This window comes from Genypterus blacodes, unplaced genomic scaffold (genome assembly GCF_046128005.1).
Source record: "Genypterus blacodes isolate CSIRO-AG114 ecotype Tasmania unplaced genomic scaffold, CSIRO-AGI_Gbla_v1 ptg000067l_1, whole genome shotgun sequence".
Taxonomy (NCBI): domain Eukaryota; kingdom Metazoa; phylum Chordata; class Actinopteri; order Ophidiiformes; family Ophidiidae; genus Genypterus; species Genypterus blacodes.
This window is the reverse complement of record NW_027466879.1, coordinates 11,672,784-11,920,720: the sequence shown is the minus strand read 5'-3', so window position 1 is coordinate 11,920,720 and position 247,937 is coordinate 11,672,784. Positions and strand designations below refer to the sequence as shown.

Below are 247,937 nucleotides of genomic sequence, written 5' to 3'. Positions count from 1 at the left end.
ATCTTTACAGCATTATAGCAAAGAGCAAATATCCTGAAACATGCATGAGGTGGTACTCCTTTGATGGACATTGACAGTTATACAACACAATTAATTATTTATCAATCCAATTTGTTAAGTAGTAGACTGTATGATATACAACATATTGAGTAATTACTCTTGAAACTTCAGACAATTACAGCAAAAACTACTTTTTGTAGTATTTCCCCTTTGCCTTCAAAAGCTCAAATATGATTTGCGGACTGCAACAGTACAAACTATAGTTTTGGTATAGACTGCACTGAATGGATATATTAAGAATCATGTAATACCTCTAAGCTTTTATGGTATTTAACCAAACTGAATGCGATTCATACTGCCCAAATAGAAACCATTTGAAGTTCAAGAGCTCCTGTGGGATTCGGGTTAACCTGATTAAAGAAGACCGTGACTGCGATTGAGGTGAAACCAGGCTGCTCTCACACTGAGCTGTAACAGTGTGTGTCAGATCACAACAGGTGAGCAGGGTTCACAGCGTGATCAGAGGCAGCGACTGTCACGCAACTGTACTGAAAAAAATGAACTTCACCTCTCCTCACCAGAGATAAGCACAGATTCAAATGATCATCCCCATGCCATCTGCAATGCTTTGTTTCCGAGATGCCCCACATCTGATAGCCCTACTGACAAAACTCCTGCAAGAAAAGCTGCAAGACAAAGACATAAAAATGAAACTCCAGGGAGGAATAAGATTTTATGATGAGTGAAAATTACAGCAGGAGAGGAAGGATGTGATTCAATGGAGTTGGTGTGCCGAGGTGTGCCTGCTAACGTCTTGAAAAGATTAAAGAGATTCCAGCCTATGAGAGGAAATGGAGAATGTTGCCACTGTGCAAAATTGAGTAGAAGCCAATTTCCACCAGTGCGGTTGAATAGTGGAAACTCGGTTGTAAATTTGACTGCTACCTGAGTGTTAAGTGTGTAGGGTCGTGGCAGGATGCACAGGATGGGCTGGAATGCAGAGCTGGACACTGGCCTGGAGGTGTTTGATGGTACGTTGCCTGTGTCCTTTTCGAAGAGCTGAAACAAGAAAAACAGAAAGAAATGTTTTGCCCACAGCCATATCCCTCCTAAAGGATTCTTGGACATAAAAGCACGTGTAATGACTGTGAAGGTAGTGAGTTTCTACTCACGCAAAGGCAGCAAAGCCTGTCACGCACACACCTTCAGAGCAGGTGTGTACCTCTGTTTTTGCATACCATCGCTGTCAGGTAATTTCTGTGTTTATTTTCTTTCCCCGTCAGGCGTTATTTTGTTTGTTATTATTATGTTTGTGATTGAAATGTTATACCGATTAAATGGAAAATTTAATGTGTCTCAATGTCATTCCATAACTCTTTTGGGGGTCATAAAATCTTAACACGTGGAAAACCAAATGTCTTAATTTAGGGCTCGGAGGTTCGTTTATAGGTGGTCTGCCATTTTTGTAGATGACCCCTTGACCTCTGAGAAAAAGGGGCAAAAAAAAAAAGAATTCATTTTCAATGTAATCAGTCAAGTATCACATTTCATGTTGCTTTGTCTCTGTTCCGTCTTGTCGATTAACCAAAACAAACCACACCACCAACATTATGTAGTGGAGTTACACATTTTGCATCCTACACAAGAGAATCTTCTCTCCATACATTATATTGGACGTAGAGGCTTTGACAGACAGACGTTTACAGGTGGTTACCTGTGCCTAGCTTAACATACAGTAACTGTAATGCTCCTGGGGCAATTCATTGACCGGTCAGTCACCAGTGAACAGGCTCCTGGCCTTGCGTGTGCCCCATCTGGCAAACCTTAATAGGATTATGTCGGACTGCAGGTCATGACACCTCACATGAACATTGCCTGTGACTTAACACAAACTTACTTCATATCCCATTCAGTGTATTACTCAAATATCAAACTCGCTCGAGTGAGAATATCAGTTTAACTTAACTTGACTGTTGTTTAACTTGACTTTAAAATATATAATTCCTTTTTATGACTTTTAATTCATATGTGATCCATATCTGCCTATTGCAGTTTCTAGACTGCAGCTAAATTTTCCAAGTGATGTCAGGCCAGAAATTCCTTTTCCCCATCAATTTCCATCTGTACGACACAAAGTTACAATGGTCTGTGTCTTGGAAATATATAAACATGGACTAAAAACAAAACCCCTTTGAAATTTCAATAGACAGCAGGTGAATTAAAAAAATGAATGCTTTTAGTTAAACATCTAATAATCATAAATACTGATACTGACCCCATCTACTTTTCTCATTGCAGATATTTACGAATCGTTCATTTAGGAAATGCAAAGATGTAATAACACTCATACTGGCAGGATTCCATACTTAGACCCTGGCATTGTGCAAGCTGGCACACTAGCCTGACTTCCTGACACACCTAATGTAAGTGGAATGGAGCCATTATTAATGTTGCTAATTACACCTGCAGTCACAAGACAAAACAGCTTCTGTGAGAATGATCTATTGCGGATCCGCAGTGCTGCTAGAGACCATTTCTCTCTGGACAAACACTCGTGATAAGGCTGCACAGGAACAAGTGATTGCACTATTTTAGAGAACACAGTCAAGGGGAAATAGCATGTGCTCAGGTCAAAACAGAGGTGACAAGAGAGATAACAAGGTCAATAGGTCACCACGTAGGCACTAAGATCAACAGAACAGTCACCGCTGATATGTCTCTCACACGCAAACATGAGCAAAACACGAACTAATGCTGCACAGATGCTCTGAGTGGAAAATTACTTTTTGTATATGTGTATGTATGTGTGAAAGAGAGAGAGCGAGAGAGAGAGAGAGAGAGAGAGAGAGAGAGAGAGAGAGAGAGAGAGAGAGAGAAAGAGAGAGAGAGAGGGAGAGAGAGAGAGAGAGAGTGAGAGAGAGAGAGAGAGAGAGAGAGAAAGGAAGGGTGTGTATGCATATTTCATGTGTGTGTTTGCATGTGGTGCGTGTGTAGTGGTGGTGGTGGTGGGGGTAGTTACTGGATCACCTTCCCTTCCCAACCAGGCATGAATACCAGATTAGTAACTGAGCTAATGGTTTCCCCTCGCGCCCCTCCCCTCAACGCTCTTCAGTCCTTATGCAAGCCAGTATTTGCACTCCGCAGCAATAACAATAGTTGCGTGCGGAAATATCTCGGTCATCCATCTTTCTGTCACCTCTGTTTCTCTACTGGAGCACGAAGGTGTCATGGGATACAAGGCTCTGACTGAGAGTAAATAACCAAGGCCAAGGAGGGAGAGATTCTGAGGGGAAACCCCTTAAAACGCACGTCTGGGGAGAGTCATGTGTCACATATTTTGTAATGTGTTTTCCAAAATGTAGAACCATTATACTCTTAAAACACATCCAGTATGTTTGGACTGCAAGAGATCATTCCTTTCTATTTGAATATAATATGACATCTCACTACATGGGGAGTGAAAATACCCAGTAGGATCACCATTTATATAATATTCATACATGCCAATATAAGATCCCAATAATTATCTATAGGGTATCAATATATGGTCTTACAGGCTTTTGTTCTAGTAGCCAATCTTTTTTTCTATGGGGAAATAAGATATGGATAAGCTTGGCACGCAAAACAAGTCATGCATGAGGCAAATTAACCTCTTCTGCCCCCTACACACACACACACACACACACACACACACACACACACACACACACACACACACACACACACACACACACTACCCCCACCACCACCTTTATTCTTTCTGCCGCGCAATCCAATGGGGCAGTCAACCAACCTATCGTCTATGGGTTAATCCAGAGAGGATGATATATGTAAAGAGGGCTCACTCTGCTCTAGATTATGAGAGTTACAAGGACTACAAGAGAGGACGTGCAATGTCAACAATGCATCAATAATGACAATCTGTTTTCACGCTTTCTCAAGATTCTCAGGAGTCAAATGCATACTTATATTTTTTCTGTGGCAGGATCTGAACAAATTTAAATTTAATTGAAATGAAATGATCTTGTTGTCTTGATACTACACGTCCTCTCTCAACCTCCACAGTCTGCAGTGTATATGCATCAATGAAAAGCTAATTAAATTCCGATACATTGTCAATATGACAAAGCAGCTACATGTAGACAAAGGGGCCACATGTGGTGCTGAACCTGGATTGGTCTACTGTATTATGAAGTGATGAAAGATGATCAATCAAACAGGCAGCTGTACACCCGCAATGCAAAAATCACTGTTATATGATGTATGAACCATATATTGACAAAAGTCTCATTCAAGGCTACAAAAGCACAGTTGCAAACAATATATTGTGTATGGGGTGAGGCACAGGTGTGCTCTGTAATGAATACAAGTGTCTTCAATCTGTGCTCAATTCCAATAGGGACAAAGAGAAATATTTCAGCTTTGTTAAAAACACAAGGCTATAGATCCCCATTTCAAAATTATCAAAATGTATTCATACACAAATTAAATCTGACATTGATTTTGTGACATTGATTTATGAATGAAAGTCAGGTCAGGATACAAGAGTGAAAACTGTGCCAAATAAAGCAGCACAACAGGTGAAAGGAAGTTTGAGCGCGGGAACACAATGTACAGGGACGTCTGTTCCATCGTCACATTCACATGCACATTTGATGTCCTCGCTTCATTCACTTGCCTCGTGTTTGAGACAAAGACATGAAGCATAATGAGCATAAAGATACAAGTCACATAATGTTAATATAATATGATGATAAGAATCATGTCGATTGTTGATGCCATCCCATAATCCCTTCTGTCAGTGTTTCTTTCTGCAGACATAAGCACTCAAATTTCATTTCAGGGAAAATTTTCAGATGTATTTTCCCTGGTTGGAAAACTTTTACTGATAATACCAACAGTATTGAATTGCACAACAAAACAAAGATAGTGATTCAAGAGGACTGGGGATGTTGGGGAATTTTTTTGCTTGTGCATGCAGGAGCCCGCAAATTCTGCATTCTACAGACTGGGCATTTGGCCTTTTCTTTCCGCCTGCTGAGTGATACCTCACTGAATAGATGATCTACGGGTTAATCATTGAACATTGCGTGCAGACTGTGTTTGCTTGGACAGAGCCAAGGGTCGGGAGGTTGTGTACAGAAAGAACTGAGGGAGGTATCGGTCACAATTTTCTATCAAAACAATCACTGGCCTTTTTTTAGACAGCACGCTAAGTTGTGCAAAAAAAAAGAAAAGAAAAAGTTTGCGTTTCAGAATGCCAACTGTCTGTTTGTACCACACTCAGTGAGCGTGACCATTTAAGCATGCTTTGTTATCCAGGCTATTAAAACACACAGAAATGAAACAATTGGCTTTACACAACAAAATATAAGGCATACTAACAAAAAAGAAAATTTTGAATTTTTTTTAACACAAGTCGTTCAGCATCCAAATTTTTTAACCAGATAAGAAATAAAAGTCAATAAGCTATTCTAATTGAAATGCAAATGCAGGCGGGACAGGTTTTAGAGATCAAATCAAGGTCAAATAGCAGGTTGAAGAAGCCACCTCACCTCCTCCTGGCTCCACTCACTGTTTGATAATAAAGCTCATTTCAATGAGGAGTTGTGACGTGACATAAATGTGCACCTGCACCTAGAACACGGACAGCGAAAGCTCACACTAAGTTATTTCTTTAATGGGTTGAAGCCCATCGATGGAGGAAAGAGGAAATGCAGGCTTTAATAGCGTAACGGTGTGATGACTGAGATCTGATCACAATGCAGGCAGAAATCAGATAAGATCTCCTTTTAAAGCTTTCATTGGCTAAGAGGAAAGCAGTGTGGTAATGTTTAAACAATAGGGCGACACATGGTTTGATGGAGATCTTGAATTAGTGTCCGAATCTCATATAGCCCTAATGGAGGTGTGGATTAAGTAGAAAGAGGCGGAGTCGACAAAGAGCTGCCTGAGGATGTCAGTGTGTTCATCCAACATTTTTGATGTGATTTTACTGACGAGACCATCTCATTTAGGGAGCACAACACCAATGGTACTCACAGAATCAGAGGTAATGAGGTACACACACTCACGTACACACACACACATGCACTCACTCACTCGTTAGTGAATGTGTCACATGGCCGTGTTGTGTTTGTTTGGCATCCCCAGGCATGTCACTGCAAACAGAAGCGCGACTCCCTCAATAATGTCCCTTCCTGTGTTTGGGGGTTAGATATTGACGAGGATGTGTGTGCGTGTGTGTGTTGTGTCTGGGAATCTATCTGCAGTGATGTGTTGTTTCTGTAGGACACCACAGATGGCCTCTCTCCAGGGAGCTGACTCTTCAAATTACAGGAGCTAAATCATAACAATAACCCTCAACCTCCTCAGACAGGATGTCCTACTCAACTTGCTTTCGACTTTGCCTCCCATAATATACTGTATGAGTGTGTGAGTGAGTGAGAGAGAGACACACACACAGAGTGATTTTAAGCCTAAGCCTAAATAGTTTTTTTTTTTCTTACGTCACCTTACATCACCCTACAATAAACATCCTGTCACAGCTGTATTTTGATATTTAATAAAATGTAATATTTGTTGATATAAGTGGAAGGCAGTTTACAGGCAGGAACTGTAAACTGCCTGCAGAGACACACTTGCCGCATCGGCAACACAGGTAATGTGTTTGATTCATCTCAAACTATGTCGGAAAGTTCATTTCGAGGAACCCGAGGCTCTTTTTCCAAACCATCACATTAATCACACAAACAGCTACCACAAGATCATTTATTAGCAGCTCTGCTTAGAAAAACAGTGTGGGAAAAAACATCAGCAGACGCATTTTGCATACCAAATGACTGGATGCTGATCAGTGAACACAGATAGTGTTCACTTTCACCACTGGGTCTCAATAACACCACTGTTGCTACAGACCCCTTGGCAACCATATCAGACCTCAGACCCACGCTTATCATCTTCACTCTGTGACCATAGGTTCCATTGTTTACCTCTGCTGGTAATGTCAACGTCACAGGTTTACAATGTTTATAACCTGAACATTCAAAATCATCCAAAATAGTTGACTTAACATGATAATAGTTGCTGCTACACATCTTAGTAGTTTTTTCCCCACTATGCTTCTTCTGAGCTGCACGGTCACAAACCTCAGCTTAGAATGTAAATAGGAGATGTACTGTGCACGCCTCTCTCTTCCTCATTCATCATCTCGACTTTCCAAGGTGTTAGAATTGAAACAGAATGACAGATGAATAATTCCTTTGCGTGAGGAAGCTCTGGTTATGCAGGTACGTGTAGCACTGAGGCCATTGTGTGCCAAGCTTTATCTCCTTAATCAGTTCTCTTTGCCACCAGTTAATCATTTGTGCATGCCAGGGTTTAGACTCACTGGATTCACTACACGCAGTGGGAAAACAGAGGAGCTGTGACGACACTGTGTATGATCATGCTGACTTAGCCCCTGGACAGCGGTGTGCATTACACAGCCACCGGTCCTCCTTTTGTACCAGTGGGATTGGATTTAATCGTGTACATTGTGAAGCACTCCACCATCTGATCCGCCTGTGTCTCAACATGCTGCTCAATGAAACACAACCAATGACAAGCAGGTAGATGAAAACAAATGTGTGGCATAACTCGCCATTAAGCTTGCAGAGCAGACGGTCATTTGTGCGGTATTACAAATATAACACAATCAAAGTTTCATATATATACTGTATATATGATTGATTGTGCAATGCAGTGAAGAAAGGAGTGAGCAGAGCGCGCTGCTGTGTGTCGTGCTGGCATGTGTGATAAGAAAAGGCAGTAATCCAGCAGCTAACACCTTGTTAGCTCGCAGGGCCTCACACAGCGGAGAGATTAAAGATGGTTTTCATGATAGGAGAATGTTGAAGAGGCACGACAGAAGCGACTCAGGCAGCTACCACACCTGGTATATACGTATGTTGCAATGCCTGTTGGTGCGTGTGTGTGTGTGTGTGTGTGTGTGTGTGTGTGTGTGTGTGTGTGTGTGTTCTCTGCTGTAGGTATGCGGACAGGTAAAGGTGCGTGTAAGCTTGAGCTTGTACGTGTGCGTACGTGTGTGTGTGCGTGTTTGTGCGTGTGTGTGTGTGTGTGTGTGTTAGAATAAAGGAGAAAGAAGGCTCTGCTTGTTTGTTGCAAAAGGGTGTAACCTGGGTTAAATAAATTTTGATCCCTGCAGGGCAGCGGTGCTTGACATGCACCCAAGTCTGCCTGTGAGCATCTCGTAAACGCCACAACAAAATTGTGGTTCTGTTTTCCTTTCTGTCAAGTTTACAAAAAACTTTTGTTTACTGCGTCATCTGCAGCAGCCTCAGTCAACACTATAGTCAAATATACTATTGACTATTATACGGTTGACAATCATAAAATATAGATCTGTTTAACGTGGCGCTGCATTTAAAAGAATCAAGTTCATCGCCCTAATCTGAGTATAATTAAAGTTTTAAGGTGTGTAACGATACTGATTGTTGATATGATGTCAAGTGTAGGGACAGGACAAAGTGCCGGACACACTGTTCGCACCCATTTTGCACAAGACCGTCAAACACGCTCACAAATAAATCTGCCAACAACCCATCGCCCTGCCTCTCTGGAGTGAAAAGCGAGAGGAGTGATTTTGATTTGATCTCTAGCCAGTTCCTATCTTCCAAATGTAATTTATGAGCAATTATAATTATAGCAGTTGCATAAAAACTTGCCTAATATATCTCTGCTCAGCCTGAGGTGACTGTGCTGCACTTGATCTGCACACAGCTTTGATGTGTGTAATGCACACTGATCCTTCACTTATTCTGTACACTCTCTTACGCTGCTCCCTGGTTTACAATGTACATCAACTGTATTCTATTACATTTTCAAAGATCCTTTCTGTTTTAAAACTGTAAATATAAGAGGGCCTGTCAGCATACACAGTGATATTCTATGTTCCCATAAATTCTATCAAGTGACTTATGATGATTCTATGAGAGAACAACAACAACAACAACAACAACAACAACAACAACAACAACAGCAGCAGCAGAAAGGTTACTTGAAATTCAAGCTCAGTGTTTCTTGTAAGGCCATTGTTGTGTCAAAGTGTGTGTTTTGATTCTGTGCCAGTTTGGCTCTGGGGAATCGTAACAGTTTGTGGAAGCTAACACAGGTAGCGTGATTGCTAACTAACTAGCATATTTATACAAGTTGTAACTTGAGTATATTTTTTCCCTCTCTCTGTAGTCTGTCAAGGAACTGGAGAATGAGGGGAAGAAAAGCAATAGATACTCAAACTGAGTACATTTTTAGGGTAATAGTGAGGTTTAGGGTTATGTAGCCAAACCAAGAGAGTGAGAGAGAGAGTGAGTGAGTGAGTGAGTGAGCGAGCGAGCGAGCGTGCGTGCGTGCGTGCGTGCGTGCGTGCGTGCGTGCGTGCGTGCGTGCGTGCGTGCGTGCGTGCGTGCGTGCGTGTGCCAGTCACTTTATTTCAACAGACTTTATAAACAGTCAAGTGATCAAATGTTATGGTTTGATCATTGAACATCCCAGCCTCGTGACTTACATTGCTATATTTGTTGATATCAGTTGTCATTCTGGAGATACGTGGCGTTCACTTACCAAGGGTGGAGTAGTACAACTGTAGATGTCTGGATGGACCCTTATAGATCCATTGAATGTGGACAGAAGTCACCAGAAGAACAACAGAGGAAATCACAAAAAGATGTCATGGCATAAAAAGACGAATGAAGGAAACGGTCTCATAGAATAAATCCCAAGCAGCTGCATCGGGTGGAGGGCCACCGCAGGATTCAGCACCAGGGACAGTGTAAGACTCAACATGGCCTGTGATATGTCGCTTGAAATGACCCAGATGCAAGATGGTGTAATGCTTCACTGTTGTCACTCAGTCTCATGATCACAAAGGGTCTGCAAACCAAATCTCAGGTGTCTTTGACCTAAACAAATCATTAAATGTATTCAATGAGGTCAAACCGAACATGAGTCACACACACATTACCTTTATCCTTAATCCACAAATCCTGGACCTGTCTGAATTTTGGAAGCGGTTGGAAATGACTTATTTGAAGGGTTTCAATAATTAGAGATTGTTTTGATTCTCTGCAGAGAAGCAGAACAGTGAATGGTTGCCATGCATAGGTGTGGCATCAACATTAACCTTGTTAGGCTCATGCCTCCGTGTCTACAATGTGCACAAAGGCATGTGAGTAAATGTTCAGGTATGCCACATTACATTCTTATTCTCTCAGCATTTAGTTAGTCCATAAATGACTATGAGTCATACATGCTATAAACCTGTATGATTCAGCACATACTAGTTAGGTAGATTTCTGGTGTATATACATGCAATGAAGCATTTAAGGATACAATAACACTGTTACTGACACTACAATGTCCCTAACATTAAAAGGCATGAATCAAACATGACCTCATTTACAACAACAACGATAAGCATTGATTTTAACGTGAAAACACTTAAGACATGATAATTGCTGAGTGTTGTCAAATTAATTAAACAAATAATTGTTTTTAGCAAATTAAACAATTGCGTGTCAAGGTTTGTGCAGCACATTGTATAGTGTGCCGTGCGCTCACAGTGAGCACATAAACAATCTTGGAGACACTCCCTAGTAGAGATGAATGAATTTTTTTGTGAATGACAGTCGTTGCTTGTCAGTGTTCTCTGCGCCTGTCATTACTTTTGAATGAGACTCCTGACACACAGAGGAGAGGCAGAGTTCATTCTGTCATTCACTATTCTCTCCCCAGTGTATTCTGCGTCTGAACCGCGGCCTTCTCCCAGCTGAATGCGACTGGAATGCCGCTGCAGGGAGGCATCCAAGAGGCACTATGATCAGAGAAGTGATCTGTTGTAAAGACTGGTCTTCTCCCTCCTGTCCTTAAGCGCGAGAAACCAGTTTGTTCTTATGTTCCCACAAGGAGCTCCCCTCCCCCACAGTTTATTTATTCAGGGTGAGGTAGCTGCCTGTCATACGGGATTTGAACTGCTCTCATTCTGCTTGCTCACCTGGAACCATTTTGCATTGGACACCATCCTAGGAGCGATTAAACCTGACATGAGTCCATCCAGGGTCATGCAAACCCCTCCACCATGTGAATGTGGCCATTAACAGTGACCACTAACTGCTAAGTAGTGTATAGAAGCATGACTACATCTAGCTGGTCCTTTCTAACCGCTTGCATGAGCTCAGGCCTTCTCTACCAAGGAAGAAGAATACTTGGAAATTCCTTGAAACTTCCCTTTGGCCAAGAGTGAGGGCCCACTGGGGATGAGGTTTATATACACATAAGGTATCAACTTACTGCAATGGTATGAGCACTCAAAATGCTTTCAGTCAAATATACTGTAGTGTGAATGAATCACAGCTATGACTCAGCTAAATTATGAGGCATGTGTCTTCAAGAGGGAATTACAGTAGCAGCTCCGGCGACAGAGAGAGAGAGAGAGAGAGAGAGAGAGAGAGAGAGAGAGAGAGAGAGAGAGAGAGAGAGAGAGAGAGAGAGAGAGATGCTGAGGAAGTGTCCCTGTGCGTGTGAGGATCCATCAAAGCAAAGTGATCACACCACCTGAGTGTAAATCAAAATTCCTTTCAACTGTCTATAAAATATTTTCATAAGAGGAGAGTGGCCTACATCAATTCACACCCCACTCGCACAGATTAGCGATTACCGGTTGTGTCTTCTAATTACACGGAAGCTTTCAACTTGCGTGACTTCATTGGTTTCATTACTCAAGCAGTTCACCTTTTCTATGAGTGCTGATTTGTGTAACTTCCCTTTTCCTTATTTTTTCCTTCCCTGTAGTCATGTTTGTTTTGTTTGTTGCTCCACAGTTCAGGCAAAGTGTCATATGACATGTGAGTAACGCAATTTTTTCATTCCAAAAATGGTTGACAATCACCTGATAAAACCTTAAAGTAACCTGAGCCAGAATTATTCAGCTGAACCTCACATTGATACAACCGGTCCCTCTAACAGTGAGGAGTGATTGAAACGACTGAGGCCTTGAAATGCGTCAGCGTCATCAACTTACATTTGTGTTATTCCAAAGGATAACACACCAATGAAGAAAGTCATTTGTAAACATTTGTTAAATTCTTGACTATGGAATTAAAAGTACATATAACAATAATAACAATTCATCAATATGTCACAATGTCCTTTGCGAATGTTTATTTGCGACTCCTGAGAATCATATTTAACAATGAACAAGAAAAATGGTCCAATAGCTCCAGAGAGCTGCAGAGCTGCTGAGGTCGTGACTACACAGCTACCCCATCACACTCCCAGTCATTTGATTCATATGCGAGATAAAAACAAGCATCAAAATGAGACACACATATGCTCATTCTGCTGCTGTAAATTCCCATCACAGACATTTTATTTAGACTGCTGCTGATCTAAATCTAAACATCCATTTTGTTTTTATTAGCCTGTCACGAGGAAAGCCACGCTTGCTTTTACGCACTGGCTGCCGTCCCAGCCAACAGACTGTGAACTTACGAGAAGTGCCGCCTTTGCTTTTCTTCAAGAGCGGCATCTATCTATCTATCTATCTATCTATCTATCTATCTATCTATCTATCTATCTATCTATCTATCTATCTATCTATCTATCTATCTATCTATCTGTCTATCTATCTATCTATCTATCTGTATTCCATCAATCCATCCATTTACTTCTTCCACTTTCTTCCGCTTTCGTGCAAAGTCATAGCAGCGTGCAGTCCATGTGAGATGGTGATGAGAGGAAGGGAAAGATAATACAGAAAGATAAAATAAATACGGCGTGAAAGAGAAAGACGTGTTTGTAACTGAGAGCGAGAGTATGAAGTTTCAGGCTGTGATTGCCTGCCGCTGTGGTCTTCACCGTGTCAGGCAGCTGCTGTTCAGCCTTGACCTTTGTCATGGTAGGAGGCATTCCGTGATGCTGCTAGTGTCTGAAAGTGATTGATTGTCTGATATATTGGAAATTCCACTATTACTTACGTTTAGTGAGCTCGTTAAAATCCTCTGCCCAAGCCAAACACTTGGCTGTATAGTGTGTGTGTTTGTGGGTTAGTACATTGCTGCACGTGCTGTAGCAAGTCAAGTGGTTGAGCATGTATCATAATTGACAATTAAAGTGTTTTTCAGAGATTTGATAAGAAAGAGCAAACCTGGGCTTCTCCTTCTCCAGGGGCAAATAAACAAGGTCTTCATCATCGTCAGCTTACGTTGGTGGATCCCGTGGTTCCCCTACATGCCATCGCTGTGGTTTGGCCCAAAAATATCAACAGATCACACAACAGGTAATTGGACAGCAGACATGAGAGATTAACTGCCATTGCAAAGCCAAACACTATTGACAGGAGATGTTACAACTTGCGTTTGTTTTGAAGAATGTGAAGACTGCAGGAACGTACGTCATTAAAGCATCTTTTTAAATCATGAGACAATTCATCCTGTGTACATTTCTCTGATTATGCTGCTGACAGGAAAACGACTGACTGACAGGGTGACATTGTGCAACACATATCTTGAGAGCTCGCTGTGAGAACGCAGTTAATTCCCAAACATTAATCAGTGGCGTTCATGTGCAGGTAGAGACATATGTGCAGATAAACAACAAGGTTGGCATTGTGAAATACAGAGCAAGCTGCTGGTTCTTAAACTGTGGTGCATGTAGCAACAGTAGTATTTTAAGTGCCCCCTGGGGGTACAGCAGAGAGTCAAATCGAAATTCTGTTATTGTGGCAAGACAACAAAATTGCATTAAAAGTTGCATTAAAAATTTCTTTTTGATTAGAATGTTCATGAGGTACATGTAGCCCATCGTGGTATGTCGTTCACAAAGTTTGAGAACCAGTGGCGTAGTCTAATCTACATTATGATGACTCTAAATAATCATAACTCATGAGTCATAAATCATGTGCGATTGGACACACATAATAATAATACATGCATGCATTCATGTATTGCTATGCAAATGTTAACAGAGGTCTGACAGACAGCAAGGAAGTGTTGCTGCCTTGCTCCAGGACACTTCAAATCTGACTTTTATTCAAGAGGCCACCGTTGAGCTGTTACCACTTGTTGCTCAAGGCGGAAATGTGTAATGTTTTTTGAAATATATTGCTATTATATCTGCATGTCTTTGTGTCAGCTGACGTTGAAAGCATTTAGTTCAGTTGAAGCTGCTGTAATTGTTTCCCTGCGCACAGATGGGAATGAGATGGAACAACGGCACAAATGTGACACAGCAGGCACAGGGACAGTGGGACTGTGCTACCTCAGGGATGTATTAACTGTAATACTCACATGAATTAAAGAGACTCTAAGGACTGCAGTGAATATATCATAATTTAGAGACATTTCTGTAAAATTGACACGCCTATCACCGCACAAGGTGGAGATTTGTCACTATCGCAATAGATTTCTGCACTCATGATGCATGGGAAGATGCTGCAAGGTGTCCACCCAGTGGCACATATGTTAGCCGGCGAAGGGAGAATTTCTATGCCTCTGAGTTTGAAAAAAATAAAGAAAAAGTGCCGGTGCCACAGGCCAGGTCAGGAGGTCAGCAGGACTAAAAAGATGAAGCTGTTGTCCTCACGCAACTGTGCAACCAGAGGCCACGCTCTTTTTTTTTCTCCTTAAAGACAAGAGAGCTTTGGACTTGCTCATCCGGTTTTTCACAGTCTTGGCTTGGCTGTTCGCAATGTGAACAGCTTGTAAATGACAGAGGAAGCCAAGGTGTATGGAGACCAAGTGCCTTAGGCCAGGGGAGTTTACACAGCATGTTACCATTAATCCGCCTTCTCAAATTTTTCTATCCAACTCTGCCACAGTCATGCCAGAAAAGTACAACTTTCCTACTAAGCTAAGCTGAGATCAAGACAGATGCGTTACTCTCTCTGTGTGCCAATAGGAAACGGTGTGAAGGATCAGACCGTGCATGCGTTATGCATCATTTACATCGTAAATAAATTACAATTTTCAAACAATGTGAAAACGGGGAATTCGTTGCACACGTTTCCGCAATAATCATTTCCAGTGAGTATCTGCTGTGATCCAGGCTGCTTCTGTGTAGCCTGGGGAGAGAGACGATGCCTGCGTGTCACAGGCTGATCTGCAAAGGACAGAATCCTCAAACACACAACAACCAATTACTCTGTGTGTGCAGACAGACTCCTTTTGGTAATTGTCAGACTATCCACTGTTGTTGTCAGGTCTTGATTAAGGGATCAGTGCCTCAAAAAGAGCCTCATACATACTCTACTTAAACAGACACCTGCAGAACAACAGATAATACATACTGATCATGGGATTGGTGGTGTGCTTTCGACAGAACTAATAAGTCCATTACTCATCAGACAAGCTCTGATTCTCAGGCCTCTTAGCAGCTCCATTATGAACAGAATGACAGAAGTCGACCTACAATCGGAAGAGGGTGTGCCCAGAGACAAGGCCTGGAAGAGGAACAGGCTTCACAGTGTAAACTAGGGTGCTTAGCTCTTAGCCTCAGGCACCTAACTCAGATTTAAGAATGAGTTAGCGTGTCAAGATAGCGTGTCTCGCTGAAGACCACGCCTGCACCTGTCAGGTGTTCTGTGGCATGCCTGTGTTTTGTGCGGGAGATCATGTGTGCGTGTGTGTTTCTTTGCAGATAGATAGTGAGACGTGTCTATATTGCACGCAGCTGCATACCCTGGCGATGATAGACGCTTGCGACTGACTCACACTCGCAGTGGCTGTGCATCCCTGGAAACAGCTAAATATTTATCAATCAATGCAGAGGTTCAGCTGCGAGGTCAAGGACCCTCCTGCCACTTCTGCCAGCACATTAAGACTGATTACATAAACTGAATTGTGTAGGAATTCTGTGTCACCTCCAGCTATCCCCTCAGGACTCATGGGGGCCAGTGGGAGCTGATTTATGAACTCTTACTGAGGCCTCTATTTTGATTGAGCAATGCTATGTTTTTTGTAAGACATGTTAATCCATATTTAAGAAAAAGATCAATCATCCAAGTCACATGTGTGTCTTTCACAACTGCAATGCTTCCTGTTCAAATCCAAACTAACCTCAGGTGTTGAAAAGATTGACATATTTGACTTGTTAAGCACAAAGCACCCATCTTATTAAATCAACACACATACTAAAGCACAAGTCTTTCCTCCCGTGTTCATACTCAGTGCCTGTATCTCTTTTAAGGGTACGAGACATTCTCTATTGAGGCCCCGGAGATTCCATACATATCTCACCACATGGTGGCTTTAATATATGTGGGCATACCTGCTATGCTTCCAATATCGACTGCAATAAAGGGAGCTTGTTCTGGAGTTCTCATGAAAAACACTTCAGTAGCTGCACTTGGCAAGCCTGTGGCTGAATCTCCTCAATGTGTTTGTGCAGAAAATCTAAGATTAACCAAGGCCTACCTGGGCTGCAAAACATTCGAAATGACCAAGCAGCAGTCTAAAGTAGATGAAGATGATCTTAGGAGGTGATTATCCAGGATCATTTCACATGTAGATGACTTACACGCCTGATTTAAAACTGAACCTTCTTTTCCATCATAACCACTGGATTGTCCATTTACTTGAATGCGCACACCAGGAATATCATACATCGTTTGGAGAGAATAACACATCATGCATGGGTTTGGATCATTTATACAAATAGGTGAAATAGATGGAAAGGCAGCTGGAGGTGACTTGTTAGATCTCAGTTAAAACGTCTGTGATGAAGACTGATGGTCCCTGTGGGTCCATCACACATTACATGTATTGCGTCTTCCTGTTCTATGCTCTTATGCATGTTCTGTGAATGTTTCAGCCTATTTATTGAAAATTACACTTTAAATGATCAGTACGCTCTGCCATGCATGCCCTCCCCCAAAACGGCCAGACATATTTTGCTTACATGCTTTATAGTGTATCAGCTTGCAGAGATATGAAATCCATCACAGTGAGCATCACATTTTGTCAACACAACAATATTATGGTGCTTTAAGTGTGCAATAGTAACATGTCACTTTGGCAAAAAATAGTGAATATAAGTAGTGAAGTAAAATAGTTGATATTCTCTGTAAGAATGCATCCATCACAAGCAATGACACGTGTCAAGTTTCTGCATGATGATAGGAGTAGACTGAGGCAGGATTGTATGGCTGCTTTGAAGGTAGGAAACCAGTCAGAAGATAGAACTCGGAGTTGTGAAATATATTTGAGTTTTAGGATATGGTTAGTTAATCAAGAGTGAATAATGTATGAATCTGCTCTACTGTTGCTGTGCGTATGCCTTTTGACCTTTGTGTGTGTGTATTTGCGTGAAGTGCGTGCATGCGAATGACTCTCAGTCACGGAGCAGCAGATGACTGTTATAATTTCATCACTTTATCTGTTTATGATTTCAAAAGGTACACACTCTACATCCTCAAACCCACACACACGCTATCCCACACACACCCACACATAGACATGCACACTGACACACCCATGCTTAGTAAATCTCACTCCTCACGCTCATACTCACACACACTCACGCACACCCACCCACAGAGAGCTGTTCAAAGGGACATCACTCGCACATACTGTATTTATGGATGTCCGTGGTGTGCAAGGAAGGACATTCCTCTCATATGAGGAAACATCTGGCACGTTTGATCGGTTGTATCTGTTTATAAAGATGCCAGCAAAAGCATTTGGCCTGGTTGCTGAAACGCCACTTTCTTCACGTACGACATCAGAGCAGAGCAACTTTGTGACAAGTGTGCATGAACATAACTTGAGCTGTAAAAAGCAAAACTAACCAACTGCAATCTATCTGACTAATAATGAGCTAATTTTTTAAATATCACCTTTATTAACCAAACAAAACTTAATTTACACACTTTAATATAGTATTGTGAAGGTCAATGACGTATATGCAATCCTTGTCAATCCACTAATATACTTATGTGGGCGACAAATATAGACACAAAAAGCAGGAATTATTCTACCTTGTTCTAAAAATATGACAGCTGTTTTGTTTTGCGTGTTTGTTCTTAATTTGTTTGTTATCTGGTCACAGTTTACTTGTCTTCCTTATCGTTGTCATCACTGGTGGTATGTGGACGTTTTTTCAGTTGGTGTACACACTTGACCTCCCCTCTGCTGCCCCCTACAGGCTGACAGAGACGCCTTTGCTTGTATGACAACTGCTGAAGGAAATGAGATAATCTCTTTCACTCCTTGGCCTTTCTCTCACTAACATAGCTCTTAAATTGTTCTGTGTTGTTTTTCCTGATCCTGGTTGCCAGGCAATGACTGTACGGCAAGCAGTGACCGCACGACAGGGGGTGGAGCTGTTAAGTGATATGCCTGTCAAGACACACACGCACATAAAGATATATACTGTGAATGTATACTTACGTTTACACGCGACAGGTGGAGGAGGTCTTTATTACTGTGAAATAAGCAGTATTACAAAGGATACACACTCCATTATGAGGAAAGGACACGCTTTTAGAATGTTAAGTATCACATGTTTAGCTGTTACTTCAGGTTGAAGAAGGGAAAGGGAAGGGAATACATAAAGAATGGAGCACAGAAGGGAAAAAAGGAGGAATGAAAGGAAGGGCAGAAAGGTATAAGGAAAGAAGGGTGTGACTGAGAGGTGCATAAGGAAGAAGGAGAAGAAGGAGAAAGAATAGAAAGTATAAAAGTAAGCAAAAAGGAGAGACAAAGTAAGGACAGAAGGGGAGGAGTAAGGAGAGAAAGAAGGTCTGGGTGGAGTAATTGAGTGAGTTAGGAAGGAAGGAAGGTAATGAGGAGGATGGAAGAATAGAATGAAAGACAGGGAAATGAAATTGATAAAGGAAACAAAGAGCAATTAAAAACACTGTTTAAAAGAGTAAAATCTGATTAGATATTGTATCTTAATATAGCGAAGGAAATTAGAAGATGATACGGAATTGCAATTTATATGTAAATTAGCAAAACATCTAAATTAAAGGTAGTACTTGAGTAATACCTTCCACCAATGATATATATCTGTGTGCATACAAACACCCACACTCTCTGTCACACACACACGCACACACACACACACACACACACACACACACACACACACACACACACACACACACACACACTACTCACCTCAGAAGAAGCGGTAGAGGAACTGACACGTTTCCATCAGGATCAAAGGCAGTTAAAGGGCAGACAGTGTGAATCCGACCACAGCAGATCAAACAGGTTGCGTGTTATTCTTCAGACACACGCTGGATGCAGCCATGTGGATTCTCCTTGGTGGTGGGTACAAGCTCAGACAGGCCACCTCTGAACGCCTGTGGTCTATAATTATCCCTCCAGCTGTTTGTAGCCAGGCATTTGACCTCTGACCTCTGATACCCACACCTTTCATAATGACACCCAGCCACGCTATAGTTGAAGAGTCAACGTTGGGGATAATATGCAGTGACATGTGCTTTAACACGTAACTGCTGAGATGATTTACTCTTTCCTCCATAACCTGTGCATCATGGAGACCATGAATATCTGAAATGCTGTGAAATACTTTGTTTTTCTCATCCCGCTTGGTACTCACAAACAACTTTCAGGTGGATTGTCTGTGCCTCAGCGCCCTCTGCTGGCACCACAAGAGACCAAGAGACGAAACGATGAAAAAGAAACAAGATAACATGACAAACTGGCAAAGGACAATGAAAAACAAGGAGTGTACAACCACTTATAAACAAGGGAAAGAGGATCAGGTGATTGGGACAGAACAGACACAGGCGAAACCAATGAGCAATCAAGAGACACAAGGGCTGGAAGTGAAGTAACAAAAATAAGATCAGAGAGGAGAACCAAAACAAAAGACTATCCAGGATCATGACATGTGTTTGCGCTCACCAATTGTTAGTTTTATATAGTTCATTTCTATTTTGTGACATATGAATGAAATTCTTTGAAAATGTATGCATTGGAAATCTTTAATTTTTCAATCTTACAAAATAGTGCAGCAGTGCAGAAGTAAGTAGGAATAAGCCAACTTTCGATCCTGTTATGTTTATGGGACTTTTGTAAATAATAAATTCTGACAAAAGAGAATGGTTAAAAAACTGTGTTTGCTCTCTGCCATGATGTCCCTGCAGGTTTCAAAGAAAAGGAAAGAATATTCAAATACTCAATAATTAAATACAGTCACTACACCTTAATCACACATGATTAGCTTGTCTGATAACAATTGTTTGTGTAAACTCAACATCATTGTGTAACCTGTGTAAATAGTTTGTTTTTTAAATGCTAATAATTGTGTGAGAACGGCCATCAGTGTTTGTTTCTCAGATATGTTATTTGGCCTGAAGAGAAAATGGCGATACACGTCAAGGTCTACTCCTCTGCAACAACAACTTTCTACCAATCATAGTTACAGATGAATTAGTGATTTTTTGTATGCATTAATTATTTAATGTCTCATTTATTTCATTTTGTCTTGTATAATTCACAACAGCTGGTCTCAGTATTAAATATACAATCAATAGTTTGACTACAAATATAGTTTCACATTCATTTCCTAGATTAATATTACATGAGGGAAAAATCTTACAGCCTTTAAAGCTTCTTGTTGTTTTACATTAAGGGGCGACTCCACCAATTTTACACATCCAGTTCAGTTCACTGGTCATGGAGAGACAACGATTGCATGAAGGCGATGTTAGAATCCTGATTTTGTCTTCCAAAATTGTAAATGAGGATTATCTATCCAAGTTTGTGGTTTTGATAGGTAGCTACTGTGGCAGCGACCTGTGGAGCTCCTGGCCTGGAAAAGATGCATCTTGTGGAACTGACTGTCTATAATCTCAGTATTGAATTGAGAATCCATTTTTAAATTTTGGGTCGATTATGGGTGGAGGAAGAAAGATTGGTGGATGGTGAATTTACAAAACAAATCAGTATTAAATAGCGAAGGGAGAGAGCAGAGCCTTGACTCCTAGACCTGAGTCTAGGCTGCTTAGTTTCTAATCTTTCGTAGGTTTAGAATACCATTGCTGCTTAATCTGTGAACATATGGAATTGTAAAAAAGGAAGGAAAAGGACATAAACTCAAGCCGTTTTGTGATTTGTTTCCCCAGGTTGACGGCTTGTTGATGAGGTACTTGGATGATTTGATTTGGCTCTTCATTTTATTATTATTTATTATTATTAATGCCGTTCCTTACACAAGACTGACATAAGTTAGTCCATGCTTAGACAGAAACCCAGAATACACTGTTTATGATGCCTTACACATGAAAACAAAGGTCCTTCTGCTAAATTATTACTCTTAGCATCTTCCTCTGATTAAAGCTAGATGAGTATATTGCATTACTCAAATGTGGCTGTATTTTCATGGTACTAAAAGATGATATATGACACAAAATAGTTGAGTCTTTCAGATGTTGTACACTATTGAGCAAAATTTTTAATGACACCAGGCTTTCGTCCCACAACAGAGACATTGTCCACACTGGTGAATCCATGACAGACGATGTTTGGGGGCAGCAGAGATCAAGTTTCCAGGCTGAAATACTACAGATTGGTGCAGTGTAATTTATGCTCCCAGGTCTTTTGTCTGTACGTGGGGCCTGCAGGCAAATTTGGCAGAGAGCTTCCATGGACAGACGCAGGAACAGGAAGAGATGCAGACGATAAAGTTCATCGTTTGAAGTGGTTCAGCTCAGAGGCACAGCGTGGAGTCCCATACGTACAGACGCAACAAGCTGCATCATTCTCACTCCATCTCCTGCACGCACATCCTTCACTCACACCTTCAACATTAAGAAAGGCAGCAAGACAGTGCTTGTAGTGGATAAGATAGTCTGTGATCCAATTTATGCTTTTGATATCCTTTGATCGCTCAGTTTAACCGTCTGTGGCAGTGTGTAGAGCGCAATCAAGGCTCCTCGCACGTTTCATCCCAGCAAAGAGAGTAGGAATTGTTTATATGTCAACATTTTCACACCATCCTTAACAAAGAAGAAGAAGAGTCATTTGGTGTTTGTTTTGCTGGGTTCGACTGATGTGGCGAGAGCAGGGTCAAAGGTCAGGTACTGAGCATAAGATCTCCTTGTCCTGAGCCCCAGTCTACAAAATCCACTTCTCCGCTAGAGTGGGGTGGATTGTCCAAAGTAAGACCCCGCCTCTCCCCGAACACTTTCTCCTGCAGTTCGATGATGTCATTGCGGATGTCGGCCATCATGAGTAAAAGGAAGTCGAACGAGCCGGGCGGTCCCTGAGGACAGACGAGGAATTCAATGATTAACACAGACGTGCTGGAATGTCATTCTTTATCTGTGTTTGTGTTTGTCTCAGTTAAGTAGATTCTTATTTATTGTAAGTATAAAAATACAAATTGTCGTAAGTAAATGTTAACATTATATTTTTGGGTGTTTTTGATGCAGTGAAGAGTTATGAGCAAGAACAAATATCTAAAACATAGGAGAGCACTTATGTATGTAGATGTATGTATGATTCAAGTTTAGAAAGTGCTAACTTGTTGTTGCTTTAAAATGTGAATACATGTCTTTAATTAACAACCAAACTTACCGGTGGGCCTCTGGGACCTGGAGCTCCCCTGTCACCCTGTTAATGCCAAATATATATTATAAACACGAGTAAGAGACATTCGGCATTTCATAGAAGAACATTTTGGGGTTCATTCACTCGTCACTCGTCTAAATGAAAGGCCGACACTAGATGGCACCAGCGCAGCTTGTGTGACCAGACAGGGTGATGCTGTAATGTAGTCCATCATTCAATTAAAACTGTAGGCAGGAAAGTAGTTGAGTGTTTGGCTGCACACACAGAAACACACACACACAGAGAGAGAGAGAGAGAGAGAGAGAGAGAGAGAGAGAGAGAGAGAGAGAGAGAGAGAGAGAGAGAGAGAGAGAGAGAGAGAGAGAGAGAGAGAGAGAGAGAGAGAGAGAGAGAGAGAGAGAGAGAGAGAGAGAGAGAGAGAGAGAGAGAGAGAGAGAGAGAGAGAGAGAGTGAGTAATAACCTTAAAGCCATCTCTTCCAGTCGCCCCAGGGGATCCCTGCATGAACGACAAGACACGATGATGAGAACTTTTGACAGCTGGCATATGTAACACATGGTTTTGATGTTGTAACTCTCACTGTTCCAACACTAAAAAAGACTTTATTCATTTTCACATCACAATATAATGTCAAATATAACGTCAAATTGCACATCCCCTAATTGGATAAAGGTAATTCATTAATTAATTCCTAAATAGAGTTATTTTGGGAGTAATTGTGGAATAAACTTCATATGTGACTAAGTGATAAGGTTGAAAAGAAAGTTCCTCTTTTGACCAACACATTGGTTAATTCGGATAATTCCAGACTTCTGTGTGAAAGAGACGCTGATACAATCCACATACAATCCGACTACTCTCTAATTCCAGCAGAGGGCAGTCAGAACTCTCTAAGTACCACCTTTGAACAAACCCAAAGACCCGAACCACCTTCCCAGACTTTGTTTGGGTGTATCTGTTCTATCAGACCTTTTGAGAAATGAAAACCGAACTGGAATGAAAATGAAACAGGACATCACCATACTACTACTACTACTACTAATAGTTTGTAATAAATTAGCTGTGTCACTGCATCTAAAGTGAGGATGCAGGGGCTTTAGCTGACCGTTTTGATGTCCCAATGAGAAAATTTTGTAAATATTGTAAATATGAAAGCAGTGTGTTAATTATTTCTTTTGTTTTCTTACCACTGGCCCTCTGCGGCCTCTTTTGATGTGCCTCAGGTCAGGCTCTGGACCCATGGGTCCCATGTCACCCCGAGGCCCCCGAGGGCCAGGTGGGCCCGTGTCCCCAGGGTCCCCTCTCTTTCCTGGCTCTCCTGGGTGTCCTGGTGATGAACAAAGTGATTAAACACACTACAAAGAGATGCTTCATTCATAAACAGTAATATTCAAAATGTTTGCAGTATAAGGACAGAGTATGACTTTTACACTCTTTAACCCTTTATGTTACCTGGGACTCCAGGAGCTCCCGAGGGACCAGCTGGACCAGAAACACAAGGGCTGTCAGGACGTTTGCCTGCTCTCCCCTGAGAGGGCTTGCTGCTGCTCTTAGCCAGACCAGCCAGCTACAGACAAACAGGACAAAATGAGAGTAAACATGTCAAAGAAAAGCAGGATTACCCCAAATTGAACTCACATCACACTGACATATTCTGTAGAAAAGTCCAACCAAAGCAGACGCTGTACCTGGTTCGGGGACTGTGTGTTGCCCAGCCTGAGTTTGAGCTGCTGCAGAGTGTTTTTCATGTTCACAAAATCCTGACAGGTGAACGAGCAGGAGCCAGCACTCATCAAGGTGTCTGACTTCCCTGATGAGCTCACTACAAGACAAAATAAATGTTTAAATTATTATCTGAAGCTGCCAGGAGTGTACAAAAGATCAGCATTGGTTACCTCACTGGGAATCAAACTGCTGACCTTGGCAGTATTTGGACAATTTGACCCACACAGAGTCATAGTAACAAGTGAAAGACCTTTTATCTATGTGTTCAGAGCTGATAACTTATCTCTTCTTATCTTGTATAATATATCGTGGTGCAATAGACCAGTGTGTTACTGGTCACACACTCTGACTCTATGTCAGACAACTTACAGTTGTGTGTGGCAATGCACGAGCGTTGGTCCGGCGCCAGTATGAAACCACTGCGACAGCGACACAGGAAGCTGCCCACCGTGTTCACACACTCATGGTCACACAGTGTGCTGCCTGGCTCCTCACACTCGTCTATGTCTGCACATGTGAACACATGTGGGAAAGAGGGGATTGAGATATGAAATGACAGAAAGAGACTGAATCATTTTTACAATAAATTATTACTATAAAGTTTTATCTTATCATTTACACATTTCAATGGGATTTTGTTGGAGATTCCCTTGACCTCAGTGTTGGTCAAATATTCTTATAGACCGAACAAATGTGTAAATCTATAAGTCTACATCTGCAACGAGACGGTAATGAACTGGAGTCAGCAGATAAATGGAGTGAAAAGTACACTACTGCGCTAAGAAATGTAGAAGAAGTAGAAGAAGTACAAAATCAAACACAAAGACAGACGCAATGGTTCAAAGCATTCAGGGGGACAGAAGAAGAAGAAGACAGACCCAGGCAGTAAGGAGATTTGTGGTTTCTGTGTCTGTCTCTGTCAAAGCGATAGCCGGAGTAACATGTGCACACGACCCGCCCAAAGTTGTCCGTGCACTGCTGCTCGCAGGGCGACGCCGCACACACATCAACGTCTGCAAAGAGAAAGAACAAGTAAGCGCAGGGATAGAGCATCTTAAATTTACCCAAAGTTCATTTTTATATGTCTGTAATCCTGCACTGCTACTTCTATTACCCTGGAGAGCTATTACTCTTTATTATCACAATCTTACTTCATCTCACATTCATAAAGTTTAACATCAGTTCAGTCGTTGTGTTTTACTCTGAAAGCCTTAGGAAACTGAGTGGGTTTGCTCAAGCTCAATGTTTCTCTGAGGATTCATTGTGTGTCATGAACTCTCCACTACTGAAGCAGAGCAACGATGCGTCATCATTTCGTTTAAGAAAATGACTTTGTTTTACACCGATGCTCCAGATTTTGTATGAAAACATACATCAGACACGACACAAGACACACACACTTTATATTGCAATTGATGTATCAATATGCAAAATGTAACAAATGATCAAACTAAGCACTTTGTCCTGTCACCTTAATATTTTTATGGACACATCAAATCATAATGAGAAGATATTCAACAGTAAAAAAGAATGACATTGCAGCTCCTCTCTCTGCTGCAGCAGTAAAACAGTAGATAACCACACACACACACACACACACACACACACACACACACACACACATCAATTTGGTCTTTGCTCTGGGTTAAAACACTGCCCTGCCTAAAGCTGTGAACACTTTCTTACACATAAAGCATTTAAGACTGTTTTATGTTCAATGATGACTGAGCAGATTTTCAGTGCTGTCCTAGTGACACATCAATCACAATAGAAGATCAAACTCAGTGATAAACTACCTCAACATTCACATTTGGTAAATTTCCTTGAAACTCCTCTTGCTTTATGCTTTAAAACGTATGATTTATTTGAGTTTTCATGCACCAATGGTGGAACACAATGCGAATCAGATAATCATGGAAAATGGTGACCTCTAGTGGCTCTCTAGAGGGCGCCTTCAATGTTCCTCATCAGGATAAACTGAATGCTTCATTTGTAGGGCCAAGTGCCAAACCAAAATGTGGCTTCGACTCTTTGCCAGAAATGTGGTAAGTTTCTTTTCCCTTTTTTTTGGCTGTTTGCAATTTGCAATTTAGCTGTAATGATTCCTTGGCTATAATGATGTCAAACTGGCCAGGAATACAACTTTGGAGGTCCGATACTGTTCATTGACAAATCTGGACTGATTTTGTTCATCCAGTTTTTATCTGAAAACTGAAAACTGATGACATTTGATATAGAAGTAAATGAGTTGCGAGAGGACGTGTGTGTGTGTGTGTGTGTGTGTGTGTGTGTGTGTGTGTGTTTTACCTACTTTCAGGTATGCAGTGGCCCATCACAAACCTGAAGCCATCACAGCATTTTCTCCTAAAAAAAGAAGAAGAAAAACAATTATGTGTTTCTGTCAGACTTTAATTTGATTTCAGCTCATTCTCTAACAACTTTAAATATTGAGACAACAAATAGACCAGGTCCAAATTATTCTCCGTGTTAATTTTACTTCTTGTTTTTTTTTTAAATCTGTATTCTCAAGTATGAAGGGGTTTCCAATATTATCTTATATATGCCTATATCAAAAACAGTGAATCTTTATAAATATATGTGGTGGAATGTCTGTAAATTAGGATCCACCAGTACTTCAACTCACTTACCAACTGAGTTAGAAAACAATACATTGTTCCTATATACTGTATATATTTTACTAGTTCAGCATAATTTTGAAATCCAGCGTTGAGCAACAGATATAAGGCAACAAAATCCAAAAATGGATTCATGATGTTTGGGAAATTACACAGTACCTGTCCAGTTATCCAGCAACAACCAACCACATGTTACAACCATTTGGAAAAACAGAGGAAATGGCTCAGAAACTGAAGCAGCGTAACCATGAAACAATTCTTACACACAGTCACACACACACATACACACACACACACACACTCTTCAGTTTAGCAAGGAACAAACAGGCAGAAATACACAACTCCTGTTCTCCTGCTCACTGTTACCGGAGGGAGTTTAGCATGCAGCCTCATTCACGGCCCTCTAAAGACGACAAGTTGCTTTTATTCTCCTCCAGCCTCCATGCAGTGTAACCCTAAATCACTCGGAGATCCCTCCTCCTTCCCCTGAATGAAAAATAACCTATAAAACAGCGAGTCTGGCCGATACCTGATGAGATCCAGATGAGAGCAGCTTTAATCTGCAGTCTGTGACTGCGAGTGTTGAGAGGGATGGATAAGGCCGTGACGGGCCTATAGCTGCAGATAGGAGAGGGAATAGGAGGAGGGAAGGAACATCGACAGTCAGTCAGTCAGTCAGTCAGTCAGTCAGTCAGTCACTCAGTTGGTGAGTCATCAATCAATCAGTCAGTCAGTCAGCTAAGATGAGATAATGTGATGCAGATGTGAGTGAGTTTATACCCTCTCATGCGTCACACTGGGGGGTTTGACGTGAGTCATTCTGACTCTAATACGACACGACGAGCCTCCTTATAACCGAGACTGTCATTCTCTTTATTACAGCAGATGCCTCCTGCGTTGACATTGGGTCATTCAAAAAGAAAAAAGTTAGAGAAAGTGTAACCTAAACTTCAACTTAAATATCCTAAATCCTTCAACAAGTGTCTGATTTGGGTGATTTATAAACCCAAACACACACTGGGAGCAGATCAGGAGCGTTCATTCTTTTGCTGATGCACTGATCTGGCTCCTTTTGGAAATAATACAAAATTATAATAAGATAACCAGATGTTCAGTTTAGAGATGATTTCTAAAGCATGTAGGCTATTTAGCAACTTAATTGGTAAAAATAAAAAGTAGTTAGTACCAGTTGCTTAGTTTTCTTTGGATCTTTATCTTCATTGTACTAAACTGATACGTATTTATATACTCTTCTAACCTTTGTTATTTCAGTTTAGGATAATGAAAGGAGAAGAAATAAAGTTAAATAACAACAAGCTAAAACAGAGATTCCATTACGCATCGGCAAAATAGGGCGAAATAATCTGAATAACAATAGGATGAGATAGTGGAATATAGCTCGAGCTGAATGAAGAGCTAAAATCCCGATAATCTCTCTATTTAACATCCCGGAGCAGCCGCAGACAGCCTGTCCATCTGTGGCAGCTTCAGCTCTCCCACGGGTGCCTTTGACAGACAGCACAGGGGAGGGCATTGGGGTGTTTAGTGTGTGTGTGTGTGCAGAGGAGGGAAGGGAAGGAGGCGACCCGTGTGTTTTTGTTTTGGGATGTGAAAGTATGTTGGTCTCGGACAGACAGCAGGACGGGTCATCATGGCCTCTAAAACACACTCCATTACACTCTGTGGAATCTGACTTTTGCCTGTTTGAATGACTACAAGGTCAGTGACATTGCATGTGTGTGTGTGTGTGTGTGTGTGCGTGCGTGCGCGTGTGTGTCTGCGAATAAGTAAGTAAGCATGTGTGTGCCGAGAAAGGATTCAACATCTTCTCCACCATGGTTACTTGTGTTATTTTGGCATGGAAATTGTACAAAGAATTAAAGATAAGCACAAAATATTGGCTATCAACACCTTCATTTTAGAATAAAAATATCAGTGACGGCCTTCAAATACCACATGTATACAGTGTGTGTGTGTATGTGTGAGGGCTGTGATATTAGTAATCGGGTGCAGGCTTTTAATGTCAGTCAGGGTTTATTAGTGAGAGCGATCCATGATGCTGGCAAGCTTCCTAATCTCCTCTACTCCTCATTTCACCTTCTCTCAGTCTTTTATTTTACTCACACTAAGCAGAGTTTCAGAGTTTTGATTTGATTTGTTTCTCTGCGCTCGTGCCATTTGATCGCACTCATATTTCATCGGGCAGTCCACAGCTTCACCCCCCCCCCCCTCCCCCCTCCGTCTCTCTGTCCTCAGTCTAACATGTTGTTGGCTTCATTGTTAACGTCTGTCCACGAAAGGCGACGATATGTCCGTCATTTCCATCTTTATTTCTTCCAGGAGTATATTATTTTGTTCTCACTAGACCCTCTGAAGCCAGGATTGCTTAAAAGCCGTAGCAGCCAGTTTTACACTGCAGGGCCAAACAGGATTTATCTTTTCCAGATTTAACATGAGATATTTATTCCCCAACATTGACATAATTCTTTACTTTGTTTTCACAAATGCATAAAATGTTTGGGTGGGGAAAATCCCTACACGATGAGGCTTCAGTGATTCCATTATGGTGGTGCTTTACATTTTATTAGAACATTTTACTGCATTACAAGTGGTTTCTCTGCAGCACAACATAAAAGAAAAGAGGCACTTTACAGCAGAATCAGATGTGCTGACGAGGACGCAATGCATCACATCCGCTCCACTGCCGCAGCACTGCAGTGCAAAAAGGGAAAAACTGAAGAAAATGTGTGAGAAACTCTTGAATTAATTACTGTACAAGTAACTGAATGAGTTCAGTACAAGCTGCTGTTAGAATGGAGGCCATCTTCTGTGACTCACATTGATTCGTCAGATCTAATATGATTCATTTTGTATATTAATTATGATTATAATTGTTATATAATTATTTCATGTAAGCCCTTAACCTATCCCAGTACTAATCCTGTGGGTCATCTTAATTATTACATCAATACAAACTAATACCTCGGATTAAAACAGCAAGCTGCCAAATGTCACTGATGTTTGGTAGGAAACACAATGACATAAGACAGAACAATACTGCCATAAGTGGAGGGACTGAAGCTCCTCAACCCCCCCAGTAAATTAATCTATTCCATAAACAATCTTCATCATGTCTTGGTCTGATCCACGTCCCTCGTCCAGCCTCGTCCCTAAACGTTGGGTACCAGCTTCCTCCCACAGCAGTGTGGAGCATAGCTACCTGCCCAGTGAGTGGTACAGGCAGCCCCCCCCTCCCCCCCCCCGCTCAGCCCCGGCCTGCTGCCAGAGCTGCTGCCAAAATCAGCATGGAGGCACTGGAAGAAACCCTGAGACAGGATCCAGAGGCAGCCCTGGGTCTGGATCACTTTACGCACAAGATTATGTACTTTAGCGAGGGGGTCTCCTTCCAGGGAGGATGGGAGGGGGGGAGGGGATGCGCTCACTGTTATGGTTTCCCATCCTGCATTGCTGTGATTTATTTGTGCATTCGCAGGCAGGAATGCGCTACAAAAGACAGCACATTCATAACAGCACCCCGTGAAAACTCACCGCCTCCCCCAATTCCTCTGGCCCAGACAGTGCAGAGGTCCTGAGATCAGGGCCTGGGATGCCGCGATGCCGTTCGTTGGGAAGTCAGCGTGCATTATGAATCCCATTCACATTACAGCGCAGCATTCCCAGGTTTGCAGTGTAGAGTTTCGAGATGTGAGGAAGATTACACAGAGAGGGTACAGTGCCGGTCTCTCCTGACAGGCTTTGGAAGTGCATCACACACATTTCACGCGTCTCCTGTGTGCCGCTTCGGCCCGCAAAGATGACCTCAGGGGGATGCTATGGCAATATGATGGGGAGGGTGGAGGGGAGCAGCAGGAAGAGGAGGAGGGTGGTGTAAAAAAAAGAAGACAGGGATGAAGGTTGTTGTCAGACCAATGTTTTCCTCTTGGGACTCTACAGGAAATGGGGGGCAATGGCCTCTCGAGAGCTCCGGACAGGAGACTGACCGTGTGCGCATGTGTGTGCATGTGTGTGTGATTTGGTTGTCCTTCCTTGTCACGCTGATGTATGTCTCTCACTAATGTGGCCGATTCATGTTCTAATTACGGCATGTTGCACTCATCAGCAGGCTATAATTGATTTATTTGCACAGCACGCCTCATGCTCGTAAAAATTACAGAAACTTGGCCGCGTATTCCGCCTGTGATGATTTGATGAAGGATTACGCTCAAACATATTAGCATCAGTAGATGTCGATAAAACTACATCGTAACTGCGGCCAAGACTCAGCTTTTTCATGCATTTTCTGGAGCTCTGCCACCTCCCTTTTTTTTCATACACTCTTGTGGGAGTATGTGTGTGTGTGTGTGTGTGTTGTATGGCTCATTTCTTAATGGAGCTGACGTTGAGTTTTTTTTTGTTGCTTCAACATGTTGCTGATTTCTTGCCTTTGCTCTACCTTGGGGGGGTTTTAAGAGATTTTTTTTACGAGGTCTTCCAAAGCTGCTTTTTGTTTTAGTCAATTAGCGGGACGAAGGCTTGTGGGCAGAAATTGCCTTTATGATGAAGTCCATGAATGTGGTAATAAGTTGAATATGTTTTACAGATCCGGAAAATCCTCTAATGTGATCCTGGGTGGTTTCACTCACACACATTAATACATAATTTTAAATAGCGAGCCAGATCAGCTCATTAAGGTGTGGAGGTGTTGGGCAAAGCTGCACGTGCAGCTCAAGAGTGTTGGTGTGTAATCGTGCGTGGGTGTGTGTGTGTGTGTGTGTGTATTCTTTTCAAACGTGTGTGAGTATACATATGTGGAGGTGTTAGTGTGGCGAGCGTGAGCGCCTCCTCTCTGTTTATTTACTCTGCCAGCCCACTTCCAGGACCCAGAGCCTCAGGGGAAACATCAGAGCTTTGGCCTAACAGAGGAAGCTTTCACTGGGAGCACAGGAGGTCTCCACCACTTCCACCAGTACAGGCTGACCCCCCCACACCCAACATCACTCTGTTACGCCTCACCTCTCCTCTTCTCTCCACCATCCTCTCTCCCATCCAGACCTACTTTCTTTCACAAAACCGTTGCATTTACATCTTGGATTGGTTTTGGGTTCACACAGTAGTGCTTCAGAGCTTCAGAGCTGCTTCCAAACCCCCCCGGGTTCGAGTGTTTTGGATCACACCTGAGTGTTCAGACTTGCCTTGATGAACCGTACCAAGAGAGGTGTGAACACTTCTCCTGCTGAACTGGACTGAATCATGTAGTGAAAATTTATCTCTATCCAGCGATCGAATCTATTGTGAGATTAAGATCTAGATTTTCCAAAGATGCACTGATTGGCTCACGGTTGCTATAGTTGCAGGTCAAAACAAGAGGAGTGTGTTTGTTTTCTGTCATGGAGAGAGACTGGATCTTTGGATTTGGTGATGGTGATGAACGCGTCTTGCTGCGTGTGGGTCTCAGAGCTCTCCCAGTGGTTTGGCCTCTGTGACCTCACCCAAGCTCAGTGTCACTGCAGGAATGTGGCATCTCTGACCCTCTGAGCTACTTTCTGTGACAGACGCATGTGACCTACTTAGTCCAAGTCTGCAGGGACCTGGAGGTTTGGTGTCTTACCTGACAGTGGAGATCGGTGGGAGAATATGTGGGAGGACAAGACGGGGGAAACCGTGTTCGCAGCCAAATGTGTGCAAAGCTTTTGGCCAAAATACAAATGCAGCAAGTTCCTATCAGCTTGAAGGGTTCCTGAACACAAAGCAGAGCTGGAAAAGCCATTTTATTGTTCCGTACTGAGGAAGCTGGTTGCACTTTAGTGTCTGTAATGGCTGTAATATTTTGCTGCAGGTGCTACGACTCCTTCTCATGGGTCTCTCGCCTTTTTCCCCCGTCTGATATCTCTCGAGGGTCTGTGATGTATCACTGTGGCTCTCAGATTGCATCTTAAAACACTTTGCACACAGCAATCAGTGTCTGATCTGGGCCTTTTGGGCTGTGATATCCAAAAATGTTCAGAAAATAGAGACCTTAAATTCTACTTTTGCTCCTTCATCAACAATGGAAAACATTCTGTATAAAGAGTCGCATCTGTCTGCATCTTTTTAACGCTGATGAATTGTGCTGAAATGGAGAGGGGCAACACAGCCAGAGAGAAAGGGAGAGAGTGAAGGTCCGATACAGGGAAGGGGAGTAAACAGGGGTCAAAGTGTGATGGGTGAGAGGTGCAGAAGGGTGAGCGATCGCAGCTAAGAAGCGTAGCCCGAGCGACGACAGATCCCTTTTAATCACGTGTCCGGTTGCCAAACAGGAAAGCGAGCCGTTTTTTAAAGGGGGTCCTTTCACTGAAAATCTCTCTACAAACTGTGACCAAGGCTCAAAGTAACGGTCTGATAAGACCAAGAAGGTCGTCCAAGTTTTCCAAATAGCCTCCTGACAGCTCCAATGCCGGGAAATCCCTGAGGTAGTGAGAGATTTATAAATGTTCCACAGCTGCTTCAGTCCACACTACTTTTACTCTCCATTTTCAATGCCGTTACATGAGAGAAACATTTATGCATGCCGGCACATGCTCCCCGCTGGGCACCCCGACTTCAAACAATACAGCGCTGTTCCTGCCTGTAATCAATTGGCGAGTGATTTGTTTTGTTTAAGTATTGACAACGACAGTACAAAAAGAGCTAATGCAGAGCAGATTCTCCACTGAACACCAGAGGAAGAAAAAAAACAGCCTCCGTGCTCGTCCAGAGGGCTGCTCAGGTGGGCACTAACCAGAAAAAGATGGAAGATGATTACTGGAGTTTTTTGGGAGGTCCAACAGCACAACGAAGACAATTAAAGCTCCATTAAACACAGGAAGCGTAACTCAAAGGCCGTATAAAAGAGAAAGCGAAGACAGAGGACGGCGTTAAGCGCTTTTCATCGTAATCAAACGGCAAAAGTCAAGAGCTCACGACTCTGCTGAAAGAAGCTTGTATCAACTCCAAGTGTGAGAAAAATGAACAGGTTACTTTTCCCACAGCTTGGGGTTTGTTGATCGGCGTCCAAAGTACACGCAGTGGAAACGCTGAAGAGAAACAAGAGAGTCATCATTTGAATAGGATGCCCCTGTGGACATCTGGAGGCAATGCAAACAATCCGCCACGGATCGCGTTCAAGTTCCAATGTGCCGCCCGTATGTGCGAGTCCCCGATTTGTTTCCACTTGGCAACGGTGGAGATTTCACCAAGTCTTTCCACCGTCGGCTTTGAAAGGCTCAATATGACTTATCCACCGTATTGATGACTCAGCGTAAGACAGAGCTGTCAGTGCCTCGCTGAAATGCACTCTGGGCAATTACAGTAGCCCACTGAAAAAGAAATTGATCATGCACACACACACACACACTTCAATATGAATACCAACACCTATATATCCTAGACATATATGTGCAGGAATTGCTGTGACGCATGAAAAACACAAGTATATGGGACAACGTCTACAAAATATGACTCGTATCGTATCAGGATGCAACACTACAGATTTCCATGCTTAAATGTGACAAATTGTACAAATATTGCAGTAATAAGTTTGACATTTTCATCTATTGGATTAGAAAATAGCACAAAAATGGAAGTAAGGAAGTATAAGTAAACATTTACAAATATGACAAGCGTGAAGTATGGCTGTGTTCATGTACACTTGCTCTTGCTCTCTCTCTCTCTCTCTCTCTCTCATGCTCTCACACACACACACACCAATGTATCAAATGCAGTGATACTCAATACCTTCAGGCATCTTCAAAGTATAATATCATACACATGCAGAACATACTCGCTCATAAACATATGTCCCAAAATTGCAAACATGCGTCTCTCTCTCGCACAGGCACACACACACACACACACACACACACACACACACACACACACACACACACACACACACACACACACACACACACACACACACACACACACACACACACACACACACACACACACACACACACACACACACACACACACACACACACACACACACACACACACACACACAGGCATCTGGTCCTTGTTACCTGTTTCAGCTCCATCTATTCTTCACCGTCAAGCTTCCTGCTGTTTGACATGAATGCGTTTAACACCTAATTTCACTGTTTATTGTTTGTCTATTTTTGTATTCCATCCTTCACTGGATATCAGCCTACTGGGCTTACTGCTGATTTGGAAAATTCTGTGAATTGTGAACAGTTATGCACTGATGGTGACGACTTGCACACACACACACACACACACTCTTTGGGGGAAAAAAGAGATAAATGCTTTACGTCTATATTTTCTAGCTGATTACAAACTATTACTGAAATCGTACTAGAGGGAGTTTAGAGTAACTGAGTGTTAAAACCCTCCACGGACCTTGAAGGAGTTTGAGAGAAAACCGTGGAAATGTTCAATTCTAGTAAAAAGAAACACATCAAAACTACATCAGGATGTTTTTACTGTGACAGTGGTGATATAATGGCTTGTTTTATGGCTTGTAAGAGGGGGACCTCTGAGCCCAGCAGGCCCTGCAGCCCCACACACACACACACACACACACACACACACACACACGCGCGCACACACACACACACACACACACAGGCCTGCTTCTCATCACCTGCTACAGAAAGGAACTCTCTGTCTTCACATGATACAGATGAGCAGAAGGCTCCCTCTCGCCTTACTCTCTCTGTCTCCTCTTACTCTCTCCCCCTCTCTCTCTTTCGCCCTCGTTCTCTACCCCTCTCTCCCTCTTCCACCCTTCTGCCTCTTTCCCTCTTCCTCTCTATTTCTCCCTCTCTTTCCCTCTCACATTATTGGGGCACTCATTGGCCCCCCGTCTTCTAATCACTTCTCATCACTCTGTGTCCCTCAGTGATGACATTTAATGAGTTACTGCTGAGACCATCATCACTCCGTAAAGAGTACACTACCAGTTTGCAAAAATACTTCATTACTTCAGATTGTATAAAGAAAATCAGTATATATCTTTGTGTTTCTTCATATATTTGCCCTTTCTGTCTGCCTCTCTGGTCTCCTGTGGTGAGTTTAGGTGTTTTGGAAGAGGGCAACTTCCTGCACTTGCACGCATATGTGTACACACACACACGCATATGTGTATTCGTTCATACACAAGGCAGCCAGGTGGGCTAACATCACCGTTGCAGATGGTGAGAGTGTGTGAGGTGGAGTGGGTGGTCTGTGTGATTCAGACTGAAAGGGTATGAAATGAGAGAGAGTGGGGGGTGAAGGGGAAAAGTGAGTGAGACAGAGTGGGGAACGAAGAAGGTATGAGCGAAAGTGAGGGGGGAAAGTTTGAGACGGCAAGAAGAGAGGGAGGAGTGGGTGGGGAGAGAGAAGAAAAAGAGAAAGTGAGAGAGGTGAGAGGGAGAGTGATCATCAGGATGGCGCAGGTTAGCGGTGCGTCACTCGCCGTCTCTCACCACATGCCCTCATCTGTGCGGGACGCCAATTACAGAGACGAAGAAAAAGTTTGCTGGCCTCCCTCCTCTGATTCCACTTCCTGTTCTTTTTATAGAGTTTTGTTCTCCAGACAGGGAAACACTCAGCCAGCCACGGTGCAGCTTTATTTCATTTGGACCGAAAATAAAGCAAACCTTTTTTCCATCTGCCAACTTCATGTATCTCTGATTACTTCTATATCTCATTTAAACAATCTTTTATGTTACTATATTACGTACATTTCGATTGAGCACAATGTTGACGCTCATACTCAAAGGCAAGAGAGGTCAGTGAGGATGAAGAGGCCGGATCACTGAGCACAACAGCATAAGCACACAGTTCATGTTAATGATGTCAGACACTTTAAAGAAGCCAGCCACCATGTCTGCTTTTTCTTTCGTACCGTTGAGCAGATTATGGGTCAAAGACGAGGGGGAAGGAAAAAGAGCACCTGCTGCACGCTGAGTGTATACGTACAGTATATACAGTATCTGCAGGGATGCTTTATATCTTCAGGATCTCTGTTTTTAGGCCCCAAATTCTCATAATCGCAGAAAAAGAGTTATTATGTTGTCGTGTGAAGTTCAGTGTAATCTTCATGTGTACTCTGCTGTCAGCATTGAGTAATCTCTGAATTCATAGAAATTAAAAATGCATTTCCAAAGATTTTTGTTTAGATTTCAATAAAAAAACCTCTGCTGAAGGAAGTTTGTGCAATGAAAATAAGTAAAAGATGGAGAAGTGGAATTTGGGCGTCTTCCTCCAACCGCGGAGGAAGTCATGAATGAACCAAAGCAAAACTTGAGTCCGTGCCCAGTGGTCCTTGTGACGCAACTGGGACCCATTTGGAGCAATTCTGTGCAGAAGAGCAACCAGGAGAAGAAGAAAATTTCACAGACACCAAAACACTCCACGCCCTCAGCCTGAGCCTCATAAAGACATCTTTCACCCTGAAAGTACAACGCTGCGGCCTTCACTTCCCCTCATGTTCTTTTTGCCTGCTATTATTCACAGTATTGACTGAATATTTCTCAAATTACTGTTGCACTGTTTGCAGAGACCATGTAGGGTCCAGAGCCGAGTCTAACGCCGTAAATCCACACAGGAATAAAGGAGATGAGAGGCAGCTTAAGCCCAAAGCTGCCTTATCTCTAGTACTGAGGTTACTGTGAGCAAAGTGCAGACACACACCTACACACACACACATCATTTAGACTATTCATGCTTGGCTGTTTGCCATTAAGTTAGTAAGTGTATGACTGGTCATTGTGTCAGTAAGTTAATCAGTCCTCCAACCAGTCAGATAGTCAGTCTGGTAAAAAGTAAGTCAGGAGCCCTTAGCTGCTGCCAGGCGTCCTCACTCTGAGCCATGAAGTGGAGTTATGTACAAACAGAGCAGAGAACAGAGGCCAGAGGTGCAAATCCTCAGGAAAGCACCAAAAGTGATGGAAAGGCTGAAAGTCTGGAAAGCTGGACGTGTGTCTAACGGTCCCGTTGAAAAGCAAAATACAGCAAGTTCAAGCGTTCGGCGCCAAAGATTAATATTTTAATCTATCCGCATAAAGTTTTTTTCAGTCACCACCCTTGATTTAAAACATGAGCATTCATAGGTGTGTTTCACTATACAAGGTCTGCTTAGTGCAACATTTGTGACAAGTTGATTTGAGGAAAGAAACCTGCACTGTGTTGGGCTAACAGAACAAAACATGGCATTTTTAGCTTTCCAAAGACATCGATGGTGACCTTTGACATTGTGTAACGCGTTTGTTGATGACAGATTGCGTCGCACCATTTGACTTGATTTCCCACGAATGAGATGGTTCAAGCACATGCAACGGGTGATGAGAAAACACAAAGACATTAGTTCAGCTGCATAAGCCAAAGCCACATGACAAAGATGACAGATGTGATGTGTTATTGCTGCATCCTGAACACGGCTCACGGTGAAATAAAAGAGAGCAAACAAGACAACTACGATCTGTTTGCACTCAATATGACTTGAGCTGAGTGAATTATATGAATTTCTTTTATTGTGCTTTCAGGCCGTTTCAATCAAACTTCACACTTACTCAGTTTCATTCATATCACCGAAGATGCACAAAGTTCAACATTTGCATAACCTGTCTCAACCATTTATGCAAATGACCTCTTTGTTCAGAAAGGGACAAAACACGATGATTTTGACTCATATGACTCAACCTGTAACCTTTAACAAGCTGTAAGTGAAGACATTTGCGTGTGTGAAAAGGTCCCAAAGGGCAGGATCAGGTTGTTAACGACTAACCTCTCTGACCTCACCTGCTTAACACCAAACTCAAACAAACTGCCACAACTTCAGATACTTCAAAACAACACGCTGCATGTGAGAATCTGATGGTGTATTACATCTGACCCGACCTCAACCCTCCGGTGTTAATGCGCAGACTACTAGACGGAGGCCTGGCTTCTGTCCGTCTCCACAGCAAAACAGAGAGAGAGAGAGAGAGAGAGAGAGAGAGAGAGAGAGAGAGAGAGAGAGAGAGAGAGAGAGCAACGCTACAGCCTGAAGATGGATTCCAGGCCAGGAGTCAGGCTGAGTCGGGTCTCAGTAATGAACACTTTAAATGCTGCTGGGTGACGTGCGGGGCAAGGCTGGGATGTGTGAGTGTGTGTGGGAGGGGGTTTGAACTTGGACTTGGAGAGTGTACCTGTTATTGACTGAGAGTGAGAGTCTGTGTGAAACATGCCACCATGTGGGATGAGGCAGAGCAGAGCTGTAACATTATCACCTCTTCCTCCCTGATTTGAACAGAGGAGGAAAAAAAGCATTCATCTTGCTTGGCAGGATCTTAAAATGTTTGCTGCAGTCCAAGATGACATGTCGTAACTGGAGGTATCCAATCTGCACACGTTTCCTCCCTCAGGTCAGGGACGGATCGAGGCAGAGGGGTTGGCGTGGCTTGTATAATGAGTTTAGATGCTCGAGGAGGACTATGGATTACAAGAACTGAAGAAAAAACTAAATCCAGGCCTTTAGAACAAAAACTGAAAACAAAGCGCAACACTGTTGGCTCACAAAGTCAAACCACCAAACACGGATAGTTCTCAACAGCCAAAGTCTCCTTCATGCTGAGATGAGAGTTGAATATTGATACTCTTCCAATCAAATTGTTATGTTAACACCATAAAGTGACAGAAATACAGTATATTATGCCATTGTAAATTCTGAAAATGCCAGAATTTCAAGATCAAAATCTCACAATTGACACATTTGTAAATACAAACATGAATGACCAGTTGATGGCGCTGTTCAGCCGGCAAGTTTTCTTTCCTGTTTGTCATAATGCAACAATCTGACATGAATCAAACCTGATACTGATATGAAACCTAAAGGCTTTAACTCAAAAAAGGACCTCACTGACCAAAACCAGGAGTTTTTAAAGCCCTGTGGTTTGCAATGAAAAATCTTGTGTTATTTTATCTTTTTTTTATCACAATTACAGACAAACACCACAATAAAATTAAGCAATTTCTGTGTTGCCAAAGCTTAATGTCGCTTATGCGTCTGTGCCTGGGTCGGATCCAATTCTGACTCAGACCGTGCAAATTTCACAAACAAGTTGCAGTAGGTTCCAAAGAAACTCATGTTAAGCAGCAAATCAGATCCAAATCCAGATGTAGAGTTTTATTAGAATAAACTAAAGCAGCCACAACCCAACATTTTGGCTCGTCTGTGTGAATGACAGTGGAGTTCTGTGGATCTATTCTGCTTCATTTCACTGTTATTTGATTTATTGACATAATAAAAACTTTAAAATTATGTAAATGGCAACACAAGATGGATTTAAAAGATCAGTCATTCAAATTCCCAAAGATGATCAGACACTCACAACAAATATTTACCAAAACAGGACTCGTCTGTTCATTTTAAATAAGACAAATTTCCAAACTTGACATAAAGAAAGGACAAACTGTGTCCATAGATGAGACACATAATGACAGGGTGCAATCAGAGGACATTACGATCATTTGGCAGACGCTTTTATCCAAAGCGACTTACATTACATTACACTACCACCCTTCCCCGGTTCCAAAGCGGAAGCACTACCCACTGAGCCACTGCCTCCACATGTTCGCAGAAGCTGAACGCAGCACGACTACTATAATGATTCATGACAGGAAGTGGTTTGCGGTTGAAATGTGTGAGGTTTACTAAAAACAACACCTCACAATATTGAAGCTTACATCGCTGCTTCGACTCTGCAAAGCTTTAGTAATGTGACAGTGAAATCATAAGAAACCCGAACGGAAAAAAATAACAGAGCGTGTGTGTGCTTGAGTGTGTGTGAGAATGCCGCGATAAATGCCAAGAGGAGATAATTTGCGCGTCCTCACTTACACAGGTTGGCAAGTTCAGACTGACTCTGCGGCTGTTTCAACACCAAACCCAAACACCAATAAGAGACGCCATAGAGATCCTATCAGAGAGAAACATGGAGGAGAAGCACGTCGGCCAAAATTGACCAAAGCCTGCGTGAGTCAGTGAGGGTGAACATTCATTGTGTCTCAACCCTGTGTTTTCCCTCTTTCAAACGCAGTGTGGGTGACTGTGCTTCCGTCCACACACACGCTATGCACTACATTGCGTGTGTGTGTGTGTGTGTGTGGAAGGCACATGTTCATTGTTCACGTCCATCCTAATTATCATCTTCATGTCCCAATTCATGAATTCATTTGAAAAATAACTTATGGCCTCATTATCGAGCGGTCGGTCTGAACTAATGTTTGGCACAATGCAACAAACAAATCATTCTTAACAAATGATCCCTGGGTTTGGAGCGTGCCGTTTACAGTAAATCAAACCTCCCACTTGAGCCTGAACGCAGCTCTAACTAGCTATTGCTCACTCACGCAAGACAGCGCTCTTTCTCCACTCTTGTGGCTTTGACGCACAAGCTGGTAGGAAGAGGAAATGTGCCAGGAGCAGCATAGCAGCTCAGAGGCAGAACGTACATCTCAGTGTTCCTGGCCGGTGCCTGCAATGCAGATACTCACACGCATCATAAAGCAAAAGTTTACATGAATTGCCAAGTAATATCCTTTACAAATGACCACATTCCCAACCATTTGTGATTCATGTTGAGGTCCAAAACATTACAGGATTCCAACATTTACTGATTGATTAGAGGGATATTGTTCCTGTCCTGACTGAGCAAAACAATACTGCAGGTTAAATCATGACATCAGATAATTATGTTCTGGTTCACTCCTGAACCCCAAACCTCATGGAACTCAACTGAAACGTTCAGGTTGATCTGAGTGTGAACCTGTAAAAAACTGAATTGAAAACTCACTTTACTTCATTTGAACTGGGATTAAATCCAGTTTTAAACATCACTGAACTCTGCATTCACATCCCGTCCACACACATGATTGAACAGCAGCTCTTCGAGTGCCAGCCGCTCTCCATAACAGTCTGGTATCCACCCATATCATACATGAAACTGATCACTGCTGAACTAACGTTTCAGAAAAGAAGAAGTAGCGTGATATGTACAGTATGTGTGTCATCTACCGGAGTAACGAGTCAGGCAGCGTATTGAAAATCAGAAAAACATGCCAGTCTGGAGGAAGGGCTGCTTGCTGCTTTATCGAGCCCATCAAGTCTCTCTCCGAGCCGGACTCCGCAGCTGAGAATGTTTAGAAAGACGCGCAGCAAATGAGCTCTTATCATCATAAACCTGCCGCACAGACAACGCAGAGACGACTCAAAACCGACTCATACATAAACACGCACGCACAAACACACACATTTGTACACACCACTCATGATCTGGGCATGAATCACGCATGTTTGGCTTGGCACAGTTAAACTACGGCCTCAGGCGATGACAGAATCAGACCGAGAACAATAGAAATGTAAGAATTCAGAGTGATTCGCCCTCATCGCTGGGGAAACCGCAGCGCGGAGGGAGAAGAGCGGCAGCGTGGGTTTATACTCCTGCAGAACACCGCAAAGCCCTCTGAGAAAGAGACGTTGCATTTACATTTAAAGCATTTAGCAAGATAATGGTGAGAGTGGGAGATCTGCCACCACGTTCAGGGGAAAGGGGAGAGAAATGTCTTTATTTTTGGAGACATCCCAGTCAGAATTCAGTAAAACATCAGAGAGGAGTTCATAAAGCGTCCTCACACAGTCAAGCAAACACTTCACTCCTGCCATTATTTAAGTGGCGTAATTGCTTCACTGTTTTGATAGCAACTTGGCCTCCCATCTGCAGGTAGGTGGGACCTGTTTCCAAACGGTTAACACGTCTCCTTGGATCAACACTCCATTTGTAAATATAACTTTCCCCTCATCCTGTCTGAATACGGGAGAGAAGAAAAGCAGAAGTGATGGGAAAATGTTGCAAAGATGATTAAGCTGCGAGCCGCTGCTCTCATGAGCTCCACCGAACACGCAGCCTAACAGCCTGAGGTGGTTTAGACAGAGGAACCGGGTCTGGGTCAGATAGTTAGTATAATATTTGAATATGCCTCCGTGTCAAGTCTCTCCCCTCTGGTACTCGCTGTGCTATCCTGAGTGACAAACCTGGTTAATGTCCACGTCAAAGCATCATCACACCGCAATCGCTGCATCTCACTGAATACAATTATTCAAAAAATATCATGATAACAAGATTTGTTCTTTGTGTCAAAACATATAGAGTTAATAGAGAATCTTTTCATTACACACACTCATCTCAAACACTGGAATGAACTGGAACATTACTGCTGGATTACATACGTTTGAAGACATTTTCAGTGTATTCAGCTTAAAGAGTTAAAAACTGTCTGTTCTATAAAGTCCAAACTCAATAATGGCAACTAAATATGCAAACAAATCCTGTTTTACCAAAAGGGACATGTGCGATGGGTGATAATTTGCATTTTTTCTTTTGTGACACTTTGATGCACAATTTCCCTGTTTGCTCTGCCCCCTCAATCTCTCAATGAATTTAAATGTATGAAGCACACAGAGCAGTTTGGTTTCATGTTTACTCTTCTCCATGTATTCAGTTACTTGCTTATTTATTAGCACTGAGGTTGTTTTCCTCTTCAACTTGTTGTGAACTCTATTTGACCCTCTGACATTTCCGTGTCATTTTCCACAGCGGTTCCTGGCACCTTGTCTGCACACCTGATCCCCATTTCCTCTTCAGTCCCAACATGCAGCTGTTTGTTTGTGTGTCAGTGTCTCAGCACCTGAAGGCATCACTTTCATTACACACGCACACACTTTATACAAAAACTAACAGACAGATTTGTGTGTGAGGAATGGTTTTGTTATATTTTCTGTAAGCAGTTATGGATACACTGTAGATCCAGGAGAAAGGGGATCAATATTTCTACATGTCTCATTTCAAGATAATGATAATAAAAGTTTGGTCCAAAATGAATTCTGCTAATTTAAGTATAGTTGACTCATCCTGCCTACTTCCTCCAGTTCAACATTTTAGAGAATTTGTCTGAAATCGCCGGAAAGTGTCACCACATTCTCCTTTTGACTCTTACAACAACTGAGCAGTGCAACCAACCAGTGCATCAACTATCGTGTCTAAGCTCCATTTTCCTCCATGCGGGAACGTCACAAACAGGACAATGATGCCTCCATCCAGAGAAAATAACACCTTTGTTCCACTCTCCGTCTGTCAAAACTGAAAAATGGACTGTGATGGACACGACCTCAGACAGCTGGCAGTGGAAACATATCAAACCCATAACGCGTAGACTTACATGGACACCAGAGATCAATGCGGTCGCCCTTTAAAGCAAACAACCCTGAGAAACACACGAGGTAGAATACAAACTCATCTAATCCGTCTCCTCCAGCACCACACATCTCACGCAGAGTCAAAGATTAAACAAGACGCTGAGCCTGTAACAGTCAAACCTTGACAGTAAACAGATCGGATCCCCTGGACTCACCCCAGACCCGGTGCCTCATTTTTTAGGGGCTCTCCTTACGCCATCCGCCGAATCCGAGCCAAACGTGGGCTTTAGAGGAAAGTTATCTAAACGTCAGAGTGAGTGATCTACTTTGATTTTCTTCTCGTCGCTGTGTGATACATCGTGTGCGAAAATTCATAAACCCCCGTCATTGCTCGGAATTTGAATTCATCATCCATTATTCTCAGGATTTTGTGTTTCAAGATGCTTGTACAATAGAGTGAGAATGTTTTCACGAGCTGCACCCCACGAGGTTGTGTGTAATATAGACGCAGAAGGAGAGAAGTGAGAATGAGATGCTTGGGTCACATCCCCATTTCCCATCATGTTTCTGTTGTAACACGTATGTATTACAAACAAGCAACACTGTTTTTGGCTCTTATTTCGGGTCATTTTCTAACACGTGCGGAAGATTTTAGTCCTGTAAATGCCTCCTAAGTGGAAGGTCAGAGGTCACTGTTCAGGTCTTCTCTCGGATTAAATCCATCAATCATGGAATTCTGAAAGTTTGCATTTGATGTTGAAACCACTGAACAAAACAAAATGTAACTAAAATGAGTAATAGTCCATTTTAATCTGCATTCCACAATGGATCAGTGATGAGAGATAAGTGTGTCAGTTTGAAACTAAGAAGTCAAGGTTACTGTTCTCACTTTCACTGACTGAACCATGATTCTCTGGGAAATGATTGTTTTTCTCTCCAATGGACGTACTGAGTTTCCAAAAGGGGGCTTAAGTGTCAAGAGATTTGGAAGTGGGAGGGTTTGGTGGTCACAGAGATCATTTCATAACCGGTGGGCATGTAGAATGGGCACCAACAGACTCCACTGCTGCCAGAGAGTCCTTGAGCAAATCAGTGTTTGGTTGGGAGACTCAAGCCAGCAAAATACCAATTTAGAATTGTAGCTTTGTACTGGAATTCATAATTTCCTTTAATGGCTCCGGCACATTATGTCCAAGAGGAACCAATCAGAACCTCAGCTGTGCCCTTGACTCACTTTGCTCAAAACCCACATTAGTTTTCAGTGCCGAACTTACCGGAAACAAGTGCTGTTCTTCCCTCCAGCTCTGACGCAGGGATACTCCACCGTCACAATCTTGTTCTCTGGACACTCCGTCCTGACGAAACAAGGAGACCAAACACACACACATTAACTAGGTCGAGCTGCCAATCAAACCCAAGGCAGGTCTAGTTAGAGAGAGAGCAGCATTCAGACACAAAAGCGTTCAAAAACACATTCAAATGACAAAAGGCAGTGAAAAGGGAAAGTATGAAAGTCCAAATAGTCAGAAAAGCTGCTTCACTCTATTTGATTTTGACCCTAAACCTAAAGTTAAGTGCTAATTTAGTAAGAATAAACAGCAAAATGACATTAAATAACAAAGTCCGTTGTGGCGTTCAGGAAGAGTTGTGATCCGCGCTACAGTATAAATGTTCAAACTGCTTCTCGGGTTTCACTGATATAAAATATAAGGTTCATGTACAGACACCGTGCCAGGGCCGCTCCGAGTGTTTATGCAGGGCAGCGGGACCATCAATCACCGGAGTGTGTGTGTTTGCATCCCGTCATAACACAACGTGATGAGTTTTAAAGTTAATCCCGAAAACACAATAAATCGAAATGCACACTTACCACCAGAGAAGAAGTCTTTTAAAAAAAAAAATTGAGCCAAACAAGACCGAGTGACGCGGTGACGTCACACTGTCACATGTCTCCTTTAACCTGCGTATTGTCCTCCTCCTCCTCCCCTCTCTCTCTCCACCTTAATAACATCTGTCATGTTATGGCTTGAGCACCAATAACATTTGGTTCCTCACACCGCGACCGATTCCAACCATTTGGAGTCTCTCTCTCTCTCTCTCTCTCTCCCCCCCCCCCCCCCCCGCCCATTTGTATTTCTTTGGACGTCCACATTATTTGAGACGCGCCGGGGTGGTTCAAGCTGAGGTCTCCGCTCCCAGCAGCAGCGTCATGCTTATGGTTTCAGCATTTCGTACTAACTTCACTTTTTAAGTGATTGTTTTAGTTTGGAAAATTGACGCCGGTACAAAGTTGGTGATGCGTTTGTGAGGGGATCTGTTTAGACTGACTGTCGAGAGAAACACTAACAGAACTTTTTGGTCTGGCATTAACCTTTAAAACATGGACGTTTAAGATTGAAAATGAAGTTGTCCTTGCTGTTTTGGTTTAGTTTGCTTTATAATGACATAATAACTTTATGATTGTACCACAAAACGAGCCAAACGCATATTTAATGACAGTTTTGCTTCTGCGCAGCCCGAAATATAAAGTCATCACCGAATTAATCGCAGGATGATTCCATTATATGATTCGTGTGTGTGTGTGTGTGTGTGACTTACCTAGAGGTGTCCACTCCAAACGTGGCTCTGATCGCGCTGACACTGGATCCCCACAGGAACGCCACACAGATTAGAGCGCCAAATGGTAAACAAGTCTCCCCATGAAGGTGACCCATGTCCCCGTTACGCTCCGGGACAGACGATCTGTTTGTAAGAATCAGCGTCCTAACATCAGCCACTGTACAACCGTGGATTCATGTATCAGCGATCCAGAGCGGAGAGGAGAAATGAAACATCCCGGTCAGATATCCCGCAGAGGTGACGCACATGTGGGATGCGAGCTGCTGCGCGGCGCGGCGCGTCTGGAGGAGCGACCCAAACTTTACGCACTGCAGCCAGAGAGCCACTGAGGGGTTTACAGCCCGGCGTGTCCGCTCTAATCCCTCTGGAGTTACATTCCTGCCCTCAGCAAACACACACAAGCACTCAGCATCTCGTCAGGACTCACTGATGACGCAATACCACTACTACAAGTACTCACAACAATAATAGTGATAATATACAGCTACGTGTCAGTTTATCAAGGAGCTTTATAGGCAAATATACTTATGTTTATGATATTTGGCAGATGTTCTCCTGCAGATGTTCAGTGTTCATGATCCTCCACCATCAGATCCACTGACAGACATTTGCCCCGACCGTCTATTCTAGCATTGATGCTTTTTATGTTGCACTATAACAATATTAAAGTGTGTAGATTTGTTTAAGTGAAGACTGCAAGAAACTTTACTTCAGCGCCACATGTTTGCAAATCACCCGAAAGCAGTAAATGCCAATAGTAAAGAGGAGAAAAGTTGTATTCAGACAACTAAGAAATGTAATAAAAATCAAGAATTGAGCTCAATAAAGAGAAAATACATAGAGAAATGCTGTATTAAAATGGAAAATATGGTGTAGATGTTAGTGGTCAGGGTTAAGGTGCATATAAGACCTTCTGACTCTCTCTCCTAGTGTCGTCTCTCTCCAAAACCCTGTCAAATAAAGACAAGCTGTCCTCAGATACGTCCATCTCTCTTATATTTGCAAGGAAATCGCCTGTGTACTGTAGAAACTCTGATCACATGTCAGGTGCAGCGTGGAAATGTTATTGCTGCCTTGCTGAAGCTACGACGGTATACAAATTGGAGCCATATTTCCCCCCACAATGCTTAAAGTGATACTACAGGGAGAAGTTACCGGAGAGAGCTGAGAGCTGAAGACCCTTGACAAGTCTTTCTCCTAAGAATTACATTCATATGCAGCTGATTTGTAGTAGTGATAAACATTAACTGACAAGGTGTTTTTCTTTGCCAAAGCTACGTTTTTTTGTACACCGCAAAAAGGTTTAGGGATTACATCACCGTGGATGAGTAGAGGAGCACTGGGAGCTTTGATACTGCCGACCAGGGTTCACGTCCCGACTCACACTGGGACTTGACCCCATGACCACAAGCTCAACCAATGGATTTAGATGCATGACACTGATTAATCATTCAACCTTTATCGTGCTTTTGTATCCATAAATTAATCCTCCAAAAACACAAAAGTGACACAAATGTAACATACATTTAAATCTCCTGAGGAAACATCGGTCTGAAGTTGCAGACCGATGCAGCTGCTGAAATGTTCCACTTGCTTATTTAAGATGTTTTCATGAGCTTCTTCACACAAAGAGGTCAGAGGTCAGAGTCTGAGTGTGATTTTTCATTGATCAGTTAGACCTTGGAGATTATTTTGAAACCTTTGAGTTAAAAAATATTGAGCAGTTTGACAGCTGTTGACCATTGATGTAGCGGCCCAGGTTCAGTTAGTTAGCCTGTTAGTTATATTTGATAGTTATATTTTTTGTTTACAAAGCAGTCCGTGCCCATTTATGGAAAGCTCATCATTATTGTCATCATCATTGTCATCACCATCATCATCATCATCATCATCATCATCATCATCGTCGTCATCATTATTGTTATTATTGGTTACCTGAAAAATCCAACCTGAGGTGAGACCAAGTCCAGCTTCACAACACAAATCTGAGTGCAGATGATGAAGACAGAATGAAGGTGCAGAGCAGCAACATGACTCATTACAAAAAACACCTGGACTACAGATTGTCCACTCACCACTGAGATGTTCACAGGTGCTATTCAGTAACCATCAGACACCCTGCTGAGGTGCCTTTGAGCTAAATGTTTACTTCTCCTGCTCAGCATGTTTTGCTTGAGGTTTTAAGTCCTGATTGAATCCACCCAGTTTGCTTCTTTACATTCATATGCAATCAAAACCATTGTCCGGTTTTTGTGTTTGTGTTTTCATTATTATATATCCTTGTTTCCTCCGTTTAAATCTTAACACTTCTTATCTGTCCGGTGCCTGGGCTCCATGTGGAGGTCTGTTTTCTATGATTTCTATGATATATGAACATATGACATAATTATTCTCTGAGTATTGTGTTTTCCTAATCATACATGTAATCACAGCCTGATTAGTTTGCCACAGGCTTTAGCACTAGATTGCCTCCATTAAAATGCAGAAGCTTTCATGAACTCATTTTTACCTCTTTTCTGTTTTCTTTTGGAAGAATATTCATTATTTCACAGTCGTTCATGTACCTGCGACACACACAGACACACAAAACAGTCACATAACATGGGAAGAAGGCATCGCCATGACGACGTATTAGGCGCAATGTACAAGACCGAGCGTATTATTCAGGTGCAATAATTTGAGATAAGATTGTGGGTAAACTAAGAGAGACTTTGCGAAGGTTATACTTTAGTGTCGGCTTCTCAAATAAGTAAATAGCAGCAGATTACAATAAAACTCTACCACTCATCAAATTTACATTTTCTTCTTTGAATCTCTCTTTTAACAGCCTGATACTCGTGCCTCATAAACTCGTCTGCACCTGAACGTCTCAGTTTCCTCTCAGGTGGACTCGGTTGCTTGCTTGTGTTGAGTCCCCCTAAGAAAGACTCCATCTGCTGGCGTGAGCTGACATCTGACCGATAGTCACCTTTGGTGCAGAGCGACACGGCGGTCAGCGACGATCAGACAACGTTAGGTAACGCTGCACTCTGTGGTCTCTCACACCGTCTAGTCCCTCTGCTGCATGGGGTTCTTGGCCACCGTTCAAAAGAAACAGCTGCTTTTATTCACCACAAATGAATCATGCTAGGAATACACATGCACTCACTTATACACATGTACGTGCGTACACACGGTAACTTGGCCCAGCACGTCAAATTAAACCCGTCCACAGTCTCCTTTGGCTCTATTCCCTGTGGAATCAAATAAATTCATAAAATATATAAAGCAACATTATTAAAGAACCGCAGCAAAAGCAGCTGTTGAAATGGCCGACTCGCGGTTGGTTATTATGACCACACGGGCCACGGTTTCTCCTGGTTCCCACGGAGCAGAGCCTCCTTTCTTACGGTTGCTTTGGTTGTGGCTTTTATTTGGTGTTTGTCTATCAAGAAATGTGTTTTTCATTGAGGGCCTGCGGTCGGTGTGTGTTGTTACCAGCATCTTCTAAGGAACCAAACTGGCCCATTGTGACACACACATGACAGCCAGAGACGTTCAACCACAATACTGAGAAAGTCGTTAGGGAGGGATTTAGGACGTTGTGGCATATAATGTGTGCGGCCGAGTTGCTCGCCACCTTTGGCTACTGTGAGTTAAGAGCCTGTGTCGTTTTATTGAATCATTAACTGGACCTCAAGAGTGTGTGTGACTTTATATTGCAGTCAGTTACTTAATAAGTGCAGTGTTATTCTATACAACACCACAGGTCAGTGAGAAGAGATGAACTGAAAATAGATACTTGTTATTATTAAGAATTTGTAACAGCAGGACCATTTTGGGATTGGATTGGATTGTGATTGGACATGAGCCCATAAGGTTTTCACAAGCTCCAGGTCCACGGGTGAAGATGGAGCCTCATAGCGATATGGGGTAAGAAGGAAGAGACTAAAAAGCAAAAATAACACAAATTAGTTTTCGATCCAAGCAAAGTTTGGCAAAAAAAAACACCAATTCAAACCTTCAAAATATTTTTTCGTGCAGAGCATAAACGTGGCAAATGTTTAACAAATGCCAGCAAAATGTTTTTCCATTTAACTGTAGCAGATGAAGCCATTTTGTCACAATGTTTTTCTCATTAAAAAGCAAATCTGATGGAAGTTGGCAGGAGGAAAATGCACAAGGTTTTCGCTCAAACATTTTCATTTTGTGGTTGACAAAAATAGTGCAAAAAGTGGATGAAAAACTTTAAAGTGCATCCAATGGAGCAAAGTTGACTGGTCAGAAATGATGACAGCAGCTTGGACATTGCGCAACAGCAGACATGGAGTACAACTTGAGCAAGAACAGATAGAAATTCACTTGAAGTGGAAGTTAAATGGAGTATTTTGATATTCACACCAATATTCTGATTACATCGATTCATTCATTAATTCACGTGTGAAGAATGTAACAACCTGCTGACTCAGCATTTTCTCTATTTGAGTGTTTGTGTATGATGACAAAACATTTCTGCAGCTCTCATCTCACATATGGATGCTTATCAGAACTGTAATAATATCACAGACGCAGGTTAACTCTCAGATGAAAGAATGAAATGAAATCATAGAACAAGTATCTGATGTCACTGAGGTGCACACAGATAACGTTTCTACAAATCTGCTCTGAAAACAAACGGGTCTCTGTAATTTATTTCCATCGACATCCCTTTTCCTCATCTATTCCTTTGATTTATTGATATTTACCATCTGCCGCTACCACTGCTATAGCAACAAGCCTTTTAGAAATACTGTCTATAAATTACAGACAAGCCGTTCAGTTTCCATTCTTTCCATTTGGACGTGCTACAGCGGTTCTGTTTTTATTATCACAATGTCACTTGGAAACAGGGGGAGTTGCTGGATCGGAGTGTTGCGTGACTCCGTTATCGTAGTAAACACCTGACAGTTCAAACCAAATAACACAGAGGTGATTCATCTGCGTCCGAGCTCAGCGTGTGGAGGGAAAACTTCTTTTGTAAGACAGCTGACATTGCACAACTCAACAGTTTTGGGTTTATGTTTAGCAGAGAGAAAAGTTAATAAATTGACATTTGGCTGACCTTCGGACAAATACTTTGACTGAGTTTTTTTGTCTCTTTCCTTCTTTATGTCGAGTAATTTGTAGATTTTATTACAATGGACAGAAATGGATTCAGCAGGAGTCATTCTTTAACAACCACAGACTCCATCTAAACGTTTCTTTATCAGGTCCCATTGTTACACACAGCAGGAGTTCAGGTCAAGGTGCCGGGCCGTAAATGCCTCAAATGAGTGTGAGCGTGGGGCCTTTGCTGCACTGGGACATCGTATGGACTCGTAAAAGCACATCGGCATCACTTCCTATTGTTTCATGGAATCCAAACCGGAGAATGTGGATTTATTCCTCTCTGAGATGTGCTCCAGCCGGTAGAAGATGATCTTTAGGTTTTATAGTTTATAGGTTCTTGTCCTCCCACTGTCCTGCTGCTGTTTAGTGTGGCTCTGGAGTGAAGAACACCGCCTCCTTTTCTGTCAGATGTTATGTTTTCTGTGCTGGATAAGGCTGAAATATGAGCATTAAACATTAAGGCCACTTTCTGATTTAATGTATTTAAAATCATATAATCTTGTCTCCTTTATCTACACTCCCTTTCATAATGAAAGTTAGGAAGATCAACAAGACATTACAGCGTTCCTTGTATTTCATGATAAATTGAGACATTAATGATTCGTATACTCGATGTATCATGAAAGTGAGAAAATTACATGAATTCTCCCTGCAGTCGTCCTGACATCCACGCAATCATCTCCTCTTTCAGAATAAAGTACCACAATCAAAGGCCCATCTCTTGATAATGCTTTTCTTCGTGTTTTATATCCTCCGGAGTGAAAACGCACCACCGCCATACTGTACGTGCACACACACACAGTCACACACACACACGCACTATGATTTATAGCCTGTTGAAGCAGGAGAAGGAGAGTTTCTTTTTGCTCTCACAGGTGCACCCAGCAGTCAGCAGCTGAGAACACAGGCTCTCACAAGGACGTCCGGCTTTGATACGACTCAGACCTCAACACAGACCTCAACACATGTAACCCCACCCCCCCGCAGCACTGCAGCCGTATGCTGACGCCGTCCTAACCATGATGGATTTGGCCCAGTTCGCTGGATAATGACATGATAAGGTCCATAAGGAGAAAACATAACACAACTCTGATGACGCTGGGGACTGAATTACTACGGTCATGAAGCCAGAATGTCTGGGCTTTGTGTTACAGGTTACCACCCACATTCACAAAGTCACTAAAATATATACATATGTTTCGGGAAAGCAATATAATTAAGAATTTACAATTCACAATGGTTATTCTGCCATCGTGATACAACAAGTTTGGTTGTGGTCGATCTCCTTCATGGACAAATCATCACACGACCAAGGGATACTTTTTGCTGGTTGGTAGTTATGAATCAGAGCAAATGAAACTGAACTGTGAGCATCCACAAGGGTCCATGCTGGGGCCTCTTCTATTCAACATCTACATGATCAGATTAAAGAGGATTACAAATTCATGCAGGCGACACAGAAACTTGCCATCAACTACATCATGAGTAAGTGCACTGAACAAATCAATAATTAGAAAACAATTGTGTCTACAAATCAAGCTAGAAGTCTGAACCTAGAATTCAACAGCCAGATAAAGAGCCTTTAAATATATTCGCTTCAAAATGTGGCAAGAAGTATAGGATGCATGACAACAAGGGAGTGGAGCACATACAGCACTCAGATCTCTGCTCTGATTTTAAAACCAATTTCAGGAAACTTCAACTTCAAGAAACTACAAATAACTATATAGATAAAACACTCCATTATTGAGCCAAACAATGTGCCAAGTACAAGTTGCGCACGCAGAAGTACTCCCAGGTGAAAGCATTTTATCTTCCTTGGGAGTCCCTGGTCCCGGCTCAATGTTGGGCACATATATGCTCTGATTTGTCCATGAAGGAGATCGGGGAGGCAGTGGTTCAGTGGGTAGTGCTTCCGCTTGGGAACTGGAGGGTCGCTGGTTCGAGCCCCTGCCGAGGTGCCCCTGAGCAAGGCACCAAACCCTCAATTGCTCCCCTCTCTGCCAAGGGTGGTAATGTAATGTAAGTCGCTTTGGATAAAAGCGTATGATCGTAATGTAAATACCAAATGATCGTAATGTAATGTAATGTAATGCTCCTGTGGCGGTGGAGGCATGCAGGGAGCTCTCACTTTGTGTGTCTTCAGTGATTGGTGAGGTTTAATGGGGTAAAGTCAGTGGCTATGTCTGGAATGCCTCCACACACACAGCAGTAACCTCCTGGAGCAGAGGGATTACAAGCCGTGGGAGAGGGAGAACCTTCTTTCTTCACACACTTAACTCAGGGGAGATCCTGCCGTGAGACCTGCTGATCCGCAACATCACAGAGCCATGTTTGATCAAATTTCTGCACATGTGCTTGGTAAGTGAGGCTTACTGAAGCTAAGACACATCAGGACCTCAACCGACTGTAACATACTGCAGCACAGGAGGAAATAACTCAGTGTGTTTGCTCAGGTACTGTAGTTAAGTACAAGTTAAGTACAAGTTTAAGGAACTCCTATTATGCTCAGCAGCACATAGAAAACATTGTATATGCAATTTTGTAAAAGTATGTACCATATACTGTACATTAACAATAGTTAACTGCAGAAAACACACTTTTGAATGCAGAGCTTTTACTTGTGATTAAGTTTATCCTTTTTGCTTTAGTTGTCCATGAGTTCTTTAATTTTTAAGAATTATATTTCAATTTATCATTTGGGATATATGGTTATTAATCAAAAGGGATGGATTTTGGATTTTTGCTCCACTGTTAAAATGAAATTGAGAACTTGATTCATTATGATTTCTATGATGCCATCCATCTCCATAGGGAAGGTCAAGCACTGCACCCTATAGAACTACAGGAAATTCATAAATCCAACAAATTATTGCTATAAATTCACAACACGCACTATCACAGCAAGAATCAGTCACCTGATCCTCGCAGTGTCAGCATGTGATCGATGCATTCAGCTAAACGGGAGCACATGCAGACAATCAAATATGTGACAGTGCAACAGAATGTGAGGTCGGAGCTCTGTTTCCCTGGCCAACACTGAATTTACACCCTGCCAGAATGAAGAGGGGGACAGAATGGGGGAAAATGTGTAAATCTCCTCAGCGAAACTGCAAATTAAAGTGCTGTGAAAAGATAATGTGAATCAGGCACCTAGCACAGCTGTGTGGCTCGGGATAAACATTCCTGCATGCAGTAAGTCACCGAGCCATGGTGGGATTGAAGTGGTAGAACACACAAAGAGGAAACAAACAGATTATTCATCATTCCGTTCACGGTGAAGGGGAATATTTTATGTCTTTACCGAGTCTGGGGGTGACACACACACCAGAGACGTAGGGACCAACGATGGAGGCACTGGGCCAATTCCTTTCTGGGCTGTAAAGCAGCGGTTTAGCACTCTGGCCCCGAGCCAAGAGCTGTTTAGTGTCCACACAGCAGCAAGGCTTCCCAAGTTAATCTCTAAACTTTAATTAAATGGAAAGAAGGTTCCAGAGGATCCCAGAGTTTATCAGATTGATGGAATAATTAATGATGGCAGGCAAACTTTGCTTTGTAACCTAATTACTGTGCTTGTGCATATCTTTGTTCCTTCATGTGAGGTCCCATGTGCAGGACGTTTGCTGTTTGCTGTGTCCCCAAGCAAGAGGTCAGTACACGGCAAGTACGGAGAGAGATGAGTCATCTACCTAAGTGTTGTCTCCTGCTCTAACATTTACATGGCGGTTTGCAACACTGCAGACTCTGAGTTAATGTATTCAGTGTCGAGAGTGAAAGTCTCTTCTATCAGCTTGCCAATCAGTGATCCAGTTTCAGTTTGACATACACGATTCCTGGATTCCTGAATGAGACCTTCGATCAGATCCAACACTTCCTCCATTCAGCCTGGGATCCAGTAGAAGGCGTCCCAGTCAAGACATCTATCTGAAACTGCATCTCTGGGTGCTGATGTCCGAGTATGAAGCTTTGGCTAATTCAATGTCAAATCTGTATTCAATCTCCTGTTAATGTCTGTAATGTCACTAATGACTGAAGTTCTACCCATGTAACGGCAGAAAAATAAGTGAAAATCAATATTTCCGCACCTCTTTAATGACAACAGTGTGCAACGTATGTGAGTGAGACAACCTGTCTGCAGTTGCAGCAGTTCAACGTAATTGCCACACCTCTCCTGCAAGGTTTTACAGCATATTCACCTATAAAATAAGCACAAGTTCCCCCAGTTACCACAAGAATTAACGTGACAGCCTCCTTTGGTGTGTATGGGACACCACAAGCTCACACACTTTGGATAATCTCAGCGTTTGGCTCAGGTTTACTTGTTATTTTACTATTTCCGTTGACTTCTGTTATTGGCAGAATACAAGCTGTAATATGAAAAACCTGCAGCGTTCCCATGGTCACTGACCCGCATAAAACGCTGCCATCCATAATGTCCTTTATGAGGACGACTCCACACGTCCCCTCGGACACACAGGGTCACACTTTGGAGACCCGGCAGAGGCACCCAGCACTCAGTTTAGATATGTGAGATGCAGTATAAACATATACAGAACAAATTGGACTTCAGGCAACAAGTAAATTGAAATGTGTTGAACAACACCGGCCTTATTCTATGGAACAAGGGGGGAGTAAAGGAGTGATTTTTAAGGAGTGAAGGTAGGAGTAAGCAGGAGCAGATGGAGGATGGCAGAGAGCCTCTTGTGGTGAAGGCGTCCAATTGCTCTGCACAAATGTTTGGTTTTAGTTTTCATCCTCATTCACTGCTCCTTGTAAAATGGGCCACTTGGAAGTTTTGAGGAAGTCTGTCATCGCGTTAATATGCAGACTGTAAGTACAGAGGGAGTCGTGTCATTAGACAGTGATGATTTGTACAAATGGAGATAAATTAAATATGATTAAAGTGTGTTAATGGCATCCAGCTGATGAGGGGCGACAGTCTGTCTACTGCAGTTGAAGGAACAGAATCAGTGGAAAAATCACTTACAGAGTTCAATCTCATCCATTATTGATTCACTCTAAATAAGTTGCAATGAAAATTCTTGTTGAGTTGTGAGAGTTTGTCAGAATGCAACACCAGTGTGTTTCCTTTATCAAACCTCACTGCTGCATTGCATTCTGGTCCATTGAGGCTTTGACCTACAGAGTGTATCTGCTGTGAGTCTATTTACTGAACAAGTGATGAAAAAAGAAACTAAGTGAAAAAAGGACATCTTTTTTTGGTCTTAGTGCAAACTGTTCTTTTAACCCCTTTAATCTAGTAAATTAACACAACAGGGAAAGAGCAGAATATAAACTGGCATGGAACAGCTGCCATGCTCAAAGGCACTTATTCAGCAAACTGGCAAATGGTCCCAAGCAAAGCCCCAAGGTCCTATTTTACTTGATAGGCGTATTTGGATTTGAATATTTGGGTCATGCTCCTCTGTGATGTGTGTTGGATCCGGTCCGATGTTTGCAGAGAAACAGCAGATATCATTCACACATGTGCACTGATGGAGCAGCGTGTGAAGTTGATTACATAATCATAGCAAAGGGGCTGTCGGCTCCAATGCCTCTTATCAGAAGCAAATAGATGTGTGTGTGTGTGTTTGTTAAATGTGTGTGTGTTTGTGTGCTACAAATGTTGTGAATGAGTTGGCTTGTGTGTGTGGTCTCTGTGCCCCTGTGCATACATTCACCTCTCACCGTGATGAAGAGTAAAAACAGGAAGCAGCCCACACACACACTGCTTGACACACACTCGTACATATATTTTCTCTGTCATACATTATCATTGTTGTAACATCTCCTGTTTGGGTTCTGTGACTTTGATTTGCAGTTTGGCACAGAATTGGAGGTGCGTCGCTCTGGAGAGTAAATCAGTACGAACAAACTGGCATTTTGTAAATAAATAAATATGAATAATGATGGATCTCTTTTTACACACAAGGCGTTAGAAAGCAGCGATACAGGCTGGTTTGTTTCTTTTATCAAAAACCTGGAAAGTCTTAAAACCCAACGTTAGAACCGACGTTCTGTGTATCACATGTTGATTCTGGCATCTGTCTGCTAAACTCATTGTCACAAAATCATCTGACCTCCATTATTGGTTTACTCCTATTTATTTATTTCCTCTGGCAGGCGAACACAGCTGATGTGACGCAGATATGACGGCGTTCCCTGGCTGGGAGCAGTGTGGAGAGCACGGAGCAGACGGTTACACTAATGTAGGATGGGAAGATGGGAAACTGAAAGTCAGGTGTATTCTGAGTTGCTCTTCATCAACTGTTAGAGAGTCTCACTACTTGAAGAACAATATTAACATCATAGCGAATGCCCCTTTCTCAGTATTTGATGATAGTAATCCGTCAGATTTACAAGTGTGCTTATGTGCTGATTACCCTTTGACGAGTTAAGAAGAGGCGGCGATGGATCCATACGGAGCATGAATCATTCCTTTGGAGCCGATGGCGTCCAAACATAATTACACTCATTGAGTCTTTGCCTGTGCATCTGTGTGTCACTAGCTGCTGTGTCACTAAGGCAACTTTCTGCATTATTGAACAGGTAACAAAAAGGAGCCGGCAGCCACCACTGATGTGGAACCCCAACAGCAAGAGACACGGGTGCAGTAATGCTGAGATCAGGATCAGATGAGTTAAAGGAGCTGCTTATTTCACTTTTATTAGATAAGTAATCTCAACTTTGAACTAAATCAAATCAATATGCAAGTATCCTTCTGCTCCTTCTTTCAATGACGTAAAGAAGTGAAACAACAATGATTCAATAACATCTGTGGGCCCGTTCAGTTCCAAGGAACTGAGACTTGAGCCAGGTCCAGATGATGTTCTGTCTTGGGTTGAGTTAGTGTCTCATGCTATTGTCATGGGTCCAAATACATTATCCCAATAATAAAAGAAGCAAGTGAATGAGAGGTACAAACGCTTGTGGGCCATGGAGGAGAGAAGAAAGAGCGAGAGAAGGGAAGAACAAAGGAGTGGCAATGTGTGCCTGCAGCTGGTAAACAGGAAGTGGTCGACGTCTGGTTTTAAAAAGTTCTGGTCTGAAGGTCAGGCCAGGGGTCACGTTACAAAAATTATACATGAAGTAACTTTTGAGCAACAGGTTCACAGCATGATGTGTTTAGAGGGAAACAAAGGACACAACAACTATGGTTTAAGGCTTTGATTTTATGATCACAGAAAACAAATTAGTGTGACCTTTCATTGAGAAAGTCTTAACAAGCTGCTGATTTTGTCATCGTAACAACTAATGCTTTACTAACACGATTCTGCCTATTTTTAATGCAGAAAAAAAGGATAATAAGGCCCCAGAGCCACGGGGCCCTTACATGTGGTCCTTCAATGGTCTGCAATCCTCCAGGGTGAACACCACTAATAGCACCCTGTCGTGGCATCCTCAGAATTCCCAACATTTTGTGGAGGCCAGCAAGGCAGAATTCCGTGCAGAAGGGCCGGTCTGCGAACACAATGGTGATCGTTTGAACAGAAACAAGTTTCATGTGTTTTTGCTTAACGATGCCTGGACCATTGTTTACATGTAGGAGAGAGACACACTGAGTCCAGCTGCTCTGCTTTCAGTCTTTAATACAACTTGAGTGTAGTTCTCACTATTCTTCCCTACAGCTGCCCTGAACAAAATCTGGAGTTTATAAGGTTATTTTTACAATGTTAACAAATATTATAAAACAAGTTTAAACTACAAAGAATGCATAATAACAATAAGTGCTTTTATTATAATGTGTATTTGTATGCTTTATTATAGTTAATTGAATTAAATTAATAATTTACTAACAATATAGTAGGAGAATATTCAGGGTTGCACTGCGAGCTCGTCATCAGTGTGCACAGAGGTGCTGCAGGAAGGTAAGAATAGAAGTGGATGAATGTGTGAATTTGGATTGTGAAGTTTTCAAGGTGGATGAAATGAAAATAAGAAAATGGAAATCCAAGCATGTCAGTGACCTAGTTCAGATGTCAATAACCTGAAAATCATGACATTTTGTAAAATTGGAAAGGAAACCAGCAACACATTCAACATTCATTCCTGTCTCCCCACCAACAACTTGTAACCTCCACAGCGTCTCTGTCAACACTCATCAGCGTGATCTGACGTCGACAGAGTCAAGACCTCTGACCGATCTGTGCTTTCAGGTCCAAGAGCAACCTGAGCCAGAGGCATTAAAGTCATGAATGGGCATGAGGGGGCGTGAAGGCTGCTCTAACCATGACGGAGCATTCATTAATCTTCCTATGAAGGAGAAAAAAGAGGCACGGCGGCAAATCTGATCTCAGTTCTGGCTCTGTGATCCTCTACTAGGTCCTGCTATGTCTCTAGTGGGCTCCAGATGTGTGGGCTCACACACACACACACACACACACACACACACACACACACACACTCACCCACACACGAGGCCATGCACACACACATTGTCTCTCATGTAACATTCACTCGCACAAGGGATTTGGCAAAATCAAATGCAGGATTTTGCCTTCAAAGAGCAGCGAGTCGGGAAGTGTTTGTTTTGACACAGATCAAACTGTGGCATTATTGTGTTTCAGCACAATGGAAACAGCAGCTTTCTTAGAGTGTGTGTGTGGGTTGGGGTAGGGTGGGAGGGCAGCGTGGGGTGCACTGCCTCATTCACCTGAACTGTGTGACTGAACTTTAAGTTGGCTGCTGGCGAAGTATATGTGACAGCTAAGCCTTTGAAGCGCCGTTATGGTTTGTGATTGCGCGTGTGTGCGTGTGTGTGTGTGTGTGTGTGTGTGTGTGTGTGTGTGTGTGTAAGAGAGACAATTTGAGTAAATGAGTTTCACTCCCAGTCTCTTCTTATAAAAGGAACCTAATTGTAAGAGTGTAAATTATAAAGATGCTTTGAATCTTCACTAAGCCAGATTTCTGTGATAGTTTGAAGCTATAACAGGAAACACATGTTTACCACAAACTGACTCATGTTAACTTACTATCATTTCTGGAGCTAATTAATTCTGTAGAGAATCGGACTGCAGATTATAACAGCAAAAGAAATGTAAACATCTGCGTTTTTAAAATATCGCTTCATCAAACCCAGCATGCCTGGGTTATGAATATTTCACATGATGCTGCAGATACAGAACATAACATATGTGGTTATGTTTGTTACTGTCCCTGGGCTCAGTGGCTTGGATGTTGTTTGAGTTTGTTGTTTGCGATTTCAGCTCCTTTAACAAGCAAAGCAGAAAGTATTTCTACATTCAGTTTAGTCCCTTCACTCACAGCACAGAACAACAATGTCAATAAACAAACAAAACACATAAAGAGCAAGTGATGCCATATGATATTAGATTTGTAATCGACTATGCATGCAACTGTGGAAAATTATGGCTATACTATGCGATTGTGGAAGCATAATTATAAAAGATTGTGGAAAAGATATAAAAACTACTGGCCTCATAATACACGCACACACACTATCGCACACGGACACACACAGCACAGGCCTTCAGTCACACGAACAAAAGTGTTCATGTATAGATTCATTCAGGTAAATATACATTGCACCATAACACTCACGTACACATTTACACACACACACAGTGCGTACAAATACACACGAGTATACAGCATACATACATATATACAGCTGCACACACATACCGATGCACACACACACATACTTTCTGACCTGCTGTCACAGTGAGTTTTACATTCCAGAAGCTTTACCTCAGAGATCCACAAGAGGGCAACGGTCAAGTAGGTTTAATATGAATCATAGTCAAACTTTCACAGCTCCCACAGTCTGGACAGGAAATGATATGTCAGATCAAGAGATTATAAAGAATGCAAATCGCTGCAAAAAAAAATTAAATTTAAGTTAACACCAATGTTAATAAACCACATAAATGAAAACATTTTTCTACACTTATTTGCTCCAATTCCTCTCCAAGACAGTTTTTATCCAGCCCTAATTGATTTGTCCACCCACACATACAGATTTAGAGGAGAATATCAGAAACACCTTTCAGTGTAATATAATATAACACAGCATAAGCATTGACTTTGACCTCGAAAAAAGTCCAATTTAGTTAAATCAGCAAGTCTGTATGCTCCTGCAACAAAAACTGTGAGCTTCACAAAGTTTTATTGCAGGGCTGCAGTGTTGTTTTAGATTGTGCTGGCTGCTCACTGAGTGCATGGAACTTTACAAGCTTTCTGAACTCATAGCAAACCTACATAATTTAACCTGCAAATGGGACTAAAATAACTAGATTCTCTTTTTGCTGACATAGAAAAATGAGAATTCCAAATGTCAATCCACTGAAACTAACCAGCTACTAAATGCTGTTGCAGCTTCTTCCAGCTTCCAATAAATTAGAACACAAGGTCAAGGCACATTCAGCACTCTGGCTTAAGAAAGGAATGGATTTGGAGAGGAGATTTCTTAGTTAAGTCTCCTCTTTTGTTCAAACTGGGAAAAATGTGTTACAAGTTCTGAAATCATCATAAAAGTACCAAACGATTCTGAGCGAAGGTGCTGCATAGCCACGCCTCCTCTTTCAAAATACACACACACGCGCACACACATTTTTCAAACAAAAGCAGGTAGACAGTAATTGGCAGTAGTACTCAATGTAAACCTGTGATTGGATGAAGGCAACATGTGAAAGTGTGAGTCATGGATGCGACCCACAGTGCAGCGTGGAAGATGTTAGATGGCTAATAAGCTTGCTGGAGATCATTAGTTTGCTTCACTCCCACAGCTGCTGCGCCCAAAAAAGAGAGAAGAGAAGAGAAGAGAAGAGAAGAGAAGAGAAGAGAAAACCTCCCCTGCTTGTTTTTAATGACAGCTCACTAAACAAGTCATAAAAAAGACGTCATCCTCAGTTAAAAGCCTGATTTTAGATAACAACACGATACACATTAATGCTACACAACACCACACAACACACGTTCTCCTGCAAAAAACAACCATGCCGGTGCTCTCCCACAATCTAATATGATTATCTTGATGTGATTTGTTTGCTGTAATGGAGGACACATGTGACTAATGTCTACCCAGAGCGCAGTCAGACGGGTGAACAGGCAGGTAGACATGCAGATCAATAATGTTAACACACAATCAATAGTTAGTGAGTTGCTCCGGAAGTTCAAGTCAATAATTGCATGAGACATTTTTAATAGTCATGGCAAATCAGTAACATCCACATTGATTTTGGAATTTACCTTTAGGTGTTTTGTGCTTTCGTGTAAATTTTTTGCGCAAATCCGACCTTTACTCACAAAGTTCTAGAGCAGACTTCCAGCGCTGTTCTGTTCATACACACTGTGACGCTCTACTTCCAAGCTCCTGTAATGAGCTCTTGAACAGTTTCCCCCTCCATGTGTTATCTACCTCCTTCAAGTTAGTGTTTATTTTTTCTTACACTTTCTTTACTGCATTGTCCACATTCCTATTATGTTTTGTTGCATTGCAAAGGCGTGTCGACGGCCAATGACTTGCAGAGAGTCAACGAATGAAGCCTTGTTGTTCATGCCAAAAACAGGGGAAAACATTATCACAAACATACTGTACATGCTCATGTTTACATACTGTTTCAGATGTAATGCAACACAGACACACTCCTTCTCTATTTTACATACACACATATGTATGCACTTTGTTGTTTTGTGGTAAATGTGATCTAACAGCTCCCTGTGTGTGTACGTAAAGATAAAGCAACTCAAACAGATCTTCAAACATCGTCGTCCTCCCCCCTGGGCAGATCTGAGACTGTGCGACTGTATTATATGCTTTACTCTGTCAGATGTGTTATTGTGCGCCTTCGCATGTGACGTGTTTTATTCCAAAGCGCTATAGAAGCAGTGAAGGGAAGCGGGGACTCCACAGACGATGTGCAAATAGTAGTTTGAAAGAAATTGCCGCAGAGGCGAGAAAAAAAGCTCAACAGGAAGCAAGGATGTGATGTGATGGAGGTAATTAAGTGTGAGGATGTGCTTTCCATCCAACTGGGCCTGCCAGACAAATCATCTTTCCACATCTTTCCACGTTTTAAACATTGAGATGGATTTCAGAATCACAACAAGCAGAGACGTACCTTTTTGCGTGGGTGTGTATGCACAAATGTGTATGTATGTACGTACTGTTTTGTGCGTGATCTGATGCGACAAAAACATCTCCCTTGGAGTTATATTGCATAATCTTTAGATATTTATAACTATGAAGAGGGGATGTTACCCACCGAGTTCAGGAACAGTGACTAGAAGATTTTGTTGTGAAGCATAAATATTTATCAAAACCAGATTATCTGACTGGAGATGGGAGAATGGAAGCAAGTATAAAGACAATTTACCCATTTCCCCCTATAATGTTATCTATTTAATCATTTTTGATTAATTTGCAGGCCTGCAAAAGCCTTTGAGATATTCTGTGTCATGTTGAGCCACACACATAAACATGAGATTGAATCAGAGCAACAATTCCTTTTTCGAGGACTTGGTCCAATGAAGTTCGAAAAATGGAACCACTTATCCGGAGGATTTTTTTTATTAACCGTTCTGCTTCGAAGCTATGAATGAGAAAACACCCCATATTCCAGTAAAGGATCATCTAGCGAAGACGCTATTATTCCATCATTCTCTTACTGGAATAATCTGTGAAAACATCTGTCTCCCTGCTGCTCAGTGGAACGGTACCATTTCAATTTGAATAGTAAACAAACAAATTAAAATTGCTTTGATATCTGACTGATTTGCTGTTTAAACAAGCAGCACACAGTTGGTTATCACAGTATCCAAATAACAAATGTTGGAGTTCCACATTAAAAATGGTTAGAAAATAGATTTGGTGATACTCCTTATAAAAGAAGTAGGGGAAAATGTTGACATTATTTTCACTTGTGCTGAATTTACGTAATCATGCTTGCTTATTCTTAATCATTCTACATTCTACTACTTCTACACTACTTTATCATTTTGACCAAAGCTATATATGTAGTTTGTGTGAATTTGGCTTTAAACCGGTTGATGTGAATGTTCATATTCAGCCTTGAAATCATCAATATCTGAATAAAAGTGAACTCTTACATTTCTTACATCTGTAGTCTGATCACTGTCTCTTCACTCTAACACTAATGTCAGCCGGCATAAGTGTAGCCCATTTCATTTCAGTCTATGCTAATGCACTTCAGCTGTTTTCCAAAGTCATCAGGCAATAATGTTACAATAATATTATTCATCTCTGGGTCCTCCGTCGCAGCGAGCAACCTCATCAATCAAAGCTCCAGAGACAGTTTTAAGATGGCACTCAATAACAAAATGGAGCCAGAGCAAACGAGTAACGCGGATTACCACAGATGATGATCAATAACAGAATTTAATCGTGATAATGTTTTTTTTAATGATCACAGCCATGTGACAAAGACGACATGTCCACAGGAACACAACGGAACAACCATAATGCAGAACTAACTCCAGAAAAATCCTTTTACTGTTTATCCATCTGTGCATCAATATAAGATATAGTGGTAACCATCATTATGTGCATTAGTAGGCCTGCAGATAATCAAACATTAGACATTACATCCATGTTAGTATAGTTCATAGCTCATACGTAGTGTCTGAAAAACCAACACAACTCTGAATCCTTTCAAACTAAACCATTAATTAAGTAAGCATGCCACAAAAAGAGAGGCCTCTATAACTCAGTCTGAATGCTGGACATCCCTATAGACGCGTTTACTGGCACAGGTTTACATCACAGTGAACCACAGGCTGAGTGGCACCCATCAACAACAACGCTCACTGCAAACTGTTCAGAATGCGTGGAGTTGTAGTAACGCATCAACATTAGAGTGAATACAAAGAGAACCACAACAACAGCACGACTTCAAACGGCCAGAATGACAGTTTCACAACATTTTTCGAAAATCACTGTGGAGCTAAGCACACAGACAATGCAGTGATGTGGAATACTGTCGATATAATGCTGCTCCTCTGCCTTCGTCTCCTGCTTCCTTAATATATCAGCTCAGGGGAATGGAGGCTTCCCAGTGCTCGAGGGGGATGGGGATATTTTCTGCCTGTGCTCGGTCAGTACTGGAGCACCGTCTGGGAACCGTAGAGGGCGCTGTTTCCTGCCTCACCTGTGATCCAAATGACCCGCTACACCTCACCAGTGACCCACAGCAAACAATGTAAGATAAGGCAGGAAACAGCACCCTCTACTGCGGTAAATCAGTGACCATGTGCGGAGCACAAATTAGTCCAAAATATCTCCCCCACTGCTCAGTGCTTCTTTCTCCACAGCCCTGCACGTACACACGGACCATCCAAAGGTTTGTGAGGAGGCTAGTGTTGCTGCCACTCTCTCCTCCATTAGTTTGACCTGGTAATTGTCTGATAATTCATTCATAGCCGTCATCTGTTTATACGTAACATGGGCAAAAACATACTTAAACATCGTGACCAATAATCGACAACAGAGAAAACCAGCTAAAATTACACAACCCGCTGTCCACCTCTCACTGTTTGTCGAAACCAGGATGCTCTCACTGCGTGGAGGGACACTAAGCCCGTCCCACAGGCTGTCAATCAGTCTCACAGCATGTATGACTGGATGGAGTGCCAGCGGGCCGTCTCCATTTGACCCCGGGTGCACATTTCCTTCCAGTGTCCTTGTCCCTCCTCTGGAGCGTCACTGCCAATCAACACACGGCCCAGAATGCTGCTTTTCGTGTAGAGGCGGCCCTGTTGATACCATAGAAGATCAAGTGCATAAAGGTTCAGGTGTATGTATGATGTCTTCTAATTTGATTCCATATTTCAAGCGACTATATAATGCTTTGACCCAAATAAAAAATTAAATGAAATTAAATGAAATTAAAAATAAATAAAATAACATAACATAACATAAAATAAAATACTTAAAGCTTCTACCTGCATCACAATAAACTCGAGGATCAGTGGCAGCTGGGTGATGTCACCGGGGGGCAGATCAAACAGGAATGGAGCGTTCCAGACCGGGTTTGGACCACTCACCCCTCTGGTCTCTTTAGTGTCGATCACCTTTCCATCCTGACGCAGGTTGATGATAATGTAGTGATCTGTGGGGGAAAAACAAAACCGCACATTTTAGACAGGTTAGGGATTTGATGAAATTCACATTCTGGGTGGTCCTTAAATGTCATCTTACATGCTGTGATGTTTTTAACTTGAAATGGTCCAAAGATTCACATCATTATAAACCTCAGCCATTCCTTCACATACACAATATGATTTCCCTTGCAAATCCTTTTATTTTACTTGGCATGCAGATTGGATTTAGAACTAAAACTACGGTCTATTGCATCATTGTAAGGCAAACACATCTGCAAAGACATTCTCTAAGGTATTTTGACAGATGTTAAGCATCCTCTATTCTTCGCAAAAGCCTTAAATGTAAGCGAACCACATCAACTTTGACGTGAGCAGTTTCTTTGCTATTCCAAAGAGATAGATGGTTCTTACTGTAGGTCTCTTGTTCCTGCCTCTAACTATCCAGTATCATTACAGCAGAGAGATATGACACAGAATGGAGGGGAAATGAACCCAGACTGATCAGTTCCTAACCTGATTATACCGCAACTCACTCAGAGATCCGGTCTGTGTCTGACTGAGGATGGGGCAATAGAGCTAGAGGTTGTGAGTCTTTTAAGTCTTATGAGCAGTACTGTACTTTAAGGATGATTCCACATGCTTCAATGTGCATGAAACTCATTAATCCACTCGTTACAACACCAAGAAATGGGGGGAAATTACCAAACATCTCCTCTTTAAAATGCAAAATAAGTCTTTATCAATAAAATACTTATAATTATCCTTTATAACTTCTACTTATTACTCCAATTATGCAAATGAAGTAGAATAAGTGATGTCAGACTTGCTGCGTGCCTTTCAAGGACTCTGTCTTTACCTGGAGCTCCTGGGATGCGTGTGAGCTTGGCCAAGTTCTCAGCCTTCCGCACCATCACCTTGATGCGCTGGGCCACCGTCTGGTACTGCAGCAGAACAAAGAGTTGTCCCAAAGCCCGCGGGACACAGACCGAACTCTTCCTGTGACCCAGCGTCTCTTGTGAACTCAAACTCTGAGGACGGGAAGGAAGAGAAAACAGTGAGACAAAGGAAGCGAGGGAAAGTGAGGAAGAGGGGCACATGTCTTCTTTCACCAAGCAGATGTTCCCTTCATCCTTGCAAAGTTGGGGATTTAAATGAAACAAAGGAGAGAAAAAAATACCACAGCATCCAAACCACATGCATATAAATGTGTCTCTTTTTATACGGAATGGGAAGAATAGAGTGAGAGAAACTATCTAATAGTGTTAGAATCAAAGGTTGAATTCGCCTTCAGAGTGATTAAGAATGAATCACCGCCTGTCAAAGTGGGATCAACTCATCAGGGAGAGACTGTGAGTTTTACAGTCTTCTTTTCATCTGAGGGATATAATAATTCATTCACTGACAAAGACTGTGCTGTCATTAAATGGTTGACCTTGTGCCATAAAGTGTGTTGATGTTGATGTGTCTGCTGCTTCTTTTCTTAGATTCTGTTGATCATCTATGTTCATCGACTTCAGACAAAGTTAAATACAACCAACAAAAGACAGTTAAACAACACAAACAACGCAGAGACAACCGACAAGATGCAATAAAGCAACAGTCATACAACACAGACAACAAGGGATAATGACACAAATGACAGTGACTTCAGGTCAGGCTCAGGCTACACCAACCAGATTCAACTTAAAAATTTGGTCTCAGATTTTGCAGCAATAATTTCAGTTTCACTTTCCACGCCTGAAGGTGTCTGGGTGTCGGATACTGTGGCAAGTTACTCCATCCTGGGGTTTGGGACTAGAAAATCATAGCTTAAATAATAACACAGGCATGAAAGTGAAATGACAGATTCAAGAGGCAGACACAAGCAACATAGCAAACAACACTGGCGAGAGAGTCTTGCGACAAAAGCGAGGGATTGGAAATGATGCAAAATTGATGCAAAAATCCACATACTGGACCTCAACACACAAACATAACCTCTCATTTGACCTGAGGTTTTCATACGCTGAGGCACTTAAGATGGAAGTTGCAGATAATGCACAAGTGGAATAGTAATTTCCATCTTGAGTTGATGTCACATTCCATTAGCTTGCATTGTTGGGGGTCCAGTGAGTCACAGGCGACTGGCTTGGTATTATTTAGCCCGCCAGCGTCTCAGCGTCTCTTCTCTACAGAAGTGGATTTTGTCCAGCTTGTGAGTTTCGGGTCACTGCCCCTCTCTGTCATTAGCACTTCATCTAAGGGACCCTCAAGGAAACACATTTCTTGCATTTCTGCACGTTTGCAGAAGAGAAATATTTTTTCACATTCCATTAGATGTCAAACTCCAATGGGCTTCCAAACTCTGGCCTGTGCAGCTTCCAAAATCCTTTTTTGCACTGTCAGGCTTCATCTGTGTCTTTTCTATCAAAGCGTTACATATATAACAAACCACAGAACTCAGGGTCATTCAACTCAGCAACTAATACAAACCTCTCACTATTATCCATGGGCTCCTCTGTCACTTCTTATTGCCAAAATTGCCTCTTGATTTTAATATTTACTGTGGTTTTAGATCGACACTGTCAAAAAGTGATACTAAGTTACATTTGCACAAGTCATCCAAAGCATTTATCCAAAGCGTGTTTATATCACGTTAGAGTGTAAATAAGGTCACGCTCAGCTCAGCAAGGTCATTCTGATATTTTGGTAAAAGTAAAGTAGCAAACTGTTTCATGGAAGGCAATTAAATAAGAATTGAGTGGGTTACATAACAGACGCTGACTGTGAGTCATGCATTGACCAAAGCACGGAGGAGTTGGCATTGAAGGAAAAACAGGTCTAACATTGACAGATGCCTTTACATTATTAATCTAATCAATAAGTAGTTGAATATTGGATTACTTTAATGAATTACATCCGTGCTAATGCTGCTATGTTAAAAGTCATTTCAAAAATAAATGATTTTATTGAAATTGTGAGGTGCTTTTAATTACAAGTGACATTTTTCCTATATGATTTAAAGTGATTGACCATTCAAGGAAAGACCCATTTTAATGTCCATATATTAAAGTACAGAATCTACACATCTACCTGTTAAATGGGGTTGTCGTGGCTATTTACATGGTATTAACATGTATGTTTAGAACTTCAGTGAAGTGAAATACTGAAGGAAAGACATTGAATACTGAATGCTGCTCAATGTGAGAAAAAAACCCTGACTCCCCTCTTCTCACCGGGCTGCTCTTTAATCACTTAAAGGTCCTTTATAATGAACAGTCCTCAAATTCCTGCTAAGTCATCCCCCAAAGCAAAGTGCTGTGATGCAGCATTATATAATTTATGCCAAAGGTCCCTGCTGGGCTCATTCCATTAAAGCCTAATGTTTTGCTATAAATCCCGTGAGCTGATATAACTTAGCCGCGTCTCGCTCATCATTTGTTTGGGTTGCTTCACACCTGAGCTCTTCCTGCTACACCGCCACACACACACACAAACACACACAGCTCCAGATATTCACGCCTGGCAGCCGCTGTTACTCGGGGAGAGGACGGCAATGGTGTGTAAACGTGTTTATGTGCCGACTTGGACAAGGAAGGAAGGAGGTTAAATAGACCTGAATCTGAGAATGTATTTCCACTGCAGTTTATATTTGTATTGGCTTGCCGTCCCAGAATACAAAACGCCTCTCTGGCAAAGCCCAGCGAGACCCCTCCCTCTAGCAGTCTGTTATTATTGCCCTCCAGCAGCATTTCTTAACAGCCGCAGAGGGCACGATGTGGGTGTGCTGCCAAATCACAGCGTGCTGCGTGTTTGCTCTGCAGTCACTAACATCAATGTCACCATGTCTAACAACAGTGGAAAAAAGGGCTAATGGGAGAGCTGATTAGATGCTATTTCCTGCATGGATAAAACACGATATGGGATATTTATAGGCTTGTGTGCATTGTTTTTACATCTGTTAAGTCGTCGGAAAATGGAGAATGTTGATTTCTGTGATAGTTGTGTGCAATGTAGTGACGTGTCTCTTCCTGATGTGTCGCTTCGTCAGTAAGCTGGGCAAAGTGTTTGTCATGCACACAGCAAGACCAGAGTGACTTCCTTTAGACACTTTATTCAAAAACATAAAGTTACAAAGTCCAAGGTTCTATGTGTGTGTGACAAAGCTCGAGTCCAAAAACTGTGTCGCTTCCAAAACCATCAACAAGAACCAGGCTCTTGGATAAGTGATACTGATGTCATCGAACAAACTTTACAACAAGACAAGTGATGTCATCTAACGCCCAGCAATGATCTCATCTAAACTAACAGAGTTGCAGCAATGGCGTTACGGTAGATTTGATGAAACTGCTGTGGATCTTAGCCAGACGAGGTGTTTCATAACAGGAATTAATCGGAACATACCAAAATACTATCTTAAATGGGGCTTGATGATAGTTTTTGGTCCTCCTTAATTGAAAAGTGGTGCATTTGGGCCAGGAGATGGCTGACAGTGGGTTCGGGTCTATGAAAGCACAGGTCCATCTTGGGTTTTATTAAGATGATGATATGGCGTACAGGTTTTATTCTAAAATACATAAATTAACATAAAATTGCCACATACCTTTTTCAACTTGCTTTTGGTCGGGCTGAGCTGCCTGGTGTATGTAGCTGTGGTGTCCGGCTCCCAATCCATCTGCTCACAGGTAATTTCCACCACCCCCAGGGCGGCTTCTCTCAGGCCTGAGAAGTCCCTGCTGTAGACAGCCAGTCTCAGAGTGCAGGTGCGGAGCTCCTCCACAGAACCCACCTGCAGCACAAAGCTGTGACTGTGGAGCTCCGGGCCAAAGCTTCGGCGCCTCGAGGTGATTTGCTGAGGTGAGGGGCAGAGCGGAGGGAGACTGGCCCGGACGAACACCCCGCTTCGCCTTCGGCTGGCCCCTGACAGCCCCAGAATGTTGACAACCAGGGTGCCGCAGGAGGAGGAGAAGAGCAGGGAGAAGTGCAGGAGAGGAGCGTGCTTGGAGGGGAGGGAGAGAGAGCTGGAGCCATACTGTTGTGGACTGGGCTCCCCATGCTGCATAGGAGCTTTGGTGACTCCATTCAGTCTGCTGCTCTCATTGTAAAGGAAACTCTCTCCACTCACAGTGCTGCGCCGACCCATCACCCGCCGAGATTTAGACACAAAGCTCAGCTTAGTGAGGGAGGGCAGAGAGGCTCGACCGTGAGGTTTAGCGGATGAGCACGGAACGGCTGGTGTGCTGAGCCGTCGCAGTGGAAAGGAAGACAAGGTGGACTGGACGAGCTCAGTAGACCTTGTAGAGCTGGGGTCAAAGGGCAAGGCAGTGAGGTCATCCTCTGAGGGGGAGGAGCTACTTTTGGATAAGGGGAATTCCAGCACGTCACCATCCAACTCTTCATACTGCTGCTTGACAGGTTGTATGCATGGAGACGGCGTCAGGGTCACAGTCACTTTCTCAACAGGACCTTTATGAGGAGACAAGAAAGATGCCTCCTTGTCCTGTGAGGAAACGCTCTTTCTCCTACGCCAGCACAGGATGCAGCCAACAACCAGACAGTAGCAGAACACAGCCAGACCCACAGCCAGCACTATCTGCAGGTGAACTACACAGACAGAGAGCAGAGTCACAGGGAGCAAGAAAGGCATCGGACAATTGTGTGGTGTGTGTGTGTGTGTGTGTGTGTGTGTGTGTGTGTGTGAGACAGAGACCCTCAGCACAGCCAGTTCATTGTGAAATATCTAACGACATCTGACGCCAGCAATTATCTTGTTGTATCTGCGCTCCATGATGAGATTAAAGAGGAAATGTCTCATGGTTGTCATCATAATTCTTCCTTTGTATAAATGATATTGGCACAGTTGCTGCTTTGATCCAAAGCAGAGGTGCAGAGAACACAGACTGCATGAGTGTCAGTGTTTCTGTGTACACACATATTTATCATAGTTCATTTACTTTAATTTAGTACTTTACTCTACATTCATGCACAGCTCTACTATCTAAATAATGGATAAAACGTTTTCCCATATTGACAAGATTATAGATTAATTTCATCATTTTATGGCGAAGATTCTACATCATTTCATTTAAATTCCCCTGTGATCTTTCTCTGTTTACACACTAAAAACCTTAGCAATTGTAACACACAATATTTTGGTGCCAAACATTGCTTTGTTATTGTTGATGGAGTCACCAAAGAGGCTGTGGGCTTGAATAGGTTAAAGCCAAACCCTGATGTCCAGTGAGCGTCAGTCAGTGAGGGTGCACCCTGATGACTCATGCATCACACTCAGTGGTGGATTGTGGTAGAAAATACAGCTGGTAAAGTGATCAGGCAGTAACTGACAACAGACATCATTTGTAGCTCCAAAAAAAGCAGCAATAGTAATTCATCTTTTTTTAATTTTCTTGGATGATCTTCTTATCATATTACTCCCATCATGTCAATATAACAATTTATCACACAAACACTTACGTCAGCCTGAAACAGCGTAAACTAAGTAAGAACATTTATTCCTACAACACAAGACAAGACACACAAATCAGGAGGAGCGTGTTTAAGTTTGCACCCCATTAAGTGCCAAATCCTTGCATCATCACAAGGAGAAGCCTTATCAGGGAGTGAAGGTTCTCTGAGGTGCATCGCCACAAAGAGGAAATCACCTCCAGATCTGATCCTCGCCCGTCAGCAACACAGATTTAATTCAGTCCCAGTGAAGCGGCTGTCAGGCAGGCAGCTTCCATTAGGAGATGAAAGTGCTGAGTGTGTCAATGCAGCAGCCTTAATATAAAAGCTGATGGGCAAACTGACAAATGACTCAGGTCAGTGAACATGGATCTGGTAGACCAAATGAGGTAATTATGAAACCTGAGCTGTGCCTGACGTGCAGTGTTGAATCCTGGTCCAGTCATTGGACCGTTTGTGTTAATTACTGTCTGCACTGACTGCTTAGACTTCACTAAATCAAGCAGTACAATGGTACCGACATGGCATATGTTTACTTTACTTTGACAGAAAGTAATAGATGTATAAAGCACAGGGAGAAATTAATCTATTTCCAGTCTTCAGCTCTTTGTTCTTATTCCAACAAAATCATCTAAAACAAATTCAAACAAGTAATGCTGCAAAACATAAAGGGGCATATTCCCAGTGCTGACTTGCAGCCTGTTCTCACACTGCCTCGCTTCTCTAAATGCACAACAATCAATCACTGCCTCCACTCCAGCTGAGAAATTTGCAGGATTGGGAATTTTTTTGTTTTCCAAATAACTCTGGAATTCTGGAATTTGTACATTCTTTAGTTGTTTTGCTGACTAATCCGGTAGAAATATTGAGCAAACCAAGTACTTGCATGTGCCTTCCAGTCATTCTGATAAAGTAAACACAGGCAGTGAGAGCCATTTTACCAGCAGAAACAGATCTAAGGTGACTTACCTCCCAGAGTGTACTGCGACATGTTGCTGTGCGTTTGATGTGTGAATGAGCGCAGCCCGGAGTCGGTGCGCAGAGTCCGGCAGCCTGCAGCCGATAGTGACGCGCGGTGACGAAGCTCTGATTGTGCGGGGGAGGCAGAGAGGGACCACGGAAAACACGCCAAACACACAACTCAATCACCAATCATCAACCACCCTCGTCATTCCACCGCTTATCTGGTTTATAGGTTATTATTCAAAATGAGAAGGAAAAAATAAAGATCAGTTCAGAATCCCCAAACAGAACAGGATCATAATGCTGCATAACGGGAATTGTGAGTGACACACAAACACAAATACGCTTACTACGTATTGTAGCCTACACATACTTACGTATTACGTGAGTCTCAAATTTGGAAGACATTCACATTGTACATTTAAAACTCTGCTTCTTTCCATATTGTATTACTTTCTCCCTCCCCACACTTAAACTTCACGTAGTATAACTTTGATAATAATAATAATAATAATAATAATAATAATAATAATCCGTCTTAACTCTGAATTACACTTTGTTCCTGTGCTACATTTGCATGACAGTTATGTTTCATCAGCATATGACTATGATCAGTACAGGTGATCAATAGTATGCATCGACCCTTCATTCTCAATAAAACTATTAACAAAAGTACTTCAATCAAATTGGCAGCATAAATATAATACCCAGTGTCTTTTTAAGTAATAAATATCCCAGAGACATCAAACTATTTGGATTAGATTGTTTAACACTTTAATTAACATTAAAGGAACGGAAGGAATCACAGGATTTCTCATGTTATCACTACAATGCTGATCCTTTACAAATCTCATCTTTGTCTTCAGGGTCTTGCTTCCTACACGACGACCACAAGGTCTCACAAAGAAAAAGAAAAGGTGCAAATGGTGAGTCACTCTTTCCCACACACTGAAACCACAGATGCATGTGTGGATGTGCACTGGCTCTCTCCTCCGCCAACCTTTATTTTTCCTGCTCTTCCAAAATGTCAATTCAGGAAATCTCCTCTCAAGTGAAACTATCTGATTTTTGTTTACTTTGAGGCAATGAGTCATCACAGGCTGTGAAAGAGTCATTTTTGAATTGAACAGTCAGCCGACACTTTGGTGTTTTCCATGTTTCTTCTGCAGCAGTGGCAAGGCTGAAGAGAGCTATGAGTCAGCAAACTGTAACAGAAAAAGTAACTCACTTCAACATTTCAAAACCCTGTCTTGTTGTTTAACCATTAACACAGGAAAATATGTCCTTAAATATCTCCTTAAATTTGCACTCCAGCTGGCAAAGCACATCGCACTGACTGTGCCTGTACCTCAAGCTTTGTTATGCAATAAATATTGCTTCCCTTAGGCTAAAGAGAGTCTGAACAGAAGCCACGTGTCACTCCAGATTAAAGCATTATACCCCTAATCTGTCCTCAGGCTTTATTTTCACTTTTTATGTGGGTGGATAAAATATCTTTATGTGAATACAGATGAGTGAAATGCCATTTAATGATGTGTTGGTTACTCAGCCAGGTGGTTTACAGAAGACTTTTTGCAGTGTCAAACAGACATTTCATTCCTATTTGGATTGACTACAGTTTCAGGTCAGTGTTTGCTCTGAACAACAAAACACATCCATGATTGAAGAGGCTAAGGCTACGCATGAGTGGTGAGAGGTCTTCAACATGAAACGAAGCCAGTTGCCCTGAGCTACAGCCAGCAGATACAATACCCAATGACCAGGATAACTGAGAGCCTGCAGAGAAAATATTGAGACAAAGCCCAAATAAGTTACTGCAGGATTTTTACGTCTTGCAACAACTGTAGATTACTTTAATTCATCATTTACATTTCAATGTCTTGACTCATGAGACTTCTGTCATGAGCGAAGGTGCTGCTGACACTTCTAATGAAATGAGGTAATGTTCTTACCAAAAGCCAACATTTCTGCAATCTGACCAAACAGCTTCTCACCTTTTCAATCAACAAACATTGGAGTGTTATTGCACCTCTAATGAACACAGACATTCTCCGGGAATTAGAGAAGACAAATTGAACATGCATTCAAAATGATGAATGTGTGTTAAGGTTATGAAATGTATTTGGATATGAACACCACTCCCACCCCTGCCATTAACACACACAAGCAGCAAGTGATCACCTTCCATCATCCCAACAGATACAGGCTGGATAGAGTCCTCATGGATCCCTGTGTTTGCACTTCAACGGGGAAAATAGAGGTTATTAACTCCACAATAAACGTAAAACATATCTTGTGGATTCCCAAAAGGAACTACTATGCCTTGAAACATAACGCCTGGTAAAATCCTTTTCTCATTCTCTCTGATGTCTTACAGAGAAACAGGGTTCCATATGAGTCTATTTAAATGGATCTGGTAAATGAACGCAAAATAACAATTGAAAATTAAAATTGTAAGATAGATCCCTTTAATGGATTCTGGGTAAGAGCAACAACTAAGAGCTTGTTAGCATAAGTGACCTTACAAGACTAAACACCATATGGAGACTTTAGGATCATCTTACTTCCTCTCACTGGAAGCATGTTATTCATCAAAACGCACATACTTACAAGAAGTGTATACAGTATATGTGGAAGTGGTTAAACATGATAAAAAACAGTGATAGTATCCCTCTCAAAGAGCTGTGGTACCTCCTGATGGGCCCAAAGAAGAAGGTTTGTGACTGGTACCTCCTGCAGGATGTTTCACTTCTTGCATTTAAGTGTGTTTCTGTAAATTGTACACAAATCCCGAGTGCTGCTCATATGGTCTCAAGAAACGAGGAGTGGAGTGAAGATGAAAAGGCATCATCCCTCACGAGCACATGTAGATTTGCAGGAATGTAGTCAGGTCACACGTAAGTAAAGAGGGAAAAAAATCATGTTGTTGACTTTACGAAGATGGCTCCCATGTGTTGAGCCTCTTCATTCATAGGTAGGCTGTTGGCTCAAGCTTCAGATCATTACAGGAGCATGAGTAACACTGGTTAATCACAACACACTTTTTGTTCTCCACAGTCTCGTCCTTCCTTATGTGTTGTGAGATTGTTCGCAGCAGTTGAGTTAGTGCAGCCACCTGTGCTCCTCTGATTGTTAACTGCAGAGGATCACTGCAGCGTTTCCTCTGAAGCTGGCCGACGTCCGTTCAGAACCGCAGTCTGGTTCCAGCTGTAGGCCACAGACACACATGCTGTTTTATATTTATGCACGCACCCACACACACACGAAAACACACACTACCTCTTGACCTGGATCAGCACAATCCGCTTCTCTGTGGGACATTCAAGCTGTCACTTTCATTAACAGCTTCCCAGTTTGCAGACTGCAGGTACACATAATGTGACCCCCTCTACCCCCCCCCCCCCCCCCCCCCCCACCACCACTCGCGGTAAACCAGCTGCTTTGCATTTTCCGCGCATCAAACAATTCTCTTAAGACTCTTCATGTTAAATGTATTAGCTTTGACAAGTAGAACTGGCAGCCTTCTACAAGCATTTTTTACATTTGGGGCTTAAATTGATCAAACCTTTAACCTTTAAGGTTTCAAGACAGTAATTATAATTGACAGACCACATGACCCATTTAAGAGTATTTGACATTATATCTGATTGACTGATTAAGTGATGTTGTATTTGGTTGTTATCCATCAGAGGACAAACTAAGTTGTTTCTGGTGGATGAAAAAACAAAATACAGCATTTTGGCCGAGTTAGTTTAGTTTACTTTAGAACGGTGAACATATAAGAGAACATACACAAACAAGGCAAAAGAACAGGAAACAGATCATCACATTCACACACTCAGAAAATAAAATAAAATAAATATCAACATATTACCCCCATCCAAATGCAAATACAATTCTGCAAGCATCAACAATTGTTGTGTCTGTAGAATTATATAACTTCTTATATACTTATCTTACATACATTTGCCCTCATTTCTGTCTTTGCAACTGAGAATAACTACATTCAAACAAATAATGATACTCATTACCGAGCTTTCCTGAACTAAGTGACATATTCAACGCCATGAAATCTGCTACAGAGATAATTTTCCAGTTGGAGCTGTTGCTTCAAAAACTATTTAAAATGAATGCTACACTGCCACCTGCTGCTAAAAAGAGAGAACGGGGAGAGGGGAAATAATAATAATCCATCTCATATATATAGATTTGCGACGGAAATTAAAAAAGGAGTGAGTGTTTGAAACACTTAATAGTTCTTCCTCATCTCTTTGCTTTAGCTGTCTTACGTCATCTAAACGTGAGTCTGATGTGTTTTTATTTGACCAAGTATTATTGTATAGTATTATAGAATTGTTATATTTTTATTATGACAGTATTCTTGATTTCATTTGTTAGGTGTGGTGATTGTTTTTACTCTTATTTGAATTCTTAGTATTTTTTGCTGATCAATAAAATAGTCAAAAGTACTGAGGGCGTTGTGGTGTAGTAGTGTGTGGCGTAGTTTACGCGCTACACTTGTGTGGCGTAGTTTACGCCACACAAGTGTAGCGCTTTTGGACAACGAACACTCCCCAGAGATTCTGTTCGTGCGGCACCTCGACTGAGCTCCCTGACAGAGCAATGATTGATCGATTATTGGAATTCTATTGTTTTTATGCCGCCGTTCTGATATCGGTGAACTCAACGCATTTGGCGAGGATGAGGTTCACCATCAGAGGTAGGAAACCTTCGTTTAACCCGGAGACATTGTGTCAAATCATAAACATTTGTAGAATGTTTTGAGGAAGTATAACGCGGCTGATTCTCTTGCTTCTATTTTTAGTTTTTGGCAGGTTTGAACTGTTAGATTTCCTCTAAAAATATGATTATGTTATGATAAATATAAATGCTCATGTACAGCTGCTAGAACAAGACTTGAACCAGGATATTAAACCAGTTGCTATGTAACAATGTCGAACACAGACCATAATTAACAGTACAGTACAATCAAAATATTGTTATGTTATTGTTATTATAAATGTTAAATTACAGACAGGGTGTTATTTCTCATGTATGTTGTTAAGAATGTATTGTTTACTATGAATGATGCAGGGACAAAGCAACCTTCTGTAGACAACAATATATATAATATTATATTCTTATTATAATATTTTTCTGAATCTACATTCATCTAATTGATCTACCTGCCTCATATCTGTGATCTTTCACATCAAATCTCATATTTTATACTTATTTTGTTGTAGTTAACATTTTATATTCTACAATTGTGTATACTTTATATATGTTTTGATTGTACACACACCACAACGCCAGGTCAAATTCCTGGTGTTGGTGTAATCTCATTGTGTTGATGTTATTACATTACATTACGATCATTTGGCAGACGCTTTTACCCAAAGCGACTTACATTATATCACCACCCTTCGCAGAGGGTTCGGTGCCTTGCTCAGGGGCACCTCGAACCGGCGACCCTCCGGTTCCCAGCTCTACCCACTGAGCTACTGCTTTCCAATCTGATTACCTACTTGGTTGATTGCGATTCTGATTGTGATTCTCTGTCTCACATGTGTGCTGGCTTGTAGAGGTGGCACATGTACATGGAACCGAAACCTCGATAAAGATTCTCCCAGAAGGACAGCAGGATGTGATCATAGCAGTTGGACAGACACTGCTTGTCTTCAACTCTCAAAACTTTGACAAGGTAGTGTTGGGCTGCGTTACATAGATGGATGGAGATATCAAATGTACACTGACCCTACTAGGAGGAGGACATGAAGCCGTTTATGATGGGATTCTGCATTAGGACTACAGATACGGCAGCAGGAATCATATACCTCTGTTATGTTTCCCAACAGCCTCTTGTGGAAAGAAGAGTGTTTGGGGAGAAGTGTGACAGTCAACACCAATCAAAAGTGAGAACCCGGCCTTAACACAAGTAATAGCTCAGCGTGCTTAACCTTTGAGCTAAATTCTCATTCTTGTCATTTAGGATTGTGACTATGGCATCGTTGGGCTTTACAAGACAGAAGAGGCCAACGTGCTGTATCTGTGTGGGACCAAACACAGACACACAGTTTGCTGTTTGATGGTAGGCGACTGCAGAGCCAGAATGTCTGTTTCGCTGTAAATAAGTTATCTGGATACTTCACACTGAAACCTGAGGGGATCTTCATACATTCATCAGCCATAATTCCAGATTTGAGTCTTCTGGGTTTTACTCAGCACAGTTACTCAGATGAATGTTGAGACCTGCTTACTTTCTCTGAGCCAGCTATTCAAGTAAAGATATATCAGAATGCACTTTTTGAATAATGAAAGAACTTGAGTTAAATCTAAACAATTGAACATTGAATCCTGTGAATACCATCATAATCTGTAGGCACAAGTGTTGCCAATTCTACATAATGTGTGTTAATAACAACTGGAACTGACAGACATGTTTTTCTTTTAGAACATATCAGATCATTTATCTAACTGCACCAACCCTGACGCAAAACAATTCCTCTTAAAGGAAGGAGATGCATCTGCCCGTTTTGGTGAGTCTCTCAATATGTTTGTTCTAATACGCTGTGGTTCATTTGTCTTATCTTGTTTACTCTGGGACAGGTTTGGTTATTGTTTTTTTTCTATATGGACTGAAGTCATACAGCGCTTTGCAATGCCCTCATATTATCTTGTTTTTGATACAAACTCCATTATGTGTTCTGTGTTTATATAAATGTAAAGGAGATCATCTTTACTTTACACGTTCTGGGAGTAAAGACAACCCTGGGATCTACAAGTATGGAAGCGACCGAGTTACACCACCATTGCATGGAAACGGTATTATTACTATGATTGTGATTTGTGGGCTTGTGTGGTTCTGGTATTAGGGGAAATATTTCAAACATTCTTTTTCCTTGATGTGCTTTTAAAATGATTTATCTTATTTCCGATCGTCATTGTTATTGTCTTTTATGTTTGACCGCTCATTTGGTTCTCTATGTTCACTCACATATTCAAAGTGGTTTTGCCAAATGATATGACCCCTTGATACCCCTCTGCATATAATGGACAGCAATTATAGTGTTTTCATTTACTCAGCAATCACAGTTGATGCAACACTCCTGTATGATTGAGTAAAAGAAGAAGCCTCTCTACTCTGTCTCAGTTAATGGATCATTGGAAACTTCAATACTGTCTGTCTGTCTGTCTGTCTGTCTGTCTGTCTGTCTGTCTGTCTGTCTGTCTGTCTGTCTGGTTGTCTGTCTGTTTGTCTGTCTGTAGAGCAGCACTATGTGAGTTTGGTGGTGAGCAAACGGAGTAAGGATCCCCTTCAGGACAGAATTTACGCCTTCTACAATGAGAGAAACTCAAACACAGAACTGGGCAGAGATGTGTGGCTGCCTTTTGTTTCACAAGTTTGCATGGTAAGACTGACATGAGTCATGTCCTTGTCTCACTTTGTCTGTTGTTTTTGGACTAATTTTGGTTCCTCATTGATGTGAAAGGCAGCTAGAAAGAAACTAGTGCTTACAATACACTGGCCTGGCTGCACATGGATGTAAAAGCATGCACGAGTGAGTTAACGTTGCCATTGACAACACTGAGCTGTGTGTCTCTTCCAGGCAGACAATGGTGGACCCAGGAAGTTCATGCAGTATATTTGGACGTCTCAGATGAATGCCAGGCTCTTCTGTGGAGACCAGGCGAGCGGACAGCACTTCTCTGAACTGGTCGATGTGGCTACTGAACACGCAAAGCCGCGGCCCCAGACCAAGGTTTATGCTCTCTTCAGAAACGAATGGTAGGACTCTGTTATCAATCACGCACGTTTGAATAGAATATAAAGTAAAGGCTGACGGAAATACAAATCCTGCTAATTTCACTTAATGGCTGATTAGTTTCACCACTGCAACACTGCTTTGTACTGGTTGCTGACAAATAGTCAATCATCCAAGACTTCTTAACTGCCAGATGTTTCTGCTTCCTCTTTAGCTCTGGCCGCCACCACTGATTCCTCTTTCTAAATGCAGCTCTGTCCCCTCTGTCTGTTTTCCTGACAGTAAGACTGCAATGTTGGCTGACGTTTCTGCTGCAGTTGACCCTCTGTAGAACTTCTGACCCTCTGTCTTCTCTCGGCAGGAACATGAGTGCTGTATGTGTGTATACAATAGCAGATATTGAGGACATCTTCAAAACCTCTCCATTTAAAGGGAAAAGCGTAGGCGACCAAAATGCAAGAAGTCGGGCGGTATGTGACAACAATTACTCAAAATGGAAATTTAACTCACTGGATGTTGTCATGGCTACTAGTTTACTGGATGTTTACAGGATGGTTTAAATATAGAAAAAGACATCCTTGTCCCTAATTTAACTTTCAAATGAGGCGCTCGGCTGCAGCCATTTTTATGTCTCTGCTGTCATGAAAATAGAACAGAACTTGACGATTATTTTGAGGTTGAATCATGTCGACAACTTTGTTTGTAACCAGCTGCCTTCTTTCTGTAGTGTGTTGAGCACAGCACAGAGATTCCTTCTGTAACTCTGAAAGCAATTGCAGACAACTCTGCAGAGATGAAGCAAAGGATCCCACCCTACGACAACTCTGCTCCACTTCTTGTGAGTCACCACCACTACACTCACCTGTGTGTGGACAGCTTCCAGGACAAGAACAATCAGCACACTGTCCTCTTCCTGTCTCTGCGTGAGTAATGTAGTTAGACGATAAGTAATAATTCAGCTACTCCGTTGTCATCATGTGTGCAGTCATACAGTATATCATCCAATACAGCAGACCTGCGATGAACTAATAAAGTAATGTAATAAAGTTTATGATTCACACCTGATAAAACAATCCACGCCTCTATTATATCAAAAAAGAGGGTGGGGTCTAGTGGTCTAGTGCGAAGGAATAACTTCCTAATAGCGAGGCCAAACCTCTCACACTAAACTTTACATCTAAAACCTTACATAGATCAGATGCCAGACCAGCCTTGGTTGACCTCTTAAAAGACAGTGTGGGAGGTAGGGATGGATTCTCATGTTTTGTCTTCAACCGTCTTGAATAGTGACTTGATAGTGATGTCCTGTTATCATATCAGGCCTTCAGTTACAGCTTGTGTGTTTGGTCTCATTTGTTGAGCCAAGAAACAGAACCTCATCACATGAAAGTTTAGTTTGAAGGAAGTTTCAGCTCATATGACTTGGAACTTTTTTGTGCATTGTATTTTGGACTAGATGACAAGTTATAAAAAGTGCCCAAGACTTAAGGCATGAAAGCCTGAACAGCAGGTTGCGGGGTTGGACTGAGACACTTGCTGATGAGGGAAATACTCTCACATTGTTACTGGCAGGAAGGTTAACATGAAAGGGTTTTGTCACGAATAACAGAATAAAGAACTCATAGAACTCAGGGTGTGTGTAGGTATGTGTGTGTTCGGGCGATGACTTCATGTTGACACATCAGTATCATCATCATCCTCCTCTTTGTCTGAAACAGAAAAAGGAACAGTCCACAAACTGCTGGAAAAGAGGAAAGAGACATTCCTCATGGCTGAGTACGAGCCCTTCAGTCACAGAGCTCACATCCTCACCATGGCCTTTAACCCCTCCACTGTGAGTCGCACCGCACTGCCTACACAACATTTCTCATTCCTCATGTAGAACTTGCTCGTATATAAGATGCAAAGAAGCGTAAATGAATAAAGTGTTTTAGAAATGAATGTAAGGTGTGAAAAATGGATCTTTGAATGAATTTAAGCTCATCAGCAATCTCTCTCTCCCAATGCAGAGGAAACTGTATGTGGGCTCCAGCAGTGCAGTGGTCCAGCTGGATATGGTGAACTGTGCCCAGTATGGAGACAGCTGTGAGGATTGCATCATAGCCAGAGATCCATACTGCGGTTGGGATGGCAGCAAATGCTCACCTCACACAAAGTAAGACTTCTGCTTTATACTTTAGTTTAAATCCATTTAGAATCACAGTACACACTGACAGACATCATTACTTGTCTGGACTTTGCTGATGACTGATGTTTTGTTCTTCACTACTTTTGTTCATCTACCTGTATGGAAACGCTGACTGTATGTATGAAGTCATGATTGACTTGACTTGGCTTTAGAGTGTATAAATAGCTGCTAAAGCTCGTGACTGCCAATGCCTCCCTGCCAAACGAGTCTGTCTGCATGCTTTCAGCAATGTAATACTGTGTGTTGAATCTTCGTTTCAACATCGTATTTTTTAGAATTAAATCCCATATTCTACAAGTCCACCTATTCGCCGGGGAAGCCTCAGCCTCAGCTTCAGCCTCAGCCTCAGCTTCACCCTCAGCTTCTCTCATAGTTTTAGCATGTTACAATGAGACATACTATGAGTAATGCTGTACGATTATGTGGAAGGTGTGTGTGTGTCTGTGGGGGTGGTTGTGAAACTCTTCATTTAGATAACCCCATGAGAACTGTTTTTGTACCGTTTGTGGTGGGTTTTTGTAGCTTGATCTCTCACCACTGTGGCTTCAGACTAGGATATCTAAATGTTCCGGTTTCCATTTTACGTGTGTGAGTCAAAGGTTGACAAATACATTTTTGGGAGTTTTGGAAAGAAATGTCCGGGGTGTGTGTGTGTGTGTGCAACCAGAGCATTAGTCATTTAGCTGTCTGCACACTCACACAGGCCTATGTGGGGTTTAGTTTGCCGTCACGATTTTATGGTGAAACATTTCTGTGGAGCAATGTGTTTAAAGGCTGAAGAAATTTCAAACAGATCCCAATGCGTTCGTACAGTTGTGTTACTTTGATGTGCTTGTGCTTGTATGGACTGAACTCATGTCCTGCATTTATGTTTTCATCTTCACTCCTCCTGTTTTGCAGTAAAACCCATCAGGATGTGGAGAAAGGGGACTATTCCAGATTCTGCAAGTCAGGGGTCTCTGAAAAAGGTAGAAGAATACATTTACCACATTTCTTTACTCTAACCCTAAACCTAACCGCCTCCGCCTTCTTCCTTAACATAATAAGTATCCTACACCTAAACCAAACCTTCCATTTCACAATGACAAAGCCCACAACTGCTGCTTAGACCGCTTACATCTATGGACCCAAACATTAACTGAGAGGTTGATGGATCAAATCATAGCATAGACCAGAGGTTGTGTTCTAAACTTGAGGTAGTGACCGGCTGAGATTAAATCTGTCGTGACCTCTGCCATTTTATTTGTATCTACCCCCTAAAAATGCTATTTCTGAACAACATCATGGTAATGGTTGAATCATTAAAGGCCTTTTACGGTATAGCTTCTGCCTCTATCGCCTTATCAAATACTTCTCCTTTCCTAGTAACATCCACCCCCGCACTGGTATGCAGCATGTTTATTCAAATTCAGTTTAGTCGTTTTGCTTATGTGCTCCCCTGATATCATAGATGCTTTTCATACGGCTGCCTACATAATTGAATTGGGGATGTTGAAATAGTGGTAGTCATTTGTTTTGCAGAGCATGTGGCTCACTTGTGACTAGTGGGTCACGTGATGACTCGTGAGTGTTGGTGGAGTTTGATGGGACATGTAGATGACTGAGCTCTTTAATAAGCACAGTGCTGGGGGAACTACTTTGGAACGGTACTTTTTCAAGCCACAAGTTAAGGAGTTAAGTAGAAGTACAGCTGTAGCAAGCTTTTGAGTGAAAAGTAGTTAAAAGTTGTGGGAAGTCCACTTCCCTGCTGCTGCTGTTTTGGCTCCTTCTCAGTCCTGAGGTGTATTTGACAATTAACATTATGCTGAAGCGATTCAAATGAAGTGTGTGTCTTTACCAAGAGGCTTGTCTGCTCTCCAGGCGAATATTTTTTAGTTCGTCAAGCATCCTCCCTGGATAAATAAGATTAAATAAATAAATTAACATCACATGCCTCGGGTAGCTTAACTGTGTTGGCTGTCATGGTTTTGCTTGTAGCTGTTTGGCTAAGTGTTTAAACACAAACACACACGCACCATCTTGTGTTGTTTTCACAGTTTCACAGTTATTTGCAGTGGTACAAGATGAGTTTGTGGACGGCATCCCAATTCCTTCGCAGTTCAATTACTTCCTGAAGTGTCCAGTATCATCCCATCACGCCAACTATACTTGGCATCATCCCAAAGGCTCATCAGCTTGCATTCCGGAGAACGATCAGTGCGTCCTTCTGATAGACAACTTTGGACTTCAGGACGCGGGAACCTACAGGTGTGTGAGGGAGGAGCTGGGTTACAGTAAAACTCTGGCCAAGTACAAACTGCGGCTGCAAAACGGGGCACAGGGCCGACCGTCACACACACTGCTCTGGGTTTGTCTCTTGGCTTTGGCGATCAAGAGCGTCAGTCCTAAGTAATTAAAGAGTAATTAATCTACCAATTCAGCTTCAAGATAGACTTACATTACATTACATTACATTACGGTCATTTAGCAGACGCTTTTATCCAAAGCGACTTACAATAAGTGCGTTCAACAAAGGTAGATAAAAGAACTTCAGGTCACAAGAAATCGTAAGATGATGATGATGATGTCCTAGCTCTTAACCGCTTTAAATGTAAAAATAACAAGATGTTAAGATGTGTGATGTGCATGCATGCAAGGTTGCACTGCTGATCTCTTGATGAAATGAAAATGAGAACATGGGGATCTGTGTCATGGGTCTGAATTTCCCTGTAGAATGTGAGCTAAATTATAAATTATATTTATGAATGTCTAACCATTTCATATCTTTCTATTCATTAAATACATATTGTATCTTAATTCAAAAGTGTCCATGAGTGTTGAGCACTTTTAAGCTGGCTTAGCCTTCGCTGAGCTCCTTTGAGCAAACGTCACTGTCGTAATCGAAACACCGAAGCAATATTCCTCTGCTTTAAAGTGATACTCCAGCTACAGAATTTCCAGGTAATTTCTCCATATTGTTGCAACTTACAAAAAAAACAATGTTGTTAACCTTGTTCAGTCACTTACCAAGATGGATCCCCATGAAACCCTGTGCCATTACCTCAACAATGCATAGATCAACGTTAGGATCACAACACATATATTGTGTGGATTCAAATAGGAGTTAAGAGAACACCCTGCACGTATGTCTACATTCTCTCAGCCACTTCATGTTAGAAATCCAGATGTGTGAGGGTAAATTTGCATTGTAAACCACATATCTGTATCCAACTAAACTTCATGTCGAGTTGCTTTTGGAGGCTTTTCAATGTGTTTCGCACAGCGATCTGTTCAAAGCCTGTGGACCTGTGAAGTGAAAGCTCCATTTTACAAGAAACTGTCACATTTCAGACAGGACATTTCAAGAAACTTCCGTATCACGTTAACACAAATGTACACATGACACACGTGATATTTTTTTAACAAGTTTTAGATGCTGTAGTTTCTCAACCACAATGACACATGAGCTACATATTTTGACATTCAGACACTTCCTCTGGCCCCTTGGTGTGTATGGGTTGTGACAGAAACCTGTTTATCGTAAACAGGATCCTGTACCGAGAAATATGACCTGTGGAAATATATCTTCCTCTGCCAGCAGGCACATGATAACAGCTGATATTTGTGATACCACATTCTGTATGACTGCGGTGTCTGAAATAGGAAGGAGAAACAAAATGACACACAGAAGTAAGATATAAAGTAAAACTTTATCATGACATACAAGTTTAAAGCCCTGAGAACCATATCTTTATATTACTAATATGAACAAAACTGAATGTGTGAAAACCACTTTGGAAAAGTGCTCCTCTTAAATACAATCAGCACAAACCAGTTTTTACCAGCATTCATGTGTTTTGTCCTATTTGTTTGTTTTAATCAAAGAGAAAACTATAATATCAGTAATATCATGTCAATAATAATAACAGTACAAAAATATGCACAAACCCCACAGATGAATTAATATACGGAGCATTGTACAAGCCAAAAACAACATAAAATTGATAAATGAGGTATTCGATAACCACTTGCATATGCGCCTGTTTTTACACAGATCAGGTTAGTTTTTAAACAACTTAAAACAGAATTAACTCCAAAAATCATTCGAGAGACAAAGGTTCTGCAGACTTCACAGCTTCCTGAGTGACGAGACCTCGCCTGCAGTTACTGAAGACAAAAACAATCCAAAATGCAAACAAAAAAACCAAAAGTGAGTCTTAAGTAGCATTCAGCCGAGTCACCACAGTCTTCTTCAGTACTCGTCCCTCAATGTAGCTTCAACATCGAAATAATGCAACAGTGACTGCAGCCCACTGCCCTGAGGTATTGTGGTCTGACGAGGTAGGGGGGTCTCTAAAAGACAAACACACACGCACACACACACAAACGCACGCACGCAATAGCAGGCTTACAGGCACAACCCAATTACACTCAAAACCACTCTGCTAGTAAGGTGGTACAAGAGCTTTGAGCGTAGTGAGGTGAGGAGTGGGTTGCTGATGTGAAACCTGGGCTGAATGGGATGAGTAGGGGAGAGGCAGGGTTTCACCAAACCCTCAGCACTTGCCGCCTCCCTGACAACCACTGATTGAGTGGCGCTCCCTGCTGGAAACCATGAGAGGGATTGTGCGGCTACCAGTAAACCACGCTGGGAGCTGTGAGATGCTGGGAAAGACGATAAAACCTGCAAGAATGAATGTAAAGTCACACGTGTCAGGTGTAAACTGTACAACACCAGCACCTCCGGGTGGTATAGTAGACGATATGATGGTACCACCTGCAGTATTCTTGAAGGTATTATCACACACCATGTACGCTCAATTTGCGCGCGCACACACAGACACACACACACACAGCCACACTCACACACACTCGCTCACATAGAAAGGCAGTGAGGCTACACTATCGAACAGTCGTTGCTTAGGCTGAAGCAGAGGAAACAGGAAATTAGGATTGAATAAATCTTTTAGTAACACAGCCTGAGTGATCGAGCAACCTGTTACTACAAAAGGTCCACCAGAAGAAGAAAAAAAAAAATCAACAAATAAATAGCAAAACCTGGTTGTTACCAACAGCATGATTGACAGTCTGTGTCTAATGTCTGGATTGTTACCAAAAAGATATTGATTCCTCTCTTAAGGATTAAACTTGAAGAGAGAGACGTCTCCCCCAGCCTGCTGAGTACTGAAACCTGCACTGGCCGGATCTCACACCAGCAACTACGACTTTAAGGCAGCGACTCACCTTTCTAAGATACAGTTATGTGTCAAACAGGGTTCTGAAGGGTACGCCAAAAGACAAACAGCACTGTCTTTTTAAGTCCTCAAGCCCTGAACTGCGATCCGCAATGCTTGAACGTCTGCAAAACCTGACACGTAATGGCTAGCATACAGTCTAACTAAAAACAACAAAGCTGCCCACCTCAGATCACACTTAAGGGGCGTAAGAGGTTTCTAAATGCCTCACATTCAACAGATGAAGCTAGAGAAAATCATCTTTAAGGGGGGGGGGATACCTTATCAGCTTGAGGGGAATAATCCAGACAGCTGGCATCTATCTCTGGATCATTGAGAAGTTTGTCTTAAAGTCAAGGGGACAGACATGTGGGACAGTGTCCTCACTGGGTGAGGAGGTCTCTTGTCTAGAATGGCTGTTGTGTTCGAAACCAGACTCGGCCCAAACTAAGGTCCCATAATTAGTCCAAAAGATTTCACTGTGCTCAGGAAAGCCACGGCACCTGGGCTACGACTCTCTCACTACTTAAATACTTAAACACAGGCCTGTGAACGTCTCAATCCATTTAGTTTTTAAGGCCTTAACTTTATTTTAATCAAAACCTGACAGGAACCGATTATGTTTCCTTACCAGACCATAAGATATTTTCACTTGCTGTAAGGGGGAAAAAAACCCTACACTACATTTTCTGGGCAGTCAAAAGGAGCCTTGCTGTGTACAACAACCACCCACTGTGCCACCTGCTGCGCTGCACAGCAGGTCAGGACTGGATTGATTGAGGATCAGTCTAGAGGAGCAACTTGACTAGTCTTTGGTATCTAGCTGTGCAATAACTAGAGGCCAACTTGGACCAGAAGATTGAGGTGTTACAGCACTGGCCACATGATTGTACACATGCAGGTCACATTGGTACTGTCGAAGCAGTGACCTTTAATGTTGACATGGTCATTTATGTCTGTTTAGTGGCCCTTTAGGACCATGACATCTGTTAAAGTCCAACATGTCAAAACTACACGAGGCATTGAGGAAATAACCATTCTTTTCCCTGAAAAAAAGCTAATTTTGCAAATAACACTCTCCTTTGAAAACAGATATCGACAACAACCTAAAACTTGAGAAAACCAAGAAAAAAATAAAGGAACAAAATGAAGAAACAGAAGCAAGCATAATAAAACAAGTTCTATAGGTCAATACAGGAGAGAGATAAGAAGCCCAGCCCGCTTCAGTATGGTAGTTGTCCACAAAACCACCAGCAGCCTGTAGCTATGTTCATGTCAGTTCAGTTTTCGGGATTTCCACCAGGCCAAGTCGTATTGGCTTTGCAGCATTATGAGGTATATAGTGTAGCTCTCTTTTTGAGAGAGTCCAATGAGGTATTCCTGGAACAGCCTCGATGACTTATGCATTCTTCAACGCAGCCCATGGAGTTGTCACGTGGCTTCCTGAGAGAGAGACGCCCTCCAGAGGAGAGAGGACGACATGAGGTCTGAGAAAGTGGAGAGTAGCTGTGTGCGCATGGTGGAGGATACAGCTGTCCAGTGAGCATTCTGTTCCTTGACAGCTGAGGTAGGGGTGCACTAACGAATGGGGGACACGCAATCAAACTCGATTCTGTAGAGGGGATTAAAAACAGAAGTAGAGACTCGCTGATCCGCCGAATTCAAGAGCGGCTTGCTTAAAGACAGCTTGTGCAGACCTGCAGAGGGCGTTGGTTGGTAGTTAACGTCAGGTGTTTCTGTGGACACTAAGAGTCCACGCACTGTTGACAGGAGATTACATTTTGGTTTAATGATCAGAATCACAATGGGGAGCTTGGGTGCACACTTCCCACCGTTCTAATGCACCTGACGTGAACCAAAGTTATGACATGAGGTATTTGATGAGCTGATCTACAGCATCACCAGTTTGCGGTCCGAGGCTACAGCTTTGTTTGGGAAACCTGAGCGGCCCGGGTTGGAGGTTGGAGGCTTGTTGCTGTGAGGTGGAAGCACTGTACATGAAGCTCCCCTGGTGAGAATTACCCGACTTCCCCTGATTGCAACTAGGTCAAAAAGAATACAAAAATAAAGTTGATTCAGGTTAAATATACTACAGCTCCTGAGGTAAAGACACCACTGCAGGTTATTTGATTTGAGGTATGTAAAAAGAGAAAAAAAAAAAAAAAAAATCATTCTAAAACACAAAATCAAAAAGACAACAAAATGGCAACAAACAAACAAAATGTCCTAAGATAAAACTTTTCAAGTTCAGTTGTGACTATACCTGTCAGTGGGTTTTGGCTGAGCTGATTGTGTTTAGCATGTACATTAGGATTAACAAATGGTGTGTGTGTGTCTGTGTGTGTGTGTGTGCTGTGTGTGTATGCGCGTGTGTGTGTGCGTGTGTATCTGTATATGTGCATGTGTTTTTAGTGTGCTGTGTGTAAATGTGTTTGTGTGTTGAATAAAATGCATAGGTGTGCGTATGAGCACATGTCATATAATATTCTCAGGCTCTGTGTTCATGATCGGATAGCCAAGGGGTTGACAGGATCCATGAGGTATTTGTTGTGCAACAGTTTGTTACTCTTATCCATTTCTCAATGTACTGTATATTCATGCTGGGCCCCCGGGTGGACGGGAGGCCTGGGGAGAAGGTACAAAGGGCGGCCTGAGTTAGGGTGATCCACTGGGGGTCGGCTCAGCTGAGCCAGGCCCCTTGGAGGAGGAGGAGGAGGCGGGGCTGAGGGTCTGCGGCGGAGCTGCAGAGAAACCAAAGCTAGTGCTGGTTCCAGCAGGGGGCCCCGTAGCAGCAGCCGACATGGCAGACCCAGGGACCCCTCCAGACTTCTGAGCAAAGAGGGTTCCTGTAGGAGGTGGGTGACATCACAACTTTAGCATCAAGGGTCACAATGGTGTTCAATGCATCATTGGGTATAAAAGCAAATACAAACATTGCTACACAGTTTGTCACAATGATGATGTTGTGAGGTTTAAAAGATTGTATTCAATATCCTTTAATTCATCATGACTCTAGGCAGATAAATCAAACAAGATAAAGATAATGTAAGAAAACATGACGAGTATACACACACACACACACACACACACACACACCTGAGTAGATTGTGCCATTGACCTCCACCGAGACAGTGATGCTGGCATTTCCATTGGTTGAGATGCTCAGAGACATGTCCTGCTGCTTCTCCTCTGCTGTGACATGAGAGCAGTGGACAACATGTTAGAAATCTACTACTTTAACAGTACATCATTGTCCTTTATCAGTCCAATCATAACTATATATAAAAATATATACCAGACCCTTACATGTTTAAAACAAATAAAGACAATTAAGTTCAGTTGTTATTAACATGATATATGGACATAACCTTTCCACTACTGACCTCTGGTGGTGATGGCGGGGGCTCCCAGGCGGAGGTTCATGGGCATTTGGGAAGCCATGGCCAGCAGGTTGTGTTGAAAAGCCTGTTGCATCAGGCGCTGCTGCTCTTCTGCCAGACGTGCCATCTTCCTCTCCGGTCCCTCCAGTCCGCCGCTGGTCTCCAGCTTTTCCCTCAGCTGCTCCAGAGTGGCTGCTCGCGCCAAGCCGGCAACCTGCTGCTGACCCAGGGCCAAGGCCATGGAGGGTCTCGCTGCCATTATGGAGGATGTTAGATCCTCTGAATGAGAGAAAGTGAGCAGTATTAGAAAAGATTAATAATTATAATGGCCGACGTCTGTTCTAAGACTTGATGTCAGTGTTAGATTTTACTTCTACACTCCAAGGAAAGTCACCTTCGGGTGACAATGATACTTTGCTCCAAGAGAAAAATGAAATCTCCACAGGTCTAGTCGTCTAGTCGCATTTTGTTGCTTATACTATAAATACTCTACAGACCTGCTGAGATATGTCTGGAGCCTGATACAAGTATAGAATTATAAGTCAGCAAAACAGCCTCCCAGACTAAAAGTATAGTTCACATAATGATTACTTCTTGTTTAATTACATATCATTACAATCAGCTCAGGGAATTGTACACGTGGCAGTAACAGTTTTGAAGACGAAGAAAAATGGATTTTTACTGTACAGTCGATAACAATACGTCAAACCCCAGACAACATCTAGTCAAATATGACAACAATGATACTGTATAGCACAGTTGCTAAGAGCATCCAATTACAATAATGCACATGTTCACTCTAGCCTGAAGGAAAAGCAGTTATTGCTCTTTTATTGATATTGTAACTCACAATATTTTACTGTCATGTCAGACAAGTAGAAACACAGGAAAGTGGATGTGGTGAAGGGTTTATGTTAACAGCCAAGTAATCACAACCATCCACAAACTGGCCTGGTCTAATGGTTTACTGTACAGGAGCTGATGAGCAAAGCACTCTGGGAAACAGAAGCAGACAGGCTGTCTGAGCAGGTGGACGCTGGTATCTTTGACAATATGAATGCCTAAGAACTCGTCAGAGTTTTAATGGACTTCAACCACCAAAGACAAATGACAGGCGAGACCACATCAAGTAAATTATGGTTTAAATATGTTTGCATTGCAGATGGCACGCCATGGATATCATGGTGGTTGGCAGCTGAGCCACATTCCAGCCGAGTCAAGGCGACACCAGATAAGACGGGCGGGTAATGACAGTTATCAAGAGGATCCCATTGATGTGGACTGAAGTATTTAAAGTGCGCTGGTCATAAAGTGTCCCCCCGGCGTGGGAACCATGTTATTAATCAGTAGTAAAGCCAAGGGCGGGGGGGGCCCCCACACACACACACACACACACACACACACCTGGTAGTATCACACACATGTACACACACAAAAGAAGGAGAAAGGGTGCATGTTATGGTTTTATATGATGAGTTGCAGTATTACTAAATTGCAACAGAGGGCACTACTTCTCTGTGAATGCTTAAATGCCTCTGGACGTTTAGAACTGGAATTCTCCAGTCCATCCAGTATAGAGAAGCTACAGTATTTCAATAAACATTTACCCAGTTTTATTTAACCTCAATCTGCCCAGAGAAACATTTCAGAGTATATGTGTTCTTGTTTCCACAACCTCTCTACTTGCCTGAGAATCAACCTCCCTTGACTACATGAACTGGATCACTGAGAACCTTCACAGACACCACTACTCTTCTTCACCTCTCATACAGTTACACACATTTACATCTGTGAGCTGCGAGCAGGGGTGTTAACCGGCATAAACTATTATGGGTGGAATAAATAAATCTCTGGGCTTTGTGATAATCAAGCTGCGTTTAAGTACCCATATTACACAATACCATTTTTAGTCATCCTTGTCTGTAAAACCCAGAACAGTGTCCCTCTAGACACCGCAGGACCCTCACTTGAAATACCCAGCCAATACCCAGCCTAGAACCCTTTTTGAAAGGTCTTCCCAATGTGGAAAAATCGAACCTACAGCCGCTTTAGCTCGATCAGCACTGAAGAAAAAACCACCAATACAGCCTTGAATGGGTGCTTGGACACCACGTTACGTGAGTGGTAAGTTCAGACACACCCAGTAGCGATTAAGAGACGACCAATCAGAGTGGTGACTGATTTCCATACTGTCAACGTTCACCGAAAACAACTCCTACACCCAAATGATGATGAATGAGGAACTGGAAGCTACAAAAAAACTGTGTTTGTGTACGTTTTTTGTCAATTTACTTCAAACTATTTGCAGACAAAATGGGTCTATACTGACTTGATACATAGAGCAACATGTGGGTGCTTTAGATAAAAAAGGGGGTAAGATAATGCCTGAACCAACAAATCATTACTCATTCATACTGTCATCTATGTATAGTTACTTAAAAGCCCCAGGTAAAATAGAACAATGACAGTCCACATATTTTTAACCTCTGAAGCCTAAATGACCTTTGTCAGGCGTCTACCTTTCTTGAGGGAGAGTCCTGATGAGGCCTGCAGGCCGTTTAGAGCGGCAGAGGTCCCTGCCCCGAGAGCCGAAAGGTGCATCTTGGGAGGAGAGAGGATGTGCGGGGCTGTGCTGGGAGAGGGGGAGAAGCGGAAGAGGCTGCTGCTGTAGCTGGGGCGACGACCCTCGCGCCTGTTACTGTCGATGGCAGCCTGGAGCTCACCTGGGGAGCTCAGGCCTTTCCTCTCGCACTCATATGGGTACAGATACTTCATGTACCTAAAGAGGAAATAACAGGGTTCAATTCATCACATCAACACAAAAACCTCGATCTCCTATCTTTAGCATTTGTCTTGTGGACTGGACTGACAGCTGAGAGCTTTCTTCATACCATCAACAGACATTTGTGGCTGAATTTTATGAGACAGCTGGTATGTGCAAAGAATTGTTTGCGTACCGAGTGTGCAATCATGGGATATGTCACAGCGGCTCTGCAAGTATGCATAGTCACAGCTTTGGCATGTTTTCCATCCCATAAGAACATATTATGAATGCTGACTGCATAATGGTGTGGTTGCAGTGCCGAGGATCAATAAGAAGCTAAGAGCAGCATCCATTAAATGGAGCGGGTGGAGCGACGGTACACAGCAGCTCACCAACATTAAAAATACATAAAGGTTCATTAGGGCACTCCACTAGTGGACACGATAGAGAGGTGTTTCATCTACTGAGGGGCTTCCATCGAGAGAGTGAGTTTTAGCCCCGGCTCAGTGTCCACGCTGTCAATCAAACCCCACCTTAGTCATTGTGAACTCTGACCCAAATCACATCAATAAATCTATGAGAATCAATGGGCTCTGTGTGATGTAATGGATGGAGGGCTTGAATGTGAGGAGGGAGGGTGGCCTGGTGAGGGAAACAAACTCACATGAGTATAAACACTCAGGCAAGGGTTAACATTCCCACCCACTCACAAACACATACACAAATTCACATATTATCATACCATACAGACACACACAAATACACACTGCTTGAGAGGGGCATTTGTTTCCAGCTGGGCTCTTCCCTCACACGCTTTAGATTCGTTATTTTGCTCTGCTAGATTAAATTAGAATTTATATAAGACCAACAATACACAGACTGTGTGTGAGATACACTGTGAATTTATACTCAGCCCAGAGACTAAAAATGTATTTTGATGCTTGTTTGGGGTCGAAAGCCTTTAGGTGTGCACCGACTCATGCACGCGTGTACACCCACACACACACACAAATGCTGACTTACTGTGTGCGCAGGGTGAAAGCAGCACTGGTGATGGAGGTGGGCAGGTTGAGTCCCTTTGTGATTTCTCTCCAGATCTTCTTGTTGATGACCTCCACCAGGCCTCCCTTCTCTGTCACCAGCTTGTACAGCATGTACAGATCCAGGACCTGCTTGGCCATGATGGGGATCCGATTGACTGGGGTTCCTACGGAGGAGAAGAAAACAATAAATTACATTAAAAGTAGTGCAAAAGCTTCAGCTATTTTGATTTTAATGCCATGGCCACGTGTTTCTCACAGCCATCCAGGATAATGTTCTGATCTCTAGATACTGATCTATTAAGCTTTCTGTAAGGCCTACGGTGAGGCCTGCTGCCAGCACTGCCTGTTAAATTTGGCTTTGAATACATATTAGCCCAGTTAAGGCAATCCGGCTTGACCTGGAAAAGGGGATTCGCAAACAACACAAAACGAAGCGGCTCTAGACTTTTGATACAGATGCATTAATCTTGTCAACAGCTTATCTGCAGTAAAGCGTGCAGGGAGCGTGTGTGGGGTGGGGGGTGGGGGGGGGCTGGGCGGGTCACAGTATGTAATAGCATCAGAAAGTGCAATGTGCAACAGTGTAGGCATGGTACGGCGCTGTGCGAGGAGAGGAAGGGGGGGTTGTGATGACCCGCTAATCCATGTGCAGTGATGGGGGGCTCATGGATAGGCCAGTATAATGAAGCTCATTTAGAGGATTGTACTGAGTAAATCCACACCCCTCTGCTGGCCCAGCACAGTGGAGTCACACCGATTTGAGCTCCTGGTTAATGCTAGCCAATCCTTTGGCCCAAACACAGGCGGCTCTTAACCTGCTGCAGGACTCATTAATGACTTTGTAAAAAAAGCAGTGTGATCAGGCCGTGAAGATTAGTCCTAGTTCATTTTCTTCAGTTGGTGACATGTCTTTAAGCCATGCGCACATGGGAACCTATATAAGCGTGTTGGTCAGGCGGGCGTGGCAGTATTATCAGGGGTGCTATGCTTGTAGGGGGGTGAGGGATAACGTGAATAAGAAACAATAATGCCAAATTCCAGCTGAGGCCAGCAGGTAGCCTGATAATACACCGAAAGGCAGGAAATGAGGTACAAAAACAGGATGTGAAATCTTTAACTAAGATAAACAGGTCTCAGGTCAAAAAGATCCTGTGGGGAGAGCTCAGTGAGAGATCATTGGGCCGACTTTCACCCTGCTACAAAATGAGCTTGTGGTCAGCCCAGCGAAAGCTACAGCTATCCTATCTCCAGAGACAATTAACAATCAACACAACAAAAGGGCGCTGTGCCAGGGTGCCTGCTTCTTTTACAGCTCGTTGAGATTAACTATTTACCAGAGGAGAGGAGAGGAGAGGAGAGGACATAATTCAAAGAGGGAGAGTCAGGGCCAGATGTACTAAGCCTTTTGTGCTGGTTTGGGATGTCGATTTAATGCATTCTGCTCTTACATGGTGTTATGTATAACATGTATAACAGGCGCACAGGCCTGGAAGCTCAGTTTGCATGTCATCTCTGTGAGTCATGGGAAGGTGTGTTTCTCTCCTTCATTGATATACATGGAAAGGAGGATTGCACAAATGCTGGCGGGGATATTATAAGTGCAATTAATTACGTATTCTGTTTGCTACAGGCGGTGGCCAAATCTGTGCAAAATGTCTGCACCTCTGAAGACCAGGTGCAAAATAGCATGTGGCATGATTCCTTCTGCCAACAGCAGTAGTAATAGCAGATACAGAGAGAACCCCCCCCCCCCCCCAACTTTTGCAAAGGCATAGCAAGCTTCGCCATTATTCCTCAAAACGATTTGTTCCATTTTTGCACCCCCAACAATGCCGTAAAGTACCAGGTTGCTATTAGATAATGTATAATATACTGATAATGACATACAGGGGAGTGGTATGTCTACTTGAACAGTAAATCTAATGAGGTTAAGTTGATCATTAATATCATAAAACTGCCCGGATAACCTTACAAAGCTGTTTACTACAACTGCACAGCCTTATATTGCAATCAGAGCTGATGGCAGGGTGGTCGACCCCTCGTCCCTGCGCTGAATCGCTGGGCAGAGGCAACATTTCCAGAACACACATCGAATGAAAGCAGCACAAATGCTTCACTGCCAGCGCCTCGTCAGTTATTTAATGCAGCGTGGGACATCAATCCTGCATCAAACAATTAGTACAACCAGAGGGGTCAGAGATCAGCCAGGGGTTATTGATGTGTGAATTAAACTGCAGGTCAGCAGGAAGCCATGTTTTCATACTGGCCCGGCTGTCCCTGTGAACAATGAGAGCACAACAAATGAGGCACAATAGCCCTGTCCCCATAGTGACAGGCCAGCAGTTAGTTAGGCTTTAATTCACGCCCATGCTTTTATTCAAGCCTCATATATGCTGTCAAATCACATCCAGTGTCATGTATTGACAAGTTCATCATAAAGTGCTCTGCGAGGCAAAAACAGCACGCTAGGGAAAAAAAAAAAAAAGGTTCTGATCACAGAGCAGCGTGTGCGTGTGTGTGTGTGTGAGAGAGAGGAAGGGTGTATGTGGTTGACTGGAAACCAAATATCTAACAATATATCATTAGTGGACCAGAGGTGGTATAGAAACCCAAAACAGCATTAATAAGTCAACACGTGACATCGGCCAGGTTTCACATTTCAATATGGACCGACCACATGTGAAAGATCTGGGAAAACACCTTTGATAATACCGTAATTGACCAAAAATCACATTAGCAAAACTTGGGCAGTTAGCCAGTTCCCTTATTTGAGAGAGTCGACATGCCGCCTGCCTTTGGTGTCCAACATCTGCTCCGTTTCCAACCCTGGAGACATTTACCTCTAACGGGCTTAATTAGAGCGTCTCTTTTGATCACAGCAGCATAACTCTTCTGTCTCAGTCACATTTTATGAACTCTATTCTGGCATTATTAAGTTCAATCTGTTTGCTGGCTGCTACTTAAAATCATCCGCGGAACAAAGAAGTAGTCGAGCTAAAGATTTCAGCCATACAGAGGAGAGAAGCCATGATATGAGACTATATATTGAACATTTCATGGCATTAGGTCAGTCAAGCTTTAAAGTGGGCCATGATTGGATATTTCACCTCTCTGTAAAGCCACGATTTGTCCACCCGGCTGCTCTGAGCCAATCTGTAATTGGCTGCAGGCTTCACCTCCCATCATCCTTTGCCCCGGACTGATTTTCCCCCAGGGACAGGGCCATCAGGAGCCTAGTGATTAATGGCACCAGGGGTCATAGGTCACTCGGGTGGGAAGTGCTGTGACTGAGGGCCCCTGAACCACTCCCTAAGTCCTTCTTCCATCTACATTGAGGACGCCACAGCCACACGGCCAGCCTTCAAACGGCCAGACTTCAAATGACAAACGTTACAGACGAAGGACAGAAAGGAAGACAGTGAGAATAACACGAGGAGACATCAAGTAACTCAATAAAGAGACAAAGAGGGGCAGAAACACCATATGGGGTTTTACAAATACAGGATTTTCAAGAACAATGGCGATATGTTTGAAGAGACGCTGCTACTAAACAAATTTCATCTTGATAAACCACAGGGTAACAACAACTTACTATATCTGCACTATACAACACAAACTCTCCACTGATATGAATATAAAAAACGTTAAATATGTATAAGCTGCTTGTGCGTTGGCACCCAAGCAGACAGTGACAGACAGAGGCAGGCTCAAACCCAGTCTCTGTCAGGTTGAATCAACCTTACCCTCCATGCATTACAGTTCCACTTCTCCATCTTAATATGAGGAGGACAAAAAACAAGGTCATTCCATCTGACCCCTGACCTATTTTTAGCAGGAAACAGCTGTTTGCATTAAAGGGCCTCTATAATAAATCAATTGGTTGTCCCTGATGCCAGTAGCGGTAAATTAAATATCGCCGACTACACATGAGGGGCCTTTAAAAAAAAAAAAATTCAAATCAAATGAATTGAGAATTAGGGGATCAGTCGGTAGACAAAGACACAAAAAAAGAACAGCGAGCCAATAGAGAGGGGAATTGATAAGAGTAACACATAGGAATGGAAGGAAGGAAGTAAGGAAAAGGGAAGGAAAGAAGGAGAGAGGAAGGGGGAGGTGTGGTAGCCATCTGACTGGAGAAAGACTGGATTACTGTTGCAAGGAAGGTGTCAGCCAACACAAACAGCTCGCTGGCCTCAAGGTCTGAGTCCTGTAAGAGCACCGACAGCCCACCCCAAGACACACACCTTTTCCCTCTCTTTTCCCCACATCCGCACACAAGATAAGACAAAACGATTCAGCTTACTCATTTATTACCTTTCATGACATGAAAACATGTCGACAAGACTCAATTATCTGATGACAAAAACACGATCAGTGAGAATTTGTGCAACTGTGAAATCCAGAATCCAGTCACTTGTGCCTCACACTCATACATTCCTGTTTAACTTGATGGTCGAGCATTGTAATTGTTTGTGTTTGTACCTGCCCCGCCCACCGGCTTCAGAATATTACGTATTTGTTGCCACATCCTTCAAGTGACTTCTATTGTCGATTTGGGTTCAGAATGTTAATACTTTGCGATGTTTTGACCAGCAGCAGCCTGGATCCTTCATTATTTTGAGACATACACTCTGACAAGGGAGACAAGAGTGTCTGGACTCCACATGCTGAGAGTTTACTTTATGTCGAGCAGCCGCTGGCCGCTTGGTTTACATGTTCGTACCTCAGGGCAGCATATTGTCAGGACCCTGCCGTATGCTGGGGCATGTTTGTTTTATTTTTAATGCACGGCTCTGGACATAAAAGGTAAAAAAGCTATGAGTGTATGGAATTTGCTATCTTTAGTCCAGGCAGAGCCACCACTCGCATGACGGACCAATTCATATCAAGTGCTAAGATATGCACCCGCCACATAAGGGAAGTTAAATGTAACATTACACTATAGATACATCGCTATTCTAGGCATGAAGCTAAAGCCACAGCTGGTGGAGAGACAGACAGAGCGACGGAGAGAGACCGTTGTCTATTAATGTCCATCATATCACAGTCAATACGCGTTTCAGCTTTGACAGCGTAGGTGTCTTTCCTGTCATGTCAATAGAGTGCAATTAATGTGAATTGACAGAGGGAGAAAGACGAGAGAGAAACAAAGAGAGAAGGAAATACTGAGTTGATGTCAGACAGCTGCTCTGAGCGGAGATGTGAAGAAAAGGAAACATGAACAGAAAATATTCTGATAAATAAATCAAATAGGTGAAAGCACAAAGTGCTGTGTTCAGTTTGGGGCGGCAATCTGCATCTGCATCTTTGCTAGGAGGCCAGCTAATGATTATTTTACCATTGATTCTTATATTGATGGAAATTTCAGCTAATCCATTATTTGTTTAATCTATTCTTGTTTTTAAGTAGCTGAAACAGCTAGCTATCAAAGGTTACAAGATTTATTTTTCTCCTCTTAAATGGTCTATAGAGAATCCAAAAAGATAGTTACATAATGTTACTCAATAAAAGGAATATTATTTTTTATACACTTTTTCCAGTTATTGACCTATCAATCAATGCCCAAATCTTCATAGATTTTTTGGGAGGACCACATCTCCTGCCTTCGGTTTTTATTCTGCATATCTCACTAATGAAACAGGCACCAACAAAGCTTTAATATGTTATTTAAGATGATGAAATACCACCTCTTCCCTTCTATCTGTCTCAATAAAAAGAACAAATACAGTGGGAGGAAGACAAACATTCAAAGACGGATAAGTCACTTGAAGCTATTATTTACTCAGGAAGCAGTGAGAGTAGCTTCTTAGTGAGAATTATTACAGCAAGCAAGCAGGCGATAGATTAAAGTAGCTGTCTTCTGTGCAATGTCTACGGCTTCGGCCGGTGGTAGAAAACGCAGCAAAACTGGCAAGGCTCCAAAACAAGAGCCAGAAGATGTAAATCTCATTGGCAGTGGTTAACACACTGACTGTCAGAACACTAATGATGACACAAATGGATTTTAGAATGACATAAACACAAGGTGTTAAATATCTCTATATTTTGGCAATTTTGTGATACACAGAATGCTCATAAAGTACCTGTGAAGTCAATGTGCAGAGAGAGAGAGAGAGAGAGAGAAGAGAAGAGAAGAGAAGAGAAGAGAAGAGAGAGAGAGAGAGAAATGGAAGAGAATGAAAAAGGGAGAGAAACATGACTCCCTCTCTCTGGGTCATGAAGATGGGTCACCTGGTGAAATAGAGGGGGAGGGGGATTGAAAAGGTTGGATGCCGCGAAAAGTGAGATGGGCTCTCCAACTGTAACCCAAGTCCCCTTGGTCCCCAGAGATCAACTGACTGGACTCCAATCAACACTGGGCTGATATGGATCCGACAGAGCTGGACGGATGGTTGATCTCTCTTGTGTTACATTGGGTTCTTATCAATCATTTGGATATGTAGAGGATCATAGCTATCTGAAGGGTGTCTTCCATTCAGGGAAACCATCTCCACTTTTATCAATTCTATCACACTTTCACAATAGAAGTGCCACTAGATAGAAAAGTATCTAGACTTTATTTTACAACTTGTTGCATGCACTCATTACAAAAGATGGTTGATCTGAGCTGTTTTTCCTCCACAGCAAGCCCAGACTAGTGCGGACAGGACCTTTCACAACAGCCAGTATGATTACATACACTCAATAGTCTGAATATTTGAACTTACTGTGGCTAAAGGGAAAAATGCAATTAAGTCTTGCAAGGAATCATTACCATTCTCTGAGGATACACTGGATGACGTGTTACATAATCGCAGTGTGTAGTCAATCTGCGCATTGACTAAATGTCCGGCACAAAATTAATTGCTTTAATTGCAGCGTAACCAATGCTTTAAAGTGCATATAAACATAGTGAGTAACACACTGGGAGGCAATACAATTTGGAGCCATGAAGGTTGAAGGATCGGCGACTAGATACCTGCAGCTGTTCTCTCCATGTAACAAATGTATGGATGGCTGCGTTACTGCTCACGTTGCCGTCAGCGCTACAGAACGCACCCCGCGCCATTAACTGCAGAAACCACTAGAACATAACCCACACAACACATGTGTTTTGTTGTCAGTTACTCTGTATTAGAAACTTCAGTCAGAACATAGGTTAAGATTGAAAGCATTTCACCATTGCTTGTCCTTTTGACTAAAAATATCTCCTGTTCTTTAAGAATGTGCCGCACACACTTTTCTAGGATGTCCTCTGTTCTTAGTTGTTTCTTCTTACATCTTTTGAAGTGCACTGGGGCCTTCATGTTTGAACTGGCTTTTAAGGCCCAGGCAGCAATTGTATTTGTCCTGAAAATATGTTTGCAATGTGTTGCGGTTGGAAAAATAAAGTTAGAAACCATTGCTGACATTTGTACTATTATTATCATTAACACTGAGTGATACTGGCTTGTTTTGAAAGTGACTGTTCAGAAAATGTATTTTCTATCACTACTGTCAAAGAACTCTGCATATAATGAACACGTCTACCGTATTATTTTGTGACGTATTATTGAAGTGCATGGCTATCCATTGTGCATTAAATCTGTGTTTATGTTGATGACATCTAACCACTACCGTCTTAGTGGTTATTTGGCAACAGTAAATAGCATTTTGGCAGTTGTAGTGTAATTAAATAAATCACCATGTGTTGCAGTTTTAATAGCCTGGTCAAATGCAGCGGGTGACCTCTCCTCTATATTTATATCTCAGTGGAAGAGTTAGAGAAAAGTAACGTAATAGCCTTGTTGTGCAAGCAGCCAACTCAGATCTTTGCAGAAATGTCAAGAATGTATATGTCACAGCAACATGACAATGGTATGTTGTACGCATAATAGAGGGAGGGGCTTCTGCATCAACAACAGCTTACTGTGATTAGTTTGTGCTTAACTTTCTGCACCAAGGGAGGTTTGAGTGAAGCAGAACTGAGAGAAAAATACACCCTTTTCTGCAGTCAACACCAGTGAGCAGCTCTAAAACTGGTCGTCAAACTGGTAGGTGACAGTGATGTCTTCACTGGCAGGTGCAACACTGATGGGGCTCCCCTCTACCAAGGTTTATAACGCAGCTAACAGCCTCAATCAATGGACACCCACATTGAAGGATAAAGCCATCAGCTGACGAGCTCCATTTGGGGCCAAGCGGCATTGTGATCAATACAGGAGACATCAGCTGCTGTAAGCCACGGAGAAGGGAGGGACATGTTGAAATGAGGCAGGACATTGTGGGGGTTGGGGAAATTTTATCTCACATCAATGCTAATCATTTTGGGCTTTTGGAATCCACGCCAGCAGGCATATGTTTACCTAATATAGATTGAATTAAAAGAGGCCGACATGAGTATTCGATTGAATTCCTAAATTAGCAACAATACAAGTTAACTGCTAAATATTCCTCTAGGCTTGGGAAGACCATGCAATAGGAGGGCATCTGACATTAGACGTTTGATGTTTTAGATGCAAATTAATTTCAAAGCCCAAGCCAAGAAACAAAACCGAACACAACTGAACAGAAAAAAACAATAAGAACGTTGTGATGATGCAAATCATGAAAATTGGAGTTTGAAGACTAATTGTGGAAAATTAAACCTCATCTGTACAATCATCTTTCATAATGTAGTGTCCCCACCATTTGCCCTAAGATTTGACAACAAAGTAACAAAACTAAAATGGCCTCCTTAAAAAACAGTAGTCGTTTGGCAGCTGCGTGTAACTGCCCTGTTCATTTCTTCCCTCACATCAAGCATCTTGTTTTCCATTAGGCCCCTTTTCAAAGCGATCTCTTATGCAACGCCACTGCAGAGCTGCACTGGAAGTGAGCTCAGGGCTATTGTGCTGGTGTAGGGCTCCTCTGGGGGCTGTAATGTATTTCATACCATCCATCACAAGGGTGTGGAGGCCAGGAAACATTGCTTTAAAAGCACACACAGGACACAGATGGGGACGCAAGACACGCAGAGACAAAACTGAGCACAGACTGGACAATAGTTTGGGCAATTTGTTGATTACCGGAGATTCTAAAAGGTTTAAGGCAGTGGCCTTAAACCGTGATCGTAATGTAATGTAATGTAATGTAATGTAATGTTTAACGTGAAGAGAGCTTAACGAAGCCGAACTTTATGGCCATTACTTCAATTGAAAATGTTTGAGGCAATGAGCAGGGTAAAATATTACAAAAACGTCTCAACCAAAAATAAACATACCAAATGAGCTTAATGTGACTTAACATGGATTACTCACTGTAAACTAAGTCAGAGTGAAATGAAATTAAAGGGCTTGCCACTGTGCTGTGATAAGAATAGTACATCAAGGTGAAGCAAGAAGAATAAGACACTAACACAAACCCCTGTTAGCCAAACGAAAGAACATTTATCATTTCATTCATCTTTATCAGCCCCAATTTGACCTTAAATAACCATTTACAGACTTACAGATTTCCTTCATACTATATTGAAGTCTGAACATATCCAATCCATATAAATGTACCTTAAATCGGATAAATTTTCCTTTACACCACTGTAAGCTTCCATGTTATCCTTCATGTGGGAATATATTTAAATCTTCAATCAGATTTTCCTGAGAAAGTACATTTTTTGTTTCGGAGAAAGGGCATTTTCTACTTCAGTTTCAGTTGCCCGGGATTCAGTTTTGGAGTGGTCCGTGTGCCTTCTTCATAATTAACAGAAGCATATATACACTTATTCAGTAGACATATATTGGATGAAAGGTGCCTTACGCCTCTCTTTCAGTGCCTTGATTCCCAGTATGTCTTTTTGTATGCATGTATTCTCTTTCTGTGTCCCAATAAAGACAAAACAAGATGTTATTTTTCCTATGACCGTTAACCTCACTGGGAAGCATGAACCTGCTTGAGGCCTGTACTCATCCTCTTCTCTGCTTGGTTACTTATGAGCCTGGTGATTAAGAATCTCCCAGCTCTGCAGCTTAGAGACTCAAATCCCCGTACAGTATGGTCGTAATTAAAGATGGACAGCACAGTGGCAATCCAGAGCTGTGGAACAGTCTGGAAAATGACTGAGGAAGTAACCGGGGGTATGTGTTGGGGGTTGGGATGGGAAGAGGGAGAGAGGAAGAGACACAAAGAGCCTTGGTTGACTTGGTGGGTAAGAAACAAAAAGTTACAAGATTTTAATCTGATGTCCTCCGAACACACACAAACACTTGCACGCACATACACACACTCACACAAAAACATCAGGAAAACTACTATTTCCTTTTGTTTTGAAGGAAGAGAGGAGCAGGACCACAGTAGATGCACTCACTCCCTAAAGGCTGGGTTATAATTTGCCAGGCCTTGGGTGGAGTATTCCAAAAAGCAAAGATAATCTCTGCCCTCAAATGAATCAACATGATAACCACACAATCTTTGATCACTAGTGTGGGGAAGAATGTCTCCATTAAGAATAGTTTTCCCTCGTCCTTTAGAGTCTGTCTTGGAACAGTGATTAGAAAGCAGTGGTTGGATTCTGTGTAGCGTTTAGGCTCCCGCCCTTTCCTGAGAGTATAGGGGGCCCCTGCTACTAGTTCTAGCCTTCGTCCTCCAGTGTGTTAGCCTGGCTATCGCTCTGACTGGTGAGCTCGGTCAAGCCTCCGCCCACCGCTTGCTTGCCTCTAAGGGGAAATGAAAGAGTGTGGCCTTGTTCCTACACGAGACGTCCAGCGCCTCCCTTAACCTCCCCCTCTGTCACCCTGGCACCCCGTCTGCCCTCGTCTCCCACCGTGGTTTCCATGTCTGCTCTCTTCATCCTTCATTCGCCCTCTTCTCTCCCTTTTCACACATACAGACACGCGACGGTCTCTCCCTTGTCTGCTGTCCGTCAGCGTTGCCCTATCAAAAAGGTTGGCCCCCACTTTTTTGGAGACCATTAATCATCCTGTGTAGGACAGGAGGCCCCTTAATCCAGCTCCTCCTCCCCCGGCCTCACCAAGCAGGCCAAAGCGCAGCCCTCCGCCCCTATCCCCCATGGTGTTATCAAGTTTCAGTGGTTGTAACTGTAGCACAATAAACAGAGGGGGAAGGAGGGTGGTGAGGGCGCAAAGGAGGAGGAGGAGGAAGGGGATGAAGCCGGACAAAAAGACAATAAAGGACAAAATGTAGAAATCCCAACTGCATTTTATTTCAGCAATCCAATTGAAACTTCATTACCAGGGCCTCAAAAGCTGCAAGGATTTCCTAGGTAACCTATTAAGACTGAAGCAGCTAGTTAAAATAAGTTGCCTGGTTAATGACATAAAACAAATGAAAAGGTTTACGGTCAAATACATAAAGTAATCCCAAATGAACAAATGCATTCACTTTACATTCCGTAGCCGTTTTGGTTTTTTTCAAACCAGGTACTGCTGCGTTCCAGAAGTTGTGGGGTGTTAACTAAAGGAAAATGAGGCCCTATCAAAGAGCCAGAGAATGTTCCTATTGTAGTGTGGTGTTTGTACAGAGCACCCGCCTGTTACGAGGGCCAGTGTGAGCCTGACCGGGGAGTAATATAATGCATACATGGATCCCCCAGAGCCCATTCATGGTGTAATTGGTGTGGACAGAGCTCTCGGTCTCAGGGTTACAGTTAGGGAACTTCCTCTTGCGTCCTGCTGGGAGACCAGTCTTCCCACAGAACAAACGCACCACAAATTTTAACTTTAAATAGTTATTTAACCTTTGCAAATCCTGTTTTTCAAGGGAAGCAGGACTTCTTCAGTGATGCAAAAAGTGATTTAAGCCTGAAGAATTATATTAATTCTTTAATCGTTGAATAGAATTGTGTGTTCATTTTTCCTTTCTGACTATGCATGCCTGTGTTTTTCTGCCTGGCCTCTGAAAACATTACTACCATTCTCTGTGAAGTTAACGAGGACCACAGACGGTCACGCATGAATGTGGCGCTGCAGCAAAATGAGACGTCTTCATTAAAATCATCTCCATCTTCCTTCCTCCTTTTCTATATGTGGCACATGCGAGGTCAGCTTACCACTTTTGGTTTAAAAAAGAAACCTAAATCTACTACATGGGGATTTGTCCACTGAAATAGCTCTCAAGAGGCGATCACCCACCGTGTGGACCCTCTTAAGCCGAGTCTACACTTCCCATTTGGAGTGTCACACTGGGAAGGATCTAGCCCTTGCTGACTGCGATGTGTGGGGTTTTCTGGCTGGAGTGCAAGGGGATAAAACACTTGTCTTTACCCCCCTCCCCCCTTCTCAACTGGTGATTTCAGTGAACAGGAGTGTCCCTCTCTCTCTCTCTCTCTCGCCTTCTCTCTGGCTCTGTCCATCACAGCCTGTGGCCATTAATCATCTCAAGTGGACAGCGCTGACAGGCAGTTGGCTGCATCACTCTTTTATTTTCCTCCTCTATTTTCCTCCATCACGCACCCGTAGCTCCCGCAGCCTCACTAACTGCCCCCTCATTTACCCTTTTCCCAGCCCCTCCTCTTGCCCCAAACCCCCATCCCAAATGAGAAAGTGGCTGGGTGTCAAACCAAAACAAACAATCACCCATCTGCTTAATCGAAAGCTTTGAGGTGGTTAATGGTGTTGAGCCCGTGTAGAAGCTTTCCTCTGCACTCCCAGCGGGGGTGAAACAGCAAAACCCTTAATGGATATGATAAACAAGGATACCACCATAACCCAAGCCGGCCAACCGCACTCCTATAACATTACGAGCTCTCCTGCATTTTTATTCCATTTACATTTCAGGCCATTAGCCGACATTTCCATCAGGAACAAATGGTAGTTGGTGCTCTGGTAGACTGAGGTTGAGCTCCTTTACTAACATTACAACCAACAAATAGTAAGGAGGTCAGGGGTCAAATCCAGAGGGGCCCAGTGAAGGGTGCAAGAAATATTCTTGGGGCTCTAGAATTAGGTTGTATAACAGAGAAGTAAGTGCAGGAACAAAATGCAGGGAGGAAAGGTAGAGCAGTTTGTGTGCGCTCCTTCTGCCATTTCTGTGATGCCGAGCCCATCAATGGGCCCCTTTACGCAGACAGGATTTAGGACAGCTGCTAAAATTCCTCAACCATTAACACACACACACACACACACACACACACACACACACACACACACACACACACACACACACACACACACACACACACACACACACACACACACACACACACACACACACACACACACACACACACACACACACACACAGGCCTGTTTTTAAGCGTAGAGGCAGGAAATGGGAATCCCTCGTAAGTTTTCCTTCCGCCCTTGCTTTCCTCTCAAGGCCTGGAGGCCCCAGGTCGAGGTGGGAAAAGCGCGTCACCATTTGTCTCTTTCTGTCGAGAGATTCCTCTGGATTTTACTTAAGTGACCTCACAATCTGCTTCACAAGGAGCTGGTATTGTTAAATATTCTCCATGTGAATCTGGGCACGAGAGGTTGGCATTTCCACACATAACTTTGCATACCATATTCTGAGAGACCCCACATTATCATGACATAAAAATAATGTGTTCTTTTTATAAGGTGAGAAAAAATCTAGATGCCAAGTACATGTAGTAAAAAGAAGGGACAGGTAATTGCTCTGTAATTGCAGGTTGTCAAAAACTAGAGCTTAGCACGTCTAGCTTATCTTCTCATATAATCTTCACACTGAAAGAGGAATCAAAAGAGGCAAAAGGGGAATCTGGTCATGCAATTTGCTCCTCGCCATTAGGAATCTGGTTTAGGAGACAATAGAGGTCATAAAAGCAGCTCTCATCAAAGAAAGGATACAAAAAGTCACTCTAGAGAAGCTGTTATTATTCCTGTCCCCGTTTCAAGACTAATGACATTATGATAGCATCTACATATAAAGCACAGCTTCATTTTTACCTTTTTAGTTACAACAAATGTAATATCCTCTAGTTTTTCTATTACTTTCCCAAATGAAATCTAATAGAATGGACCACATCCATTTCTCTGCACCTCCTCTTCCTTTCCAAGACACTTGTTGTCTATTATAGATGAGCTTTGAGGGACACGCTAATATTTGTTACAACTGTTGTCAGGCACTGACCCTTGCACTCCATCACTCCTGGATGCTTGTACTGATGCTGATATGGGAACTTGAGCCATGCAAGCTGATTCCGCAGGCGCACTCCTTGTGACTCTGGAAAAGTAATTTAGCTCCACAAGCCAAACGCAGTCGGCTCAAATTTTCAAAGTTCATTTTGTCGTTTCCTTCTAAAGTTTGCATTTAGCCTTCTTGTGATTTTTTGGTTTGTAATGTGGTGGTTATATTAGACAGGTTTTTGTAATATTGTTTATATATATTTTAATACTTTCACTTTTTTCAATCTCTTTTCAAAATATAAAAGTAAATGCAGTGACAATAGAGTGAAGAAATGTGACACACCACTCTGTCAGGTGGCATTTTAGTCAAGTTGATGGATCTCTCTGTCTGACCAGCATGAGTAAAGGGTCAGCCAGCCACTCCCGTCTGCCACTGGACAGAGATACTAACAGGGCCCTGACAGATCCGTCCCTCCCTCTCTCTGGCCCGGCTTAATTCATCACCCTCCAAACAAGACCTCCGGGTGCTTCGACCAGACCAGACCAGACGCCGTGAAGCCTGCTGCTCCCATGACGTGAACTCGCAGACACATGCGTGCAAATGTATGCATGTACACGGCGACGAGCACAGGCGGCTGGATCTACGCAAATACATGTGCCATCATCATCCGTCACGTACTGACAAAACAAACTATGCATCAAGTATACACTCCCACACAAACAGTATCACCCATCATAGCCTGTGACAAAACATAATGAAGTTTGCGCCACACACGCACACACACATGCTCGCCCACACCATCGTCACCCATCACCGCCTGTCAAAACATAATGTAAAGTATGTTCCACTGTAAAAACATCATGATTCACCTTTCGAGACGTTGTAAGCCACGTAAGTTGCTTGGCAACAGATTTGTCTGATTAATGTCTAAGTGCATTAGCTGCTCTGGTGGGAGGGGGTCTTATAAGCAGTGTCAAAGCAGCACACAGTCAGCTGAGCCTCCCTGGATGTTGGCCAACTGAATTAGTTTGGCCACTGCCATGTCCTCTCGGCTCTGATACTGCAGAATGACAGGATCAGAAGAGGCCGATCTCACCTGCTGACCTCTTTAAGGCCTTTACTCTGGGGAGGGGAATTAGTAAAGGATTTCTGAGCCAGTGAGAGTTGCTGAATGTTTTAAAGTTGATCAGTGACAATTACATACCACCAAGCACAATCAACGGGCACTGTTAACTGCTAACTAAGTAACGCAGGCATAGCGTTCATAATTCAAGTTTAATCCCTGCAGGTTGTATGGGGTCTAAAACCTGTCAGACCAAATGAGCCATTGTGCTGGGACGTGTGAGGCCGGACAACAATTAATCTGTTCAGTTGCTCTGGCGGTTAAAGATAACAACCCCCCTCCTCACACAGAGACAGGAAATGACTCTGAAGAAATGGAAATTGTCTTATTTGCTTTTTCCACCTGTGAAGCGGGGGGAGGGGGGATTCTCCCACCTGTTACATCTCTCATCGACTCCCACTGAAATTTACAATGTAAATTCTTTTTTTCTCCAAGTTTTGAAACTAGACCACACACCTTGACAGACAGAGAAGCACAACAATGCGATCTTACACTTAGATGGAAGTCTGAGTTTAAGATTCTACTTCACTCAACTCTTCTTCTTTAACCTAGTGTCTTCTTCTTCTTCTTTAACCTAGTGTCTTCTACAGAATGTAGATTGTATAGAATTGTTGGATTATATATGCATTTTCAGTGGAACATAAGTGACGATCTAGCTAGTGAAGCAAGCATGAACATGTGAATAAGCAGTACAACTTCATAAACCGTAAACTTCCGTGGAGGCATCCTACCTCTTTTCTGCATGAAGGTAAAGAGATCGTCCAGAAATTCCTTCCTTTTTGGGTCACTGTCCAGCTCGTACAGCTGAGGGAGAAAACAGAAGCTTATTGAAAACCTATTTGATCTTCATAAAGGTTTAGGTATTTAGAATTTCCCTAAGTTCAAGTTTTTAAGTTTCAGTTGATTGGATCTGATCATTAATTTAAATGGTGCATTATAGTGGCACATTGGGGAAACCAGTTTGAATTTGAGTTTACAGGTTTTTCCTTGACTTTTTATTTTTCCTGTGAAGGCTGAAATAACATTGTCCCTCACAGCACACACATGCTTTCGGGTGCTCAGGCAAAACTCATAAATTTGATTCCGATAGCTTGTAGGTTTTCTGTTTGGTTTCATGATGATCCATGAGTTCAGTCTCCAAGTGCTCACCTTAGCAAAGTCTCTGGAGGCTTCTCCTCTTCCTCTGCTACTGTCAGCCTCATCTGCCCAGCCTGCATTCCCATTCTAGAAAGAAAAGGCAACAGACACAGATCAGGTCAGTTACAAAAAGTAATAAGTTAATTTTCAAACATCAGCTTTACCTGGCTATCATGTCAGAGGTGCAAAATCTAGAGGAAGAAATATAAATATGGAAATGCAGAAGTTCAATACTGACCACAATGTTACAAAAGCAAAAGGTATTTTAAAGATGTATGTGTAAAATGATGACCCCATTAGGTTGCATGCATTAATGTAGGTCATAAAGTTCATGAAAAGCTTATGTCAGAATGAAAAAGTAAATAACTTTGCCCTGAATTACCCCCATGGTTACTGGAACTACAATGTCAGTCATTCAGCAAACAATTAACAATATATAGTCAAACTTCAAGAATGCATTTTTCCAGAGGTTGGAGGAGTAACCTCTGGAGTTATTGTGCCCCTGAGCTCCTGTGTCCCCCTCCCCCTTCATCCTCAAACATCTCCATTTGACCTAAACCATCTGCATCTGGGCCTGCCCTGCCCCCATCCATGTCTTCCGACCCAGCTGGATACAAGGGCCCCCCATCCTTCAATCTTAACGCAGCTGTGACGGGTGGCCAAGTTCATGGAGTGTAGCTGGCTGTCAGAAGGGGCCGGGGGAGGGTGGGCTGGTCAGTAGCCATTGCGCACACATATATGCAAACTGATCAAGGCTGTGTGCATGTTTGTGAGTGGAGGGGGTGGCAATGGCCCCACAAGACGGGAAGGAAGGAAAATAGGGGCAGAAAGGGGTGCACGGTATGTGACGACCAGGAATGTCTCCTAAAGACAAAACCTATAAAAGCATCAGGAATCAAAACAAGATCCGTTTGGAGGGAGACGTTAATAGCTTCAGCTCTGGGTCTAGTTTCAGCCAGAAGCCCATTGGTCAGTGGCAATTATGGGGCCTGAAACGAGAGCCATGAGGGCAAAGGTTGTCAAGGCCCCTGAGAGCAAGTCATTTTCACCCTCTCACTCTCTGTACGTGTAAGGGTTGTCAACATTCATGCTCCCTAAACAAATACTCATCAGCAATCAAAACTCTCTGCAAATGGTCAACTCAGCATACCCGAGACTCATTAACACTCTTGCAGAGGAATTCATTTAAATAAGGCTTGTCACCAAAATACTTAAGTTTATTAGGGTGGAATTTATCTGCAAATTAATTATATTATTTATTACCATACAAACGGTCATTGAACACGTGTTTTTCTTTGCCCTCTCAAACTTACATCAGCAGTTTAATTCCACAAACTTGCAATAGAGAGGAAACAGTAAGAGTTCAAATGTTCAACATGTATGATAAAGATTATGTTGTGAAAAAGTTACTTATTTGTGAGAATAGCGGTAATAATAGTCAACGCCTGCAATAAAAATGTTTTACTCAAAAGCAACCATTTTAATCTTTTCCAAGTGTTTCGATAAATATTTCGTTGAAATTTAAAGTTGACAAATAAAGTGCAGACATTCCAAGAAGAAAGATTTCACATACCCTAAATCAGCCCCTTCAGTTTATCCCTTATCATTAAAAAGACATTCCACTATTTCAACTCACACAGAGATTACAACAGGATCGTCATGTGTGTGTGTGTCAATGTATGGTACATTCAGACCTTTGCACAGTTTGTCCACTTTTGTTAACCTTTAACCACTATAAATGATTATAAAGAAGATAATTCAGATTATAGCCATGCATGATCACATGGCGGTGGTGACATGAAAAAAACCTTTGTATTCTGCACTTTTTTATACATGCTGGATGTTCTCAGAGGTCGACGCAGTCTTTGATCTTACCGACCGTAAGACGTGACCAAACAAAGATGCATCAAAATCCACACGGGAATATTCTGCTATCTATGTTTTATCAATCACATTAGTAGTCATAATTTCCTCAAAGTGTTCCATCTACTGTATGGGTACAGACTGGTTGTTGAATATCAAATAATTTAGATAGTAGTCATTTCACAGAATCTCCAAGCCAGTGTGACTTACAATGAGCCTCAGAACAGCCGAACAAACATCCATCTTTGCTGACCAGTATCACAAATACCTTAGGGCAGACAGGGGCTTGCGGGTTACAGGCCTTGGATTTGTAAAGGAAACACAAATATGTTTACATACAAACCAGATCCACACACACCCTCATAACTCCCTGAGGGACACTTGGCATTAAGGGAGCAGGGGGGGGGTCCAGGGGTTTCTGACATCAACCTACAACAACAGCACTAAAGTGACACGTGTCCACGCACTTTCATAATGTTTTATTGCTGAAACACACATCAATAATTGTCAGTCACAGTTCACTATCGTCCATCCTTTACATGATAGTTGACATGCAACTTCAATTTGTTCTGGTTAACAAGCACATTTTCACCCTTCTTCAATGAATAAATAATATTGCAATAAATATCAGTTTGTCACGAAGAAGAAATGTTTGGGTCGTTTGGAACATCCCGGTGGATAAAATGTACCTGTTGTCAAGGTGTGTTTTGTTTGTCCTTCTATTTTGTGTGTTTAACAGCTAGTTTCTGTTTGTTTCATTCCTTTAATGATCTGGAGCCTGCTGTCTGTGGCCTCGGGCATGACAGTAATTATCAAACATCACATTGTAAAACCTTTTAACTCATATTCATGCAATAAGTTAAGTTGCTGATAAGGCGCTACAAGATTAAAATCTCTCAGACATTTCTGAGACTTTTCTACACGTGATTAGACTGGATAACAATGGTAATGATTGATTGGTAAACGTATTTTCTATTGCCAAATTAAAGACACTCTCTTTACCGTCCCTGCATCTTTTCTATTTATTCATCTCAAGTACATTATGGCAATAACAATGCAATAGCCCCTCATTATGATTAGTCTGACTCCCAGTAACTGTTTTAACTGTAGGTAGAAAGCTGAGGCTGGTAGTGAGGTATGAAAAAAGGATAGGACAAGATGTAGACTTCTATACAAGAAGCAAGTGTGAAATCCGCTACAAGTTACAACATGGGAACTGGTGACTCATGGACATGGACTAGATGTAGAAAGCTGTTGGGATCTGAAATGCAAATTTGTGGTCATGAGACTAATGAGACTGTTGCCAGCGGCGTCCAGTGATTTGTGGGAGCCGAAATCTTTGTCTTACTCTCGCTATTACAAATGAGCTTGGTTCATCTCGTCTGGTCCTCTGGCTGGTTCAAAAAAAGAACAGTAATTGGAACATGGAAGCCGTTTACCATGAATAGACATGTTGGCTCTTGAATTGGGACCTTGGTCAGCTGAGGAATGTTAACACTATGTTGCTTTTTGACATGTCAGAGTGGATCCTGATGTTTTGGGACCACTCCTTATGATCAGTCACCTCAGCCCCTTCATCACATCTAGCGCTCCACCCAGAGAAAACCTTCTTTAAAAAAAAATCCCATTTCCCACACACTGCCTGCATGAATGACAGGGAACTACATGGTCTTGTGTGCCTCGTGTTATTCCAACCTTATGGTAAGGTGTGTTTCCATGTGTAAATTGCCTAAGGTTAAAACAAAATATTAAAATAAAGCATTTAAGGATAAATTGCATTTTCAATTATACTGTTTTAATGTCCAGTGGGGTAGGTTATCACACAAACTGTTTATTTTTGTTGGTTTGAGAAATGTATTTAGTAATGTTACTGTAATCTGAAGTAAGTAAAATTGACAAAAATAGGTTCCAGGCTGTAAAAGACAAAGCATGTACATATGTACACGTGTGTGGGTGGGCGGTGTGGGGGGATGGGGGTGGGAGTCTAGGATGAACAGTAGCCTACATACAGTCTGTTTAAGCAGCCTATGTTTCCAGTCTTTGTGTTCTTGTCATGCTGTTAGCAGGTTTACTGGCCAGGCGGTGGGGGACCTAATCACATTATGGCCATACGTGACTGGGTGGCGCAATGCCAAATCAAGGATAAGGATCAGGTGGATGACCAGCAGTGAACTGCAGTCCCAGGTGGCGGGGGTGGGGGATGACAGAGCTGACATATAGAACACATCCCTGTGCCAAAAAGTGCTGTCAATGAAAACCTTGGCAGCCTCAAGTTTCTGCATGAGGTCAATTTTGTCAGCTGCTGTGCATGCGGGGACACCCTCTCAGATTTAGTGACCGTGAGCAGGCTGCTCACACAGTACACAAGCTCAATGTACAAGAGAGGTTGTGCAAGGAAAGCCATCATTACCTAACACCAATTTACCTTTAAAACTTTCTGATCTGTTACTACTCACATTACATGAATTTGTATAGCACGGCATCATACATCTTTTCTATCTCATTTACATATTTTCACATTATGTCGCATATACATCTATGGTACATTTTATCTATGGGTCTTTGCATTTCCACATTGACACTCGATTCTGAGTGTGCCAGGTGTTAAACTCAGGCATATGAATGATGGATTCATGCAGCATTGTTGCTTAGCACAGTGGATTACCCTCTGTTGGCAACAAGTTGACATTCTTTTCATGTCCCTCCATGTGCATTGAACAATCCTCACAACACACTCCGGCCTACTTAAATGTCGATGCATAGCTTGGGGGGTAATTCTACACAGCCATTATAGAAAGATGTCTGGAGTAGAGCCACCATTTTAGTGAGGCCAGGCATGCCGGAACAAGAAGGGTTAATGGCTGCTGCTTGGGGAGTGGGGGATGGATGGCATTGATTGCTCAGGATGTTGACAGCACTTCTCCAATTTGATAGTAGAGCTGTTATTAGATGAAGAGGCTTGTTCTTAATAAAAGCATCGTGCAATTTGCCCTCACTCCTCCAGCTGGGGGCTGGGTGGGCTGAAACACCATTGACTTGAACACAGGAAGTAGTTATTGTGCAAGGTTTGCATTAGGAATCATAAAAGCTGGGGAAAAAACTGCCTCATGCAAATATGCGCACATGCTTTGAAACAGGTCAGCCTACTAGATAATGTGTGGGAGGCAGTGTTAAAGTAATTTAAGTAGGGCATTGTCATACTGTAGACAGAATAGGTGACTGGATGGTGCAGGGTGGGAAATCTGTACAGGGTGCTCTCTATACACTCTGACCAACATTTGGAGGCATTTTAAACACACTTGGGGTCACATTTGAGTACTCCAAAAAAATCTTCAAACAGAACTGATGTATTAGAATTGTATTGGCACATTTGTTTTCACTTCCAATACAGAGGTTTTTTTCATTACAGGAGTAGGAAAAAACCTACCGCAAGTCCATATATGATGAAAAATGTAAAAAATGGGGTGGTGGAATGGTAGTATAAACATCTGGCTCTCACGAAACAGAGCAGGCCAAAAGAGGAGTTGTTGTTTGTAGCCTGCCAGTGTGAACGTGCAGACTAAAGGGGGCCTAATGAAGAGAGGCACATGTCTCTGCCACATTAGAGCCCTGTTAGCCCTGTTAGCCATGAGCCACGAGCCATGCTCCTAACCCCTATCATCATCACTCCGAGCTTCTGTCATGGCTCCCCGTTTCCCACCCTACGCAGCTCCACACTGCTGACCACCTCCCCTGGGTCACAGCCATTGAACAGTAGGACCAATCAATAGCCCTGGATGTGCAAACACAGGGAAGTCCCCAGCCCCCTCCGGACGCAATCTCACAGCACACGTCAATACTCATCATCCTCAGTCATCTACCGCCACACCAGGGAAACTGAGATGAGGGCAGGATCACAGCGCCCAGGGTGACCTAACCCCTTTACCCCCAACAAGACACCCTGACTTTGACTAACACAGCAAAGGTTTCCACGGGGAGCCCTCATTAAAGGCAAACAGCTACCTACCATAAAGAGCCACACCTACCCGACTAAAAGAAATGTCACCATAGTAAAAACAGGCGGTAAACCCGGATGAATCCTGCCAGCTTTCACACAGGCACTTTGGTGAAATTCACCAACATTCCTATACACCAGTAACATGACCTCACAATAACAGAAGAGCCCCTCTCATCCCACAGGTACTCTTAACATCTCATTCCTCCACTAATCTTTTTTAGCCAAATTGCTGCCTGTCAAAACAGTTCAGGGAGGGAAATCTTTTCAACAGACGCTGCAGCAGTAATTTAATCACAATCAAGCCCTCCAGCAGAAATTGGGATCGCAGCCAACAAAAGTGATAAAGCATCCGGGAAAGAGGCTACAAGCTCGCCGAGTAGCTTAACGACTGCTTGTTCCATAACTTGAAAAACTGAGCCATTTCAACCATTGAAAGGTCCAAGTTCTTTTTTTTTTCCTGTTACTGTCACGACGTTCGATATTGTGACCTAGCCTCTGCCATTTTGGATGGCAAAAAGGTACAACAACCTATCTGTATAATGTCAATAAAAAAGACACATCTCCTCAGTCTCTTAAGTGTTTCAATTGAAATTTAGCCTGACCCACATGTATTTAATCTTCGACAGCATATCTTTGGTATTCCACTTGATTAATGACTTCAATTGTTTATCGATTATCAAAATTGTCACACAATGATTTGCCAACTGGCCAATTGTTGCGACATTACTTCGAAGACTAATTTGAGAGACGGAACATTGGGTCTTTGCTAATGTCAGATTACGTACAGAGTAAGCAGGATTTCTCATCTGTTGAACTACAGCAACACTAATGCTGTCACTTTAAGTCCTTACGCAAAGCTGCCTTCATTCTCTCAAAGAGAGCGAATACGTTTCCTATCAGCAGCAAGCACTGCATGAAGCTGCAATCTCTAATCTAAATCAGATATTCGGGGCATTAATCCCTCTGCATGGCCACAGAAATAATTGATGGTGTCGTGTAGGGAATTGCGCTGCAGTTGGGCTGAGCGGATGGTGTCCTTCATCTGTTAACTACTGTAAAGGATCTGATGGTGAGCTGACCATACGCTACCACCAACAAAGGCTCTGGCTAATCGCAATTCCATATGAACGTGAGGGGAGTAAATCTCAGTGCCACTCAGGAACACATGTTGGAATTCTCTTCGCAAACGGATCCACTAGCGATTCTCTGTTCTCATTCCGAGTTATTATGGAGCATAAAAAGGGTCACATATCACATGAGGGCAAGTTGACAGCAGACAACGGGACACAGGGGTGTGCCTGCGTCTGAACGTCTGGTCATGTTTGAAGCTGGAGGAGATTTCTTGCTTTTGGGGAACAGACAAAGTGGCGGGGACAGGGGTCTAAACGTCCATTGACAGAACGTGTAGCTACCTGCCCTGGCCTCAGCGGTGCTGCACCTCTAAAGAGACCCATGAAAAACAGGTCCCCAGGCAAGACCACCCCTCCCTCCATTAATCACTCCAATTACAAAGCTGAAAAAGAGAAACAGGGGGGGAAAGGGGTGTTTGGGGGGGCAGGGGGGGGTCACAGATAGACAGACCAGATGAAAATGGGCAGGCCGGGAGACAAACACAGAGGAAAAATCAGATTTCACACTTGACCAGCAAACTGTTGCCTCTCATTCGTCATTCAATTTCAGACCAAAGATAGGGAGACGAAGGAAGACAGAGACAGAGATACGGAGGGAGAGAGCAATGTGTCCAACAACAAAGAGTCATGTCTGAAAAAAAAGGGTGGCTCTGCATATTTAGTTCCTGGGCAAACACGTCTGCTGGTAACTGGCAAATCTGGTTTGCCAAATAAACTGAGTGCATTTGCTCAGCTCCAGCCCTTTCACCAAGACACCACATTCCACAGGCAGAGGCCCCATCCCCCATTACACTAGCTGGCCCCTTTCGCAGCCTCACACAAATGCAACGTTTATAGGCTGGTGTGGCCAGAAGTTCACACTCATTGGTTCAAAGACCCTTTCACAGGCAGAGCAAACATTTTAGTGAATCACATCTGTGCCACCACATACAGTAATCCATATGTTAACCCTTTCTGGGAGGGCTTGAGGAGACGAGGAAGGAGAGCCTGAGCCTAGATTTTCCAAGCAGTCCCTGCTCAGACTTGCATGAGCCCCCCCCAAGTGTGACCCCTCATGGATAATTTCATTTGCAGCTATTAGTTTTGTTCTGTGGCGTGTAAAGTGACAGATATTACATAGTCTGTAATATTCAAAGCACTGACCATTTCACAAAGACATGAATGCAGCTTTATTAAACGTGTGGGGCTTTATGGCTAGAAAAGAAGTTACAATAAACCAGATTTTGGGGGCCCCATCCGTCAATGCTGCCTTAAGAAAAGTACTGTAGTGCTTTGTTTAGGTCAAACTCAAAGCGGCCATTAGCTGGTCCTATGGGTTAAAAGCTTTGGCTAAAAATACCATGCATATCTCACATCTTTCAAAGAGCAAACACCCACTTCACCCCCATGCTAATGGCAGCTGGAGACATCACACAGACCTGATAGGCCTTTATATACATTCTCATTACACTGACAGCGAAGGGAACTTGATACATTCACGATCAACAAAAAAGCCTTCACTGCTATTAAGACACATCACATCCAATTACATATGAAATGACAGAGGTCACAACGCCTGCAGTCAGATGGGTAAATGACTTCTTTGTCTGCTGTGTGGCAGTAGGGCAGCGAGGTATGAGGGGGGCTGGAAACCAGTCCTGTTATTCTCAGGCTTCCTCCATCAGAGGAGTCAGTGTTATGACTATCTCTCTGAATCTGCAGTATCAAATGTTCAAACCATAAGCGCAATTCACAGCTTTCTGTAGAGTCTAATCGATAGGGAGCGATTTCCCTGTTCTGGCCCAGAGGTATCTGTTTCCTCTCAGCTAGTGTTAAGTGTGCAGGGCATTCCACCTCTGACAGGCCAGCACCCCCCAGGGACCCGGGCTGGGATGGTGCAGCTCGTCACGCATCTGGAGCTCATCTCCAGGGCCCGACAAACTGCTACAGCTCTACTGGACGCGCCAACCACTGCAACGTGGAAAGATGCAGAGACGAAAACAAACCATAGCAAACACCTGGCTGGCACAAGGATTGTTGAACTAAAACAGAAGTGGTTAACATTGAGTGATTTCAACGTCAGTTCTGAATGGTACCAGTATCAAAATGAAAATACATCCAACACTTCGCAATATCTATGTCCACTCAGTGAGAAGCACCTTACACTCAAGACACGTCTCCAGGATAATCTACTGGATATAGTCTCACAAACCTTTGGGCAATTTAGAGTTTCGAGTTCACCTTATCTGCATCAAACACATGCAGATTATGCAAACTCCACACAAAGAGGCCCCAGTGGATTCAACCTCATGACCTTGTTGTTGCTGTGAGATGACAGTGCCAATCACTGACCTACGAGCTGAAAAGAACGATTTCAGTTTTCAGTTTCTATAAAACAATGTTCTATATTCCCGAAATGTAACCCTTAATTTGCTGTGATAATCCAAATCAATTTGCACCACATAAAATAACACATTTAAGGTAAGTAACAACTGTAAGAAAAACTGAGATTTAAGGAAGACCAATAAAGTAGCTATAGTTTCATACAGAAGTACTGCACATCGTGAAATGGTATTGTAAAAGAAAAGCTTTACTGGGATTTTCTCCAACACTGGACAGAATAAAGTGTCTGCACCCCACATTTGACAGACTATAAGCAAATATTTAAGCATAAATTCTTAATCACTACCAGACATAAATGATTTCCAGTTTCCACATAACCTGGGTTAATTAAAAGCTACCATGTCTAATCTTCCTCATGGTAGACAACTATTAACAAAACGTCACCTTGTCCCTGCAGTCCGGCATCAAGAACACTGTGACACACATTTAGGCACAAAGCAAATAGTGCAGAATAATCTTAAATTCCTAGATCCTCATTATTTACAAAACCAGAGTTAGACAATCGATGGTCAGAGGTCAGACCAGTTTAATAACAAATGGCAATGTTTTTTTTCCTTATCCAATAGATGTTCAAGTATTGGCTGCAGAGGGAGGTGAAGGAATAATTTAGACGCACAGCAGTAAGTAATTAAGCTTATGGTGTGACTTTGTGCTTTAATGCTTACAGTAAGGTTGGGTTCCTGCTCGCCACACACACAAACACGCCAACACACACACACACACCTGATCCGAGTGGCGTCAGACAGCCGCAGTAAGGAACCACAGAGTGTAGACTAGTGTTTGAGTTTGTCTTGATCTATGTTTGAGGGCTTAATGTTTACTCAGAGCTGCGTTTATTTTAGAGCTTCCCAAATAAATGCCGCGGACTCACTCATCCATCAAAACCGATGTGAGGGCTGCGGTTTCACCCATAAGGATATATAACCCTAGAAAATAGAATACTGAGCCCCTGTTTAAAAAGCCTGAAGATCACCATTCTATTTGACATGCAAAATCTTTTACTAAGACACGGACGGTACTTATCCACAGCACTTAACATTGACCTCACATTCAGCCATTCATGCACTGATGGCAGGTTCATACCATGCAACGAGCCAACCTGCACTTCAGGACCAGTTACTGGGTTCAGTGTCTTGCTCAACAACACTTCGACAGGCTCTCTAGGATGAGCCTGGAATCAAAACAGCAACCTAAACGTCCGCTCTAACAACCTGAGGTAACAACCTGAAGCGGCACGCAATATATTACATATCCTATTCCACTATGCTTCAGTTTGGTCATTAAACAGATATTACAGAAGTCCAGCATTTATGATCAGATTAGATAAACATGTAATGATTCTCAAGGGCAAATTGACAACTTACAGCGGCAAGGAATGGAATATAGATAACAGAGCAGATAGCACTGGACATAATGAACAAGTAATGACGGTACATATTGTACGTACAGAGGAATACAAAAAACAATACAATCATAAACCTACACTATCTCCGATGACAGATTAACAAGCAAGGAGATGTTTGCACAGTAGGTTGTTCCCATTTCCTAAAGTTAAACAACTTTAATGCTGCTCCATGTCAACATTAAACAACTCAACATGTTTTCCACCACGCCGACAACAAATAAAATCTTACATCCCCTCTTGAAATACGCCATTCCCAAAGTGACTTGAACGGTTCATTCAGAAGGTTGCTGCCAGATGCATTACGTATTCATTGTGATTGTATGCTGTCATTCATTCAATAAGGCTTGGAATGGCTATTTAATCAAACGCTCAACCCCCACCCCGACCCCCACGCGGATGCGACAGCATGGAGCTTCCTCAGGTTTTCTAATCACATTTATTTAGAGCAGGAAAACCTGATATGTCTTTGTTTGTCCAGATGGCTGGCTAATCAAGGCTACATCTGCTGGGGGTGGGGGCATCCCAAATCTGCCACTAACATTATTGAACCGCTTTTCACATTTATAGGCTTTTGTTTGATAGAAATAGGCTGTCTGACGCGCAATGTTACCATGTCAAAAAAATCTAACACTGCCCTCAGATTTCGCTCATGCTGAACACCTGTATTTTTAAAATCACACAGAATAATTAGAAACTGGATGTGACAATTACTTATGTATGCTGAAAACACTCTACACCAGTTTACTGTATACCATAGTGAGTTACAGCACACACAGAGCAATAGTTCTGATAACCTCCACATATCTGGCTACAATACGCTTATCTACAGTTATAATAGGCTACATTCACTGGCGTCCCACCTTAAAAACTCAACTGTTGTATCAAATCATCTGTGCCACTCTTTAATCATTTACTAACGTGGCTTTTGAAATTATCGACCGCAGTTGACATGGTCCATAGTTCTATCCACAGTGTGATCGTCTATTAACCAGATCGGCAACTAGTCAGAGTGGGATGTGTGAGGTTTTTTTCCATTTTTTTTCTCAAACCAGCTAAAAAGGGCAAGGCTGTAACAACACGATGTGCAAAGTCAATACATGGCTTTGACTCTGCAAAAACGAAAAATCAAACGATGTGACAATCTATCCACCTCTTCATATATTTAGATGTGATTGGGTGATTATGATGTGATTTACCTATTTAGTTTAATGTAATTACTTTTGATATATCTGCGAAACATTTGAACTGGGACGCAAACTTCACATGTCAGGATTAAATTAGCTAAATCTGTATTCTAGCCTGTGGGTTTTACAGCCACGTGGCCTACTGTTGGCTTCTTGTAATGATTGTGATCCAAGAGGAAGTGTGGGGCTGTGAGAAGAGGGTCAGCCAAATGCCTTGAATGTAGAATGTAAATGTTGGAAGCCGAGCTGTGAACACATTGCTTTTAGTCTAATGTGACGTTTCCTGGGTAGCAGCCAGGAGTTTTTTTAACCCCACCTCCTCTGCTTGTAGCTGCCTCTTACGAGCACATGATTACGCTCGGCTTATGTGTGAGGACTTGGCAGACAAACAGCTTGGCCACATGCTACTATAAACAACGTGGGATGTTGGCAAGCGGCACGGCTGAGCATGCTGCAGACTGAAAAGAAGGCGAGCTGTAGTGAAAGGAAAACATCCTCCACCTCTGTCACCTCCCTCTCCTCTGTAGGGCTTTGTGCCAGGTCCCAGTCAGCTTGACACAGTGGTCCAGTTAGCACCTACAGGACCCCGACACCAACCTGGAGCTCAGCCAAAGCAGTGATAGGAGACAAGAAAGCCACCAACAATAGCTTTTCACTCTGCGGCTCCACAGCTGTTCACTACCTCGCACGTTCTACAAGGAATAAGGTTGGGATCACAAGTCAAACTGAGCCTCGAGCACCGTCTGGCAAGGTGCCCAGAGGAAGCAGGGAGCGACAGTTGAAGTGTTAGGAACAAGTTATTGTGGCTCTCAAATAAAAGTCTATTTTAACAACTGTAATTTGATGTGGCATTTTTTAGCACAACTTGATCAATGATAAGTTAGAAAAACACAAAAATGTAAGTATAATGTGCATGTTAACACCCTAGTATGTGACATATCAGTAGACTCCAGACAGCTATAAATTAGTCTGTTGTTCGTTTTAATTCTCTTTTCTTCAACTTATTGTTTTAACCTTGGCGCAAACATTTACCAAAAGGATCAGTATAGTTACAATTTTATAATACATTACACACAGCCTGAACTAATCCTCTCCACTACAAAACGTTTACGAACTACTTTTTAAACATTATTTTTGAGCACTTTACCTGCGCCTTTATCACCAACTACTGTTGATGATGATATAAAAAAGTAATTTCATTTGAAGTCAGATAAGGTAGATGACTTATCAGAAAAATCATAATGTGGTTGTAAAATGTGCGCTTAATAATCCTATAAAATGAATGATCTCGTTTTAAGGAGACAGTAAGCTTGGCATGGCTACACAGGAATACTCAGCCAGTTATTATTAGTTGATTACAGTGGTACAGAGACAGAATGACAAAAGACAGAGAGACAGTATTGAGACTGGTCATGGTACGAAGGATGACAGCGCCTCATATACTGTGTGCCAAGGGTCAATGAGAGACGCAGTGCACACAGTAGACTGAACACATGTACTGAATGTAATCACTTTACATAAAGGCAGTCAGCCTACATAAAACTACAGGAGACTTTGCTCTCAGTGTCATATGACCTCGGCTCCATGCAGCTGCCAAAGGCATTGGTAGATGTCTTTGTTTCATTTGGCTATTGCCGTTTCTCTGTTTGCCTTCATTGAAGAGCAGGTGTTGAGATATGCTGACTGGGAGTGGCTGAAAAGGACGAATGGAAACAGCGATGGTGGGGATGGGGGGCAGGCTTGTGGTTTCACTACCAACTGATCAAATTACAGCAGGCCTCAGTAGCTCAGTTTCCATTAGAAGCAAGGAAGTCAATTCCCAAGGGTCGATTCGGGGGAAAAAATGTGTGTGACAGTGGACACGCAGCATTTGCATTTAAATGTGACAAGTTTTGCCTCTCAATTCAATAAAATGGAAAGGAGCAGTGTGGCCCTCTGTGATGACGCGCTTGAGGACAGATCCAAAACGTTATTTGCATGATGTTTAAGCAGCTATCACGTCAGCTGCTCGACAGACATCCCTCGTAAAAAGACAGGAAGACCATGCACTCTTAATAGGTGCACTTGGGAACGGAACAAATTGATCTGTGGAGGAGTGTGGAAAGCACCAAACCTCTATATGGGATGCAAATACAAAGAATGTGAATCAATTCTGCATACAGCTAATGAACCCACGACATTACTGTGTCTGTTGGCGTCATAGCTATTGTACGTACCAAACAATCTTTTTGTTTTATTGTGTCAATTTCAAATGACAAGCAGAGTAAAATATCCCCATTTTGGATTTAGACTGTTGTGTGTTTGTGTGCTGGTGAGTTCTATGAAACATGAATCTGTCACCACTGCTGCTGACTGGACACGAAAAATACCCGCAATAAATAAATGAAATCAATGACTCACATTCAAAACAAGGACATGCTCCCAGTTTACCCACGTGCAAACTGCAGTAGCATTTAAGTAAATCATCAAGACGTGCAGAGTACACATGTGCGGGAAGTCGGATATCCCGATGGAAACAATAATGAAGCTATGTTCATTTCAAGTCCAGTAGTGTAAACAGAGGAGGAGCACAACCAGGGTGTGAAAGGAAGCCTTCAAACGCACCGCCTAATGAACAACAGACAATGGAAATGCCAGTGCTATAAAGATGGTGACAGGTGAGCGTGTCATATAATATTAAAATCATCTGTACTGTATGTTCCTGATAAGCAAAACCTTCTATGTTCTGTCCATTGCTTAAACACTTGCTATTGTTTCATTTATACTGCCAAGCTCTGAAAGCACTTTATTTGAAAGGAAGAATCCACGTCAAATAAAATAGAAAACATTAAGCAAGGAAAAATAAATCAATAAAAAAAATAAAATAAAAAATTCATAGGGCCCAATACCTTACAGTCCTATCTAGGGCTTAAGAAGCAAATACTTTGGGACAAAAGAAGACCTTAAGGAGGACGAAGCAGCTCTGTTTACATGCACAGGGTAGCCCAGCTAAGGTCTGAAGTCCAAACCAAGATGTTTAGATGAGCTGTGGTCATAAGGAGTCCATTTGTCATCCTGTTTATATGTTGTCTATTCCAGCATATCCATTTAACTCGACTCCCCCCCTTCCTCAACCCCTGAAATGCTCATATCCCTTTGGGGGCATTCTTCCTCAAAACATTTTCTAAAATGTCTAAATTTCCTTGTTGGCAACCACCTAAATGTTTGATGAGGTCTCTCTCTTCAAAGATCTTTATCACATGGAAGGTTTCCTCCTCCTCTCAGCGCCTTTCTCTTAAGTCAAGTCGTGTTAGACGAGTTTAACCAGCTTCTACTACATTGGCCAAGTAGCTACCTCACTATCTAGCTACTTTACATGCATACCCATGTGAAGGCAGCGGCTAGTGTTTATGATGGAAATCCTCACCGAGCATATAGTATCAGAATGTTGTGAAGACTTCGATTGTGAGTATGGGGTGATTTACTGTATCTCGTCCATTTTTACCCTGAATAATCCTTATCTTAGTTCGACTTATATCATACCATTGCTGTAAGTGGCTAATGATCTGTGAATGAACAACTTTAAGTGAACCTGGCTGGGATGCTGTGGCCCTGTGTGTGGACTATGGGGTCACCAGGACAGGCTGAACACTGCAAATAAAAGCTCTGTTTGACCAGGCTGTGGTGTGGCGATGAGGGGGCCCGACCCACCATGAGAAGCACCGACCCCCACCCCACCCCACCCCTCCCGTCAGCCAGCAGCAGATGTGCCCTTTGGGACTCAGACAAATAAAATAAGTGTCTCTGCCTGTACCAGCGGCCCTCCTGTCCCACTCCTCCCATTCAGACCCTTTGGCTTTTTTCTTTTACAGCCCCTGCGACACTGGGTGAAATGAATTGAAAGATCACCAATCAGGGCCCTGACAACACAGACATGCACCCGCCCACCCACCCACCCCCATCAAACCCCCCTGTCTCTTGTTGGGAGCCCCCGGTGGGAATGTTCACTGTTTGAAGAGTTAACTCTTTAATTCCGTCTGGAATGTTTCCTCTGGGTGGGGCAGTGCAGTATAGACCACTAACCTCTCTTCTCCTTCCATAGCATCTCCTCACTCCCCCACTCACCCCCTTCATCTCCCTACTAAATTCAATACCTCTATTTCTGGGCTGGGGGAATCTTCCACACTTGGCTGTTAAGAGCAGGTCAGCACAAAATGAAGCTCGGCCGCTGCCGGCATGATGACACCTTCATAAATCATTCACATTGAGGTGTCGAAATCATTGAAAAATGTTCACATAAAAATAGGTAGCAAGTGAGAATGTCTTTACTTGGGTAGGACTATAAATAGGGCCAACCGATGTTCATTTCTCCTTTGGATAACTTTGTTTATGTTAACAGCCCAATAAATACAAGGCTGGGTCGTTATTTTGAGGTTATTATTGTGATTTGAATAAAAAATAACATCCATTGTTGACAACTCAAATCAATACCTTTTACTGAGATGTATATTCAGTGTTTACTATCTGGGAATATTTACTGGAAATTAGAAATGTGGAATAAATGAGCAATTGTGCAGTTGTCGGCTCTTGTTTTTTCCATCCCAACACAAGTGAATCACACCATAAGAGTTGGGTTACATTAGCCTGAGCGACTGCCATCAGAAAAATGCCATTAAAAGAGCAGTCAAGAGCTAAAAGCCCAGCCGCCTCCATCCAGCCGAGGCGGCCAAGGCCTGCTGTTAATGAGGCAAGGCAGCGTTCACACAGCATTGAACTATGAACATAAACTGAAAACCCAACATATACTACAAACCAACGGGTCAACACAAAGCTCAGTCTGTTAAAATTGCGCTTGGTACAGAATGACTTTGAGTGTTTACCTTTTTATAGAAACACATATTTACATTTAGGTTCTTTCAAGTGGAATCAAATGTCAGAAAACACATTTTATCAGCTTTGCTTGTTCATTGAACACAAGTGCAACATGAGAACAACAAAAGATAAACACAGAAACTGTGTGACAGTCAAATTGTTTTTAGCCACAAAGCCCCAAAAATAAACGTGGCATCAGACACCTTTAGCCAGGCTTATCGGTGCTGCGCTCAGTGTTGTAACTGCAAGGGCCAAATTTGGAAATGAGGTTAACCATTTATTGTCCAGCCTATTCATCACAAATGCCATTAGTAATAGCATTTCCTCATCGTGGAGTCATCCGGATGACAAACAAAGACCCATGAGAGTGACTAAATATGTTAATATGGACAAAGGGAAATGATGGAAAAGAATATTCATCAATTTAACTAAATATATTTTATATATATTATATATTCCACAAATAGACTTAACACATGAGTCAAAGTACAGCTTTGATCAACCAAGTCATTCTTTTATACTGTCATCATATTCAACTCATGTGGTTAACAACATAGAATGGAATATTCCCAAATGGAATGAGGAACCACTGACTTACTACACAAAATTAAAGGCCGTGTTTTTAATTACACAGCACTACACAATAATTCATGTGGCTGAGTCATTGTGCAGATGCCTGCTTTAATTATCTCCTCATTGTAGCGTTCTCCAGGCCTTTTTGATGAGGAACATTGTATTCATTGGGACACAAACCCATTATTGTGAATGTACAGCAGATGCAGTTATGGCTTTAATTCCCACGGGGGCCACAAATGGTAAAAATGTTTGCACTGGCAGTACTTTGTATAAAAGCATTCAACAAACAGCAAAGTTTATGTTGTTTCCAAACACTCACAACAAACAACACAGGTCTCAATCAATACAGTTCCATGTTACAGCTGTGTTCCTTGTAGCAAACAGCACTGCATTATGTTTGAATGGAGCACAGCCTTTTGTGATTACTTCTCATTTGAATTGTCTCCATTTAAGGGCGGTTTGGGCAAACTGGGTTGCAACTGTAATTCCAGCCTTATTACATCATCGTTACAGGAAGTTCAGTAAACCAATGAGCTTGGCTTGAACAGAATAAAGACTAACTAAACCATTTCAAGCCCACTTTAGAGAGTTATGCCATATAAGATGCCAACAAGACATCTCTGAGAGCAGAAACTGGGTCAACACACCAGGCAGCAAAGGCCTATTGACTCATACCACAATACCACACAGACACATGGTGATACATCAGTATGCTGCATGCCACCAACAGTCCAAGGGAGGGCTGATGCACACCGGGTAACATTTGTTCCACCTTCCACTGTCAACAAGAATTCACAAGTCCATCTGCTACATACAATGTCCTCCTCATTTATCATAAATGAACCATAAATGAGGCAAAACATTCCCGGCTCTAAAAGCTCACACATAATCCCTATCGATCTGTGCGCTGCAGCCGTGCAGCTCCCCACTTCCTGGCCGATGCGTTGCTGGGGCGACAGCTAAATTATGCAACAGCACAGGCTCAACAAACAGGTTTCGATGCCTAAGCGGTAGAAGCCAGGCTTAGTAGGGTTAAATGGTAGCAAGGCTTGACAGTAACGGTTGCGCTGTTGCCCTGGGCGACCATATTTCCATGACTATGATCTGGTTGTGTCTGTTGGCAGCCACTTTGCATGTATATATATATATATATATATATATTTAGTTCATGCAAGATGTAAATATCAATATAACACTAATGAGAGAGAAGAATCTGAGCAAATAAGCAAAGTGGTGTCAATACACAGCAGAAGATAGCAGAAGAATTGAGCATTGATCCACAGTGAGAAGTCTAGATGACATGTTTTTGTAGGCCAAACTGTAAGCAACACAACTATGATGGCAGCAATAATAGCTGAATTTACTGTTGCAGAATAAAATCATTTTGTGTTTACCACTGTCCTTATTTCTCAACAAATTGAAAAGTTTGCAGAGTGAACTCACAGCTGCCATCGAATTTATCCAACCATCTGTAGTCATGATTAAAACTCTATTAATCAAAGAAGGATTACCACAGGGAGTGGAGGGGTGTGTGGATGTGTGTGGTGGCGAGGAGGGAATTACAGGGGTCACAAAGCCTCAGTCCCTCTGACATGGAGGCCGGAGGGCCGAGGCAGGGCCCTGTTCACCCGCCCCGGCTCCTCTCCACGCGACGCCTTTGTCCATTCCCTTGTTTGACAATTATTTACTCTGCTGTTTAGGACAGGGCCGAGGTCACAACACATACATCACTGACACGAAAGCACTGGCTACCCGTGTCTGTCCACCCCCCACCTGACCCTGTGTAGGCCATCACCACTCGTATGCACGCAAAACACACATGAGTACAGAACCACAAGAAGGACTGTGGGCCCAGCAGCAGCAGCGAGTGTACAGAGTTACATTCAGAAATACCTTCAATTATTACATGATTGAGTTTGGTTATTTGTATCTATGACATTGTGCATGTTCCATCTATAGTCTAGGTGCTTCATCTCTGATCGTGGCCATTGTTACTGTTGCTTGCTTGAAATGTTACTGAAGCCGGAATTGGAGCATAGCCTTGTGTGTGTGCTTTATAAGGCTCTGGGACTAAAACCGCTAGCTAGATTGCTTTGTAGTTTAAACATCTAGTAGTATCTGTAGTATAGTCCTAGTGGCAATGACATAAGCAAACAAACTGTAAAGGTGCTTTAGAAAAGCCTCCACCCAAACAACAGCTACAACAAATATAAAATGTCAATGTAAATATTCATCGGTCAACTTATTTTCCCCTTTGGCTGCCATGATCCAAGCTCTCCTCTGTCACTTATTTAAGTCCATAATGAACGCAGGCCCCCCCCCCACACACACACACCCTCGTCACCATTATATGGGGTCGGTATTTGCAGCATCTGCCAGGCTTGTTTCTGGCCTCTGGAAGACAATGACATCAAAAAAAAGAAGAAAGAAGAAGAAGAAGAAGAAAAAACTGTTCCCCTGCCTCCACTGTCCCCCTCCCCCCCTACATCGGTGCAACCTGAAACTGCCTGAAGAGATGAGCCGTCATTAAATACTGCAGAGCTGACATAATGACAGGAAAGATAAAAGAGAGGAAACAAAAAAAGGCCAGACCAATTCTCGTACCATAATGCCTCCCCCAACCCCCAGGCTCAGCCCGCCTCTCCTAATAAAAGACACACAGCCGCGGATAGGCCAACGGTCAGCTACAACTTTGCTGCTGTGATCTCCTGTTCTGACACACAAAGCCTCATCACCTCGCAGAATAACATCCCTCTCTGTCCGACACCTTTGGAAACAATAGGCAGACGAAACAATGAACCGAAACTTGATTTGATTCTGCGATTTCAGTGCATACGGTCTTTTTAAACAATCTCCCATCAGATCCTTGTGAGGAAAGAGAACAGAAACACCACCGATCCGCTTTCACCATAGTACACCTCTATACCCTAGCAGTCCTTTAGCTATGACCGAATGTCCATGTACAAAAGTTAAATTTGGACATGTGGGTTACAGGAGCACGGTCAGACTTTTCCCTTTAAATAGACGGTAATAAAATACAGACATGTTATAGACCAGTCCACTGATCAGGCACATGTTTGTCCTCTGTCCCTGCCCACTCTTGAGCAACTACTGCTTTTTATATCATCAACGGGCTGCTTGGCTCTCCTCGGCTTGCTACTTCCCCCGCTGCGATGCTACGCCACTTGTAGCTGAGAGTTGGCATTCCACCATTCTGTTACACTGCGGTGAGGCAATATTTACCTTCAAGGGAAAGTGCTCTTGGCACACAGCCGAAACTCTTGAGGTGTGGGTGCGTGTGTGTGTGGGCAGGGGTGTGTGTGTGAGGAATTGCTACTGTGCACTATATCTAACCCTCCCACCCACCAAAAAGCCTCGTGCTGACCTGCCCAACCACCCACAGCCTCACAGCAGCAGCCCTGCCCTGCCTGACTCCGCTACCTGGATCAGGGCCAAAACCAGAGCCTGAGCACAGCGCCAAGAGGGACAGAGAAAGACAGAGAGAGAAAGAGACTCTCACACACACAGAGAGAAAGAGAGAGAGAGTGCAAGTGAGTGTGAACACACTGCGCTCCTGCCTGGCCCTCTGCCAGGACGCACTTAGGAGGATTTTTACCCACAAAAGCCAATAGGCGGTTAGCCCTCCACAGAGATTTTAAGTGTCTCACAAAAGATACCACTGCAGAGGTTTGTGCCATGGTCAAGATTAAGCTGTCACTCACAGCAGGGGGCTGGGCTAAGCAATCATAGCAAAATACACTCGATGGGAGGGTGCAAAATGACGAAAGGCCTTTCTTCTATAGGTCAAACTGAATGACAGAGGAACATCTGTGTTTCGGTTACGCAGCTCTGTTGGCTCAGCGCGTTTTGGATAAGATGCCGCAACTTTGATGTTAGATCAGGGGTGTCAAAGGGACAATTTCAGGAATATTGTCAAAAAGCTTTTCCACATGGGGTCATTTGGAATACAGCTTTAGCTTAGAGTGGAGTGTTTTGTAGACAAATCTCAGAAGAGATCGAAACGAGAATTAGTCAACTATGAAGGAAACAGTGTAGCACACTAACCTGTCTGTAGTGATCATCAAAGCCCCAGTCGGCCTGTCCGTTAGGAGAGGTGGCAGAGTGGGGTCCAGCAGGAGACAGGCCTTCATCAGGTTCCTGCTTCACTCTGATAGGTGGCGATGCAGCCCGTTGGGGGGCCGACGCCGAGTAACTGCTGAACGGACGCGCTGGGATCCGGGCGGCACTCTGCTGCAGAGCAAGGGTCTGCTTACGGAGGAACTCCAGACCGCTGGGGCTTCCGTCCTCGTCATCGCTGCCCTCATCCCCTTCCATCATCTCGTTGTCGTCTTCATCATCCGCCGAATCCCGACCTCTGTCCTCATCGTCCTCTCTCTCTGAGTCCACGCTGCTCTGGTTGGACATTCGCGGAGGTACCCCTCCACCGGTGACCCCTCCAGCCAGGCTCTTGCCCATGAAGCTGGCCCCCGATGCCCGAGCGGCAGCCAAAATGGCCTGCTGGGCAGCAACCTGCTGGGCGTACATAATGTGGGCCTCTCGCAGCTTCCTCTCCTTGCGCTCCATCTCGAGTCGGGCTTGCTGCTGGCGCTGGAGCTGCTCCATGACGGCCTCTAGCTTCATCCCCCCTGTAGAGCTGCTCTGAGGAAAAGCCACACCAGGCTCCTGAGACATGCTGGGCTGTAGGTGGGGAGATAAGGATGCAAACTGAAATTTAATTTCCCTCAAGACTTATATAGGATATACAGGATGAAATGTGACACGTGTCAGGTATGTGCAACTTGAGTAAACAACAGGATCAAGGTCAGAGCTGAGAGAAAAGTAAGCAGCAAGTTAAACAAACTCACAGACACGCATAAAGACTGCACACCAGCTGGAATTTGAATAATCCAGCCATCGTTATTTATGTAGTGAAAACATGCAAAGTTGTAGGCCAACTCCTTAAAGTCATTGACTGGAGTCAGTGTTTGACATAGAGACAAAACTGGAAAACCAGCACTGGGAAATCTCACATATCTGCCCTACACTTATTGACATAAACACAATAGAAGATATGTGCCCTAGGCGATTTCTTAGGCTGTATACTTTCGCATTCAAAGTGACTCTGGAGGTCTCAAACACAGAGATGTGAGCATATAGGAAAGCAGAAACAATAACTTAGACACAAGCCAAACTTTAACAAAATGGACTCAAGCCACACAGACGTCACAGGCAGATATTCAGATACAATACAGCCGCAGAACGAGCAAACAAACGGAGCTATTTAGTTTGGAAATCCTTAAAAGTATAAATACCCGCAACAGTATTGGCTGAAATTAACTACTACGATTATTCTTACAAGCTTGAACGTTGTCAAAGTACGTAATGTGTACAGGGACCAAACTACATTTAAATAATGATAATTTCTAACAACAATCTTTCATAGTAAAGTCAAACAGACATCCGACAGAAACTTGCAGCATATTAAAAAGGAGTTAACTGACCCCCGGTTGTTATAAAGGCAGAAGAAAAACCACGAGTCTGTCAGAAAAAAAGTATTTATTTACGCCTCCTGTCAACTTATCCAATAAATTCCACATGGAGAGAAAATATCAAGCAAACGTGACGCTTGCTTGACTTATTAGCGATTCCAAAAGGATTAAAAACGTTAAGTAAGTTAGCCTCGCAGGTTTAAATGAGCTAAATGGAAGTTCTCCTCCCCGTGTACGCGAACACTGCTGCTCACAAAACGCAGACATTAATTCGGCCCGAATAGAGTCAGATAAAGAGGTTTAAATGGTAAATGTTAGCCGGGACACAAGAGAGAACCTTGACTCACCATTTGCGCCTTGCTACTGCCAGAATTGTCCACCATCCCTCCTTCCTACGGCTTTATCCTCCTTCTTCTTCCCTCGTTTCTGGCACTCGTTCAAACACTTGTAAACACACTGTCTCACACACACACACACACCCGGAGGGGGGCACGCGCGCACACACACACACGCACACACACAGAGGGAGAGAGAGAGGGAGGGGGGTGAGAGAGAGAAATACTGTGCGTGCACCGGAGACTCCGATTGATCCGCCCGGGAGGAGGGGGAGGAAGGCGCAGAATGCTCTCTCTTTCTTCGCGACCTCTCCTAATTTCACCGGGGTGTTACTTGTTTTCTGCGCCCGGTTTTTTTGTTTTTAATCCAAATTCCTTTCTCTCCCTTTTAATAGTAAAACGGACCGACAGGGAAATGGCCCGGTCTCATGTCTCGCGGAGCATTGAGGTAACTCCCTCCCTCCCCGCACGAGCTCTTTCCCCTCCCCTTCCATTGAAAACCCCCCGCGCGGCTCGCAGGGGCACGAAGGCCCGCCCCGCGTCAGCAACAAGTCCCGCACAAGGCCAACCTCTTCTTCACTCCATGGCTCCGCGCCTGGATCGATACTTCTCACTATTGCCTTTTTAATTGTGTTTTGTCATTTGTATGTATATATAAGAACGTAGACAATACACAGATAATACCACAGTCGCCACGGTGCTTTGATCGTATACACACAATACATATAGACTCATTAGGGCGCTTTATTTGACACACCTGCACGATCCAATTAAATCCAACGGCCTTGCTATTCTTTTTTACCTATGTGAATGTATTGTTCTGTCTTTGTGTAAGAGAGCTGTCGAGGTGGGTTCATAATATTGAAGAAAAAGCGTTAAAAAATCAATTAAAATACGTGTGTGATTGACCAATATGTTTACGCATGTAGATGAAATTACAAAATAACATTTCACCATATCGCTTACACAAGCGCAAACACATAGGTGGTTTATACTGTTTTTCTAGGTAATATCAATTAAACTTATATTGAGCATAAACACAACATACGGAATGATTTAGATAACCTGGAATGCGCAATTAAGAAAAACATAATTTTAATTATTATAATGCTTCCAAAATTATAAAAAGTTAACTAAAAGCAGCGTGTGAATCAAATCCTAAACAAATATGTGATGTATGTTATGGTGCGGCAGAGAACCATAGCTACACACCGCCCCCCTGTGGACATAAATTACATATCACGTTCGACATGCATGCAATATTCATCTAAATCCCAGCATGATAGACTTCAATCACATGGTACTTCCGTACAAAAACACAGAGTGACACAAGTGAAAGTATATAGCTGAACTTTATTTAATATAAATCAATAAACAATATAATCAAAAAAAAAGAAAAGATTAGCACTCTCCATGATAAAATATCAGTTGATGTTATTGCATTTCACACTCAGTAACACTTGGTAAATTGTGAAAATGTTACATCACAAGCAGATTGTCCCAGTAATTGCATAGTACAGGCGAGTCATGTGTACTTGCTACCTATCACTGGTGTTAAGTGCAACATGAATGTACACTAAAAAAAAATGAGCAGCATCAGGACTGGAGCCCATACAATTTAAATTTAGGAAATGTATTTACATTTAAAGCATTGGGTTTACGCTCTTAACATCACTGACTCATGCCGACTGTAATTGAAGCTCAGGGGTTAAACAGTACATTATTGCTAAAAATAATGTAACTCAGTGGAATATCTCAACATCTCACTTTTAGCATGGACGAGGTTTGGACCTAAGCTCAGTCAGCCCAGCCATATTTGCTTAGTTAGTTTTCATAACAACCGACATCACATCAGCAGTAACAATGTGGTCTGTGGATGAATGACACCAGCAGCCACACGCCTCTCTACTTTCTTTCTACCCCTGAATGTTTGCCTTAATCAGTAACTTTCAACTATAAGGAATTATATTTCGAACATTTCCTAAATGAAAGTAACAGGCTCAACTTCTTACTCTTACACAACTCTTCTCAGACTGCCAACTGCAAAACACAAATGACTTTCTTTGCATCCGCTCATTCTCAAACGCAATTTCCTAAATAAGCGATCACCATCTGACACTTTCTCCAATGCAGATTTTTTTATGTCAGGGAAATATGAACCATAATGAGAATGATGCATGATACAACTCAGAACAACGTATACATAAAGGACTGCATATGTAGCACATCTATATGTCACAACATTTGACACAAAAAGTAAACTGTGTTGTGTTAAAGTGATTGTACATCTCAAAAGCCTAAACCAGTCATGGGCTGTCAGTTTCCTCAGGCCAGAAGTTGTTACATAATTCATGTTTCACAGTCCTGTTTACCTTTAACAATGTTTTAGTGTGCCAAACAAATACAAAACAATAAATAAATACATGAAATAAAGTAATTGAAATCTATAATTCTGATAGACTAACATTTCTTTAAAGATTTGTGGCTTCAACACATCAGATGACACATTGTACTAAGGGTCCAAACTGCTACCTACAATCTGACCAGTTTTGACACCATAATTTAATTCAGACATTCAGACATCATTAATCTAATCGCTGAGTAAGCAAATGTCTGAGGTTTGAGATTGGCATGCTAATCCCATAACAAATCTTGCCTTTCGTGACGGAAGGATTGTTCTCCGGAAGAGGTGGAATCTTCTATATTTGCATATTTCTACGAGACAAAGCGATCCAAGCTCAGATACTCATGAATGCAGCTAGGCAGCCCATGCGGTTTGCTTGTGGTGTGTGTTTGAATTATCATAGGGTAGGAGTCAAACTTTCAGAGGTTATGTAATTTCGGAATAAAATGTATATGGGAATGTGGCTGAGGGAGTCCTTTCTGTGTAGGTGCCCGTTTCCTAAGTGGCATCTAGACTTGTAAAATGGAATGAACTAAGTCAAAGCAATAAATGTGGAAACATTAAAATCTCCCTAAATCACAAGTATGTGATTAATGCCAGGCATAGCTCTCCTTCTTCATCTGTGACTTCCTTCAAGTATAGACTGACCTCTGCTATGGAAATCACAATTCTTACTGATGATTCAATTCAGGGCCACATTTCACGTGAAACCCATATGGCTTTACCACTTAAAAGTAGCGTTACATTTCCCAATCATATGGCATAACATTCTCCAATGTACTTGGAGAGCCGATAAGGGCGAGTGATAGGGTGAGAGCCAATCAATGCAACAGTAGTCGTGGAATGTCAGTGTCTGTGTGTTCTGTCATACTTCACGTGGCAAAAAAAATCACCAAAGAGCAGAAACATTGAAGCATATTACAGCATATGTGTACGCACATACTGGGGGACATCCTTTACCATATACATAGGGGACATAGGACATGTCCACTGATCAAGACAAAACAGTAACTGGGTCTCCTTTAGGTCAATGACGACATCTTCCAAAAGATGAATTATCTCTGCCACTCTCTTCAGAGCCATGGAATGGTTAGCATTTCGTGTAATTCTATATAAAAAAACAAGCTTTGAGGGTCACAGTGGATGAGGCTTGTTCTGACGTCCAGCCGTGCTTTTATGTGGGTTGAGCAATCTCTATGCACATAGTCCTGCATAAACAGGGACAGGGGCTTCAGGCGTGGAGCCCCTCAGGCAGCGCAGCAGAGGGGTGAGTAGGCTTTGTTCACCAGTAACTGACATCGGGGACTAGAAAAGGAGCAGAGGCGTTTGTGAGGGTCAAGTCAGAGTCAGAGCGTCTGCATCACTGTGTGGAGCAGGATGGGCCCTCCCAGCAGCAACACACAGAGGAGCTCATGGCTTTGGGTGGAATCAGATCCAGGTCCTCGTCATCAGGTATCTCGTCTAGATGGTAACCGTCTTGAAGCAGTTGCCTACTTAAATCGGGATGAACCTGGAGAGCAAAGAGAGAAATTTAACGCATTTACATCACAGAGTAACATAGCAATTTACATACAACTTATTCGGATTGGTGATAAAGAATCACCGTGGTATCGGATTATTTCACATATTTGTTAGCTATAGAATGGATGCTAGACCATTAGACATTCTAAGTCCACGACATCATGACATCACAGTTTACTCATATCAATATACGTTCTTTTTGGTGCTTTTCTTGTGCTGTGTGTGGACGATAAAGAGCTGCTGTGAGAAAGCTGCAAGCCTCCAAAATTTAGGTAAACAACAGAGTGAAGTGACCACATAACATGATCTGATCTGACCTGCCTGCTCACATGCATGCATGACAGAGAAACAAAGGAGTGTGCTGGAATCTTTAAAGTAACACTTTGAGACCACTAAATTCATACAAAAACAGAGACACTCCCCTGCCCAGAGTATAAAAGCGGCTTTTTTTGTTCACACACTAGCTAGATTTCTGACACGAGTGCGTCATGAAACAGAACCTGCGTTTCTGTGCGAAGCTTTGGCATGACGAGAATTTGGCGGTAATTAACCTACAGTGCAGGAGAACAGGTAAGAGTTCAAAAGTTGCTCCATCTGTGCGACATATCTGAGAAATAGCCAGAGGCCTGACTTGTTGCACCCTTTGCTGGCATGTGCATTTATAAGCAGGCACATAGGCAGTCACCATATATATTGTATATGTTTTTATTGCAGTGTTCTGACATTAACGTCCAAACCAACTAGGATGTTAGTGAGGGATCCCCTTTCTCTTTCTTTAGCTAATATCTAGATCACTAATAATTGTGATTTGTGCACCGATGCAGCCGTTGTTATCGTTACTGCAGCAGCTTTCATAGGGTGGCGGTTGAGATTACGGCACTACCTCACCTCAGCTGAAGAGTATCCCGAGGAATACTGCTCGATCTCTTCATCACTGTAAGGGAGAAAAAAAAGGGAGCATGAAATATATATATATTTTTTAACTGATTATTCAACTTCAGTCCAGATGCTGCGACCTCACCTGTCTGACTCCAGTGCTACCAAAGTATCCTCAGCATGCTGACTCAAAGCAGCATAGCCGTTGTTATATTTCACCGTTCTAAATGGGAGCCATAACAAAAGTAGAATAAGTAAAAATGTCCTCGCCTGTGCACATGCGTCCACACTCTCTCCTCTTTTACCTCTTTGCTCCTTGTCTGGGCTGATGCATAACAGGAGGTGCTGGCGAGAGGGCTTTCTTCTTCAACGCTTTCCTCGCCATCTCTCTGTGCTTCTCTGTGAATAAGCAGAATACAGTGACAGGTTATTATTCTTTATTCAATTTGTTGCGTTATAGCCAAACCTGTGATGGCAAATACGCAAAGCGATCCAGTACAACACAAGCCAGGGCACAAACTGTATGCGTCAATCCTCTCAGAATCACTCAGAACAACACTGGAAAAACGATTGAGAAGCTCCCAACAGTGTAAGATTTGACGACTGATGATGTAAATTCACACTCACACACACCCACACACTCTGCATGGATTATACGTTATGTTCTCATGCAATGAATCCCTGAACTACAGTGAACATGAACAGTGAAAAGAAATGAATGATCACGCGTTGTCTTTGTTCTTGAAGCGTGGATTAAACACATTCAGTTGATGAATTGGCTACACAGAATAGACTCACCAACATGGTAAAAATTATATTAAATACAGAAAATAATGTTACGTGCATGTTGTTGTTTGACAAGCTGCACACAGATAACAATGATCACTCAAGTCCTCTATCTCAGGCAAGATCTTTCGTGTGCAGATCCTCAAACAGATACTTCACACTGTGAGAACTTTGGGCCAGTTAAACCTGCTTTTCGTCTCTGTGATGCCTGATAAAACCGGCTGAGGACAGGTCTGGTCGTGTGCCAAGATTACAGATTCAACTAAGAGTCGGAGGTAAAATAGAAGAGTTCAATCAAACCACTTGAAATGCAGGGATTTACAACACAGGGATACAAATGCAACAGCAAATTGAAGTTACAACCACTCTTACTCATATTATTCACAAGTTCCAAAGAAATGACATCCTTAAAAATCTATATTGTTGCAGAAGTCCAATTAAACTGCTTATAAGAAGAGACTGCATATTTACAAAAGAGACCAAAACAAACAATCATGTGACCACATGTGAGATGCAATTGGTTTCAATGGTCATGTGTGACAGATTCAGAGTGAGCTGCGTGCCTGAGTGACCCGAAAATCTCTTTGTGTGTGTGTGTGTGTGTGTGTGTGTGTGTGTGTGTGTGTGTGTGTGTGTGTGTGTGTGTGTGTGTGTGTGTGTGTGTGTGTGGAAACCTCTTCTTTCCATTTCCCTGAGTAAAAACTATGACTGAACGTGTGTTTTAAATGCCACAACAATATTAGAATCTCGATTGCCAGCTGCTCAATAGTGAAGAAATCTCTCAGTCTTTGGCAGAGATATTGACGGCTCGCAGTTGCACAACAGATTCTGAAGCATGTGAGATGTGAGATATCATCTTCACAGTCACAGCAGAAAATACAATCTTTCATGCTGTTCAGTCAGAGTGAAACCTTAGTGGTCATATGACTGAATATCCAACACTGTTACTATCTGTCCCATTATGAGATGTTAAAACTTCAAAAGCATCAATCACAGTGGAACTAGGCGGCAGTAGCTCAGTCCATAGCTTGGAAAGCGGAGGGTTGCCGGTTCGTGTCGCCCAGCTGGACCAAGAAAGTGGACTGGAAGCTGGAGAGCAAGGCACCGATCCCGAAAACTGCTCCAGGGGCGTCGTATTACGGCTGCCCTGCGCTGACCCCTCTGTAATGCATGTGTGTGTGTGTGTGTGTGTTGTGATATGTAACACGCAAGACAACTTTCAGATGACATGTTTGCATGTGATTTGACCCAATAAAGTTTCTTCTCTTCTTAAAACTATTGAAAACAATAATTATGACAGAAATCTACACACACACTATAAGGACCTGTTTCTGACATTTGCTTTGATGAGTCAATAACAACACTTACGTAATTTGAGATGGATGGCTGGAACTTTGGACATGATGTATGGTCCTCTCTTCTCCACAGGTCTGATCCCTCCATCACTAACTTTGGGTCTGCTACTGGGGCCCTGATAATACATGTTAGACAAATTAAATGACGTCATGTGGCAGCATAAGGGGAAAGTGTCTGCGATTGTGAAGTCAAGCATGTTCTCGAACACCACCAAGTAAGTGTTTTACTTCGATGAGGGTACTTAGTTACTACATTGATGGCAATAGAACTCAAAAGTCACATTTACTTTACTCTCGCATCAGTCAACAGTACTTCTTCACTACATCTAAAGTTTATTCATCACATTCTAATAAACTAAGTCGATACATTTGTTAGTTTCGTTTCATTAATACGACCTGTGTGTGCAGTATTATGATGTACACAACTATCTAAATAACTGTCCAGGCTAGTTGTCCAGCCGCCCGCTTAGCCTCAGCTAACTAGCCGCAGCTGTCATTACCGTCTTAACTTGTGGCTGAGACTGAGCGTCCAGCAGCGCGTCTTTCTCCGGCTCTTCTATGATGTCGTTCATCATGTTTACGTTGGTTGTCACATTTTACACCACATCACGGACATACTTAGCAGTGTCCTAGCACAGAGGGAGCGTTTAAGCTGTGTATGTAGGCACTTTAGCCAGCTAAGCTAGCCACAATGACAGGCCTGTTTCCGTCGAAAGCATCACTTCCGATTCGATTCCTTCAGAATAAGAGCGTCGCCGAAACAAAACGAAACAGAGTACTAGACGGATTATTACATTTTTAAATATAAATGGCCCATATGTCAGCATGCATCTTCGCGTCAATAATCGATAGGCCCTTACCACTTACCATTAAAGTAAGGAATTTTTATTTTATAGAACATTTCCTTCCCGGGGCAACTCATAATGCACATTTTAAAACTGTGCATACGAAGATTAAAAAGTTACAATACTTGAAAGGCTCCGTCAGTGTTAAGTCAAAGACTTTGGAGAATGTATGATTTAAGTGTTGTAAAAGAAGCCACTAATGGAAGGTGCTTTGAGACATAAACAGGAAAATAGATGACGGCCGCTACTTCTAGCTTTGTACAATTCATTTTGAGGCATAATATATTATTTTATTATTAATATGCCTAGCACCGACCTATATATCAATGTAAGAGCATGTTTCGAAATAAAACCCTGACAGTGGAAGAACTAGAGATGGCTTCAACTGACCTGGTGTGCCCTCCAGTGGCCACACAGGAAAAGGTCATTTTGTAATTTTACTGCTCCAAATCTATTGATGTGCTAGGTAAATTGTCCAATTTCTTGCCCACCATTATAGAAAGGTCAGAGGTCTGGTGTGTCAGGAGTAGAAAAGCAGCTCTGTAGTTGAAAGAGATTCATGCATTTGACCTAAACACATGTTTAACTATCCTACCTGGCTGCAATATATTCCTGCCTACTAATAGTTTAGTCTGAGTTTTGTGCAAAGTTTATCGTTGGTATCATTGTTCAAAGAAAAAACAACCAAACAGCACATTCCTCCTAAGTTTTTGGTCTACTTTATTTTATTATGTCCACCATTTTATACACAACAGAATAGGATTTAGGCAATATTATAGACAGTGGGACAGTATCAGGAGAGCACCATCTCTTTATACATCAAATGACCTGAGGAAAGAGGAACAAAAGATTTTTCAGGAAAGAAATCAAAATACAATCGTACTAAGACACAGTACAGCCTCAATCCAAAATATACAGTGCTGCAATATTGTGCATACAGTACAATCAGATTTATTTGAGTGGTTCATGATTCCGTTTACAGATGCAAAGAAAAATAAATACTACAAACGACTTTGTTGTGTACTATTAATACACAATAACAATATTGTGTGCAATATTTTCAATGTTGTATGCTGGTTCAAGTACACAGGTGAGTACTTTCCAGGACCCGTTGAGGGAATCCGTTGGTGTACACATAAGGTTTAAAACAATTCAGGACAGCATCTTCACTAATGCCTAAATCAATACGTTTTCGACAGCCACACAGCCTTTTTAGATGTATCGCGTCGTGCAGTCTCACCCTGACAGTCTACAACTTGTCGATGCCAAGCTCTTCTGGTGTGGAGATTCCAAGTTCTGACAGTGTGGGCTCTAGCTCTTGGAGAAGGTAGGGATAGATCTCTTTGTGGGGTCCTGCCTTGTCCTGCAAAACAAAGAAGTCCATGTAATTGCCAATGGTTACATTTAAGCCAATTCTGTCATTCCTCTAGACACTTCAAAATTAACGACACATTAGCAGTGGTTACTCCTAAAACAAGGCATTTGGCCCCTTCATGAAGAGTGAATATACTGTGTGGAGGAATGACAGAACTACAACACCTAAACCAGGGGTAGGGAACATTTTTCCTAGTGCGGCCATTACTAAATTATTGAACACAAACATTTTGCGCTTCGAAATTTGGGCTGCGATCTGCCGGTGTGTCTCACTGGCCGGATCAAACAGGCCGGAGTTTCCCCACCCTTGACCCTCACGATATAATTTAACGTTAAACCCTAGATAGGTTATCCTTGTCCAGATGTTGGAGAATAACAGCACCTGCTCGAGAGAGAAAAAAGTCCTTTGCTGTTTTACTGCCAGAAGACTGAATGTTGTTGTAAATATTGTGTATAAATATTGTGATTATGTTGAGACTACTGTCTGTCTATCATGTGTCCTAAACTGTGTGTCCCTGTAGCATGTGCAACTACATGTGATACTAAACTGCAGGGTGATCAATCATCCATCCATTACATTCAGACTCGGATTGTTAGATTCTGGCTTCAACATTTACACCATAAAAATATTAAATCCCTGCAGAGATGTGTTTGTTTTTTACCCTAAAGTGAAGCACTGAAGGGGCCATCACTCACCTTGACAGCCTCAAGTATACGGATGGCACTGGCCAGGTCATCCAATCTCCGACAAGCCCTTAGTGCTGAATCTACGATCTTGGGCTCAGGTACGAGATCATACCCTATCAGGGTGTTCACGCCTTCAGTTTAAAATGGATGGGAAGAAAACACATTAGATAACACAATGCATTTTCACATGGAAAAAACAGAAGGAGCGATGCTATTCCTCGGCATCCTCCCCATTATTAATGATTACTATAATTAACCACAACTTCACCTTTCCTCAGTTCCCAGGCATCTATGTCCGGTTTGCCGAAATAAGTGACCCAACGGGAATCAAACTCCTCATCTGTCTCCACCTTGCCATGAGAGTAACTTCTGGAAACCAGTGGAGCTGGAAAAACACAAGAAGCAGACAAAGACTTATTTTACTTTTATACTTTGGAAATAAAAGTAATCACATGTTGTGCTTTGTAGATTGTTCTCTTAAAACAATTTACAAAGAATTGAAAAATGTATTTTTCAATTTATTTAAAAAAAATATATCTATTCAAAAGTAGTCACTCCATACCAGTCATTTTATTATAACATCAGTGTCAATCTATCTCACTCTGACACAGTTTGCTACTACCTATGCTGTGATTGTTCAGTCTAAGATAAGTCCATAATGTGTTGTGACATGTGTGAAAACAAGCATTATTTAAGCATTTCAAAATAATATAGATTTTAAGTAAAATAAAACTAATTTCCTTGTGAATTTGTTCTACGCTATTTAGCAACACAGACACATTTCCATTCACATACACCATTTAAGAATCAGGATAGTCGTGAATGTAACTGAGGTGGACAAAATCATGGAAGGAGCTTTAAATAGACATTGTCCACTGCGAATAGTAGGATTAGTTACTGCAGGAGAATAACAAGAGGGAATTATGGCTCGTTTCCAATTAGGTGACCAGCAGAGCCAGCACAAGGCTACTAACACTCCGGCACGTAAACGGGATGCATCCAGTTACCACGTTATTAATAACGAATATACTTGCATGCCAAAATGTCTGTAGTAAGAAAGACCTGTATGAGATGACGTAATGAAAGAACAAGGAAACTAACACAATGAGGAAATAAAACAACCTGTCTGACATTGTGTCGACACAAACAGCACATTAGCTAGCACTCGCTGTTGTTTTAATATGAATACAATTGCAGATGTGAACCTAATAAACCGCCAGGTTATGGAATCTGTTTTGATTGTGACGACATTTTACCGGCTGCGTAAAATCTGCGGCCACTGACACTCTTTGAACTAACAGGAGGGTCATCACAAGGTCGCCTCATCTGTTAAAATTCAAATCGCTTCTATTTAGTTCATATGACTCCCGCAAGTGTTTCTATACAACGCTAAAATGTGAGAAAATATTCTGTCTAAGAAGTGATTACCCTAAAAAAAAAAAATTCAATGTCACCTCAAATGAACTGCAAACACACACAGACAGGCAGCTAAGCTAGGCTGCTAACCGGTCGTGTTAACCCTCCCTGTCACAGTTGCTTTACGTGCTATATTCAGAACAAGTATCAAAAGCGCATTGCTGTACCTGAGTAGCAGGGACGTGGCCGGGCCAGAGTTCGGACCCCTGAGGCGGACAGTCGGACCACGGCACGGAACATGGTAGCGCTGGGGCACAGTGCAGGCTAACCGTGCTAAGGAACCAAAAGGATAGGTCGAATACGCCGGAAGTGACGTCAATCACGGAGAAGACCGAGAAGACCCGAGCAGTGCGGCTGGTGAAAGGACGAGTACCTACCTGCAAAAAACCCCAAACAATTTATATAATGAAGAAGCAGAAGGGCGACATCCGGGCTTAATAATTATTATTATTTATTTATTTTTTCTCCCCCACTGGATGTCCTCTCCCGCCCTTTCTTAGAAAGGTGCGTAAAAGCACTAAAAGGAAGAAACAAACAATATCAAATATGAATTCCATGGTGGACATGGTTTTGAGAAAATAACATATGGACACATTTTTGGTCATAAAAAGCACACTTGCATATCTGTTGTGTAGTGAATGTAGAACGCGGGCATCGATCCCTCTACCTCTCAAACGCAAAACAAGCACTGTACCATTTGAGCTAATTGCCCTCATAGAGAATCAAGTTAGACATGGTTTTGAGTAAATCACACATGGGCACATTTTTGGTCATAAAAAGCACACTTGCATATCTGTTGTGCAGTGAATGGAGAATGCAGGCATCGAGCCCGCTACCTCTCACATGCAAAAAAAGCACTGTACCATTTGAGCTAATTGCCCTCATAGAGAATCAAGTTAGACATGGTTTTGAGTAAATCACACATGGGCACATTTTTGGTCATAAAAAGCACACTTGCATATCTGTTGTGCAGTGAATGGAGAATGCAGGCATCGAGCCCGCTACCTCTCACATGCACAGCGAGCGCTCTACCATTTGAGCTAATTCCCATTATAGAGGATCAAGGTGGTCATGGTTGTAAATCACATATGGGCACATTTTGGTGATCAGAAGCACACTTGCATATCTGTTGTATAGTGAAGGGAGAATGCAGTATCGTGGACCCAATACCTCTCACATGCAAAGCGAGAGCTCTACCATTTGAGCTGGTTTTGCATGGTTTTGAGAAAATAACAAATGGACACATTTTTGGTCATAAAAAGCACACTTACATATCTCCTGATAAAGTGTAATGAATGGAGAATTCGGGCATTGATCCCGCTACCCCCCCCCCCCCCCCCCCATGCTAAGCAAGCACTCTACCATTTGAGCTAATTCCCCTAATACATCATCATGGTGGACATGGTTTTGGGTAAATTACATATGGGCACATTTTTGGTCATAAAAAGCACACTTGCATATCTGTTGTGTAGTGAATGGAGAATGCAGGCATCGCGATCCCAATACATCTCACATGCAAAGCGAGAGCTCTACCATTTGAGCTAACTCCCATTATAGAGGATCAAGGTGGTCATGGTTGTAAATCACATATGGGCACATTTTGGTGATCAGAAGCACACTTGCATATCTGTTGTATAGTGAAGGGAGAATGCAGTATCGTGGACCCAATACCTCTCACATGCAAAGCGAGAGCTCTACCATTTGAGCTGATTCCCCTTATAGAGGATCAAGGCGGACATGGTTTTGAGAAGTGAATGTTGTGTAGTGAATGGAGAATGCGGGCATTGATCCCGCAACCTCTCGCATACTGAGCAAGCGCTTTACCATTTGAGCAAATTGTAAAGTGCTACTTTTTGGAGTAGTCATGCTTATTACAACTTCCTCAGTGAAATGCACTGTAATATGAACATTCTTTCAATATTCTCCAGAAAAGAGCTGGTCACAAATATCACTCTAACAGAAACACTGACTTGTAATTCTAAAAGCAGTCAGATTAATAAAAACGGAAGCACTAATGCGCGTTGATTCCATAAGTGCTACCTTTTGGAGTAGTCTTGCTTATGACAAGTCCCTCAGTGAAATGCCACTGTAATATGAACATTCTTTCAATATACTCCAGAGACGAGCTGGTCACAAATATCAATCTAACAGAAACACTGACTTGTGACTCTAAAAGCAGTAAGTGCTTCTTGTTGGGGTAATTTCCAACGACCATTCCTTCACATTTGCACCTGGACTCAATGTCTGCTCGTTGTAAGCTGATGAATGTTATCACGAGTCATCAGAATTGTTCTTTGATTATGCAAAAAGAGTGTGATCGTTAAGAAGTCGTTGTCCTGCCCATTGAAACTGGAGGCGGGGATTCGATGGAGGTTTAAATGGAGCATGTTCCTAAAGCAAGAAACAGTTCCAGAGCCACAAGAAGTCACTACACAGCAGATGCCAGATGAGAAAGCTCGTGGAGTATGAGGTAAGTGATTAATACTCAGACAAGTGAAGAACTGATCAAATCCATAGTCAGTTTACTTCAAACGGACGCACTAATGCGCCTTGATTCCATAAGTGCTACCTTTTGGAGTAGTCTTGCTTGTGACAAGTTTCTCAGTGAAATGCCACTGTAATATGAACATTCTTTCAATATTCTCCAGAAACGAGCTGGTCACAAATATCACTCTAACAGAAACACTGACTTGTAACTCTAAAAGCAGTAAGTGCTTCTTGTTGGGGTAATTTCCAACGACCATTCCTTCACATTTGCACCTGGACTCAATGTCTGCTCGTTGTAAGCTGATGAATGTTATCACGAGTCATCAGAATTGATTTTTGATTATGCAAAAAGAGTCTGATCGTTAAGAAGTCGTTGTCCTGCCCATTGAAACTGGAGGCGGGGATTCGATGGAAGTTGGGTTTAAATGGAGCATGTTCCTACAACAAGCAACAGTTCCAAAGCCACAAGAAGTCACTACACAGCAGATGCCAGATGAGAAAGCTTGTGGAGCTTGAGGTAAGTGATTAATACTCAGATGAGTGAACAACTGACCAAATCCATAGTCAGATTACTTCAAACAGAAGCACTGATGCGGCTTGATTCCATAAGTGCTACCTTTTGGAATAGTCTTGGAGTAGTCTTGCTTATGACAAATTCCTCAGTGAAATGCCACTGAAATATGAACATTCTTTCAAAATTCTCCAGATAGAGCTGGTCACAAATCCATAGTCAGATTACTTCAAACGGAAGCACTAATGCGCCTTGATTCCATAAGTGCTACCATTTGGAGTAGTCTTGCTTGTGACAAGTTTCTCAGTGAAATGCCACTGTAATATGAACATTCTTTCAATATTCTCCAGAAACGAGCTGGTCACAAATCCATAGTCAGATTACTTCAAACGGAAGCACTAATGTGCCTTGATTCCATAAGTGCTACCTTTTGGAGTAGTCTTGCTTATGACAAATTCCTCAGTGAAATATTACTGTAATATGAACATTCTTTCAATATTCTCCAGAATTGAAACTGGAGGCGGGGATTCGATGGAGGTTTAAATGGAGCATGTTCCCACAGCAAGCAACACTTCCAGAGCCACAAGAAGTCACTACACAGCAGATGCCAGATGAGAAAGCTTGTGGAGCTTGAGGTAAGTGATTAATACTCAGATGAGTGAAGAACTGACCAAATCCATAGTCAGATTACTTCAAACGGAAGCACTAATGCGCCTTGATTCCATAAGTGCTACCTTTTGGAGTACTCTTGCTTATGACAAGTTCCTCAGTGAAATGCCACTGTAATATGAACATTCTTTCAATATTCTCCAGAAACGAGCTGGTCACAAATCCATAGTCAGATTACTTCAAACGGAAGCACTAATGCGCCTTGATTCCATAAGTGCTACCTTTTGAAGTAGTCTTGCTTATGACTTGTTCCTCAGTAAAATGCCAGTGTAATATGAAGATTCTTTCAATATTCTCCAGAAACGAGCTGGTCACAAATATCACTCTAACAGAAACACTGACTTGTAATTCTAAAAGCAGTAAGTGCCTCTTGTTGGGGTAATTTCCAACGACCATTCCTTCACATTTGCAACTGGACTCAATGTCTGCTCGTTGTATGCTGATGAATCTTATCAGGAGTCATCAGAATTGTTCTTTGATTATGCAAAAAGAGTCTGATCGTTAAGAAGTCGTTGTCCTGCCCATTGAAACTGGAGGCGGGGATTCGATGGAAGTTGGGTTTAAATGGAGCATGTTCCTACAACAAGCAACACTTCCAGAGCCACAAGAAGTCACTACACAGCAGATGCTAGATGAGAAAGCTTGTGGAGCTTGAGGTAAGTGATTAATACTCAGATGAGTGAACAACTGACCAAATCCATAGTCAGATTACTTCAAACAGAAGCACTGATGCGGCTTGATTCCATAAGTGCTACCTTTTGGAATAGTCTTGGAGTAGTCTTGCTTATGACAAATTCCTCAGTGAAATGCCACTGAAATATGAACATTCTTTCAAAATTCTCCAGATAGAGCTGGTCACAAATCCATAGTCAGATTACTTCAAACGGAAGCACTAATGCGCCTTGATTCCATAAGTGCTACCATTTGGAGTAGTCTTGCTTGTGACAAGTTTCTCAGTGAAATGCCACTGTAACATGAACATTCTTTCAATATTCTCCAGAAACGAGCTGGTCACAAATCCATAGTCAGATTACTTAAAACGGAAGCACTAATGTGTCTTGATTCCATAAGTGCTACCTTTTGAGGTAGTCTTGCTTATGACAACTCCCTCAGTGAAATGCCACTGTAATGTGAACATTCTTTCAATATTCTCCAGAAACGAGCTGGTCACAGATCCATAGTCAGATTACTTCAAACGGAAGCACTAATGCGCCTTGATTCCATAAGTGCTACCTTTTGAAGTAGTCTTGCTTATGACTTGTTCCTCAGTAAAATGCCACTGTAATATGAAGATTCTTTCAATATTCTCCAGAAACGAGCTGGTCACAAATATCACTCTAACAGAAACACTGACTTGTAATTCTAAAAGCAGTAAGTGCTTCTTGTTGGGGTAATTTCCAACGACCATTCCTTCACATTTGCAACTGGACTCAATGTCTGCTCGTTGTAAACTGATGGATCTTATCACAAGTCATCAGAATTGTTATTTGATCGTTAAGGAATCGTTGTCCTGCCCATTGAAACTGGAGGCGGGGATTTGATGGAGGTTTAAATGGAGCATGTTCCGACAGCAAGCAACAGTTCCAGAACCACAAGAAGTCACTACACAGCAGATGCCAGATGAGAAAGCTTGTGGAGTTTGAGGTAAGCGATTAATACTCAGATAAGTGAAGAACTGACCAAATCCATAGTCAGATTACTTCAAATGGAAGCACTAATGCGTCTTGAATCCATAAGTGCTACCTTTTGGAGTAGTCTTGCTTATGACAACTCCCTCAGTGAAATGCCACTGTAATATGAACATTCTTTCATTATTCTCCAGAAACGAGCTGGTCACAGATCCATAGTCAGATTACTTCAAACGGAAGCACTAATGCGCCTTGATTCCATAAGTGCTACCTTTTGAAGTAGTCTTGCTTATGACTTGTTCCTCAGTAAAATGCCACTGTAATATGAAGATTCTTTCAATATTCTCCAGAAACGAGCTGGTCACAAATATCACTCTAACAGAAACACTGACTTGTAATTCTAAAAGCAGTAAGTGCTTCTTGTTGGGGTAATTTCCAACGACCATTCCTTCACATTTGCAACTGGACTCAATGTCTGCTCGTTGTAAGCAGATGAATCTTATCAGGAGTCATCAGAATTGTTCTTTGATTATGCAAAAAGAGACTGATCATTAAGAGGTCGTTGTCCTGCCCATTGAAACTGGAGGCGGGGATTCGATGGAGGTTTAAATGGAGCATGTTCCCACAGCAAGCAACACTTCCAGAGCCACAAGAGTTCACTACACAGCAGATGCCAGATGAGAAAGCTTGTGGAGTTTGAGGTAAGTGATAAATACTGAGATGAGTGAAGAACTGACCAAATCCATAGACAGATTACTTCAAACGGAAGCACTAATGCGCCTTGATTCCATAAGTGCTACCTTTTGGAGTACTCTTGCTTATGACAAGTTCCTCAGTGAAATGCCACTGTAATATGAACATTCTTTCAATATTCTCCAGAAAAGAGCTGGTTACAAATATCACTCTAACAGAAACACTGACTTGTAATTCTAAAAGCAGTAAGTGCTTCTTGTTGGGGTAATTTCCAACGACCATTCCTTCACATTTGCAACTGGACTCAATGTCTGCTCGTTGTAAGCTGATGAATCTTATCAGGAGTCATCAGAATTGTTCTTTGATTATGCAAGAAGAGTCTGATCGTTAAGGAGTCGTTGTCCTGCCCATTGAAACTGGAGGCGGGGATTCGATGGAGGTTTAAATGGAGCATGTTCCCACAGCAAGCAACACTTCCAGAGCCACAAGAAGTCACTACACAGCAGATGCCAGATGAGAAAGCTTGTGGAGTTTGAGGTCGGTGATTAATACTGAGATGAGTGAACAACTGACCAAATCCATAGTCAGATTACTTCAAACGGAAGCACTAATGCGCCTTGATTCCATAAGTGCTACCTTTTGGAGTACTCTTGCTTATGACAAGTTCCTCAGTGAAATGTTACTGTAATATGAACATTCTTTCAATATTCTCCAGAAACGAGCTGGTCACAAATCCATAGTCAGATTACTTCAAACGGAAGCACTAATGCGCCTTGATTCCATAAGTGCTACCTTTTGGAGTAGTCTTGCTTATGACAACTCCATCAGTGAAATGCCACTGTAATATGAACATTCTTTCAATATTCTCCAGAAACGAGCTGGTCACAAATCCATAGTCAGATTACTTCAAACGGAAGCACTAATGTGTCTTGATTCCATAAGTGCCACCTTTTGAAGTAGTCTTGCTTATGACTTGTTCCTCAGTAAAATGCCACTGTAATATGAAGATTCTTTCAATATTCTCCAGAAACGAGCTGGTCACAAATATCACTCTAACAGAAACACTGACTTGTAATTCTAAAAGCAGTAAGTGCTTCTTGTTCGGGTAATTTCCAACGACCATTCCTTCACATTTGCAACTGGACTCAATGTCTATTCGTTGTAAACAGATGAATCTTATCAGGAGTCATCAGAATTGTTCTTTGATTATGCAAAAAGAGACTGATCATTAAGAGATCGTTTTCCTGCCCATTGAAACCCGAGGCGGGGATTCGATGGAGGTTTAAATGGAGCATGTTCCCACAGCAAGCAACACTTCCAGAGCCACAAGAAGTCACTACACAGCAGATGCCAGATGAGAAAGCTTGTGGAGTTTGAGGTAAGTGATTAATACTGAGATGAGTGAAGAACTGACCAAATCCAGAGTCAGATTACTTCAAACGGAAGCACTAATGCGCCTTGATTCCATAAGTGCTACCTTTTGGAGTAGTCTTGCTTATGACAACTCCCTCAGTGAAATGCCACTGTAATATGAAGATTCTTTCAATTTTCTCCAGAAACGAGCTGGTTACAAATATCACTCTAACAGAAACACTGACTTGTAATTCTAAATGCAGTAAGTGCTTCTTGTTGGGGTAATTTCCAACAACCATTCCTTCACATTTGCAACAGGACTCAATGTCTGCTCGTTGTAAGCTGATGAATCTTATCAGGAGTCATCAGAATTGTTCTTTGATTATGCAAAAAGAGACTGATCATTAAGAGGTCGTTGTTCTGCCCATTGAAACTTTAGGCGGGGATTCAATGGAGGTTTAAATGGAGCATGTTCCCACAGCAAGCAACACTTCCAGAGCCACAAGAAGTCACTACACAGCAGATGCCAGATGAGAAAGCTTGTGGAGTTTGAGGTAAGTGATTAATACTGAGATTAGTGAAGAACTGACCAAATCCATAGTCAGATTACTTCAAACGGAAGCACTAATGCGCCTTGATTCCATAAGTGCTACCTTTTGGAGTACTCTTGCTTATGACAAGTTCCTCAGTGAAATGCCACTGTAATATGAACATTCTTTCAATATTCTCCAGAAAAGAGCTGGTTACAAATATCACTCTAACAGAAACACTGACTTGTAATTCTAAAAGCAGTAAGTGCTTCTTGTTGGGGTAATTTCCAACGACCATTCCTTCACATTTGCAACTGGACTCAATGTCTGCTCGTTGTAAGCTGATGAATCTTATCAGGAGTCATCAGAATTGTTCTTTGATTATGCAAGAAGAGTCTGATCGTTAAGAAGTCGTTGTCCTGCCCATTGAAACTGGAGGCGGGGATTCAATGGAGGTTTAAATGGAGCATGTTCCCACAGCAAGCAACACTTCCAGAGCCACAAGAAGTCACTACACAGCAGATGCCAGATGAGAAAGCTTGTGGAGTTTGAGGTCGGGGATTAATACTGAGATGAGTGAAGAACTGACCAAATCCATAGTCAGATTACTTCAAATGGAAGCACTAATGCGCCTTGATTCCATAAGTGCTACCTTTTGGAGTACTCTTGCTTATGACAAGTTCCTCAGTGAAATGTTACTGTAATATGAACATTCTTTCAATATTCTCCAGAAACGAGCTGGTCACAAATCCATAGTCAGATTACTTCAAACGGAAGCACTAATGCGCCTTGATTCCATAAGTGCTACCTTTTGGAGTACTCTTGCTTATGACAAGTTCCTCAGTGAAATGTTACTGTAATATGAACATTCTTTCAATATTCTCCAGAAACGAGCAGGTCACAAATCCATAGTCAGATTACTTCAAACGGAAGCACTAATGCGCCTTGATTCCATAAGTGCTACCTTTTGGAGTACTCTTGCTTATGACAAGTTCCTCAGTGAAATGCCACTGTAATATGAACATTCTTTCAATATTCTCCAGAAAAGAGCTGGTTACAAATATCACTCTAACAGAAACACTGACTTGTAATTCTAAAAGCAGTAAGTGCTTCTTGTTGGGGTAATTTCCAACAACCATTCCTTCACATTTGCAACAGGACTCAATGTCTGCTCGTTGTAAGCTGATGAATCTTATCAGGAGTCATCAGAATTGTTCTTTGATTATGCAAAAAGAGACTGATTATTAAGGGGTCGTTGTCCTGCCCATTGAAACTTTAGGCGGGGATTCAATGGAGGTTTAAATGGAGCATGTTCCCACAGCAAGCAACACTTCCAGAGCCACAAGAAGTCACTACACAGCAGATGCCAGATGAGAAAGCTTGTGGAGTTTGAGGTAAGTGATTAATACTGAGATGAGTGAAGAACTGACCAAATCCATAGTCAGATTACTTCAAACGGAAGCACTAATGCGCCTTGATTCCATAAGTGCTACCTTTTGGAGTACTCTTGCTTATGACAAGTTCCTCAGTGAAATGCCACTGTAATATGAACATTCTTTCAATATTCTCCAGAAACGAGCTGGTCGCAAATCCATAGTCAGATTACTTCAAACGGAAGCACTAATGCGCCTTGATTCCATAAGTGCTACCTTTTGAAGTAGTCTTGCTTATGACTTGTTCCTCAGTAAAAAGTCACTGTAATATGAAGATTCTTTCAATATTCTCCAGAAACGAGCTGGTCACAAATATCACTCTAACAGAAACACTGACTTGTAATTCTAAAAGCAGTAAGTGCTTCTTGTTGGGGTAATTTCCAACGACCATTCCTTCACATTTGCAACTGGACTCAATGTCTGCTCGTTGTAAGCTGATGAATCTTATCAGGAGTCATCAGAATTGTTCTTTGATTATGCAAGAAGAGTCTGATCGTTAAGAAGTCGTTGTCCTGCCCATTGAAACTGGAGGCGGGGATTCGATGGAGGTTTAAATGGAGCATGTTCCCACAGCAAGCAACACTTTCAGAGCCACAAGAAGTCACTACACAGCAGATGCCAGATGAGAAAGCTTGTGGAGTTTGAGGTCGGTGATTAATACTGAGATGAGTGAAGAACTGACCAAATCCATAGTCAGATTACTTCAAACGGAAGCACTAATGCGCCTTGATTCCATAAGTGCTACCTTTTGGAGTACTCTTGCTTATGACGAGTTCTTCAGTGAAATGCCACTGTAATATGAACATTCTTTCAATATTCTCCAGAAACGGGCTGGTCACAAATCCATAGTCAGATTACTTCAAACGGAAGCACTAATGCGCCTTGATTCCATAAGTGCTACCTTTTGGAGTACTCTTGCTTATGACAAGTTCCTCAGTGAAATGTTACTGTAATATGAACATTCTTTCAATATTCTCCAGAAACGAGCTGGTCACAAATACATAGTCAGATTACTTCAAACGGAAGCACTAATGCGCCTTGATTCCATAAGTGCTACCTTTTGGAGTAGTCTTGCTTATGACAACTCCCTCAGTGAAATGCCACTGTAATATGAACATTCTTTCAATATTCTCCAGAAACGAGCTGGTCACAAATCCATAGTCAGATTACTTCAAACGGAAGCACTAATGTGCCTTGATTCCATAAGTGCTACCTTTTGAAGTAGTCTTGCTTATGACTTGTTCCTCAGTAAAATGCCACTGTAATATGAAGATTCTTTCAATATTCTCCAGAAACGAGCTGGTTACAAATATCACTCTAACAGAAACACTGACTTGTAATTCTAAAAGCAGTAAGTGCTTCTTGTTGGGGTAATTTCCAACGACCATTCCTTCACATTTGCAACTGGACTCAATGTCTGCTCGTTGTAAGCTGATGAATCTTTTCAGGAGTCATCAGAATTTTTCTTTGATTATGCAAGAAGAGTCTGATCGTTAAGAAGTCGTTGTCCTGCCCATTGAAACTGGAGGCGGGGATTCGATGGAGGTTTAAATGGAGCATGTTCCCACAGCAAGCAACACTTCCAGAGCCACAAGAAGTCACTACACAGCAGATGCCAGATGAGAAAGCTTGTGGAGTTTGAGGTAAGTGATTAATACTGAGATGAGTGAAGAACTGACCAAATCCAGAGTCAGATTACTTCAAACGGAAGCACTAATGCGCCTTGATTCCATAAGTGCTACCTTTTGGAGTACTCTTGCTTATGACGAGTTCCTCATTGAAATGCCACTGTAATATGAACATTCTTTCAATATTCTCCAGAAACAAGCTGGTCACAAATCCATAGTCAGATTACTTCAAACGGAAGCACTAATGCGCCTTGATTCCATAAGTGCTACCTTTTGGAGTACTCTTGCTTATGACAAGTTCCTCGGTGAAATGTTACTGTAATATGAACATTCTTTCAAAATTGTTCAGAAGCGAGCAGGTCACAAATCCATAGTCAGATTACTTCAAACGGAAGCACTAATGCGCCTTGATTCCATAAGTGCTACCTTTTGGAGTACTCTTGCTTATGACAAGTTCCTCAGTGAAATGCCACTGTAATATGAACATTCTTTCAATATTCTCCAGAAAAGAGCTGGTTACAAATATCACTCTAACAGAAACACTGACTTGTAATTCTAAAAGCAGTAAGTGCTTCTTGTTGGGGTAATTTCAAACGACCATTCCTTCACATTTGCAACTGGACTCAATGTCTGCTCGTTGTAAGCTGATGAATCTTATCAGGAGTCATCAGAATTGTTCTTTGATTATGCAAAAAGAGACTGATCATTAAGAGGTCGTTGTTCTGCCCATTGAAACTTTAGGCGGGGATTCAATGGAGGTTTAAATGGAGCATGTTCCCACAGCAAGCAACACTTCCAGAGCCACAAGAAGTCACTACACAGCAGATGCCAGATGAGAAAGCTTGTGGAGTTTGAGGTAAGTGATTAATACTGAGATTAGTGAAGAACTGACCAAATCCATAGTCAGATTACTTCAAACGGAAGCACTAATGCGCCTTGATTCCATAAGTGCTACCTTTTGGAGTACTCTTGCTTATGACAAGTTCCTCAGTGAAATGCCACTGTAATATGAACATTCTTTCAATATTCTCCAGAAAAGAGCTGGTTACAAATATCACTCTAACAGAAACACTGACTTGTAATTCTAAAAGCAGTAAGTGCTTCTTGTTGGGGTAATTTCCAACGACCATTCCTTCACATTTGCAACTGGACTCAATGTCTGCTCGTTGTAAGCTGATGAATCTTATCAGGAGTCATCAGAATTGTTCTTTGATTATGCAAGAAGAGTCTGATCGTTCAGAAGTCGTTGTCCTGCCCATTGAAACTGGAGGCGGGGATTCAATGGAGGTTTAAATGGAGCATGTTCCCACAGCAAGCAACACTTCCAGAGCCACAAGAAGTCACTACACAGCAGATGCCAGATGAGAAAGCTTGTGGAGTTTGAGGTCGGTGATTAATACTGAGATGAGTGAAGAACTGACCAAATCCATAGTCAGATTACTTCAAATGGAAGCACTAATGCGCCTTGATTCCATAAGTGCTACCTTTTGGAGTACTCTTGCTTATGACAAGTTCCTCAGTGAAATGTTACTGTAATATGAACATTCTTTCAATATTCTCCAGAAACGAGCTGGTCACAAATCCATAGTCAGATTACTTCAAACGGAAGCACTAATGCGCCTTGATTCCATAAGTGCTACCTTTTGGAGTACTCTTGCTTATGACAAGTTCCTCAGTGAAATGTTACTGTAATATGAACATTCTCCAGAAACGAGCTGGTCACAAATCCATAGTCAGATTACTTCAAACGGAAGCACTAATGCGCCTTGATTCCATAAGTGCTACCTTTTGAAGTAGTCTTGCTTATGACTTGTTCCTCAGTAAAATGCCACTGTAATATGAAGATTCTTTCAATATTCTCCAGAAACGAGCTGGTCACAAATATCACTCTAACAGAAACACTGACTTGTAATTCTAAAAGCAGTAAGTGCTTCTTGTTGGGGTAATTTCCAACGACCATTCCTTCACATTTGCAACTGGACTCAATGTCTGCTCGTTGTAAGCAGATGAATCTTATCAGGAGTCATCAGAATTGTTCTTTGATTATGCAAAAAGAGACTGATCATTAAGAGGTCGTTGTCCTGCCCATTGAAACTGGAGGCGGGGATTCGATGGAGGTTTAAATGGAGCATGTTCCCACAGCAAGCAACACTTCCAGAGCCACAAGAAGTCACTACACAGCAGATGCCAGATGAGAAAGCTTGTGGAGTTTGAGGTAAGTGATAAATACTGAGATGAGTGAAGAACTGACCAAATCCATAGACAGATTACTTCAAACGGAAGCACTAATGCGCCTTGATTCCATAAGTGCTACCTTTTGGAGTACTCTTGCTTATGACAAGTTCCTCAGTGAAATGCCACTGTAATATGAACATTCTTTCAATATTCTCCAGAAAAGAGCTGGTTACAAATATCACTCTAACAGAAACACTGACTTGTAATTCTAAAAGCAGTAAGTGCTTCTTGTTGGGGTAATTTCCAACGACCATTCCTTCACATTTGCAACTGGACTCAATGTCTGCTCGTTGTAAGCTGATGAATCTTATCAGGAGTCATCAGAATTGTTCTTTGATTATGCAAGAAGAGTCTGATCGTTAAGGAGTCGTTGTCCTGCCCATTGAAACTGGAGGCGGGGATTCGATGGAGGTTTAAATGGAGCATGTTCCCACAGCAAGCAACACTTCCAGAGCCACAAGAAGTCACTACACAGCAGATGCCAGATGAGAAAGCTTGTGGAGTTTGAGGTCGGTGATTAATACTGAGATGAGTGAACAACTGACCAAATCCATAGTCAGATTACTTCAAACGGAAGCACTAATGCGCCTTGATTCCATAAGTGCTACCTTTTGGAGTACTCTTGCTTATGACAAGTTCCTCAGTGAAATGTTACTGTAATATGAACATTCTTTCAATATTCTCCAGAAACGAGCTGGTCACAAATCCATAGTCAGATAACTTCAAACGGAAGCACTAATGCGCCTTGATTCCATAAGTGCTACCTTTTGGAGTAGTCTTGCTTATGACAACTCCATCAGTGAAATGCCACTGTAATATGAACATTCTTTCAATATTCTCCAGAAACGAGCTGGTCACAAATCCATAGTCAGATTACTTCAAACGGAAGCACTAATGTGTCTTGATTCCATAAGTGCTACCTTTTGAAGTAGTCTTGCTTATGACTTGTTCCTCAGTAAAATGCCACTGTAATATGAAGATTCTTTCAATATTCTCCAGAAACGAGCTGGTCACAAATATCACTCTAACAGAAACACTGACTTGTAATTCTAAAAGCAGTAAGTGCTTCTTGTTCGGGTAATTTCCAACGACCATTCCTTCACATTTGCAACTGGACTCAATGTCTATTCGTTGTAAACAGATGAATCTTATCAGGAGTCATCAGAATTGTTCTTTGATTATGCAAAAAGAGACTGATCATTAAGAGATCGTTTTCCTGCCCATTGAAACCCGAGGCGGGGATTCGATGGAGGTTTAAATGGAGCATGTTCCCACAGCAAGCAACACTTCCAGAGCCACAAGAAGTCACTACACAGCAGATGCCAGATGAGAAAGCTTGTGGAGTTTGAGGTAAGTGATTAATACTGAGATGAGTGAAGAACTGACCAAATCCAGAGTCAGATTACTTCAAACGGAAGCACTAATGCGCCTTGATTCCATAAGTGCTACCTTTTGGAGTAGTCTTGCTTATGACAACTCCCTCAGTGAAATGCCACTGTAATATGAAGATTCTTTCAATTTTCTCCAGAAACGAGCTGGTTACAAATATCACTCTAACAGAAACACTGACTTGTAATTCTAAATGCAGTAAGTGCTTCTTGTTGGGGTAATTTCCAACAACCATTCCTTCACATTTGCAACAGGACTCAATGTCTGCTCGTTGTAAGCTGATGAATCTTATCAGGAGTCATCAGAATTGTTCTTTGATTATGCAAAAAGAGACTGATCATTAAGAGGTCGTTGTTCTGCCCATTGAAACTTTAGGCGGGGATTCAATGGAGGTTTAAATGGAGCATGTTCCCACAGCAAGCAACACTTCCAGAGCCACAAGAAGTCACTACACAGCAGATGCCAGATGAGAAAGCTTGTGGAGTTTGAGGTAAGTGATTAATACTGAGATGAGTGAAGAACTGACCAAATCCATAGTCAGATTACTTCAAACGGAAGCACTAATGCGCCTTGATTCCATAAGTGCTACCTTTTGGAGTACTCTTGCTAATGACAAGTTCCTCAGTGAAATGCCACTGTAATATGAACATTCTTTCAATATTCTCCAGAAACGAGCTGGTCGCAAATCCATAGTCAGATTACTTCAAACGGAAGCACTAATGCGCCTTGATTCCATAAGTGCTACCTTTTGAAGTAGTCTTGCTTATGACTTGTTCCTCAGTAAAAAGTCACTGTAATATGAAGATTCTTTCAATATTCTCCAGAAACGAGCTGGTCACAAATATCACTCTAACAGAAACACTGACTTGTAATTCTAAAAGCAGTAAGTGCTTCTTGTTGGGGTAATTTCCAACGACCATTCCTTCACATTTGCAACTGGACTCAATGTCTGCTCGTTGTAAGCTGATGAATCTTATCAGGAGTCATCAGAATTGTTCTTTGATTATGCAAGAAGAGTCTGATCGTTAAGAAGTCGTTGTCCTGCCCATTGAAACTGGGGGCGGGGATTCGATGGAGGTTTAAATGGAGCATGTTCCCACAGCAAGCAACTCTTCCAGAGCCACAAGAACTCACTACACAGCAGATGCCAGATGAGAAAGCTTGTGGAGTTTGAGGTCGGTGATTAATACTGAGATGAGTGAAGGACTGACCAAATCCATAGTCAGATTACTTCAAACGGAAGCACTAATGCGCCTTGATTCCATAAGTGCTACCTTTTGGAGTACTCTTGCTTATGACGAGTTCCTCAGTGAAATGCCACTGTAATATGAACATTCTTTCAATATTCTCCAGAAACGAGCTGGTCACAAATATCACTCTAACAGAAACACTGACTTGTAATTCTAAAAGCAGTAAGTGCTTCTTGTTGGGGTAATTTCCAACGACCATTCCTTCACATTTGCAACTGGACTCAATGTCTGCTCGTTGTAAGCTGATGAATCTTATCAGGAGTCATCAGAATTGTTCTTTGATTATGCAAAAAGAGTCTGATCGTTAAGAAGTTGTTGTCCTGCCCATTGAAACTGGAGGTGGGGATTCGATGGAGGTTTAAATGGAGCATGTTCCCACAGCAAGCAACACTTCCAGAGCCACAAGAGTTCACTACACAGCAGATGCCAGATGAGAAAGCCTGTGGAGTTTGAGGTAAGTGATTAATACTCAGATGAGTGAAGAACTGACCAAATCCATAGTCAGATTACTTCAAATGGAAGCACTAATGCGCCTTGATTCCATAAGTGCTACCTTTTGGAGTACTCTTGCTTATGACAAGTTCCTCAGTGAAATGTTACTGTAATATGAACATTCTCCAGAAATGAGCTGGTCACAAATCCATAGTCAGATTACTTCAAACGGAAGCACTAATGCGCCTTGATTCCATAAGTGCTACCTTTTGGAGTAGTCTTGCTTATGACAACTCCATCAGTGAAATGCCACTGTAATATGAACATTCTTTCAATATTCTCCAGAAACGAGCTGGTCACAAATCCATAGTCAGATTACTTCAAACGGAAGCACTAATGTGTCTTGATTCCATAAGTGCTACCTTTTGAAGTAGTCTTGCTTATGACTTGTTCCTTAGTAAAATGCCACTGTAATATGAAGATTCTTTCAATATTCTCCAGAAACGAGCTGGTCACAAATATCACTCTAACAGAAACACTGACTTGTAATTCTAAAAGCAGTAAGTGCTTCTTGTTGGGGTAATTTCCAACGACCATTCCTTCACATTTGCAACTGGACTCAATGTCTGCTCGTTGTAAGCTGATGAATCTTATCAGGAGTCATCAGAATTGTTCTTTGATTATGCAAGAAGAGTCTGATCGTTAAGAAGTCGTTGTCCTGCCCATTGAAACTGGAGGCGGGGATTCGATGGAGGTTTAAATGGAGCATGTTCCCACAGCAAGCAACACTTCCAGAGCCACAAGAAGTCACTACACAGCAGATGCCAGATGAGAAAGCTTGTGGAGTTTGAGGTAAGTGATTAATACTGAGATGAGTGAAGAACTGACCAAATCCAGAGTCAGATTACTTCAAACGGAAGCACTAATGCGCCTTGATTCCATAAGTGCTACCTTTTGGAGTACTCTTGCTTATGACAACTCCCTCAGTGAAATGCCACTGTAATATGAAGAATCCTGCAATTTTCTCCAGAAACGAGCTGGTTACAAATATCACTCTAACAGAAACACTGACTTGTAATTCTAAAAGCAGTAAGTGCTTCTTGTTGGGGTAATTTCCAACAACCATTCCTTCACATTTGCAACAGGACTCAATGTCTGCTCGTTGTAAGCTGATGAATCTTATCAGGAGTCATCAGAATTGTTCTTTGATTATGCAAAAAGAGACTGATCATTAAGGGGTCGTTGTCCTGCCCATTGAAACTTTAGGCGGGGATTCAATGGAGGTTTAAATGGAGCATGTTCCCACAGCAAGCAACACTTCCAGAGCCACAAGAAGTCACTACACAGCAGATGCCAGATGAGAAAGCTTGTGGAGTTTGAGGTAAGTGATTAATACTGAGATGAGTGAAGAACTGACCAAATCCATAGTCAGATTACTTCAAACGGAAGCACTAATGCGCCTTGATTCCATAAGTGCTACCTTTTGGAGTACTCTTGCTTATGACAAGTTCCTCAGTGAAATGCCACTGTAATATGAACATTCTTTCAATATTCTCCAGAAACGAGCTGGTCGCAAATCCATAGTCAGATTACTTCAAACGGAAGCACTAATGCGCCTTGATTCCATAAGTGCTACCTTTTGAAGTAGTCTTGCTTATGACTTGTTCCTCAGTAAAAAGTCACTGTAATATGAAGATTCTTTCAATATTCTCCAGAAACGAGCTGGTCACAAATATCACTCTAACAGAAACACTGACTTGTAATTCTAAAAGCAGTAAGTGCTTCTTGTTGGGGTAATTTCCAACGACCATTCCTCCACATTTGCAACTGGACTCAATGTCTGCTCGTTGTAAGCTGATGAATCTTATCAGGAGTCATCAGAATTGTTCTTTGATTATGCAAGTAGAGTCTGATCGTTAAGAAGTCGTTGTCCTGCCCATTGAAACTGGAGGCGGGGATTCGATGGAGGTTTAAATGGAGCATGTTCCCACAGCAAGCAACACTTTCAGAGCCACAAGAAGTCACTACACAGCAGATGCCAGATGAGAAAGCTTGTGGAGTTTGAGGTCGGTGATTAATACTGAGATGAGTGAAGAACTGACCAAATCCATAGTCAGATTACTTCAAACGGAAGCACTAATGCGCCTTGATTCCATAAGTGCTACCTTTTGGAGTACTCTTGCTTATGACGAGTTCTTCAGTGAAATGCCACTGTAATATGAACATTCTTTCAATATTCTCCAGAAACGGGCTGGTCACAAATCCATAGTCAGATTACTTCAAACGGAAGCACTAATGCGCCTTGATTCCATAAGTGCTACCTTTTGGAGTACTCTTGCTTATGACAAGTTCCTCAGTGAAATGTTAATGTAATATGAACATTCTTTCAATATTCTCCAGAAACGAGCTGGTCACAAATACATAGTCAGATTACTTCAAACGGAAGCACTAATGCGCCTTGATTCCATAAGTGCTACCTTTTGGAGTAGTCTTGCTTATGACAACTCCCTCAGTGAAATGCCACTGTAATATGAACATTCTTTCAATATTCTCCAGAAACGAGCTGGTCACAAATCCATAGTCAGATTACTTCAAACGGAAGCACTAATGTGCCTTGATTCCATAAGTGCTACCTTTTGAAGTAGTCTTGCTTATGACTTGTTCCTCAGTAAAATGCCACTGTAATATGAAGATTCTTTCAATATTCTCCAGAAACGAGCTGGTTACAAATATCACTCTAACAGAAACACTGACTTGTAATTCTAAAAGCAGTAAGTGCTTCTTGTTGGGGTAATTTCCAACGACCATTCCTTCACATTTGCAACTGGACTCAATGTCTGCTCGTTGTAAGCTGATGAATCTTTTCAGGAGTCATCAGAATTTTTCTTTGATTATGCAAGAAGAGTCTGATCGTTAAGAAGTCGTTGTCCTGCCCATTGAAACTGGAGGCGGGGATTCGATGGAGGTTTAAATGGAGCATGTTCCCACAGCAAGCAACACTTCCAGAGCCACAAGAAGTCACTACACAGCAGATGCCAGATGAGAAAGCTTGTGGAGTTTGAGGTAAGTGATTAATACTGAGATGAGTGAAGAACTGACCAAATCCAGAGTCAGATTACTTCAAACGGAAGCACTAATGCGCCTTGATTCCATAAGTGCTACCTTTTGGAGTACTCTTGCTTATGACGAGTTCCTCAGTGAAATGCCACTGTAATATGAACATTCTTTCAATATTCTCCAGAAACGAGCTGGTCACAAATCCATAGTCAGATTACTTCAAACGGAAGCACTAATGCGCCTTGATTCCATAAGTGCTACCTTTTGGAGTACTCTTGCTTATGACAAGTTCCTCAGTGAAATGTTACTGTAATATGAACATTCTTTCAATATTCTCCAGAAACGAGCAGGTCACAAATCCATAGTCAGATTACTTCAAACGGAAGCACTAATGCGCCTTGATTCCATAAGTGCTACCTTTTGGAGTACTCTTGCTTATGACAAGTTCCTCAGTGAAATGCCACTGTAATATGAACATTCTTTCAATATTCTCCAGAAACGAGCTGGTCACAAATATCACTCTAACAGAAACACTGACTTGTAACTCTAAAAGCAGTAAGTGCTTCTTGTTGGGGTAATTTCCAACGACCATTCCTTCACATTTGCACCTGGACTCAATGTCTGCTCGTTGTAAGCTGATGAATGTTATCACGAGTCATCAGAATTGTTCTTTGATTATGCAAAAAGAGTCTGATCGTTAAGAAGTCGTTGTCCTGCCCATTGAAACTGGAGGCGGGGATTCGATGGAAGTTGGGTTTAAATGGAGCATGTTCCTACAACAAGCAACAGTTCCAAAGCCACAAGAAGTCACTACACAGCAGATGCCAGATGAGAAAGCTTGTGGAGCTTGAGGTAAGTGATTAATACTCAGATGAGTGAACAACTGACCAAATCCATAGTCAGATTACTTCAAACAGAAGCACTGATGCGGCTTGATTCCATAAGTGCTACCTTTTGGAATAGTCTTGGAGTAGTCTTGCTTATGACAAATTCCTCAGTGAAATGCCACTGAAATATGAAGATTCTTTCAATATTCTCCAGAAACGAGCTGGTCACAAATCCATAGTCAGATTACTTCAAACGGAAGCACTAATGTGCCTTGATTCCATAAGTGCTACCTTTTGAAGTAGTCTTGCTTATGACTTGTTCCTCAGTAAAATGCCACTGTAATATGAAGATTCTTTCAATATTCTCCAGAAACGAGCTGGTTACAAATATCACTCTAACAGAAACACTGACTTGTAATTCTAAAAGCAGTAAGTGCTTCTTGTTGGGGTAATTTCCAACGACCATTCCTTCACATTTGCAACTGGACTCAATGTCTGCTCGTTGTAAGCTGATGAATCTTTTCAGGAGTCATCAGAATTTTTCTTTGATTATGCAAGAAGAGTCTGATCGTTAAGAAGTCGTTGTCCTGCCCATTGAAACTGGAGGCGGGGATTCGATGGAGGTTTAAATGGAGCATGTTCCCACAGCAAGCAACACTTCCAGAGCCACAAGAAGTCACTACACAGCAGATGCCAGATGAGAAAGCTTGTGGAGTTTGAGGTAAGTGATTAATACTGAGATGAGTGAAGAACTGACCAAATCCAGAGTCAGATTACTTCAAACGGAAGCACTAATGCGCCTTGATTCCATAAGTGCTACCTTTTGGAGTACTCTTGCTTATGACGAGTTCCTCAGTGAAATGCCACTGTAATATGAACATTCTTTCAATATTCTCCAGAAACGAGCTGGTCACAAATCCATAGTCAGATTACTTCAAACGGAAGCACTAATGCGCCTTGATTCCATAAGTGCTACCTTTTGGAGTACTCTTGCTTATGACAAGTTCCTCAGTGAAATGTTACTGTAATATGAACATTCTTTCAATATTCTCCAGAAACGAGCAGGTCACAAATCCATAGTCAGATTACTTCAAACGGAAGCACTAATGCGCCTTGATTCCATAAGTGCTACCTTTTGGAGTACTCTTGCTTATGACAAGTTCCTCAGTGAAATGCCACTGTAATATGAACATTCTTTCAATATTCTCCAGAAACGAGCTGGTCACAAATATCACTCTAACAGAAACACTGACTTGTAACTCTAAAAGCAGTAAGTGCTTCTTGTTGGGGTAATTTCCAACGACCATTCCTTCACATTTGCACCTGGACTCAATGTCTGCTCGTTGTAAGCTGATGAATGTTATCACGAGTCATCAGAATTGTTCTTTGATTATGCAAAAAGAGTCTGATCGTTAAGAAGTCGTTGTCCTGCCCATTGAAACTGGAGGCGGGGATTCGATGGAAGTTGGGTTTAAATGGAGCATGTTCCTACAACAAGCAACAGTTCCAAAGCCACAAGAAGTCACTACACAGCAGATGCCAGATGAGAAAGCTTGTGGAGCTTGAGGTAAGTGATTAATACTCAGATGAGTGAACAACTGACCAAATCCATAGTCAGATTACTTCAAACAGAAGCACTGATGCGGCTTGATTCCATAAGTGCTACCTTTTGGAATAGTCTTGGAGTAGTCTTGCTTATGACAAATTCCTCAGTGAAATGCCACTGAAATATGAACATTCTTTCAAAATTCTCCAGATAGAGCTGGTCACAAATCCATAGTCAGATTACTTCAAACGGAAGCACTAATGCGCCTTGATTCCATAAGTGCTACCATTTGGAGTAGTCTTGCTTGTGACAAGTTTCTCAGTGAAATGCCACTGTAATATGAACATTCTTTCAATATTCTCCAGAAACGAGCTGGTCACAAATCCATAGTCAGATTACTTCAAACGGAAGCACTAATGTGCCTTGATTCCATAAGTGCTACCTTTTGGAGTAGTCTTGCTTATGACAAATTCCTCAGTGAAATATTACTGTAATATGAACATTCTTTCAATATTCTCCAGAATTGAAACTGGAGGCGGGGATTCGATGGAGGTTTAAATGGAGCATGTTCCCACAGCAAGCAACACTTCCAGAGCCACAAGAAGTCACTACACAGCAGATGCCAGATGAGAAAGCTTGTGGAGCTTGAGGTAAGTGATTAATACTCAGATGAGTGAAGAACTGACCAAATCCATAGTCAGATTACTTCAAACGGAAGCACTAATGCGCCTTGATTCCATAAGTGCTACCTTTTGGAGTACTCTTGCTTATGACAAGTTCCTCAGTGAAATGCCACTGTAATATGAACATTCTTTCAATATTCTCCAGAAACGAGCTGGTCACAAATCCATAGTCAGATTACTTCAAACGGAAGCACTAATGCGCCTTGATTCCATAAGTGCTACCTTTTGAAGTAGTCTTGCTTATGACTTGTTCCTCAGTAAAATGCCAGTGTAATATGAAGATTCTTTCAATATTCTCCAGAAACGAGCTGGTCACAAATATCACTCTAACAGAAACACTGACTTGTAATTCTAAATGCAGTAAGTGCCTCTTGTTGGGGTAATTTCCAACGACCATTCCTTCACATTTGCAACTGGACTCAATGTCTGCTCGTTGTATGCTGATGAATCTTATCAGGAGTCATCAGAATTGTTCTTTGATTATGCAAAAAGAGTCTGATCGTTAAGAAGTCGTTGTCCTGCCCATTGAAACTGGAGGCGGGGATTCGATGGAAGTTGGGTTTAAATGGAGCATGTTCCTACAACAAGCAACAGTTCCAAAGCCACAAGAAGTCACTACACAGCAGATGCTAGATGAGAAAGCTTGTGGAGCTTGAGGTAAGTGATTAATACTCAGATGAGTGAACAACTGACCAAATCCATAGTCAGATTACTTCAAACAGAAGCACTGATGCGGCTTGATTCCATAAGTGCTACCTTTTGGAATAGTCTTGGAGTAGTCTTGCTTATGACAAATTCCTCAGTGAAATGCCACTGAAATATGAACATTCTTTCAAAATTCTCCAGATAGAGCTGGTCACAAATCCATAGTCAGATTACTTCAAACGGAAGCACTAATGCGCCTTGATTCCATAAGTGCTACCATTTGGAGTAGTCTTGCTTGTGACAAGTTTCTCAGTGAAATGCCACTGTAATATGAACATTCTTTCAATATTCTCCAGAAACGAGCTGGTCACAAATCCATAGTCAGATTACTTAAAACGGAAGCACTAATGTGTCTTGATTCCATAAGTGCTACCTTTTGGAGTAGTCTTGCTTATGACAACTCCCTCAGTGAAATGCCACTGTAATGTGAACATTCTTTCAATATTCTCCAGAAACGAGCTGGTCACAGATCCATAGTCAGATTACTTCAAACGGAAGCACTAATGCGCCTTGATTCCATAAGTGCTACCTTTTGAAGTAGTCTTGCTTATGACTTGTTCCTCAGTAAAATGCCACTGTAATATGAAGATTCTTTCAATATTCTCCAGAAACGAGCTGGTCACAAATATCACTCTAACAGAAACACTGACTTGTAATTCTAAAAGCAGTAAGTGCTTCTTGTTGGGGTAATTTCCAACGACCATTCCTTCACATTTGCAACTGGACTCAATGTCTGCTCGTTGTAAACTGATGGATCTTATCACAAGTCATCAGAATTGTTATTTGATCGTTAAGAAATCGTTGTCCTGCCCATTGAAACTGGAGGCGGGGATTTGATGGAGGTTTAAATGGAGCATGTTCCGACAGCAAGCAACAGTTCCAGAACCACAAGAAGTCACTACACAGCAGATGCCAGATGAGAAAGCTTGTGGAGTTTGAGGTAAGCGATTAATACTCAGATAAGTGAAGAACTGACCAAATTCATAGTCAGATTACTTCAAATGGAAGCACTAATGCGTCTTGATTCCATAAGTGCTACCTTTTGGAGTAGTCTTGCTTATGACAACTCCCTCAGTGAAATGCCACTGTAATATGAACATTCTTTCATTATTCTCCAGAAACGAGCTGGTCACAAATCCATAGTCAGATTACTTCAAACGGAAGCACTAATGCGCCTTGATTCCATAAGTGCTACCTTTTGAAGTAGTCTTGCTTATGACTTGTTCCTCAGTAAAATGCCACTGTAATATGAAGATTCTTTCAATATTCTCCAGAAACGAGCTGGTCACAAATATCACTCTAACAGAAACACTGACTTGTAATTCTAAAAGCAGTAAGTGCTTCTTGTTGGGGTAATTTCCAACGACCATTCCTTCACATTTGCAACTGGACTCAATGTCTGCTCGTTGTAAGCAGATGAATCTTATCAGGAGTCATCAGAATTGTTCTTTGATTATGCAAAAAGAGACTGATCATTAAGAGGTCGTTGTCCTGCCCATTGAAACTGCAGGCGGGGATTCGATGGAGGTTTAAATGGAGCATGTTCCCACAGCAAGCAACACTTCCAGAGCCACAAGAAGTCACTACACAGCAGATGCCAGATGAGAAAGCTTGTGGAGTTTGAGGTAAGTGATTAATACTGAGATGAGTGAAGAACTGACCAAATCCAGAGTCAGATTACTTCAAACGGAAGCACTAATGCGCCTTGATTCCATAAGTGCTACCTTTTGGAGTACTCTTGCTTATGACAAGTTCCTCAGTGAAATGCCACTGTAATATGAACATTCTTTCAATATTCTCCAGAAAAGAGCTGGTTACAAATATCACTCTAACAGAAACACTGACTTGTAATTCTAAAAGCAGTAAGTGCTTCTTGTTGGGGTAATTTCCAACGACCATTCCTTCACATTTGCAACTGGACTCAATGTCTGCTCGTTGTAAGCTGATGAATCTTATCAGGAGTCATCAGAATTGTTCTTTGATTATGCAAGAAGAGTCTGATCGTTAAGGAGTCGTTGTCCTGCCCATTGAAACTGGAGGCGGGGATTCGATGGAGGTTTAAATGGACTAGTTCCCACACCAAGCAACACTTCCAGAGCCACAAGAAGTCACTACACAGCAGATGCCAGATGAGAAAGCTTGTGGAGTTTGAGGTCGGTGATTAATACTGAGATGAGTGAACAACTGACCAAATCCATAGTCAGATTACTTCAAACGGAAGCACTAATGCGCCTTGATTCCATAAGTGCTACCTTTTGGAGTACTCTTGCTTATGACAAGTTCCTCAGTGAAATGTTACTGTAATATGAACATTCTTTCAATATTCTCCAGAAACGAGCTGGTCACAAATCCATAGTCAGATTACTTCAAACGGAAGCACTAATGCGCCTTGATTCCATAAGTGCTACCTTTTGGAGTAGTCTTGCTTATGACAACTCCATCAGTGAAATGCCACTGTAATATGAACATTCTTTCAATATTCTCCAGAAACGAGCTGGTCACAAATCCATAGTCAGATTACTTCAAACGGAAGCACTAATGTGTCTTGATTCCATAAGTGCTACCTTTTGAAGTAGTCTTGCTTATGACTTGTTCCTCAGTAAAATGCCACTGTAATATGAAGATTCTTTCAATATTCTCCAGAAACGAGCTGGTCACAAATATCACTCTAACAGAAACACTGACTTGTAATTCTAAAAGCAGTAAGTGCTTCTTGTTCGGGTAATTTCCAACGACCATTCCTTCACATTTGCAACTGGACTCAATGTCTATTCGTTGTAAACAGATGAATCTTATCAGGAGTCATCAGAATTGTTCTTTGATTATGCAAAAAGAGACTGATCATTAAGAGATCGTTTTCCTGCCCATTGAAACCCGAGGCGGGGATTCGATGGAGGTTTAAATGGAGCATGTTCCCACAGCAAGCAACACTTCCAGAGCCACAAGAACTCACTACACAGCAGATGCCAGATGAGAAAGCTTGTGGAGTTTGAGGTAAGTGATTAATACTGAGATGAGTGAAGAACTGACCAAATCCAGAGTCAGATTACTTCAAACGGAAGCACTAATGCGCCTTGATTCCATAAGTGCTACCTTTTGGAGTAGTCTTGCTTATGACAACTCCCTCAGTGAAATGCCACTGTAATATGAAGATTCTTTCAATTTTCTCCAGAAACGAGCTGGTTACAAATATCACTCTAACAGAAACACTGACTTGTAATTCTAAATGCAGTAAGTGCTTCTTGTTGGGGTAATTTCCAACAACCATTCCTTCACATTTGCAACAGGACTCAATGTCTGCTCGTTGTAAGCTGATGAATCTTATCAGGAGTCATCAGAATTGTTCTTTGATTATGCAAGAAGAGTCTGATCGTTAAGAAGTCGTTGTCCTGCCCATTGAAACTGGAGGCGGGGATTCAATGGAGGTTTAAATGGAGCATGTTCCCACAGCAAGCAACACTTCCAGAGCCACAAGAAGTCACTACACAGCAGATGCCAGATGAGAAAGCTTGTGGAGTTTGAGGTCGGGGATTAATACTGAGATGAGTGAAGAACTGACCAAATCCATAGTCAGATTACTTCAAATGGAAGCACTAATGCGCCTTGATTCCATAAGTGCTACCTTTTGGAGTACTCTTGCTTATGACAAGTTCCTCAGTGAAATGTTACTGTAATATGAACATTCTTTCAATATTCTCCAGAAACGAGCAGGTCACAAATCCATAGTCAGATTACTTCAAACGGAAGCACTAATGCGCCTTGATTCCATAAGTGCTACCTTTTGGAGTACTCTTGCTTATGACAAGTTCCTCAGTGAAATGCCACTGTAATATGAACATTCTTTCAATATTCTCCAGAAAAGAGCTGGTTACAAATATCACTCTAACAGAAACACTGACTTGTAATTCTAAAAGCAGTAAGTGCTTCTTGTTGGGGTAATTTCCAACAACCATTCCTTCACATTTGCAACAGGACTCAATGTCTGCTCGTTGTAAGCTGATGAATCTTATCAGGAGTCATCAGAATTGTTCTTTGATTATGCAAAAAGAGACTGATCATTAAGGGGTCGTTGTCCTGCCCATTGAAACTTTAGGCGGGGATTCAATGGAGGTTTAAATGGAGCATGTTCCCACAGCAAGCAACACTTCCAGAGCCACAAGAAGTCACTACACAGCAGATGCCAGATGAGAAAGCTTGTGGAGTTTGAGGTAAGTGATTAATACTGAGATGAGTGAAGAACTGACCAAATCCATAGTCAGATTACTTCAAACGGAAGCACTAATGCGCCTTGATTCCATAAGTGCTACCTTTTGGAGTACTCTTGCTTATGACGAGTTCCTCAGTGAAATGCCACTGTAATATGAACATTCTTTCAATATTCTCCAGAAACGAGCTGGTCACAAATATAACTCTAACAGAAACACTGACTTGTAATTCTAAAAGCAGTAAGTGCTTCTTGTTGGGGTAATTTCCAACGACCATTCCTTCACATTTGCAACTGGACTCAATGTCTGCTCGTTGTAAGCTGATGAATCTTATCAGGAGTCATCAGAATTGTTCTTTGATTATGCAAAAAGAGTCTGATCGTTAAGAAGTTGTTGTCCTGCCCATTGAAACTGGAGGTGGGGATTCGATGGAGGTTTAAATGGAGCATGTTCCCACAGCAAGCAACACTTCCAGAGCCACAAGAGTTCACTACACAGCAGATGCCAGATGAGAAAGCCTGTGGAGTTTGAGGTAAGTGCTTAATACTCAGATGAGTGAAGAACTGACCAAATCCATAGTCAGATTACTTCAAACGGAAGCACTAATGCGCCTTGATTCCATAAGTGCTACCTTTTGGAGTACTCTTGCTTATGACAAGTTCCTCAGTGAAATGTTACTGTAATATGAACATTCTCCAGAAACGAGCTGGTCACAAATCCATAGTCAGATTACTTCAAACGGAAGCACTAATGCGCCTTGATTCCATAAGTGCTACCTTTTGGAGTAGTCTTGCTTATGACAACTCCATCAGTGAAATGCCACTGTAATATGAACATTCTTTCAATATTCTCCAGAAACGAGCTGGTCACAAATATCACTCTAACAGAAACACTGACTTGTAATTCTAAAAGCAGTAAGTGCTTCTTGTTGGGGTAATTTCCAACAACCATTCCTTCACATTTGCAACAGGACTCAATGTCTGCTCGTTGTAAGCTGATGAATCTTATCAGGAGTCATCAGAATTGTTCTTTGATTATGCAAAAAGAGACTGATCATTAAGGGGTCGTTGTCCTGCCCATTGAAACTTTAGGCAGGGATTCAATGGAGGTTTAAATGGAGCATGTTCCCACAGCAAGCAACACTTCCAGAGCCACAAGAAGTCACTACACAGCAGATGCCAGATGAGAAAGCTTGTGGAGTTTGAGGTAAGTGATTAATACTGAGATGAGTGAAGAACTGACCAAATCCATAGTCAGATTACTTCAAACGGAAGCACTAATGCGCCTTGATTCCATAAGTGCTACCTTTTGGAGTACTCTTGCTTATGACAAGTTCCTCAGTGAAATGCCACTGTAATATGAACATTCTTTCAATATTCTCCAGAAACGAGCTGGTCGCAAATCCATAGTCAGATTACTTCAAACGGAAGCACTAATGCGCCTTGATTCCATAAGTGCTACCTTTTGAAGTAGTCTTGCTTATGACTTGTTCCTCAGTAAAAAGTCACTGTAATATGAAGATTCTTTCAATATTCTCCAGAAACGAGCTGGTCACAAATATCACTCTAACAGAAACACTGACTTGTAATTCTAAAAGCAGTAAGTGCTTCTTGTTGGGGTAATTTCCAACGACCATTCCTCCACATTTGCAACTGGACTCAATGTCTGCTCGTTGTAAGCTGATGAATCTTATCAGGAGTCATCAGAATTGTTCTTTGATTATGCAAGAAGAGTCTGATCGTTAAGAAGTCGTTGTCCTGCCCATTGAAACTGGAGGCGGGGATTCGATGGAGGTTTAAATGGAGCATGTTCCCACAGCAAGCAACACTTTCAGAGCCACAAGAAGTCACTACACAGCAGATGCCAGATGAGAAAGCTTGTGGAGTTTGAGGTCGGTGATTAATACTGAGATGAGTGAAGAACTGACCAAATCCATAGTCAGATTACTTCAAACGGAAGCACTAATGCGCCTTGATTCCATAAGTGCTACCTTTTGGAGTACTCTTGCTTATGACGAGTTCTTCAGTGAAATGCCACTGTAATATGAACATTCTTTCAATATTCTCCAGAAACGAGCTGGTCACAAATCCATAGTCAGATTACTTCAAACGGAAGCACTAATGCGCCTTGATTCCATAAGTGCTACCTTTTGGAGTACTCTTGCTTATGACAAGTTCCTCAGTGAAATGTTACTGTAATATGAACATTCTTTCAATATTCTCCAGAAACGAGCTGGTCACAAATACATAGTCAGATTACTTCAAACGGAAGCACTAATGCGCCTTGATTCCATAAGTGCTACCTTTTGGAGTAGTCTTGCTTATGACAACTCCCTCAGTGAAATGCCACTGTAATATGAACATTCTTTCAATATTCTCCAGAAACGAGCTGGTCACAAATCCATAGTCAGATAACTTCAAACGGAAGCACTAATGTGCCTTGATTCCATAAGTGCTACCTTTTGAAGTAGTCTTGCTTATGACTTGTTCCTCAGTAAAATGCCACTGTAATATGAAGATTCTTTCAATATTCTCCAGAAACGAGCTGGTTACAAATATCACTCTAACAGAAACACTGACTTGTAATTCTAAAAGCAGTAAGTGCTTCTTGTCGGGGTAATTTCCAATGACCATTCCTTCACATTTGCAACTGGACTCAATGTCTGCTCGTTGTAAGCTGATGAATCTTTTCAGGAGTCATCAGAATTTTTCTTTGATTATGCAAGAAGAGTCTGATCGTTAAGAAGTCGTTGTCCTGCCCATTGAAACTGGAGGCGGGGATTCGATGGAGGTTTAAATGGAGCATGTTCCCACAGCAAGCAACACTTCCAGAGCCACAAGAAGTCACTACACAGCAGATGCCAGATGAGAAAGCTTGTGGAGTTTGAGGTAAGTGATTAATACTGAGATGAGTGAAGAACTGACCAAATCCAGAGTCAGATTACTTCAAACGGAAGCACTAATGCGCCTTGATTCCATAAGTGCTACCTTTTGGAGTAGTCTTGCTTATGACAAGTTCCTCAGTGAAATGTTACTGTAATATGAACATTCTTTCAATATTCTCCAGAAACGAGCAGGTCACAAATCCATAGTCAGATTACTTCAAACGGAAGCACTAATGCGCCTTGATTCCATAAGTGCTACCTTTTGGAGTACTCTTGCTTATGACAAGTTCCTCAGTGAAATGCCACTGTAATATGAACATTCTTTCAATACTCTCCAGAAAAGAGCTGGTTACAAATATCACTCTAACAGAAACACTGACTTGTAATTCTAAAAGCAGTAAGTGCTTCTTGTTGGGGTAATTTCCAACGACCATTCCTTCACATTTGCAACTGGACTCAATGTCTGCTCGTTGTAAGCTGATGAATCTTATCAGGAGTCATCAGAATTGTTCTTTGATTATGCAAAAAGAGACTGATCATTAAGAGGTCGTTGTTCTGCCCATTGAAACTTTAGGCGGGGATTCAATGGAGGTTTAAATGGAGCATGTTCCCACAGCAAGCAACACTTCCAGAGCCACAAGAAGTCACTACACAGCAGATGCCAGATGAGAAAGCTTGTGGAGTTTGAGGTAAGTGATTAATACTGAGATTAGTGAAGAACTGACCAAATCCATAGTCAGATTACTTCAAACGGAAGCACTAATGCGCCTTGATTCCATAAGTGCTACCTTTTGGAGTACTCTTGCTTATGACAAGTTCCTCAGTGAAATGCCACTGTAATATGAACATTCTTTCAATATTCTCCAGAAAAGAGCTGGTTACAAATATCACTCTAACAGAAACACTGACTTGTAATTCTAAAAGCAGTAAGTGCTTCTTGTTGGGGTAATTTCCAACGACCATTCCTTCACATTTGCAACTGGACTCAATGTCTGCTCGTTGTAAGCTGATGAATCTTATCAGGAGTCATCAGAATTGTTCTTTGATTATGCAAGAAGAGTCTGATCGTTAAGAAGTCGTTGTCCTGCCCATTGAAACTGGGGGCAGGGATTCGATGGAGGTTTAAATGGAGCATGTTCCCACAGCAAGCAACACTTCCAGAGCCACAAGAAGTCACTACACAGCAGATGCCAGATGAGAAAGCTTGTGGAGTTTGAGGTCGGTGATTAATACTGAGATGAGTGAAGAACTGACCAAATCCATAGTCAGATTACTTCAAACGGAAGCACTAATGCGCCTTGATTCCATAAGTGCTACCTTTTGGAGTACTCTTGCTTATGACGAGTTCCTCAGTGAAATGCCACTGTAATATGAACATTCTTTCAATATTCTCCAGAAACGAGCTGGTCACAAATATCACTCTAACAGAAACACTGACTTGTAATTCTAAAAGCAGTAAGTGCTTCTTGTTGGGGTAATTTCCAACGACCATTCCTTCACATTTGCAACTGGACTCAATGTCTGCTCGTTGTAAGCTGATGAATCTTATCAGGAGTCATCAGAATTGTTCTTTGATTATGCAAAAAGAGTCTGATCGTTAAGAAGTTGTTGTCCTGCCCATTGAAACTGGAGGTGGGGATTCGATGGAGGTTTAAATGGAGCATGTTCCCACAGCAAGCAACACTTCCAGAGCCACAAGAGTTCACTACACAGCAGATGCCAGATGAGAAAGCCTGTGGAGTTTGAGGTAAGTGATTAATACTCAGATGAGTGAAGAACTGACCAAATCCATAGTCAGATTACTTCAAATGGAAGCACTAATGCGCCTTGATTCCATAAGTGCTACCTTTTGGAGTACTCTTGCTTATGACAAGTTCCTCAGTGAAATGTTACTGTAATATGAACATTCTCCAGAAACGAGCTGGTCACAAATCCATAGTCAGATTACTTCAAACGGAAGCACTAATGCGCCTTGATTCCATAAGTGCTACCTTTTGGAGTAGTCTTGCTTATGACAACTCCATCAGTGAAATGCCACTGTAATATGAACATTCTTTCAATATTCTCCAGAAACGAGCTGGTCACAAATCCATAGTCAGATTACTTCAAACGGAAGCACTAATGTGTCTTGATTCCATAAGTGCTACCTTTTGAAGTAGTCTTGCTTATGACTTGTTCCTCAGTAAAATGCCACTGTAATATGAAGATTCTTTCAATATTCTCCAGAAACGAGCTGGTCACAAATATCACTCTAACAGAAACACTGACTTGTAATTCTAAAAGCAGTAAGTGCTTCTTGTTGGGGTAATTCAACGACCATTCCTTCACATTTGCAACTGGACTCAATGTCTGCTCGTTGTAAGCTGATGAATCTTATCAGGAGTCATCAGAATTGTTCTTTGATTATGCAAGAAGAGTCTGATCGTTAAGAAGTCGTTGTCCTGCCCATTGAAACTGGAGGCGGGGATTCGATGGAGGTTTAAATGGAGCATGTTCCCACAGCAAGCAACACTTCCAGAGCCACAAGAAGTCACTACACAGCAGATGCCAGATGAGAAAGCTTGTGGAGTTTGAGGTAAGTGATTAATACTGAGATGAGTGAAGAACTGACCAAATCCAGAGTCAGATTACTTCAAACGGAAGCACTAATGCGCCTTGATTCCATAAGTGCTACCTTTTGGAGTAGTCTTGCTTATGACAACTCCCTCAGTGAAATGCCACTGTAATATGAAGAATCCTGCAATTTTCTCCAGAAACGAGCTGGTTACAAATATCACTCTAACAGAAACACTGACTTGTAATTCTAAAAGCAGTAAGTGCTTCTTGTTGGGGTAATTTCCAACAACCATTCCTTCACATTTGCAACAGGACTCAATGTCTGCTCGTTGTAAGCTGATGAATCTTATCAGGAGTCATCAGAATTGTTCTTTGATTATGCAAAAAGAGACTGATCATTAAGGGGTCGTTGTCCTGCCCATTGAAACTTTAGGCGGGGATTCAATGGAGGTTTAAATGGAGCATGTTCCCACAGCAAGCAACACTTCCAGAGCCACAAGAAGTCACTACACAGCAGATGCCAGATGAGAAAGCTTGTGGAGTTTGAGGTCGGTGATTAATACTGAGATGAGTGAAGAACTGACCAAATCCATAGTCAGATTACTTCAAACGGAAGCACTAATGCGCCTTGATTCCATAAGTGCTACCTTTTGGAGTACTCTTGCTTATGACGAGTTCTTCAGTGAAATGCCACTGTAATATGAACATTCTTTCAATATTCTCCAGAAACGTGCTGGTCACAAATCCATAGTCAGATTACTTCAAACGGAAGCACTAATGCGCCTTGATTCCATAAGTGCTACCTTTTGGAGTATTCTTGCTTATGACAACTCCCTCAGTGAAATGCCACTGTAATATGAACATTCTTTCAATATTCTCCAGAAACGAGCTGGTCACAAATCCATAGTCAGATTACTTCAAACGGAAGCACTAATGTGCCTTGATTCCATAAGTGCTACCTTTTGAAGTAGTCTTGCTTATGACTTGTTCCTCAGTAAAATGCCACTGTAATATGAAGATTCTTTCAATATTCTCCAGAAACGAGCTGGTTACAAATATCACTCTAACAGAAACACTGACTTGTAATTCTAAAAGCAGTAAGTGCTTCTTGTTGGGGTAATTTCCAACGACCATTCCTTCACATTTGCAACTGGACTCAATGTCTGCTCGTTGTAAGCTGATGAATCTTTTCAGGAGTCATCAGAATTTTTCTTTGATTATGCAAGAAGAGTCTGATCGTTAAGAAGTCGTTGTCCTGCCCATTGAAACTGGAGGCGGGGATTCGATGGAGGTTTAAATGGAGCATGTTCCCACAGCAAGCAACACTTCCAGAGCCACAAGAAGTCACTACACAGCAGATGCCAGATGAGAAAGCTTGTGGAGTTTGAGGTAAGTGATTAATACTGAGATGAGTGAAGAACTGACCAAATCCAGAGTCAGATTACTTCAAACGGAAGCACTAATGCGCCGTGATTCCATAAGTGCTACCTTTTGGAGTACTCTTGCTTATGACGAGTTCCTCAGTGAAATGCCACTCTAATATGAACATTCTTTCAATATTCTCCAGAAACGAGCTGGTCACAAATCCATAGTCAGATTACTTCAAACGGAAGCACTAATGCGCCTTGATTCCATAAGTGCTACCTTTTGAAGTAGTCTTGCTTATGACTTGTTCCTCAGTAAAATGCCACTGTAATATGAAGATTCTTTCAATATTCTCCAGAAACGAGCTGGTCACAAATATCACTCTAACAGAAACACTGACTTGTAATTCTAAAAGCAGTAAGTGCTTCTTGTTGGGGTAATTTCCAACGACCATTACTTCACATTTGCAACTGGACTCAATGTCTGCTCGTTGTAAGCTGATGAATCTTATCAGGAGTCATCAGAATTGTTCTTTGATTATGCAAAAAGAGTCTGATCGTTAAGAAGTTGTTGTCCTGCCCATTGAAACTGGAGGTGGGGATTCGATTGAGGTTAAATGGAGCATGTTCCCACAGCAAGCAACACTTCCAGAGCCACAAGAGTTCACTACACAGCAGATGCCAGATGAGAAAGCCTGTGGAGTTTGAGGTAAGTGATTAATACTCAGATGAGTGAAGAACTGACCAAATCCATAGTCAGATTACTTCAAATGGAAGCACTAATGCGCCTTGATTCCATAAGTGCTACCTTTTGGAGTACTCTTGCTTATGACAAATTCCTCAGTGAAATGCCACTGTAATATGAACATTCCTTCAAAATTCTCCAGATAGAGCTGGTCACAAATCCATAGTCAGATTACTTCAAACGGAAGCACTAATGCGCCTTGATTCCATAAGTGCTACCTTTTGGAGTAGTCTTGCTTATGACAACTCCCTCAGTGAAATGCCACTGTAATATGAACATTCTTTCAATATTCTCCAGAAACGAGCTGGTCACAGATCCATAGTCAGATTACTTCAAACGGAAGCACTAATGCGCCTTGATTCCATAAGTGCTACCTTTTGAAGTAGTCTTGCTTATGACTTGTTCCTCAGTAAAATGCCACTGTAATATGAAGATTCTTTCAATTTTCTCCAGAAACGAGCTGGTTACAAATATCACTCTAACAGAAACACTGACTTGTAATTCTAGAAGCAGTAAGTGCTTCTTGTTGGGGTAATTTCCAACAACCATTCCTTCACATTTGCAACTGGACTCAATGTCTGCTCGTTGTAAGCTGATGAATCTTATCAGGAGTCATCAGAATTGTTCTTTGATTATGCAAAAAGAGACTGATCATTAAGAGGCCGTTGTCCTGCCCATTGAAACTGTAGGCGGGGATTCGATGGAGGTTTAAATGGAGCATGTTCCCACAGCAAGCAACACTTCCAGAGCCACAAGAAGTCACTACACAGCAGATGCCAGATGAGAAAGCTTGTGGAGTTTGAGGTAAGTAATTAATACTGAGATGAGTGAAGAACTGACCAAATCCATAGTCAGATTACTTCAAACGGAAGCACTAATGCGCCTTGATTCCATAAGTGCGACCTTTTGGAGTACTCTTGCTTATGACAAGTTCCCCAGTGAAATGCCACTGTAATATGAACATTCTTTCAATATTCTCCAGAAACGAGCTGGTTACAAATATCACTCTAAACAGAAGCACTGACTTGTAATTCTAAAAGCAGTAAGTGCTTCTTGTTGGGGTAATTTCCAACGACCATTCCTTCACATTTGCAACTGGACTCAATGTCTGCTCATTGTAAGCTGATGAATCTTATCAGGAGTCATCAGAATTGTTCTTTGATTATGCAAAAAGAGTCTGATCTTTAAGAAGTTGTTGTCCTGCCCATTGAAACTGGAGGTGGGGATTCGATTGAGGTTTAAATGGAGCATGTTCCCACAGCAAGCAACACTTCCAGAGCCACAAGAGTTCACTACACAGCAGATGCCAGATGAGAAAGCCTGTGGAGTTTGAGGTAAGTGATTAATACTCAGATGAGTGAAGAACTGACCAAATCCATAGTCAGATTACTTCAAACGGAAGCACTAATGCGCCTTGATTCCATAAGTGCTACCTTTTGGAGTACTCTTGCTTATGACGTGTTCCTCAGTAAAATGCCACTGTAATATGAAGATTCTTTCAATTTTCTACAGAAACGAGCTGGTTGCAAATATCACTCTAACAGAAACACTGACTTGTAATTCTAAAAGCAGTAAGTGCTTCTTGTTGGGGTAATTTCCAACAACCATTCCTTCACATTTGCAACTGGACTCAATGTCTGCTCGTTGTAAGCTGATGAATCTTATCAGGAGTCATCAGAATTGTTCTTTGATTATGCAAAAAGAGTCTGATCGTTAAGAAGTCATTGTCCTGCCCATTGAAACTGGAGGCGGGGATTCAATGGAGGTTCAAATGGAGCATGCTCCCACAGCAAGCAACACTTCCAGAGCCACAAGAAGTCACTACACGGCAGATGCCAGATGAGAAAAGGTGAGGAGTTTGAGGTAAGTGATTAAAACTGAGATGAGTGAAGAACTGACCAAATCCATAGTCAGATACCTTCAAACGGAGGCACTAATGCGCCTTGATTCCATAAGTGCTACCTTCTGGAGTAGTCTTGCTTATGACAACTCCCTCAGTGAAATGCCACTGTAATATGAACATTCTTTCAATATTCTCCAGAAACGAGCTGGTCACAAATCCGTAATCAGATTTCTTCAAACGGAAGCACTAATGCGCCTTGATTCAGTAAGTGCTACCTTTTGAAGTAGTCTTGCTTATGACTTGTTCCTCAGTGAAATGCCACTGTAATATGAAGATTCTTTCAATATTCTCCAGAAACGAGCTGGTCACAAATATCACTCTAACAGAAACACTGACTTGTAATTCTAAAAGCAGTAAGTGCTTCTTGTTGGGGTAATTTCCAACGACCATTCCTTCACATTTGCAACTGGACTCAATGTCTGCTCGTTGTAAGCTGATGAATCTTATCAGGAGTCATCAGAATTGTTCCTTGATTATGCAAAAAGGGTCTGATCGTTAAGAAGTCGTTGTCCTGCCCATTGAAACTGGAGGCGGGGATTCGATGGAGGTTTAAATGGAGCATGTTCCCACAGCAAGCAACACTTCCAGAGCCACAAGAAGTCACTACACAGCAGATGCCAGATGAGAAAGCTTGTGGAGTTTGAGGCAAGCGATTAATACTCAGATAAGTGAAGAACTGACCAAGTCCATAGTCAGATTACTTCAAACGGAAGCACTAATGCGCCATGATTCCATAAGTGCTACCTTTTGGAGTAGTCTTGCTTATGACAAGTTCCTCAGTGAAATGCCACTGCAAAAAGAATATCTTTCAATATTCTCCAGAAACGAGCTGGTCACAAATCCATAGTCAGATTACTTCAAACGGAAGCACTAATGCGCCTTGATTCCATAAGTGCTACCTTTTGAAGTAGTCTTGCTTATGACTTGTTCCTCAGTAAAATGCCACTGTAATATGAAGATTCTTTCAATATTCTCCAGAAACGAGCTGGTCACAAATATTACTCTAACAGAAACACTGACTTGTTATTCTAAAAGAAGTAAGTGCTTCTTGTTGGGGTAATTCCCAACGACCATTCCTTCACATTTGCAACTGGACTCAATGTCTGCTCGTTGTTAGCTGATGAATCTTATCAGGAGTCATCAGAATTGTTCTTTGATTATGCAAAAAGAGTCTGATCGTTAAGAAGTCATTGTCCTGCCCAGTGAAACTGGAGGCGGGGATTCAATGGAGGTTCAAATGGAGCATGCTCCCACAGCAAGCAACACTCCCAGAGCCACAAGTAGTCACTACACAGCAGATGCCAGATGAGAAAGCTTGTGGAGTTTGAGGTAAGTCATTAATACTCAGATGAGTGAAGAACTGACCAAATCCATAGTCAGATTACTTCAAACGGAAGCACTAATGCGCCTTGATTCCATAAGTGCTACCATTTGGAGTAGTCTTGCTTGTGACAAGTTTCTCAGTGAAATGCCACTGTAATATGAACATTCTTTCAATATTCTCCAGAAACGAGCTGGTCACAAATCCATAGTCAGATTACTTCAAACGGAAGCACTAATGTGCCTTGATTCCATAAGTGCTACCTTTTGGAGTAGTCTTGCTTATGACAAATTCCTCAGTGAAATATTACTGTAATATGAACATTCTTTCAATATTCTCCAGAAACGAGCTGGTCACAAATCCATAGTCAGATTACTTAAAACGGAAACACTAATGCGCCTTGATTCCATAAGTGCTACCTTTTGGAGTAGTCTTGCCTATGACAAGGCTCTCAGTGAAATGCCACTGTAATATGAACATTCTTTCAATATTCTCCAGAATTGAAACTGGAGGCGGGGATTCGATGGAGGTTTAAATGGAGCATGTTCCCACAGCAAGCAACACTTCCAGAGCCACAAGAAGTCACTACACAGCAGATGCCAGATGAGAAAAGGTGAGGAGTTTGAGGTAAGTGATTAATACTCAGATGAGTGAAGAACTGACCAAATCCATAGTCAGATTACTTCAAACGGAAGCACTAATGCGCCTTGATTCCATAAGTGCTACCTTTTGGAGTACTCTTGCTTATGACAAGTTCCTCAGTGAAATGCCACTGTAATATGAACATTCTTTCAATATTCTCCAGAAACGAGCTGGTCACAAATCCGTAATCAGATTACTTCAAACGGAAGCACTAATGCGCCTTGATTCAGTAAGTGCTACCTTTTGAAGTAGTCTTGCTTATGACTTGTTCCTCAGTGAAATGCCACTGTAATATGAAGATTCTTTCAATATTCTCCAGAAACGAGCTGGTCACTAATATCACTCTAACAGAAACACTGACTTGTAATTCTAAAAGCAGTAAGTGCCTCGTGTTGGGGTAATTTCCAACGACCATTCCTTCACATTTGCAACTGGACTCAATGTCTGCTCGTTGTATGCTGATGAATCTCATCAGGAGTCATCAGAATTGTTCTATGATTATGCAAAAAGAGTCTGATCGTTAAGAAGTCGTTGTCCTGCCCATTGAAACTGGAGGCGGCGATTCGATGGAAGTTGGGTTTAAATGGAGCATGTTCCTACAACAAGCAACAGTTCCAAAGCCACAAGAAGTCACTACACAGCAGATGCCAGATGAGAAAGCTTGTGGAGCTTGAGGTAAGTGATTAATACTCAGATGAGTGAACAACTGACCAAATCCATAGTCAGATTACTTCAAACAGAAGCACTGATGCGGCTTGATTCCATAAGTGCTACCTTTTGGAATAGTCTTGGAGTAGTCTTGCTTATGACAAATTCCTCAGTGAAATGCCACTGAAATATGAACATTCTTTCAAAATTCTCCAGATAGAGCTGGTCACAAATCCATAGTCAGATTACTTCAAACGGAAGCACTAATGCGCCTTGATTCCATAAGTGCTACCATTTGGAGTAGTCTTGCTTGTGACAAGTTTCTCAGTGAAATGCCACTGTAATATGAACATTCTTTCAATATTCTCCAGAAACGAGCTGGTCACAAATCCATAGTCAGATTACTTAAAACGGAAACACTAATGCGCCTTGATTCCATAAGTGCTACCTTTTGGAGTAGTCTTGCCTATGACAAGTCTCTCAGTGAAATGCCACTGTAATATGAACATTCTTTCAATATTCTCCAGAATTGAAACTGGAGGCGGGGATTCGATGGAGGTTTAAATGGAGCATGTTCCCACAGCAAGCAACACTTCCAGAGCCACAAGAAGTCACTACACAGCAGATGCCAGATGAGAAAGCTTGTGGAGCTTGAGGTAAGTGATTAATACTCAGATGAGTGAAGAACTGACCAAATCCATAGTCAGATTACTTCAAACGGAAGCACTAATGCGCCTTGATTCCATAAGTGCTACCTTTTGAAGTAGTCTTGCATATGACTTGTTCCTCAGTAAAATGCCAGTGTAATATGAAGATTCTTTCAATATTCTCCAGAAACGAGCTGGTCACAAATATCACTCTAACAGAAACACTGACTTGTAATTCTAAAAGCAGTAAGTGCCTCTTGTTGGGGTAATTTCCAACGACCATTCCTTCACATTTGCAACTGGACTCAATGTCTGCTCGTTGTATGCTGATGAATCTTATCAGGAGTCATCAGAATTGTTCTTTGATTATGCAAGAAGAGTCTGATCGTTAAGAAGTCGTTGTCCTGCCCATTGAAACTGGAGGCGGGGATTCAATGGAGGTTTAAATGGAGCATGTTCCCACAGCAAGCAACACTTCCAGAGCCACAAGAAGTCACTACACAGCAGATGCCAGATGAGAAAGCTTGTGGAGTTTGAGGTCGGGGATTAATACTGAGATGAGTGAAGAACTGACCAAATCCATAGTCAGATTACTTCAAATGGAAGCACTAATGCGCCTTGATTCCATAAGTGCTACCTTTTGGAGTACTCTTGCTTATGACAAGTTCCTCAGTGAAATGTTACTGTAATATGAACATTCTCTCAATATTCTCCAGAAACGAGCTGGTCACAAATCCATAGTCAGATTACTTCAAACGGAAGCACTAATGCGCCTTGATTCCATAAGTGCTACCTTTTGGAGTACTCTTGCTTATGACAAGTTCCTCAGTGAAATGTTACTGTAATATGAACATTCTTTCAATATTCTCCAGAAACGAGCAGGTCACAAATCCATAGTCAGATTACTTCAAACGGAAGCACTAATGCGCCTTGATTCCATAAGTGCTACCTTTTGGAGTACTCTTGCTTATGACAAGTTCCTCAGTGAAATGCCACTGTAATATGAACATTCTTTCAATATTCTCCAGAAACGAGCTGGTCACAAATATCACTCTAACAGAAACACTGACTTGTTATTCTAAAAGCAGTAAGTGCTTCTTGTTGGGGTAATTCCCAACGACCATTCCTTCACATTTGCAACTGGACTCAATGTCTGCTCGTTGTAAGCTGATGAATCTTATCAGGAGTCATCAGAATTGTTCTTTGATTATGCAAAAAGAGTCTAAACGTTAAGAAGTCATTGTCCTGCCTATTGAAACTGGAGGCGGGGATTCAATGGAGGTTCAAATGGAGCATGCTCCCACAGCAAGCAACACTTCCAGAGCCACAAGAAGTCACTACACGGCAGATGCCAGATGAGAAAAGGTGAGGAGTTTGAGGTAAGTGATTAAAACTGAGATGAGTGTAGAACTGACCAAATCCATAGTCAGATTACTTCAAACGGAAGCACTAATGCGCCTTGATTCCATAAGTGCTACCTTCTGGAGTAGTCTTGCTTATGACAACTCCCTCAGTGAAATGCCACTGTAATATGAACATTCTTTCAATATTCTCCAGAAACGAGCTGGTCACAAATCCGTAATCAGATTACTTCAAACGGAAGCACTAATGCGCCTTGATTCAGTAAGTGCTACCTTTTGAAGTAGTCTTGCTTATGACTTGTTCCTCAGTGAAATGCCACTGTAATATGAAGATTCTTTCAATATTCTCCAGAAACGAGCTGGTCACAAATATCACTCTAACAGAAACACTGACTTGTAATTCTAAAAGCAGTAAGTGCTTCTTGTTGGGGTAATTTCCAACGACCATTCCTTCACATTTGCAACTGGACTCATTGCTTGTTGTAAACTGATGGATCTTATCACAAGTCATCAGAATTGTTATTTGATCGTTAAGAAATCGTTGTCCTGCCCATTGAAACTGAAGGCGGGGATTCGATGGAGGTTTAAATGGAGCATGTTCCGACAGCAAGCAACAGTTCCAGAACCACAAGAAGTCACTACACAGCAGATGCCAGATGAGAAAGCTTGTGGAGTTTGAGGTAAGCGATTAATACTCAGATAAGTGAAGAACTGACCAAATCCATAGTCAGATTACTTCAAATGGAAGCACTAATGCGTCTTGATTCCATAAGTGCTACCTTTTGGAGTAGTCTTGCTTATGACAACTCCCTCAGTGAAATGCCACTGTAATATGAACATTCTTTCATTATTCTCCAGAAACGAGCTGGTCACAAATCCATAGTCAGATTACTTCAAACGGAAGCACTAATGCGCCTTGATTCCATAAGTGCTACCTTTTGAAGTAGTCTTGCTTATGACTTGTTCCTCAGTGAAATGCCACTGTAATATGAAGATTCTTTCAATATTCTCCAGAAACGAGCTGGTCACAAATATCACTCTAACAGAAACACTGACTTGTAATTCTAAAAGCAGTAAGTGCCTCTTGTTGGGGTAATTTCCAACCACCATTCCTTCACATTTGCAACTGGACTCAATGTCTGCTCGTTGTATGCTGATGAATCTCATCAGGAGTCATCAGAATTGTTCTTTGATTATGCAAAAAGAGTCTGATCGTTAAGAAGTCGTTGTCCTGCCCATTGAAACTGGAGGCGGGGATTCGATGGAAGTTGGGTTTAAATGGAGCATGTTCCTACAACAAGCAACAGTTCCAAAGCCACAAGAAGTCACTACACAGCAGATGCCAGATGAGAAAGCTTGTGGAGCTTGAGGTAAGTGATTAATACTCAGATGAGTGAACAACTGACCAAATCCATAGTCAGATTACTTCAAACAGAAGCACTGATGCGGCTTGATTCCATAAGTGCTACCTTTTGGAATAGTCTTGGAGTAGTCTTGCTTATGACAAATTCCTCAGTGAAATGCCACTGAAATATGAACATTCTTTCAAAATTCTCCAGATAGAGCTGGTCACAAATCCATAGTCAGATTACTTCAAACGGAAGCACTAATGCGCCTTGATTCCATAAGTGCTACCATTTGGAGTAGTCTTGCTTGTGACAAGTTTCTCAGTGAAATGCCACTGTAATATGAACATTCTTTCAATATTCTCCAGAAACGAGCTGGTCACAAATCCATAGTCAGATTACTTAAAACGGAAACACTAATGCGCCTTGATTCCATAAGTGCTACCTTTTGGAGTAGTCTTGCCTATGACAAGTCTCTCAGTGAAATGCCACTGTAATATGAACATTCTTTCAATATTCTCCAGAATTGAAACTGGAGGCGGGGATTCGATGGAGGTTTAAATGGAGCATGTTCCCACAGCAAGCAACACTTCCAGAGCCACAAGAAGTCACTACACAGCAGATGCCAGATGAGAAAGCTTGTGGAGCTTGAGGTAAGTGATTAATACTCAGATGAGTGAAGAACTGACCAAATCCATAGTCAGATTACTTCAAACGGAAGCACTAATGCGCCTTGATTCCATAAGTGCTACCTTTTGGAGTACTCTTGCTTATGACAAGTTCCTCAGTGAAATGCCACTGTAATATGAACATTCTTTCAATATTCTCCAGAAACGAGCTGGTCACAAATCCATAGTCAGATTACTTCAAACGGAAGCACTAATGCGCCTTGATTCCATAAGTGCTACCTTTTGAAGTAGTCTTGCTTATGACTTGTTCCTCAGTAAAATGCCAGTGTAATATGAAGATTCTTTCAATATTCTCCAGAAACGAGCTGGTCACAAATATCACTCTAACAGAAACACTGACTTGTAATTCTAAAAGCAGTAAGTGCCTCTTGTTGGGGTAATTTCCAACGACCATTCCTTCACATTTGCAACTGGACTCAATGTCTGCTCGTTGTATGCTGATGAATCTTATCAGGAGTCATCAGAATTGTTCTTTGATTATGCAAGAAGAGTCTGATCGTTAAGAAGTCGTTGTCCTGCCCATTGAAACTGGAGGCGGGGATTCAATGGAGGTTTAAATGGAGCATGTTCCCACAGCAAGCAACACTTCCAGAGCCACAAGAGTTCACTACACAGCAGATGCCAGATGAGAAAGCCTGTGGAGTTTGAGGTAAGTGATTAATACTCAGATGAGTGAAGAACTGACCAAATCCATAGTCAGATTACTTCAAATGGAAGCACTAATGCGCCTTGATTCCATAAGTGCTACCTTTTGGAGTACTCTTGCTTATGACAAGTTCCTCAGTGAAATGTTACTGTAATATGAACATTCTTTCAATATTCTCCAGAAACGAGCTGGTCACAAATCCATAGTCAGATTACTTCAAACGGAAGCACTAATGCGCCTTGATTCCATAAGTGCTACCTTTTGGAGTAGTCTTGCTTATGACAACTCCCTCAGTGAAATGCCACTGTAATATGAACATTCTTTCAATATTCTCCAGAAACGAGCTGGTCACAAATCCATAGTCAGATTACTTCAAACGGAAGCATTAATGTGCCTTGATTCCATAAGTGCTACCTTTTGAAGTAGTCTTGCTTATGACTTGTTCCTCAGTAAAATGCCACTGTAATATGAAGATTTTTTCAATATTCTCCAGAAACGAGCTGGTCACAAATATCACTCTAACAGAAACACTGACTTGTAATTCTAAAAGCAGTAAGTGCTTCTTGTTCGGGTAATTTCCAACGACCATTCCTTCACATTTGCAACTGGACTCAATGTCTGCTCGTTGTAAGCAGATGAATCTTATCAGGAGTCATCAGAATTGTTCTTTGATTATGCAAAAAGAGACTGATCATTAAGAAGTCGTTGTCCTGCCCATTGAAACCCGAGGCGGGGATTCGATTGAGGTTTAAATGGAGCATGTTCCCACAGCAAGCAACACTTCCAGAGCCACAAGAAGTCACTACACAGCAGATGCCAGATGAGAAAGCTTGTGGAGTTTGAGGTAAGTGATAAATACTGAGATGAGTGAAGAACTGACCAAATCCATAGACAGATTACTTCAAACAGAAGCACTAATGCGCCTTGATTCCATAAGTGCTACCTTTTGGAGTACTCTTGCTTATGACAAGTTCCTCAGTGAAATGCCACTGTAATATGAACATTCTTTCAATATTCTCCAGAAACGAGCTGGTCACAAATCCATAGTCAGATTACTTCAAACGGAAGCACTAATGCGCCTTGATTCCATAAGTGCTACCTTTTGAAGTAGTCTTGCCTATGACTTGTTCCTCAGTAAAATGCCACTGTAATATGAAGATTCTTTCAATTTTCTCCAGAAACGAGCTGGTCACAAATATCACTCTAACAGAAACACTGACTTGTAATTCTAAAAGCAGTTGTGCTTCTTGTTGGGGTAATTTCCAACGACCATTCCTTCACATTTGCAACTGGACTCAATGTCTGCTCGTTGTAAGCTGATGAAGCTTATCAGGAGTCATCAGAATTGTTCTTTGATTATGCAAAAAGAGTCTGATCGTTAAGAAGTTGTTGTCCTGCCCATTGAAACTGGAGGTGGGGATTCGATTGAGGTTTAAATGGAGCATGTTCCCACAGCAAGCAACACTTCCAGAGCCACAAGAGTTCACTACACAGCAGATGCCAGATGAGAAAGCCTGTGGAGTTTGAGGTAAGTGATTAATACTCAGATGAGTGAAGAACTGACCAAATCCATAGTCAGATTACTTCAAATGGAAGCACTAATGCGCCTTGATTCCATAAGTGCTACCTTTTGGAGTAGTCTTGCTTATGACAACTCCCTCAGTGAAATGCCACTGTAATATGAAGATTCTTTCAATTTTCTCCAGAAACGAGCTGGTTACAAATATCACTCTAACAGAAACACTGACTTGTAATTCTAGAAGCAGTAAGTGCTTCTTGTTGGGGTAATTTCCAACAACCATTCCTTCACATTTGCAACTGGACTCAATGTCTGCTCGTTGTAAGCTGATGAATCTTATCAGGAGTCATCAGAATTGTTCTTTGATTATGCAAAAAGAGACTGATCATTAAGAGGTCGTTGTCCTGCCCATTGAAACTGGAGGCGGGGATTCAATGGAGGTTTAAATGGAGCATGTTCCCACAGCAAGCAACACTTCCAGAGCCACAAGAAGTCACTACACAGCAGATGCCAGATGAGAAAGCTTGTGGAGTTTGAGGTTGGTGATTAATACTGAGATTAGTGAAGAACAGACCAAATCCATAGTCAGATTACTTCAAACGGAAGCACTAATGCGCCTTGATTCCATAAGTGCTACCTTTTGGAGTACTCTTGCTTATGACAAGTTCCTCAGTGAAATGCCACTGTAATATGAACATTCTTTCAATATACTCCAGAAACGAGCTGGTCACAAATCCATAGTCAGATTACTTCAAACGGAAGCACTAATGCGCCTTGATTCCATAAGTGCTACCTTTTGAAGTAGTCTTGCTAATGACGTGTTCCTCAGTAAAATGCCACTGTAATATGAAGATTCTTTCAATATTCTCCAGAAACGAGCTGGTCACAAATATCACTCTAACAGAAACACTGACTTGTAATTCTAAAAGCAGTAAGTGCTTCTTGTTGGGGTAATTTCCAACGACCATCTCTTCACATTTGCAACTGGACTCAATGTCTGCTCGTTGTAAGCTGATGAATCTTATCAGGAGTCATCAGAATTGTTCTTTGATTATGCAAGAAGAGTCTGATCGTTAAGAAATCGTTGTCCTGCCCATTGAAACTGGAGGCGGGGATTCGATGGAGGTTTAAATGGAGCATGTTCCCACAGCAAGCAACACTTCCAGAGCCACAAGAAGTCACTACACAGCAGATGCCAGATGAGAAAGCTTGTGGAGTTTGAGGTAAGTGATTAATAATGAGATGAGTGAAGAACTGACCAAATCCAGAGTCAGATTACTTCAAACGGAAGCACTAATGCGCCTTGATTCCATAAGTGCTACCTTTTGGAGTAGTCTTGCTTATGACAAGTTCCTCAGTGAAATGCCACTGTAATATGAACATTCTTTCAATATTCTCCAGAAACGAGCTGGTCACAAATCCATAGTCAGATTACTTCAAACGGAAGCACTAATGCGCCTTGATTCCATAAGTGCTACCTTTTGAAGTAGTCTTGCTTATGACGTGTTCCTCAGTAAAATGCCACTGTAATATGAAGATTCTTTCAACATTCTCCAGAAACGAGCTGGTCACAAATATCACTCTAACAGAAACACTGACTTGTAATTCTAAAAGCAGTAAGTGCTTCTTGTTGGGGTAATTTCCAACGACCATTCCTTCACATTTGCAACTGGACTCAATGTCTGCTCGTTGTAAGCTGATGAATCTTATCAGGAGTCATCAGAATTGTTCTTTGATTATGCAAGAAGAGTCTGATCGTTAAGAAGTCGTTGTCCTGCCCATTGAAACTGGGGGCGGGGATTCGATGGAGGTTTAAATGGAGCATGTTCCCACAGCAAGCAACACTTCCAGAGCCACAAGAGTTCACTACACAGCAGATGCCAGATGAGAAAGCTTGTGGAGTTTGAGGTCGGTGATTAATACTGAGATGAGTGAAGAACTGACCAAATCCATAGTCAGATTACTTCAAACGGAAGCACTAATGCGCCTTGATTCCATAAGTGCTACCTTTTGGAGTACTCTTGCTTATGACAAGTTCCTCAGTGAAATGCCACTGTAATATGAACATTCTTTCAATATTCTCCAGAAAAGAGCTGGTTACAAATATCACTCTAACAGAAACACTGACTTGTAATTCTAAAAGCAGTAAGTGCTTCTTGTTGGGGTAATTTCCAACGACCATTCCTTCACATTTGCAACTGGACTCAATGTCTGCTCGTTGTAAGCTGATGAATCTTATCAGGAGTCATCAGAATTGTTCTTTGATTATGCAAGAAGAGTCTGATCGTTAAGAAGTCGTGGTCCTGCCCATTGAAACTGGAGGCGGGGATTCGATGGAGGTTTAAATGGAGCATGTTCCCACAGCAAGCAACACTTCCAGAGCCACAAGAAGTCACTACACAGCAGATGCTAGATGAGAAAGCTTGTGGAGTTTGAGGTCGGTGATTAATACTGAGATGAGTGAAGAACTGACCAAATCCATAGTCAGATTACTTCAAACGGAAGCACTAATGCGCCTTGATTCCATAAGTGCTACCTTTTGGAGTACTCTTGCTTATGACAAGTTCCTCAGTGAAATGCCACTGTAATATGAACATTCTTTCAATATTCTCCAGAAACGAGCTGGTCACAAATCCATAGTCAGATTACTTCAAACGGAAGCACTAATGCGCCTTGATTCCATAAGTGCTACCTTTTGAAGTAGTCTTGCTTATGACTTGTTCCTCAGTAAAATGCCACTGTAATATGAAGATTCTTTCAATATTCTCCAGAAACGAGCTGGTCACAAATCCATAGACAGATTACTTCAAACGGAAGCACTAATGCGCCTTGATTCCATAAGTGCTACCTTTTGGAGTACTCTTGCTTATGACAAGTTCCTCAGTGAAATGCCACTGTAATATGAACATTCTTTCAATATTCTCCAGAAAAGAGCTGGTTACAAATATCACTCTAACAGAAACACTGACTTGTAATTCTAAAAGCAGTAAGTGCTTCTTGTTGGGGTAATTTCCAACGACCATTCCTTCACATTTGCAACTGGACTCAATGTCTGCTCGTTGTAAGCTGATGAATCTTATCAGGAGTCATCAGAATTGTTCTTTGATTATGCAAGAAGAGTCTGATCGTTAAGTAGTCGTTGTCCTGCCCATTGAAACTGGAGGCGGGGATTCGATGGAGGTTTAAATGGAGCATGTTCCCACAGCAAGCAACACTTCCAGAGCCACAAGAGTTCACTACACAGCAGATGCCAGATGAGAAAGCCTGTGGAGTTTGAGGTAAGTGATTAATACTCAGATGAGTGAAGAACTGACCAAATCCATAGTCAGATTACTTCAAATGGAAGCACTAATGCGCCTTGATTCCATAAGTGCTACCTTTTGGAGTAGTCTTGCTTATGACAACTCCATCAGTGAAATGCCACTGTAATATGAACATTCTTTCAATATTCTCCAGAAACGAGCTGGTCGCAAATTCATAGTCAGATTACTTCAAACGGAAGCACTAATGCGCCTTGATTCCATAAGTGCTACCTTTTGAAGTAGTCTTGCTTATGAGTTGTTCCTCAGTAAAAAGTCACTGTAATATGAAGATTCTTTCAATATTCTCCAGAAACGAGCTGGTCACAAATATCACTCTAACAGAAACACTGACTTGTAATTCTAAAAGCAGTAAGTGCTTCTTGTTGGGGTAATTTCCAACGACCATTCCTTCACATTTGCAACTGGACTCAATGTCTGCTCGTTGTAAGCTGATGAATCTTATCAGGAGTCATCAGAATTGTTCTTTGATTATGCAAGAATAGTCTGATCGTTAAGAAGTCGTTGTCCTGCCCATTGAAACTGGAGGCGGGGATTCGATGGAGGTTTAAATGGAGCATGTTCCCACAGCAAGCAACACTTCCAGAGCCACAAGAAGTCACTACACAGCAGATGCCAGATGAGAAAGCTTGTGGAGTTTGAGGTAAGTGATTAATAATGAGATGAGTGAAGAACTGACCAAATCCAGAGTCAGATTACTTCAAACGGAAGCACTAATGCGCCTTGATTCCATAAGTGCTACCTTTTGGAGTAGTCTTGCTTATGACAAGTTCCTCAGTGAAATGCCACTGTAATATGAACATTCTTTCAATATTCTCCAGAAACGAGCTGGTCACAAATCCATAGTCAGATTACTTCAAACGGAAGCACTAATGCGCCTTGATTCCATAAGTGCTACCTTTTGAAGTAGTCTTGCTTATGACGTGTTCCTCAGTAAAATGCCACTGTAATATGAAGATTCTTTCAATATTCTCCAGAAACGAGCTGGTCACAAATATCACTCTAACAGAAACACTGACTTGTAATTCTAAAAGCAGTAAGTGCTTCTTGTTGGGGTAATTTCCAACGACCATTCCTTCACATTTGCAACTGGACTCAATGTCTGCTCGTTGTAAGCTGATGAATCTTATCAGGAGTCATCAGAATTGTTCTTTGATTATGCAAGAAGAGTCTGATCGTTAAGAAGTCGTTGTCCTGCCCATTGAAACTGGGGGCGGGGATTCGATGGAGGTTTAAATGGAGCATGTTCCCACAGCAAGCAACACTTCCAGAGCCACAAGAGTTCACTACACAGCAGATGCCAGATGAGAAAGCTTGTGGAGTTTGAGGTCGGTGATTAATACTGAGATGAGTGAAGAACTGACCAAATCCATAGTCAGATTACTTCAAATGGGAGCACTAATGCGCCTTGATTCCATAAGTGCTACCTTTTGGAGTACTCTTGCTTATGACAAGTTCCTCAGTGAAATGTTACTGTAATATGAACATTCTTTCAATATTCTCCAGAAACGAGCTGGTCACAAATCCATAGTCAGATTACTTCAAACGGAAGCACTAATGCGCCTTGATTCCATAAGTGCTACCTTTTGGAGTAGTCTTGCTTATGACAACTCCCTCAGTGAAATGCCACTGTAATATGAACATCCTTTCAATATTCTCCAGAAACGAGCTGGTCACAAATCCATAGTCAGATTACTTCAAACGGAAGCACTAATGTGTCTTGATTCCATAAGTGCTACCTTTTGAAGTAGTCTTGCTTATGACTTGTTCCTCAGTAAAATGCCACTGTAATATGAAGATTCTTTCAATATTCTCCAGAAATGAGCTGGTCACAAATATCACTCTAACAGAAACACTGACTTGTTATTCTAAAAGCAGTAAGTGCTTCTTGTTCGGGTAATTTCCAACGACCATTCCTTCACATTTGCAACAGGACTCAATCTTGTTGTAAGCTGATGAATCTTATCAGGAGTCATCAGAATTGTTCTTTGATTATGCAAGAAGAGTCTGATCGTTAAGAGATCGTTTTCCTGCCCATTGAAACTGGAGGCGGGGATTCGATGGAGGTTTAAATGGAGCATGTTCCCACAGCAAGCAACACTTCCAGAGCCACAAGAAGTCACTACACAGCAGATGCCAGATGAGAAAGCTTGTGGAGTTTGAGGTCGGTGATTAATACTGAGATGAGTGAAGAACTGACCAAATCCATAGTCAGATTACTTCAAACGGAAGCACTAATGCGCCTTGATTCCATAAGTGCTACCTTTTGGAGTACTCTTGCTTATGACGAGTTCCTCAGTGAAATGCCACTGTAATATGAACATTCTTTCAATATTCTCCAGAAACGAGCTGGTCACAAATATCACTCTAACAGAAACACTGACTTGTAATTCTAAAAGCAGTAAGTGCTTCTTTTTGGGGTAATTTCCAACGACCATTCCTTCACATTTGCAACTGGACTCAATGTCTGCTCGTTGTAAGCTGATGAATCTTATCAGGAGTCATCAGAATTGTTCTTTGATTATGCAAGAAGAGTCTGATCGTTAAGAAGTCGTTGTCCTGCCCATTGAAACTGGGGGCGGGGATTCGATGGAGGTTTAAATGGAGCATGTTCCCACAGCAAGCAACACTTCCAGAGCCACAAGAGTTCACTACACAGCAGATGCCAGATGAGAAAGCTTGTGGAGTTTGAGGTCGGTGATTAATACTCAGATGAGTGAAGAACTGACCAAATCCATAGTCAGATTACTTCAAATGGAAGCACTAATGCGCCTTGATTCCATAAGTGCTACCTTTTGGAGTACTCTTGCTTATGACAAGTTCCTCAGTGAAATGTTACTGTAATATGAACATTCTTTCAATATTCTCCAGAAACGAGCTGGTCACAAATCCATAGTCAGATTACTTCAAACGGAAGCACTAATGCGCCTTGATTCCATAAGTGCTACCTTTTGGAGTAGTCTTGCTTATGACAACTCCCTCAGTGAAATGCCACTGTAATATGAACATCCTTTCAATATTCTCCAGAAACGAGCTGGTCACAAATCCATAGTCAGATTACTTCAAACGGAAGCACTAATGTGTCTTGATTCCATAAGTGCTACCTTTTGAAGTAGTCTTGCTTATGACTTGTTCCTCAGTAAAATGCCACTGTAATATGAAGATTCTTTCAATATTCTCCAGAAACGAGCTGGTCACAAATATCACTCTAACAGAAACACTGACTTGTTATTCTAAAAGCAGTAAGTGCTTCTTGTTCGGGTAATTTCCAACGACCATTCCTTCACATTTGCAACAGGACTCAATCTTGTTGTAAGCTGATGAATCTTATCAGGAGTCATCAGAATTGTTCTTTGATTATGCAAGAAGAGTCTGATCGTTAAGAGATCGTTTTCCTGCCCATTGAAACTGGAGGCGGGGATTCGATGGAGGTTTAAATGGAGCATGTTCCCACAGCAAGCAACACTTCCAGAGCCACAAGAAGTCACTACACAGCAGATGCCAGATGAGAAAGCTTGTGGAGTTTGAGGTCGGTGATTAATACTGAGATGAGTGAAGAACTGACCAAATCCATAGTCAGATTACTTCAAACGGAAGCACTAATGCGCCTTGATTCCATAAGTGCTACCTTTTGGAGTACTCTTGCTTATGACAAGTTCCTCAGTGAAATGTTACTGTAATATGAACATTCTTTCAATATTCTCCAGAAACGAGCTGGTCACAAATCCATAGTCAGATTACTTCAAACGGAAGCACTAATGCGCCTTGATTCCATAAGTGCTACCTTTTGGAGTAGTCTTGCTTATGACAACTCCCTCAGTGAAATGCCACTGTAATATGAACATCCTTTCAATATTCTCCAGAAACGAGCTGGTCACAAATCCATAGTCAGATTACTTCAAACGGAAGCACTAATGTGTCTTGATTCCATAAGTGCTACCTTTTGAAGTAGTCTTGCTTATGACTTGTTCCTCAGTAAAATGCCACTGTAATATGAAGATTCTTTCAATATTCTCCAGAAATGAGCTGGTCACAAATATCACTCTAACAGAAACACTGACTTGTTATTCTAAAAGCAGTAAGTGCTTCTTGTTCGGGTAATTTCCAACGACCATTCCTTCACATTTGCAACAGGACTCAATCTTGTTGTAAGCTGATGAATCTTATCAGGAGTCATCAGAATTGTTCTTTGATTATGCAAGAAGAGTCTGATCGTTAAGAGATCGTTTTCCTGCCCATTGAAACTGGAGGCGGGGATTCGATGGAGGTTTAAATGGAGCATGTTCCCACAGCAAGCAACACTTCCAGAGCCACAAGAGTTCACTACACAGCAGATGCCAGATGAGAAAGCTTGTGGAGTTTGAGGTCGGTGATTAATACTCAGATGAGTGAAGAACTGACCAAATCCATAGTCAGATTACTTCAAATGGAAGCACTAATGCGCCTTGATTCCATAAGTGCTACCTTTTGGAGTACTCTTGCTTATGACAAGTTCCTCAGTGAAATGTTACTGTAATATGAACATTCTTTCAATATTCTCCAGAAACGAGCTGGTCACAAATCCATAGTCAGATTACTTCAAACGGAAGCACTAATGCGCCTTGATTCCATAAGTGCTACCTTTTGGAGTAGTCTTGCTTATGACAACTCCCTCAGTGAAATGCCACTGTAATATGAACATCCTTTCAATATTCTCCAGAAACGAGCTGGTCACAAATCCATAGTCAGATTACTTCAAACGGAAGCACTAATGTGTCTTGATTCCATAAGTGCTACCTTTTGAAGTAGTCTTGCTTATGACTTGTTCCTCAGTAAAATGCCACTGTAATATGAAGATTCTTTCAATATTCTCCAGAAACGAGCTGGTCACAAATATCACTCTAACAGAAACACTGACTTGTTATTCTAAAAGCAGTAAGTGCTTCTTGTTCGGGTAATTTCCAACGACCATTCCTTCACATTTGCAACAGGACTCAATCTTGTTGTAAGCTGATGAATCTTATCAGGAGTCATCAGAATTGTTCTTTGATTATGCAAGAAGAGTCTGATCGTTAAGAGATCGTTTTCCTGCCCATTGAAACTGGAGGCGGGGATTCGATGGAGGTTTAAATGGAGCATGTTCCCACAGCAAGCAACACTTCCAGAGCCACAAGAAGTCACTACACAGCAGATGCCAGATGAGAAAGCTTGTGGAGTTTGAGGTCGGTGATTAATACTGAGATGAGTGAAGAACTGACCAAATCCATAGTCAGATTACTTCAAACGGAAGCACTAATGCGCCTTGATTCCATAAGTGCTACCTTTTGGAGTACTCTTGCTTATGACGAGTTCCTCAGTGAAATGCCACTGTAATATGAACATTCTTTCAATATTCTCCAGAAACGAGCTGGTCACAAATATCACTCTAACAGAAACACTGACTTGTAATTCTAAAAGCAGTAAGTGCTTCTTGTTGGGGTAATTTCCAACGACCATTCCTTCACATTTGCAACTGGACTCAATGTCTGCTCGTTGTAAGCTGATGAATCTTATCAGGAGTCATCAGAATTGTTCTTTGATTATGCAAAAAGAGTCTGATCGTTAAGAAGTTGTTGTCCTGCCCATTGAAACTGGAGGCGGGGATTCGATTGAGGTTTAAATGGAGCATGTTCCCACAGCAAGCAACACTTCCAGAGCCACAAGAGTTCACTACACAGCAGATGCCAGATGAGAAAGCTTGTGGAGTTTGAGGTCGGTGATTAATACTGAGATGAGTGAAGAACTGACCAAATCCATAGTCAGATTACTTCAAACGGAAGCACTAATGCGCCTTGATTCCATAAGTGCTACCTTTTGGAGTACTCTTGGAATGACGAGTTCTTCAGTGAAATGCCACTGTAATATGAACATTCTTTCAATATTCTCCAGAAACGGGCTGGTCACAAATCCATAGTCAGATTACTTCAAACGGAAGCACTAATGCGCCTTGATTCCATAAGTGCTACCTTTTGAAGTAGTCTTGCTTATGACTTGTTCCTCAGTAAAATGCCACTGTAATATGAAGATTCTTTCAATATTCTCCAGAAACGAGCTGGTCACAAATATCACTCTAACAGAAACACTGACTTGTAATTCTAAAAGCAGTAAGTGCTTCTTGTTGGGGTAATTTCCAACGACCATTCCTTCACATTTGCAACTGGACTCAATGTCTGCTCGTTGTAAGCTGATGAATCTTATCAGGAGTCATCAGAATTGTTCTTTGATTATGCAAGAAGAGTCTGATCGTTAAGAAGTCGTTGTCCTGCCCATTGAAACTGGAGGCGGGATTCGATGGAGGTTTAAATGGAGCATGTTCCCACAGCAAGCAACACTTCCAGAGCCACAAGAAGTCACTACACAGCAGATGCCAGATGAGAAAGCTTGTGGAGTTTGAGGTATGTGATTAATAATGAGATGAGTGAAGAACTGACCAAATCCATAGTCAGATTACTTCAAACAGAAGCACTAATGCGCCTTGATTCCATAAGTGCTACCTTTTGGAGTAGTCTTGCTTATGACAAGTTCCTCAGTGAAATGCCACTGTAATATGAACATTCTTTCAATATTCTCCAGAAACGAGCTGGTCACAAATCCATAGTCAGATTACTTCAAACGGAAGCACTAATGCGCCTTGATTCCATAAGTGCTACCTTTTGAAGTAGTCTTGCTTATGACGTGTTCCTCAGTAAAATGCCACTGTAATATGAAGATTCTTTCAATATTCTCCAGAAACGAGCTGGTCACAAATATCACTCTAACAGAAACACTGACTTGTAATTCTAAAAGCAGTAAGTGCTTCTTGTTGGGGTAATTTCCAACGACCATTCCTTCACATTTGCAACTGGACTCAATGTCTGCTCGTTGTAAGCTGATGAATCTTATCAGGAGTCATCAGAATTGTTCTTTGATTATGCAAGAAGAGTCTGATCGTTAAGAAGTCGTTGTCCTGCCCATTGAAACTGGAGGCGGGGATTCAATGGAGGTTTAAATGGAGCATGTTCCCACAGCAAGCAACACTTCCAGAGCCACAAGAAGTCACTACACAGCAGATGCCAGATGAGAAAGCTTGTGGAGTTTGAGGTCGGTGATTAATACTGAGATGAGTGAAGAACTGACCAAATCCATAGTCAGATTACTTCAAACGGAAGCACTAATGCGCCTTGATTCCATAAGTGCTACCTTTTGGAGTACTCTTGCTTATGACAAGTTCCTCAGTGAAATGCCACTGTAATATGAACATTCTTTCAATATTCTCCAGAAACGAGCTGGTCACAAATCCATAGTCAGATTACTTCAAACGGAAGCACTAATGCGCCTTGATTCCATAAGTGCTACCTTTTGAAGTAGTCTTGCTTATGACTTGTTCCTCAGTAAAATGCCACTGTAATATGAACATTCTTTCAATATTCTCCAGAAAAGAGCTGGTTACAAATATCACTCTAACAGAAACACTGACTTGTAATTCTAAAAGCAGTAAGTGCTTCTTGTTGGGGTAATTTCCAACGACCATTCCTTCACATTTGCAACTGGACTCAATGTCTGCTCGTTGTAAGCTGATGAATCTTATCAGGAGTCATCAGAATTGTTCTTTGATTATGCAAGAAGAGTCTGATCGTTAAGAAGTCGTGGTCCTGCCCATTGAAACTGGAGGCGGGGATTCGATGGAGGTTTAAATGGAGCATGTTCCCACAGCAAGCAACACTTCCAGAGCCACAAGAAGTCACTACACAGCAGATGCAAGATGAGAAAGCTTGTGGAGTTTGAGGTCGGTGATTAATACTGAGATGAGTGAAGAACTGACCAAATCCATAGTCAGATTACTTCAAACGGAAGCACTAATGCGCCTTGATTCCATAAGTGCTACCTTTTGGAGTACTCTTGCTTATGACGAGTTCCTCAGTGAAATGCCACTGTAATATGAACATTCTTTCAATATTCTCCAGAAACGAGCTGGTCACAAATCCATAGTCAGATTACTTCAAACGGAAGCACTAATGCGCCTTGATTCCATAAGTGCTACCTTTTGGAGTAGTCTTGCTTATGACAAGTTCCCCAGTGAAATGCCACTGTAATATGAACATTCTTTCAATATTCTCCAGAAAAGAGCTGGTTACAAATATCACTCTAACAGAAACACTGACTTGTAATTGTAAAAGCAGTAAGTGCTTCTTGTTGGGGTAATTTCCAACGACCATTCCTTCACATTTGCAACTGGACTCAATGTCTGCTCGTTGTAAGCTGATGAATCTTATCAGGAGTCATCAGAATTGTTCTTTGATTATGCAAGAAGAGTCTGATCGTTAAGAAGTCGTTGTCCTGCCCATTGAAACTGGAGGCGGGGATTCAATGGAGGTTTAAATGGAGCATGTTCCCACAGCAAGCAACACTTCCAGAGCCACAAGAAGTCACTACACAGCAGATGCCAGATGAGAACGCTTGTGGAGTTTGAGGTCGGTGATTAATACTGAGATGAGTGAAGAACTGACCAAATCCTTAGTCAGATTACTTCAAACGGAAGCACTAATGCGCCTTGATTCCATAAGTGCTACCTTTTGGAGTACTCTTGCTTATGACAAGTTCCTCAGTGAAATGTTACTGTAATATGAACATTCTTTCAATATTCTCCAGAAACGAGCTGGTCACAAAACCATAGTCAGATTACTTCAAACGGAAGCACCAATGCGCCTTGATTCCATAAGTGCTACCTTTTGGAGTACTCTTGATTATGACAAGTTCCTCAGTGAAATGCCACTGTAATATGAACATTCTTTCAATATTCTCCAGAAACGAGCTGGTCACAAATCCATAGTCAGATTACTTCAAACGGAAGCACTAATGCGCCTTGATTCCATAAGTGCTACCTTTTGAAGTAGTCTTGCTTATGACGTGTTCCTCAGTAAAATGCCACTGTAATATGAAGATTCTTTCAATATTCTCCAGAAACGAGCTGGTCACAAATATCACTCTAACAGAAACACTGACTTGTAATTCTAAAAGCAGTAAGTGCTACTTGTTGGGGTAATTTCCAACGACCATTCCTTCACATTTGCAACTGGACTCAATGTCTGCTCGTTGTAAGCAGATGAATCTTATCAGGAGTCATCAGAATTGTTCTTTGATTATGCAAAAAGAGACTGATCATTAAGAGGTCGTTGTCTTGCCCATTGAAACTGGAGGCTACCTTTTGGAGTACTCTTGCTTATGACAAGTTCCTCAGTGAAATGCCACTGTAATATGAACATTCTTTCAATATTCTCCAGAAACGAGCTGGTCACAAATCCATAGTCAGATTACTTCAAACGGAAGCACTAATGCGCCTTGATTCCATAAGTGCTACCTTTTGAAGTAGTCTTGCTTATGACTTGTTCCTCAGTAAAATGCCACTGTAATATGAACATTCTTTCAATATTCTCCAGAAAAGAGCTGGTTACAAATATCACTCTAACAGAAACACTGACTTGTAATTCTAAAAGCAGTAAGTGCTTCTTGTTGGGGTAATTTCCAACGACCATTCCTTCACATTTGCAACTGGACTCAATGTCTGCTCGTTGTAAGCTGATGAATCTTATCAGGAGTCATCAGAATTGTTCTTTGATTATGCAAGAAGAGTCTGATCGTTAAGAAGTCGTGGTCCTGCCCATTGAAACTGGAGGCGGGGATTCGATGGAGGTTTAAATGGAGCATGTTCCCACAGCAAGCAACACTTCCAGAGCCACAAGAAGTCACTACACAGCAGATGCCAGATGAGAAAGCTTGTGGAGTTTGAGGTCGGTGATTAATACTGAGATGAGTGAAGAACTGACCAAATCCATAGTCAGATTACTTCAAACGGAAGCACTAATGCGCCTTGATTCCATAAGTGCTACCTTTTGGAGTACTCTTGCTTATGACGAGTTCCTCAGTGAAATGCCACTGTAATATGAACATTCTTTCAATATTCTCCAGAAACGAGCTGGTCACAAAACCATAGTCAGATTACTTCAAACGGAAGCACCAATGCGCCTTGATTCCATAAGTGCTACCTTTTGGAGTACTCTTGATTATGACAAGTTCCTCAGTGAAATGCCACTGTAATATGAACATTCTTTCAATATTCTCCAGAAACGAGCTGGTCACAAATCCATAGTCAGATTACTTCAAACGGAAGCACTAATGCGCCTTGATTCCATAAGTGCTACCTTTTGAAGTAGTCTTGCTTATGACGTGTTCCTCAGTAAAATGCCACTGTAATATGAAGATTCTTTCAATATTCTCCAGAAACGAGCTGGTCACAAATATCACTCTAACAGAAACACTGACTTGTAATTCTAAAAGCAGTAAGTGCTACTTGTTGGGGTAATTTCCAACGACCATTCCTTCACATTTGCAACTGGACTCAATGTCTGCTCGTTGTAAGCAGATGAATCTTATCAGGAGTCATCAGAATTGTTCTTTGATTATGCAAAAAGAGACTGATCATTAAGAGGTCGTTGTCTTGCCCATTGAAACTGGAGGCGGGGATTCGATGGAGGTTTAAATGGAGCATGTTCCCACAGCAAGCAACACTTCCAGAGCCACAAGAAGTCACTACACAGCAGATGCCAGATGAGAAAGCTTGTGGAGTTTGAGGTAAGTGATAAATACTGAGATGAGTGAAGAACTGACCAAATCCATAGTCAGATTACTTCAAACGGAAGCACTAATGCGCCTTGATTCCATAAGTGCTACCTTTTGGAGTACTCTTGCTTATGACAAGTTCCTCAGTGAAATGCCACTGTAATATGAACATTCTTTCAATATTCTCCAGAAAAGAGCTGGTTACAAATATCACTCTAACAGAAACACTGACTTGTAATTCTAAAAGCAGTAAGTGCTTCTTGTTGGGGTAATTTCCAACGACCATTCCTTCACATTTGCAACTGGACTCAATGTCTGCTCGTTGTAAGCTGATGAATCTTATCAGGAGTCATCAGAATTGTTCTTTGATTATGCAAGAAGAGTCTGATCGTTAAGAAGTCGTTGTCCTGCCCATTGAAACTGGAGGTGGGGATTCGATGGAATTTTAAATGGAGCATGTTCCCACAGCAACCAACACTTCCAGAGCCACAAGAAGTCACTACACAGCAGATGCCAGATGAGAAAGCTTGTGGAGTTTGAGGTCGGTGATTAATACTGAGATGAGTGAAGAACTGACCAAATCCATAGTCAGATTACTTCAAATGGAAGCACTAATGCGCCTTGATTCCATAAGTGCTACCTTTCGGAGTACTCTTGCTTATGACAAGTTCCTCAGTGAAATGTTACTGTAATATGAACATTCTTTCAATATTCTCCAGAAACGAGCTGGTCACAAATCCATAGTCAGATTACTTCAAACGGAAGCACTAATGCGCCTTGATTCCATAAGTGCTACCTTTTGGAGTAGTCTTGCTTATGAGAACTCCCTCAGTGAAATGCCACTGTAATATGAACATTCTTTCAATATTCTCCAGAAACTAGCTGGTCACAGATCCATAGTCAGATTACTTCAAACGGAAGCACTAATGCGCCCTTATTCCATAAGTGCTACCTTTTGAAGTAGTCTTGCTTATGACTTGTTCCTCAGTAAAATGCCACTGTAATATGAAGATTCTTTCAATTTTCTCCAGAAACGAGCTGGTTACACATATCACTCTAACAGAAACACTGACTTGTAATTCTAGAAGCAGTAAGTGCTTCTTGTTGGGGTAATTTCCAACGACCATTCCTTCACATTTGCAACTGGACTCAATGTCTGCTCGTTGTAAGCTGATGAATCTTATCAGGAGTCATCAGAATTGTTCTTTGATTATGCAAAAAGAGACTGATCATTAAGAGGTCGTTGTCCTGCCCATTGAAACTGTAGGCGGGGATTCGATGGAGGTTTAAATGGAGCATGTTCCCACAGCAAGCAACACTTCCAGAGCCACAAGAGTTCACTACACAGCAGATGCCAGATGAGAAAGCTTGTGGAGTTTGAGGTAAGTGATAAATACTGAGATGAGTGAAGAACTGACCAAATCCATAGTCAGATTACTTCAAACGGAAGCACTAATGCGCCTTGATTCCATAAGTGCTACCTTTTGGAGTACTCTTGCTTATGACAAGTTCCTCAGTGAAATGCCACTGTAATATGAACATTCTTTCAATATTCTCCAGAAAAGAGCTGGTTACAAATATCACTCTAACAGAAACACTGACTTGTAATTCTAAAAGCAGTAAGTGCTTCTTGTTGGGGTAATTTCCAACGACCATTCCTTCACATTTGCAACTGGACTCAATGTCTGCTCGTTGTAAGCAGATGAATCTTATCAGGAGTCATCAGAATTGGTTTTTTGATTATGCAAAAAGAGTCTGATCGTTAAGAAGTCTTTGTCCTGCCCATTGAAACTGGAGGCGGGGATTCGATGGAGGTTTAAATGGAGCATGTTCCCACAGCAAGCAACACTTCCAGAGCCACAAGAAGTCACTACACAGCAGATGCCAGATGAGAAAGCTTGTGGAGTTTGAGGTCGGTGATTAATACTGAGATGAGTGAAGAACTGACCAAATCCATAGTCAGATTACTTCAAACGGAAGCACTAATGCGCCTTGATTCCATAAGTGCTACCTTTTGGAGTACTCTTGCTTATGACAAGTTCCTCAGTGAAATGCCACTGTAATATGACACTCTTTCAATATTCTCCAGAAACGAGCTGGTCACAAATCCATAGTCAGATTACTTCAAACGGAAGCACTAATGCGCCTTGATTCCATAAGTGCTACCTTTTGGAGTACTCTTGCTTATGACAAGTTCCCCAGTGAAATGCCACTGTAATATGAACATTCTTTCAATATTCTCCAGAAAAGAGCTGGTTACAAATATCACTCTAACAGAAACACTGACTTGTAATTCTAAAAGCAGTAAGTGCTTCTTGTTGGGGTAATTTCCAACGACCATTCCTTCATATTTGCAACTGGACTCAATGTCTGCTCGTTGTAAGCTGATGAATCTTATCAGGAGTCATCAGAATTGGTTTTTTGATTATGCAAAAAGAGTCTGATCGTTAAGAAGTCGTTGTCCTGCCCATTGAAACAAGAGGCGGGGATTCGATGGAGGTTTAAATGGAGCATGTTCCCACAGCAAGCAACACTTCCAGAGCCACAAGAAGTCACTACACAGCAGATGCCAGATGAGAAAGCTTGTGGAGTTTGAGGTCGGTGATTAATACTGAGATGAGTGAAGAACTGACCAAATCCATAGTCAGATTACTTCAAACGGAAGCACTAATGCGCCTTGATTCCATAAGTGCTACCTTTTGGAGTACTCTTGCTTATGACAAGTTCCTCAGTGAAATGCCACTGTAATATGAACATTCTTTCAATATTCTTCAGAAACCAGCTGGTCACAAATCCATAGTCAGATTACTTCAAACGGAAGCACTAATGCGCCTTGATTCCATAAGTGCTACCTTTTGAAGTAGTCTTGCTTATGACTTGTTCCTCAGTAAAATGCCACTGTAATATGAAGATTCTTTCAATATTCTCCAGAAACGAGCTGGTCACAAATATCACTCTAACAGAAACACTGACTTGTAATTCTAAAAGCAGTAAGTGCTTCTTGTTGGGGTAATTTCCAACGACCATTCCTTCACATTTGCAACTGGACTCAATGTCTGCTCGTTGTAAGCTGATGAATCTTATCACGAGTCATCAGAATTGTTCTTTGATTATGCAAAAAGAGTCTGATCGTTAAGAAGTTGTTGTCCTGCCCATTGAAACTGGAGGTGGGGATTCGATGGAGGTTTAAATGGAGCATGTTCCCACAGCAAGCAACACTTCCAGAAGAAGTCACTACACAGCAGATGCCAGATGAGAAAGCCTGTGGAGTTTGAGGTAAGTGATTAATACTCAGATGAGTGAAGAACTGACCAAATCCATAGTCAGATTACTTCAAATGGAAGCACTAATGCGCCTTGATTCCATAAGTGCTACCTTTTGGAGTACTCTTGCTTATGACAAGTTCCTCAGTGAAATGTTACTGTAATATGAACATTCTTTCAATATTCTCCAGAAACGAGCTGGTCACAAAACCATAGTCAGATTACTTCAAACGGAAGCACCAATGCGCCTTGATTCCATAAGTGCTACCTTTTGGAGTACTCTTGATTATGACAAGTTCCTCAGTGAAATGCCACTGTAATATGAACATTCTTTCAATATTCTCCAGAAACGAGCTGGTCACAAATCCATAGTCAGATTACTTCAAACGGAAGCACTAATGCGCCTTGATTCCATAAGTGCTACCTTTTGAAGTAGTCTTGCTTATGACGTGTTCCTCAGTAAAATGCCACTGTAATATGAAGATTCTTTCAATATTCTCCAGAAACGAGCTGGTCACAAATATCACTCTAACAGAAACACTGACTTGTAATTCTAAAAGCAGTAAGTGCTACTTGTTGGGGTAATTTCCAACGACCATTCCTTCACATTTGCAACTGGACTCAATGTCTGCTCGTTGTAAGCAGATGAATCTTATCAGGAGTCATCAGAATTGTTCTTTGATTATGCAAAAAGAGACTGATCATTAAGAGGTCGTTGTCTTGCCCATTGAAACTGGAGGCGGGGATTCGATGGAGGTTTAAATGGAGCATGTTCCCACAGCAAGCAACACTTCCAGAGCCACAAGAAGTCACTACACAGCAGATGCCAGATGAGAAAGCTTGTGGAGTTTGAGGTAAGTGATAAATACTGAGATGAGTGAAGAACTGACCAAATCCATAGTCAGATTACTTCAAACGGAAGCACTAATGCGCCTTGATTCCATAAGTGCTACCTTTTGGAGTACTCTTGCTTATGACAAGTTCCTCAGTGAAATGCCACTGTAATATGAACATTCTTTCAATATTCTCCAGAAAAGAGCTGGTTACAAATATCACTCTAACAGAAACACTGACTTGTAATTCTAAAAGCAGTAAGTGCTTCTTGTTGGGGTAATTTCCAACGACCATTCCTTCACATTTGCAACTGGACTCAATGTCTGCTCGTTGTAAGCTGATGAATCTTATCAGGAGTCATCAGAATTGTTCTTTGATTATACAAGAAGAGTCTGATCGTTAAGAAGTCGTTGTCCTGCCCATTGAAACTGGAGGCGGGGATTCCATGGAATTTTAAATGGAGCATGTTCCCACAGCAACCAACACTTCCAGAGCCACAAGAAGTCACTACACAGCAGATGCCAGATGAGAAAGCTTGTGGAGTTTGAGGTCGGTGATTAATACTGAGATGAGTGAAGAACTGACCAAATCCATAGTCAGATTACTTCAAACGGAAGCACTAATGCGCCTTGATTCCATAAGTGCTACCTTTTGGAGTACTCTTGCTTATGACGAGTTCCTCAGTGAAATGCCACTGTAATATGAACATTCTTTCAATATTCTCCAGAAACGAGCTGGTCACAAATCCATAGTCAGATTACTTCAAACGGAAGCACTAATGCGCCTTGATTCCATAAGTGCTACCTTTTGAAGTAGTCTTGCTTATGACTTGTTCCTCAGTAAAATGCCACTGTAATATGAAGATTCTTTCAATATTCTCCAGAAACGAGCTGGTCACAAATATCACTCTAACAGAAACACTGACTTGTAACTCTAAAAGCAGTAAGTGCTTCTTGTTTGGGTAATTTCCAACGACCATTCCTTCACATTTGCAACTGGACTCAATGTCTGCTCGTTGTAAGCTGATGAATCTTATCAGGAGTCATCAGAATTGTTCTTTGATTATGCAAAAGAGTCTGATCGTTAAGAAGTTGTTGTCCTGCCCATTGAAACTGGAGGTGGGGATTCGATGGAGGTTTAAATGGAGCATGTTCCCACAGCAAGCAACACTTCCAGAGCCACAAGAAGTCACTACACAGCAGATGCCAGATGAGAAAGCCTGTGGAGTTTGAGGTAAGTGATAAATACTCAGATGAGTGAAGAACTGACCAAATCCATAGTCAGATTACTTCAAATGGAAGCACTAATGCGCCTTGATTCCATAAGTGCTACCTTTTGGAGTACTCTTGCTTATGACAAGTTCCTCAGTGAAATGTTACTGTAATATGAAGATTCTTTCAATATTCTCCAGAAACGAGCTTGTCACAAATATCACTCTAACAGAAACACTGACTTGTAATTCTAAAAGCAGTAAGTGCTTCTTGTTGGGGTAATTTCCAACGACCATTCCTTCACATTTGCAACTGGACTCAATGTCTGCTCGTTGTAAGCAGATGAATCTTATCAGGAGTCATCAGAATTGTTCTCTGATTATGCAAAAAGAGACTGATCATTAAGAGGTCGTGGTCCTACTCATTGAAACTGGAGGCGGGGTTTCGATGGAGGTTTAAATGGAGCATGTTCCCACAGCAAGCAACACTTCCAGAGCTACAAGAAGTCACTACACAGCAGATGCCAGATGAGAAAGCTTGTGGAGTTTGAGGTAAGTGATAAATACTGAGATGAGTGAAGAACTGACCAAATCCATAGTCAGATTTCTTCAAACGGAAGCACTAATGCGCCTTGATTCCATAAGTGCTACCTTTTGGAGTACTCTTGCTTATGACAAGTTCCTCAGTGAAATGCCACTGTAATATGAACATTCTTTCAATATTCTCCAGAAACGAGCTGGTCACAAATCCATAGTCAGATTACTTCAAACGGAAGCACTGATGCGCCTTGATTCCATAAGTGCTACCTTTTGGAGTACTCTTGCTTATGACAAGTTCCTCAGTGAAATGCCACTGTAATATGAACATTCTTTCAATATTCTCCAGAAACGAGCTGGTCACAAATCCATAGTCAGATTACTTCAAACGGAAGCACTAATGCGCCTTGATTCCATAAGTGCTACCTTTTGAAGTAGTCTTGCTTATGACTTGTTCCTCAGTAAAATGCCACTGTAATATGAAGATTCTTTCAATATTCTCCAGAAACGAGCTGGTCACAAATATCACTCTAACAGAAACACTGACTTGTAATTCTAAAAGCAGTAAGTGCTTCTTGTTGGGGTAATTTCCAACGACCATTCCTTCACATTTGCAACTGGACTCAATGTCTGCTCGTTGTAAGCTGATGAATCTTATCAGGAGTCATCATAATTGTTCTTTGCTTATGCAAAAAGAGTCTGATCGTTAAGAAGTTGTTGTCCTGCCCATTGAAACTGCAGGTGGGGATTCGATGGAGGTTTAAATGGAGCATGTTCCCACAGCAAGCAACACTTCCAGAAGAAGTCACTACACAGCAGATGCCAGATGAGAAAGCCTGTGGAGTTTGAGGTAAGTGATTAATACTCAGATGAGTGAAGAACTGACCAAATCCATAGTCAGATTACTTCAAATGGAAGCACTAATGCGCCTTGATTCCATAAGTGCTACCTTTTGGAGTACTCTTGCTTATGACAAGTTCCTCAGTGAAATGTTACTGTAATATGAACATTCTTTCAATATTCTCCAGAAACGAGCTGGTCACAAATCCATAGTCAGATTACTTCAAACGGAAGCACCAATGCGCCTTGATTCCATAAGTGCTACCTTTTGGAGTACTCTTGATTATGACAAGTTCCTCAGTGAAATGCCACTGTAATATGAACATTCTTTCAATATTCTCCAGAAACGAGCTGGTTACACATATCACTCTAACAGAAACACTGACTTGTAATTCTAGAAGCAGTAAGTGCTACTTGTTGGGGTAATTTCCAACGACCATTCCTTCACATTTGCAACTGGACTCAATGTCTGCTCGTTGTAAGCAGATGAATCTTATCAGGAGTCATCAGAATTGTTCTTTGATTATGCAAAAAGAGACTGATCATTAAGAGGTCGTTGTCTTGCCCATTGAAACTGGAGGCGGGGATTCGATGGAGGTTTAAATGGAGCATGTTCCCACAGCAAGCAACACTTCCAGAGCCACAAGAAGTCACTACACAGCAGATGCCAGATGAGAAAGCTTGTGGAGTTTGAGGTAAGTGATAAATACTGAGATGAGTGAAGAACTGACCAAATCCATAGTCAGATTACTTCAAACGGAAGCACTAATGCGCCTTGATTCCATAAGTGCTACCTTTTGGAGTACTCTTGCTTATGACAAGTTCCTCAGTGAAATGCCACTGTAATATGAACATTCTTTCAATATTCTCCAGAAAAGAGCTGGTTACAAATATCACTCTAACAGAAACACTGACTTGTAATTCTAAAAGCAGTAAGTGCTTCTTGTTGGGGTAATTTCCAACGACCATTCCTTCACATTTGCAACTGGACTCAATGTCAGATGTTGTAAGCTGATGAATCTTATCAGGAGTCATCAGAATTGTTCTTTGATTATGCAAGAAGAGTCTGATCGTTAAGAAGTCGTTGTCCTGCCCATTGAAACTGGAGGCGGGGATTCCATGGAATTTTAAATGGAGCATGTTCCCACAGCAACCAACACTTCCAGAGCCACAAGAAGTCACTACACAGCAGATGCCAGATGAGAAAGCTTGTGGAGTTTGAGGTCGGTGATTAATACTGAGATGAGTGAAGAACTGACCAAATCCATAGTCAGATTACTTCAAACGGAAGCACTAATGCGCCTTGATTCCATAAGTGCTACCTTTTGGAGTACTCTTGCTTATGACGAGTTCCTCAGTGAAATGCCACTGTAATATGAACATTCTTTCAATATTCTCCAGAAACGAGCTGGTCACAAATCCATAGTCAGATTACTTCAAACGGAAGCACTAATGCGCCTTGATTCCATAAGTGCTACCTTTTGAAGTAGTCTTGCTTATGACTTGTTCCTCAGTAAAATGCCACTGTAATATGAAGATTCTTTCAATATTCTCCAGAAACGAGCTGGTCACAAATATCACTCTAACAGAAACACTGACTTGTAACTCTTAAAGCAGTAAGTGCTTCTTGTTGGGGTAATTTCCAACGACCATTCCTTCACATTTGCAGCTGGACTCAATGTCTGCTCGTTGTAAGCTGATGAATCTTATCAGGAGTCATCAGAATTGTTCTTTGATTATGCAAAAAGAGTCTGATCGTTAAGAAGTTGTTGTCCTGCCCATTGAAACTGGAGGTGGGGATTCGATGGAGGTTTAAATGGAGCATGTTCCCACAGCAAGCAACACTTCCAAGGCCACAAGAAGTCACTACACAGCAGATGCCAGATGAGAAAGCCTGTGGAGTTTGAGGTAAGTGATAAATACTCAGATGAGTGAAGAACTGACCAAATCCATAGTCAGATTACTTCAAATGGAAGCACTAATGCGCCTTGATTCCATAAGTGCTACCTTTTGGAGTACTCTTGCTTATGACAAGTTCCTCAGTGAAATGTTACTGTAATATGAAGATTCTTTCAATATTCTCCAGAAACGAGCTGGTCACAAATATCACTCTAACAGAAACACTGACTTGTAATTCTAAAAGCAGTAAGTGCTTCTTGTTGGGGTAATTTCCAACGACCATTCCTTCACATTTGCAACTGGACTCAATGTCTGCTCGTTGTAAGCTGATGAATCTTATCAGGAGTCATCAGAATTGTTCTTTGATTATGCAAAAAGAGTCTGATCGTTAAGAAGTTGTTGTCCTGCCCATTGAAACTGGAGGTGGGGATTCGATGGAGGTTTAAATGGAGCATGTTCCCACAGCAAGCAACACTTCCAGAGCCACAAGAAGTCACTACACAGCAGATGCCAGATGAGAAAGCCTGTGGAGTTTGAGGTAAGTGATTAATACTGAGATGAGTGAAGAACTGACCAAATCCATAGTCAGATTACTTCAAACGGAAGCACTAATGCGCCTTGATTCCATAAGTGCTACCTTTTGGAGTACTCTTGCTTATGACAAGTTCCTCAGTGAAATGTTACTGTAATATGAACATTCTTTCAATATTCTCCAGAAACGAGCTGGTCACAAATCCATTGTCAGATTACTTCAAACGGAAGCACTAATGTGCCTTGATTCCATAAGTGCTACCTTTTGGATTACTCTTGCTTATGACTTGTTCCTCAGTAAAATGCCACTGTAATATGAAGATTCTTTCAATATTCTCCAGAAACGAGCTGGTCACAAATATCACTCTAACAGAAACACTGACTTGTAATTCTAAAAGCAGTAAGTGCTTCTTGTTGGGGTAATTTCCAACGACCATTCCTTCACATTTGCAACTGGACTCAATGTCTGCTCGTTGTAAGCAGATGAATCTTATCAGGAGTCATCAGAATTGTTCTTTGATTATGCAAAAAGAGACTGATCATTAAGAGGTCGTTGTCCTACTCATTGAAACTGGAGGCGGGGTTTCGATGGAGGTTTAAATGGAGCATGTTCCCACAGCAAGCAACACTTCCAAAGCCACAAGAAGTCACTACACAGCAGATGCCAGATGAGAAAGCTTGTGGAGTTTGAGGTAAGTGATTAATACTGAGATGAGTGAAGAACTGACCAAATCCATAGTCAGATTACTTCAAACGGAAGCACTAATGCGCCTTGATTCCATAAGTGCTACCTTTTGGAGTACTCTTGCTTATGACAAGTTCCTCGGTGAAATGCCACTGTAATATGAACATTCTTTCAATATTCTCCAGAAACGAGCTGGTCACAAATCCATAGTCAGATTACTTCAAACGGAAGCACTAATGCGCCTTGATTCCATAAGTGCTACCTTTTGGAGTACTCTTGCTTTTGACAAGTTCCCCAGTGAAATGCCACTGTAATATGAAGATTCTTTCAATATTCTCCAGAAAAGAGCTGGTTACAAATATCACTCTAACAGAAACACTGACTTGTAATTCTAAAAGCAGTAAGTGCTTCTTGTTGGGGTAATTTCCAACGACCATTCCTTCACATTTGCAACTGGACTCAATGTCTGCTCGTTGTAAGCTGATGAATCTTATCAGGAGTCATCAGAATTGTTCTTTGATTATGCAAGAAGAGTCTGATCGTGAAGAAGTCGTCCTGCCCATTGAAACTGGAGGCGGGGATTCAATGGAGGGTTAAATGGAGCATGTTCCCACAGCAAGCAACACTTCCAGAGCCACAAGAAGCCACTACACAGCAGATGCCAGATGAGAAAGCTTGTGGAGTTTGAGGTCGGTGATTAATACTGAGATGAGTGAAGAACTGACCAAATCCATAGTCAGATTACTTCAAACGGAAGCACTAATGCGCCTTGATTCCATAAGTGCTACCTTTTGGAGTACTCTTGCTTATGACAAGTTCCTCGGTGAAATGTCACTGTGATATGAACATTCTTTCAATATTCTCCAGAAACGAGCTGGTCACAAATCCATAGTCAGATTACTTCAAACGGAAGCACCTATGCGCCTTGATTCCATAAGTGCTACCTTTTGAAGTAGTCTTGCTTATGACTTGTTCCTCAGTAAAATGCCACTGTAATATGAAGATTCTTTCAATATTCTCCAGAAACGAACTGGTCACAAATATCACTCTAACAGAAACACTGACTCGTAATTCTAAAAGCAGTAAGTGCTTCTTTGTTGGGGTAATTTCCAACGACCATTCCTTCACATTTGCAACTGGACTCAATGTCTGCTCGTTGTAAGCTGATGAATCTTATCAGGAGTCATCAGAATTGTTCTTTTATTATGCAAAAAGAGTCTGATCGTTAAGAAGTTGTTGTCCTGCCCATTGAAACTGGAGGTGGGGATTCGATGGAGGTTTAAATGGAGCATGTTCCCACAGCAAGCAACACTTCCAGAGCCACAAGAAGTCACTACACAGCAGATGCCAGATGAGAAAGCCTGTGGAGTTTGAGGTAAGTGATTAATACTCAGATGAGTGAAGAACTGACCAAATCCATAGTCAGATTACTTCAAAAGCAAACACTAATGCGCCTTGATTCCATAAGTGCTACCTTTTGGAGTACTCTTGCTTATGACAAGTTCCTCAGTGAAGTGTTACTGTGATATGAACATTCTTTCAATATTCTCCAGAAACGAGCTGTTCACAAATCCATAGTCAGATTACTTCAAACGGAAGCACTAATGCGCCTTGATTCCATAAGTGCTACCTTTTGAGTGAAGAACTGACCAAATCCATAGTCAGATTACTTCAAACGGAAGCACTAATGCGCCTTGATTCCATAAGTGCTACCTTTTGGAGTACTCTTGCTTATGACAAGTTCCTCAGTGAAATGCCACTGTAATATGAACATTCTTTCAATATTCTCCAGAAACGAGCTGGTCACAAATCCATAGTCAGATTACTTCAAACGGAAGCACTAATGCGCCTTGATTCCATAAGTGCTACCTTTTGAAGTAGTCTTGCTTATGACGTGTTCCTCAGTAAAATGCCACTGTAATATGAAGATTCTTTCAATATTCTCCAGAAACGAGCTGGTCACAAATATCACTCTAACAGAAACACTGACTTGTAATTCTAAAAGCAGTAAGTGCTACTTGTTGGGGTAATTTCCAACGACCATTCCTTCACATTTGCAACTGGACTCAATGTCTGCTCGTTGTAAGCAGATGAATCTTATCAGGAGTCATCAGAATTGTTCTTTGATTATGCAAAAAGAGACTGATCATTAAGAGGTCGTTGTCTTGCCCATTGAAACTGGAGGCGGGGATTCGATGGAGGTTTAAATGGAGCATGTTCCCACAGCAAGCAACACTTCCAGAGCCACAAGAAGTCACTACACAGCAGATGCCAGATGAGAAAGCTTGTGGAGTTTGAGGTAAGTGATAAATACTGAGATGAGTGAAGAACTGACCAAATCCATAGTCAGATTACTTCAAACGGAAGCACTAATGCGCCTTGATTCCATAAGTGCTACCTTTTGGAGTACTCTTGCTTATGACAAGTTCCTCAGTGAAATGCCACTGTAATATGAACATTCTTTCAATATTCTCCAGAAAAGAGCTGGTTACAAATATCACTCTAACAGAAACACTGACTTGTAATTCTAAAAGCAGTAAGTGCTTCTTGTTGGGGTAATTTCCAACGACCATTCCTTCACATTTGCAACTGGACTCAATGTCTGCTCGTTGTAAGCTGATGAATCTTATCAGGAGTCATCAGAATTGTTCTTTGATTATGCAAGAAGAGTCTGATCGTTAAGAAGTCGTTGTCCTGCCCATTGAAACTGGAGGCGGGGATTCCATGGAATTTTAAATGGAGCATGTTCCCACAGCAACCAACACTTCCAGAGCCACAAGAAGTCACTACACAGCAGATGCCAGATGAGAAAGCTTGTGGAGTTTGAGGTCGGTGATTAATACTGAGATGAGTGAAGAACTGACCAAATCCATAGTCAGATTACTTCAAACGGAAGCACTAATGCGCCTTGATTCCATAAGTGCTACCTTTTGGAGTACTCTTGCTTATGACGAGTTCCTCAGTGAAATGCCACTGTAATATGAACATTCTTTCAATATTCTCCAGAAACGAGCTGGTCACAAATCCATAGTCAGATTACTTCAAACGGAAGCACTAATGCGCCTTGATTCCATAAGTGCTACCTTTTGAAGTAGTCTTGCTTATGACTTGTTCCTCAGTAAAATGCCACTGTAATATGAAGATTCTTTCAATATTCTCCAGAAACGAGCTGGTCACAAATATCACTCTAACAGAAACACTGACTTGTAATTCTAAAAGCAGTAAGTGCTTCTTGTTGGGGTAATTTCCAACGACCATTCCTTCACATTTGCAACTGGACTCAATGTCTGCTCGTTGTAAGCTGATGAATCTTATCAGGAGTCATCAGAATTGTTCTTTGATTATGCAAAAAGAGTCTGATCGTTAAGAAGTTGTTGTCCTGCCCATTGAAACTGGAGGTGGGGATTCGATGGAGGTTTAAATGGAGCATGTTCCCACAGCAAGCAACACTTCCAGAGCCACAAGAAGTCACTACACAGCAGATGCCAGATGAGAAAGCCTGTGGAGTTTGAGGTAAGTGATAAATACTCAGATGAGTGAAGAACTGACCAAATCCATAGTCAGATTACTTCAAACGGAAGCACTAATGCGCCTTGATTCCATAAGTGCTACCTTTTGGAGTACTCTTGCTTATGACAAGTTCCTCAGTGAAATGTTACTGTAATATGAACATTCTTTCAATATTCTCCAGAAACGAGCTGGTCACAAATCCATTGTCATATTACTTCAAACGGAAGCACTAATGTGCCTTGATTTCATAAGTGCTACCTTTTGGATTACTCTTGCTTATGACTTGTTCCTCAGTAAAATGCCACTGTAATATGAAGATTCTTTCAATATTCTCCAGAAACGAGCTGGTCACAAATATCACTCTAACAGAAACACTGACTTGTAATTCTAAAAGCAGTAAGTGCTTCTTGTTGGGGTAATTTCCAACGACCATTCCTTCACATTTGCAACTGGACTCAATGTCTGCTCGTTGTAAGCAGATGAATCTTATCAGGAGTCATCAGAATTGTTCTTTGATTATGCAAAAAGAGTCTGATCGTTAAGAAGTCGTTGTCCTGCCCATTGAAACTGGAGGCGGGGTTTCGATGGAGGTTTAAATGGAGCATGTTCCCACAGCAAGCAACACTTCCAGAGCCACAAGAAGTCACTACACAGCAGATGCCAGATGAGAAAGCTTGTGGAGTTTGAGGTCGGTGATTAATACTGAGATGAGTGAAGAACTGACCAAATCCATAGTCAGATTACTTCAAACGGAAGCACTAATGCGCCTTGATTCCATAAGTGCTACCTTTTGGAGTACTCTTGCTTATGACAAGTTCCTCGGTGAAATGTCACTGTAATATGAACATTCTTTCAATATTCTCCAGAAACGAGCTGGTCACAAATCCATAGTCAGATTACTTCAAACGGAAGCACCTATGCGCCTTGATTCCATAAGTGCTACCTTTTGAAGTAGTCTTGCTTATGACTTGTTCCTCAGTAAAATGCCACTGTAATATGAAGATTCTTTCAATATTCTCCAGAAACGAACTGGTCACAAATATCACTCTAACAGAAACACTGACTCGTAATTCTAAAAGCAGTAAGTGCTTCTTTGTTGGGGTAATTTCCAACGACCATTCCTTCACATTTGCAACTGGACTCAATGTCTGCTCGTTGTAAGCTGATGAATCTTATCAGGAGTCATCAGAATTGTTCTTTTATTATGCAAAAAGAGTCTGATCGTTAAGAAGTTGTTGTCCTGCCCATTGAAACTGGAGGTGGGGATTCGATGGAGGTTTAAATGGAGCATGTTCCCACAGCAAGCAACACTTCCAGAGCCACAAGAAGTCACTACACAGCAGATGCCAGATGAGAAAGCCTGTGGAGTTTGAGGTAAGTGATTAATACTCAGATGAGTGAAGAACTGACCAAATCCATAGTCAGATTACTTCAAAAGCAAACACTAATGCGCCTTGATTCCATAAGTGCTACCTTTTGGAGTACTCTTGCTTATGACAAGTTCCTCAGTGAAGTGTTACTGTGATATGAACATTCTTTCAATATTCTCCAGAAACGAGCTGTTCACAAATCCATAGTCAGATTACTTCAAACGGAAGCACTAATGCGCCTTGATTCCATAAGTGCTACCTTTTGAGTGAAGAACTGACCAAATCCATAGTCAGATTACTTCAAACGGAAGCACTAATGCGCCTTGATTCCATAAGTGCTACCTTTTGAAGTAGTCTTGCTTATGACGTGTTCCTCAGTAAAATGCCACTGTAATATGAAGATTCTTTCAATATTCTCCAGAAACGAGCTGGTCACAAATATCACTCTAACAGAAACACTGACTTGTAATTCTAAAAGCAGTAAGTGCTACTTGTTGGGGTAATTTCCAACGACCATTCCTTCACATTTGCAACTGGACTCAATGTCTGCTCGTTGTAAGCAGATGAATCTTATCAGGAGTCATCAGAATTGTTCTTTGATTATGCAAAAAGAGACTGATCATTAAGAGGTCGTTGTCTTGCCCATTGAAACTGGAGGCGGGGATTCGATGGAGGTTTAAATGGAGCATGTTCCCACAGCAAGCAACACTTCCAGAGCCACAAGAAGTCACTACACAGCAGATGCCAGATGAGAAAGCTTGTGGAGTTTGAGGTAAGTGATAAATACTGAGATGAGTGAAGAACTGACCAAATCCATAGTCAGATTACTTCAAACGGAAGCACTAATGCGCCTTGATTCCATAAGTGCTACCTTTTGGAGTACTCTTGCTTATGACAAGTTCCTCAGTGAAATGCCACTGTAATATGAACATTCTTTCAATATTCTCCAGAAAAGAGCTGGTTACAAATATCACTCTAACAGAAACACTGACTTGTAATTCTAAAAGCAGTAAGTGCTTCTTGTTGGGGTAATTTCCAACGACCATTCCTTCACATTTGCAACTGGACTCAATGTCTGCTCGTTGTAAGCTGATGAATCTTATCAGGAGTCATCAGAATTGTTCTTTGATTATGCAAGAAGAGTCTGATCGTTAAGAAGTCGTTGTCCTGCCCATTGAAACTGGAGGCGGGGATTCCATGGAATTTTAAATGGAGCATGTTCCCACAGCAACCAACACTTCCAGAGCCACAAGAAGTCACTACACAGCAGATGCCAGATGAGAAAGCTTGTGGAGTTTGAGGTCGGTGATTAATACTGAGATGAGTGAAGAACTGACCAAATCCATAGTCAGATTACTTCAAACGGAAGCACTAATGCGCCTTGATTTCATAAGTGCTACCTTTTGGAGTACTCTTGCTTATGACGAGTTCCTCAGTGAAATGCCACTGTAATATGAACATTCTTTCAATATTCTCCAGAAACGAGCTGGTCACAAATCCATAGTCAGATTACTTCAAACGGAAGCACTAATGCGCCTTGATTCCATAAGTGCTACCTTTTGAAGTAGTCTTGCTTATGACTTGTTCCTCAGTAAAATGCCACTGTAATATGAAGATTCTTTCAATATTCTCCAGAAACGAGCTGGTCACAAATATCACTCTAACAGAAACACTGACTTGTAATTCTAAAAGCAGTAAGTGCTTCTTGTTGGGGTAATTTCCAACGACCATTCCTTCACATTTGCAACTGGACTCAATGTCTGCTCGTTGTAAGCTGATGAATCTTATCAGGAGTCATCAGAATTGTTCTTTGATTATGCAAAAAGAGTCTGATCGTTAAGAAGTTGTTGTCCTGCCCATTGAAACTGGAGGTGGGGATTCGATGGAGGTTTAAATGGAGCATGTTCCCACAGCAAGCAACACTTCCAGAGCCACAAGAAGTCACTACACAGCAGATGCCAGATGAGAAAGCCTGTGGAGTTTGAGGTAAGTGATAAATACTCAGATGAGTGAAGAACTGACCAAATCCAGAGTCAGATTACTTCAAACGGAAGCACTAATGCGCCTTGATTCCATAAGTGCTACCTTTTGGAGTACTCTTGCTTATGACAAGTTCCTCAGTGAAATGTTACTGTAATATGAACATTCTTTCAATATTCTCCAGAAACGAGCTGGTCACAAATCCATTGTCATATTACTTCAAACGGAAGCACTAATGTGCCTTGATTTCATAAGTGCTACCTTTTGGATTACTCTTGCTTATGACTTGTTCCTCAGTAAAATGCCACTGTAATATGAAGATTCTTTCAATATTCTCCAGAAACGAGCTGGTCACAAATATCACTCTAACAGAAACACTGACTTGTAATTCTAAAAGCAGTAAGTGCTTCTTGTTGGGGTAATTTCCAACGACCATTCCTTCACATTTGCAACTGGACTCAATGTCTGCTCGTTGTAAGCAGATGAATCTTATCAGGAGTCATCAGAATTGTTCTTTGATTATGCAAAAAGAGTCTGATCGTTAAGAAGTCGTTGTCCTGCCCATTGAAACTGGAGGCGGGGTTTCGATGGAGGTTTAAATGGAGCATGTTCCCACAGCAAGCAACACCTCCAGAGCCACAAGAAGTCACTACACAGCAGATGCCAGATGAGAAAGCTTGTGGAGTTTGAGGTCGGTGATTAATACTGAGATGAGTGAAGAACTGACCAAATCCATAGTCAGATTACTTCAAACGGAAGCACTAATGCGCCTTGATTCCATAAGTGCTACCTTTTGGAGTACTCTTGCTTATGACAAGTTCCTCAGTGAAATGCCACTGTAATATGAACATTCTTTCAATATTCTTCAGAAACCAGCTGGTCACAAATCCATAGTCAGATTACTTCAAACGGAAGCACTAATGCGCCTTGATTCCATAAGTGCTACCTTTTGAAGTAGTCTTGCTTATGACTTGTTCCTCAGTAAAATGCCACTGTAATATGAAGATTCTTTCAATATTCTCCAGAAACGAGCTGGTCACAAATATCACTCTAACAGAAACACTGACTTGTAATTCTAAAAGCAGTAAGTGCTTCTTGTTGGGGTAATTTCCAACGACCATTCCTTCACATTTGCAACTGGACTCAATGTCTGCTCGTTGTAAGCTGATGAATCTTATCAGGAGTCATCAGAATTGTTCTTTGATTATGCAAGAAGAGTCTGATCGTTAAGAAGTTGTTGTCCTGCCCATTGAAACTGGAGGTGGGGATTCGATGGAGGTTTAAATGGAGCATGTTCCCACAGCAAGCAACACTTCCAGAAGAAGTCACTACACAGCAGATGCCAGATGAGAAAGCCTGTGGAGTTTGAGGTAAGTGATTAATACTCAGATGAGTGAAGAACTGACCAAATCCATAGTCAGATTACTTCAAACGGAAGCACCAATGCGCCTTGATTCCATAAGTGCTACCTTTTGGAGTACTCTTGATTATGACAAGTTCCTCAGTGAAATGCCACTGTAATATGAACATTCTTTCAATATTCTCCAGAAACGAGCTGGTCACAAATCCATAGTCAGATTACTTCAAACGGAAGCACTAATGCGCCTTGATTCCATAAGTGCTACCTTTTGAAGTAGTCTTGCTTATGACGTGTTCCTCAGTAAAATGCCACTGTAATATGAAGATTCTTTCAATATTCTCCGGAAACGAGCTGGTCACAAATATCACTCTAACAGAAACACTGACTTGTAATTCTAAAAGCAGTAAGTGCTACTTGTTGGGGTAATTTCCAACGACCATTCCTTCACATTTGCAACTGGACTCAATGTCTGCTCGTTGTAAGCAGATGAATCTTATCAGGAGTCATCAGAATTGTTCTTTGATTATGCAAAAAGAGACTGATCATTAAGAGGTCGTTGTCTTGCCCATTGAAACTGGAGGCGGGGATTCGATGGAGGTTTAAATGGAGCATGTTCCCACAGCAAGCAACACTTCCAGAGCCACAAGAAGTCACTACACAGCTGATGCCAGATGAGAAAGCTTGTGGAGTTTGAGGTAAGTGATAAATACTGAGATGAGTGAAGAACTGACCAAATCCATAGTCAGATTACTTCAAACGGAAGCACTAATGCGCCTTGATTCCATAAGTGCTACCTTTTGGAGTACTCTTGCTTATGACAAGTTCCTCAGTGAAATGCCACTGTAATATGAACATTCTTTCAATATTCTCCAGAAAAGAGCTGGTTACAAATATCACTCTAACAGAAACACTGACTTGTAATTCTAAAAGCAGTAAGTGCTTCTTGTTGGGGTAATTTCCAACGACCATTCCTTCACATTTGCAACTGGACTCAATGTCTGCTCGTTGTAAGCTGATGAATCTTATCAGGAGTCATCAGAATTGTTCTTTGGTTATACAAGAAGAGTCTGATCGTTAAGAAGTCGTTGTCCTGCCCATTGAAACTGGAGGCGGGGATTCCATGGAATTTTAAATGGAGCATGTTCCCACAGCAACCAACACTTCCAGAGCCACAAGAAGTCACTACACAGCAGATGCCAGATGAGAAAGCTTGTGGAGTTTGAGGTCGGTGATTAATACTGAGATGAGTGAAGAACTGACCAAATCCATAGTCAGATTACTTCAAACGGAAGCACTAATGCGCCTTGATTCCATAAGTGCTACCTTTTGGAGTACTCTTGCTTATGACGAGTTCCTCAGTGAAATGCCACTGTAATATGAACATTCTTTCAATATTCTCCAGAAACGAGCTGGTCACAAATCCATAGTCAGATTACTTCAAACGGAAGCACTAATGCGCCTTGATTCCATAAGTGCTACCTTTTGAAGTAGTCTTGCTTATGACTTGTTCCTCAGTAAAATGCCACTGTAATATGAAGATTCTTTCAATATTCTCCAGAAACGAGCTGGTCACAAATATCACTCTAACAGAAACACTGACTTGTAAGTCTAAAAGCAGTAAGTGCTTCTTGTTTGGGTAATTTCCAACGACCATTCCTTCACATTTGCAACTGGACTCAATGTCTGCTCGTTGTAAGCTGATGAATCTTATCAGGAGTCATCAGAATTGTTCTTTGATTATGCAAAAGAGTCTGATCGTTAAGAAGTTGTTGTCCTGCCCATTGAAACTGGAGGTGGGGATTCGATGGAGGTTTAAATGGAGCATGTTCCCACAGCAAGCAACACTTCCAGAGCCACAAGAAGTCACTACACAGCAGATGCCAGATGAGAAAGCCTGTGGAGTTTGAGGTAAGTGATAAATACTCAGATGAGTGAAGAACTGACCAAATCCATAGTCAGATTACTTCAAATGGAAGCACTAATGCGCCTTGATTCCATAAGTGCTACCTTTTGGAGTACTCTTGCTTATGACAAGTTCCTCAGTGAAATGTTACTGTAATATGAAGATTCTTTCAATATTCTCCAGAAACGAGCTTGTCACAAATATCACTCTAACAGAAACACTGACTTGTAATTCTAAAAGCAGTAAGTGCTTCTTGTTGGGGTAATTTCCAACGACCATTCCTTCACATTTGCAACTGGACTCAATGTCTGCTCGTTGTAAGCAGATGAATCTTATCAGGAGTCATCAGAATTGTTCTTTGATTATGCAAAAAGAGACTGATCATTAAGAGGTCGTTGTCCTACTCATTGAAACTGGAGGCGGGGTTTCGATGGAGGTTTAAATGGAGCATGTTCCCACAGCAAGCAACACTTCCAGAGCCACAAGAAGTCACTACACAGCAGATGCCAGATGAGAAAGCCTGTGGAGTTTGAGGTAAGTGATTAATACTCAGATGAGTGAAGAACTGACCAAATCCATAGTCAGATTACTTCAAATGGAAGCACTAATGCGCCTTGATTCCATAAGTGCTACCTTTTGGAGTACTCTTGCTTATGACAAGTTCCTCAGTGAAATGTTACTGTAATATGAACATTCTTTCAATATTCTCCAGAAACGAGCTGGTCACAAAACCATAGTCAGATTACTTCAAACGGAAGCACCAATGCGCCTTGATTCCATAAGTGCTACCTTTTGGAGTACTCTTGATTATGACAAGTTCCTCAGTGAAATGCCACTGTAATATGAACATTCTTTCAATATTCTCCAGAAACGAGCTGGTCACAAATCCATAGTCAGATTACTTCAAACGGAAGCACTAATGCGCCTTGATTCCATAAGTGCTACCTTTTGAAGTAGTCTTGCTTATGACGTGTTCCTCAGTAAAATGCCACTGTAATATGAAGATTCTTTCAATATTCTCCAGAAACGAGCTGGTCACAAATATCACTCTAACAGAAACACTGACTTGTAATTCTAAAAGCAGTAAGTGCTACTTGTTGGGGTAATTTCCAACGACCATTCCTTCACATTTGCAACTGGACTCAATGTCTGCTCGTTGTAAGCAGATGAATCTTTTCAGGAGTCATCAGAATTGTTCTTTGATTATGCAAAAAGAGACTGATCATTAAGGGGTCGTTGTCTTGCCCATTGAAACTGGAGGCGGGGATTCGATGGAGGTTTAAATGGAGCATGTTCCCACAGCAAGCAACACTTCCAGAGCCACAAGAAGTCACTACACAGCAGATGCCAGATGAGAAAGCCTGTGGAGTTTGAGGTAAGTGATTAATACTGAGATGAGTGAAGAACTGACCAAATCCATAGTCAGATTACTTCAAACGGAAGCACTAATGCGCCTTGATTCCATAAGTGCTACCTTTTGGAGTACTCTTGCTTATGACAAGTTCCTCAGTGAAATGTTACTGTAATATGAACATTCTTTCAATATTCTCCAGAAACGAGCTGGTCACAAATCCATTGTCAGATTACTTCAAACGGAAGCACTAATGTGCCTTGATTCCATAAGTGCTACCTTTTGGATTACTCTTGCTTATGACTTGTTCCTCAGTAAAATGCCACTGTAATATGAAGATTCTTTCAATATTCTCCAGAAACGAGCTGGTCACAAATATCACTCTAACAGAAACACTGACTTGTAATTCTAAAAGCAGTAAGTGCTTCTTGTTGGGGTAATTTCCAACGACCATTCCTTCACATTTGCAACTGGACTCAATGTCAGATGTTGTAAGCTGATGAATCTTATCAGGAGTCATCAGAATTGTTCTTTGATTATGCAAGAAGAGTCTGATCGTTAAGAAGTCGTTGTCCTGCCCATTGAAACTGGAGGCGGGGATTCCATGGAATTTTAAATGGAGCATGTTCCCACAGCAACCAACACTTCCAGAGCCACAAGAAGTCACTACACAGCAGATGCCAGATGAGAAAGCTTGTGGAGTTTGAGGTCGGTGATTAATACTGAGATGAGTGAAGAACTGACCAAATCCATAGTCAGATTACTTCAAACGGAAGCACTAATGCGCCTTGATTCCATAAGTGCTACCTTTTGGAGTACTCTTGCTTATGACGAGTTCCTCAGTGAAATGCCACTGTAATATGAACATTCTTTCAATATTCTCCAGAAACGAGCTGGTCACAAATCCATAGTCAGATTACTTCAAACGGAAGCACTAATGCGCCTTGATTCCATAAGTGCTACCTTTTGAAGTAGTCTTGCTTATGACTTGTTCCTCAGTAAAATGCCACTGTAATATGAAGATTCTTTCAATATTCTCCAGAAACGAGCTGGTCACAAATATCACTCTAACAGAAACACTGACTTGTAACTCTTAAAGCAGTAAGTGCTTCTTGTTGGGGTAATTTCCAACGACCATTCCTTCACATTTGCAACTGGACTCAATGTCTGCTCGTTGTAAGCAGATGAATCTTATCAGGAGTCATCAGAATTGTTCTTTGATTATGCAAAAAGAGTCTGATCGTTAAGAAGTTGTTGTCCTGCCCATTGAAACTGGAGGTGGGGATTCGATGGAGGTTTAAATGGAGCATGTTCCCACAGCAAGCAACACTTCCAAGGCCACAAGAAGTCACTACACAGCAGATGCCAGATGAGAAAGCCTGTGGAGTTTGAGGTAAGTGATAAATACTCAGATGAGTGACGAACTGACCAAATCCATAGTCAGATTACTTCAAATGGAAGCACTAATGCGCCTTGATTCCATAAGTGCTACCTTTTGGAGTACTCTTGCTTATGACAAGTTCCTCAGTGAAATGTTACTGTACTATGAAGATTCTTTCAATATTCTCCAGAAACGAGCTGGTCACAAATATCACTCTAACAGAAACACTGACTTGTAATTCTAAAAGCAGTAAGTGCTTCTTGTTGGGGTAATTTCCAACGACCATTCCTTCACATTTGCAACTGGACTCAATGTCTGCTCGTTGTAAGCTGATGAATCTTATCAGGAGTCATCAGAATTGTTCTTTGATTATGCAAAAAGAGTCTGATCGTTAAGAAGTTGTTGTCCTGCCCATTGAAACTGGAGGTGGGGATTCGATGGAGGTTTAAATGGAGCATGTTCCCACAGCAAGCAACACTTCCAGAGCCACAAGAAGTCACTACACAGCAGATGCCAGATGAGAAAGCCTGTGGAGTTTGAGGTAAGTGATTAATACTGAGATGAGTGAAGAACTGACCAAATCCATAGTCAGATTACTTCAAACGGAAGCACTAATGCGCCTTGATTCCATAAGTGCTACCTTTTGGAGTACTCTTGCTTATGACAAGTTCCTCAGTGAAATGTTACTGTAATATGAACATTCTTTCAATATTCTCCAGAAACGAGCTGGTCACAAATCCATTGTCAGATTACTTCAAACGGAAGCACTAATGTGCCTTGATTCCATAAGTGCTACCTTTTGGATTACTCTTGCTTATGACTTGTTCCTCAGTAAAATGCCACTGTAATATGAAGATTCTTTCAATATTCTCCAGAAACGAGCTGGTCACAAATATCACTCTAACAGAAACACTGACTTGTAATTCTAAAAGCAGTAAGTGCTTCTTGTTGGGGTAATTTCCAACGACCATTCCTTCACATTTGCAACTGGACTCAATGTCTGCTCGTTGTAAGCAGATGAATCTTATCAGGAGTCATCAGAATTGTTCTTTGATTATGCAAAAAGAGACTGATCATTAAGAGGTCGTTGTCCTACTCATTGAAACTGGAGGCGGGGTTTCGATGGAGGTTTAAATGGAGCATGTTCCCACAGCAAGCAACACTTCCAAAGCCACAAGAAGTCACTACACAGCAGATGCCAGATGAGAAAGCTTGTGGAGTTTGAGGTAAGTGATGAATACTGAGATGAGTGAAGAACTGACCAAATCCATAGTCAGATTACTTCAAACGGAAGCACTAATGCGCCTTGATTCCATAAGTGCTACCTTTTGGAGTACTCTTGCTTATGACAAGTTCCTCGGTGAAATGCCACTGTAATATGAACATTCTTTCAATATTCTCCAGAAACGAGCTGGTCACAAATCCATAGTCAGATTACTTCAAACGGAAGCACTAATGCGCCTTGATTCCATAAGTGCTACCTTTTGGAGTACTCTTGCTTTTGACAAGTTCCCCAGTGAAATGCCACTGTAATATGAAGATTCTTTCAATATTCTCCAGAAAAGAGCTGGTTACAAATATCACTCTAACAGAAACACTGACTTGTAATTCTAAAAGCAGTAAGTGCTTCTTGTTGGGGTAATTTCCAACGACCATTCCTTCACATTTGCAACTGGACTCAATGTCTGCTCGTTGTAAGCTGATGAATCTTATCAGGAGTCATCAGAATTGTTCTTTGATTATGCAAGAAGAGTCTGATCGTGAAGAAGTCGTTGTCCTGCCCATTGAAACTGGAGGCGGGGATTCAATGGAGGGTTAAATGGAGCATGTTCCCACAGCAAGCAACACTTCCAGAGCCACAAGAAGCCACTACACAGCAGATGCCAGATGAGAAAGCTTGTGGAGTTTGAGGTCGGTGATTAATACTGAGATGAGTGAAGAACTGACCAAATCCATAGTCAGATTACTTCAAACGGAAGCACTAATGCGCCTTGATTCCATAAGTGCTACCTTTTGGAGTACTCTTGCTTATGACAAGTTCCTCAGTGAAGTGTTACTGTGATATGAACATTCTTTCAATATTCTCCAGAAACGAGCTGGTCACAAATCCATAGTCAGATTACTTCAAACGGAAGCACTAATGCGCCTTGATTCCATAAGTGCTACCTTTTGAGTGAAGAACTGACCAAATCCATAGTCAGATTACTTCAAACGGAAGCACTAATGCGCCTTGATTCCATAAGTGCTACCTTTTGGAGTACTCTTGCTTATGACAAGTTCCTCAGTGAAATGCCACTGTAATATGAACATTCTTTCAATATTCTCCAGAAACGAGCTGGTCACAAATCCATAGTCAGATTACTTCAAACGGAAGCACTAATGCACCTTGATTCCATAAGTGCTACCTTTTGAAGTAGTCTTGCTTATGACGTGTTCCTCAGTAAAATGCCACTGTAATATGAAGATTCTTTCAATATTCTCCAGAAACGAGCTGGTCACAAATATCACTCTAACAGAAACACTGACTTGTAATTCTAAAAGCAGTAAGTGCTTCTTGTTGGGGTAATTTCCAACGACCATTCCTTCACATTTGCAACTGGACTCAATGTCTGCTCGTTGTAAGCTGATGAATCTTATCAGGAGTCATCAGAATTGTTCTTTGATTATGCAAAAAGAGTCTGATCGTTAAGAAGTTGTTGTCCTGCCCATTGAAACTGGAGGTGGGGATTCGATGGAGGTTTAAATGGAGCATGTTCCCACAGCAAGCAACACTTCCAGAGCCACAAGAAGTCACTACACAGCAGATGCCAGATGAGAAAGCCTGTGGAGTTTGAGGTAAGTGATAAATACTCAGATGAGTGAAGAACTGACCAAATCCATAGTCAGATTACTTCAAACGGAAGCACTAATGCGCCTTGATTCCATAAGTGCTACCTTTTGGAGTACTCTTGCTTATGACAAGTTCCTCAGTGAAATGTTACTGTAATATGAACATTCTTTCAATATTCTCCAGAAACGAGCTGGTCACAAATCCATTGTCATATTACTTCAAACGGAAGCACTAATGTGCCTTGATTCCATAAGTGCTACCTTTTGGATTACTCTTGCTTATGACTTGTTCCTCAGTAAAATGCCACTGTAATATGAAGATTCTTTCAATATTCTCCAGAAACGAGCTGGTCACAAATATCACTCTAACAGAAACACTGACTTGTAATTCTAAAAGCAGTAAGTGCTTCTTGTTGGGGTAATTTCCAACGACCATTCCTTCACATTTGCAACTGGACTCAATGTCTGCTCGTTGTAAGCAGATGAATCTTATCAGGAGTCATCAGAATTGTTCTTTGATTATGCAAAAAGAGACTGATCATTAAGAGGTCGTTGTCCTACTCATTGAAACTGGAGGCGGGGTTTCGATGGAGGTTTAAATGGAGCATGTTCCCAGAGGAAGCAACACTTCCAGAGCCACAAGAAGTCACTACACAGCAGATGCCAGATGAGAAAGCTTGTGGAGTTTGAGGTAAGTGATAAATACTGAGATGAGTGAAGAACTGACCAAATCCATAGTCAGATTACTTCAAACGGAAGCACTAATGCGCCTTGATTCCATAAGTGCTACCTTTTGGAGTACTCTTGCTTATGACAAGTTCCTCAGTGAAATGCCACTGTAATATGAACATTCTTTCAATATTCTCCAGAAACGAGCTGGTCACAAATCCATAGTCAGATTACTTCAAACGGAAGCACTAATGCGCCTTGATTCCATAAGTGCTACCTTTTGAAGTAGTCTTGCTTATGACTTGTTCCTCAGTAAAATGCCACTGTAATATGAAGATTCTTTCAATATTCTCCAGAAAAGAGCTGGTCACAAATATCACTCTAACAGAAACACTGACTTGTAACTCTAAAAGCAGTAAGTGCTTCTTGTTGGGGTAATTTCCAACGACCATTCCTTCACATTTGCAACTGGACTCAATGTCTGCTCGTTGTAAGCTGATGAATCTTATCAGGAGTCATCAGAATTGTTCTTTGATTATGCAAAAAGAGTCTGATCGTTAAGAAGTTGTTGTCCTGCCCATTGAAACTGGAGGTGGGGATTCGATGGAGGTTTAAATGGAGCATGTTCCCACAGCAAGCAACACTTCCAGAGCCACAAGAAGTCACTACACAGCAGATGCCAGATGAGAAAGCCTGTGGAGTTTGAGGTAAGTGATAAATACTCAGATGAGTGAAGAACTGACCAAATCCATAGTCAGATTACTTCAAATGGAAGCACTAATGCGCCTTGATTCCATAAGTGCTACCTTTTGGAGTACTCTTGCTTATGACAAGTTCCTCAGTGAAATGTTACTGTAATATGAAGATTCTTTCAATATTCTCCAGAAACGAGCTGGTCACAAATATCACTCTAACAGAAACACTGACTTGTAATTCTAAAAGCAGTAAGTGCTTCTTGTTGGGGTAATTTCCAACGACCATTCCTTCACATTTGCAACTGGACTCAATGTCTGCTCGTTGTAAGCTGATGAATCTTATCAGGAGTCATCAGAATTGTTCTTTGATTATGCAAAAAGAGTCTGATCGTTAAGAAGTTGTTGTCCTGCCCATTGAAACTGGAGGTGGGGATTCGATGGAGGTTTAAATGGAGCATGTTCCCACAGCAAGCAACACTTCCAGAGCCACAAGAAGTCACTACACAGCAGATGCCAGATGAGAAAGCCTGTGGAGTTTGAGGTAAGTGATTAATACTGAGATGAGTGAAGAACTGACCAAATCAATAGTCAGATTACTTCAAACGGAAGCACTAATGCGCCTTGATTCCATAAGTGCTACCTCTTGGAGTACTCTTGCTTATGACAAGTTCCTCAGTGAAATGTTACTGTAATATGAACATTCTTTCAATATTCTCCAGAAACGAGCTGGTCACAAATCCATTGTCAGATTACTTCAAACGGAAGCACTAATGTGCCTTGATTCCATAAGTGCTACCTTTTGGATTACTCTTGCTTATGACTTGTTCCTCAGTAAAATGCCACTGTAATATGAAGATTCTTTCAATATTCTCCAGAAACGAGCTGGTCACAAATATCACTCTAACAGAAACACTGACTTGTAATTCTAAAAGCAGTAAGTGCTTCTTGTTGGGGTAATTTCCAACGACCATTCCTTCACATTTGCAACTGGACTCAATGTCTGCTCGTTGTAAGCAGATGAATCTTATCAGGAGTCATCAGAATTGTTCTTTGATTATGCAAAAAGAGACTGATCATTAAGAGGTCGTTGTCCTACTCATTGAAACTGGAGGCGGGGTTTCGATGGAGGTTTAAATGGAGCATGTTCCCACAGCAAGCAACACTTCCAAAGCCACAAGAAGTCACTACACAGCAGATGCCAGATGAGAAAGCTTGTGGAGTTTGAGGTAAGTGATTAATACTGAGATGAGTGAAGAACTGACCAAATCCATAGTCAGATTACTTCAAACGGAAGCACTAATGCGCCTTGATTCCATAAGTGCTACCTTTTGGAGTACTCTTGCTTATGACAAGTTCCTCAGTGAAATGCCACTGTAATATGAACATTCTTTCAATATTCTCCAGAAAAGAGCTGGTAACAAATATCACTCTAACAGAAACACTGACTTGTAATTCTAAAAGCAGTAAGTGCTTCTTGTTGGGGTAATTTCCAACGACCATTCCTTCACATTTGCAACTGGACTCAATGTCTGCTCGTTGTAAGCTGATGAATCTTATCAGGAGTCATCAGAATTGTTCTTTGATTATGCAAGAAGAGTCTGATCGTTAAGAAGTCGTTGTCCTGCCCATTGAAACTGGAGGCGGGGATTCGATGGAGGTTTAAATGGAGCATGTTCCCACAGCAACCAACACTTCCAGAGCCACAAGAAGTCACTACACAGCAGATGCCAGATGAGAAAGCTTGTGGAGTTTGAGGTAAGTGATCAATACTGAGATGAGTGAAGAACTGACCAAATCCATAGTCAGATTACTTCAAGCGGAAGCACTAATGCGCCTTGATTCCATAAGTGCTACCTTTTGGAGTACTCTTGCTTATGACAAGTTCCTCGGTGAAATGCCACTGTAATATGAACATTCTTTCAATATTCTCCAGAAACGAGCTGGTCACAAATCCATAGTCAGATTACTTCAAACGGAAGCACCTATGCGCCTTGATTCCATAAGTGCTACCTTTTGAAGTAGTCTTGCTTATGACTTGTTCCTCAGTAAAATGCCACTGTAATATGAAGATTCTTTCAATATTCTCCAGAAACGAACTGGTCACAAATATCACTCTAACAGAAACACTGACTCGTAATTCTAAAAGCAGTAAGTGCTTCTTGTTGGGGTAATTTCCAACGACCATTCCTTCACATTTGCAACTGGACTCAATGTCTGCTCGTTGTAAGCTGATGAATCTTATCAGGAGTCATCAGAATTGTTCTTTGATTATGCAAAAAGAGTCTGATCGTTAAGAAGTTGTTGTCCTGCCCATTGAAACTGGAGGTGGGGATTCGATGGAGGTTTAAATGGAGCATGTTCCCACAGCAAGCAACACTTCCAGAGCCACAAGAAGTCACTACACAGCAGATGCCAGATGAGAAAGCCTGTGGAGTTTGAGGTAAGTGATTAATACTCAGATGAGTGAAGAACTGACCAAATCCATAGTCAGATTACTTCAAAAGCAAACACTAATGCGCCTTGATTCCATAAGTGCTACCTTTTGGAGTACTCTTGCTTATGACAAGTTCCTCAGTGAAGTGTTACTGTGATATGAACATTCTTTCAATATTCTCCAGAAACGAGCTGGTCACAAATCCATAGTCAGATTACTTCAAACGGAAGCACTAATGCGCCTTGATTCCATAAGTGCTACCTTTTGAGTGAAGAACTGACCAAATCCATAGTCAGATTACTTCAAACGGAAGCACTAATGCGCCTTGATTCCATAAGTGCTACCTTTTGGAGTACTCTTGCTTATGACAAGTTCCTCAGTGAAATGCCACTGTAATATGAACATTCTTTCAATATTCTCCAGAAACGAGCTGGTCACAAATCCATAGTCAGATTACTTCAAACGGAAGCACTAATGCGCCTTGATTCCATAAGTGCTTCCTTTTGAAGTAGTCTTGCTTATGACGTGTTCCTCAGTAAAATGCCACTGTAATAGGAAGATTCTTTCAATATTCTCCAGAAACGAGCTGGTCACAAATATCACTCTAACAGAAACACTGACTTGTAATTCTAAAAGCAGTAAGTGCTTCTTGTTGGGGTAATTTCCAACGACCATTCCTTCACATTTGCAACTGGTCTCAATGTCTGCTCGTTGTAAGCAGATGAATCTTATCAGGAGTCATCAGAATTGTTCTTTGATTATGCAAAAAGAGTCTGATCATTAAGAGGTCGTTGTCCTGCCCATTGAAACTGGAGGCGGGGATTCGATGGAGGTTTAAATGGAGCATGTTCCCACAGCAAGCAACACTTCCAGAGCCACAAGAAGTCACTACACAGCAGATGCCAGATGAGAAAGCTTGTGGAGTTTGAGGTAAGTGATAAATACTGAGATGAGTGAAGAACTGACCAAATCCATAGTCAGATTACTTCAAACGGAAGCACTAATGCGCCTTGATTCCATAAGTGCTACCTTTTGGAGTACTCTTGCTTTTGACAAGTTCCCCAGTGAAATGCCACTGTAATATGAAGATTCTTTCAATATTCTCCAGAAAAGAGCTGGTCACAAATATCACTCTAACAGAAACACTGACTTGTAATTCTAAAAGCAGTAAGTGCTTCTTGTTGGGGTAATTTCCAACGACCATTCCTTCACATTTGCAACTGGACTCAATGTCTGCTCGTTGTAAGCTGATGAATCTTAGCAGGAGTCATCAGAATTGTTCTTTGATTATGCAAGAAGAGTCTGATCGTTAACAAGTCGTTGTCCTGCCCATTGAAACTGGAGGCGGGGATTCAATGGAGGGTTAAATGGAGCATGTTCCCACAGCAAGCAACACTTCCAGAGCCACAAGGAGCCACTACACAGCAGATGCCAGATGAGAAAGCTTGTGGAGTTTGAGGTCGGTGATTAATACTGAGATGAGTGAAGAACTGACCAAATCCATAGTCAGATTACTTCAAACGGAAGCACTAATGCGCCTTGATTCCATAAGTGCTACCTTTTGGAGTACTCTTGCTTATGACAAGTTCCTCAGTGAAATGTTACTGTAATATGAACATTCTTTCAATATTCTCCAGAAACGAGCTGGTCACAAATCCATAGTCAGATTACTTCAAACGGAAGCACTAATGCGCCTTGATTCCATAAGTGCTACCTTTTGGAGTACTCTTGCTTATGACAAGTTCCTCAGTGAAATGCCACTGTAATATGAACATTCTTTCAATATTCTCCAGAAACGAGCTGGTCACAAATCCATAGTCAGATTACTTCAAACGGAAACACTAATGCGCCTTGATTCCATAAGTGCTACCTTTTGAAGTAGTCTTGCTTATGACGTGTTCGTCAGTAAAATGCCACTGTAATAGGAAGATTCTTTCAATATTCTCCAGAAACGAGCTGGTCACAAATATCACTCTAACAGAAACACTGACTTGTAATTCTAAAAGCAGTAAGTGCTTCTTGTTGGGGTAATTTCCAACGACCATTCCTTCACATTTGCAACTGGACTCAATGTCTGCTCGTTGTAAGCAGATGAATCTTATCAGGAGTCATCAGAATTGTTCTTTGATTATGCAAAAAGAGACTGATCATTAAGAGGTCGTTGTCCTACCCATTGAAACTGGAGGCGGGGATTCGATGGAGGTTTAAATGGAGCATGTTCCCACAGCAAGCAACACTTCCAGAGCCACAAGAAGTCACTACACAGCAGATGCCAGATGAGAAAGCTTGTGGAGTTTGAGGTAAGTGATAAATACTGAGATGAGTGAAGAACTGACCAAATCCATAGTCAGATTACTTCAAACGGAAGCACTAATGCGCCTTGATTCCATAAGTGCTACCTTTTGGAGTACTCTTGCTTTTGACAAGTTCCCCAGTGAAATGCCACTGTAATATGAAGATTCTTTCAATATTCTCCAGAAAAGAGCTGGTTACAAATATCACTCTAACAGAAACACTGACTTGTAATTCTAAAAGCAGTAAGTGCTTCTTGTTGGGGTAATTTCCAACGACCATTCCTTCACATTTGCAACTGGACTCAATGTCTGCTCGTTGTAAGCTGATGAATCTTATCAGGAGTCATCAGAATTGTTCTTTGATTATGCAAAAAGAGTCTGATCGTTAAGAAGTTGTTGTCCTGCCCATTGAAACTGGAGGTGGGGATTCGATGGAGGTTTAAATGGAGCATGTTCCCACAGCAAGCAACACTTCCAGAACCACAAGAAGTCACTACACAGCAGATGCCAGATGAGAAAGCCTGTGGAGTTTGAGGTAAGTGATTAATACTGAGATGAGTGAAGAACTGACCAAATCCATAGTCAGATTACTTCAAATGGAAGCACTAATGCGCCTTGATTCCATAAGTGCTACCTTTTGGAGTACTCTTGCTTATGACAAGTTCCTCAGTGAAATGTTACTGTAATATGAACATTCTTTCAATATTCTCCAGAAACGAGCTGGTCACAAATCCATAGTCAGATTACTTCAAACGGAAGCACTAATGCGCCTTGATTCCATAAGTGCTACCTTTTGGAGTACTCTTGCTTATGACAAGTTCCTCAGTGAAATGCCACTGTAATATGAAGATTCTTTCAATATTCTCCAGAAACGAGCTGGTCACAAATCCATAGTCAGATTACTTCAAACGGAAGCACTAATGCGCCTTGATTCCATAAGTGCTACCTTTTGAAATAGTCTTGCTTATGACGTGTTCCTCAGTAAAATGCCACTGTAATATGAAGATTCTTTCAATATTCTCCAGAAACGAGCTGGTCACAAATATCACTCTAACAGAAACACTGACTTGTAATTCTAAAAGCAGTAAGTGCTTCTTGTTGGGGTTATTTCCAACGACCATTCCTTCACATTTGCAACTGGACTCAATGTCTGCTCGTTGTAAGCAGATGAATCTTATCAGGAGTCATCAGAATTGTTCTTTGATTATGCAAAAAGAGACTGATCATTAAGAGGTCGTTGTCCTACCCATTGAAACTGGAGGCGGGGATTCGATGGAGGTTTAAATGGAGCATGTTCCCACAGCAAGCAACACTTCCAGAGCCACAAGAAGTCACTACACAGCAGATGCCAGATGAGAAAGCTTGTGGAGTTTGAGGTAAGTGATAAATACTGAGATGAGTGAAGAACTGACCAAATCCATAGTCAGATTACTTCAAACGGAAGCACTGATGCGCCTTGATTCCATAAGTGCTACCTTTTGGAGTACTCTTGCTTATGACAAGTTCCTCAGTGAAATGCCACTGTAATATGAACATTCTTTCAATATTCTCAAGAAAAGAGCTGGTTACAAATATCACTCTAACAGAAACACTGACTTGTAATTCTAAAAGCAGTAAGTGCTTCTTGTTGGGGTAATTTCCAACGACCATTCCTTCACATTTGCAACTGGACTCAATGTCTGCTCGTTGTAAGCTGATGAATCTTAGCAGGAGTCATCAGAATTGTTCTTTGATTATGCAAGAAGAGTCTGATCGTTAAGAAGTCGTTGTCCTGCCCATTGAAACTGGAGGCGGGGATTCAATGGAGGGTTAAATGGAGCATGTTCCCACAGCAAGCAACACTTCCAGAGCCACAAGAAGTCACTACACAGCAGATGCCAGATGAGAAAGCCTGTGGAGTTTGAGGTAAGTGATTAATACTCAGATGAGTGAAGAACTGACCAAATCCATAGTCAGATTACTTCAAATGGAAGCACTAATGCGCCTTGATTCCATAAGTGCTACCTTTTGGAGTACTCTTGCTTATGACAAGTTCCTCAGTGAAATGCCACTGTAATATGAACATTCTTTCAATATTCTCCAGAAACGAGCTGGTCACAAATCCATAGTCAGATTACTTCAAACGGAAACACTAATGCGCCTTGATTCCATAAGTGCTACCTTTTGAAGTAGTCTTGCTTATGACGTGTTCCTCAGTAAAATGCCACTGTAATAGGAAGATTCTTTCAATATTCTCCAGAAACGAGCTGGTCACAAATATCACTCTAACAGAAACACTGACTTGTAATTCTAAAAGCAGTAAGTGCTTCTTGTTGGGGTAATTTCCAACGACCATTCCTTCACATTTGCAACTGGACTCAATGTCTGCTCGTTGTAAGCTGATGAATCTTAGCAGGAGTCATCAGAATTGTTCTTTGATTATGCAAGAAGAGTCTGATCGTTAAGAAGTCGTTGTCCTGCCCATTGAAACTGGAGGCGGGGATTCAATGGAGGGTTAAATGGAGCATGTTCCCACAGCAAGCAACACTTCCAGAGCCACAAGAAGTCACTACACAGCAGATGCCAGATGAGAAAGCCTGTGGAGTTTGAGGTAAGTGATTAATACTCAGATGAGTGAAGAACTGACCAAATCCATAGTCAGATTACTTCAAATGGAAGCACTAATGCGCCTTGATTCCATAAGTGCTACCTTTTGGAGTACTCTTGCTTATGACAAGTTCCTCAGTGAAATGTTACTGTAATATGAAGATTCTTTCAATATTCTCCAGAAACGAGCTGGTCACAAATCCATAGTCAGATTACTTCAAACGGAAGCACTAATGCGCCTTGATTCCATAAGTGCTACCTTTTGGAGTACTCTTGCTTATGACAAGTTCCTCAGTGAAATGCCACTGTAATATGAACATTCTTTCAATATTCTCCAGAAACGAGCTGGTCACAAATCCATAGTCAGATTACTTCAAACGGAAGCACTAATGCGCCTTGATTCCATAAGTGCTACCCATTGAAGTAGTCTTGCTTATGACGTGTTCCTCAGTAAAATGCCACTGTAATATGAAGATTCTTTCAATATTCTCCAGAAACGAGCTGGTCACAAATATCACTCTAACAGAAACTCTGACTTGTAATTCTAAAAGCAGTAAGTGCTTCTTGTTGGGGTAATTTCCAACGACCATTCCTTCACATTTGCAACTGGACTCAATGTCTGCTCGTTGTAAGCTGATGAATCTTATCAGGAGTCATCAGAATTGTTCTTTGATTATGCAAAAAGAGACTGATCATTAAGAGGTCGTTGTCCTGCCCATTGAAACTGGAGGCGGGGATTCGATGGAGGTTTAAATGGAGCATGTTCCCACAGCAAGCAACACTTCCAGAGCCACAAGAAGTCACTACACCGCAGATGCCAGATGAGAAAGCTTGTGGAGTTTGAGGTAAGTGATTAATACTGAGATGAGTGAAGAACTGACCAAATCCATAGTCAGATTACTTCAAACGGAAGCACTAATGCGCCTTGATTCCATAAGTGCTACCTTTTGGAGTACTCTTGCTTATGACAAGTTCCTCAGTGAAATGCCACTGTAATATGAACATTCTTTCAATATTCTCCAGAAACGAGCTGGTCACAAATCCATAGTCAGATTACTTCAAACGGAAGCACTAATGCGCCTTGATTCCATAAGTGCTACCTTTTGGAGTACTCTTGCTTATGACAACCCCCTCAGTGAAATGCCACTGTAATATGAACATTCTTTCAATATTCTCCAGAAACGAGCTGGTCACAGATCCACAGTCAGATTGCTTCAAACGGAAGCACTAATGCGCCTTGATTCCATAAGTGCTACCTTTTGAAGTAGTCTTGCTTATGACTTGTTCCTCAGTAAAATGCCACTGTACTATGAAGATTCTTTCAATTTTCTCCAGAAACGAGCTGGTTACAAATATCACTCTAACAGAAACACTGACTTGTAATTCTAGAAGCAGTAAGTGCTTCTTGTTGGGGTAATTTCCAACGACCATTCCTTCACATTTGCAACTGGACTCAATGTCTGCTCGTTGTAAGCTGATGAATCTTATCAGGAGTCATCAGAATTGTTCTTTGATTATGCAAAAAGAGACTGATCATTAAGAGGTCGTTGTCCTGCCCATTGAAACTGTAGGCGGGGATTCGATGGAGGTTTAAATGGAGCATGTTCCCACAGCAAGCAACACTTCCAGAGCCACAAGAAGTCACTACACAGCAGATGCCAGATGAGAAAGCTTGTGGAGTTTGAGGTAAGTGATTAATACTGAGATGAGTGAAGAACTGACCAAATCCATAGTCAGATTACTTCAAACGGAAGCACTAATGCGCCTTGATTCCATAAGTGCTACCTTTTGGAGTACTCTTGCTTATGACAAGTTCCTCAGTGAGATGCCACTGTAATATGAACATTCTTTCAATATTCTCCAGAAACGAGCTGGTCACAAATCCATAGTCAGATTACTTCAAACGGAAGCACTAATGCGCCTTGATTCCATAAGTGCTACCTTTTGAAGCAGTTTTGCTTATGACTTGTTCCTCAGTAAAATGCCACTGTAATATGAAGATTCTTTCAATATTCTCCAGAAACGAGCTGGTCACAAATATCACTCTAACAGAAACACTGACTTGTAATTCTAAAAGCAGTAAGTGCTTCTTGTTGGGGTAATTTCCAACGACCATTCCTTCACATTTGCAACTGGACTCAATGTCTCCTCGTTGTAAGCTGATGAATCTTATCACAAGTCATCAGAATTGTTCTTTGATTATGCAAAAAGAGTCTGGTCGTTAAGAAGTCATTGTCCTGCCCATTGAAACTGGAGGCAGGGATTCGATGGAGGTTTAAATGGAGCATGTTCCCACAGCAAGCAACACTTCCAGAGCCACAAGAAGTCACTACACAGCAGATGCCAGATGAGAAAGCCTGTGGAGTTTGAGGTAAGTGATTAATACTCAGATGAGTGAAGAACTGACCAAATCCATAGTCAGATTACTTCAAATGGAAGCACTAATGCGCCTTGATTCCATAAGTGCTACCTTTTGGAGTACTCTTGCTTATGACAAGTTCCTCAGTGAAATGTTACTGTAATATGAACATTCTTTCAATATTCTCCAGAAACGAGCTGGTCACAAATCCATAGTCAGATTACTTCAAACGGAAGCACTAATGCGCCTTGATTCCATAAGTGCTACCTTTTGGAGTACTCTTGCTTATGACAAGTTCCTCAGTGAAATGCCACTGTAATATGAACATTCTTTCAATATTCTCCAGAAACGAGCTGGTCACAAATCCATAGTCAGATTACTTCAAACGGAAACACTAATGCGCCTTGATTCCATAAGTGCTACCTTTTGAAGTAGTCTTGCTTATGACGTGTTCCTCAGTAAAATGCCACTGTAATAGGAAGATTCTTTCAATATTCTCCAGAAACGAGCTGGTCACAAATATCACTCTAACAGAAACACTTCCTTGTAATTCTAAAAGCAGTAAGTGCTTCTTGTTAGGGCAATATCCAACGACCATTCCTTCACATTTGCAACTGGACTCAATGTCTGCCCGTTGTAAGCTGATGAATCTAAAGGAGTCATCAGAATTGTTCTTTGATTATGCAAAAAGAGTCTGATCGTTAAGAAGTCGTTGTCTTGCCCATTGAAACTGGAGGCGGGGATTCAATGGAGGTTTATATGGGGCATGTTCCTACAGCAAGCAACAGTTCCAGAGCCACAAGAAGTCACTACACAGCAGATGCCAGATGAGAAAGCTTGTGGAGTTTGAGGTAAGTGATTAATACTGAGGTGAGTGAAGAACTGACAAAATCCATAGTCAGATTACTTCAAACGGAAGCACTAATGCGCCTTAATTCCACAAGTGCTACCTTTTGGAGTAGTCTTGCTTATGACAAGTTCCTCAGTGAAATGCCACTGTAATATGAACATTCTTTCAATTATCCAGAAATGAGCTGGTCACAAATCCATAGTCAGGTTACTTCAAACGGAAGCACTAATGCGCCTTGATTCCATAAGTGCTGCCTTTTGGAGTAGTCTTGCTTATGACAAGTTCCTCAGTGAAGTGCCACTGTAATACGAACATTCTTTCAATTATCCAGAAATGAGCTGGTCACAAATATCACTCTAACAGAAACACTGACTTGTAATTTCAAAAGCAGTAAGTGCTTCTTGTTGGGGTTATTTCCAACGACCATTCCTTCACATTTGCAACTGGACTCAATGTCTGCTGATATCTTCAAACGGAAGCAATATTGCGCCTTAATTCCATAAGTGCTACCTTTTGGAGTAGTCTTGCTTATGACAAGTTCCTCAGTGAAATGCCACTGTAATGTAAATATCCATTCAATATTCTCCCGAAACGAGGTGGTCACAAATACAGAAACAGAAACACTAACTTGTAATTCTAAAAGCAGTAAGTGCTTCTTGTTGGGGTAATTTCCAACGGCCATTCCTTCACATTTGCAACTGGACTCAATGTCTGCCCGTTGTAAGCTGATGAATCTTAACAGGAGTCAGCAGAATTGTTCTTTGATTATGCAAAAAAAATCTGATTGTTAAGAAGTCGTTGTTACTGCCCATTGAAACTGCAGGCGGGGATTCGATGGAGGTTTAAATGGAGCATGTTCCTACAGCAAGCAACACTTCCAGAACCACAAGAAGTCACTACACGCCAGATGAGAAAGCTTGTGGAGTTTGAGGTAAGTGATTAATACTCAGATGAGTGAAGAACTGACCAAATCCATAGTCAGATTACCTCAAACGGAAGCACTAATCCTTGATTCCATAAGTGCTACCTTTTGGAGTAGTCTTGCTTATGACAAGTTCCTCAGTGAAATGCCACTGTAATATGAACATTCTTTCAATTATCCAGAAACGAGCTGGTCACAAATCCATAGTCAGATTACTTCAAACGGAAGCACTAATGCGCCTTGATTCCATAAGTGCTACCTTTTGGAGTAGTCTTGCTTATGACAAGTTCCTCAGTGAAATGCCACTGTAATATGAACATTCTTTCAATATTCTCCAGAAACGAGCTGGTCACAAATATCACTCTAACAGAAACACTGACTTGTAATTCTAAAAGCAGTAAGTGCTTCTTGTTGGGGTAATTTCCAACGACCATTCCTTCACATTTGCAACTGGACTCAATGTCTGCTTGTTGTAAGCTGCTGAATGTTATCACAAGTCATCAGAATTGTTCTTTGATCGTTAAGAAGTCGTTGTCCTGCCCATTGAAACTGGAGGCGGGGATTTGATGGAGGTTTAAATGGAGCGTGTTCCTACAGCAAGCAACAGTTCCAGAGCCACAAGGAGTCACTACACAGCAGATGCCAGATGAGAAAGCTTGTGGAGTTTGAGGTAAGTGATTAATACTCATATGAGTGAAGAACTGACAAAATCCATAGTCAGATTACTTCAAACGGAAGCACCAATGCACCGTAATTCCATTAGTGCTACCTTTTTGAGTAGTCTTGCTTATGACAAGTTCCTCAGTGAAATGCCACTGTAATATGAACATTCTTTCAATATTCGCCAGAAACGAGCCGGTCACAAATACAGAAACAGAAACACTGACTTGTAATTCTAAAAGCAGTAAGTGCTTCTTGTTAGGGTAATTTCCAACGACCATTCCTTCACATTTGCAACTGGACTCAATGTCTGCTTGTTGTAAGCTGATGAATCTTATCAAGAGTCATTTCTTTGATTATGACAAGTTCCTCAGTGAAATGCCACTGTAATATTAGTATTCTTTCAATATTCTCCAGAAACGAGCTGGTTAAAATGCACTAATGCGCCTTGATTCCATGAGTGCTACCTTTTGGAGTAGTCTTGCTTATGACAAGAAAATTAAATTTAAAAATTAAATTTAAAAAATTGAAATTTTGCTCATTATTAAAGAAAAGCAGTGTAACCATGGACCAAATTGTTGGTCTCTTTCAAAAGCCTGTATCTCGGTCAATTTAAGAGCTAGAGCTAAGAAATCTTCAACATCAGTAGCGGCAGGACAAGAGAATCATGTTCTGTAAACTTGGTGAAAATTTAATTTTTGGTCCAATTTTCAAAGAAAAACAGTGTAACCATGGACCAAACTGTTGGTCTCTTTCAAAAGCCCGTATCTCGGTCAATTTAAGAGCTAGAGCTATGAAATCTTCAACATCAGCAGCGACAGGACACAAGGATCATTTTCTGTAAGTTTGGGGAAAATTTAATTTTTGGTCCAATTTTTAAAGAAAAGCAGTGTAACCATGGACTAAATTGTTGGTCTCTTTCAAAAGCCCGTATCTCGGTCAATTTAAGAGCTAGAGCTCTAAAATCTTCAAAATCAGCAGCGGCAGGACACGAGGATCATTTTCTGTAAGTTTGGGGAAAATTAAAAAATTTTGTCCAATTTTCAAAGAAAAACACTATAACCATGGACCAAATTGTTGGTCTCTTTCAAAAGCCCGTATCTCGGTCAATTTAAGAGCTAGAGCTCTGAAATCTTCACAACATCAGCAGCGACAGGACACGAGGATCATTTTCTGTAAACTTGGTGAAAATTACATTTTTGGTCCAATTTTCAAAGAAAAACAGTCTAACAATGGACCAAATTGTTGGTCTCTTTCAAAAGCCCGTATCTCGGTCAATTTAAGAGCTAGAGCTCTGAAATCTTGAAACATCAGCAGCGGCAGGACACGAGGATTATTTTCTGCACGTTTGGGGAAGATTAAATTTTTGGTCCAATTTTCAACAAACGACAGTGTAACCATGCACCAAATTGTTGGTCTCTTTCAAAAGCCCGTATCTCGGTCAATTTAAGAGCTAGAGCTCTAAAATCTTCAAAATCAGCAGCGGCAGGACACGAAGATCATTTTCTGTAAGTTTGGGGAAAAATAATTAATATGTCCAATTTTCAAAGAAAAACACTATAACCATGGACCGAATTGTTGGTCTCTTTCAAAAGCCTGTATCTCCGTCAATTTAAGAGCCTGAGCTCTGAAATCTTCAACATCAGCAGGGGCAGGACACGAGGATCATTTTCTGTAAGTTTGGGGAAAATTACATTTTTGGACCAATTTTCAAAGAAAAACAGTGTAACCATGGACCAAATTGTTGGTCTCTTTCAAAAGCCTGTATCGCGGTCAATTTAAGAGCTAGAGCTCTAAAATCTTCCAAATCAGCAGCGGCAGGACACGAGGATCATTTTCTGTAAGTTTGGGGAAAATTTTGTGCGTTTCATTTCAGTCAAGGAAGTAGATAAATAGAAAAAAGGAGAAAACACCTATATACATTATAATACAAATACTATTACATTCATGAACAATTTCTTAGAATTATATGTATGCTGCAATTCACCAAGGCTGCT

At 41.7% G+C, this 247,937-nt stretch overlaps 6 protein-coding genes across 9 annotated transcripts; 1 reads left to right on the top strand and 5 right to left on the bottom strand.

Annotated features, from left to right (window-relative positions):
- Window positions 1-20,145: 20,145 nt before the first annotated feature.
- Window positions 20,146-47,151, bottom strand: LOC143005079 (collagen and calcium-binding EGF domain-containing protein 1-like). Its single transcript, XM_076156323.1, has 11 exons — window positions 46,757-47,151; window positions 45,433-45,513; window positions 26,634-26,686; window positions 25,201-25,335; window positions 24,692-24,829; window positions 24,286-24,419; window positions 24,050-24,164; window positions 23,785-23,924; window positions 23,060-23,095; window positions 22,605-22,640; window positions 20,146-22,290 (listed from the first exon to the last, which is right to left on the bottom strand). Exons 1-11 carry the CDS (start codon window positions 46,870-46,872, stop codon window positions 22,102-22,104), a joined length of 1,173 nt encoding a protein of 390 aa, XP_076012438.1. The 5' UTR covers window positions 46,873-47,151; the 3' UTR covers window positions 20,146-22,101.
- Window positions 47,152-65,306: 18,155 nt separating this feature from the next.
- LOC143004848 (synaptotagmin-5) lies at window positions 65,307-74,458 on the bottom strand. Its single transcript, XM_076156006.1, has 5 exons — window positions 74,399-74,458; window positions 71,568-72,568; window positions 67,842-68,013; window positions 66,827-66,993; window positions 65,307-66,637 (listed from the first exon to the last, which is right to left on the bottom strand). The coding sequence occupies exons 1-5, from the start codon at window positions 74,418-74,420 to the stop codon at window positions 66,488-66,490; spliced, it is 1,512 nt and encodes a 503-aa protein (XP_076012121.1). The 5' UTR covers window positions 74,421-74,458; the 3' UTR covers window positions 65,307-66,487.
- Window positions 74,459-78,947: 4,489 nt separating this feature from the next.
- LOC143004892 (semaphorin-7A) lies at window positions 78,948-88,023 on the top strand. Of its 3 annotated transcripts, none has more exons than XM_076156064.1 (15): window positions 78,948-78,972; window positions 79,014-79,112; window positions 79,978-80,096; window positions 80,251-80,307; window positions 80,385-80,483; window positions 80,847-80,931; window positions 81,122-81,217; window positions 81,662-81,804; window positions 82,003-82,181; window positions 82,520-82,628; window positions 82,886-83,081; window positions 83,877-83,992; window positions 84,168-84,313; window positions 85,247-85,314; window positions 86,383-87,961. In XM_076156064.1, exons 2-15 carry the CDS (start codon window positions 79,016-79,018, stop codon window positions 86,736-86,738), a joined length of 1,866 nt encoding a protein of 621 aa, XP_076012179.1. In that variant the 5' UTR covers window positions 78,948-78,972; window positions 79,014-79,015; the 3' UTR covers window positions 86,739-87,961. The 3 variants fall into 3 exon arrangements, 2 of the variants coding, with proteins under 2 accessions (XP_076012179.1, XP_076012180.1); XR_012963992.1 differs by lacking the exon at window positions 78,948-78,972 and having other exon boundaries at window positions 78,978-79,112; window positions 86,383-87,699; window positions 87,753-88,023; XM_076156065.1 differs by lacking the exons at window positions 78,948-78,972; window positions 82,520-82,628 and having other exon boundaries at window positions 78,978-79,112; window positions 82,003-82,083.
- On the bottom strand, window positions 88,017-136,556 carry LOC143004893 (AT-rich interactive domain-containing protein 3B). 2 transcript variants are annotated; one of them, XM_076156067.1, is made up of 9 exons: window positions 136,271-136,556; window positions 134,500-135,132; window positions 113,059-113,133; window positions 112,641-112,713; window positions 96,727-96,910; window positions 95,459-95,718; window positions 92,943-93,218; window positions 92,656-92,748; window positions 88,017-92,405 (listed from the first exon to the last, which is right to left on the bottom strand). In XM_076156067.1, the coding sequence occupies exons 1-9, from the start codon at window positions 136,304-136,306 to the stop codon at window positions 92,215-92,217; spliced, it is 1,821 nt and encodes a 606-aa protein (XP_076012182.1). In that variant the 5' UTR covers window positions 136,307-136,556; the 3' UTR covers window positions 88,017-92,214. The 2 variants fall into 2 exon arrangements, with proteins under 2 accessions (XP_076012182.1, XP_076012181.1); XM_076156066.1 differs by having other exon boundaries at window positions 92,656-92,751; window positions 136,271-136,396.
- Window positions 136,557-137,591: 1,035 nt separating this feature from the next.
- fam219b (family with sequence similarity 219 member B) lies at window positions 137,592-143,934 on the bottom strand. The gene is made up of 6 exons (XM_076156068.1): window positions 143,701-143,934; window positions 143,214-143,316; window positions 141,365-141,458; window positions 141,205-141,282; window positions 141,072-141,117; window positions 137,592-140,172 (listed from the first exon to the last, which is right to left on the bottom strand). The coding sequence occupies exons 1-6, from the start codon at window positions 143,773-143,775 to the stop codon at window positions 140,023-140,025; spliced, it is 546 nt and encodes a 181-aa protein (XP_076012183.1). The 5' UTR covers window positions 143,776-143,934; the 3' UTR covers window positions 137,592-140,022.
- An 814-nt stretch (window positions 143,935-144,748) lies between these two features.
- Window positions 144,749-147,847, bottom strand: LOC143005021 (cytochrome c oxidase subunit 5A, mitochondrial-like). Its single transcript, XM_076156254.1, has 5 exons — window positions 147,690-147,847; window positions 146,375-146,491; window positions 146,116-146,237; window positions 145,286-145,408; window positions 144,749-144,873 (listed from the first exon to the last, which is right to left on the bottom strand). The coding sequence occupies exons 1-4, from the start codon at window positions 147,760-147,762 to the stop codon at window positions 145,295-145,297; spliced, it is 426 nt and encodes a 141-aa protein (XP_076012369.1). The 5' UTR covers window positions 147,763-147,847; the 3' UTR covers window positions 144,749-144,873; window positions 145,286-145,294.
- Between the last annotated feature and the right edge of the window lie 100,090 nt (window positions 147,848-247,937).

Coding starts and splice junctions, on each gene's coding strand:
- LOC143005079 (XM_076156323.1), bottom strand. CDS start 46,872: ATGGGTCACCTTCATGGGGAGACTTGTTTACCATTTGGCGCTCTAATC. Junction 23,096..23,784: donor GAGGCCGCAGAGGGCCAGTG/GTAAGAAAACAA, acceptor TCGTTCATGCAG/GGATCCCCTGGGGCGACTGG. Junction 22,291..22,604: donor CAGGTCCCAGAGGCCCACCG/GTAAGTTTGGTT, acceptor GTCTGTCCTCAG/GGACCGCCCGGCTCGTTCGA.
- LOC143004848 (XM_076156006.1), bottom strand. CDS start 74,420: ATGTCGCAGTACACTCTGGGAG. Junction 72,569..74,398: donor GTCGCAGTACACTCTGGGAG/GTAAGTCACCTT, acceptor CTGTCTGTGTAG/TTCACCTGCAGATAGTGCTG. Junction 68,014..71,567: donor CCAAAAGCAAGTTGAAAAAG/GTATGTGGCAAT, acceptor TCCCGTCCTCAG/AGTTTGAGTTCACAAGAGAC.
- LOC143004892 (XM_076156064.1), top strand. CDS start 79,016: ATGATTGATCGATTATTGGAATTCTATTGTTTTTATGCCGCCGTTCTG. Junction 79,113..79,977: donor GATGAGGTTCACCATCAGAG/GTAGGAAACCTT, acceptor GCTGGCTTGTAG/AGGTGGCACATGTACATGGA. Junction 80,932..81,121: donor AGATGCATCTGCCCGTTTTG/GTGAGTCTCTCA, acceptor ATAAATGTAAAG/GAGATCATCTTTACTTTACA.
- LOC143004893 (XM_076156066.1), bottom strand. CDS start 136,306: ATGGTGGACAATTCTGGCAGTAGCAAGGCGCAAATG. Junction 96,911..112,640: donor TACCTTCATGCAGAAAAGAG/GTAGGATGCCTC, acceptor TCTCCTCCGTAG/GAACCCCAGTCAATCGGATC. Junction 93,219..95,458: donor AGGACTCTCCCTCAAGAAAG/GTAGACGCCTGA, acceptor TCTCTCATTCAG/AGGATCTAACATCCTCCATA.
- fam219b (XM_076156068.1), bottom strand. CDS start 143,775: ATGATGAACGACATCATAGAAGAGCCGGAGAAAGACGCGCTGCTGGAC. Junction 143,317..143,700: donor CTCAGCCACAAGTTAAGACG/GTAATGACAGCT, acceptor ATGTATTATCAG/GGCCCCAGTAGCAGACCCAA. Junction 141,283..141,364: donor CCCAGACAAGGAGCAAAGAG/GTAAAAGAGGAG, acceptor GCTCCCATTTAG/AACGGTGAAATATAACAACG.
- LOC143005021 (XM_076156254.1), bottom strand. CDS start 147,762: ATGTTCCGTGCCGTGGTCCGACTGTCCGCCTCAGGGGTCCGAACTCTG. Junction 146,492..147,689: donor GCCACGTCCCTGCTACTCAG/GTACAGCAATGC, acceptor GTGTTTTTCCAG/CTCCACTGGTTTCCAGAAGT. Junction 146,238..146,374: donor TGCCTGGGAACTGAGGAAAG/GTGAAGTTGTGG, acceptor TTTAAACTGAAG/GCGTGAACACCCTGATAGGG.